Raw genomic sequence first — 243,286 nt, 5'->3', positions numbered from 1 at the left:
CAATTTTTTGAAAACAGTTAGTCCACAGTTGTTGCACATATTTAAGCTGAAAGTTTATGACTGCTTGTTTACAATTGCCATTTGCTTTAATTGACTGTGGTAGCTTGCTTGTTGGAAGACAGTTTTATAGTCAGAACAGTGGACCTGTAGATAGTGACTGGATGTTTAATGGATTGATTACACTTTAATTTTCTGAAATTCAGTTTAGTGTGGAGCATAGTGTTGAATCAACCAAGATAGGATATATTTCATAACAACCTTACAAGAAAAAATGGGATGCAATATTCAAAGGCTAGAAAATAGAGGACATAATGCACACAGGCCAAATGATCAATACCTAGATACAAATCAGTAACATAAAAACCCTCAGCCATATTTATGAGAACATCCTTGGACACAGGGGAGGTCCCATGGACTGCAGATGTGCAAATGTATCTCCAATTCACAAAGAGGGATCGAAGAGTGACATGAGTAATTACAGACCAGTTAGTTTAACTTCTGTTCCGGGTAAAATAATGGAGTCACTGGTTAAAGATGCATTGCAGGATCATCTAGACAAGAGTGCAGCAATAATTCAGACACAGCATGGGTTTGTTAAGGGAAAGTCTTGTCTGTTATTGTTATTTTTTGGTTTTTAGGAGCATTAGCAACTAAGGCCATATTGCTCCGGGATATGCGGTGGTCGTTCCCTGACCTTTCCGCACTCTGTATTTGGTGGTCATGGGCTCGAACCCCGGTCTAATCAAAAAACGTGCGCTATGCACTGCTGCTCCTGCTCACCCGGCTACGGAGACACCAGTCTTGTCTTGTCTGACAAATTTGACTGGATACTATGATGTGGTTACAAAGGAACTGGATGCAAAAAATAATTTTGATATCATATACTTGGATTTCAGGAAAGCTTTTGAACACTGTTGCACATAGAAGACTACTGTACAAATTGGAGAAGAATGGTATTAAGGGTAAGCTGCTACAATGGATAAAAGGGTGGTAATCAATGGATGCTGCTCTTCATGGATAATGTTTTTACTGGAGTTCCACAGGATTCGGTGTTGGGCCCACTGTAGTTTTGTATATTTATCAATAATATCGATGAAGGTATATCAGGCTTAGTTTGTCGAAGTTTGTAGATTATACAAACGTTGGCAAGGCTGTTAATGACAGTAATGGCAGTGTGCTACTGCAACAGGATCTAGAAAATTTGGGAAGATGGGCTGAGAAGTGGCAACTGAAGTTTAACATTGACAAATGCAAAGTACTGCATATGGGTAGAAGTAACCCCAGAGGAACATACCAATTGTGTGGTACTACACTTAGGGTGGTAGAAAATGAAAAAGACCTGGGAGTAACTGTGCAGTCAGATATGAAGTTTTCTGAGCAATGCAGAAAAGCTGTAAGAGCAGGTCATGGGGTTTTGGCAATGATATACAGGAATTTTGCTAGGAGGGAAAAGGAGGTGATTATCCCTTTGTATAAGGCAATGGTCAGGTCACACCTTGAGTACTGCGTACAGGTCTGGAGGCCTCATTTTAGGAAGGATGTAGATTTGCTTGAGCGTTTACAGAGAAGGGCAACAAGATTGGTGAGGGGAATGAAGGGATCCTCTTACCAAGGGAGGCTTAAGTTCTGTAAACTGCAGCGGCTGGAGACTAGGCACCTGTGAGGTGATCTGATTAAGGTGTATAAGGCCTTGAATAGGTTGAGCACGCTGAATTCTGATGGGATTCTTCCACTTGCTCAGATTACGAACCTCTTATTCTTCTTCCAGTCACATAGCTCCCTGAGGAGCTGTTTTGGCCACCAACAAATTCCACCAACTGCATCGATCATGTGCTATATACGAGTAATATCACATAGTGTCATGCCCAGAAGTTCATCGATCCCATCCTTCCACCTAGTTGCAGGTCTTCCTCTGCACCTCTTCCCCTCTGTTTTTCCTTCCATTATATTCTTCAAAGAAAGTTTTCCCTTCTTACTATATGAACAAAAAAATTGAGTTTTCTTTTGTCGATGCTATGAAGAAGAATTTTAGGCCTGCTCAAAACCACATGACCTGCTCTTACAGCTTTTCTGCATTGCCACTTATGGATCCTTCACATCCATAAGTGGCAACTGGAAAAATTAACAAATCAGTGATTCTCAGTTTCATCTTTAGGGGCAGATCATGATCTCTTCATAATTTTATCAGATCAGTGACTAATGTTTTAGCAATTGCCTGTTGTCTCTTTACATCATTTGAGAAGTCACTATTTTTATTTATTCTTGACCCTAAGTAATCAAATTCATCAACTTCTTCGATATCTTGCCCATTAACCTTCACTTTACTGGAATATAGATTATCACCAATCACCATAATTTTAGTTTTACACACATTCAGAAACAATCCTTTTTTTCTTACTTGTTTCACATACTCTCCTCAGAGTTTCTTTAAGATGATCCTTAGAATTACAAATTAGCACAGCACATCTGCATAACGAAGGTTATCTTCAGTCCTCCAATTTTGATGCCGGTCTCTAAATCTTCCAAAGCTTCATGCATATCTTCGGCATAAAGATTAAAAAGGTGAGGTGGCAAAATACAGCCCTGCCTGACACCATTACCTATTGTGAAAAAGTCCATGTTTCCCACGTTCGTTCTCACAGCTCCTGGTACAATAGCTTAATCAGTTGAATTGTGGATTGGTAAACCCATAACAGTCATCATTTCCCATAGTTTCTCATGCTGAACACAATCAAATGCTTTTGCATAATCTATAAAACACAAAACGACTGGAGCATTAAATTCTTTGCATTTTTCAATAATCAGTTGTAGGCTTAAGATCCGATCTCTGGAGTGGAGTGGAGCAATTTCTGTTCTTTGCCTTTATTTTTTTGCAAAATCATAGTTTTGGTCTTCTGTTTTTCTACTTGGTGGAATCTCTCTAGAAGTCCTATAGGGATTAGTGATGCCACTGCTTGTTTGTTGTTTTTAGTCCCTGGACAGCTGTTTGTTGTACCTTGACTTTTTTTTTTTTTTCTTTTCTTTTTCCCACTATTTACTGTTAGTATTGGTATTAGTAGCGGCAAATAATGCAAGAAAGCAAGCTTACAGAGCATAAGCAAAAAAAAAAAAAAACCCTACCCACCTCACCTGTGACATTCCCTAAAAGAATCTGTCTAGTTCTTGCTTGAATTTATTCAAACTTCCTACTTCCACAACAGATGGAAGTTTGTTCCAACAATCAATCACCTTTTGGCTGAAGGAAACTTCCGCTCATCTATCCTGCAACCATCCTTCCCCTCAATTTGAATTTATCCATCATGCCTAGTCTCAGCAAGACAAAGAATGCCATTAAACACCCCAATCAGATCTCCTTACGGGTGTCTAGTTACAGACACTGTCATTTGCATAACTGAAGTCTTTGGAAATAGCACCCTTTTCCCTTCACCAATCTTGTTGCCCTTCTCTGCACCCAATCCAGCAGTTCTACGTCCTTCCTAAAATGAGGCCTCCAGACCTGTATACAGTATTCAAGATCCAGCCTAACCTTGGCCTTATACAAAGATACAAAGGGATAATCACTTTATCCTTGCTAGCAAAGTTCCTTCCTATCACTGACAAAACCCCATGAGCTGTCCTGGCAGTTTGGCTGCACTGTTCAGAGAAATTCATATCTGACTACACAATTATCCTCAGATCTTTTTCATTTTCCACTACACTGAGTATAGTATTACACAGTTGATATGTTAATCTAGGATTACTCCTATCCATATGCAGTACCTTGAATTTGTAAATGTTAAACTTCAACTGCCATTTCTCAGCTCATCAGCTTAATTTTTCTAGACCTTGTTGCAGTAGCTTACCTTGATTACTGTTGTTAACCACCCTGCCAACCTCTGTGTGATCTGCACACTTAGATATTAAGCTTGATATACCCTCATCAATATCATACCAAGCATATGATATCAAAAATTAATAAATATTGAAAACAACAAAACTAAACCCTGGGGGACTTCATCAATAATATTAGTCCATGAAGGGTAGTGCATATTGATAAGCAATGTGTCTCCTTCCACTCAATCATCCCTTTATCCATAGCAGTAACTTGCCCTTAATGCCACATTGTTCCAGTTTTTACAGCAGTTTATGTGCAACAGTACGAAAAGCTTTCCTGAAATCCAAGTATATATCAAAAATATTTTTTGCATCCAATTCTTTGTTACTACATCACAGTATCCAATCAGATTGGTCAGACAAGACTGCCTCTTAACAAATCCACACTATGACTCCAGTATAATTGCAGTATATTTAGAGCATTACAAGAAAAAATGGGATGCAATATTCAAAGGCTAGGATATAAAGGGCAAATGCATAGAGGCAAAATGATCAATACCTAGATACAATCACCAACATAAAAAAAAATTAAATAAAATGATATAAAAAATGATTTTTTTTTTTTTGGAATAGTCCTACCTTGAAACAGATAGATACAAAAAGCCTGGCATGCACATGTCCTTGAAATTAGTTACTTGACTGTGTAATTAAAATTACTGCACTGATTTGTTATTTAAGTAATTATGATAACTTGAGGCAATAGGATTACTACTTATAAGAAACTACAGTACTGTTATTGTTGTGAGTGGAGCAACAAAACCACAGCCTTGGTCTTCTGTTTTTTTTTTTTTTTTACTTGGTGTAATCTCTCCAGAGGCCCTATAGGGAATTAGTGATTCCATTGCTTGTGTTTGTTGTTTTTAGCATCTGGAGAGCTGCTTGCTGTACCTGGAATTTTTTTTAAAATTCAATGTACAACAAAATAAAATTCAAGGTATGATTTTTTTTTTTTTAAATTCATCAATATTAATAATCATTATAAAATATCATTAATAAATATTGAGAACACAATGGGCCCAGCATTGAACCCTGGGAGATTCCACAAATAATATTAGTCTACAAAGAGCAGCAAACACTGATAACTACTCTATCTTCTGTCTTTTTTTACCTATTTCCTCTGTCCGTTTCAGCATTAGATATATGCAACTTTTTTTTATGATAAAAACAGACTTCATTTTTTTTTATTATTAAATTGATTATAAAATGAAATGGTCAGATCTAACTCCTCTTGGTACAGTGAGTTCAGAATAATGAATTAATTCAGTGAGGCAGAATTTGTAAATATTGCTAGTAATCTCTGTTACCTTCAGGAGTGTAGATTAAAAATAAAATAAAAATATATATCATCATGGAGAACAGAAACTCCAATAAAGATCAATGATGTTCTATACAGTCCAGAAACAGAAATGAAAAATGCAGAGAATATGTAATGCATGCCAAGAATGCTGATGAACAAAAGCACTTCATAAAAAAATGTTTCAAATTAAATGATTTTGAGTTTTATTATTAAGAGTATTACATTACAGTACATTTTTATGAGATTATTACAAGTTATTATAAACTTAATTAAAAATTTATTTAATGTTAATGCCCTTCTGAGCCCATGTTGTTTTTTATTCCTCTTTGTGTACAATTTTTTTTTTAAAAAAATACTGAGATAACCTGTATATGCTTTTTATTACATAATCAGTTACTAAATATTTTAGGCCTAAATAACACACCAATGAGAAAACTTCAATATTCCAGCTAAAATACATATAAAAAGAACTATATTAAGGCCATTGTCATACAACTGTTTTGTAATCTCCCTTGTTATACAGGGTCTTCAAAAGGGGGTGGGAATGCAGAGGGTTAAGTTTAAAATAATTAAGATTTGGATTTATTAGGGAATGAATACCAGGAAATGGATTTATTATAGTATCCATACCGATACTCTTCTGTTTAATAGAGGCTAATTTGAAAAGTGAGATTTTTCAAAGTGAATTATATTTGAATTTTAGAGGAATGCAATTTCATCAGTTTTATAATTCATTATTCTCTCTTCCCTACCCCCATTTAAAAATAAGTTACACTATTGCATTTTGCATACAAATCTAACACCATTAAATTCTTTTGTATGTGTGTTCTTTCAATATATTAACAACAAATTACACTTGTACATAAACATCTCCTTGTAACAGTTTACAGAGCGATACTAGTATCTGTCAACTGTTTAGAAATAATAGCAGGCACTTATATATTTATGATAGCTTCGAAAATTTAAGTAGGAGGCCATACTGTTTCAACAAGATTCAAGATGATGTGGGCTTACATGCTGAAATTCGGCTCAAAAATCAGATAAAACTGAGTCAACACACACACACGCAGAGAGAGAGAGAGAGAGAGAGAGAGAGAGAGAGAATATTACTGCAAAGAAGAAAAAAAAAAAAAAAAAAAAAAAAAAAAAGAGTAATGCCAAATTTTTATTTATTTTTTTTTCATTTTCAATCTTTTTTTTTTCTTCAATTTTTTACCCCTTTTATGAAATTTGGATTTTATATTTTAACAGTAATCTTGTTCTAATGCTTGGCTATAAAATCAGAATAGGAAAAAATTAATACAGTGGATTCCGGTTATTTGGGCCACCAGTTAATCGGGGCAGCCAGTTTATTTGGGCCAAATCTTAAAGAACAAAACTCAATCGAGAAAATAGCCAGGGTTTACCTCGCTTAATTGGGACAACATGCTGTTTAATCAGGGCAGGAGACTGCAGCACTGGAGATTATCCTAGGATTATCTCAGACTGTACCTCGTGGTTTGGTCGGATTTCTGGAGGTTGGAGATAATCGTAGGGTCACCTGTTTATTGGGCTTTTTTTGTTAGTGCAATCTTTCATAAACGGATAGTAAACTCGATCTTATTGAATTTGTGATAATACAGACAGCAGGAATACAATACAATACTGTGGGTTATTATGGTGAAATGTGTTTACACTTCCATGAAATCTTCAATCATATAAAAAAAATTAATTTTCAGAATCTTGCTCTTCATTCCTATTTTGAAAGCTTTGTAACTTGTTACTCTGTTCTCACTTATGCATATCGTGTTACTTGCAATTTGTGTGTGCTGTGTTCTTTGTTATTGATTGCTTATCTTTTTACTGTTTTAAATTTTAACCCCCCACCCATAAATGTCAGTGAACAGAAATGTCAACTAGTTCTTATGTACATATTACAGTACGTATTAATTATTCCGTTTTTCACCTATTTAATTTTTTAACTGGTAAGGTAATAAAGGGTAAATTTGTGCTTAATATATCTTTACTTTTATAGCCTGTGGATAATAACTCCTATTTTCGCTAATTAAAATTCAATTCACAAACATGATCACAATGACCGGCGCTTACTACACATCATATAATGAATGGTACTTTACTATGGTGAGTCCATCGTAACGTGATATGATTGTGCAGCAAACCAATTGTAAAGCGGGGGTCCACTGTATTTTTAACTATTTACGCGACACTTCGCATAACTGGGGCAGCTACTTAATCGGGCCAAAATGCACTAGTTCCAATGTGTCCCAAATAACTGGAATCAACTGTATTTAAAAACATTTATGTACAGGGTTTTTCAATTTTTACAAATTTCTAAATTCCTAAGAACACACCACTCTAGGTAGTGTGCATACTATCCAGAAATCTACTTTCAGATATTAAGATATCCAGAAATCCATTTGAACAAGTGGGTTTCTGGATATATTAATCTGAAAATCATGTTCTAAAATAGGCATATCAAACTGGTGGCTCATTAGGCAGCCTTCAATGTTTGCTGTATGGCCAGCTAAGTGTTGACAACTTTCACAGATTACAGCATTAAACCTATATAAAAATAATGATACAAGAGATACACATATAAAATTCAAATAAAATTCATAAAATAAGTGATCTCACGAACAACATAAAGGTTCATAAACATTACATTGATGGCCATGGGATACAAAAGTTTGCACTAGGGGAAACAGAATAAAATAGTGGTAAAACTAAGCACCTCTTAGTCTGACATCTTTGCTCTAAAAATATTCTACTATTAATTTTTTTTTCAATTACATAGTATTACCAATCAAAAATCCGTGAATTATTCTTCAATTGTTTACATTAGGGAATAATTAAAATAGAATTTTAATGCTAAATAAGAATTGTCTTACTTATTTTCTGAAGCCGTAATCCCGGGAACAGAACCTTCAGTTTGTGGAATGGTAGCAGCAATCCTTAATGGAATTTGCTAATACATATAAAAATAAATTCAAATCATTATTTCTCAAAATTGAAGTGATCAATAATTCTAAATCTCAAACCACAAACATTTTACCATTCCCATTTTGTTCACCTTATTTCCAGCAGTACACAGAGTGGGTATAATTAAACTGTGTCACTTCAGCTGGCTGTAGGTAGAAAACCATTAACAGTAGAAAGCTGAAGTATCAATTCCCAAAACTTCCACAAGGGGACAGTTGATATTATATGCAACTGGCTGAGTACTGTTGGATGAGCTGTTAGGTATGAAGATTGAGATGTTTAATATGGTGACCACAGTATTGAATGGTCAACTGTTGCCCAGACCACATAACAGGGAATGTCAGTAACATGCCTTCAGATGCTTTCTTCGAATTAGCTCAGTAAGCTCTTGATATACACTATCCTTGAGATATCTCCATAATCAAAAATCACAAACAATGAGATCCAGAGAATAAGGTGGCCAATTCCTGAAGTGACAGGAAATAATGTGGCTATTATCAAATGAGTTACAAAGCAGCTGACACTGGCTTCCAAAGCTTGGAAGTCATCTCATACTCGGCAATTATGAGTAACCACACTACCACTTAACTGGAAATAAGCTTTCAACAAAACGTTCCTGGCCACATCATCAATCTCCTTTCTTGTCAGAAATCACTGAGCAAAGTCTAGGGTTACCTCCACCACCCCAAATTAAATCAAGGGACAAAATGGCTTAAATATAAAAATATAGAAAATAAACACATACTATTTTGTACTCCAAGGAGAGAATTAAATAATTAAGCAAATGAAATCATAATTAACTTAACATTAATTAGTAATTTTAACTAAATTATAATATTAATTAGATTAGAAAATAAGACAAAATCATTAAATTATATGGAGCTAGAAAGATTATCCTGTCATCTTGCGTGTACACCAATGCTAGGAGTTTAGTAAATAAATTTGATGAATTTGAGGTATTGCTAAAAACATCAAAGGCAGATATTGTTGGGATATCAGAGACGTGGTGTCACACAGATATAAGGGATGCAGAACTGCAATTTGGGGAGTACGTCTACAGAAAGGATAGACAGGATAGGAAGGGGGGAGGGGTTATGCTATTAGTTAAGAAACACATAAAAACCAAGGAAGTGAAGCCAGTCGACATCGCTGGACAGTGCAGTGTTGAGTCAGTTTGGTGTGACATAAGCATTGGGAGATCAAAATTGAGAGTAGGAGTGTGCTATAGGCCTAATGACTCTGATGAGTATAATAAGAAACTGTACAGGGAAATAGAGTGGGCCAGTAAATCAGAGAGTCTTATAATGGGAGATTTTAATTTCCCACATATTGACTGGAATTTGGGGGCTGGTCACTCAGACACTAGCAGGGCTTTTGTGGATTTATTGGATGATTGTTTTCTACATCAGCATGTTCGGGAGGCAACTAGAGCAAGTAATACTCTTGATTTGATTATCAGCAGTGATTCTTCATGCATTAAGAATCTGCAGATAAATGAACCACTAGGTGGCAGTGATCACAGTGTGCTGAAGTGGGATTTACTCAAAGAGGTAACTACCATTAGGGGTAAAGGGAAGGGTTATTGCTTCCGTAAAGGCGACTACGATGGACTGAGACAGTATTTAAATTCTATACAGTGGGACCAACTGATGATGTTACCAACAGCAAATTCAAAATGGGAAGCATTCAAAGAACTTATCTTGGAAGCTACTAGGCTTTACATACCAACTAAGAAATATTGTTCAAGGTTTAGGCCAAAATGGATGTCAGATGAACTAATGAGGCATATGACAGAGAAGAAAAATGCATGGGATACTTACAAATTAACACATGACACAGAAGCCTATGATAGATACAAGTTGATATGCAACCAAGTTACAAAGGAGGTTAGGCAGGCAAAGGCAGATTACGAGAAATCCTTGGCAAGGCAAAGAAAAACAGCAAAGAGTTCTTTACTTATGTAAACTCTAGAAGGAAGGGGATGAATCAGATTGGTCCACTTGATATTGATGGGTCAACTGTTGATGATCCTGCTCAGGTAGCTAACAAACTAAATGAATATTTTGCATCGATTTTCACACATGAGGAGTTATTCAGCGAGGGGAATGCCAGAGGTGTATTCAACTCTAGCAGTAAGCTACAGAATCTTGAAATAACTGGGAGTAAAGTGGAGGAGAAAGAGAAACTGTTGAAGATAAACACAAGAAAGGCACCCAGGGTGGATGGGATCTATCCAGTTATATTAAAGGAGGCAGCAAAGGAAGTAAGCAAACCCTTAGCCATAATTATGAGAGCTTTCTTGGACTCAGGGGAGGTACCCATAGACTGGAAATGTGCAAATGTGACCCCAATTCACAAAGGAGGATCAAAGGCGGACACAAGTAATTATAGACCTGTGAGCTTAACTTCTGTTCCAGGAAATTTAATGGAGGCACTGGTTAAAGAAGCACTGCAGGATCATTTACACAAGACTTCAGTTATAGCTCGGACACAGCATGTTTTGTTAAGGGGAAGTCTTGCCTGACCAATTTGATTGGATACTATGATGCAGTCACAAAAGAACTGGATGCAGGAAATAGCTTTGATATTATATACTTGGATCTTAGAAAGGCTTTTGATACTGTTGCACATGGAAGACTGCTACACAAATTGGAGCAGTGTGACATTGGAGGCAAATTGCTGCTATGGATAAAGGGGTGGTTGAGGGGGAGAAGACAGAGAGTGGTAATCAATGGACACTGCTCATCGTGGACTAATGTTTTTAGTGGAGTCCCTCAGGGCTCAGTGTTGGATCCATTATTGTTTTCTGTATTTATAAATGATATTGATGATGGTATATCAAGCTTAATGTCCAAGTTTGCAGACAATACAAAGGTTGGCAGGGTTGTCAAGGACACTACTGACACTATGCTGCTGCAACAGGATCTGGAAAGGTTGAGCAGATGGGCTGAGAGGTGGCAAATGAAGTTTAACATTGACAAATGCAAAGTACTACACATGGGAAACAGCAACCCCAGAGCAACGTATCAACTATGTGGTACTACACTGACAGTGGTAGAGAATGAAAGGGACTTGGGGGTGGTTGTGCAGGCAGATATGAAGTTCTCTGAGCAGTGCAGATGGGCTACAAGAGTAGCTCATGGAGTATTGTCAATGATATACAGGAATTTTTCCAGCAGGGATAAGGAGGTGATTATTCCCTTGTATAAGGCAATGGTCAGGCCACACCTAGAGTACTGTATACAGGTCTGGAGGCCTCATTTCAAGGATGTAGAGCTGCTGGAACGAGTACAGAGAGGGGCAACAAGAGTAGTGAATGGAACAAAGGGGTGCTCTTACGAAGAAAGGCTTAAGTTTTGCAAATTACAGTGTCTGGAGACTAGGCACCAGCGAGGTGATCTGATAGAGGTGTATAAAGCCTTGAATGGTTTGAGCATGCTCAATGCTGATGGGATTCTTCCTCTAGCTCAGAAAAATCACCTGAGAGGGCATAAATTCAAATTGAGGAAAGACAGATGTAGGATAGACGTGCGGAAATTTGCCTTTAGCCAGCGGGTGGTTGGTTGGTGGAACAGACTTCCATCCCTTGTAGTGGAGGTTGATAGCCTAAATAAGTTTAAGGCTCAGCTGGACAGGTATTTTGAACGAACAGAGGGGTGAAGTGGAAGTGGTTTTTTTTTTTTTTTTGGCTGATGCTGCATAAGCTTGCTTTCTTGCATCAAATGCCTCTACTAATGCTAATGCTAATCTTTTTTTTTTTTTTTTTGTGGCCAGCAGAATTCAAACTATTTAGTTAATGCTCATATCTTAATGCTGACAATAGAATCAACTTTGTCTTTACAAGTTTCACTAGTATTACACTTGCCAACTTATAAAATACTACTCATAATGTTGCAATAAATATAGCAATACTTGAGAAACTCTTTGTGAAGGCAAAGTTCATTCTGTGGTGAGCATTAATATCACTGCATTAACTAGACTACAGGGTGTCCATAAACTATTGACCACATTACAAATGATTAAGTGAAAACTAGAGCTGATATATATGAATAATGTTTGTCATTTGAAAGAGCCACTCAAAGAGTTTTTTCTAGCATCATCTAGATGCTGCTAGTATAGTAATGTGACAGTATAACAGAAAGTGATGTGTGTATTGAGCAAAAATTCTAATTTACAAAGTTAAAAATTGCAATTCATATGTCCACAGATTGAATCATTATCTAAAAGTACGTAGGTTTTATACAAACACTACAGACTTTCAGATAATCAAATAGTTAATGCTATTTGGCCTTACTGAAATAAGGAGTTAGGAAGAATATCCTTTCCTCTTTTTTTATTTTATTTAATTTTTTTATTTTTTCACAAACTGAATTTAAATTAATTAGTCAAAGCTTCTTAATGCTGATAGCGGGAAAAATTTTGCTTTCACAATGAGTTGTCTTAGAATTGCACCACTTTGAAATGGATTTGTTTCAAAATAGAGAAATTGGCAGATTAAACTTTTGGTGATGTTCTTCCAAAGCAATTTATTGTGAAAGCAAACATTATTGTAATAACTATGCAGTCTAAATTCTCTAGTTGTAAAGACACATAAGAAGAGGAGAAAGCAGTCCTGACAAGTAAATACATGTGCTGTGTTATGGTAGCTAAGAATAAGAACAGGTGCATGTATACTTGTGTGTACACCAATGCTAGGAATATGGTAAATAAATTTGATGAATTTAAGGTGTTGGTAAAAACATCAAAGGCAGATGTTGTTGGAATATCAGAGACATGGTATCACACAGATATAAGGAATGCAGAATTGGAATTTGGGGAGTACAATGTGTACAGAAAGGATAGGAAGGGAGGAGGGGCTATTAGTTAGGAAACACAAAATCTAATGAAGTGCAGCCAGTTGATATGGGTGGACAGTGCAATGCTGAGTCAGTTTGATGTGACATAAACACTGGCAAAGCAAAATTGAGAGTAGGAGTGTGTTATAGGCCTAATGACTCAGATGAGTATAATGGACAACTGTACAGAGAAATAGTGGGGCAGTAAATCAGATTGTTTTATAGTGGGGAATTTTAATTTCCCAGATATTGATTGGAACTTTTGCGTTTGACACACACACTAACAGGGCTTTTGTGGATTTATTGAATGATTGTTTTCTACAGCAGCTTGTTCAGGAAGCAACTAGAGGGAGTAATACTCTTGATCTCATTACCAGCAGTGATTATTCATGCATTAAGAATTTGCAGATAAAGGAACCACTAGGTGTCAATGATCATAGTGTACTGATGTGTGATTTACTTAAAGATGTAATTACCATCAGGAGTAAAGGAAAGGGTTTTTGCTTTTGTTAAGGTGACTACAGTGGTCTGAGACAGTTTTCAAATTCTATACAGTGGAACCAACTGATAATGTTACCAACAGCAAATTCAAAATGGGAAGCATTCAAAGAATTAATCTTGGAAGCTACTATACTTTTCATACCAACTAAGAAATATTGTTCAAAGTTTAGGCCTAAATGGATGCCAGATGAATTATCAGATGAGGCTGTTGTTGTTGTTTAAGGGTTTTAAGACATAAGAGTATCAAAGGCCAAGATGTGTTTTTACAGGTGTTTTTTTTTTTTTTTATGTAAATCAATTTTTTTCAGATTTGTTTGTCAAATTGGATCTGCCGAATAAAATTAAACAGTTCATCTAGATTTGCAGAGTTGTCTAATATCTGTTGAAGGGTAAGTGGATTCTGATTATTGCATAAACTCTGGAAGCAAAGGAATCTGGAATTTCTGAAGGGTGGCCAAAGCAAAAGGATGTGTTTTACTGTAAACTGAACTTGGCATTAAAAACAGAGGGCGATTTTTATTAGCTAGTAAATGATAATTAGTATTAGTAATGGCCGCATGGTGCAAGAAAGCCCATGTCTTATGCTAAACCATTAAAAAAAAAAAAAAAAAAAAAACAACCGAATAAAACAATGATAAAAAAAAAACTAATCCCACTAATAATTAATAAAAGAAAAGGAAATTAAACCTATCATCCTATGCATTTCCCTCACCCCAAAGGTACTATCCAGATGACCTTTGAATTTCCCAAAACTGTCAGCCTTTACAACCCATGTAGGCAACTTATTCCAGTAATTTATAACTCGCTGGCTAAAATAAAACTTCCTGCTGTCCAATCTAAACATCTCCCCCTGTAACTTGAATTTATGTCCCCTAGTTTTAGCATCATTTATAATCTTGAAAATTTCGTCCTCATTCATTTTACTGATACCTCTCAGAGCCTTAAACATCTCAGTCAAATCTCCTCTAAAGTGTCTAGTTTCCAAACATATTCGAAGTCTTTCTTCATAAAGACGCCCTTTTGCCGATCTCACCAGGTGTCTTTGCATCCTTTCAAGAAGCTCAATGTCTTTCGTTAGGTGCGGTCTCCATACTTGAACACAGTATTCCAAGTGTGGTCTAACAAAAGCCTTATATAATGGGCTTATCATGTCCCTATCTCTACTTGCAAAAGTTCGATAGGACACCATGGGCCTTCCTTGCAACCTGTTTACAATGCTCAGAAGTGCCTCCGTAGCCAGGTGGGCAGGAGCAGCAGTGCACAGCACACGCTTCTTGATCAGACCGGGGTTCGAGCCCATGACCGCCAAATACGGAGGATGTGGAAAGGTCAGGGAATGACCACCGCATATCCCTGGAGCAATATGGCCTTAGTTGCTAATGATCCTAAAAACCAAATAACAAACAACAACAATTCACAACAGCTCAGAGAATTTCATGTCTGACCATATCATAACACCCAAGTCCCTTTCCTCCAGTACTGGGTTTAGTTGAACTCCACCAAGTGAATAAGTTATTTTGGGATTACTGTTTCCCAGGTGTAATACGTTACACTTTGTTGGATTAAAGCATAGCTGCCATTTTTCTGACCATTCCTGAAGCTTATCTAGGTCTCTCTGAAGAAGCTCAGCTTGACAGTGATCATTAACTACTCTACCAATTTTAACATCATCTGCAAATTTAGACATCAAGCCCTCTATCCCTTCATCGATGTCGTTTATGAAAATTAAAAATAACAGTGATCCTAATACTGATCCTTGGGGAACCCCACTTCTTACATCAACCCAATCTGAGGAATAGCCATTTATCACAACCCTCTGCCTTCTGCCCTGAAGCCATCTAAGGATTTTCCCAGTGATTCCACCCTGTTCCAGCTTATAAAGCAACTGCTCATGTGGGACTGAGTCAAAAGCTTTGCTGAAATCTAAATAAACAATGTTGAAATTATTCCCTAAATCCAGCTCATGAGTGACCCTTTCAAAATAGTGAACCAGATTTGTTAAACATGATTTTCCCTTTACAAAACCATGCTGAGTATCCTTGAGAATTTCAATTTTATCCAAATGATCCTGAATTCCACCCTTGATCATTGCCTCCATGATTTTCCCTACCACTGAAGTCAGACTTACAGATCGATAATTTCCCACTTCACTCTTAAAACCACCCTTATGTATGGGAGATACATTGGCACTTTTCCAATCCAATGGAATCTCCCCAGAGTCTAGTGATGCTCGCATAATAAGCCTCAATGGTTCAATGCACTCACTTGCAGCCTCCCTTAAGATTATAGGGTATATTCCATCAACTCCAGGAGCCTTACTGACCTGTAGGCTCGAAAGTTTTTTCATTAAGTAATCTTGTGAAATTTCAATATCATTAATTACATATTTTTCAACTTCGCTCCCACAATTTCCCAATTCCACAAAAGGTTTTTTTTCTGTAAATATTGATGCAAAATAACTGTTGAGTTCATCTGAACGGGCAGCTTGTGTATTTAATACTATCTCCTTTCCCTTATGCAAAGGTCCGATCTGGTTTGTCCTGCTCTTCTTAGCATTTTTAAGATGGTAATGTGTAAGATGAGTGTGGCCAATTCTGCCTGGCAAGCATTACTTTTCTGTGACTTTTCCTGATGCTTAAATCCCATGGTTTGTGGATTTGGTTTTATTTCCGGCAGTTTATTGTTCATTTGATTTCTCCATATCTGGGTCCATTCATCTTCACATTCTCTAATCTTAATAATTTAATAATAATTGGTCTAAAATCAGAGTATGGAACTATCTTTGTATTGTTTGGCAGTTCAGAAGCTGACTTTACTGAATTATCTGCTTTTTCATTGCCTTTTATTCCAGAGTTTCACGGGATCAAGCAGAGTTATTTTGGAGTGTTTTTTTTGACAGAGGTTGATTAGAGAGTCAATTTTTAGTAGGAAAGGATGACGAGAATGCTGTTTACCCTGTATGGGTGATATAGCACTGAACGGGTCAGAATATACTAGGACAGAAAGTGATGACTGTTGACATTTCACTTAATGCAAGTTGGATGGTATAATTCTGCAGAAAGTATGCTGTACTCAAGTGGAAGAGATTTTGAAACCAAAGGGAATATATAGCCGCTGCACCTACATGAGAGTGCGACATGGGATATGGTGTTTTTTGACCATTGAGTGAAGTATAGATCAATGTCCATATTGTGTCTCTCCCATGGAGGTAAAGACATATTTGAACTTTCCTCAATTTTGTTGAGATCAATTTCCCATTTCTGTATTATTTCTTGAAGGCGTAACACAGCAGGCCTGGGTTCATTAGGCTTGAATTCGTAGAGTCTTTGCCAAAGAGGTTGGTTTAGGTATACCCAACAAGGATGCGACGGAGAGCTTCTGTAGGCACCTAGTGCGGATCGAAGTGCACTGTGTTGGATGGTGTTCAGGGATCATAAGATGCTGTTTTTAGCTGAAGCATATACTATAGCTCCATAACCTAATCATGACTGGATTAGAGACCAATATAAATTCAGGAATGACTGCCTGTCAGCATCCCAAGATGTTGAAGATACTGCACAAAGGATGTTTAACTTCTGGAGGCACATAGTTCATAGATAGGTTACATGTTTATGAAAATTTTATCTGGTATCAAAAATCAAACCCAACAGTCTTATGAAGTCTGGCATTGGTATTTCTCTGCCTTTCAGTTTTAATACAGGTTCTGAATGAAGCGATTGCAATTTACAGAAGTGTATTACTGCTGTTTTCCCTTCAGTTAATTAATAGCCGTTGCATTTTGTCCAAGTTTCAATTTTATTTATTGCTAACTGTAGTTGTCTTTCAATGGTAGCCATGCTCGAGGATTGACAGGAGATAGCAAGATCGTCTGCATACATATGTTTTCACCGTAGCGGGGATGTCTCGAGTGATGCCACTGATACATAATGCAAAAAGTGTAGCACTTAAGATCGATCTTCGAGGTACTCTTTCTTCTTGTGTGTGAATTGTGGACATCTTTGGCATCTTTATCGCCACTTTTCCTTCGTTTCCCTAAAAGTCCTTTAATTTTTCTTTTCCCACTCATTCTGGAATCGTACTTGAAAAGTCCTGAGATGGAGAAAATTCTGTATGAATTGAGGCAGGTTACTTCTCAGTCCAAGATTGTTCAAGTCTTGCAGGATTCCATCTCAGGTTGTATCGAATGCTTTGGTAATATCGAAAGTTATCATTACCATCTGTTGTTTTTTAACAAAAGCATTTCGAGTGTGAGCTTCAAATTTGATGTTTATTATTATTATTAGCCATACAGTGCAAGGAAGCCTAAGCCTTTTGCTACGCCAACCAAAAAAAAAAAAAATTTTCCAAGTTACTTTAAAAAAAAACTTTAAAAAAAGTTTTCCGAGTGAGAGAGAGAGAGAGAAAAGTTATAGTTATTAATAGATTAATTATTAATAGATGCTGTAAGGATCAAATGGCTATCAAAACGGATTGTATTAGAAAATGTGGACATCAGTTGTATAACTGTTATGGCAGAAGCCAAATTGGCGTCACGTTATAGCATCTTGATCTTCAATAATCCAGGTAAGTCTCCTGTGAACCATCTTTTCTAGTATTTTTCCTAAACAGCTGCTCAAAGATATAGGATGATAACTGTTAGGGGAGGTAGTATCTTTCCCAGGTTTTGCATATTGACTGATGCCATGTATAAGGGTAAACATTCTCTTCAAATATTCTGTTGTAAAATTTTAATAGGGCAAATTTTGAGTTGAAATTGAGATGGCGAAGCATTATGTAGTAAGTGCCATCTGGTCCAGCAGAACTATATCAAGAATTCTGGAGAGCTTCGTTAAATTCAATAATAGTGAATGGAAGGTTATAGGGAAAAGATTGGTTAGTAGTGAAGTTTAATTTTATATTTTTCCATAGACGTTTTTGTGCATCTAAATGAGTCTTCATAAGACTCAGAGGATGAAATAGCAGCGAATGTTTCAGCTAGCCCCTCTGCAATATCAGTCGGCAAAGATATATCCCTTCCTTTCGAAGACAGGATTGAGGCAGAAGTTTGTTGATACTTTCCACAGAGGATTCGGATCTTTCTCCAGATTATTCTGGGGTCAGTGTTTCTGCAAATGGTAGAAGTGAATCAAATCCACACATGCTGTTTTGGTTTGCTACGAATTCAGTGTGCTTCAGCTTTGAGTCATTTAGAGTTTATAAGGTTCTCCACTGTAGCATTTCAGTGAAAGATATGCCAAGCTTTGTTTTGTTTTCTTTTGGCAAGGAAGCAATCCCTTGTCCGCCATCCATTATACCTTCGTTTCGTAATATTTGATTTCGGTATTGCGCTGGCAGCAGCTCCAAGTAGTTCTTCTACTATATGCCTAGTGGCATTATTAAAAGATGCAGTAAGGATCAAGTGGCTATCAAAATGGATTGTATTAGAAAATTTTTCCCAGTTTGCTCAGTGAAAATTCCACAAAATTTGTTGGTTGGAGGCATAGTTTGTATCCATCTGTATTTCGCAAATTATAGGAAAATGATCATTGTTGTGAAGGCCAATTAATACCGACCAATCAAAGCTAAGATAAATGGATGGAGAACATATGAACAGGTCCAGAGCAGAGCTTGATCCTGTAGGTAGGTGGATATAAGTATGTACACCAGTATTCAGTAATGTTAAGTATAAGGGTAAACATGTCAAGTATGGTTTCAATCACCCTCTACGATCTATGTTCGGGGAATCCCACAAAGGATGATGTGCATTTAGATCACCAAGTAAGCATATAGGGTGGGGCAGTAATTGTCATTGATTTAGTAAATTGTCAAGTTCTGCAGTGGAACATGGAAAGTTTGGTGGAATATAAATGGAGACAAGAGTGAGAGAAATGCCAACAACAACAATACAAATGGCTACCACTTCTCGATTGGTGCATAACTGGATAGGTTTGGATGGTACATTATTACGAACTAAAATTGCTACTCCTCCTCCTCTTGCTGGAGATTCAGAACATCTGTCACGTCTGTATGGTGTACACCATGAGAAGTGTGGAGTACAATTTGATGATAAATATATTTCCTGTAGACAAATGCTTGCAGGATGATGCCAGTGTATTAAATATTTTAATTCGTTGAGACTGCTTCTTAGACCTCTACAATTCTATTGAATTATTTTCTGCATTACTTGGGTTTAGATAAGGAAGACTGGTCTGATCGTTTTGTTTTCCTTCAATCCTGTTTATATTTTTCTTGCTTTGAAAAAACTGGACGAGTAATATCCATCTCATCATCAGCATGTAACAGGAGAACTGCATCTTCATTATGTGACTTCTCATCAATTTTCATTATTCGAACAGTTGGTTTATTCTGTGTAAGGTGCACCTCTTTCTCCTTTGTTAACGTTCCTGACTTGGCAGCATCTTGCTGTGGCTTGGATGGTTTTGTATTAGTAGAATTTGATATGCTGTTGGTCTTTGTTGCTGTCAGCATCTCCCCATCCATCAGGATGGATCTGGCCCATTGAGCAAGAGATAATTTAGGGGGGAAATGTAATGTAAGTCTGTGTTGAAAACCCTTTAGTGTTTTTGACTGCATTGGAATATGTTTTGGGAGGCATCACGTTTAATACCTGTTTACGTGCTTCTTGGTAAGATACATTTTTCTCTACCTTGTACTTCAGTATTTTTTTTCCTATTTTCCATGATTCGCAAGTTCTAGAATATGCAGGGTGAGCACCCTGGCAGTTGGGACAAATGGCCTTACCTTGACATGCTGTTTGAGAATGACCATACTTCTGGCACTTAAAGCATCTAAGTGGATTAGCATTTTTTTTAGCATTAGTAGAGGCATTTGATTCAAGAAAGCAAGCTTATGCAGCATCAGCCAAAAAAAAAAAAAAAAAAAAAATAAATAAATAAAAAATAACCACTTCCACTTCACCCCTCTGTTCGTTCAAAATACCTGTCCAGCTGAGCCTTAAACTTATTTAGGCTATCAACTTCCACGACAAGGGATGGAAGTCTATTCTACCAACCAACCACCCGCTGGCTAAAGGCAAATTTCCTCACGTCTATCCTACATCTGTCTTTTCTCAATTTGAATTTATGCCCTCTCAGGTGATTATTCTGAGCAAGAGGACGAATCCCATCAGCATTGAGCATGCACAAACCATTCAAGGTTTGTGCATGCACCTCTATTAGATCACCTCGCCGGTGCCTAGTCTCCAGACACTGTAATTTGCAAAACTTAAGCCTTTCTTCGTAAGAGCACTCCTTTGTTCCATTCACTAATCTTGTTGCCCTTCTCTGTACTCGTTCCAGCATCTCTACATCCTTCTTGAAATGAGGCCTCCAGACCTGTATACAGTACTCTAGATGTGGTCTGACCATTGCCTTAAACAAGGGAATAATCACCTCCTTATCCCTGCTAGAAAAATTCCTATATATCATCGACAACACCATGAGCTACTCTTGCAGCCCGTCTGCACTGCTCAGAAAACTACATATCTGCCTGCACAACCACCCCCAGGTCCCTTTCATTCTCTACCACTGTCAGTGTAGTACCACAGAGTTGATACGTTGCTCTGCGGTTGCTGTTTCCCATATGTAGTACTTTACATTTGTCAATGTTAAACTTCATTTGCCACCTTTCAGCCCATCTGCTCAACCTTTCCAGATCCTGTTGCAGTAGCATAGTGTCAGTAGTGTCCTTGACAACCCTGCCAACTTTCATATCGTCTGCAAACTTGGACATTAAGCTTGATATACCATCATTAATATCATTTATAAATACAGAAAATAATAATGGACCCAATACTGAACCGTGAGGGACTCCACTAATAACATTAGTCCACGATGAGCAGTGTCCATTGATTACCACTCTCTGTCTTCTCCCCCTCAATCACCCCTTTATCCATAGCAGCAATTTGCCTCCAATGTCACACTGCTCCAATTTGTGCAGCAGTCTTCCATGTGCAACAGTATCAAGAGCCTTTCTAAGATCCAAGTATATAATATCAAAGTTATTCCCTGCATCCAGTTCTTTTGTGACTGCATCATAGTATCCAATCAAATTGGTCAGGCAAGACTTCCCCTTAACAAAACCATGCTGTGTCTCAGCTATAACTGAAGTCTTGTCTAGATGATCCTGCAGTGCTTCTTTAACCAGTCCTACATTAATTTTCCAGGAACAGAAGTTAAACTAACAGGTCTATAATTACTTGTGTCGCCCTTTGATCCTCCTTTGTGAATTGGGGTCACATTTGCACATCTCCAGTCCATGGGTACTTCTCCTGAGTCCAAGGAAGCTCTCATAATTATGGCTAAGGGTTTGCTTACTTCCTTTGCTGCCTCCTTTAATATAACTGGATAGATCCCATCCACCCAAGGTACCTTTCTTGTATTTATCTTCACCAATTTCTCCTCCACTTTACTCTCAGTTATTACAAGATTCTCTAGCTTACTGCCAGAGTTGAATACACCTCTGGAATTCCCCTCGCTGAATAACTCCTCATGTGTGAAAGTCGATGCAAAATATTCATTTAGTTTGTTAGCTACCTGAGCAGGATCATCAACAATTGACCCATCGATATCAAGTGGACCAATCTGATTCATCCCCTTTCCTTCTAGAGTTTACATAAATAAAGAACTCTTTGCTGTTTTTCTTTGCATCCCTTGCCAAAGATTTCTCGTAATCTGCCTTCGCCTGCCTAACCTCCTTTGTAACTTGGTTACAGATCAACTTGTATCTATCATAGGCTTCTGTGTCACGTGTTAATTTGTATGTATCCCATGCATTTTTCTTCTCTGCCATATGTCTCATTAGTTCATCTGACATCCACTTAGGCCTAAACCTTGAACAATATTTCTTAGTTGGTATGTAAAGCCTAGTAGCTTCCAAGATAAGTTCTTTGAATGCTTCCCATTTTGCATTTGCTGTTGGTAACATCATCAGTTGGTCCCACTGTATAGAATTTAAATACTGTCTCAGTCCATCGTAGTCGCCTTTACGAAAGCAATAACCCTTCCCTTTACCCCTAATGGTAGTTACCTCTTTGAGTAAATCCCACTTCAGCACACTGTGATCACTGCCACCTAGTGGTTCATTTATCTGCAGATTCTTAATGCATGAAGAATCACTACTCATAATCAAATCAAGAGTATTACTCGCTCTAGTTGCCTCCCGAACATGCTGATGTAGAAAACAATCATCCAATAAATCCACAAAAGCCTTGCTAGTGTGTGAGTGACCAGCCCCCAAATTCCAGTCAATATCTGGGAAATTAAAATCCCCCATTATAAGACTCTCTGATTTACTGGCCCACTCTATTTCCCTGTACAGTTTCTTATTATACTCACCAGAGTCATTAGGCCTATCACACACTCCTACTCTCAATTTTGATCTCCCAATGTTTATGTCACCCCAAACTGACTCGACACTGCACTGTCCAGAAATGTCGACTGGCTTCACTTCCTTGGATTTTATGTATTTCTTAACTAATAGCATAACCCCTCCTCCCATCCCACCCTGTCTATCCTTTCTGTAGACATTGTACTCCCCAAATTCCAGTTCTGCATTCCTTATATCTGTGTGACACCACGTCTCTGAAATCCCCACAATATCTGCCTTTGATGTTTTGAGCAATACCTCAAATTCATCAAATTTATTTACTGAACTCCTAGCATTGGTGTACATGCAAGTATACATGCACCTGTTCTTTTTTCTTAGCTACCCTAACACAACCTATGTGTTTATTTGTACCCCAATGATTCCCAGCAGTCTCTGAAATATCCTGCATCTTATTTTCCAGGCTGCAGCTCATTCCAATAGAAGCAGTGCAAGAATCACTTTCACCTCTTCCAGTGTCTACTGCTAATCTATTAGTCCTTGTATCCCCCCCAAAGCTAGCAGTTTTCCAACCCACCTAACACTGCCTCGATAGCATCAGCAAACATTCTTGCACCCTTTCTATTTAAGTGTATCCCACACCTGTAGTAGCAGTCTCTCCTGTTAACAAGTACAGACCAGGCTGAAAAAAATTCTACCCCTTGAGCCTTGCACAATCCTTCCAGGGCCGAATTGATCGACAGGGCTCTCATCTTATACTCCCTCCTATCGTGTCTGGGCAGAATTGCAGACACTTTCAAATTCAACCCTAATTCACGGCTTTTTTTCAACAGTGACCTGTACTTATTAAGTAATTCCGCCGGTCTCCTACTCTTAATATCGTTAGTGCCAACGTGTACAACTATATCACCTTTTGTGCCCTTAAAAGATGATCCGCTCTACAACGTCATCAACCTTTGCCCCCGGCAGACATACCCTGGTCCTATTCCACCTATCCTTTTTACAAAACATGTTTCCCATTTCCCTGACAATAGAGTCACCAACAACTACTAGTTCCTTTGGGACCAGCGCATTCTGCCTTGGGGGCTGCTGCTGTTTTGCGTGAAGACCAAGTGCAAGCTCTGGCATTGGTGTGGGCAGCTGACAGCTTGATGGGCCCCTCACTTTTAATCCTTCGAGGGCATCCACCCTGTTCTTCAAGCTCTCACATAGACCCATAACAATGCTGAGTTGTCGCCTGATTTCCTTACACTCCTTGCATCGCGCACACCCAAAGACATACCCCATGGCAGTATCATGACTGCTCCACAAACATCAAGCAAGTAGTGCATTTTAATAGGCTGTGATTCAGAGGGAACTGCTCCCCTCAGTTCTCCCCTGAGCCACATCACTCCCATTAGCTTGAGCCTTTTGCTTTGCTACTCTGGTCAGAGTCATGATTTTGATTTAATTTCAAAAAAATTTCAATTTCAGTACAAAATTAAAACCCTAAACTTATATCTCAACACAGTTATAACGCTATATTTATGTTTCAGTATCGATTGTTATCTACGAAATCCCTTTATATAACTTTCGTATCAAGTTAAGTATTAATTATTTATGTTACGTAACCCAAGTTGTTATATGTATAGTTAAAAGTACAATTTAATTGATAATGAAGTTCAACAAGATTAATTATTTGATTAATTGACAATATTATGTACTATACTATACTATATTAAGCTTATGCTATCTATTTCGATATATTTTGTATTGCGTAACAATGGCGGCTATTTACGAATGGTAAACACGTGGATTTGATACTCTTTTGGTATACTAAGTAATACCTACAAAATCTCTATCTAAGTTACTTTAGTCTGAGTATCGTAAATAAGAATATAAAACTACTCTAGAAAATAAGTTAATATGCCAATTTAAGTTAATAAAACAGAAAATAAATCAGAAAAAACTTCTCTGTTCCAGGAGTACCAAAAATGTACGTCCGCACAGGCTAACCTCGTTCTTGTTCTGGATTTGGAATATATGGTCGGGTTTTACAGGAAAGATAGCCAGCTTTAATTGATGCCAGGAGATTCGGAGTATTGAAGGTAAGGATAATGTTTCTCCTAGGTGTAAGGACACCATCCTGTTTGGTCATTTATCTTTTGGCACTGATGACGCATTGTGCCTTAAGTAAGTTCTTCAGCAATTTCTTCCTCGGGAACATTAAGGATATTCCATTCTGAAATGACCCCCTTTGAGGTGTTTAATGTTCTATGTGGGGTTAGACAGAAATGGGAAGGCCTCCAAAGTTCAATTGCTTCAGGAGTTGCCTGGAATGAGTGGGATTAGATGTTCCTATAAGGAGATCTCCTGAGTGAAGTTGTTTGACTATTTTTGGAGTGCCTGCTACAGCCTCTGCTTTTCTGCACGAAAAATGGAGATAAGCTGCTAAGAGGATTTGTAAACAAGAAATGTAAAATTAGGAAAGCAGGCAGATCAGGTGAAGAATCATCTTTTTTGATTCTTTTTGTTTGAGATGACTCAAATTCATGTGAGCATGTAGGCTCTACAGTCGGTGATATTAAGGGATCCATGTTTACTCCTTTTTGCCCTGAGTATTGATGAATTTATATTCAGGAACAGTATGACATTAAGGGCAAATTGCTGCAAGGGAAAAAGGAATGGGAGAAGACAGAGTGGTAATCAATGAACACTGCTCTTCATGGACTAATGTTATTAGTGGAGTCCTCAGGGTACTGTGTTAGGCCCATTGTTATTTTCTGTATTTATTAATGATACTGATGAAGGTATATCAGGCTTAATGTCCAACTTTGCAGATGATATTCAAAGTTGGCAGGGTTGTTAATGACAATAATCATAGTACGCTACTGCAACAGGATCTAGAAAAGTTGAGCAGATGGGCTGAGAGGTGGCAACTGAAGTTTAACATTCAAAAATGTAAAGTACTGCATACGGGTAGCAGTAACCCGAGAGTAATGTATCAACTAGGTGGTACTACACTCAGGGTTGTGGAGAATGAAAAGGACCTGCGGGTAATTGTGCAGTCAGATATGAAGTTTTCTGAGCAGTGCAAAAAGGCTGGAAGAGTAGCTGATGGTATCTTGTTAATGATATACAGGAATTTGATAGCAGGGATGAGGGGATGATTGTCCCTCTTGTACAAGGCAATGGTCAGGCTACACCTTGAATACTGTATACAGGTCTGGAGGCTTCATTTTAGGAAGGATGTAGAGTGTTGGAATGAGTACAGAGAAGGCAAAAGGGTGATGGAACAGAGGGGTGCTCTTACGAAGAAAGGCCTCTGCAAATTGCAGTGTCTGGAGACTAGGCATATGCAAGGTAATCTGATTGAGGTGTATAAGGCCTTGAATGGTTTGATGGAAGACTGGAAGAATTCCATCAATTCTGATGGGATTCTTCTTCTTACCCAGATTAATCGCATGAGAGGACATAAATTCAAATTGAGCAAAGACAGTTGTAGAATAGATGTGCGGAAATTGGCCTTTAGCTAGCGGGTTGTTGATTTCTGGAACAAACTTTTTTTTGTCATTGTAGAAGTGGACAGCTTAAATAAATTCAAGGCAGAACTAGACAAACATTTGGAGCAAACGGATGGGTGAAATGGGAAGATTTTTTATCCCCAGCTGATGCTGTTGTATAAGCTTGCTTTCTTGCATCATATGCAAGAAAGCTAATGCTAACTCCGTGTAATTTTAATAACTACTTTATACTTTAACTTGATATATATAATTATTAGTTAAATAAATACCAAATTTATTTATTTCACCATAATTATTTAATTCTGTTGATAGATACAGAATGAGATATTCTGTATTTCTATATCTCTATGTTGAAGCCATTTGTGCCTGGAATTGAAAGTGAAAAAGTACTTTATCAGCAAGTTATTACTTTTTTGCGATGCCATTATTTTTTCAAATTAAAAATATTAGACTTGTATAACCTAATTATGCACTCTTACCCTGAACTTAACCTGAGAAATATAAGCTGTTTAAATCCTGTTGGGTGCAAAAATATGAGATGTCCTCCTGATTCTGATTTCAATAAAGCCAAATAACATTGTTAAAATGAGGTAGCTAATGTTATTTTATTTTATAATTAGTAAATTACACTTAAAAACTTGTAGCTTTATTTAAAAGTAAAACTTCTATCTCTCTATACATTAAAAAAGTTTTCCTCCTAGTGATATTTGTTCGAGCCATTGGGAGAAGAGCGTGGGGCAATTACCTCACTACAAAGCTCAGGTAAACAATTACACTGTTGTCTTCCACTGAAAGAAAATTGCCTCCATTACGCTCACCAACCTCATGCATGTGCTTCACTGCATACATATATGTGCTTCAATGCATACATGATCTGGCATCATTTGATGTTCCATTTTAATGTCAGCTGATAAAGGGACCCGATATAGTTTGTAAACAGTTTAGTATTTTGTAACTATTTTAAATATTTGTATAGTTTGTAAATAGTTTAGTATTTTGTAACTATTTTAAATATTTGTGTAGTTACAAAATAGTTTAATATTTTGTAACTATTTTAAATATTTGTATAGTTTGTAAATATTTTAGTCCTGCTATTTTGGATGCAACAATATTCCTCACGCATTATGGAATTCGAAGCAAAAGGCCTTTTTCTAAGTGACCTATATAAACGAATGTTTATATAGGTCACTTAGGTCAATTACATAGTGATATTTATTCAATTACACAGTGATATTTATTCCACCTTGAGAATGCCAGTGGTGGAAGAAGAGGGATGAGGGTCATATAGTAGAAGTGGACAGAGCAATTACATCACTACAAATGCATGGGTAAATAATTACATAGGTCATTTCCTGATTAGATATTGATCAGTGTGTTTCAACAGGTGTGTCTTATGTAGAAAAGATTTGACTTACTGTCATACCTCTACATTTTACGCAGAAAAGCGTGCACCGGGGCTAGCGAGCAAAGTCCCATAGTAATTCATTAAGATATTTTTAAAATAATGCATAAATTCAGTTTTTTTTTTTCACTCCATTCAGAGTCTATGGCCAAAGTCACATTTACCATATCCAACTTACAGTACTAATATTCACACTAATGCAGCTGTAATAATAGTAAAATGAACAAGTCATCATTGACCATTTCAGGAGAGCTTGTTACATAATGAGCGCTCTTGAAATACTGACCTGGAAAGAGTAACATCAGGTGTGTAACAATATGTACCTCTTGCGAGTCACGTTTGCAGCTACACACATTTTAGAAATTGGAGATATTCCAAGGACAAAATTTCTGGGGATCTCTGGCAATTAGCAAAGTCATTATATTGATGTGGTTCAGCTCATGTTAGCTGTTGCCCCACATGTATATTTCACAGGTACCAATGAACAATGGATCAAAGGATTTTAAGGGTGGCTGACCACGGAACATTAAGCTGTGTTTATTAGCCTAGCTAATGGATGAATGTTGATTTCAAGCTGTGCCACTGGTATAGTATTGCAATCTCTTCAGCAGATGCAATAACTGGGGAGGTGGTGACACATTTTCTGCCATGCACTACAGATGAGTTACCACCACCACCACCACCTGTTTCTTTAATTTTTTTTTTCATTTTTGCACAGCCTGTGTTGGGAAAGTGTTCCTCTTCTTAATCCTTTTAGGCATGGATATTCTATAAGCACAATGGCACTTCTGTTGGTTCTGGTAAAATAGCAAGGTCAAACAAAGCATGATAAATTGCAAAGCAACAACATAAAGTAAACAAGTTAGTTAATGTACCCAGTGCATTACATTTCAGGTAGTTGTAGAATAGATGTGCGAAAATTTGCCTTTAGCCAGCAGGTAGCTGATAGCTGGAACAAACTTTTAGAGGGAATGGATATGTGAAATTGTATTTTTTTTTTTGGTTGATGCTACATAAGTTCATATGCTTGCTTTCTTGCATCCCATGCCTCTACTACTACATGTCAACACACTGTACTGTGCTGGCCTGTGTCCCAATTGTCACACTGATAGTCTATGTATGGTACAATAACACTGATCTGGGTTTCAACTGTTAAGTTTCTTTAACAATGCAGCATTTTCCACTGTAAACAATGACTGGTGTATGCGTTTTGAACTATTGCAAACTTTTGGCAATTGCTTCTATTCAGCTGGACTATTTAAAGGCAGATGCTGGCTAAACAGGAAAAACTGATGTAAACATGGGGGATGCTGGTGTGAAAAAAAATGCAGATGCCACCAGTGGGAGGAAAGTTGCAACACATCTGATAGTGACCAATCCAAGAATTAATTATCAAATTTTCAAATGGTTTCCCATATTCAATAATTTTCTGGGAACAGCCACAAAAATGGATTGCCAAATCTGGAACTAGAAAATTGGTACAACCCATATTCAATATGATAACCAATATTTGAAGGAAAAAATGTTACACTAAAACAAATTCAAAGCATGCAAATTTAATAACTCCCAAATAACTGAAGAATGTGCAATTTAATTAAAGAATAAGTATATGGCTAGGTGTGCGTGTTTATATATTAATGAAAATTCAGTTTATATAATAAACAAAAATGCATACAAGAAAGAAAAAATAATTTATGGACAATAATCAAGGAACTTAATTTAAGCAAAGACTTATATACATTCATATAATTTTATATATTAAAATAGCTTTATATATACAAACCTTTGACAGAGGGTCCTTACGAAACAACTGGAGATGAATACTTTCACTGCACATAGACTGCAAGAGATGAATACCTAAAAGAAGTGTTGGTATTATTATTCTTGATATTATCATTGCTAAAAGAAACTGGAGAATCCCAATAAGAAAAACGACAAAGAAGGAAATATGATGAAACTTCTCTTAATAAAATTATTTTTTAGAACGTTTATACAATTTCTATAAATAAATACAAGGTGTTTCTGAAAAGTTTTAAAACTGATTTTTTTTTTTTAAATGATACTATTAGCGCCATACATTGGTCACTGTTGAAACTATTCACTCTAAAATATGAACTGTCTCTGTGCCAAGTTTCATCAGTGTGCACAAAGGCATTCTACTGAAAAGTTGGGTTTAAGGTGGTGCAGTAAATTCACATCGTCACAGATTTTTTAAAACAAAGATTGGCAAAAAAATTTTGTTTTAAAACAGCGAGTGTAGCTTAAGGACATGAAGCATTATCACAATCCAACATTGTTTGCTGGTAGGGGCAGTTCTGTGAAGGGCAGGAAGGTGTTCAGGATGATGTGCAGAGTGGCCTCCAGCCCCATTCTCGCACAAACTCACCCATCATAAAAGTTCTGCAGCTGTGAATGGAACGTTGATGCCTATCCCTCTGAATGAAAGCAGACCAGCTTCACATCGGCAAGGATACCATGTGTTCAATTGTTAAAGTTTTTTAAAAAAGGAAAGTGCATTTGCACTTCATTACGTGTGCACTGATGGCAGAAAAGAAGGAGGAACTAGATGTTGAGAGGGTAGACAATGATCCAGACTTTTTAAAAAATCATAATTGGTGATGAATCCTGGTGTTTTCCATACGAACCTGAAACAAAAAACAATCAGCTGCATGGGTTGGAGAAAATTTACCGAGGCTGAAGAAACTCCAGATCCAAAAGCCTCAAACCACAAAGATGTTGATTTTTTTTTGATTGGCAAGGAATTGTACACAGAGAATTTGTATCAGAAGGACAGATAGTCAAATCTGAATTTTACAGTGATGGGCAGAATGTTGAAAATAATTTGGCATATTAGGCCAGATGAGGCCAATCAGGTTCTTGCTTCACGACAATGCACTTTCACAGAATGCAATCATCATCAAGCAGTTTCTCACATAGAAGGGCATTATTGAGCTTCACCACTCCTCATATTCGTTGAATTTGGCATCTTGATTATTTTCTGTTCCCCACTTTGGGGAACAGAAAACAGACAGTATTTCAGAAACCCAAACCAGCATGATGGAGTTAAATAGGATTAGTTCCACAGAGCCATCCAGAAGCTGTACAGCCGTGCAAAGAAGTGTATCGAGTTACAAGGGATGTACTTTGAAGATTAAATGTTTTTTTTTTTTTTTTTTTTGTTCAGATTCATTTTTTATTAAAACAGCCCTAAAACTTTTCAGACACACCTTGTAAAGAATAGAATTATACAGAAATGAAGAATATACACTAACCTTCTGATTTATGAATGCATGATAAACTTTCAATCTTATTTACAAGAATTTGGCTTCTCAAATTTGATTTATAGACTTTTGCCTAACTTTTGAAAGTAAAATGAATTTATTTCATATCGGTACTACTGGTATTATGGTATATTGGTATTATTTCATATAGGTACCATACAAATAGTACCCAAACAATACAATACAATACAATAGTTTTGTTTGTTTTTTTTTTATCTAGTATTTGGGTTATAATAACTATACAGCTATCTGGTGAGATGATGCCACATATTACAAATATATAGCATTTATATAAACATTATAACAGAAAGTAAGTTTTCATTATTTAATAAGCCCAAAATTTTTTTTTGACCATACAAAAAAATACACTTAATATGGTGTCCTTTAGCTTCAAGTCTTTTTGGCATATTTTTGCAAATTTCTGAATGTAGCAAATGATAGATCTTCAAATTCTGCTATCACTGTTTCTAGGTTCTCCACAGTATGAGTTTTCCTTGGATACACATGGTTTTTAAACATACCACAGAAAAAAAATTTGTAAGAAGTTATATGGGGAAGACTCTCGACATAGCCATAGCATTTTATCAACTAGATTGGTAATTTTCAATTTATGTTGCTATTTGGTTTTTAGGAGCATTAGCAACTAAGGCCATATTGCTCCGGTGCGGTGGTCATTCCCTGACCTTTCCGCATGCTCCGTGTTTGGTGGTGACGGGCTCGAACCCCGGTCTAATCAAGAAGCGTGTGCTACGTATTGCTGCTCCTTCCCACCTGGCTACGGAGGCGCTCAATTTTCAATTTATAAATTTCCTTACTTCAAGGAAATGCTTCAGAGTACCATTTTATATGAAAAGCGTACCCTTTACATAGAAGAATGTATATAAGAACTGCATATAAATTTTTACACACAAAGTATATAAATAATCTTGCAACATGTGCTTATGGACAACCATAATTTGAAATTATGATGGTCAGAGAGAGTGTAACATGGCAGTGGGTGGGTTTCATGTGCTAATGGTGGACAATGTATCAAAATAAATGTGCGTAACTTGAAACAAGCATTATAAAAATGCATGTTATAACAGGATGTGCTGAACTAGGGTTCTCAGTGGCCTAATAAACACAAAGGTGTTGGTAATCATGTCTTCTGATCGTGAAAACCTGCCTCACTGAGGCATATCTAGAGAAACTATTCTAAAAATTCAACCTTCTGACATGGAGAAGGACTGAATTCCATGATGTTATTGGGTTTTTTAGAAGCATCGGTGACTAAGGCCATGTTGCTCCGTGTATATTGTCTTTAAATTGCACATGTTCTGAGGTCGATTTTCTGTTTGCTGGACAAAAAACCATGTTGCCCTCGCCTGACTGACTAACTAAGCCACATTGTAAAAAAGACCCATAAAATTCCTCCGGTCATTTGAACTTGGGTCTTTTCCACCCAGTGTGGGGGAGGACTGCCATACTGCCAATTATGCTACCCATGAGAGCATTCCAGACGCAATTTTTTGAAATGTATACCTCATGTCCTGAATCTTTGTAAAATTCTGAAATCAAGAACAATTTTAGCTCATTTGAAAGCCGCCTCAGATTTTTGTGGAGTTTGATCCAGTTTGCTTAACACATAACATTATCTTCTTTTTGAGATAATGTGGGCTTCTGCTTGTAGGGAGATCAGCAACACTATGTCTCCTTAAAACACTTAATCATTTCATACAAGTAGTTATGTTTTTTCAGTGATGGAGAATCAGAATGCTCAGGCCATTCTCTTTGGAAGACTGTCAGACTAGAATATTTGTGATAAAGTTCTATTATAAGCATTCTAATCTTGGGTTATAATTTCTATATTGGTTTGTTGTGATGAAACCATCATGATGTATTTCTTGTTTGAATGTGTGTGTGTGTGTGTGTGTGTGTGTGTGTGTGTGTGAGAGAGAGAGAGAGAGAGAGAGAGAGAGAGAGAGAGAGAGAGAGATATGAACACCTTTCATTTTTAAGCAAAGAAAAGCTTGAAGCCGTCAATAAATCGTTACAGGTGACCCCCGCTTAACGCTGATAATTCGTTCTGGAAAAACAGAGTGCTAAGTGAATCCGCACTACGCGAGCGCTGCATTCCCATAAGGTAACATATGTATTTGTGAGTTGCGGTCGGTGCCATAGGATATTTCCTAATCAATAATAAACGGTAGCGAAAAGATGCACAAATGTTGGTCAAAATATTTAATATTCAAATATTTGTACATATAAAATATTCTGCATTACATACGTATATAATTATGTGGTAACTACTTATGTATAGAATTAAACTTAAAATTCCAATTAAAATCATGAATTTAATTGATTTAATTTAATTGATGAATTTAATCATGAAAAATGTGTCCATGTTGGGTTGTACTTCCTGGTGAACTGAAAGGAGTTTTAATTTTAAATCCCCCACAGCGTTACGACCCAATAATAAAGTCAACCAATCCTTCGCCGCTTTGAAGCCTGGCATGTTTTTTTTTTTTTTCAATATGAAATTTCTTTCAATATGAAACTTCTTTTAGGCATTCGTTTCCAAAAAAAGTCCTGCTTCATCTATGTTAAAAACTTGTTGAGAAGTATAACACATAATACCCCTTTTCAATAATTTTGACAAGTTAATTTTTTAAAGTTTCGGCTCCTTGATCTGCACTTGCAGCTTCTCCCTGGATTTTAAATCTATCCAACCAGCCCTTACTAGTTTTAAATGGATCCACATTTTTTTTTTCTTACATTTGTAGTCTTTGTACTGCGTCCAGACGTTGTTGCTTTTTCATTCTTATCCGCCATTATTAACTCTTCAAAAATAACTGCGTTGGTTGCATTAATTATGATACAATGTTCGAGTAAACTGTTCTTACGCATGATGTCTAATACTGTACTGAGTGACAACTAGACTTCGGATAAATACATATAACGCAAATATTACAAGCAATATACTTGATCATTTCTTAAAATGTTGATCTCAGAACTACGTAACAAGTCACTGTACTGCAATTAAATTAGCATGTGAGAAAATTTCACTGAGCGTGGGAAAATTTCGCAAGTAGGCGTGGGAAACACTTTAATGCTGTTTTGCTATTCATTTTCAAGCCATCGACTCCATCAGATGAAACGATTTCTTTAAATATGCCAAAAATGCAATCTGTACAAGGGCGTTATAGTCAGATACGGGTTATAATATAAAAACAGCAGTATAGCAAATCAGCGTAAAGCGAACCACGTTATAACAAGGGCCTGCTATATTGCTATTGCCCAAAAAACAATCACTCAGCAAAATTACTTACGCCACAAACAGTTCTCATTTAAGTACACAAACTGCTGTCAGAAACTTAGGTTTTTATTCCTGCTGCATTCATACAATGCATGAACTTAAAGAACCTGATGAAGAAAAAGACTGCATTACAATTTTTCACCTTTTACTGACTCAAATGGAAATCTCAATTTAGACCATGTTTTCTATAGTGATGTAGTTCAGTCCAAGTTGAGTGGTTAAATAGTCAAAACAGAAGTATATGGAGTAATAAAAATCACAATTTTCATGCAATGCCTTAAATGCTCAAAAAAAAAAAAAAAAAAAAAAAAAAAATCAGAGTGTGTTGTGCTATTTCACATCACTCAGTGATTGACCTCTCTTGAAGAGCATGGAAACATACCAGAATTTCACTCATCAGTTTATTGGTTTACTGTGCTACTTGACAATGACAATTATTATTGATGGTTTTAGCAAGGAAGAATGACTGATCACATATTCAACAAAACAACTCCAATGAAACAGCGGCAATGATGAGACTTTTTTGGAGATTGTCATATTTCTAAAAATTTGTGTCCCCACAAGATACCAAGATTAAATGTTGCTGAATAATTATTTGTAGGGCTTGTCAAAAGTAAAGTGTATAAAAGTAATTATAACTCATTGGAGGATCTGTAAGCCAATACACAGAATGAAACTGTGAAATAATCATAATAAAAGGTGTCACCAAGTATGATGAATGGAGTCTAAGCATATATTCAAGAAGGCAGACATTTTCAACATTTAATAAAAATTTTTTTATAATTTCTTTTCATAATAGTTATTATAATTATTTGATTACATAAGCTGATAGTTAAAGAATAAATTTTAATTACTTCTTTTGAATGCATGAATTTTGAATCACCATATACTTCTTGTTTAAAGAAATGCTACTTATTGTAGGTAGCAGAAGACAATTTGTGGGAATAGCCTTGCAATTTTTTTTCAGATGTTTTGGAAAAGATTTCTCTTTCATTCAAATTTTGCATTAGTTGTAGTTTCATTAGTATTAATATTAGCAGTGGCAAATGATGCAAGAAAGCAAGATTACTTCTTGTAATCAAGAAAGCAAGATCATCAGCAAAAAAAAAAAAACTTCCCATATCATCCATCCATCCCTTCTAATAGTTTGTCTAGTTCTTCCTTGAATTTATTCAAACTACCCACTTCTACAATACCATATGGAAGTTTGTTCCAACACCCACTAGCTGAAGACAAATTTTCACACATCTGTCCTACAACCATCCTTCCTCAATTTGAATTCATATCCCATCATGTGCATAGTGTGAGCAAGAAGGATTCCAGTGGATTCTTTAAACATCTCAAACAGATCTCCGTGCAGGTGCCGATGTCCAGATGCTGCAATTTGCACAAGTGAAGCCTTTCCTGGTAAAAACAACCATTTGTTTGCCTCACTAATCTTGTTACTTTTTCTGTGCATCCACATCCTTCTGCAAATGAGGCTTCCAGACCAGTATGCAGTACTCAAGATGTGACCTAACAATTGCTTTATACAACAGGATAATTACCTCCTTATCCCTACTCTGTAAAAATTCCTGTATATCACTGAAAAACCCCGTGGGCTGCCCTGCTAGCCTGTCTGCACCTCTCAGAGAACTTCATATCTGACTGCACAATTACCCCAGATCTTTTTCATTTTCTACCCCTGAGTGTAGTACTACACAGCTGGTATGTTAATCTGCAATTACAACTATGCATATGTAGTACCACATTTGTCAATATTAAACTTCAATTGCAACTTCTCAGCTCACCTATATAATTTATCTAGATCTTATTACAGCAACATAACTTGATTACTGTCATTAACTACCCTGTTAACCTTCTGCAAACCCAGACATTTGGCTCGATATGCCTTCATCAATATCATTAATAAATATTGAAAACAACAGGCACAGCAATGAATCTAGGGGACTCACTAATAACATTTGTCCAAGAGCAGTGCCCACTGATAACTACTCAGTCTTATCCCACTCAATTATCCCTTCATCCATTGCAGTAACTTGTCCTTAATGCCATACTGCTCCAATGGGTACAGCAGTCTTTTATATGCAGTGTCAAAAGCTTTTCTGAAATCTAATTATATGGTGTCAAAATTATTTTTTGCATCAAGTTCCTCTGTCACTGTGTCATAATATCCAATCACACTGGTCAGACAAAACTGCCCCTTATCCATAACAAATCTATACTGGGACTGCAGCATAAAGTCATTCCCATCTAGATGGCTCCATATTACTACACTGTACTACAGACAGTCCACGAGTAATTAATAGCTCAAATACAGTCAGACCTCTGTGTAACTAACTTCCATATATAGTGAATTTTATTGATTTCCCCTTGGTTATAACATTGAAAATAGTTTCGGTAAAACAAAGAAAATTTCCATATAACAAAACGATTTCCAGAGACCTGGGTATGTATTGTTCACACCTCTGAGAGTAGTTGTGACAAGATACAGAACTAATATGTTGATTATCAATCCTCTGTATGGTTTTCAATGTTTGTAAACAAATTACTATTTTTAACTCAGTTTTTTATACTGAATTCAGAAATGTTATATTTTTCTATCATGTACCGTTTTTTCACAAATCACTTAAGTTGATGTCATGAGTTGTAATACTGAATATATTAAATTAGACATAAATGCTGAAAATTTGTGAACTAAATCTTCACATGTTGGCAATACAAATTGTTCTTGACAAATTTTTAGGAGCTGATAATGATGTCATAGTAGCTGAATATCCAGGTGACTCCAACATTTTGGGGAATATTCAAAGAACTAGTGACAATATTGACAGTGACAATACAGTCAGTTGAATGATAATGAGGGCAATGAAGGCAATAAGCCTTGAGTACTGCGTACAGGTCTGGAGGCCTCATTTTAGGAAGGATGTACATTTACTTGAGTGTGTACAGAGAAGGGCAACAAGATTGGTGAGGGGAATGAAGGGATCCTCTTACCAAGAGAGGCTTAAGTTCTGCAAATTGCAGTGGCTGGAGACTAGGCACCTGCGTGGTGATCTGATCGAGGTGTATAAGGCCTTGAATGGGTTGAGCACGCTGAATTCTGATGGGATCCTTCCACTTGTTCAGATTACGAACCTAAGGGGACATAAATTCAAATTAAGAAAAGACAGATGTAGAATAGATGTGCGGAAATTTGCCTTTAGCCAGCAGGTGGTTAATTACTGGAACAAACTTCCATCTGTCGTTGTGGAAGTTGACAGGTTGAATAAATTTAAGGAGGAACTCAACAGGCATTTGGAGGCAATGGTGTGATTTTTTTTTTTTTTTTGGCTGATGCTGCATAAGCTCATACACTTGCTTTCTTGCATCACATGCCACTACTACTACTACTGCCTTCCAAACATGAAATGTTGGCAGCATTTGAAACTTTACATCGAAGACTTCAGTGCAAAAAAATGTGCCAGAAAATATATCTGAGTGTTCAAACAGGTGCGAACATTTTTATGAATGTTGTACAGTAAAATCCAGTGTACAACAAAAAATAACCAAATATTTTACGAAATAATTCTTAAAAGTGTATTAATATATTGCGCACATCATGTAAGTAGTAATTTCTTAATATGTATGTACAGGTAACCCCTATATAACATGGTATTTCTACAACATGGTTTCTCTCTAACAAGACTGATAAATTGTGGCAATCCTCGCACAACACAGTACTTAAATAACACGGTTAGAGCATTTTGGTAAACCTTGCATAACAGGGTATTTTTGAGCTTTTGTGCTGGGAAAACCTATTATGTTGGATATAATTTTTCAACATTTTCACTCTTTTTGAATCCCCGCAGTTGACTCTCTAGTCAAAAAAAAAAATCTGAGAAATCCCTGTATTTTATTTTGTTGGGAAATCCCCACGTTACATTTTGTGCTATGAACTCGTGTTTGTTGAACTCATGGAAAAAATCTATATTTCAATGTTTTATTACTATTGGTTAGCATTCCAGGCCATTCAAAAGATTTAAGTCATCCAAACGTTGAAGTAGTAGTAGTAGTAGTGGCATGTGATGCAAGAAAGCAAATGTATGAGCTTATGCAGGATCAGCCAAAAAAAAAAAAAATCACACCATTGCCTCCAAATGCCTGTCCAGTTCCTCCTTAAATTTATTCAACCTATCAACTTCCACGACAGATGGAAGTTTGTTCCAGCAATTAACCACCCGCTGGCTAAAGGAAAATTTCCGCACATCTATTCTACATCTGTCCTTTCTTAATTTGAATTTATGCCCCCTTAGGTTTGTAATCTGAACAAGTGGAAGGATCCCATCAGAATTCAGCATGCTCAACCCATTCAAGGCCTTATATACCTCAATCAGATCACCACGCAGGTGCCTACTCTCCAGCCACTGCAATTTGCAGAAATTAAGCCTCTCTTGGTAAGAGGATCCCTTCATTCCCCTCACCAATCTTGTTGCCCTTCTCTGTACACGCTCAAGTAAATCTACATCCTTCCTAAAATGAGGCCTCCAGACCTGTACGCAGTACTCAAGCCGTGGCCTGACCATTGCCTTATACAGAGGGATAATCACCTCCTTTTCCCTGCTAGCAAAATTCCTATATATCATTGACAAAACCCCATGACCTGCCCTGGCAGCCTGTCTGCATTGCTCAGAAAACTTCATATCTGCCTGCACAATTACTCCCAGGTCTTTTTCATTTTCTACCACCTTAAGTGTAGTACCACACAGTTGGAACGTTTCTCTGGGGTTACTTCTACCCATATGTAGTACTTTGCATTTGTCAAGGTTAAACTTCAGTTGCCACTTCTTAGCCCATCTGCCCAAATTATCTAGATCCTGTTGCAGTAGCACATTGCCATTACTGTCATTACCCTGCCAACCTTTGTATCATCTGCAAACTTCGACATTAAGCCTGATATACCTTCATCAATATCATTGATAAATATACAAAACAACAGTGGACCTAACATCGAACCCTGTGGGACTCCACTAATAACATTAGTTCAAGAAGAGCAGCACCCATTGATTACCACCCTCTGTCTTCTAGCACTTAACCATCCTTTTATCCATTGTAGCAACTTACCCTTAATACCATTCTGCTCCAATTTGTACAATAGTCTTCCATGCACAACAGTGTCAAAAGCTTTCCTGAAATCCAAATATATGATATCAAAATCATTTTTCGCATCCAGTTCCTTTGTAACCACATCATAATATCCTATCAAATTTGTCAGACAAGACTTTCCCTTAACAAACCCATGCTGTGTCTGAATTATTGCTGCAGTCTTGTCTAGATGATCCTGCAATGAATCTTTAACCAGTGACTCCATTATTTTACCCGGAACAGAAGTTAAACTAACTGGTCTGTATTTACTCGTGTCACCCTTCGATCCCCCTTTGTGAATTGGGGATACATTTGCACATCTCCAGTCTGTGGAACCTCCCCTTAGTCCAAGGATGCTCTCATAATTATGGCTAAGGGTTTGCTTAGTTGCTTTGCCGCCTCCTTTAATGTAACTGGATAGATCCCATCCACCCCAGATGCTTTTCTTACGTCTAACTTCAACAATTTCTCTTCCACTTTGCTCTCAGTTATTACAAAATCATTAAGTATCTTGCTACAATTTGATAACCTTCTGCCATTTTCAAACCTTAATAATTCCTCATGTGTGAATGTAGATGCAAAATACTCATTCAGTTTGTTTGCTATCTGAGCAGGATCATCAACAGTCGAACCATCGATGTCAAGTGGACCAATCAGATTTATCCCCTTCCTTTTAGAGTTTATATAAGTAAAGAAATCCTTGCTGTTTTTCTTAGCATCTTTTGCCAAGGATTTCTCGTAATCTGCCTTTGCCTGCCAAACCTCCTTTGTGACCTGATTACAGATTAACTTATATCTGCCATAGGCTTCTGAGTCGCTTGTAATTTATATGCATCCCATGCATTTTTCTTTTCTGTTACGAGTCTCATTAGTTCATTTGACAACCATTTAGGCCTAAACCTTGAACAATATTTCTTAATAGGTATGAACCTTTTAGTAGCTTCCATGATTAATTCCTTGAATGCTTCTCACTTAGAATTTACTGTTGGTAACATCGTCAGTTGATCCCACTGTACAGAATTTAAAAACTGTCGGAGACCACTGTACTCGCCTTTACGGAAACAAAAACCCTTTCCTTTACCCCTGATGGTAATTAAATCTTTAAGTAAATCCCACGTCAGTACACTGTGATCACTGCCACCTAGTGGTTCTTTTATCTGCAAATTCCTAATACATGAATGATCACTACTGATAACCAGATCAAGAGTATTACTTTCTCTGGTTGCCTCTCGAACATGCTGCTGCAGAAAACAATCATCCAATAAATCCACAAAAGTCTGACTAGTGTGTGAGTGCCCAACCCACAAGTTCCAGTCAATATCTGGGAAATTAAAATCCCCCATTATAAGACATTCTGATTTACTAGCCCACTCTATTTCTCTGTACAATTGTTCATTGTACTCATTCAAGTCATTAGGCCTATAACACGCTCCTACTCTTATTTTTGCTTTCGCAGTGCTTATGTCACACCAAACTGACTCAACAGTGCACTGTTTATCTATATCAACTGGATGCACTTCTTTTGATTTTATGTTTTTCTTTATTAACAGCATAACACCTCCTCCCTTCCTATCCTGTCTATCCTTTCTGTACACATTGTACTCCCCAAATTCCAGTTCTGCATTCCTTATATCTGTGTGAACACCACGTCTCTGCTATCCCAACAATATCCGCCTTTGATGTCTTGACCAACACTTCAAATTCATCAAATTTATTCACTATACTTGTAGCATTGGTATACATGCACCTATTCTTATTCTTAATTATTCTTACACATCCCATATACCCACCTGTTTCACGATGACTGCCATCCATCCCTGAAACCCCCAACACCCCTCGCTCCAGGTCGCTACTTATTCTAATAGAAGTTGTGCAAGAATCACCTTCACCTCTGCCTACGGCTACTGTTAACCTATTAGTCCTTGTACCCCCCCCCAAGCTATCAGTTTTCCGAACCACCTAACACTGCCTCGACAGCATCAGCAAATATTCTTGCACCCTTTCTATTTAAGTGTATCCCATCCCTGTAGAAGCAGTCTCTCCTGTTAACAAGTACAGTCCAGGCTGAAAAAAATTCTATCCCTTGAGCCTTGCACAATCTTTCCAGGGCCGAATTGATCGACAAGGCTCTCATCATATACTCCCTCCTATCGTGTCTGGGCAGAATTGCAGACACCTTCAACTTCAACCCTAATTCACGGCTTTTTTTCATCAGTGACCTGTACTTGTTAAGTAATTCTGCCGGTCTCCTACTCTTAATATCATTAGTGCCAACGTGTACAACTATATCACCTTTTGTGCCCCTAAAAGATGATATCTGCTCTACAACGTCATCAACCTTTGCCCCTGGCAGACATACCCTGGTCCTGTTCCACCTATCCTTTTCACAAAGCATGTTCCCCCGTTTCCCTGACAATAGAGTCACCAACAACTACTAGTTCCTTTGGGACCAGCGCAATCTGCCTTGGGGGTTGCCGCTGTGTTGCGTGATGACCAAGTGCAAGCTCTGGCGTTGATGTGGGCAGCTGAGAGCCTGATGGGCCCCTCAATTTAGATCTTTCGAGGGCATCCACCCTGTCCTTCAAACTCTCACATAGGCCCATAACAACGCTGAGTTGTCGCCTGATTTTCTTACACTCCTTACACCGCGCGCACACAAAGACATCCCCCATGGCAATATCATGTTCCGTTCCAGATAGTTCGGCAAACATTTCACAAGCTGCACATTTTTTTAGGCTGTGAATCGTTGGAGAATCACCCCCCTCAGTTCTCCCCCGAGTCACAGCACTCCTGCCACTTTGTGCCCGTTCTTTGCTGCTCTAGTTTGGGGCATGATATTTTAAATTAATAAGATCAATAAATTAAATTAAATTAAATGTTAATACTACGCTATCTAATAGAAACAGTGATGCGTATTACTGTTTCTATAATTATACGTTAGAGCTACCTAGCTACCTCAATTAAAAATTTAAATTCCCCATCACTATATACAAAAAACAATGCCTGCAAGATTCGAACGGACTAACGGTTTTATAAAGTATTACATATATCTACAAAAACTGTTTATATAAATAAAAATAAAAATAACCAGCGTAATTAGAACTATAAGACTACGTATTAAGTACAATATAAAATAACAATTATGTAAATAAAAAGCAAACACTTATCGTTTTTTTCAGAGCCTGTAAATTGCAGCTGTATTTTCTAAAGAGAGTCAGCGCCCCTCAAAGTTATGTTCCTACCACCACAGTTGTACTAGGTTAATACGAATTCTTTCATTCAGTCATTATATCAAGGCATTATATCCACCTTTAAAGTTCATTACATCAGAAAATCGTTACAATAGATATTGGAAAAAATGATTTCGAATCTATTGAAGTAATGGAGGCATGGAAACATTTCTCAATTGTGAACTGTATCAGAAGCATAGCTCTATCAGGGCTCAGGAAAATATGGTCGAACCAGCAGAAAACGGAATCTGTGTGATAGTAGAACTTGCTAAGTCAGTAGGAGGGGAGGATTTTGATGATATGACTACTGAGGCCCTCTTGTGCAGCACAGTTGATAAAATCACCCTCCATTCCACACTGGGTGGAAAAGACCACCTGAGTTCGAATCCCGTCGATAACAGGAGGAATTTTTTATGGGTATTTTTCACAATGTGGCTGAGTTAATAAGGTGAAGGTAGTATGGTTTTTTCCTCCTAGAAACTCGGGTTTCTCATCCAGCAAAACATAAAATCAACCTCAGGACACAAGCAATTTATAGACAATATACACGAGTTAACATGGCCTCAGTTGCCGATGCTCCTAATAAAAATAAAAATAAAAAGATATGATTAATGAAGACGTTCAAGAATTACTGGTAGAAAAAGAGGCTGGCAAACAGATTTGATGGGAATGGCATCGGAGGTAAAACCAAATCAATAGAGAGGATGATAACGCAGATGAAAATTCTAAACTTCCAAATTTTACACTAAAATGCATATGGAACGGCATAAAGTTAGCCGAACAATTAGAATCTTATTTTTTGAATGCAGATTCTTGAATGAAAGGAGCCCAAAGTTCAAAAGTGAACTTAAAAAATGCTTAGTTTGCTTTCGCCTGATAAAAAGATTTATCAGGCAAAAGCAAACAAACCCAGATTACTGATCTTTTAAAGAGAGCAGAAGATACACGAAATCTAGAATGGTGTATTTTTGTTAATTTTGTTAACAAAATAGTGTATTTTTGTTAGCTTTTGGAACGTAACCCCCCTCCTCTTTTGTACTTTTTCTTAGTCTTGTATAACACAGTTTTGCATATGATATTTTATAAGAACCTAACTACCATATTATACGAGGGTTATCTGTATTAATAAATTGTTTTAAAATGTTAGAAAATTTATTTGTTCCCACTTATTTCTGATTTATTTCCCATCTTTTACTATATTTCTGAATGTTGAATTATAGTATTTTTCATTATTGAAAAGGTCATATTTCTTTATAATGAAATTTCTGTTTAACAAATTTTTTCAAGTGAACAACCAATTTCGTTATATAGAGGGCCAACTGTTTTTGTTTTTACACCTTCTGGTAAGTTAAATCATCATTCAGTTATCATATACAGCACTGACGAGGTGCCTAGCCTCCCACTGATGAGGTGACAGTAAGTTGGTGTTTGTTTGGAAGATTTTTAGCACAACAGGTACTGCTGACATGTTGCCCCTTAAATTTAGTATTAGAAGTGATGTAGTATATTTTTAAGTACAATCATCTCTTGATTTGTGCAGTCAGGTATTTTAATACCAATATTTTGGATTGTGCAAAGAGTTTCGCTACCTGCGCAATTTTTGTTTACAAAGCTTTAAAAATAGGAATGAAGAGCAGATTTCGAAAATTTGTTTTTTACTTACATGATTGAAGATTTCGTTGAAGGAGAAACACATTTCACCATAATAACGTAAAATCCCACAGAATTTCAGATATCGGTATTATTGCAAATGCAATAAGATCAAGTTTACTACCCATTTATAATTAGACTGCACTAACATAAAAGTCGAATAAACCGGAAAGTGCAAATTATTTTTATTGTTTTATGGTCATGACCTCCAGAAATGTGCTTTAGAAAAATATCACAAAAGGCATTCAAAACTGATTCTTATAACCAAACATAGCAATAAACGGTGGCGTGTTTGTCTGGTTATTTTTGAAACAACTTCCTCAGTTGGAAGCCCCCTTCATCAGTTATCCTATGTTAGCTGTTCAAAAGATTAAATTTAGATGAAAAATTTTAAATTGTTAAGGAGTTAGAAAATGGCAAAAAGGTTGTGACATTAGCCAAGAAATACAGCATTCGACGAATTAAGGAAAATTCTGAGAAAATTAAAAGTTATCTGTTCCACATCATTGACTGAAAAAAGCACTACAAAAGTAAGAAATTCTATAATAGAGAAAACTGAAAAGTTACTTTCTTTCTGGATAGAAAATCTTAATCAAAAGAGAATGTCTCTTAGTTCAGATATTATTCATGCCAAAGCTCTGCAAATTTTTAATTGCTTACAAGAAGAAGCCAGTCCACCCAATGCAGATGTCTTTCAGACCAATAAGGGTTAGTTTCCAAATTTTAAAACACGTCAAAGTCTTCACAATCTAAAATCAACAAGTGAAGCATCCAGTGCAGATACAGAAGCTGCTTTTCTTTGTATCTGAAAACTTTAAAGGATGTTATTGCGACTGAGGGCTATCTAGCAATTCAAGTGTTTAATGCTGATGAGATTGGCTTATTTTTGAAGAGCATGCCAAGCTGAACATTCATTTTAAAAGAAGAGAAAACTGTCCCAGGTTTTGAAGCTGCAAAAGATAGGTTAACACTTTGGTTATGTGGCAAACAGAGGGTGACTTTATAAGTGTAAACCAATTCTAATTTATACATCAGAAAATCCTCGGGCTTTTAAAGGAATGTCAAAAAGCTCCTTATCAGTTCATTGGAAATCGAGCAAAAAAGCCTGGTGACAGCTAAAATCTTTTAGGATTGGTTTTTAAATTGCTTTTGCATCAAAGCAAAAAGATATTTCTTGAAGAATATAGCATTCAAAATCTTGCTCATTCTTGACAATGTGTCCAGTCATCCTGCACATTTGTCTGATCTGCACCCAAATGTGAAAGTTACCTTTCTTCCAGAGAATACAAGTTCGTTAATTCAGCCGATGGACCAAGATGTTATAGCTTCCTTTAAGCTTTATTACCTAAGATCTTTTTTACAATTGGTAGAAGCTACTGATGGAATTATAACATTCTTGATGCTGTAAAAAATACTGAATTCGCATGGGGTGAAGTTAAGAACTCAACAATGAATGCAGTGTGGAAAAGGCGGTGGCCACAAAGCTGCACTAAAGAAGCCACGGTTGACATGATGGAAGTAGTTGAGATTGTGATAATTGGCAAAATGATTAGCGGAGAGGGATTTGAAGAACTGGAACCAGCAAATATCACAGAAGTCCTTGAATCTCATAGAGAACAATTATCAGCAGACGATATTTTTTCACAATGTGGAGAAGATAACAAAAATGATAAAAACAAAGAAGATGCACACAAAAATTTGATCACAAAGAGACTAGCTGTGTTTTTAAGACTTGCAAATCAGCTTAGTCAAGAAGCTCTGGATATGGATCCTAACTGGAGTGGAGTTTAAATTTTCACAGAATTTTATCATTAGCTCTAGTTCCTTATGAAGAAATTTATAGAGAAAAACAACATGCTTCTAAGCAAACAATTTTAACTAATTTTTTTCAAAAAATGCAGGATACTGTTGCAAGTTTATCACAGGAAAACAGCGACGAAGAAGCAATGAATTCAGATTAATTGGTCAATCTGAGGAAAGTAAAGAGATTTTCCATGTTTGAATTGGCTCCTCTGATATGTCAAGGTTAGAGGGTCGTGCAGCTGTGTGGAAACTGGAAGGTTGTTCATTATGCCATTCAGTATAAAGGACAGTCTGCTGGTAGGTTGTATACAAGAAACAGTTCTGTTCTAACTGTGTGACTGTAAGCCACGAGTTACAAGTATGATACTTGGGATGATTGTCAAATGCATTGTGTATCCGATATGCATTCTTGTGAGAATAATTTTCTCAGATCTACTTACTAATTTAAATCTTGGTAGCAGGAAAGTTCATGGTGGTTTCACCATAGCATTCTCTCAAGTTCTGTTATCAAGATATAGTATAGTCAAATATGCATTACAGGATCATCTTAAGGGAACATCTTGTTTGACCAATCTGATAAATTACTATGATGGAGTTGAACAGGATTTGGATATAGGAAACAGTTCTAACAATATACAGTCGAACTTCCCTATAACAAATTCGATAAATCCAGCAAAAAAATTCGTTATAGAGAAATTTTTTTATACAGAGAATCTTTTTTTATTAGAAATTGTTATCTAATTAGAAAATGAAAACAAATCTACATTTATTTTTAATGCATTTTATTTCAAAAACACTTATTTAAATTACATTTCCACAATTTTCGACGGTAAGCAACACAAATTAAAAAAAAAAAAAAAATCTGTAATTTTCGTTTGCACAGTACAATTAAAAAATTATCCGATTTTAAAAGAAAACCTCACATTTGTTCAGAGCATTAAAAACATTATCAGGAACATTTTCACAAAACTGTAGACCCATACGAACTGTTTTAAAAGCGTTAATCATTTTTCTTTGCGAGTTGGCTTTTCTACGGGTTGTTCTGATGCGTCTTCAGCATCATCGTTAATTTCTTCGTGATCATGGTCGCATCTAACACTGTTCAGCAGTATTTCATCTTCATTTGGATGTTCTGCTGTAGTCAGATCTTAATTTACATAAACACATAACTATCCAGTGTTATTTATTTCATTTTTGATGTTTCTGGACGATTCTAATAATGTCCAAAAGTTTTTCAGTTGTGAAAGGGGCAGTTCATCTTGTTCGTCCAGTTGTTGTTCAACTTCTGTATTCAATGCAATTCCCGCTTTCGAAAAAAAATTTTGAATAGTGTATTCGGTGACATTGTTTGTCCAAACTTTTGCCAGTTCACAGATGCAATCTCTAAGGTTAATTGTAACCTCCAAGTTTCTATTGACAATTGATTGATGCATTGACAATCTTCATTATTATTCTCTTTCGATAATGAAATTTAAAATTTTTAATAATGTCTTGGTCCATTGGCTGGAGTTTTGACATTACGTTTAGTGGTAAAAACAACAACTTTGCACTTTTAAGTTTGGCAGAAATACTGGCAGGATGTGCCGGACAGTTGTCAGTTACCGACACGATTTTCCTTTTTTCTTTAGTTATACGCTTGTCTAGTTTTAATATCCATTCTTCAAAAATATCACTTGTCATCCATGCTTTTTTATTAAAGGTGTAGTCAACTTCCAAAGATTTTGTGCCTCTAAAACATCTTGGGTTTTTTGATATTCCGATGACTAAAAGTCTTAATTTTTCACTTCCTGTCATATTTGCTCCAACTAGCACAGTGATTCTTTCTTTGCTTTGTTTTCCACCAAAACATTTATCATCCTTAAAAGCAAGTGTTCTATTCGGTAAACATTTAAAGAATAAACCCATTTCGTCACCATTAAAAACATCCTTATGCTCATATTCTTCCAAAATCTTCTTTAAGGTATTGTTCCTCCAACTGTTGCAATCTTCTTCACTTACATTAACACTTTCTCCACAAATAACCTTTTCCACAATTCTGTGGCGCTTCTTAAATTTATCTAGCCACCCAGTGCTCGCATTAAATTCTGTATGTCCAAGGGACTGTGCAAATTTCAGAGCTTGTTGCTTAATTATTAAGCCCGATATTGGTATATTCTTTTCATGTATTTGCACCCATTTTAGAACAGCTTTATCAACATCTTCGTATATACACAACTTAATTCGCTTTTTGTCTGCTCCTCCTTCAATTGCATTTAAAATTGATTCTCGATTTTTTAAAATTATAGATAAACTGCTTGCAGGTATGCCATATTTCTTTGCAACATCTTTTTCCTTAAAATCCTGGTCAATATCATAACAATTTTTGCTTTATCATTAATACTTAAATACTTTCTCTTCGACATTGTTTCCGCAATCGTAAAAATTACTCTACTGCAGCTCTTGTTGATACATACACCTCAAACTTCGCTGCGCTGGCCATATAGTGAATTGTTAGTACTGCCTACTCAATGATGTTCGCTTGCCAATTCAACAGTATCACATGACCTTTCCTATCAATCACTTTGAAGAAATATACGACTTTGTGAATTTCTTTCATTCATATGTACACGAAATAAAATTTATGATTAATGTATGCTGTATGTTACTTTTTAGGAAAAAAAAAAAATACAAGAGCATACAGCCTATGTGATTGATGACGATTGAAATAAAAAAAAAAAAATAAAAAAAAATTCACGAAAACCATCTAATGGGGGTTCAGTTAGATGAGAACGGACATATCATATAATGATTGACAGGAAGGTCACGTGGTACAGTTGAGATGAGAAGCGAATGTCACTCAGTAGGCGTTACTAAAAACCGACTATGGTAGCATTCTATGTATTACAGCCGCAGCATGCTAAAGGTTTACTGCAGCAAATTTTGTTTTCCCCTGAGCCAACATCAATTTACAAATCTACCCTATTTATTGTAAAGTTTACAACCACTTTTAAGAAAACTCATTTGGTTTAATAATTGTAACAAAAATGAAACAAAGACCCTTCTACAGGTGTCAATGGCCACACGTGTTCTCTAAAAGGATGATTATTTAATTCCAGGTGCTAATGCACAATTTCGGAAGGAAGGAGGCAGTATATTTGAGCGACTGTTTACCAGTAAATGCTTGAAAATCTTCAAAAATGCTTTTACTAATTTTTTTAAAAATTCGTTATAGAGAGACTAACACTTCGCTACATGGGGTTAATTTTACGTGTAATTTCGTTTCAAGGTGCAATGTTTTGCAAAAAAATTCGTAATATAGAGAAATTCGTTAAATAGAAGTTCGTAATAGAAGTTCCACTGTATATACTTGGACCTTAGTAAGGTATCTGACATGATTTCATACGAGAAGCTACTGTACAAGCTGGCCTAATGAGATTGCAGGCAAGGTACTATGTGAGGTGAAGGGTGGCGAAGGACAAATTGGCAGAGGCTTGTTATAAATGATCATTTTTCAGAGTGGACCACAGTTACAAGCAGAGTCTCTCAAGGTTCAGTGATATGGCCACTTTTGTTTCTGATTTTGAATGATATAGTGAGGGAATAAGGAGTACAATGTTGAAATTTGCAGATGATGTATAGGCAGAAGGGCAGTTAATCATGCAAATATTGCTGAATTATTGTTAACAACTCATAAGCACGTAGGTTACTAAGCCTGAAAGAACAAATTAAAAAAGATCAGGTCGCTTACTCACATTTTAGAATATAAGGTAAAATAATATATATATATATATATATATATATATATATTTTTTTTTTTTTTTTTTTTTTTTAATTCAAAGGGACTGAAACTTAAATTCATTGTACTGTAAACTATTACTCTTATTTCAGGGGATGTGATTCTACTGGTGAAATAAAAAAATATTGCAGTGTATATTTATGTCAAGAATATGGTAAAACATAACAGTTGGTAGGTGTCGGTTTCATAACTAAATAATGAGTATCTCATCAAAAATGAAGACACAAAGGGTTGCAAATGGAACTTTAGAGAATAACTTTCTATTTGTGAAAAAATTAACAAATGGCAGCAAGGAACATGCATTATTAGATAAATTAGGTAATGAACCAACAGACAGGAAAGAATAACATTTCCATTTGCCATCTCAAATCAAAATGGCAGACAGGAATCACACTCCATCAGACCAGCTGATCTTGTATGGTTTACATACTTATTGTGCTAGTTTGAAGGATCATTCTAGGATAAACCTATTGGGTTTTAACCTAGAATGGTTCTTGAATAAATAAAATGCAGATTTCCCAACATCTTAAATTTCCTTTAAAGTTGCCAGCTGGTCTTCAAAAATTGGACAAGCTGGATTTATGCCATGTCTATGATACTAACAACGATGTAACCCCTACATAACTTTTATCAGAGGTAAAAAAGCAGAACAAGTACAGTAAACCCCCGCTATTCACAGGGGTTACGTTCCTGAGAAATGCCGCGAATACCGAAAACGTGAATACTGAGTTATTGCTCCCATAGTAATAAAGGGGTTCCATTCCAAAGTATGAAATATATAAGAAAAACTAGTCTAAAATTTTGTCTATGTATCTTCATAATATGACTATGTACATAGAAAATACATAGTGAAATGCAAGCATATGACATCGAAATGAAAATAAGAAACAATTTAATATTAGATGTAATATTTATTAGAAATTTCAAACAAATCTTTCAAACCAGCACCTTTGCTAGCTAAAAAAAACTTATCCTGCCAGTGCTATCACCAGTTTCGCTCAAGTGTTGATAAAGGAGTTTTGCCTTTTCACGAATGATGAGTGAACTTAACGGAATTTTATTTTGATTGTTTGTTTGGTTTGGATTTGCATTAGCAACTAAGACTATAATGCGCCAAGAACAGGTAATATATAAAAATTTACTTAACGAAATTTATTTTGAGTTCGGTCTTCTATCCACAGATTTAAAGCCTTTTCCATTTTTTCTAATTTAACATCACGAGTTACAGAACAAATTTTTGAAGCAATTAGCACGTTTTCATGGACACAACGGTGGATTTTTTCTTCCAATTTTTTGATTGATTGTACCGCTGACTCATTGATTTTATAATATTTTGCCACTGAGGAGACACTTTCACCATTAGAAATTTTGTCTAATAACTCAATTTTATTTGCTAATTTCATCACCTTCTTTGATCTTTTAATATTTCCCTTGTTATTCGTAGCCATATTTTTGTATGGGTTAGAAAGAACTTGTCCACAATAAAGTCACTTTCTTCCGTTAACACACTAGAAAAAGTCTGTTTTACACTGCAAAACGGTAGATTTATCACTTTTGTAAGCATATCAATTTATAAATTGATAAATTTATTCAATTTATAAGCATATAAATTAAAAGCAAATGACGAAACCTTCCATGACAAGCGCATAACACATACTGAACAAGGATTAGCGAGAAACATCCAAGCTCACAATTTTGTCACCCCCTCTCCCTCCACCCACTGAGCGCTGTTTTGACCGGGAAAGATGATTTTAGCCACGCCCATGTTTTTTTATGGCGGAAAATGTTCACGGTGCTTTAAAATTCACATTTTTTTAGGTTTCATTTTATATTAAATCAGTGACCGCAAATAGCAGGGGTTTACTGTACTTTGTTTGCTTTTGGTCAGAAGATAAATTTTTAGTCTCAACTGGTGATTTGAATTCCTATTAAAAATAAACTATTTTTTTTATCATATACGTTGTGATACAAAGTAATGATTGAATTTCATGCATACATATACATGAAATTCAGTCATGCATATGTATGGGTTGTGGTGCTGGGGAGGGATAATCACAGCAGGGATTATGCTGATGTTTCCATTTACAACAAAACCCTAGGGTGGGCATCATCTGGTGAGCATGGGCTTTGCATACCCAGGGTCCTGAGCGGATATCATCATTCTTCTCTTTCTTGGTGATTCCCTTCTACTTCTGACTCCTCTCTTCTCTCTCGCTCAGGGTAATTCAGAAATTTTTTTTTGGCTGGTGCAGCATAAGCCTCAGGCTTCCTTGCACCATATAGCTAATAATAATAATAAATCAGTTGGTCATTCCTGTGCTAAAAAGCGGGGTAAAAATTAGGGTATCATTTAGTGCCAGCATTGAAATGGTCTCACCACCATTTAGGGCAATAATTAATATCAAATTCTGTGTGAATTTAGATGTAACCCAGACACTTGACACATTAAAAGAAGCTTACAGGAATGAAGTCATGTCAAAAGCAGAGCAGGAACTTTTGTCTGACATTAAAATTAAAGATAAGGAAAATGTCTACGATGATGACCGAAGCAAGTGTCAAATCACCGAGAGACAAGTAAACATGCTGAAAATAATGATCAATTTTGTTTGTTCAGATAGACAATAAACTGCAAAAATAAGACTGATGAATAAAAATTAGATGAAGAAATGGCTCACTTTGAACAACATGAATACAGGAAAGGTTTCTGCAAAGACTCTATCACGCAATTTAAGTAACGAGCAGAAACAGAGAAGATACATTTATTTTGATTTTCAAAGAGAAGCTAAACAAACTACAGCAGAACCCCGATAAGAAAGTTTTCTTCCAGCATAAGAAGTTTTCCCCTTTACTAGGTTTAGTTTCTTAATTCCCAATTTCAGCTCTGTATATTGTATTGTATTATTTTCCTGCATAATAAGTTTCCTGGGTAAAAAGCTTTCCTGCATAAAAAGTTCGTGATAAAGAATACACAGTGTATTATTATAATGAGGTTTTCCCACTTAATACATTTTTTAAATACAGAAATTCTTTATTTTTATATTTAAAAAAATTAAACAATATAAACATTTTAGCTTGTTAGTTAGTTATTTTGGTTTTTAGGAGCATTAGCAACTAAGGCCATATTGCTCCGGGAATATGCGGTGGTCATTCGCTGACCTTTTCGCATCCTCCGTATTTGGTGGTGACGGGCTCGAACCCCGGTCTAATCAAGAAGCGTGTGCTACGCACTGCTGCTCCTTCCCACCTGGCTACGGAGGCGCCCATTTTAGCAATTGAACAAGTTAGTGCATAGCATCATTTTAGTTTGCAGTAAACCAATGAAGTAGGTGAAATGGCATTGTGTTTTACATCTCATATCGTGAATGCCTTCATAAGTTGCCCTGATATTGCATTACTTCCAATAAGCAATGCTTCACCAGTGGAAAGACCAATGTTACTTATTCTTGGCCAATGGATTCTCGGCAAATGAAAATACCACCACCTAGGTGGTGGTATTAGCAGAACATTCCCAGGCGAAGTGTTGCCTATTTGAGAATCCATTGTCAAAGTTATATTGAATTACCATATTTGAGGCAGTTCGATATCAGGGCAACTCGCTGTGAAGTCATTCACAAAATGAGACATAACAAAAATGATGCCATTTCACCTACTTCAGTGATTTACTATGAACTAAAATGATACTACCCACTAACTTGATCGATTAGTTAATTTTGCACAGTCAGATGCTTTCAGCACAAACCTTTTTAGTATAAACATTCTGATATAATGGAAGTGACATATTGCAATTGTTTTCATCAATATACATAATTGGATATGTCAACCACATTAAGCATTAAGTTCTGATGGTTATGAACAGTTCCGAATTACTTAGTGGATTGTTGCTGTGTCTTATTGTAATTGTGACCTTTTAAGGTATGTTGAAACTCCAAAGGAGCTCATTCTTTCAACTGGTAATAAGTTTAATGAACAGAATGTTAAGCAATTAGAAATCCTTGTTTAAAAATGTTTCCCATAAAGTATTTATAAATTTATAAATTCTGAAATAGTACTTAAAAATGATTTTTAACTCATGTATGTGTATCTGATAGGGTATTTTTCCTTCTAAGAAGTTTTCCCTCGTAAGAGGCTCTAAACCTCCACTTCCTTGGAAAGCTTCTTATCTGGGTTCTACTGTATGTGTTTTTGAGCAAGATAATAATAGCCAGTGATGAAATATAAACTAACATTCCCAGTAAAGTCCAGAAACAAAGTTTGCAGGGGAAAACTAACTTCACAAAGATCCAAACAAGTGCTCATGTCAAAGTCACAAGTGAGGACAACATTGCTCATTTCATCGCCAGTACCTTTCATTCACACAGAATTAATTTCATAAGATCAAAGGAGTCTATTAAGATTAAGTAGAAATTCTTAAGCTCTTGAGGGATTTAACTAGTTTTAAATATTCATTCCCTATTTTCTCTCTTTTTCTTGGTGATGCAGTAAACATACCACTAATTTTCTTCTCTTTCATCTCAATTTCATATTTCAGGGTAGCCAAACTGACTTGTAAGCTGAGCACAGCTCTTTGACTGTTGTTTTTTGCTGATACTTCATGATTAACAGGGAGAGGGAGAAAAATTAAATAGCTGATGAATGCCTAATCGATTTTTTTTTTACACTCAGCTGACATTCTTTCAAGAAATTTTCACTGTTTTTATCTTTTGCACATCCAAAAACAAAAAATAGTTTACCCTGTATAATTAAAAAATATATATTAATAGTTCCATTAGCTTTAAAAGCACACAACACCTTCATATCTACTTATAATCAGCTCTAACAGGAGAGTTGACAACTGCTCACAACTCTTTCTTATACAGTTTAACAGTATTTGGTAACAAAATATTTTGCCTTTAATTGTTAATTGCCAAGCATTTTTTTTAACATGGTTAACATTAAACTATTAATTGTGATTCTGAAAAGGCTGAATTTGAAAAGTATATTTTTCATTAATAGATAAATTTCAATTAATAAAAATTAAGATATATAAATGAGCCTCATATATGGTTCTCAAGTCTTCGAATATTATGGCCTCTGAAGACCATCTTGCATAGCTCTCAGATTTACTAATCTTGGCCATGCTTGCTCAATTGCTGAAGGAATATAATGCAGGAATATTATATATCCAATATTTTATTCTTTTCCTGTGCCTTTAATAGCACTGCTACTCTTAATTTCCCTTCAGCAATTCCACTAACTTATAATATAATTTAATATTAAAGCATTCATAATTCCATTACTCAAGGAAATAAAACTAATACATACCATCTGTTCGGTCAGAATTATGCTGCTGCTCCCAAACATCCAACAATAAATTATAATAGCGACAATATTCAAAGTATTTCAGATAAGAGGAAGACGTAGAGGAAGGAAATACACGTATAAATGAACCACAGCGGGACAATTCATCTTCGCTCTCTGTTAAAATTCGAACGTCATCAGGAGTTAAATTCTTTAAAATATTATCCTGTAATAAAATTATGAACAGTTAAAATTGTAGCAATTCAAATAAACTGGAGAAACATGGATTTACGAACAGTAAACAAAAACAATTTTTCTTTTATGCTACTGTGGAGTCTTTTAGTATACACCAGGGGAAAGTCCCAACATTTAAAAAGATTTATTAACACACTGATAAAATAAATACATTGAGCCCTTGAAGCTTGATTGTTGAAAATAGTTAGTGAAAATTGTGTTGCAAATAGAGAGCCACAATGCAGTCAATACCAGATTTGATATATATTCATAAACAGCAGGCCCCTGTTATAACGCGGTTCGCTTTATGCTGATTTGCTATAACACTGTTCTAATATTATAACCCAGATCTGACTATAACATTGTCACAGATCACTATAACGCTCTTTTTCAGATTGCATTGACATAGTTAATGAAATCGTTTCATTTGATGGAGTTGATAGCTTGAAAATGAATAGCAAAACAGCATTAAAACGTTTCCCACACCGACTTGAGAAATTTTTCCACGCTCAGTGAAATCTTCTCACACTGTAATTTAATTGCAGTACAGTGACTTGTTACGTAGTTCCGAGATCATCAACATTTTAAAAAATTATCAAGTATATTGCTTGTAATATTTGCGTTATATGCATTTATCCGAAGTCTAGTCATCACTCAGTACAGTATTAGACAGTGCGTAACGGACAGTTTACTTGAACATTGTATCATAATTAATGCAACCAATGCAGTTACATTTTCGAAGAGTTAATAATGGCCAATAAGAATGATAAAGCAACGTCTGGGAGCAGTACAAAGACTATAAATGTAAGAAAAATACTGAATTTGAAAATTAAATTAGACGTTTTGAAGCGAATCGATTCCAGTCAATGACAAGCGGATGTGTGCCATAATTTATGGCTTGCAAGTTTAACTGTAAGAGCAGTTAAACAATTAAAGAATTAATTAAACAATTAAAGAATAAAAAATTAAAGAATTAATTTTAGCAGCGGGAAAGATAGCTGTTCCACTGCAAGCAGCTAGGGCTAGGCCGGCTATTAGGAGTGAAATGGAAAGACTTTAATTTTATTGAAGATAATATCCAATGCAGAATTCAGTTAAGTTAAATATTATTAAAAAAAAAAAAAAAAAAAAAAAGAGAGAGAGAGAGAGAGAGATTAGCCAATATGATGATTTGAAGAAAACTCACCTAAAAAAAAAAAAAAGTGGAACCATTTAAAACTAATAAGGGCTGGTTGAATAGATTTAAAATCCAGGGAGAAGCTGCAAGTGCAGAAGGAGCCAAAACTTTCAAAAAAGAACTTGTTAAAATTATTGAAGAGAGGTATTATATGTTATACTTCTCAACAAGTTTTTAACATAGATGAAGCAGCAGAACTTTTGTGACAACGAATGCCTAAAAGAAGTTTCATATTGAAAGAATAAAAAAACATGCCAGGTTTCAAAGTGGCGAAGGATCGGTAAACTTTATTGCTGGGTGGTAACGCTGCAGGGGATTTAAAATTAATACCCCTTTTAGTTTATTTGGAAGAGGGCCAAAGTTCAACCCAAAATCGACACATTTTTCATGATTAAATTCATCAATTAAATTAAATCAATTTAATTCATGATTTTAATTGGAATTTTAAGTTTAATTTTGATACGTAAGTATTTACCACATAATTATATACACATGTAATGCAGAATATTTTATATGTACAAATATTTGAATATTAAATATTTTGACCGACATCTGCACAACTTTTCACTACCATTTATTATTGATTAGGAAATATCCTATGGCACTGACCACAACTCACAAATACATATGTTACCTTATGGGAATGCGGTGCTCGCTTAGCGCAGTTTCACTTAATGCTCTGTTTTTCCAGAACGAATTATCAGCGTTAAGTGGGGGTCACCTGTACTAAGTAAGAAGATATTACCAATGAACCTAAAGGCAAGAAAAGCCATAACAACCATCAATCCATATCAAGTATAAATACATTAAGTGCCCACTTTGCTAGGTACACCAACCTAAAAGCAAGTGGATTCCTCCTCCTCCTCCTTCGTTCAGTCCATGACAGATCCAAAACAACCTGGATCTGTCATGGTGTGGACTCAATGAGGTGTCAAAAGTGTGCCTATAAACAATATTGACTCAAATTGGATGGTTGCAGATTTCTATTCTAAACAGTTCATTCCATTTCATCTCACAGCTCGGTTGGATGAAATCTAGTGATGGGGAGGTCACCACAGAAGACCAAAATTCACTGATGATTTGGAACCAGTTCTGTATAATTCTGCTCTTGGGACATGGGGCATTACCTTGTTGGGAATAAACCCACTCACAGATAGAATGAAATGCATCACTGAAACAATGCACCTGAAAACAATTTTCAGATAACGAATTAGGATTAGTCAGAATAAGCAACTTTTTTTCTTCGTTAATTAATTCTCAAATGTGCAATATTGGTGTTCCCGAGCTCACTGTAATCATACCTTCTTGTATCTTAATGACAGGAGTAGAATCTTTTTCAGTTGCTAGCTGTGACACTCCATCGTGACAAAATACAGAACTACTATTTTGATTATCAACACTCTGCATGGTTATCGATGTTTGTACACTAATAGCTGTTTTTAATTTCAGTTTCTTACACTGATTTCAGAAATGTCATCCATATTATTGTTATTGTTATTCCGATTTTCGGCTGCTGAAAACAATAAGTAGTTTTGTTATTTTTACCGTATTCTTCGTTAATTAACATACTACATTGTGTTCTACTAAGGTATTAAATAGGCTTAGTAGCGTTCGTTAGCTTATTTTTTTAAATTCAACTCATGATTTAATATGATATGATATAATCTAGTTTAAATTCAACTATGACTCACCACTCGTACCGGTGTTGGCACAAACGTTGCTGAAGTTGTAGCCATTGTACAGATTGATATGAACTGAAAGCGTAAGGTATAACGTAAAACTAGATAGCATAATACGCAGCACTATATTAGGAATCTGTTAGCTTAATATAGTATATAGTATTATCAATTAATCAAAAAAATTTATTAATCTTATTAAATTTCATTGTTAATTAAACTGTATTTAAACAGAAATCATGACCCAGACTGGAGCTGCGAAGCAAAGATCACAGATTAGCAGAAGTGCCGTGGCTTGGGGGAGAAATGAAGAGGGCAATTCTCCAACGCTTCATAGTCTCAAAAAATGTGCAAAATGTGAAATGTTTGCGGGCCATTTCGGGAACAGGACATAATCTAGTCAAAGAGGATGTCTTTGTGTGTGCTAGGTGCCTAGAGTGCCAAGAAATTAAGGCCAGTTCAGAGTTCTGATGGGCAGAGAGTTTGAGGTGTAGGGTAGATGCCTTTGAAGAAATTAATATGAGGAGCTCAACAAGCTCTCAGTTGCCCAACTCAACGCCAGATCTCACTCCTGTGCAACAGGCAACACAGATGCAATCTCCAAGGCAGAATGCGCTGGACTCACAGGAACAATTTATTGTCGGTGACTCTATTGTCAGGGAGATGGGGAATATATTATGCAAAAAGGATAGGTTGAACAGAACCAGGGTATGTCTGCCAGGGAAAAAGTTGATGATGATGTTATAGAGCAGATATCATCTTTTAAGCGCACAAAGGTGATATTGTTGTATACGTTGGCTAATGACCTTAAGAGTAAGAGATCAGCAGATTTAATGTTGAAAAAAAGGTCGCTAAGCAGGGTTGAATTTGAAAGTGTCTCAATTCTTCCCAGACACAATAGGAGGAAGTATATGATGAGAGCATTGTCGCTCAATTTGGCCCTGGAGAGATTGTGCAAGGCTCATGGGGAAGAATTTTTTTTCAGCGTGGTCTGTGCTTGTTAACCGAAGAGATTGCTTCTACAGGGGTGGGGGATACTTAAATATAAAGGGTGCAAGAATATTTTCTGATGCTATCGAGGCAGTGTTAGGTGGGTCAGAAAACTGCTAATTGGGGGGGACCAATGCTAGAAGTACAGTCAGTCCTCGTATAACACGTGTTTACATTACACGAATTCGATCATACACGATTTATAAATAGGGGAACGATATCTTATATAACACGATTCGCCTTTGTGTTTACAAGAAATGGCAGTCGAATGCAGAATCAACCCAACCGAACGCAACACGATAGGAATGAAGAGAAGATTCTGAAAATGTATTTACGTTTTATATCAGTGAAGGGGAAACATATTTCACCATAATAATGTAAAAACCAACACAATTCCAGCTATTGGTATGATTGCAAATGAAATTAGATCGAGTTTACTACCAGTTTATAACAGATTCCACTAACAGAAACGCAATTGGAAATTGTTTTATGGTAGTAACCCCCAGAAATGTGCTTTAGTAAAATGTGAGGTGTTAATAGTGTATCTCGGCCTTTCCGGTGTTGTTTATTCAGTTTATGTGTATCAAGCGTGCCTCCTCGTTTTGTAATTGTGCTTTATTCCCTAAAAATTAGTAAAATACTTAAAAGGTGTGAAAAGGAAGCGTCCTGGCGAAGACACTGCAGATTCAGAGAGAGAGAAAAAAAAAAAAAAAGGAATATCGATAAAGAGAGGCGGACTGGATCAAAAATTCTTACCCGGGAAAATTTATAGTGGCCTCATACTACGGTTTATGGCCAAAATCACACCGGCCTCCAGCCCACCGGGATTTCCCGGGTAAGGCTTATGGCCAGTCCGCCTCTGCCAATAGAGAAAAAATATGAAATTGTGAAACGCTTTGAGCGAAATGAAAGGCCATGTGATATTGCACGTGCTACAGACCTAAATGAGGCAACGCCGAGAATTAGAAAGAATGCAGAGAAAATAAAAACAACTTTCATAGCAGGAACAACTCAAACTGTAATTAAAATCCATTAAATTAAGACACAAAGAATTGGAAGAGATGGAACGCCTGTCATCTGTTTGGATAGAAAATTAAACAAAAAACAAGTTTGCTTACGATAGAAGTAAAAGCATTAGCAATATTTTATTACGTAATAGTCGTAATAAAATGCGTAAATATTTTATTACGATTATTTATTGTGTTTGGTAATGTTTTGGTTACAAATTTATTTATTTTTTATTTAAATGTATGTTCAATCTTGGGTGGTCGGCACCTAACCCCATTTTTCCCATAGGCCCTGTTGTTTATATTGCACGAGAGTTTCTAGGAACGCAACTATCGTGCTATACGAGGACTGACTGTATAGTTAATAAATTTAATGAGTTTGAAGTGCTGGTTAAGACATCAAAGGCAGATATTGTTGGGATATCAGAGATATGGTGTCACACAGATATAAGCAGTGAAGAATTGGAATTTGGGGAGAACAATGTGTATAGAAAGGACAGGAAGGGAGGAGGTGTTATGCTGTTAGTTAAGAAACACAAAATCTAAGGAAGTGCGTCCAATTGACATTGTTGGATAATGCAATGTTATGTACAATGAGCAATTGTGCAAAGACAGAGTGGGCCAGAAAAACAGAATGCCTTATAATGAAGGATTTTAATTTTCCAGATATTTACTGGAACTTGTGGGTTGGTCACTCACACATTAGCAAGACTTTTGTGGAATTATTGGATGACTGTTTTCTATAGCATGTTCAAGAGACAACCAGAGGGAGTAATACTATTCATCTGATTATCAGCAGTGATTATTCATGCATTAAAAATTTACAGATAAAGGTGACACCTTTATCTGTAAATTTTTTACAGTAATTTTTACTGTCACCACTAGGTGACAGTAATCACCATGTACTGATGCAGGATTTATTTAAAGATGTAACTACCATCAAGGGTAAAGGGAAGGGCTTTTTATTTCATAAAGGTGACTACAGTGGTCTCAGACAGTTTTTAAATTCTATACAGTGGGATCAACTGATGATGTTACCAACGGTGAATTCTAAATGGGAAGCCTTCAGAGGCTACTAGACTTTTCATACCAACTAAGAAATACTGTTCAAGGTTTAGGCCTAAATGGATGTCCGATGAATTAATGAGGCTCATGGCGGAGAAGAAAAATGCATGGGATGTATATAAATTTTCAGGAGCCACAGAAGCCTATGGCATATATAAGCTGTCTGTAATCAAGTCACAAAGTAGTTTACGCAGGTGAAGGCAGATTACAAGAAATGTTTTGGCAAAGGATGCAAAGAAGATCATTGTTATTGTTGTTATTTTGGTTTTTAGGAGCATTAGCAACTAAGGTCATATTGCTCCGGGGATATGCGGTGGTCATTCCCTGACCGCAAAGAAGAACAGAAGGAAAGGGATGAATCAGATTGGTCCACTTAACATAGATGGTTTAACTATTGATGGTCATGCTCAGGTAGTTAAATGAGAATTTTGCTACCTGAGCATGAGCATTTTGCACTTACATTCACACGCACGGAGTTATTCAAGGAGAGGAATGCCAGAAACTTATCAAGGGATTTTGTAATAACTGAGAGCAAAGTGGAGGAGAAATTGTTGAAGTTAAATATACGGAAGGCACCTGTGGTGGATGGGATCTATCCAAAGGAAACAAACAAGCCTTTAGCCATAATTATGAGAGCTTCCTTAGACTCAGGGGTGGTCCCCATTAAGGCTTACAATACCGGTCAAAATCTTAATATTGGTATTTTTAATTTAAGAAACTGGGATACAGGTATTCCAAAAACAAACATTTTACTCAATAAATTTTGATGACAATTAGGTGCAATAAAGTAAGGAAAAAACCATACTGTAATTACTTGAATTCATGTTTTAAATAAACTTTTATTGCAATAATAAATATTCTGAAAAAAATCATTAAAATGCAGTTATTCTAAAAACAAAAAAATGCATATTGTTACTGCAAAGTTTAGTTATGTTTAAGCATCCACACTATCTCTCCGAATAACGTGAGCGCTTAAGAAACATAAGCAATAGAATGATTTTTTAAAATGGATCTAATTTTAGTACACACAATATTTGATTAGTGGCAGAAAATGCCCTTTCGGATTCTATTCTGGTACTATTGTACTGAGATAATCGTAGACGATCTCAGTCCATATTTTCTAGGGTTTAAACTTTTTTAGCAAAATAGTTAAAAGTATTTCATTACTTTCCGACTCAAGTTCATCTTTTAAAATCTCATTGGAGTCAGGCAATTTCTTATTTTGGAAAGAATTTGCAGAACACTGATGTTCTTTTTCATGTTGGTCTTTCATGATTGAATTATGTTTATCATTTTCTGAAGGAGAAAGACATTTTATTAGGCGAAGCATAATTTTCACTATAGTATCTTTACTGAGTCTAGGAGAGAGCAAAGAGTGGAGGATAAGGAATAAAGAAGAGAGCAAAGAGTGCAGTTAAGGAATTCTTCACATATATAAATTCAAAGAACAGAAGGACAAATCAGATTGGACCCTTATATAATGGACGTGGGATAGTATTATATAGCACAGCTGAAGTTGCAGATGAACTCAACAGTTACTTTGCATCAATATTTACATAAAAAAAACCCTTGTGTCAATGAGATATTATGGAAGTGAAGTTGAAAAAAATGTAATTAATGATGTTGAAATTTTAAACGTTATTTAATGAGAACTTTTGCACCTACGGGCGAGTAAGGCTGCTGTGGTTGATGGCTTCCATCCTGCAATGGGTTGATAAAGGCTACAGTTTACCTTTTACCTTACCCTATAATCTTAGAGGAGGTAGCAAGTGAGTGCATTGAACCATTAAGGCCAGTTATGAGAGCATCACTGGACTCAGGAGAGATTCCGCTGGATTGGTGTAAATTAGAACATAAAGGTGGTTCACGGAATGTAACAGGAAATTACCGACCGGCCAGTCTAACTTCAGTAGTAGTTGTTATTTGGTTTTTAGGAGCATTAGCAAATAAGGCTATATTGCTCCGGGAACATGCAGTAGTCATTCCCTGACCTTTCCGCATCCTCCGTATTTGGTGGTGACGGGCTCGAACCCCGGTCTAATCAAGAAGAGCGTGCTATGCACTGCTGCTCCTTCCCACCTGGCAACTTCAGTAGTAGAGAAAATCATGGAGGCAATGATGAAGGTTGGAATTCAGAATCATTTAGATGGAAATGGAATTCTGTAGGATACACAGCATGGTTTTGTAAAGGGAAAATCATGTTTAACAAATCTGGTTAGCCATTTTGACAGGTCACTCATGCGCTGGATTTAGGGAATAATTTCGGCATTGTTTATTTGGATTTCAGCAAAGCATTTGACTCAGTCCCACATGAGTGGTTACTTTATAAATTGGAGCAGGCTAGAATCATAGGGAAAATCCTTAGATGGATAGCACGATGGCATGAGAGCACCAGCCAAAGGGTTGTGATAAATGGTTATTCCTCACATTCGGTTAATGTAAGAAGTGGGATTCCCCAAAGGATCAGTATTGGGACCACTGTTGTTTTTGATTATCTTAAATGACATCTACGAAGGGATGGAATGAGGTCTAAACTTGCAGATGATGTAAAGATCAGTAGAGTAGTTAATGATTGCCACCAAGCAGAGCTTTTTCAGAGTGACCTAGATAGACTTCCAGGATGGTCAGAAAAGTGACAGCTATACTTTAATTCAGCAAAATGCAAGATCTTACACCTGGGGAACAGCAAGCCCAAAATAACTTATACACTTGGTGGAGTTGAACTAAAGTCAGTAGTAGAGGAACAAGACTTAGGAGTTACGATACGGTCAGACATGAAGTTGTTCGAAAATTGTACACAGGTTGCAATGTTGCATGGTGTCCTACTGATGATTTATCAATGACAAATGATTTTATAACTTTTATGTGATTAAATTATAAACAATTATTTTTTTAAAATTAGTACCGAAAAAAGGGTATTTTTTTTTTTTTATCAATACCTGAAAAAAAAAAAAAAAAAAAAAAGACCAGGATCCCGGTATTGTATGCCCTAGTCTCCATGGACTGGAGGTGTGCAAATATATCCCCAATTCACAAAGAGGGTTCAAAAGGTGATACAAGTAACTATAGACCTGTTAGATTAACTTGTGTTCCTGGGAAAATAATGGAGTCACTGGTTAAAGAAGCATGGCAGGATCATCTAGAAAAGACTGCAGTAGTAGTTAAGACACAGCATGGGTTTGTCAAAGGGAGGTCTTGTCTGACAAATTAGATTGGATACTATGATGTGGTCACAAAGGAACTGAATGCAAAAAATAATGTTGATATCATATACTTGGATTCCAGGAATGCTTTTGATACTGTTGCACATGGAAGACTGCGGTGCAAATTGGAGCGGTATGGCATTAAGGGTAAGTTGCTACAATGCTTAAAGGGATGGTTGAGTGGGAGATAAATGGACTCTGTTCATTGTGGAATAATATTATAAGTGGAGTTCCTGAGGTTTCGGAATTTCCCAACAATGGGCCCATTGTTGTTTTGTGTATTCATCAATGATATTGATGAGGTATATCAGGCTAATGTCCAAATTTGCAGATGATACAAAGGTTGGCAGGGTTGTTAATGACAGTAAAGACAGTATGCTACTGCAACTGGATCTAGTTGGGTAGATAGGCAGAGAAGTGGCAACTGAAGTTTAACATTGACAAATGCTAAGTTAAGTTAAGTTAATTGTTTTTTGTAGGAGCATTAGCAACTAATGCCATATTTCTCCTGGTATATGCAGTGGTCATTCTCTGACCTTTCCGCATCCTCTGTATTTGGTGGTCATGGGTTCGAACCCAGGTGTAATCAAGAAGCGTGTGCTACACACTGCTGTGTGTACCCACCTGGCTACGGAGGCGCCACTGACAAATGCAAAGTACTGCATATGGATAGCAGTAACCCTAGAGAAACGTACAAACTGTGTGGTACTACACTCAGGGAAATAGAGAGTGAAAAAGATCTGGGGTTAATTGTGCAGTGAGATAGGAAGTTTGCTGAGCAGTGCAATGGGCTGCCAGAGCAGGTCATGGAGTCTTGTCAATGGTCAGGCCACACCTTGAATACTGTGTACAAGTCTGGAGCCCTCATTTTAGGAAGGATGTAGAGTTGCTAGAATGAGTACAAAGAAGGGCAACAAGATTGCAAAAGGGTGCTCTTATGAAGATAGGCTTAAGAATGGATGGGTGAAATGGGAAGGCTTGTTTTTTTTTGCTGATGCTGTATAAGCTTCCTTTCTTGCATCATATGCCACTACTGATGCTAATGTTCTGTAAATTGCAGAGCCTGGAGACATGTGAGGTGATCTGAATGAGGTGTACAAGGCCTTGAACGGGTTGAGCAGGCTCAATGCTGATGGGATACTTCCACTTGCTCAGACTAAGAAACTGAGGGGGCATAGATTCAAACTGAGAAAAGACAGTAATAGAATAGATGTGCAGAAATTTGCCTTTAGCCAACGGGTAGTTGATTGCTGCAACAGACCTCCATCTCTTGTTATGGAAGTTGATAGCGTAAATAAATTTAAGGCTGAGCTGGACAAGCATTTGGAGTGAATAGATGAATGAAATGGGAGGGGTGTTTTTGCTGATGCTGCATAAGCTTGCTTTCTTATATCGTATACCTCTGTTAATGCTATTTTTCTATCATGTACCATTTTTTCAAAAATTGCTTAAGTTGATGTCCTGAGTTGTAATATTGAATGTATTAAGTTAGACCTAAATGCTATAAATTTGTGAACTAAATCTCCGTAGTTCGCAACACTGACTTCAGTTATTTGTTTCTTGACCTTGATCACCATGTGACATTTGGCACTGCTCACCATGCCACATTAAAAGTCACTTTTGTCTTGTCCATTTTTTCACTATATTGCACATTTGCAGGACCACCCCTATATATCACCTCATTCAGCAGTGTTTATCAGTTTGACCACAGCATCGCCACTGGGTCAATGTTATTTGGTGATTGGATCGATCTCAACACACTGGAGACACTCATACTGGCACATTTCGCACTGATCACCATCCCACATTAAGTCTTTTTTGTCATTTGTCTGTCATCCATTTTTTCACTAAGCTGCACACTTACAGGATCCCTATGTAAGTTTGACATGATAATCTCAAACTTGTGTTGAAAAGTGAGTAAAATGTCTTCACGCAAGTGTTTGAACAATATGAACTTAATTTGTTATATCTGTGAAAGTTATGTAGTCCTCAATCAAAGACAAGATATTACAGATTTGTAAAAAATGTGTACTGTGCTTATTTTGGAGTGAAACTGTGACCAAGATAAACAATGGGCTCCACATAAAATTTGACAAGATTTTGAGGGAACTATGAATAAAAGAGAAAAACAGGAGTGGATTAGCTTCAGGTATGTCATTGACAACTTCGTAGGGAACAACAAGGCTCCAGACTACAAGAATATATGTGAAAATATGTTGGCAAACTTCAAGAAGCTGGGCTGCAACATGAGTGTCAGGGTACTTTTTTTACGCTCTCATATCAACTACTTCCCAGAAAATCTAGGGAGTGTTAGTGAAGAAGAGGGCGAAATGTTTCACCAGGATATTAAAAACATGGAGATGAATTTTTTTTTTTTGATTTGGTAGTTGTTGGCGCATCGGCTTCTGTGGCCATATTGCACCTCCCAAGGTTTTTGCAGTACTTTGATCCAAGCCCGAGGCGGGTATCGAACCCGCGACCTTTGGGTTGCCGGGCAGGTACTTTACCCACTCGGCTAGCCCGGTCGGCTGGAGATGAAGTATCAGGGAAGGTGGAATGTAGTAGTAGTAGTAGTAGTGGCACATGATGCAAGAAAGCAAGTGTAGGAGCTTATGCAGCATCAGCCAAAAAAAAAAAAAAAAAAAAAATCACACCATTCCCTCCAAATGCCTGTCCAGTTCCTCCTTAAATTTATTTAACCTATCAACTTTCACAACGACAGATGGAAGTTTGTTCCAGCAATTAACCACCTGCTGGCTAAAGGCAAATTTCCGCACATCTATTCTACATCTGTCCTTTCTTAATTTGAATTTATGCCCCCTTAGGTTTGTAATCTGAACAAGTGGAAGGATCCCATCAGAATTCAGCATGCTCAACCCATTCAAGGCCTTATATACCTCAATCAGATCACCACGCAGGTGCCTAGTCTCCAGCCACTGCAATTTGCAGAACTTAAGCCTCTCTTGGTAAGAGAATCCCTTCATTCCCCTCACCAATCGTGTTGCTCTTCTCTGTACACGCTCAAGCAAATCTACATCCTTCCTAAAATGAGGCCTCCAGACCTGTACGCAGTACTCAAGGCGTGGCCTGACCATTGCCTTATACAGAGGGACAATCACCTCCTTTTCCCTGCTAGCAAAATTCCTATATATCATTGACAAAACCCCATGACCCGCCCTAGCAGACTGTCTGCACTGCTCAGAAAACTTCATATCTGACTGCACAATTACTCCCAGGTCTTTTTCATTTTCTACCACCTTAAGTGTAGTACCACACAGTTGGAACGTTTCTCTGGGGTTACTTCTACCCATATGCAGTACTTTGCATTTGTCAAGGTTGAACTTCAGTTGCCACTTCTTAGCCCATCTGCCCAAATTATCTAGATCCTGTTGCAGTAGCACACTGCCATTATTGTCATTAACAACCCTGCCAACCTTTGTGTCATCTGCAAACTTCGACATTAAGCCTGATATACCTTCATCAATATCATTGATAAATACACAAAACAACAGTGGACCCAACACCGAACCCTGTGGGACTCCACTAATAACATTAGTCCACGAAGAGCAGCACCCATTGATTACCACCCTCTGTCTTCTCCCACTTAACCATCCTTTTATCCATTGTAGCAACTTACCCTTAATACCATTCTGCTCCAATTTGTACAGTAGTCTTTCATGCGTAACAGTGTCAAAAGCTTTCCTGAAATCCAAGTATATGATATCAAAATTATTTTTTGCATCCAGTTCCTTTGTGACCACATCATAATAACCAATCAAATTTGTCAGACAAGACTTTCCCTTAACAAACCCATGCTGTGTTTGAATTATTGCTGCAGTCTTGTCTAGATGATCCTGCAATGCATCTTTAACCAGCGACTCCATTATTTTACCCGGAACAGAAGTTAAACTAACTGGTCTGTAATTACTCGTGTCACCCTTCGATCCACCTTTGTGAATTGGGGACACAATTGCACATCTCCAGTCCGTGGGAACCTCCCCTGAGTCCAAGGATGCTCTCATAATTATGGCTAAGGGTTTGCTTAGTTGCTTTGCCGCCTCCTTTAAAATAACTGGATAGATCCCATCCACCCCAGGTGCCTTTCTTGTGTTTAACTTCAACAATTTCTCCTCCACTTTGCTCTCAGTTATTACAAAATCATTAAGCACCCTGCTACAATTTGATAACCTTCTTCCATTTTCAAACCTTAATAACTCCTCATGTGTGAATGTAGATGCAAAATACTCATTCAGTTTGTTTGCTATCTGAGCAGGATCATCAACAGTCGAACCATCGATGTCAAGTGGACCAATCATATTCATCCCCTTCCTTTTAGAGTTTATATAAGTAAAGAAATCCTTGCTGTTTTTCTTAGCATCTTTTGCCAAAGAATTCTCGTAATCCGCCTTCGCCTGCCGAACCTCCTTTGTGACCTGATTACAGACTAGCTTATATCTGCCACAGGCTTCTGCGTCGCCTGATAATTTATATGCATCCCATGCATTTTTCTTCTCTGTCACGAGTCTCATTAGTTCATTTGATAACCACTTAGGCCTAAACCTTGAACAATATTTCTTAATAGGTATGAAACTTTTAGTAGCATCCACGATTAATTCCTTGAATGCTTCCCACTTAGAATTTACTGTTTGTAACATCGTCAGTTGATCCCACTGTACAGAACTTAAAAACTGTCTGAGACCACTGTACTCCCCTTTACGGAAGCAAAAACCCTTTCCTTTACACCTGACGGTAGTTACCTCTTTGAGTAAATCCCACTTCAGCACACTGTGATCACTGCCACCTAGTGGTTCCTTTATCTGCAAATTCTTAATACACGAATGATCACTGCTGATAACCAGATCAAGAGTGTTACTTTCTCTGGTTGCCTCTCGAACATGCTGCTGCAGAAAACAATCATCCAATAAATCCACAAAAGTCTGACTAGTGTGTGAGTGACCAACCCATAAGTTTCAGTCAATATCTGGGAAGTTAAAATCCCCCATTATAAGACATTCTGATTTACTGGCCCACTCTATTTCTCTGTACAATTGTTCATTGTACTCATTCAAGTCATTAGGCCTATAACACACTCCTACTCTTATTTTTCCTTTCGCAGTGCTTATCTCACACCAAACTGACTCAACAGAGCACTGTTCATCTATGTTAACTGGGTGCACTTCCTTTGATTTTATGTTTTTCTTAATTAACAGCATGACACCCCCTCCCTTTCTGTCCTGTCTATCCTTTCTGTACACATTGTACTCCCCAAATTCCAGTTCTGCTTTCCTTATATCTTTGTGACACCACGTCTCTGCTATCCCAACAATATCCGCTTTTGATGTCTTGACCAACACGATGGCTGATTATTGCTGATGCGAGAGAGTGAGAGAGACTCTCTTCAGCATGAGAGGTGGGCGCTTAAAGGACTTTTTACCAAACTGCCCTTTTTAATATTGTTTTTAATGTATTTAAATAGAAAAGTCTGATAAAAGTAGCTTTTGTTATAATTTCAGTGTTGGAAATTCTGCCAAAATTAATAAAATGTGTGAAAAATCAAATTTAACAAATGGAAGTCCTTTTTGAAATCAGCATTAGAAAATGATTCAGAAATACCCTTTTCTGAAAAAAACATCAATGAATTTTTTGTAAAAAATGCACAGCAGTGTTACCCCTGTTGTACCAGGTTGCTATCTGGCTGATTGTAAGCCTTTCTATTAGCCTGTTGGCCTGTCAGCAAGCTGTTTCCGACCACACGATTGCTATTGGGTCGAAGTTATTTGGTGACTGAATCAATCTCAACACATTGAAAAAAGTGTACTTGTACATGGAAACCCCAGTAGGGTTGTCACAGTTTCTACTCATACTGGCACATTTGGCACTGATCATCATGCCACATTAAAAGTCACTTTTGTCTTGTTCATTTTTTTCACTGAGCTCCACATTTACAGGATCCCTATGTATCTACTCACCTATTTTATATTGCATTGTACAGACAGATTACTAAAGGAGTGCACGTTTTCATAAAAAGGGTATGTGCACCTAACACAGCAGCTACTCAGTGTATGTATAACTTTCTAAAATTGAGTGCATTATGTTAGTTACCAAAATAAATTCATAAAAAGGGTATGTGCACCTAACACAGCAGCTACTCAGTGTATGTATAACTTTCTAAAATTGAGTGCATTATGTTAGTTACCAAAATAAATTCTTCAATGTATAAAAAAATTTCATTTGAAAGATAATCACAATGTTGCAAATAATTCTCTAGAACACATTATTTAATCCACAAAAGACCCACCATAAAAATTAGAAACAAAGGATTCCTAGTTTCAGACACAACTGGCACACATTAAATCTCCAAGATCCTTCAACACAAAAAAAAAAAAAAAGATTAATAGTAATGATGGAATATCCAGTTAACTCATATAATAGTAAGCCATTATTGGTGTGTAGAATAACCACATTACTTTTTACTAAGGAATATGAAATTCTCCCAGAAGAGATCATAAGAAAAAATTAAACAAATATTTTGCATAAGAGAGACAGCTTTTAATGGCTGTAAAGTTTATAAACACTTAGCTTTTTAAAGCATTTCATTTTCACTTAAATATACATATCATAACATAACTAATACAGTAACAATATATGTGATTAATAGTACAATCCACAACAGTGGGGACCAGAGTTGTTAGCAGACAAACGATATATACAGAATTTTTTGAAAACTGCTAAAGAATACGTGACAATATAAATGCATAAAGTATCACAATTAAGTTGGAAAAAAGACAAGGCATAAAAAGCCTACCTCCATTTTTTCCAATACATATTCTCATTAAACAGAATTACAGATGCTCCCTATATAATGCTATTTTTCTAGATCAATTCTGTGAAAACAAAGTGCCAAATGGATTTCTGCTTGACACTCTTAGCAGATTCACTAAGTGGGAGAACTTTTTACATAAGAAAATGTGCTATGATAAGGGCATCTGGCTAATTTCAAGGCACAATCTGTCTAATAATACTATCAAATGTAAAGAACACTTAAACCTTTAATCTACTAGTAGTTGTGTAATATTTTGTTTCATTAGTAGATGGAGACAGGTGGCTACCTGATGCTTAAGTTCAAAGGCCTATAAAGCCTCTGAACTTTTGGAGCATCTGGTAGCCTCTATAACCTTTGGCATAAAACCTATTATGTCTTCAGTAATGTTATTAACCTTGCATGTTAATATTTAATCGGATAAATAAAAGGAAAAAACAGCTAATACTAATCAAAAAAGAAAACATTTCATACAATAATTAACAGTACATTGCTCACCCATTGGATGAAGTAGATGCCTCATCCAATGGGTGAGCAATGTACTGTTTACTGTATCCAAAACTGAAACTAGAACATGAAGCAGAAGGCAAAAATAGTAAATAGTCACACAGGATCTGACAGGTCCTTTTCACATGTCATTTCATGTAAACAATTTTTCACTTCCATATGAGTTCAAATAAAAGTTTGTGTGCATATTTAAGAAGATATTGAAAGTTTCAGCCATCAGCAATCAACTAACAATTAACATGCTATAGTTATTTTGTAGAGGGACCACTGCTAGGTGACAAACATCAGATATGACAAGGGACCAAGTAGTAAACCCTGTGGAACCCCACTCATGACTTGTCTACACAGATCAATAGAATTTATAACTATGCTTTGCCTCCTATTTACTTAACCAACCTTTTATCTATGTAATACCTTCCTAATAACAGACCATGGTTCTAGGTTATGGAAAGTGACATAAGCCTCACTCAAGTCTATACTATGTCAAAATTATTCTTTGAATCCAGATGTTTTTTGACAACTTCATAATGGCTTATCAAGTTAGTTATATGTAATTTTTCTTTAACAAACCCACGTTCTGTTTCATGTATAATTCCATTTCCCTTCATAATGATTCTGCAGTGCATCCCTTTAATCACAGATTCCATAATTTCCCCTGCCACAGAGGTTTAATTTACAGGTCTCTAATTACCCATAGGAATTTTGTAAATTAGAGAGACATTTGCAGATCAACCTGCTGTAACTTTATCTAAGTTCAGAGATGCATGCATTATAAATATATAAGGATTTGGCCATCTGTCCTGTTACATCATTTAATATCACTAGATAAATCACATCAGATCCTTATGCTTTTTTTCACATTCAAGGGACAATTTGATGTGTTTTTAATCTATTGGTGAAAGTTAACTCTGTACAAGGTCTGTAAATTGGGGCAGCAAGCATGTTCTGTTCTGCCACGTAGATGTTAAAAAAATCTACACATGACAGGTCATACATCCAAGAGACTGATATCTAACCTGAAAATGGTCATACAACAGTCTCCTTGATAATGCTGTTGCATTTTGGGAAATAATGAAATGCATGATGCTGCTGTTTTGGGGAATAATGGAAGGCATGTATCCAAAATTAATTTTTTTTTAATAGACTCAACCAAACAACTTGTTTATATAAGGTGAGTTTGGTTATGCAATGAACTTGAAAGCTGTCATCATTTTTTGAGGGGAATCTTGCATTTATTTTAAAAAGTATAGTTTCCACACTTAAGGGACCTTCAAGTATGGGGAAATTCACTTTAATTTTATCCCTCTCTGAAGCATCTGAATCATAAATTGTTTCTTCAGACTCCAAAATTTCTAGTTATTGTTCATCATGATTGCTAATGACTGCTAAATATGGTAATGATTATATTCACCATGAAAATAATTACTTGTAAACTGTTGTTTTATTTGGTTACAAAAAACAAATTTGTTTTTTGTAAAAAAATCGTATTATGCATACTTTGACATAAAACTAGGCGATCAGGATAAATCGTGGGCACCGCATAAAGTATGCCATACATGTGTGGAACATCTTAGAAAATGGAGTCAAGGAAAAAAGGTGTGCTTGCCATTTGATATTCCTATGGTGTGGTGCAAGCCAGTAAGCCATGCCGAATGTTACAATTCAAGAAATAAAAAGGACATCAAATATCCAGATCTACTGTCAGCCATAAGACTGGTTCCACATGGACCTGATCTGCATGTAAAACCTCCACCAGAAACTAAAGAGGTTAGTGAAGAGGAATGTTATCAACCAGAAAATATTTTAATGCCACAGCAATTCACACGTCGAACTGAATGATTTAGTAAGGGACTTAAGTCTTCCAATGTATGCTGCTGAAATTCTGGGATCCAGACTTCAAGCGAAGAACTTAGTTGCTCCAGGTACATCATTTTCCTAGTACAGAAATCATGAAAGGGAGTTTATACACAACTTTTCACAAGGTCCTCTCGTATGTTGCAGCGATATCGCTGGTTTAATAAGTGCCTTAGGAGCTCCATCATATGTTCCTAGTGAATGGTCAAAAAATATTGTGCACGAAAATTTAGTGAAGCTAGATAAAATAATACTTTTACCTCCACTGCCTATCAAGTTAGGCATAATGAAGCAATTTGTTAAATCATTGAATAAGGATGGCAACTGCTTTAAGTACCTTTGCAGTAAATTTCCCGGTTTATCTGAAGCAAAACTTATAGAGGATATCTTCATTGGTCCCCAAATTAGAAAATTGGTTTTAGACGGTCAGTTTGAAACTACTATGACTGACGTTGAAAGGGAAGGCTGGATCGCTTTTAAAAGTAATGGAAAACTTTCTAGGAAATCATAAATCACAGGATTATGAGAAAATTGTTCAAAATATGCTCGAAAAAATTTGCAATTTAGGTTGCAATATGAGCATCAAAATTCAATTTTTGCATGCCCATCTTGATTTTCCCCCCAAAAATCTTGCACAGATGAGCGAAGAACAAGGGGAGAGATTCCATCAGGACATAAAGGATATGGAGCAGAGGTACCAGGGAAGGTGGAATACAAGCATGATGGCCGACTACTGCTGGTATTTAAAGAGAGAGAAACCTGGCACTGTACATAAAAGAAAAATGATTAAACGTTCTTTTCAAACAAAGAGACGAAGGTTTGATTAATGAAAGTTTCAGAATTTTGATTAATACTTGTTAGTATATATGTATTTTTTGATATACGAAAATGTAATCCTATCAAATTAGTGATTACTAAATACAGCAATACCTCGTTTAACATGGCTTCAAACAGCACGGTTTCACTATAACATGGTTTTCAATTAAGTTTAAGTCGGAAAATTTAAGTCACCCTCTATATATATATATATAGAGGGTGACTTAACTGAGGGCCATTAATATATGGAAGCCACCCAGTAGATGGACCTAAAAATTTTACAATGAACACTATGTGCACTAACTGCTACACTATGTCACAAGGTAAATTACTGAACAAGAAAAAAGTTATTGACCATCAATTGACTTTTGGCATTAAAAGCAACAAGACGTATTTAAGGGTTAAGCTGAAAGAGGTGAGGTTCACGATCACATTGTTCTTATTTTACAAATGGCATTTAAAGAAATGGGAATGTTTTGCAGAAATATATGAAAATTAAAGAAAGATTACAAAGAATTAATATCACAGGACATTAATGTATGGCACGAACTCTGAAAAACTACTTGGAATGATATCACAGAATGTGATATAATCAATTAAGAAATTCACTTACCTCAGTGTTTGGATTTTGCATATGAGTGATGTGCTTAGCTTTTTCATTGGGTGAAAGAAACCAACGATGTAGAGCCCTGTTCATGCATAGATTTTGAATTTCCTCAGGAGAAAAACTATAAATTAAAAAAAAAACACGGCATATTTGTAGATGGCATATAAAGCTACATACACTGGTGTGCAAAACTTAAGGACCAACACTATTTCTAAAGATTACAACCACAAAATCAAATGAAACAGCCTGTGGCAATTTGCATAACTGTGGCCGTTCAGTAGAAAGCTGGTGCACATGCAAAAATTTGAATCGTGATGAGAGGGCTCACATAAACAGATAAAAGCAGCAGTTCGGCAGTTATGTGCAAATTACCAAATGGTGGGCACGATTATTACAGAAATTTTACTGGTTTCATAGTGCTACAGACAACGAAATGGCCAGACAACATCTGGATCACTTTACCCTGGGTTGAATAATTGGGAAGCTTGAGGAAGGTTGAAGTGCGAGGAGTGTGGCTGCAGAGTTTGGTATTGCCCATGGCATCGTCATGCCATGAGCAATAGGACCAGTGGTGGTCATCCACGAAAAACAATGCCCAATGATGACCGCTATATATGCCTACAGGCCAAGAGAGAGACACTGACACCAGACAGCGGGATCCATTACAAACCAGCTGCACAGGAGCACAGGACCAGGATATTGCAGTTTACTGTGGCCAGGCAACTCCGCAAAGGTGGACTGTTTGCCCGACAGCTAGTATGCTGTGTCCCTTTAACACCTGCCCATCGGAGACACTGTTTACAGTGGTGCATCAAACACAAGGACTGGACAGCAGTGCAATGGGGTAAGGTATTCTTTATTGATGAGAATAGATTCAGTCTTGGCAGTGATTCTGGACATCAGCTAATCTGGCGAGAGTTTGGCAAACTGTATCACCCCGCAAACATCACTGAAAGGGATCGATATGGCCATCGAAGTGTTCTCGTCCGATGGAAGTCTGTTCCAGCAATCAACCAGCACCCGTACATCTATTCTACAACTGTCTTTCCTCAATTTGAATCTATTCCCCCTCAGGTTCTTAATCTGAGCAAGCAGAAGTGTCCCGTCAGCATTGAGCCTGCTCAAACCATTCAAAGCCTAATACACCTTGATCAGATCACCTCGCAGGTGCCTGGTCTCCAGATGCTGCGACTTGCAGAACTTAAGCCTTTCTTCTTAAGTGAACCCCTTTGTTCCCCTCATCGATCTTGTTGCCATTCTATGTACTCGTTCTAGCAACTCTACATCCATCCTAAAATTAGGCCTCCAGACCTGTATACAGTACTCAAGGTGAAGCATGACCATTGCCTTATACAAAGGAATAATCACCTGCTTGTCACTGCTAGCAAAATTCCTGTATATCATTGACAAAACTCCATGACCTGCTCTGGCAGCCTGTCTGCACTGCTCAGAGAACTTCATATCTGACTGCACAATTACCCCCAGGCCTTTTTCATTCTCCACCTCCCTGAATGTAGTATCACACAGTTGGTACATTTCTCTTGGGTTACTGCTATTCACATGGAGTACTTTGCACCTGTCAATGTTAAACTTCAGTTGCCACCTCTCAGCCCATCTGCCTAACCTTTATAGATCCTGTTGCAGTAGCATACTGTCTTTACTGTCATTAACAACCCTGCCAACTTTTGTATTGTCTGCAAACTTGGACATTAAGCCTGATATACCTTCATCAATATCATTGATAAATACACAAAACAACAATGGGCCCAGCACCGAACCCTGGGGAACTCCGCTAATAACACTAGTCCATTTATTTCCATGAACTGCAGTTTCACACTCAAACATCCCTATATCCATCGCCTGCACTGCTATTCACATGGAGTACTTTGCACCTGTCAATGTTAAACTTCAGTTGCCACCTCTCAGCCCATCTGCCTAACCTTTATAGATCCTGTTGCAGTAGCATACTGTCTTTACTGTCATTAACAACCCTGCCAACTTTTGTATTGTCTGCAAACTTGGACATTAAGCCTGATATACCTTCATCAATATCATTGATAAATACACAAAACAACAATGGGCCCAGCACCGAACCCTGGGGAACTCCGCTAATAACACTAGTCCATTTATTTCCATGAACTGCAGTTTCACACTCAAACATCCCTATATCCATCGCCGTAACTTGTCCTTAATGCCATACCACTCCAATTTGTACAGCAGTCTTCCATGAGCAACAGTATCAAATGCTTTCCTAAAATCCAAGTATATCATGTCAAAATTATTTTTTGCATCCAGTTCTTTGTGACCACATCGTAGTATCCAATCAAATTTGTCAGACAAGTCTTCCCTTTTACAAACCCATGCTGTGTCTGAACTATTACTGCAGTCTTGTCTCGGTGATCCTGTATCACCTCCTTAACCAGTGACTCCAATATTTTACCTGGAACAGAAGTTAAACTAACAGGCCTATAATTATTTGTGTGAGCCTTTAAACCCCCCCTTGTGAATTGGGGATACATTTGCATATCTCCAGTCCATGGGGACCTACCATGAATCTAAGGATGCTCTCATAATTATGGCTAAGGGTTTGCTTACTTCCCTTGCTGCCTCCTCCATTATAACTGGATAGATTCCATCTGCCCCAGGTGCCTTTTTTTATGTTTAACTTCAACAATTTCTCCTCCACTTTGCTCTCAGTTATTACAAAATCACTTATCTCCCTGTTAGAATTTGATTAACTTCTGGCATTCCCCTCCTTGATTAACTCCTCATATGTGAATGTAGATGCAAAATACTCATTGTTTATCAGCTACTTGAACAAGATCATCAATAGTTGAAACACCTATGTTAAGTGTGCCAATCTGATTCATCCCCTTCCTTCTAGAGTTTACATAAGTAAAGAACTCTTTGCTGTTTTTCTTTGCATCCTTCACCAAAGATTTCTCGTAATCTGCCTTCGCCTGCCTAACCTCCTTTGTGACTTGATTATAGACTAGCTTATATCTGCCACAGGCTTCTGTGTTGCCTGATAATTTATATGCATCCCATGCATTTTTTTTTTCTGCCACGAGTCTCATTAATTCATCTGACATCCATTTAGGCCTGAACCCTGAACAGTATTTCTTAGGTGGTATGAAAAGCCTAGTAGCCTCCAAGAATAAGTCCCTGAAGGCTTCCCATTTAGAATTCACCGTTGGTAACATCATCAGTTGATCCCGCTGTACAGAATTTAAAACCTGTCTGAGACCAATGTATTCACCTTTACAAAAACCCTTCCCTTTACCCTTGATGGTAGTTACATCTTTAAGTAAATCACACATCAGTACACTGTGATTGGTTTTTTGGGTTTTTTTTTTTTTTTTTTTTAGGAGCATTAGCAACTAAGGCCATTTTGCTCCGGGAATATGCGGTGGTCATTCCCTGACCTTTCCGCATTTGGTGGTGATGGGCTCGAACCCTGGTCTAATCAAGAAGCGTGTGCTACGCACTGCTGCTCCTTCCCACCTGGCTACGGAGGCGCCATATACACTGTGATCACTGTCACCTGATGGTTCCTTTATCTGCAAATTCTTAATGCATGAATAATCACTGCTGATAATCAGATCAAGCTATTACTCCCTCTGGTTGCCTCTCGATCAGGTTGCTGTAGAAAACAATTCTCCAATAAATCCACAAAAGTCTTGCTAGCCTGCGAGTGACCAATCCACAAGTTCCAGTCAATATCTGGAAGGTTAAAATCCCCCATTACAAGACATTCAGATTTACTGGCCCATTCTATTCTCTGCATAACTGTTCATTGCACTCAGAGTTATTAGGCCTATAACATACTGCTACTCTCATTTTCCCTTTTCCAGTGTTTATGTCACACCAAAGAGACTCAACATTGCACTGTCCACCCATGTCAACTGGATGCACCTCCTTAGATTTTTTGTTTTTTAACTAACTGCACAACCCTTCCTACCTTCCTTGTCTGTTCTTTCTGTACACATTGTACTCCCCAAATTCTAATTCTGCAAACTTGGACATGCTAGGCTGTTCAAGATAAAAGCGTTGCATATCACAAATGGCTTACATCCAAATCTTCAAATTCATTTTCTGCCTACATCAAAAGAGCTCAGAACAATTATAAAGCAGTTATTAATTAGACTAAACTAGATTTTGAACAGGTTAAGAGTAGAAAACTTACTTCTCCAATCAGTAGTCGAGCATTCTGATGCCAGAGCTAAAGCTATGGTATCAGAATGCCATAGCTATTGGCCACAACTTTCACCCATCTGTACTGCCACCTCTGTTAAAACCTGGTCGTTCTGTTTCAGCTAAACATAAAACTGCCTTGCTTGTATCCTACTGTGCTCCTAACTCCTGTATTGATAATCTTGATAAACCACCTCCTACCATTTCCAGTACACTCCACTCAATGCCCCGTGTGGTCTTCTGTCAAAAGGATGTCAGAAGAATTTTGAACCATTTTAATGCCAAGAAAGCTCCAGGTCCTGAAGGTATTTCTCCACTTGTTCTTGATACTTGTGCTCTTGAGTGCAAGTATCGAGAACCTATTCTGCGTCACCCTTTTACACTTTCTTATTCCAAAGGTGTTTTTCCTTCTGCTTGGAAATGTGCTCATATCCAGCCAGTTCCTAAAAAAGGTGACAAATCTCTCCCATCCAATTATTGTCCCATCGTACTTACTTTTACTCTTTCTAAACTAATAGAGAAATCCATTAATTGCTGACTCCTAAACTGTCTAGATACCTTCCATCTGATCAATGATCCATTATGGACTCCATCACTGTTGATCCACTGGTGATATACTGGCTTATGTTGCCTATCTATGAACAAATTCAATGGAAAAGTTTGATGAAACTGAAGCAGTTGCTCTTGACATTTTAAATGCTTTTAATCCTGTTTGGGCATAAAGGTCTTCTATATAAGCTTCCATCTTATGGACTGCCGACTGTTTTCTGTAATTGGGTGTACCGTTTTTTTTCTGACTACTCACTGCAGTTGATATTAGACAGTTCTCAATCTTCCAACTTGTCGACTAAAGCTGGTGGAAATGAAAGAACTGAACCCCAGGGTTCAGTTCTTTCTCCTCTTTTAATGTTGTTTAATTGTACAGCTCATAACACAAGCCGTATGACTATTAGATGGTGAAAATGGAACTCAGCAATCTTTGTTATTATGATTATGGTGAGAAAATGATTTCACATATCTCACTGTGAATTCCTTAAATCCTTCAATGCTAAAGTATTTGTTCTCTCAAGAAAATTCATTATTGTTCTCTCCCTATCTCTCTCAAACCGAGCATGTACATACAGTGTCATGAAGATGCTCAGCATCTGTGTTCAGAAATCCTTTATTTTGTATTGCTAGCAATCATTGTATTTTGGTTTTAACAATATAAACAAAACGAATTACAAGTGCACACGCAAGCGAGTTACAGTTGCGTGAATTCTCTAAAATTCTGCAAGCAATTGTTGGGAAACAAACCGAAATATAAAATGTAAAGATGGCACATACTGTATACAGTACAATAGAAAATTTTCATTATAGCTCCATTCAATTTCATTATATTTGCTGTAGTTGCAGGATCCAATTCCATCTTCAAATCATTGTAGACATACAGTCAGGCCTCGTATAACACGTTCCCCTATTTATAAATCGTGTATTCGATCATACACGATTTATAAATAGGGGAACGATATCGTATATAACACAAACCGAATTCGCTTGTGCACGATTCGCCTTTGTGTTTACAAGAAATGGCAGTCGAATGCGGAATCAACCCAAATGAATGCAACACGATAGGAATGAAGAGAAGATACTGAAAATGTATTTATTTTTTATATCAGTGAAGGGGAAACACATTTCACCATAATAACATAAAAACCCACAAAATTCCAGCTATCGGTATTATCGCAAATGCAATTATCAAGTTTACTACCAGTTTATAACAGTACACACACTAGCAGAAATACAACTGGAAATTGTTTTTATTGTTTTATGGTAGTAAGCTCCAGAAATGTGCTTTAGTAAAATGTGAGCTAGTGAGATGTCAATAGTGTGTCTCTGTCTTTACGGTGTTGTTTATTCAGTTGCTACATGCGTGCAGCTTTGTTTATGTGTATCAAGCGTGCCTCCTCATTTTGTAATTGTGCTTTATTCCCTAAAAATGAGTAAAATACTTAAAAGGTGTGAAAAGAAAGCGTCCTGGTGAAGATACTACAGATTCAGAGAGAAAAAGAAAAGCAATATCGACAAACAGAGAAAATTTGTAGTGGCCTCATACTAGCGTTTATGGCCAAAATCACACTGGCCTCCGGCCCACCGGGGTTTCCCCGGTAAAGCTTATGGCTAGTCTGCCTTTGTCGATAGAGAAATAAATATGAAATTGTGAAACACTTTGAGCGAAATGAAAGACCATGTGATACTGTACGTGCTACAGGCCTAAATGAGGTAATGCCGAGAATTAGAAAGAATGCAGAGAAAATAAAAACAACTTTCATAATAAGAACAACTCAAAGTGTAATAAAATCCATTAGATCAAGACACAAAGAATTGGAAGAGATGGAACGGCTGTCATCTTTTTGGATAGAAAATCAAACAAAAAAACAAGTCTGCTTAAGATAGAAGCAAAAGCATCAGCAATATTTTATTATATAATAGTCGTAATAAAATACGTATTTTATTACGATTATTGTGTTTGGTAATGTTTTGGTTACAAATGTGTGTTCAAATCTTGGGTGGTCAGCACCTAACCCTATTTTTCCCATAGGGTCTGTTGTTTGTATTGCATGATTTTGCATTGCATTAGGGTTTTGGGAACTCAACTATCGTGCTATACGAAGGACTAACTGTATTTCAAATAATCCACACTTTTTTAAAAAGTATATAAAACCCAACATCATTAGTCAAGGAACAGTAGCAACTTCAAAATACACCACATTTCAATTTAATCCAATATCAAATTAAAGAGAATATACTGTATTATGTCTTTATAAGTATCTATTTTATCATGTTGTGTAGGTTACATACCTCAAATAATTCAATGGAAAAACCCTTACCGACTCTGACTAAGATTACCTACTTAAGGCCTTGATTGAACAGATCTTTAAGAGTTCCTCTAGTCCCAATAAGTTTTGGATTCAGATGCTCTAAATGAGCAACAATGGAAAACCCACCATACTATTATCTTTTACATCCTTTGAAATTGTAAGAATACTCGATTGACTCATTTATGATTTTAAAAAAATGCCTTTTTAATTTTTTTGAGAAATGATTCAGCCATCTCTAATAATTTAAACATTTTCAACACTCACAGGTGTCCTTTTTCACCATCTTTCTTTCTCTTGCTTGACTGTTGTTAATAGTTCTGTGCTCCCAAAATTTCATATAGGTGAGTTACTGTCAGATGCACTGACACTTGATTTGGATCCTGTATTGCTATTCCCATGCATACTGGACTTCTCTCACACTTTCTTATTGCCAAAATCACTTTAAAAATTTTCCTTTTGCTCAAATGTTATCAGTAGTACTATTAGTACAAGGATTATATAGCATGCATCACAACAAAATATCTAGTTTTTTGTTTTATTATTATCTTTAAGTATTTACATAATCACTACTTAAATCCACATAAGCTTTCCAACTTTACAAAACTAGGCAGTAGATTTTTCCAATAATATGCAAATCTTTAACTAAGAGTAAATTTTTTTCTAGCTAGTCTACAATTAACTTTCATTAATTTGAATCTACCACTACTTGTTTGTATCACCTATAAAGAGAAAATATAATTCTAGCTTTAAATCTGCTAAACCACCTTAACCTTTTAATACTTTAACCATCTCAACTATTGCAAGTGCCCAGTTTCTAGACTCACAGAACTGGTGTCTTTGTAGGATAGAGAACTAGTCTAGTTTCCCTTCCTTTGCACCCTTTTAAGCAATCTACATCTGTTTTGAAATGAAGTTAATATATATAATATATTAACTTCATATATATTTAAAGACTTGTATAATATATTCAAATGTAATTAGATCACAAATTTAACAGTGGAATAATCATTCTTTATTTCTGTTAGCAAAATTCCTGGATTTTGCTGACAGAACTCTTAAATATCTTAGTAGCTTTAATTCACTACTGAGAGAACTTCATGTTTATTTGAACTATTATCCATAGATCCTTTTTCACATCAACTATGTTGAGCATATTATACCCAAGTCATATTTTAAATATGGATTACTATTGTCCAGATGAGAGATCTTGTATTTACTAATATTAAAGCTTAATTGCCACTTTTTGGAACCTTACCACAGAAATTTCTGAAATAAGCAACATAATGATATATAAAAAAATACATAAAGTAAAGTAAAACACACCATATTAAAAATATAAAATTAGAAATAAATGTGATAAAATGAACAGGGCAGATAAAAACAAGTAATTAAAATTTGTAGTGCTAAATTAAGAAATAAAAACATAAAATGCAGCTTTTGGAGTAATATGCTCTTTTATCAACTTGAAAATACACAGCAGCTTAAATAGCAAGGTGGACACAAGGTGACCTTGTTATTAAGCTGCACATGTTTGATACGTTTGATGTGCAACTAGTATAGGTTGTGTAGCATGAGCAGAGTAGGAAAGGAAAGTAAATGGTAGAAGAAGCATGGGCAGGTAGAGAAAAAAAAAAGAAAAAAAAAAGGAGGGAAGCTATTGATAAAAAAGAAGGAAAAACAAAATTAGAGAAAAAGAGAAAGGAAAGAGAAATCATTCACTGCACTCCAGAAAGCATGATGAATACGCAACAGCATAATTATATGGAATTCACATAATAGGGTGTAGATGATTCTCTCTATTGCAATTAATATTAAAACTCTCCACCAAATTATGGAGGGCTTCTAACTATTAATGGTGGTAAAAGTTATAGGAACTACCCAAAATCTCAATGGTATATTGTGCAACGAGATCAGTGTGCTACCCATACCAGTACTACTTTGCCAGGAAGAACAGGCAAAATTAGCCTTGCTAATTTCATGCGTTGGGCACCTACTATCACATCCCTCTTTCAAAGTCTGGTTAACTCATGATGCTTATACAAACTGATATCGAATTATCATCTATGTGAATGCAGAGTATCTATATACCTGCCAAGTGGTGGGTTCGTTCACTAGTAAGAGAGGTGACAGTGTCCCCTTGCCCAGGAATCAGGTATCCCATGAATTCTGTCCTTTCAGTGTATTAGTAGAATTACATTAAAAATTCAAGCTTTTACTTGTTTTGTTGGAGGTTTTATGAAAAATTGATATAACAATCTTTTTTCTCATTTATAGAGCTTCGACTGCATTTACTTTGTCTTGGCATATAATCTAATGGCATCTTAGGGATGAAGTAATTACCAAACCAACAATTTTGAATTAGACAAACTACACAAATTTATACATGGGAATAAACATGGGACACCTTAAAAAAAACTCTTACCCAAGCCTTAAAAGGAGTGATGTATGTATAGTAGCTTGACCGACTTTGCTGGGAATTTGGAAGCCAACGATATTGAGCATATCTTTCACAAGTTGACCCTATAAAACAGAAATGATCATACCAGAGGTCAAATCAAGTGTATATGTAAATAGCATTAAAAAGTAAAACTATTCAAATTTTTGCCTAATCCTTGTTATAATTATTTCTCTTCTTAAACTAATTAAATAGAAATTACCAAGAAGTCAGAATTGATAAATAAACTGCACAGCAATCATTATATTTGTCAAAAACTATCATTACCAAATTGCACATGGAGGAAGAGGTTTATTAACTGTCTTGTCACATGATTAATTGTAATGTAAATACAATTTAATATAAATGAACATAGAACTACTAATGTAAATAGAATGCATAGAAATAGAATAAACTACACAATAATCACTACACTGTTCAAAAACTATCATTACCAAACTGAACATGGAGGAAGATGTTTAAAAACATCTTGTAATGTGAGCACCTGCTATTGCAATGTATTCAAATAAATATAGTATAAAGTTTCTCTATAAATCAGTCTCTGCTTACATTTTTTTCCCTTCTTAATGGTGATCACAAACATAAAAGATACTATAACCTATAATATGCTAATTAAAAATATACCTGTTGTCTTAAATGGTTGTTCTGTAGGCTATAATTTAAGAAATGTTGTTTGTTGGATTTATTGGTGCAAGGGCTACTTAGGCCATAATGCACATATTAGAGTCTTATTTGGCTCAGTATTTAAGAAATACACACCAAGGAAAGCAGTTCCAAAGAACAGAAGTAAATGGGATAAACGAGAAAGAAGAAAATTTAGTTTAGCAAGTTTGGAGTTAAATCAGGAATTGATGTTGACTAGTTGAGGAAAATGTTTGGACTGATTTAAATGAAGGGAGGTGGAATTACAGATGCTAATTCAAAAACAGTGACCACAGAAATATATGCAGATTGGGCAAGCAGCAACAGCAGAAAATTCACATCCATGTAAAAGGAAATGGAGCGAGTTTGTAAGTGAGGTTTCATTAATTAACCTGAATGCCCACTTTTAGATGGTCTAAAAATTTGAGCACTTTTGGGAGCATCACCCCAGATATGGAAACAATATTCCATGGTAAGGAAGAATTGTGATTTGCAGTCAAGAGCTGTTAAGTGCAGAGGTCAGATTATCCCTAGTAAAGATGCATCCCCCTTTGGTCTGTCTCTTAGCTTATTATCATTCCGTTTTACTTTGAACATCTGTTCAAACATAACCTCTCCCATTCTTTCTACATGCCCATAGCACTTTATCTGTTTCACTTACCTTTGAACAGATGTTAGTTACCACAAGAGTTTTTCTTATTTTCTCATTTGTTATATGGCCTTGTCATTCTTTCCACCTGTTAGTGGCATTTATTTTTTTTTAAACTCTCATTTCTAAATATTATAATTATTGATTAATTTCTTTATTTTTACCAAGAGTTTGACTTAAATTTCACCCAGCTAATTAAACTTTCTCCCAAACCAGTTCCTAAAGCTATTTGTTGCAACATATCTTACTTCTGGAATAAATTTGTTTCTAATAATTTTAGATTGCAGTTCCCTAAATTCATCCTCTTGATTTCTATGATGTCTGAAATTCAGCAACATCCCAGCCGATAAGTGTCTTGAGTTATATTACTATATAATATAGGTGTAGATTACATATTACAATTGTATTACACTTATTATTACTTTGATAATTCACTCTCACTAATTCATTTATCACTTTTCTCTTCACACTTAATGTAATGGCCTTTCTACTATGTTTCTCATGACATCCATCACTTGGGCACTGGCATTTGGATTATCATTATTCATTTTCAAAGATGAAATACAAACACTGAACAAAAAATTTGTTACCTGTGTAATTTTTAAATTGATAATGTGTAACCCTTCCTTTACTAAAGATAACTTCATTAATTCTCATTGGTAGGGATTCATTTGCTCCCCTTAAATAACTTATTTCAACATTAGGCCATTCTGAAAATAAATGAACCTACAATTCATTTAAGTTTTGTGGATTGGGTGTTGTTATTGTGTTTTCACTTTCCATTCAAGATAGTTCCATATGTTCTTTAGAGGATTTAAATCTGATGCCTTGGCTGGCCAAGTTTAAATGCCCTTCCATTCCTTAATGTCCCTCATCCAGTTTAAAACAGCAGAAACTATGTGAACTGTCATCTTTGGATTACAGGAGTATCAAAATCATGAATATCCTTCAAATGTTCAGCAAAAGGCAGAACCTGATCATCCAGAATATTCGTGTATCCAGCCTGATATTTCAAATAGAAGACCTAGTTCATATAGTAAAAACATCTCCAAATCAACACTGACCCACCATCAGCTTGTATGGCGGGTCAGTGATGATTTATGTGGGTCAGTCATCAGCTTGTATGACACCTTGCAGTCCAGATGAAATGACTCATTACGTTTCCCGTGAACTCAGTGGCATCTTTAGAATATAGGCAAAAATTTGGATTCATCAGACCAGATCAGTTTTCTAGTCATCAACTGTCCAGTTTTTATGCCTTTCGGCCCATATTAGCTAAGATATTTTATGCACAGCATTGGTCTTTTCTGGGGAACACTACTCCAGATATTCACATTATGAAATTCTCTTTGCAGTGTTCTCTCAGAAATCGTGTGATGAGGCCCTTGACTAACTATTTGCAGCAATTCTCACTATCTTTTGAAATCATTTTGTATTTACTATATGTGACATTTGTCACCAATCATGATCACTTGGCACAGACTTGACAATTCTGCCACTGATTTCTGAGTGATTTTCAACTTGCATCATTCCTTAAAAACTCTTATTACTGTCCTTTCTGAAACATCAGCAAATTCAGCTACTTCTTTAAAATGATGATAAACTTTTCAAATATTAACACCATTCCTTTTTGCTACTGTCTATTTTACCTCCTACCTTTTGTGGTGGAAACTCTTGTTTCCTTAATCACTTCTTCTATACCTTTTAAATGCTATCACTCCTTTTTGCCACTCACTAAGATCTTTTCTGCTCTAACCTCTCATGGTAGTAACCCTTGCTTCCTTAGTCACAGATGGTATGCCTGTAAATATAGAAAAACGGGTTAACTTTATACTCTAATTTCAGTGACGTAAGCTAACAGGTGTAGACGATAGGAGTTCAATCTGTTATATTCCTTAAATACCATAAGTGGCTAATTTTTGTCTGATGTCCGTAAATAAAAATGCTTAAATATCATTAAAAATATACTACACACAGAGTGGTTTAGCACTACAGTATGACGTGTTTCTTTGTATGTGAAAGCAGAATTGAGTTGGCAACATATGCAGAGGAGACTGCTGTAAGTGTATTTTTTAAAACTCTTGAAAAAAAATTTTTTTTTTTAATTAATGACAACTTGATTTTTTAATGATTTTAATGTATGTAAATATTACTGTTGATTTTCTTTACACATTCATGGTATATTTGTACTGTTTTAAAAAATATAATAATAAAAGAAAAAGTTGAAAGTTGGTGGGTGGGAAGTGAAAACTTCCTGTGATAACTTACTCCAATTATTTAAAAAAAAAAATTAAAAATTCCAATATTAACTTAATCACTTTCTGCATGAAAAGAATGTATGTGGTATAGAACCTAAAATGTCAAGTTTATATATGAATTAAGCAGTAATTTAATAAAATACTGGAAGCTTAGCATTACTCCAATCCAGTACTTAAATTTTTTTTAATACTACAATAAAAAAAATTTTAAAAAAAATTGCTGTCATTTTATAAAAATACCATGGATTTCATTTTCTTACCTTCACATTCATGTCAAGAAGTGAGGTGGAGTGCAGACTGAAATTTAAAATATTAAAATTAATTGGGAAAAATACTCATTAATTAAAAATCTATTTAATCAAATAAAATTGTATTAAACAAAAATCTGTAAATAAACAACTAGTAAAGACTGCAGCCTTCTCCACTTCTACAATTAACTCTTTCTCTTCAAACTGATCTTATATTCTTTCATTCTAATCACAAAAGCAGAAAGTGCACTAAAAATAACTAATAACACACTGTTTCTCCATAAATAAATTACATATATTCCAGACAATAAGATGCACCCAGATTTTAGAAAGAGAATTTTATAAAAAAAAAAAAAAAAAATTTTTTTTTTTGTATTTTAATTCACAAGTAATGGTATATTTTCGCAATAGTGTATAAATACCTCTTCTGCCTTATACTCTTTTTAATAGAACTAAAAATTTATAAAGAATTAAAATACCATACTGCATGAAACACAGAAACATGAGCTACTAAAGAATGTTTTTCCATCTCCACCAGTGATTCAATGATTTAGAGAAAAAATTACCGACTCTGAAAGCTGACAGATAAGATCAGTGTTTATTGTTGCACAATAGATCTCAGAAGGAAGGAGCAGAATGGGGAGGGGAGGAACAATGTCATATACTGAAGGTAAGGCAGAGCTAATGGCAAATCCTAATAATCCATTCCAGAAAAATGTTTCTAGAATGAAGGGGATTCTATTTTTTTAAAGCTGTTTAAACTAAGGAAACACATGAACCATGAAATAAATACAGCAAATTAATGTTGTTGATAGGGTTATAGATAAGGCAAGGAAAAGTGCTAATCTGCTCGTATGAACCAAGATCAAAACAAAAATGAATAACATAAATATAAAAATAAGATTAAGAATAGAAAAGAGAAAAATGGAATTGACGCAACACGGGGCTCCTTCCCCGAAGACTGTACTCCATACTCAAAGGAATAAGCACTACTAAAATAATAACATAAAAATACCCTAAAAAGAAATTAATAGCTCCCAAGCACTGTTTTCAATGTGTACCACTCGGATTCTTCACTACATATTAATTTATTCTATTGTTCAGTTTATAATAGTAATTTAATTGGATTACTAACATTCAATTTTTGTTTATTATGATATCTTAATTTTGAGTTGCACATTTGCATGTTGTTTTGGATTTACCGATTGTAGCATTCAACATCTAAATTTGCATTTTGTTTGTTATATTTCCTTATTTATTTCAAAAAGAGAGTGATGGCCATTGCATATTTTATGTTTAGTTTGTTCATTATTTCTCTTAATGCCCAGGGTGTTTCAGAACATCTACTGATATTTGGATTGAATAATGATCGGTGAATGAAATATGACCCCTTTTCAGAGTTCACAAGTGCTGGTGCCCCTTGAAAAAGATAGTTAATTCACAAGTCCTTGCTGGCTCTTTGCTTCTTGTTGTGGCACTTTTGTGTTATTATTTTAGTAATAATCATTCTTTGGGATGTGGTGTCTCTCTTTGGGTCTGTGTGTTCACTCTTCCAAAGGTTAATGTTGCTTTGCTCCTCTTAAGTTTTCTATTCTCAATCTTATTTTTGTTTATTTTATTTATTCATTTTTGTTTTGATATGGGGATGATTAAGTTCAGAGGAGTAGAATAGCACCTCGCCTCATTTATAACTCTATTAATAGCATTAATTAATTTGCTATATTTATTTTGTTCAGTGTTTCCTATGTTTAATTTAATAACAATATAACCATCTTTTCAGTTCCCATAATAAATTGTTCTCTTTATTTCGATTTTTTTACCCCATGGAAATAAAGGACAAGTTCTGGTGAGATGTATAACACCTCACCTGGACATACTAAGCAATAACCAAGGACTGCCAATCTTTTTTCCTGCAGTGTGCCATATACCATATTGAAAGTACATTGTTCATAAGCTACCAGAATTGATAATTCCTCCCTTCCACTAATGATCTTCATCAAATATTTTTGGCCAACTAAATAAAGGAATTACTGTATATGCTAATGTTTGTTTGTTATTTGGTTTTTAGGAGCATTGGCAACTAAGGCCATATTGCTTCGGGGATATGCGGTGGTCATTCCCTGACCTTTCTGCATCCTCCGTATTTGGTGGTCATGGGTTCGAACCCCGGTCTAATCAAAAAGCGCGTGCTACGCACTGTTAAGAAATGTAGGTTAAGAAATAAATTTTGCTCTCACAGAACCGACATCATGAGGAGCTGACTAACATCTTATGTGTTAAATCAATGCTAAAAAGAAATAAAATAGCTTCCCACTATGTTGAAATCCGGATTATAATTTCTGGCAATAAAAGTAGAATTCAAACTGTATACTCATTTCTGATTTTATTATTTTTTTGCATTGTTTTATTTATTTATTATAATAAATAAATAAAAATAATGATAATTATCAATATTTTTCCACATTGTGCCACTAACAGAAACTGCACATGGCACGTGCCACAGGATTAACTGTTTGGATGATAAGACAGGAATTAAATTTTTTTTTTTTTTGCTAGGCATTATTTCCCAAGAAAAAAAGAAAGTGAATCTTATGGTTCGGTAGATACAATAATATTCTTAACATCTGATGAATTCTGAAATCTAAAATTCTGAAGCTTCAGTGGTTACCTGATGTAGTGTTTGATTATGTTTGATATGCTAAGAAAATGCTGTATGTGCAATCCCTCTCATGCATAGCATCATATGGGAATTCACACTGACCTTTTTAGCAGTGAGTTTGTCACATATGGGTGGGTGCCTTGCAGTGAGATTTAAAATATTAATAAGTTCTTATTCTGATTTTATTGCTCAACAATTATTGTCAAAAATTTAATCAAAATTTAAAAAGCAATTCATGGAAAGTTTGTAAATAAAACTCATTACTTTTTTTTATGCAGCAATAACATATTTCTGTGTTACTGTTTTTTTTTTTTTTTTTGTTATCAAATTCTGGATTTCAATGCCACAAAAATTCTTCAATTTCTGTTTCTGTAAGCCTAAATCAGAGTAATGAGATCGACAGATGTGTTCCTCTCTGATTTTGAAAGTTATTTTTTGTGATACCATCTATTATAGACTGTCAATAATTAGATGCCAGCATATACTAGAAAAAATTTCAAGACATTTTGCACACATTGAAGGTCACTTGAAACACATTGTTGAAGTGACTTTCAACACATAGATCAATGTACAGAGATTTGAGTTTTTCATTTGTGGGCTGTGTGCATACATTGAAAGGATTAATGTCTAATTATGTTGGACCAAGACTGTTGTACGTAGCACATGGTTTGCTGTGGCATAATTTTTAAAAATATAATTTTGAAACTGCATCTAGCAAATGCAATTTGAAACTGCAAATGCATCTAGCACTAGATATCATCAATATTCAATATTTTTATTTTAGTAAAAGATTTTCTGATTGCAGACTAGTTTATGCATATTTGTCACAGTTTTTATAGCAATTTCAACTCGGTTTTATTTTACTTGTAATGTCTATGTTTTCAGTCAACTGTGGTATAATTTACGCAATTTGAAAAAAAAAAAAAAAAAAAAAATTAGAAATATTTAAAAATTGTTTTGGCATTATCAGATGCTAGAAGCCAGCAGAGAGATGGTTATGAATAACGAAATATATAACACAAAATCATAAAAGACTTACATTATTATCTATGGAGAAGTTTAGCACACAATGATGTCATCGATGATTTGATGTAAATTGAATTTTCAGTGGCAATAATAATTCATGGTAAATTTCTCCACAGTATGTAGAATTTTTTCCTTCCAGTTTTAATTCCAGCACTCTATGTACTTTATATATAGGCAGGCCATTTCCTTAAAAATTTATATTAGTGTTGACAAAATTTACGTTGACATAAAGAGACATACCATTTTTGTTGAACTTTTCAAGCTTCATTGTATTATGGAATCTGTAATTCAACTGGGTATAGATCATTAGAACATTATCTTTCAGATAAGATTCTATGCTGATTCTACATATGTGCACATAAGCCTAATAACATAATGTACTATATCATTGTATTTGGCTAATCATTTTTTCAGAGTACAGAGTATGCATGTTATAAGGATATACTTTTCTAATTTTTTCATCTATGCATTGAGTATAACATTCAACTATACTAAATAAGCACAGTACCATACATTCTAAACTAACAGTGATATCAATGTGGATATTTATCTAGGATAACCGCATCTCACTTCCATGAACTAGAATTCCAAGAATCTAAAATATTTATTTTTTACAAGCAAAAAATTATTTTAAAAATTTCGGAGAAACCAGACAAGTTCATATTTATGGTAGTAAATAAAAGTAATTATGGAAGTGAAAAATATTTTAAATTTTATTTAATACACAAAATACTATTCTGATGTTTGATGCATAATAATTTTTATCTATTAAATACTGGTGTAGATACATCATAGATTGCTCTTAAATGAAAACTACAGTAGTAGTGTAAAGGTATCATTTCAACTGTATCTCATATTGGGATCATCCTTCACAATGAATTGCCTCGTTGCATTTTGATTTATTATAGTATTATCACATACATCTCCTGGCATCTCTCATATTGTGGGATTAACTTCACAACTGGGTTGTCATAACTGCAATACCAGGGTACCTGCCCACCCACCAATGGAAGGGCAACAAAGCCTTGAAACTGTGTCATCTGGGTGGTGGTGCCCACCGAAAATAAGTAAATGAAGGATGATCATAATGAGATACAGTTAAAATGATGCCTTTAAACTACTACTGTAGTTTTCATTTAAGAGCTATCTATGGTGTAACTACACTAATATTTAATAGATAATTTTAAGCTCTTATAATATTATGCCTCATTGCATTTGGATTTATTATAATAATTTTTATAAATAAAAGAATAAAGAATACTCAAATTTTACAAAACTAATCAACATATCAATATAACTGTAAACATTAAATACAGAAGAAAAAAAATTAACTACCTGGGTGAAATATTAACTTCCAGCAACCATGGCTTGAGATTACTGTCTAACATTATATCAAATCCAAACAGTTCATAACAATTGTAACGGCTGTGTGTATAACTCTTTACAAGTCTACTCATTGGGCCTTCACAACTACAAATATAATTTGAAAACAAATTAATTATCATAACTAAATTTCCATCCCCCTCCCCCAAGTATGCACACTAAAAACTGGGGTGTAAAAATAATTGAATTATATGACCACTTTGGGTGCAAATTTTCTTTTTCTTTCCTTTTCTTTATAACTATTATAGTTAGAAAATTTGATATTTCATATTTAGAATGATTGCAGAATCAGTGACTAAATGATAAAAATGATATTATTCTTGCTCAGCTGTAACCACAAGTTACTAAATCTTTTAGTGGTAAAGATCCCATACAATCATTTATGTAATGAAAGAGGATACTGAGTTGCTGTTTTTATTTTTTTAGATCGTCTAGTAGATAAGCAAAAACAGTTTGTGTGTGTGGTGCCTTTATTTCACCAACCAGTTTTTTTTATATAAAAAAAAAAAAAGGCAGGAAATAATCTAAAATGGGAAATTATAAAAATTTATTCTTAATTCTGACATTATATTACATAGCATGATCAAAAACATTACTGGAAACAACAGCCTTATTATCGAACAAAATATTTCCCAACCAAATGCACAGAAAAAAAATTGGGGCACAAGCTTCTGAAAAAAAAAAAAAAAAAAGGAAACCAACACCATGTTAACTTTTCATAACAGCAGTATTTTATGACATACATGATGCAGTCAAGAATTTTTTTTAAGGCTAAACTTTCACAATTTAAAAATAATTAATGATAGTGATCAAAAGTGAATATCAACTAAAGGATATGATTCTAATAGTTATTTAAATTTATAAGTTTTATATATTTTTTTATTTTTTGGTGAATAAAATACAACAGGGTGCCAACTATGTAGTTAATACTGACAGTGTTTATGAATATGACATTTTGATTTTACACTTTATACAGTATTATTGACCAGCATACCAAATGTCAACCAGAAACCTCTATTAGAGGCATGTATAAGTGCCTAAAATTTTGGTATGAAAATCAGCCCATGCAAACACTTTAAAAAAAAAAAATAAATAATAATGATGATAAATAAAAGTAGTAAAAAATTAATAATTTGATATTTTAAATTTAAGACCATAGAATAATTAAAAAAAAAAAATTCATAAATGGTGATTAAATTTGGAAGGTTATTTAAACTCCATGTGACTCTCCATATAACCTTCCTCCTCAAACCCCAAATGATTTTTTTTTCCTGGTTAATTATTCTATGGCCTTCTTAAATTTAAAATATCAAATTATTAATTTTTTTATTATTTTAATTTATTATTATGTTTCCAATATTCCAATTAATCAAGTTTCTGGTTGAAATTTATTACTCTAGTCAACCGTACCGCAAAAAGTGTTAAAAATCAAGCTCCACTTAATAATTTTATTCAAAACATTTTGAAGTTAAAACAAATTACACCAGACAACAAATTTGAAGCTTTTAATTTTTTCCTCCTGATATATTTTTCAGGAGGAAATATATTTTTAATATTTTATCTCCTGATTTCCTCCTGATACACCTCATGGATTTTGATGAGACCAATCCAAATTTGAAGTGCAGATATTATCTAGCCCCTACAGATGTAGAGAGGAAATGTAAGTTATGCTTTGTGGAATTTTTAATGAAATTTTATAAGCATAGTCAGTCCTCGTATAGCACGATAGTTGTGTTCCTAAAAACCCTCGTGCAATGCAAAATCGTACAATATAAACAACAGGCTCTAAGGGAAAAATAGGGTTAGGTGCCAACCACCCAAGATTGAACACACATTTGTAACCAAAACATTGCCAAACACAAATAATCGTAATAAAATATGTAAGTATTTTATTATGACTATTACGTAATAAAATATTGCTAATGCTTTTGCTTCTATCGTAAGCAAACTTGTTTTTTGTTTGGTTTTCTATCCAAACAGATGACAGCCGTTCCATCTCTTCCAATTCTTTGTGTCTTAATCTAATGGATTTTAATTACACTGAGTTGTTCCTGCTATGAAAGTTGTTTTTATTTTCTCTGCATCCTTCGTAATTCTCAGCCTTTTTTATCACCTCATTAAGTCTGTAACACCTCATTTAGGTCTGTAGCACGTGCAATATCACATGGTCTTTCATTTCGCTCAAAGTGTTTCCCAATTTCATATTTTTTCTCTATCGACAGAGGCGGACTGGCCATAAACCATAGTATGAGGCCACAAATTTTCCCGGGTAAGAATTTTTGACCCAGACCGTCTCTGTTTATCGATATTGCTTTTCTTTTTCTCTCTGAATCTGCAATGTCTTCACCAGGATGCTTCCTTTTCACACCTTTTAAGTATTTTACTCATTTTTAGGGAATAAAGCACAATTACAAAACGAGGAGGCACACCTGGTACACAGACAAAACTGTGCGCGTGTAGCAACTGAATAAATAACACCGTAAAGGCAGAGATTAACACTTCACATTTTACTAAAGCACATTTTTAGGGATTACTACCATAAAACAATAAAAACAATTTCCAGTTGCGTTTCTGCTAGTGGAATCTGTTATAAACTGGTATTAAACTCGATCTAACTGCATTTGCGATTATACCGATAGCTGGAATTGTGTTGATTTTTACATTATTATGGTGAAATGTGTTTCCCCTTCACTGATATAAAAAACAAATACATTTTCGGAATCTTCTCTTCATTCCTACCGTGTTGCATTCAGTTGCGGTGATTCTGCGTTTGACTGCCATTTCTTGTAAACACAAAGGCGAATCGTGCATAAGCGAATTCGGTTCGTGTTATATAAGATATCGTTCCCCTATTTATAAATTGTGTATGATCGAATTCATGCAGTGTAAACTCGTGTTATACGAGGACTGACTGTATTACAATAATACAGAGTAAATATATAGTGATTTTTTTTTTTTTTATTCATTTGAATTTTCTTTTATAATGATCAGAGCCTCTAATTAATATCCAGCACACTGGCCTTCTATCTTCTTTGGTAATATTTTTCCATGGCAGGAATATCTTAATGAAAATATGCATCATATTCATCACTAAAATTCATCAATACTGTCAGGTTATCTGGAGAAAAAGTAATTGAAGAAAAAGTATATGGAAAAAAAGTATAATCAAAACTAAAGGAGTTCCTATAGTTTGGTTTCTACACATGCAATAAATGGATTTATTTCAGGATCATCACTACATACGACACAATGAATAACATCTTATTAATGGTATACATCCACACCATAAAAAATATGAAGAAAGCTTTTTTATTTTATTTTATTTATTTTTTTTTTTTTTGTGTCCTTTACAAAATGCAGCTATAACTGTAACTTTTTGCAGTAAATTCTGTTCCTTCATCCTAGATCCCAAAAGCTCTGCCTAAGACTTAAATTATGTACAAGGTTGTTTATTTCACTTTGAATAATAAGATGAAGCTTGTTTGGGCCTGGGCTGTTTCTACTGGGTCACCTCTGTTTTCCTCTCCTAATGACCAAGTTCCTAGAGAACAGAAACAGGCAGTTCATCATGATGTGGTTTCATGAAAACACAGGCCAAGACAGGTTATCAGGCTCCAACACTGACTGAGACAATTGGTCTAATCACTGATGGGGTATTCAGGTACTCTTTTTTTTTCCCCCTTCTATCCTTTAATTATGAGTTAAGCAAAAATGGCAGTCATTGAGAGTTGATTGGTTGGCTCCTTCTCCACAATGGGAACAGCAAATAGCAAAGATACTTTACATTTATTTTTTTAACCAGCCTTTGAAAACCAAAGCACAATTAGTGCAGAATGTTGTGAGGAGTCCACTTTTTGTTCTGACAACCTCATTTTCAGCTAAAATAACGTTTGTATGCTTTATGAACAGGCATTATATAGACTGTGAGATTTAATTGTGTAATCGCTGCGCACATAACAAAAGCCATTTGGTAAATTAATCACTGACATGGCATTTTAAAAGCATAATCAATGCAACTAATACCAAAGAATAAAAAAAAGTTTACTAATATGTAGCAATGCTAATGAATGCATTTAACTCTTACTGATTGATATGTCTATGGGATTTTTTTTTTATATCTGTCTAGCACGCAGAAAACAGGTGGGAGTTGGGTGGGTGAAAGCAATCCTGCCACTGTAGCAAGATCTACAAGATTCCAGAACTTATCAATCAAAAAATCCAATAATATGAAGAGGTAGACCAAAATCTAAATATGTGAAAAATAAAATACAAAATAGCTTGAAAACTGAGGGTGCTAGTTAAAAACAGTCTGCTCATTCAAAATCAATATAAAAAAATTACACTAAACCCAACATACTTGTATTGAAAAAATTTTTTTTCATTCTTGTTTAGTGTTATCTTCAAGTAGTATGGCCTTCAACAGAATGAATGATATTGGTCTAAAGTTTTGTAAGCCATGTAATGTCATTGCACTGCTTACTGTGTTAACTAACATTACATAACCTAGAACAAGGAGCAAATACCATTGTAGAGTAAGAGCAAAAGGTTTTATTTTTATATAGTTAAAGTGAAATTAAATAGAGGAACTGATAATAATAAATTGGAGTTGGGAGTTGTGAAATCAGGCTGTCAAGTTCTGAATGTGGAAGTGGTATAGATGGTGAAATATAGATGGAAACAATGATAACTGAAACACCAACTGCAATGCGAGCTGCCACAACTTCTAGAGTGGTTCTCAACTGGATCGACCTGGATGGAATATTAGAGTTAACAAGAATAGTTACTCTGCCACGGGCATGAGAGTTTGAACTCCTATCTCGTCTGTATATCATATAATTTGAGAATTTCGGTGAAACTTTGGGGTGACAAAAATGTTTCCTGTGGGCATACACCTATGGGATTGAATTGAGCTAGTAAATCCCTTAAGTCATCAGAATGACTGCTCAGTCCTCTGCAGTTCTACTGTATGATTTTATACATTATTTAGATTTAGCTGAGGATGATTCGTCTGACTGTTTTTTGTACAGGGGACATTTTTTCTGGTCTTTCTTTGAGAATGTGGTGTGTACGATATCCATGGTATCATCTGCATGGAGTTCTAGAATGGGCTCCTCGTTACCTACCAGCTCATCTACATCCATACTATAGGTGGGCGATTCCATTTTTTTTTTTAAAGACAGTGAGATTTTAATTGTTCTTCTTCAACTGGGACTGATGGGGTATGAGTAGGGATGCTGATTGGAGTACGAGTATCTTTTTAAAGGATTATCTTTTTTAGAGGTTGAAAGTGTAGATTTAAGCCAATTCGCTAGGGAGGTGTTAGGCAGAACTGATACATCTGTTTGAGCAGCAGTAGAAACAAAGTTTCAAGTGCGAGCTGCATAAGAACAACTACTAGGCATGGTCAATATAACTTGTCTACGTGCCTCAGGAAATGTCACTTTATTTTCTATTTTGTATTTTTGTATTTTCTTTCCTGTTATCCATAGCTCAAGTTTTTGAAAAGGCTGGATGGCTTCCTTTGCAGTTTGGATAAACAGTGGTTTTGACTAAGCAATCTGCTTGTGTGTGATTTTTGGAGCCACAGATGGACATATGGCTTCACCTCTACATTCCTGCTGCGAATGACCATATTTCTGACATTTAAAGCAGTGAATGTAATTCGGAATGTATGGTCAAATCCGACAGTTTAGATAGCTAGCTTCAATTGAGGATGGTAAATCTGGAGTGCTGAATGTCAGTATGATGGATCTAGTTAGATTGAGATTTCCATCTTTTTTCGCCATAATCCTTTTCACATCTATTACCTTTTGACTGCTGAGTTCCTGTAGTAGTAGTTCTTCAGACACTGTAAGTAGATCCCACTCGCTGATGACACCTTTTGATGAATTTAAGGTTTTGTGGGGAGTAATTGTTACTGTCAACCCAGCAAATGTTTTGGTCTTTAACAGCCACTCAGAGAGTTTTGCAGAAGCTGCTTCAATCAGGTCTCCAGATTGCAGTCTTTTCACCATTTTTGGTGACCCAGCAATAGATTCTAGATGTTTTTGAATTAAGAAAGGTGATAACTTGCCGACAAGTTGAGTGGATAGCGAATGTATTACCAAGAAATTTGGTATATCTTCATGACACTGTACTTCCCTTGGAAACCTTTTTGGTTGGTTAGAGTCATGGTCTATGTCAGGATGTTTGGAGCTGGAAGGCTCTAAAGATGGATGACAGCTTGTATCCATGTCGGCTCCTTTTGGCCCTGGGGGTTTATCTTTACCAGTCAGGTTACCGGCCCTGCCACGGGGAGGCAAGAGCAGTGCCGCTTGGTGGCCAAGCGTAAAGGTTAGCACAGTTAATAATAGTAGTAAATTAAAGAAAAAGGTACTTTCCTTCTTCTGGGCTCACTTCTTAGTCCTTTTACGAAAGTAGAGCTACTTAACAGAAAAGTTGATTAAGTAAAAGAGAAAACAATGAAAAACTCAGTTGCAGTAAAGAAAACTGCTCTTTAAACTCACGGAAACGCTTGGCACCCGGGGCCCAACCGTGTGGTACTACACTGACAGTGGTAGAGAGTGAAAAGGACCTGGGGGTAATTGTGCAGTGCAGATGGTCTGCAAGAGTAGCTCATGGTGTCTTGTCAATGATATACAGTAATTTTTCTAACAGGGATAAGGAGGTGATTATCCCATTGTATAAGGTCTTGTCAATGATATACAGGAATTTTTCTAGCAGGGATAAGGAGGAGATTATCCCCTTATATAAGGCAATGGTCAGGTCACACCTTCAGTACTGTTTACAGGTGTGGAGGCCTCATTTTAAGAAGGATGTAGAGCTGTTGGAACGAGTACAGAGAAGGGCAACACAATTATTGTTGTTCTTATGAAGTAAGGCTTAAGTTCTGCAAATTACAGTGTCTGGAGACTAGGCACCTGCGAGGTGATCTGATTGAGATGTATAAAGCCTTGAATGGTTTGAGCATGCTCAATGCTGATGGGATTCTTCCTCTTGCTCAGAATAATCTCCCGAGAGGGCATAAATTCAAATGAGAAAAGACAGTTGTAGGTTAGATGTGCGGAAGTTTGCCATTAGCCAGCGGGTGGTTGATTGCTGGAACAAATTTCCATCTCTCATTGTAGAAGTTGATAGCTTAAAAGATTCAAGGCAGAACTAGACAAACATTTGGAGCGAGTGGATGGGTGAAACGAGAAGGGTGTGTGTGTGTGTGTGTGTGTGTGTGTGTGTGTGTGTGTGTGTGTGTGCGCGCGCGCGTTTTTGACTGATTCTATATAAGCTTGCTTTCTTGCATCATGTGCCCTGGCTAATGCTAACATCATGATGTGGTTTCATGAAAACACAGACCAACACAGGTTATCAAGCTGGAATGACTGAAAGATGTCTAGATTGATGATAACGTATCATCAATGATAACGTAACATCAATGATTAAGTAACATCAATGACTGATGATAACGTATCATCAGAGTTGTGTTTAGATTGATGATAACGTATTCAAGATATAAGTTGCTAATTCAGAAGAAGGTTAAGAGTTTGCATGATGATCTCAAAACACTATTCCTGAAAGGCAGGGAAGTGATTCTAAATCTTTTAGAATCGCAGTATGGTCAAATTTAGGTGTAGTAATGTATAATATTCCTGTTTAAAGCTGCTAGCACTGATGACCAAGCAGCATCAAGTTTGAAATGCCCTAATGTTAATACTAACATCATGATGTTAGCATTAGGGCATTTCAAAAAAATAAATAAATAAATAAAATACTAGGTGTTAAAGTATTTGAGGATCAACCACTTTATTCCTTATTAGTAATGCTGCAGAAGTGGTGTCCAATGCAACTCACAGGCCAAGGCTGGTCTTTGAAGGGTTTTGCCAGAGCACTAGGATCATGAAACATATTTTGTCTTCTTCCAAGCTTCTCTTCTGTATGCACAGCAGTAATCATCACCTTCAGCCTAGAAAACAAACTAGAATCTGTCTACTGCAGAAATTTGATCTAAAAGCAGAAAAAGCTTCTTTGTGCAATCAACATGTCAATTCCCTTGTTCATGCTTTTCAGCTCATAACTATTAAAGTAAATGTTAATTACGTTAATTAAATTACATTAAACTATTAATGGTAAGATATCACCCTCATTCATAAAAAAAGTTGGATACATTGCTGCAGAGAGTTTTAAATTAAGACGAACTACCAGTTTCAATGCTGAAAACTCCCATAATTCAAAAATGATATTTTGTAGAGCAGTCTGTCTGTCATTTGGAGAGCAAATGAGTCAGTGTCATCTGTACAACCCATTTCATTGACTGTGGAAAGATAAAGTAGTATAACTAAATGTGGCCACGGTTTTTAAGAAGCAAAAACAACTTTTCTGTGTTGGTCTAGAATCAGTGTAGTTGAGAAGTGACTAGTTGATTGTTGCTGAAAACTTTAATGGCTGATTAAAGTTTCAGGTTATTTTTATAGATGAAAGGAAGCTTCTCTGTATGGAAAGTGTCCATTTTGTATATTGACAATGGAGATGAAATGTAGCACACATTATAAGTAAGGCAGATGACGGGAGAGAAGGTTATTTGAATTTCTCTGAAGGAACCTTGCTGTGAGCCTGCATGATCTTGTTGTTTAGTCAGTCATTTCTTTCCCTTCTTCACATGATTAGTCAACCAAGAAGTTAGCTTACCAAACAGTCCAGCTGTATCACATATTCACATGCAAGCTCCACTTCCAACGTGAAGAAGTTTTTGACTAGTTCTTAAAAACAAAGTTTCGATTTATCACAGAAAAAAATTACCTCTTTTAAAAATCAACCAATAATGATAACCATAAAATATTTAAGGGCAAAGGCCTCATGCTACAAGGTAGAATGACTAACGTGTAGGTTAGTGCAAAAGCATCATTTTAACATAGCCATCTACCAAATCAGTTAAATTAATTAATTAAATTGGCATCGCTTTGGTTATATCTCATATTGTGAATACCTTCAGGACGAGTTGCCACGGTATTGTACTACCTCGAATAAGTAACACTTTATCAGTGGAGAAGACTACTATTACTTATTCTCAGCGGATACCACCACACAGACAGCACCGTTTCAAAGCTTGTTGGCTTCTCCTCGGTGGGTGGGCAGGTACCCAGTGTTGTAACAGTATGATGTTATTTGTTATTTTATTATTTAGGAGCATTAGCAACTAAGGCCATATTGTTCCGGGAATATGCGGTGGTCACTCCCTGACCTTTCCGCATCCTCCGTATTTGGTGGTGACAGGCTTGAACCCCGGTCTAATCAAGAAGCCTGTGCTACGCACTGCTGCTCCTTCCCACCTGGCTACGGAGGCGCCGTGTAACAGTATGACAACCCAGTTATGAAGTATATCACTGCACATCATCAGGCATCTCTCATTTGTGAAGTTACACTATTGCAACACCAGGGTACCTGCCCACCCACCGAGGAGAAGCCAACAGCTTTGAAACGGTGCCATTTACATGGTGGTGTCCACTGAGAATAAGTAACAGTAGTCTTCTCCACTGATAAAGTGTTACTTATTTGAGGCAGTACAATACCGTGGCAACTCGTCATGAAGGTATTCACAATATGAGATATAACCAAAACAATGCCAATTTAATTAATTAATTAATTTAACTACTTTGGTAGATGGCTAGGTTAAAATGCTTTTGCACTAACCTACATGCCAATAATGATGATTGTTTCTTCCAGTGATCTTGTAAGACTGAACTCCAGCAAATAATATTCACATATCCTGGATTCATTTCATTGTAACTCTTTGCTTACTGAAAATGAAAGGATGCAACTGACCCTCATGAGTCACCAGTAGTAGTTATACTCTGTCTACTATGTTGACAAAACAATACATGCAATATTATGCTCTTTGCAAACTGTTCAATTCTTCCATAAAATTTTACTTGTCACCATTTTTGGTATCTGCCTAATTTTTTCCCTTAATATCTGTGTTGTGTAGTGTTATTCTTTCATGTAATCATGTTGCTTTTCAATAGTGTAACTTCACATTGGACAGACAACTTGTGCAGTCGAGACCCGCTAAATTAGCAGGTCTCGACTATACAAGTTGTCTGTCCAATGTGTCTAATAAAGTTTCGAGACTTTAGGATTTCCATGATTTTTTTTTCATTATGCCAGTGTAACTTCACAGAAGAGAAGAGTGGTATTTAGCTTGAAAAGTGCCAATTTACCCTTGAAAGTATATGCTTAAATGTTTATAATTTTAAGAGTAATCAGAACATTTGGCTTGGGTGATGAAACCATCTTCATGATAATGTCTTCATTTTATCCATGTTACCATCTTATTGTATAAGCTATTATTTCCAATTTATGTCTTACAGAATTACACAGGAACATTTGTACATTTAGTATTTTAATGGCCAAACTGATGTAACATGGCTAAATTAAATTTTTATAATACTTTAGTAAAGCATCATATATCTCGATGTCCGACTGCTCTTAAAAATATGAAAAATTCAACTACTGACCCTCTGGGCACTTTACTACATATTACTAGATTAATATAGATTAATATAATTAGCAGTACTGTATGCTTCAAAATTTGATATCTTTAAAAAATATTAATAACAATGAATAAAAATTTCTACCTTACCTTATTACTGTTTTGATAACAATATCAACAATAGATGTCCAAACAGAAATAGTGTCGACTCCTTCACTATTTAAGTATCCCCAAAGCGCTTTTAAAGTCCTGAAACATAACTTAATATGATAAACTTGTAGGAACAACTGTCATATCCTATAAAAGTGATATGATATTTAAATCTAGACTGACTGAAGACTAATTTGAGAAAATTAGTCTTCACTAATTTGTTTCTATAAATGGCAGCAACTCTTAATGCAATTAAATTGTTATTTAATGGCAATGGTTAATGAAAATAAGGTGGGAGGAAAAAGATAATATTCAGCAGTAAATTAAATTCAAAATAAAATATTCTGTGTGAGAGATATAGAAGGTACATGGGACGTGTTATTAAATATAGCTGATGATCACCCCAATACATTATCTCAGCTACAGCAGGATTTGTAGCCTATTTTTTTTTTTTTAGCGATGACTTATAGCAACTGCTTTCAGTTTCAGTAAAACAAATAATTAGCAAGTAATATAAATTTTTATTGTATAAGAAACTCATCTACATTACTGTAATTTTTCTCATTGGAGTTAGACATAAAACGTGAAAGACAGATTAAAAACTAAAACATTCCCATTAGAGAAAGGTGTGCACTTTTGCCTTGGTTTGTCGATAATAAGAACAGATAAGGTAGTGTAAAATAAAAAAGGGGGGAACGGTCAAGACACTTTTTTTGAAGTGAAGAGAACATCGTTACATAAGGTAAAAAAAAAAAAAATGCATGTAAAAGATTGAATAATTTTGTCGAGCTATTTTTTTTATTGCTGCAGTTATCATTTTACATAATTTATAATCAATAGAATTTAATTAATATTAAAGTGCATTTATTTTTGGCTGAAGTGTAAGATGTGTTAGTGTCTGTAAATTTTAATGGTTATGGTTTGGCTTGGTTTCTGATTTACTGATGTAAATTTGTGATGAAGCTTTTATTGCTTTGATCACACGTGTATTTATTTATTATTATTATTTTTTTTTAACTTTTTTTTTTTTAAACGAAAACCCCAAGCGCGAGAGGGATAAGAACCTACAGTACTACCTTGCATGGGTTGGAAGTTGAGAAGATGAAAGGAGATTTGTTGATATCAGACTTGAACTTCTGCAGATTGTAATATTCAGGAAATACGTATGAAGGAAGGTTGTTCCAGAAAACATAAGTAGAATGAATAAATGAGGAAGAAGAAAAGTTGGTTGTGAATTTTAAGCTGGACAGTAAAAGGATGTTGACTGGTTGTGGCACATGTTCAGACTGGTTTGGAAGAGAGAGTGGGAAGCCATTTCAGAAGAACAGTCCCCATGGAAGTATCTATAGAAAACACATGCAGCAGAAACAGAACATCTATGAGACAGAGTGAAGAGACTGTTAGAGATGATTAATTAAACTAACTGACCTCTTTTGAATGGAATCTAAAAGTCTGAGAGAGAGGTTTGGGGCACTGCCCCAAATGTGAGAACAATATTCCATGGTAGAGCAGATTTGCAATTTGTACAGAAAGTAATGCCAGGAGCAAAAGAGAAAACCCAGTTTTTTAGATGCAGAAGAAGCAATATTTGTAATGTGCTTATGTCAAGAGAAATTAGAAGTCAGGGTAGTCTCTGATAGAGATATACGATCTTGCCTAGAGATCGGAGTGTCAATGAAGATAAGAATAGGAGCAGAAGAATCCTTTTTGTGAGATATAACAAAGGACTGAGTTTTACAAGGATTGAAATCAACTAAGTTATCTTTGTCCCACTGAAGAATTACCTGGATATCGGCATTTAAGGAATTGGTAGTGTATATTCGAGAAGTTGAAGTTGTTTGGGCTGGGCAGGGAAAGTTTGTGGAATGCTATGTGCTATCATCAACAAAACTATGGATAATGTTTCTGGTCAATGGAAGAAGGTTATTAATATACAAGAGAAAAAGAGTGGGAGAAAGAACTGAACCTTGGGGAACACCAGCATTAGTGGAGAAGTTAGAAGACAGAGGGCCATCTACCATCGCCACAGTGAGCAGTCAGAGAGAGAAACTGGACACCCAATTACAAAAAACAGTTGGCAAACCATAAGATGGAAGCTTATTTAGAAGATCTTTATGCCAAACACAATCAATGTCAAGAGAAACTTCTTGAGTTGCATCAAACTTTTTGATTGAATTTGCCATAGATGGGTAACATAAGCTAGAATATCACCAGTGGATCGACACTGATGGAATCCATACTGGCAATCGAGATCTGCTTGTCTAGTTGGTGAGAACTAGACAAGCAGATTAAAAGCCATACTAAAATTGAGGGGACAGTAGATCTGCCAATATTTCAATTTACTGTTTTTTCATTATCCCTCTGAAAACAGGATTAACAGTTCCCCTTCCTGTATAACTCTCTCCCACAGTAACCATAATAGATCCTGCAACTGGCACATAGCTAGTTGACAAGAATCACAGGTAAACTCTACATCATGTTATTCAAGAAAATCAGTCTTCCAGGATGGCAGAAATGGAACAGCCCATGTTACTTGTACTGCACGTGGTTATCAATAAATCCAGAACAAGTGTTCGTCAATTAAAATTTAGCTATAAATTGAAGAGCATTCAGAAACTGATAACGTTGTAAAGCAGGAGTAAATGAAATTTATTAGTACTGCGATCAAACTGAAGCATGATCAAAAGAAATATCTCAAAAGATGTTCGAAATGAGTGCCACGAGACAGGTTTCAACACAGTGTGAGAAGGACTACCATACACATGTGAGTAACACTGTGTTGTTTTTAATAGCAGTGGCAGTATTGTGGATACAATTCAATGTCACCTTGGTAACCTGTATGGCATAAACAATTTTTATAGGTCAGGAGAATGTAGTGACCAATCCAGTGATTCCAGTTATGATCATTTAAGAATGTTCTTACTTGTCGCCCAAAATGTGGAGGCACTCCATCATGCTGAAACCACATATTGTCACGTACACTTAAAGGAACATCTTCCAGAAGTGTTGGCAATGTTCTCAGCAAAAACTGCAAGTAATGATCAGCATTTAGATGGGCAGAGAACTTGTGATGAATAAAGTTATCTGCTGCAATGCCAGTACACATATTGATGCTAAACCCCACATGGAAATGGGTTTGCCAAATGGTGTGAGGATTTTCCATTGACTATATTTGGAGAGTGTGCATGACGAATATCCCATCTTGTGTAAACATTGTCTCGTTGGTCTCAAGTCTGCTGTTATTTATATGATTAAGTATCCATAAACAAAATTGCTCGTGCTTGCAATGCTTGAACTCTGCATATGGTATGCATACTGGTAGTGTACTACAGACCAAATGAGTGTGATGAATGGAATGATAATTTATGCAAACAAATAGCATGGGCAAACAGATATGAATACATTATTATGAAAGACTTTACAGAGATGAACTGAGATTTGTAGGTGGGCTACACACAACAGTAATATTCATTTCTATATTGACTGGGCAACTGCTTCTTATGTCAAGATGTTGGGGATGCTGCGTGGAGAAAAATATTTTTGACTTCTTTTAACTAAGGATTCAACTGATATTGAGAATTATGAGCATTAAGAAGTCATTAATGGGTAGTAAACAAACGTGGGATAAATATAAATAATGAGGAGACATGATAAAAAAAAAAAAAAAAAAGACTGAGAAAGCTTTTGCAGAGTCTTTATAAGGAAGGGCCTGAACTATATTGGTCTATATTGACTGGGCAACCATTATAGCTTTGGCAAAGTCACTGATGATCCTAAATAGCTGATGAGTTATTTCTTTTTTTGCATCAATATTCTATGTGAATGTTCTTTTTAATTTGACAGCATTATTGCTCCAGATAACAGGTACTACGTAAATAGTTGTGTGATCGTTGAAAAAGGATTGGAAGAGGAAGTTTAATTGAAATATTCTTAGGAGGACGACTAAAATAAGCCCATTGTTTAAAAGTTCTAGATGTAGGTTTGAAAGCTGATATAAAGATAAATTTATTACATTTCATTATACATTTTTTTCAGTGCTTTGACTATGTAACACTACCTCAAACATGTGAAGGGGTGTGACAGTGGTGCATGTGTATTCTGAATATGTCTCAATACTAAACACTATTTAACATGTGTGCTTGGAATTTAAGAACGCTGCCTGAGCATAAATTAGCATATTTAAATTTGTTCTAATGGATGTACAAACTTGATAGCTCAATGAGAAGTGAAAATTTTCAAGTTTAAATTGTGGGTAAACATTACTGTTTAATGTGTGCCACTGGAAGTCTTTTCACACTTGTATTGTTATCACAATATTAGCGCTGGGATCCCACTGTCTTTGCGTATGATAACAGAGTAAGCGAGGCTTTAACTAACTTGAAGATTTCATTTTGGCACATCTCTTATTAGTGGTCTTAAATTTGGTTATTTTTAATTTTATATTCAAAATAGGCATTTAGGAAAGTTCCTGGATTTTACAGAACTGGAATCATTCAATTCAACCAACTGAAAGGAAAGGTGGTTTTCTTTCTTTCTTTTTTTTTTTTTTTTAAATAGGAAGCAAGTGTGTGTGTGTGTGTGTGTGTGTGTGTGTGTGTGTGTGTGTGTGTGTGTGTGTGTGTGTGTGTGTGTGTGTGTGTGTGTGTGTGTGTGTGCACACTTTGTAACAATAAAAAAAAAACCCGATATATTTCTTATCATTAGATAGTACTATTGTGCTATCAAAGTGCATATTGTGCTAATGGTAAAAGGTACTTCAGAATATTTGATAACCTTTTGAGAAGTATTGAAGCCTTATATGGTATGTATGTGTATTTGAGTTTAAGGTAATTTGATTAAAAAAAAAAAGTTATGTTCTGTTTATGTATGAATTTCCAGTATACGATGAAATTTCTGAAAATTCTCTTTCAGTCCAGATGTTGATGAATAAAGTGATAGATAAACAGATAAAGATATTATTGCATAAAAAAAAATTTAAATAAAAGTTAATGAATGAGGCAATCAAGTAAAAATTAGAATAAATTAATATTTAAAAGCATTTATGTAGTTTTCATTTTTAGAAAATTTTTAAAATTCCATGAAGAAATTCTTTCTACAGAACCCACAGAAAAATCACCCCTCAAGTCCACACATGTTCGCAAAACACACACACCTGAAAGGGTTAATTCATTGATAAGGGGTATTTTTATTCTACAACATTTCATATAAACATTAATTTAGTTTAAATAAATATATTGATAATTACCACTTGTGTCCTTGGCAAATAGTTTCATCTTCATTGGCAGTGTAAGAGGCACTTTTGCGGTTGATGCTGTAATTTGTAAGATGCATAAATCTATCACTGAGAGTTCGATTAGTTGAAGAATATCTGTTTCAAAAAGTAAAATAAAATAAATATTCATATACAGCATATTAAAAAAAATTCAGTTTTTAGAACAAGCTCAAAAGCTGTAAGGCATAAGAATTATAAACTGAGAAATTTTACAGCATTAATACTGAACTATACAAGTCATTCCAACTATTTCTGATTTTAAGTGGTATGCTTTTACTTTATTGCAATGACATGTGACTCAGTGACTTTTCGATACAGAATGTAGTGGTTTGGATTTAATGATTTTCAATACACCACAACACTGTGCTGGTTGTAGTGCTGTCTATTCTGTTAAAATAAAGAAATAAATATTCATCAATATATAACATGGTCAAATATCAGCTCATAACAATTTGGAGGTGGTTTAATGCTTTTAGCTTAAGTGTAATGTCTGCTCAAAATATACCAGAACTACACATTGTTTGTGCATCATCAAATGTTATGATGAACTAGGAATGCAGTGCAGCAAAGTGCATTAAGCTTGACAAAGTGACATTTTTCAGCTATTCTACAAGCTGTACAACCTCTGAAGAATAAATGACATCAATCAGTTCAAACTTTTTGTAGACAGTTCATAGGAATTTGAATGAACATCCAGATGCGTTAAATGCTTTGTTTCTACCTATGAAGCACATTTCCGTCTTAGCAGTTCATAATAAATTGATCTTCCAATGGCATGCAAAATAGAATCCTTTGAAACTACATGAGAAATCACTGCATGGTGTAATGTGTCAGTGTTTTCAATAATTGTTTAACACTTTTTTAAATGAAAATGAATACACTATTACCATCAAATGAAATCAATCAATATGTAAGAATCTTACAAAATATTTTTGGTGAGGAATTGCACCAGCTCGAGAAGAAGAATGATCTATAGTTCTAACAAGACATTGGCAATACACACAGCAAACAAGGAATAAATATCCTGAAAGCATACAAAATGCTTGATTTATACACAGTACTGGAATTAAGACAGGCAAAGTGATGCAACAAAGCAAAGTTAAAAAAACAAAGATAATGATTTCACTTAAGTATCTGTCCAATTCCTTAAATTACATACTCTCTACAGTTCTAAAAATTTAGGTGGCAAGCTGTACAAACAATTAAAAATCCTTTGGCTAAAAGAAAATTTTCTAATATCCAGTCAATTAATAACCTTCATTAATTTAAATACATGTCCTCTAGTTCGTGTCAACTGTGAAGGACCAAAAGATATCCCCATTTTTTAATTAACTGATTATGTTGTAGACAACTATGATTGGGAGAGTAATGATCAGTGTCAAGCAGTGTTCCTTCAGGATGACTTGAACAGGTTTCAAAAATGTTACAAAAAGTGGCAGTTAAGTTTTAACACAGTAGAATGCAAGGTCTTATATTTGGGGAACAGCAAGCCCAAAATAACTGATACACTTAGTGGGGATAAATTAAAAACAGTAGAGGAAGAAAGGATCTGGGATTTGACATAGGCAGATGTGGAGTGCTTTGAATAGTGTAAACAGGTGGCCAGAAAAGCGCATGGTGTCCTGTTGATGACTTATCGAAAAATATCCTATAAAGATAGGGAGGTCATAATCCCACTTAAGGCAATTGTAAGACTGTGTCCAAGAAGTAGTAGTAGTAGCATGTGATGCAAGAAAGCAAGTGTATGAGAGCTTATGCACCATCAGACAAAAAAAAAAAAATCAAAAAAAATCACACCATTCCCTCCAAATGCCTGTCCAGTTCCTCCTTAATTTATTCAACCTGTCAACTTCCACAATGACAGATGGAAGTTTGTTCCAGCAATTAACCACCCACTGGCTAAAGGCAAATTTCCGCACATCTATTCTACATCTGTCCTTTCTTAATTTGAATTTATGCCCCCTTAGGTTCGTAATCTGAACAAGTGGAAGGATCCCATCAGAATTCAGTGTGCTCAACCCCATTCAAGGCCTTATACACCTCATTCAGATCACTGTGCAGGTGCCTAGTCTCCAGCCACTGCAATTTGCAGAACTTAAGCCTCTCTTGGTAAGAGGATCCCTTCATTCCCCCCTCACCAATCTTGTTGCCCTTCTCTGTACACGTTCAAGCAAATCTACATCCTTCCTAAAATGAGGCCTCCAAACCTGTATGCAGTACTCAAGGCATGGCCTGACCATTGCCTTATACAGAGGGACAATCACCTCCTTTTCCCTGCTAGCAAAATTCCTATATATCATTGATAAAACCCCATGACCTGCCCTGGCAGCCTGTCTGCACTGCTCAGAAAACTTCATATCTGACTGCACAATTACTCCCAGGTCTTTTTCATTTTTTACCACCTTAAGTGTAGTACCACATAGTTGGTATGTTTCTCTGGGGTTACTTCTACCCATATGCAGTACTTTGCATTTGTCAAGGTTAAACTTCAGTTGCCACTTCTTAGCCCACTGCTCAAATTATCTAGATCCCGTTGCAGTAGTACATTGCCATTACTGTCATTAACAACCCTGCCAACCTTCGTATCATCTGCAAACTTCGACATTAAGCCTGATATACCTTCATCAATATCATTGATAAAAATACAAAACAACAGTGGACTCAACACCAAACCCTGTGGGACTCCACTAGTAACATTAGTCCACGAAGAGCAGCACCCACTGATTACCACCCTCTGTCTTCTCCCACTTAACCATCCTTTTATCCAGTGTAGCACTGTAAAGTGCTACAATGGATAAAAGTAAAGTATGGTGACTTTACCTGAAAAAAAGACACTGAGCTTTTGAAAAGATCCAAAGATGGGCATTTCACATGTTGAAATTGGCAAAAAAGTAAAGGCAAAAGAGTAAGAGGAAAGGCTTCAATTATGTGGGCTATGAGGCTTGGCAACCAGGCACCTTAGACGGGACTTTAGCCCTGAAAAGAAGTTAGTAAAATGAAGATGGCAGAATTTTCACTGTTTTAAAGAATTTCTGAACTAGAGGGAAAATTCAAATTACAGAGAAGGGATTTAGACTAGATTGTTTGAAAATTTCTTTTACCTAGAAGCTGCTGATTACTGGTACAAGTTGCCTCCGCCAGTAGTTGAGGCTGACAGAGAAAGGAAGTGCATAGTTTGTAATTTCTTATATTTTGTAAGGCTCAGGCGCATTTAGGGCTAAAGCCTCAAGCTGCGAACAAATTTAGACTATGTATATAAAGTGCTTAGCATCATAATACACAGCCATTTCTGAATAAACAGAAAATTTTTAAGGTGGCATCGTTTTAGGTTATATCTCATATTGTGAATACCTTCACAACGAGTTGCCATGATATTGCACTACTTCGAATAAGTAATGCTTCACCTAAGGAGAAGACTAATGTTACTTATTCTCAGATAGGTACCACCACCCAGACAGCACCGTTTCAGGGCTATTTGGCCCTTCTTCAGTGAGTGGGTAGGTACCCAAGTGATGCAATGATGGCAAAAACAGTTATGAAGTATAACTCCACAATATGAGAGATGCCTGATGGTGTATGATGTATTTAGACTAAGGCGCATTTAGGGCTAAAGCCTCAAGCTGCGAACAAATTTAGACTATGTATATAAAGTGCTTAGCATCATAACTGTTTTTGCCATCATTGCATCACTTGGGTACCTACCCACTCACTGAAGAAGGGCCAAATAGCCCTGAAACGGTGCTGTCTGGGTGGTGGTACCTATCTGAGAATAAGTAACATTAGTCTTCTCCTTAGGTGAAGCGTTACTTATTCGAAGTAGTGCAATATCATGGCAACTCGTTGTGAAGGTATTCACAATATGAGACATAACCTAAAACGATGCCACCTTAAAAATTTTCTGTTTATTCAGAACTGGCTGTGTATTATGATGCTAAGCACTTTATATACATAGTTATATTTTGTATTAATAATTACTACATCCCCCCCCCCCTCAGTGCAGCAAAAACCTGTGGTTTCCTTGCACTCTATGGCTAATACTAACTGAAGTTCTTCAAAGTCTTAAATATCTCTATCATCCCCAACTTAAAGATGTCCAGTTTCTAGGCTTTTTAATGCACAAAACCACAAAATCTCTCTCTAAGGAATGGTTCATTATAACAAGAGTTAACTTTGTCTCTCTAAGATTTCCCTTTTTCTAGCAGATTCACATTCTCTTGAACTGAGGTCTAAAAATCTCTATACACTCAAAGTACTGATAGTTTTTTTCTTTATACACTCAAGGTATTGATATTTTATTGATATCTTTATAGACTCAAGGTATTTATACACACTTTATACACTCACGGCTCACCAATGCTTTACATAAGAAAATGACATTATGCGACTGCAACAGGATCTAGAAAAGTTGGCAGATGGACTGAGAAGTGGCAACTGAAGTTTAACACTGAAAAATGTAAAGTACTGCATATGGGTAGCAGACCCCTAGAGAAATGTATCAACTGTGTAGTACTACACTCAGGGTAGTGGAGAATGAAAAAGACCTGGGGGTTATTGTGCAGTTAGATATGAAGATTTCTGAGAAATGCAGACAGGCAGCCAGAGCAAGTCTTGTGGTCTTGTCAATGATATACAAGAATTTTGCTATCCCCTGATTATCCCCTTGTATAAGGCAATGGTCAGGCCACTCCTCGAGTGCTGCGCACAGATCTGGAGGCGTCATTTTAGCAAGGATATAGAGTTGCTAGAACGAGTACAGAGAAGGGAAACAAGATTGGTGAGAGGAACAAAAGGGTGCGCTTACGAAGAAAGGCTCAAGTTCTGCAAATTGCAGCATCTGGAGACTAGGCACCTGCAAGGTGATCTGATTGAGGTGTATAAGGCCTTGAATGGATTGGGCAGGCTCAATCCATTTAAGCTGATGGGATTATTCCTCTTGCTCAGATTACAAACCTGAGATGGCATAAATTCAAATTGAGGAAAGACAGTTGTCGAAGAGATTTCCAGAAATTTGCCTTTAGCCAGTGGGTAGTTGACTGTTGGAGCAAATTTCCATTTGTAGTCGTGGAAGTAAATGGCTTAAATAAATTCAATGAAGAAGTTGACAAACGTTTGGAGAAAATGGATGGCTGTATAAGCTTGCTTGCTTTCTTGCATCATATGCCTCTGCTAATGCTAATAATTACCTCTGTTTCTACTAGCAATCTTCTTATATACACAAAATAAAACAACATACACTGTCTCCTGAATATGCTTGTCTACATTGGTAAGAAAAATTCATTTCAAACAGCACAATTATTTCTATATCTTTTCCATTATAAACTAATGCTAAGTTTGTTCCTTCCCAAGTAATAAAACAATTTAGGATTACTATTACTCAGAATAGAACCTTACATTTACAGAAGGTATGAGCAAATTAAATTGGTAAAAAACTCTTCTCTGCATTATTTTGCTAATATTAACACTAAATAAACTGTACATGGCATAGCAAACTCATTGTTCCCTATTTCTGAGTGACTAAGCTTCTGTTAGTCCAATTATGCAAGTGTTAGCTGACCTGAGTTTTAAAAACTCTCATTTTTTTAGAAAAAAATCGATAACTGCATTTCATATATTTATGTCCTGTTCACTATTCTATTGAGCACCTTAAAGTGTTTTAAGTTTGTTGCCCTAGCTTGTGCTTCACATTCATTTGAAATATCATTATCCTCCATACACCCTTCCAATGTCAGAACACTCATTTGCATACGTGGCTTCGCACAAGAATCTTTCAGATGGTTGCAAGTGTGTTAACTTACAACCATTTGAAATTGTTTTCTTGGTGATCCATACCACCAAGAAAAAGCATATCTGCCCTTCACTAGTAGTTCCCTTGAACTCTTGAATTATATCAGGAAATATCCTTGAAAACGTTTATCCCCAAAAGGCTTGTAGAATCCCTTAGTCAGTTAGTTCACAATACTTTCAGAACACAGTTCTACCAACCATGCCTAAAAAAGAGAACTGCAAATAGTTTTCAGGCAATGAATAAACTATAATAACAACATTGACACTTCCTAGAAGCAACCATGGTGAAATGAAGATCTACCATCATCAAAGTTCAAGAACATCACGACTAGTACGATCCCCCAAGCCCGCTATGATTCTGTCTAGCTTGATTTGATTCCCCCCCCCCGTGTCTAGCAGCTAGTTAGTTATTTAGTTAGTTATTTGGTTTTTAGGAGCATTAGCAACTAAGGCCATATTGCTCCGGGATATGCGGTGGTCATTCCCTGACCTTTCCACATCCTCTGTATTTGGTGGTGATGGGCTCGAACCCCGGTCTAATCAAGAAGCATGTGCTATGCACTGCTGCTCCTTCCCACCTGGCTACGGAGGCGCCCCGTGTCTAGCAGCATTCAACTCACTGTCCACTATGCTCAATAACAGCAAATATTGAAAGAGGGCACTGACTCTCTTTAAAAATTACAGCTGTGCAAAAGCAATAAGTGTTTGCTGTTTTATATACCTAATTGTTATTTTATATTGTACTTTATAAGAAGCCTTATAGTTCTAGTTACACTGGTTATTTTTATTTTTAATTTAGATAAGTTTTTGTTGATTACTATTTAATATACGTAAAACTGTTGTTACGTTCGAATCTTGCAGCCATTGTTTTTGTAGAGTGGTAGGGAATTCAAATTTTTAAATGTGGTAACTAGGTAGCTCTAACGTAAAAATATGTAGCGTAATATGCATCAATGCATTTAGGATTCTATTAGATATAGTATTGACAATTAATTAATTAAATTTATTTATCTTATTAATTTAAAACATCATGCCCCAGACTAGAGCAGCAAAGCAACGGGCACAAAGTGGCAGGAGTGCTGTGATTCAGGGGAGAACTGAGGGGGAGGGGGCATTCTCCAATGCATCACAGCCTAAAAAAATGTGTAACGTGAAATGTTTGCTGAACTCTCTGGAACAGACCACGATCTAGCCAAGGGGGATGTCTTTGCATGTGCCAGGTGCAGAGTATGTATAGAAATTAGGCGTCAACTCAGCTTTCTAATGGGCATCTATGAGAGCTTGAGGTGTAGGGTAGATGCCCTCGAAGAAATTAATATGAGGGGTCCGTCAAGCCCTCACAGCTGCCCAACTCAAATCAGAGCTCACTCCTGGATATCAGGCAACAGAGTGGCAATCTCCATGGCAGAATGCGCTGGTCCCAAAGGAACTAGTTAATGTTGGTGACTCTATTGTCAGGGAGATGGGGAATATATTGTGTAAAAAGGATAGATCTGCCAGGTGCAAAAGCTAATGATGTTGTGAAGCATATATCATCTTTTAAGGGCACAAAGGGTGATATTGTTGTATACGTTGGCACCAATGATATTAAGAGTAGGAGATCTGCAGAATTACTTAATAAGAACAGGTCAATGTTGCAAAAAAGTCGTGCATTAGGGTTAAATTTGAAAGTGTCTGCAATTCTGCCCAGACATGATGAGAGCCTTGTCAATCAATTCGGCTCTGGAGGGAATGTGCAAGGCTCAAGGGGTAGAATTTTTTTCAGTGTGGTCTGTGCTTGTTGACAGGAGAAACTGCATTTACAGGAATGGGATACACTTAAATAGAAAGGGCGCAAGAATATCTGCTGATGCTATCGAGGCAGTGTTAAGTGGGTTAGAAAACTGCTAGCTTGGGTGGATTCAGACTAAAAATAATTGCAGGAAGAGGTGAAGGTGATTCTTGCACTACTTCTATTAGAATAAGCAGCGGTCTGGAGTGGGGGGAGGGTTGGAGGTTTCAGGGACTGAGGGCAGTCATCTTGAAACAGGTGGGTATATGGGATGTGTTAGGGTAACTAAGAATAAGAATAGGCGCATGTACAGTTGCATGTATACCAATGCTAGAAGTATAGTAAATAAATTTTATGAATTTGAGGTGTTGGTGAAGACGTCAAAGGCAGATATTGTTGGAATATCAGAGATGTGGTGTCACACAGACATAAGCAGTGCAAAATTGGAATTTGGGAAGAACAATATGTACAGAAAGGATAGACAGGATAATAAGGGAGGAGGAGTTATGCTGTTAATTAAGAAAAACATAAAATCAAAAGAAGTGCATCCAGCTGATATAGATGGACAGTTCACTGTCAAGTCACTTTGGTGTGACATAAGCACTGCGAAAGCAAAAATAAGAGTAGGAGTGTGTTATAGGCCTAATGACTCGAATGAGTACAATGAACAATTGTACAGAGAAATAGAGTAGACTAGCAAATCAGAATGTCTTATAATGGGGGATTTTAACTTCCCAGATATTGACTGGAACTTCTGGGTTGGTCACTTGCACACTAATAAGACTTTTGTGGATTTATTGGATGATTGTTTTCTGCAGCAGCATGTTTGAGAGGCAACCAGAGAGAGTACACTGTGTTCACTGCTGATAACCAGATCAATACGCTTGATCTGGTTATCAGCAGTGAACACAGTGTACTGATGTGGAATTTACTTAAATTTATGATTACCATCAGGGGTAAAGGAAAGAGTTTTTGCTTCCGTAAAGGTGACTACAGTGGTCTTAGACAGTTTTTAAATTCTGTACAGTGGAATCAACTGATGATGTTACCAACAGCAAATTCTAAGTGGGAAGCATTCAAGGAATTAATTTTGGAAGCTACTAAAAGTTTCATACCTATAAAGAAATATTGTTCAAGGTTTAGGCCTAAATGGTTGTCAAATGAACTAATGCGACTCGTGTCAGAGAAGAAAAATGTATGGGATGCATATAAATTATCAGCCGGCACAGAAGCCTATAATAAAGTCACAAAGGAGGTTACGCAGGCAAAGCCAGATTACGAGAAATCTTTGGCAAAGGATGCTAAGAAAAACAGCAAGGATTTCTTTGCTTATATAAACTCTAAAAGGAAGGGGATGAATATGATTGGTCCACTTGATATCGATGGTTCGACTGTTGATGATCCTGCTCAGATAGCAAACAAACTCAATGAGTATTTTGCATCTACTTTCACACATGAGGAGTTACTAAGGATTGAAAACGCCAGAAGGTTATCAAATTGTAGCAGGGTGCTTAATGATTTTGTAATAACTGAGAGCAAAGTGGAGGAGAAATTGTTGAAGTTAAACATAAGAAAGGCTTTTGGGGTGGATGGGATCTATCCAGTTATATTAAAGGAGGCGGCAAAGGAAGTACGCAAACCCTTAGCCATAATTATGAGAGCATCCTTGGACTCGGGGGAGGTCTCCAAGGACTGGAGATGTGCAAATGTACCCCTAATTCACAAATGGGGGATCGAAAGGTGACACAAGTAATTACAGACCAGTTAGTTTAACTTCTGTTCCGGGTAAAATAATGGAGTCACTGGTTAAAGATGCATTGCAGGATCATCTAGACAAGACTGCAGCAATAATTCAGACACAGCATGGGTTTGTTAAAGGAAAGTCTTGTCTGATAAATTTGTTTGGATATTATGATGTGGTTACAAAGGAACTGGATGCAAAAAATTATTTTGATATTAGTATTAGTATTAGTAACGGCCGCATGGTGCAAGAAAGCCTATGGCTTATGCTGCACCAGCCAAAAAAAAAAAAAAAAAAAAAAAAAAAAAATTAAAAAAAATAAATCCGAACAAAACAATGATAAAAACAAAAAAATAAAAATAAATAACTAAATAATAATAATTAATAAAATAAAAAATAAATAAAAAGGAAATTAAACCTATCATCCTATGTGCTTCCCTTACCCGAAAGTACTATCCAGATGACCTTTGAATTTCCCCAAACTGTCGGCCTCTACCACCCATGAAGGCAACTTATTCCAGTAATTTATAACTCGCTGGCTAAAATAGAACTTCCTGCAATCCAATCTAAACATTTCCCCCCGTAACTTGAATTTATGTCCCCTAGTTCTAGCATCATTTATAATCTTGAAAATTTTGTCCTCATTCATTTTACTGATGCCTCTCAGAGCCTTAAACACCTCAATCAAATCTCCTCTAAGGTGTCTAGTTTCCAAACTCTGCAACCCACATATTCGAAGTCTTTCTTCATAAGGACGCCCTTTTGCCGATCTCACCAGGCGAGTTACCCTTCTTTGCACCCTTTCAAGAAGCTCGATGTCTTTCTTCAGGTGCGGTCTCCATACTTGAACACAGTATTCCAAGTGTGGTCTAACATAAGCCTTATATAATGGGATTATCACGTCCCTTTCTCTACTTGCAAAAGTTCGATAGATCATTGATAGGACACCATGGGCCTTCCTTGCAACCTGTTTACAATGCTCAGAGAATTTCATGTCTGACCGTATCGTAACACCCAAGTCCCAAATATCATATACATGGATTTCAGGAAAGCTTTTGACACTGTTGCGCATGGAAGACTACAGTACAAATTGGAGCAGAATGGTATTAAGGGTAAGTTGCTACAATGGATAAAAGGTTTGATTTGATTTGATCTGGATTTTATTGGTGCATTAGCATCTAAGGCTATAATGCACCAAGACCAGGTAATATATAAAAATTTATTCTCTCAGTGACCTAAGTAGTTAGGCCACCATGTCCAGATATATAATAAAAAGTATATCAATAAAAGAAATAACAATAACGTAAAAATTTTAAATATGAGTAAAAACCTTTATTGATTTAAAAAAGCTAAAAACAGCAGACACATTGTCATTGTCGCATAAAATCTGACTGAGTGTATACGGCTCAGTCAGATGGTTAAAAGCAGTAAAATGGATATTGCTAAAATCTGAACAGTCAACTAAAATGTGTCTTATTGTTAAAATTATGCCACAGGACTCACACATTGGAGGGTCATCAGCCCTCAGCAAAAACGAATGAGTCAAATGACTATGTCCTATGCGGGTCTGGGCAAGAACAACTTCCTCCTTACGATTCCTGCGCAGACTATACTTGCACAGTTTAATTACAGGCTTTATATGATATAATTTATTCGCAGTCTGTCTATTCCACGAATCCTGCCGTTGGGAGTGTATTTTCTCGTGTATTATTTGCCTGTAGTCTGTATAGGGGACTAACAGGCAGCGATTATTACTGGGAATTGCTGATTTGGCTGCGGTGTCAGCCAAATCATTTCCACTAATCCCAACGTGGCTAGGAATCTAGCAGAAGAGGATATCATATTCACGTTCACGGAGGAAGTGAATCTTCTGCTGAATGCTAGACAGAACTGGATGAGAATTATATCTCACAGTTATTAAAGCCTGTAAAACGCTTAGAGAATCAGAGTATAAAATGAACCGTTGGTATTGGCATTTACTAATGTGATCAAGGCTAACTCAATAGCGTGCAGCTCTGCAGTAAATATGCTACATTCAGAAGGAATCTGCTCCGATGTAGTGCTGTCTGTAAAGACAGCGGCAGATCCCACATATGATTCCGACTTCGAACCGTCTGTGTAAACTGGCGCGAAGTCGGAGTGTTCAGCTCGGTGTGCTGAATAAAGCCGCAGGTAGACAGATGACGGAGTGTCCGACTTTCCCCAATTTCTAAGGGAGAAGTCACATGTTGGAACATGAGCATGCCAGGGTGGAAGGGGTTGCTTTGGTGTTTGGGCAACCTTGTATACCTTAATATTAAGTTCTTTGAGTAGCTCTTGGAGACGAATACCAAAAGGACGATTGGCAGTCTTACGGGTGTTGTACAAATTTTCCCATCGTGGCTCAAAAACGAATGGTCACGTAGGATGATCTGGCAGGGATTTCAGTTTTAAGGCGTACTTTAGAGACAACTGCTTACGTCGAAGTGATAACGGTGGTTCGTTTGCTTCAACGTATAAGCTCTGGACAGGAGATGTTCGAAATGCTCCAATAGCGATACGGAGAGCCTGATGATGGACAGGATCCAGCCATCAAAGTACACTGTCTCTGGCTGAATTGTATACCAGGGACCCGTAATCTAGTCTGGATCGTACAAGTGCACGATAGATGCGTAGTAGGGTGCATCGATCCGCACCCCAAGATGTTGAGGAAAGAGAGCGCAGAATATTCAGCCCTCTTGTGCACTTTGTGCGCAGTTGACGGATGTGATCCAGAAAGGTCAGCTTCTTATCGAATACGAGTCCCAAGAATTTTGTGTCCGCTGCTACTGGAATTGCATTTTGTCCGAGCTTTAATTCAGGTTCAGGATGAAGATTACGCTTACGACAAAAGTGTACGCAAACGGTCTTCTCCGGCGAGAACCTGAAGCCATTAGCAAGAGCCCAGGAGTTGAGGCGATCAATAGCTTTCTGCAGTTGTCTTTCAATAACCCTCATGTTGCATGACTGACAAAATATGCTAAAGTCATCAACATAGAGGGCACTATTTACAGTTGGAGGAAGCTGTTCTGTGATGGAATTTACTTTGATGGCAAAAAGCGTGACACTTAATACTGATCCTTGTGGTATTCCCTCCTCTTGGCTGAAGGAACGAGAGAGTGAGGATCCCACACGAACTTGGAAAGACTGATTGGCTAAAAAGTTTTTAATAAAAATGGGGAGTTGTCCCCTAAGGCCAAGGCTATGCAGATCTTTTAAGATGCCAAATCTCCAAGTTGTGTCATACGCTTTCTCCATGTCAAAGAACACCGACACCAAGTGTTCGCATTTTAGGAAAGCATCCCGGATAGATGTTTCCAGTCTAATAAGATGGTCCAAAGTGGACCGGTTCCTTCGGAAGCCGCACTGGATATTGGAGAGAAGGTCATTTGATTCTAAGTACCATATTAAACGAGAATTAACCATTCTCTCCAGGATTTTGCACAGACAGCTAGTCAGAGCAATAGGACGATAATTGGGTGACTTTTGGATCCTTTCCTGGCTTAGCAAGGGCAAGAACGATTGCCTTGCGCCAGGAATCCGGAAACTGCCCTTCAATAAAGATTCTGTTATATAGAAAGAGCAGATAATCCATAGATTTTGTATGAGCAGATAATCTTACATGAGATTATCTGCTCATACAAAAGACATCCCAAGGACCAGATATCAGAAGCAAAGTCATAACCATGTTCGTGAAGACATTCAGGTGATATATTATAAGGAGTTCCAACAAGGAAATGAGCTGCGAATGTTTTAGAGCTGAAAAATCTTCCTAGACCTAAATCACCAAGCTTTGCATCACCTTTAGCTGTTACAAACACATTAGCTGGCTTTATATCTCTGTGCATAATTCGTTTTGAGTGCATATGTTCGAGACCACTGCAAACCTGTACAAAATATTTCCAAATTGTCCTTTCAGGTATAAGTCGCTGTTGTCTCTTGAAATGCTTAATCATGCGTGACAGATCACCAGCATCAGCCAACTCTAGAACAATGTTTAATTCATTGTCTTCAATGAATGATGCCAAGTATTTGATCACATTAGGATGATCAAGTTGCTGTAAAAGGGCAATTTCTTTCATACAATCAAGCCTTGATTTACGGACAAACGTTTAGAGGGAATGGTTGTGTGAATTTTTTTTTTTTTTTTTTTTTTTTTTTTGGCTGATGCTGCATAAGATCATACACTTGCTTTCTTGCATCACATGCGACTACTACTACTACTACTGCTGCTACCCTAAAAGGAAGAAAAGCCTGTACACCCCCCCCCCTTCTCTCTCTATCTATCTCTCTCTCTCTCACTCACCTGATATAAATGGATGACAAACTCTATGCCGGAACCAATAATTAACTCCAACAGCTAATCTGGATCACCAAAAAGTACAGCATTGATATCAGGATGCAATCTGGACTAAACAAATGCAAGACATTGATTGCATCAAGGACATCCAGTTGGCTGAAACTACCAGGTGAAGACCAATGAAGAGATTGAAGCCATAACAGAGGAAGAGACCTACAAATATTTAGGGATAATGCTGGCATATCCATAATGCTAGGGATAATGCTGGCAATTAGAACACAAGATCAAGGCCTACCTGACTGAGAAATGCCATCCATGATTTAGAAGCCTGCTAAAATCAAAGTTGATGGCCAGAACATGTTCACAACCATAAACACTTAACTAATCCCAGTATTAATGTACTCCTTCGGGATAACAAACTGGACCAACACCAAGAGTAGGAGATTATGAGATCGACCAGGATAATGATGATCAAGAGCTGCCAATACCACCCGAAAAGAAGGCGGGAAAGGACTGACTGACTTCACTGAACATGACAAGAATGCAATTAAAAACCTGCTGTATTACTTCCAGGAAAACACAGCACCAATCTACCAAGCAATAAGAAAGATAGGCAGATGGCACACAACACTCAATCTTAACAAGGAGAATACACTCACACAGACAGAAGAAACAAAGAGGCACTCTGTGGCAGACACTACAACGACCTCCATCAAGACTATATAAATAAGATGGCTTCCAATGCATGGCTCACGAATGGAAGCTCTTCCCAGAGAATGAAGGATTCACGCTCACAATTCAAGACATTCCAGGTGGTCAACACCTACAGGAAATACATCACCAAGGGGCCCCAAAGTGACAGATGACACACGTGTCAATGATGCCATCTGACCCTAGAAACAATCCAGTACATCAATGCGAGATTTAGCGGATCAACCAGATGGAGTACTCGCAGAGACAACCAGGTCACCAGGATAATACACCAGAAGCTAGTACAAATATACAAGCTGATCAAAGAAAGTATACCACATTACAAGTATGAACCTCAGGCCATACTAGAGCCCTCTACTCACAAACTATACTGGAACTGTGCCATAATAACCAACAAGATGATTCTGCACAACAGACTAGACAAAACCCTTATCGACAAGAAGGAAAAGACTACCCTACCTGATCAACATAGTGGTGCCCAACACCTGCAACCTCAAGAAATCCTATGAGGAAAAGATCAGGAAGTACACAGACTGAAGCCAGGAAGTCAATGTAATGTAGCATATGGAACAAGTAATGACCATCCCAATCACAGTATCAACCACCGGCATAGTGCCAAAGAGCTTTCATAAGAACCTAGCAACGATAGGCCTCCCAGAGCACACTTACATGAAACTCCCGAAAGCCACAATCCTAAATACCTGTAGAATTGTTTGTTTGTTTCAGGATTTATTGGGTGCATCGGCAACTATGGCCATAGTGTGCCATACCTGTAGGATAGTATTAGGGTTCCTTAACCAACAGTAATAACAATAATAATAATAGTAACCAGACCATACTGGACAACCACCCACCCCATGTATTCTTTTTGGAATTTTTTCCACTCTATATATTGGCGCCTCCGTAGCCAGGTGGGAAGGAGCAGCAGTGCATAACACACGCTTCTTGATTAGACCGGGGTTCGAGCCCGTCACCACCAAATACGGAGGATGTGGAAAGGTCAGGGAATGACCACCGCATATTCCCGGAGCAATATGGCCTTAGTTGCTAATGCTCCTAAAAACCAAATAACAAACAAACAACAACAAACAACCACTCTATATGACAGGTATCAGTACCTGTCACAAAGTGGAAAAAATCCCATAAAAGATTTTTTTTTTAATAACAGCAACAAAATGAATAATTCCAATTTGGGTTCTAAGGGCTCTTTTTAAAGGCCTTAGAAAGTGAAAATCCTATTTGCTTTTTTTTTTCCTTTTTTTTTTTTTAAATCAAATTTTTGCTCCAAGCAGATTTGAAATGTAGCTTGAACTGTTGATATGTCATTTGACACAGCAGAAGCAGTTTAAATTGATTCAGGTTGATGGGGGTGAAGAGAAATCAATTAAATCATAAAGGGAAAAAAAATCTCAATTTTAAATTCTTTTTATTAAAGAATAAAATTTTCAAGAATGATTATACATTAAAATTAATTACTTACTTTACAGATGCAAAGCGAACAAGACCATCATCAAAAATATAAATTCGTAACGGATCAAAACTCGTAACTAACACATATACACGAAGATCGAATTTTGTTCCATTGATTAAATAAGGGTTTGAAATATATCTGTAAAAAGATCACATTTCTAATTAATTATTTGAAAAAATTCTTCATTCTCACATGACAGCTACTTATTATCTACTTCTCATCTACTTACTATCTTAAATCAAAATTATAACAAAGTAAAGATATTATACTACAAATATTAACAAGGACAGTAATTCAGTTTTCTTTTTAAGTAAAAAGCTGTAAATACAGATGTAAATATGGTGGTTTCATAGCAGATAATAATGAAAATCAGAATGACTCAGTAATTAAGCAATAATAATTTTCTTACATTTTAACATGTCCCTTTTAGAGCACACAGCACTCAAATTCAACAGCGTAAAATACATAAATTACCAAAGTTGAAGTTATAATTACATCAGCAAATATCCTTGTTGATATAATTTGGACTTTCATTGAGATAATCAATTCTCTCCACCTTCAACAAATAACAGTACAGCTGAAACTGAAAAGACAGTGCACAGACAACATCGATCACATTGCTTAACTTTGCTATTATTCAGAAATTAGTAGAAAAGTTAAACAAATATTTTCATATTCTTCAAGCAGATGACATGAGTTGATACAATCTCCCAATAACATCATCACCGCTGGGTATAACAAAGCTGTTATACCCAGTGGGTGTAGAGAAAACTATGTAATAACTGCATATTCTGAAGATACATTATGGTTTTGAAGCTTTTAAATTCATTATTAATAGTGTTTTACAGTATTGTATGTTGAATCCAAAAACAATATCTATTTTTGTTCACCATGATTTTTGCAAAAATACCCAAATTTTATATATGAATCGAATTTACTTTTATTATCATCTTATAAAGGAATGGTGACATCATTGAACAGAGGAGTAACCACTATCTGTAGTAGTCATGCAAAACTAGTTTAATCAATACTCCAGCATCATGATTGCAAGGCTAATACCAAGTCGGCTGCACAGGCTACTGTTATAAAATTTTTGTTGAACGAAAATGCAAAATTGGGATTTTTTATTATTTTTTTTTACGAAGCTCAGTATGGCAATGAATCAGAGTGATAATGCATAAGCAGTGCAAGGCCTTGCCAAGGAAATGCAGCGAATGAATTCCACGCTTGGTGAACAAGAATGCCTGTGAATTCTGAGGGCATTAAAAAAATTATTCAAAATGAACAGAATATACTATGGGTATTGCTTATGCTGTGAACATCAATATAAGCAGTGTGGAGAAAATTATCCATGAGAATTTAAAAATCTGTGCATGTTGGGTACCTAAATTTCTTTTGCTAGAACAAAAACTACTGAACAACTACAAAGCCTCTTCAAAAAACAACACTTGGAAGCTAGCAAAAATACAAAAAATGTTTAGATAAAGCAAGTTTAGATAAAAAAAAATTCTCAAAAAGTAACAATATTTGTATTATTGATGTGCAATGTCAAGAAAATATTATTAAAAAATTCTCAATCATATTTGAATTACCCTTGCAACCTTTAACAGTTTTATGATTTTTTTCATTGCTGTGATTTATTTTATTTTATTTTGGGCTTTCAACAGTATGGCATACGAGTTGAGGTACCATACATACATAAATGTGGAATCAATAAATATAATCACGCTTATGTACCAGGTGGTTATAAAACAAGTTTCCCTATTCAGGAGACACTAGTGTCAAAACGGTTAGAGTTAGTGGGTATGTCATTTAAGATATGGGGAAGGCGATTTGTAGAAGAAAAAAAAATTAGTTAAAATTTCCGCCACCAGGGAAAAACTGCGCTGCACATATGTAAAAGTTGTCATTTACTTCAAGACATGCTGCTTATGCAAATGACATCCTGTTAGATAAAAGCAGAAAGGCCAACGCCACCGTCAATAACCATTATGGCTCTTACAAAAAAGGAACGGGCTCTTTTAGTAAAATCGTTCTACCAAAATAATAGTAACACTAATGCAGAATAATAGTAACACTAATGCAGCACTACATGAACATCGGAAACTTAAAGGTTTACGAAAAGGACCTTTGACATCAGTGGGGCTTCAAAAATTAATAAAAAAATTTGAAGCGACCGGGGAGTTAGGTGTAATTACAAGCAGGGGGCGACCAAGTATTGGAACAGAGGTGGAGGATGAAGTGGGGGTTGCAATGGCCTCCAGATCAGAATGCGAAACACTACCAGTCAGTAGTGGCTGAGGTGTGTGAAGAGACTTGAACCTTCCTTGGCCTACTGTACACAAAGTGCTTCAAATAATTTTATGCTGGTTCCTGTATATGTAGTAGTAGTAGTAGTAGTGGCATGTGATGCAAGAAAGCAAATGTATGAGCTTATGCAGCATCAGCCAAAAAAAAAAAAAAAAAATCACACCATTCCCTCCAAATGCCTGTCCAGTTCCTCCTTAAATTTATCCAACCTATCAACTTCCACAACGACAGATGGAAGTTTGTTCCAGCAATTAACCACTCGCTGGCTAAAGGCAAATTTCCGCACATCTATTCTACATCTGTCCTTTCTTAATTTGAATTTATGCCCCCTTGGGTTCGTAATCTGAACAAGTGGAAGGATCCCATCAGAATTCAGCGTGCTGAACCCATTCAAGGCCTGAATATGATTCATGTAGTGCAAGAACTAAAGTCTTGTGATCAGCAACAACAAATAGACTTTGCTCTATGATTCCTGGCTTGTATGGAACTTGATGATACATGGGCTCAAATGATCTTGTGGTCTGATGAGGCATGTTTCACTCTTCATGGGGCTGTAAATGCACAAAACTGCCAAATTTGGAGAACTTCTTGTCCATCTGCTGTGCATGAAAGACCACTACATATCGTTACAGTATGGTGTGCATTCATAGCAGATTTTATAATCGGACCATTTTTCTCTGAAGAGTCTACACCTCATGGCCCCGTAAGGTGTAGGGTAACTAGTGCACGGTACTGCGCTCTTCTAAGAGATCTCGTTATTCCCACTCTACAAGAAAGGCAATGCTTGGAAACCATAGTGTTCATGCAAGATGGTGCCCCTCCCCATGTTAATCAACAAGTGAAGGAACTGCTCCGTTCAACATTTGGAAATGATCGCATCATTTCTGTAGACTTTCTGCAGTTCTGGTCAGCCAATCACCAGATCTCAATCCTTGTGATTTCTGACTATGGGGTTACCTGGTTTACCGTGGCAGCATACAGATGCTTGTTGATTTGAAAGCAAGCATTAAACAGCATGTAGCCATCATCCCCAATGAGATGCTATGCAACTGTAGCCCAGAGTCCTCCATTTTCAGAATGTCATCTCAAGTAGAGGAAAGCACAGAACAAAATCTGTAGATTTCTAAGTTCTGATATTAAATTCTAATCCTCCTAAGTTAAGTATTCCATCTGATGTTTACAATGCCAATTTATCCCCTGGTGGCAGATATTTGAACTAACTTTTTTCCCTTCTACAAATCACTTCCCCATAACCTAAATGACATACCCACCGATTTTTACAGCGCTATCTCTAACTGTTTTGACACTAGGGTCTCCTGAATAGGTGGTAAAAATTTTATAACCAACTGGTACACAGAATCCACATTCACAGAAACAAAGGCAGAACATTACAGATTCGGTCAGGCAGGTGTACTATGCTGACTTTGAAATGAAAGCTACACACAATACTTAACTTTTAGAAATTAAAAAGCAGACGACTTTAAAGAGATCTGGTTTTAGCTGGAATGCTCTGGAAGTGCAATCACAAATCTTTTTTCCATATTAATGACAACTAATTGATGTGTCATATGCTACAGTGAGTAAATTATCCCCACCCCCAAGTTCTGTTCAGTTCAATTGTGTTTATTTAAAATCTTTGTTTCATGACCTGGTTTTAATATGACTATACTGCACCATGCAAAGTTACACAAAGCTACTATCATAGCATTGTCACAACACTCAAATTCAAAACAGCCGAATATTTCAAAAACAAATTCTCTTAAAAAATGAAACATCAACATATTTAGAGTAACCAAGCTTTCTTTTAAGGAAAAGAAGTACAATACATACAGAACTTAAAATATCACTATATCAGTATACAGTGAGTGATCACTGAATTATGACCACCCCTATAAAAACTGAATGCGACCCATTGACCACATGAGGAACGAGAGTGGGCAATTAGTTGACCTATGTAGCCCAGATAAGATGTCAATGGTTCAGTAGGTAGTAAAATTGAGTGTGATGAGCAAAATGAAGGTTTTATCGGACTTTGATAAAGGACAGATTGTGGGTGCTCAACGAGCTGGTGCCTTGATTTCCCAAACGGCTGTACTGGTACAGTGTTCGAGAGCTGCCGTAGTTAAAGTGTACCAGGACTGGCATCAAAATGGTCAAACAATGACCCGCCGGCAAAACTGCAAAGGTCAGCGAAAGGTTGATGTTAGAGGTGAGAGCCGGGTCTGATGACTCATACAGGCAAACAGGCGCAGCACTGTTTAAGAGCTGACTACCCAATACAACATGGGCCAACACAGAACAATGTTTGGCACAACCATGCGTCGCACACATGGGCTATACAAGCAGACGACCACTATGGCATCCTCTCCTAATCAAGGTTCATTGGCATAAAAGACTTGCCTGGTGCAAAGAGCATGCAAGTTGGACATTAAAAGACTGGATGAAGGTGTGCTGGGCTGATGAGTCACGTTATTTACTCCATACCGTGGATGGTCGTGTACGGATTTGGCATCAACAACATGAGGTTCTCGATCCATCATGCATGGTATTAAAAGTGCAGGCTGGTGGAGGCAGTTGTATGGTGTAGGACATGTTTCACTGGTGGGAACTTGGACCCCTGGTGCATGTGGAACAACATATCAGTGGTCTCCACTATCGTCAACTGCTTGCTTACTGCGTACACCCCGCTATGTTACACCGTTCCCCAAATGCCGATGGTGTCTTCCAAGATGATAATGCGCCGAGCCACGGGCACTTGTTGTGCAGGAATGGTTTGAGGAACACAGTACTGACTTTTAGCATATCAATTGGCCTCCGAACTCCCCTGATATCAATCCTATAGAGCACTTGTGGGACACTATGGAAAGGCATATCAGGCATCTGGATACACGAATCACCTCCATACCTGCATTGCTAGCCGCATTACACACAGCTTGGTTGGCCATACCTCCTGAACACTTCTAACATCTTGTTGAATCAATACCACATCAGATAGCTGCTGTACTGAGGGCAAAAGGAAGACCTACGAAGTATTAGGTAGGTGGTCACAATTCAGTGATCACTCAGTGTATATGGGATATATTAATGTCACAGCAGTATGAACTAACAATCTGCTTTTTTCTGATTTCAACCTAAAGGAGAATTATACCCAAAATACACCCATATATAGAGCCCTCAAATCTTTAAAATAATACTTGCATTTGTCATCTGACATTACTATTGTATCTGTAGTAACCATAAGAACTTTTTACATTAAATCTCAACTGTTATAATAGGCCCAAGTATCTGCTGCAACCAAACAAAAGTATTGATAATGAATAGATGGCAAGGCATTGCGGTGAAGAACACTTTAAATGAAAATTAATACAGAATATTGTTGTCAATTTGATACTGGATTATTCAAAATGCAGCATACTTCAAAATCAGATCTCAACCCCTGTGATTTCTGACTGTGGTTACCTGAAAGACAGAGTTTACCATGGCAGCATACAGACACTTGTCGATTTGAAAGCAAGCATTAAACAGCATGTAACGAACATCCCCAATGAGGTGCTACGCGAAACTGTGTTGCACGCAGTCCTCCATTTTCAGAATGCAATCTCAAGTGAAGGAAAGCACATAGAACAATATCTGTAGATTTCTAAGTTCTGATATTAAAATCTGATCCTAAGTTAAGTATTCCACTCATGTTTACAGTGCCAATTTCTACTGTTCAACAACCCAAAAATATAAGATTTTCATCAAGGTTTTATATGCATAGAAATATTCAAAATACATCTACAATGAAATTCAGTCTAAACTGGATCCCACAACTTGTGAATAGCTTACCTAATTTGAAAAGACTGCTGAAACCAACTAAAGGCAAGCATCATTATAACAAACTCGAGTGGAGTTATAATGAAAAATTTGCTAGTGTACTGCATATAGTATTGTTATACAGTATATGCCACCTCTAAATTTTATATTTTTATTCCTCCCCAAAATTGGGAGCAGAATCATGGAGAATTTATGAAACTTACATTATGGGTGCATATGCAATCCATTTTGTTTACACACCATTTAAAAAAAAAAATAACACACATGCATGCAGGCTGAAAAGTTTCTAGCCTCTCACAAAAGAAATGCTATAAAACTGATTTATTTTTCAACGTAGTCCACCCCCTCCCCAAGTGTGTTGACTTAAGGGGAGAAATGTACATTGTGTTGTTTGCCAACAACACAATGTACATTTCCCAACACAGGTGCTGTGCATCTTGAAGCTAACATACATATGGCTCAATTTGGGAGTGACACCCAATGTGCTTTAGAGAAAAAAATACTTTCGCATTGAAGGATTAAAAAAAAAAAAAACGCCACAGAGCACAACAGAAATCATTATGTGGTATACATATTGTCACATAACAGTCATGGATAGGTTCATAAAAGCTATAAATTATCAATACTTATCCCAAATTCAAAGTTGTTTTTACCTATGAATGGCAAATAACACATTAAAACTCAAAGGGTTCCTAAATAAAAATTTATTGAAATAAAACATATAAAATCAACATTATTTTGTTGTTGATAGTAATTTTTCAGTCAGAGGAAGCAGTGGGGGAAGTTTGACCTTCTTGTATTGGGCAGGTTTAGAACAAATACAAAGTCAGTTGCCTAGATTGCTTTATTCTTTTTCCTCATATAAAAATAAATCTGTAAATGCTGTTTACCAGATCAAGTGGTTTGCTGAAGGGGAACTCTGGCAGGCTCATGTGTGCCTCCTTGTTAAATTTTTAGGAAATATCTGAACCCCTTCTTAATAAAATTAGTACAATAAAATTTAACAGGGATAACCTTTAGTTGAAAGTGTTTGTGAAAGAGTGCCTTGTTAACAAACTGAAAGCATATCCCTGATCAGATTATACATTTTCTTTTAAGCAGGCAGCTTCTTTGGATATCCGGATCCATGTCAAAAACCATTTTCACTAAAATTTTAAAACTTTCATCTTTATTTCAATATTTAACACTTTCCAACTTTTTGAAATGCCATCATCTTTTTTTGCACTCAATGTTTGCATAATGGATAGTAAGAATATATACACAAGTCATGTATCTTGGGTTCTCTAATCATATACATAAGTCAGAGTTTACTGAGTCTCTTTTTGATATCCTGGTCTGAAATAATAGTGTCAAAATTAAGGAAAATGAATTTTTTTAAAAAGAGCAATACAAAGCAGTATATTTTCAATTTTTACATAAATTATACAGAGAAATATTTTCTTAAATAAATATTGGCTTTCTAAAACTCATATTCTTTAGCTATTAACAAATGAATAAGAAGATAACCTCCATAATTATATGTAGAATACTTCAATATTGACATTCCGTTATCCAGTTGCACCGGTTCTAACTAATGTCAAGGTGGTGTCAGTCCGTCCCATACGAAACAAGAGGGTCATGATTGAAACTGCATCTGAGCTGGACGTTAAGAAAATTGAAGAATGCACTGAAGTGCAGAAGTTCGGAATGGAGGTAGAAAGGCCCCTTCGCCGACTTCCCAGATTGGTTATTTTTGACGTTAGTTCGGATGTAGATCGTGAGTCCTTTAATAACGAACTATGGGAAAGGAATTTGGTAGATGGATTTGACAATAAGGATCAGGTGCTCTCTGAAATAAAAATACTAGCAAAGAATAAAGCAAGGAATTCCTCAGGATATAACGTAGTGGTGGAGGTCTCACCACGTATACGAAGATACTTGTTGAAATGTTCTAGAGTATTTTTAAATTGGAGTTCGCACCGTGTCCGGGAATTGTGGACTCCAACACAATGTTACAAATGTATGGCGTATGGCCATGTGGCCCGGCACTGTGACGCAGGCGAGTTCTGCAGTCACTGTGCTGGGAGTGGACATACATTCAAGTCTTGTACGCAGAGAGCAGAAGCTCCAAAGTGTGTAAATTGTTGGAGGAGGAGGATGCCTTCTGAGCATGAAGCTAATAACCGAATATGTCCAGAATACTTAAAAGCGGTTGATACCCTAAAGAGACGTACAGAATAGGATTAGCGGTGTCATGCGGGGGGGCTTCTCCTCTCCCAGTAATTGGAAAAGACTTCTCCCAGCAGTGACTGGGGTCGTCAGTCACAGTGGCGTCAGTGTTGGGGTCTGCAGGAACCGGACAGGTGTGTGTTTGCAATGATTGTGAGTAAATTAGTAAGATCAATTGTATTGAATGAAATTTGTTTTATTATTTAGTCTGAGAGGTGTCAGACAATGTTTTTGCTAGATAGGGCAACCTACCTCCTCGCGGTGGGGACGGAAACTCGTGAGGGGGGCGGAGATGCCGTCTCCCCCGCGAGGCTAAAGGTTGTGCTCTCTTAATTGTTGCCATAAGTCAAGTTAGACTTTGTAATTGTTGTTTTTGTTAAGGTTGATCGACCTAAGAATTGTAACAAATAAACAGTTATGAAATATTGGTAGATGGGCTTCGGCCCAGGTGACCAGTTAGGAATAGCTTGAAATATGAATTCCGTTATCCAAATGAATTTAGTAAAATCAATTAAATGCATCCTTACATCCAAATGAAAATTTATGATCAAACATATGCGGTATCAATAGTGTTAGAGCTCCAAACCTGACCCCAAATTACATCAAATCACCAACCAATACTTATGAGTGAAAGGAGACATTAGCATCATAAATAAAAACGAATACAAATATGTAATTATAATACTATTCTGAAATGGACAATTTTTTTTCAACAACTGTCATGATCAGAGGGTCTCTGTGAGCTGTAATTTTACTAAATTCATTTGGATAACAGAGTGTTGATATTGAAGCTTTCTATGTATAATTATTGAGGTAATCTTCTTATTCATTTGTTAATTGATTTAACATAAAACATATTGAGCCTTGTTGCTCTTATACTTATTAATTCTTTAGCTATAAAAATAAGTAGCCACTGATAACCTTTCTAAACAAGTCTAAAACTACTATAAAACAAACATGTACTTTCAATGTAACTCAACATAAAATATGTCAGTTTAAAATAATTCACATTCTTAGCAGTTCCTTTAATGTGCAAAATTCATGCAAAAGTGGTCCCTACTGTGTTTTTTTTCTTTCTCTTTAAATATTTTTAAAGTTTTCTTCTTAGCTTGGCTGCAAAAATAAATATGTCAAATCCTCTTAGCTTGTCATTAACTTAAATACTTGTAGCAATAATGAAAAATCTGTTTTATTGAAGAACATAACCACTTGCTTATCTATTTCTATTTTTTTGCTTGTATAGATTAAAACCCTCTTCAGAATCAGAACTGAGATTTATTTATTAAGTAAATAAATTTTATTAGCAAGTTCACACTAATGGTAAATTTCTTCATTAAATTGAATATTTCTTCAGCATTCTTTCATAAAAGTGCTTGCAAACATTTTCTCTAATTAACACTCATTAAACTTTAAACATATTCCAAAAATTACATCACTCAAGAAGAATAGTGACAAAAATAGTAGCATAAAATGCTTACTAATCTGCTGAGCACAAGAGCTGTTTTCCATTTCAAAAAATAAAACTCCTACTTATGAATCCAACTAACAATTTTCTTAAATGAATGGCATGCTAAGCAATGACTATTGGTCAAAAAGTGAAACAACCAGACATCAGTTGGAGAGTACAGAGTGAAGTGGTAAAGCAAGTTTCTGAATTTAAGATATGCATTAGTGGATATTTCATTCACAAATGTAACTGGACTGGATAAACAAATATTACACAAGACAGCTACAAGTATCTAAATATTAATAAATAGGGTCGTTTCTCTCAATGTTCCATATATTAATAACAGTTTAAAAAGTCTCAAATGATGATAATGAGCATAGAGAATCTTCTACAACTGCAGCTAAAAGTCCATTTTTGATCTCGTCAGATAAAGGGGTCTACAACTGTAAACAATCTCACAGAACACAAAAATGACTTCAGAACTAAGTTTTCTTGACCAATTAAATGACAATCAATTAAAATGACAATTAAAAAAAAAAAAAAAAAAAACTGATGTAGAACTACTTCAGAATTCTGTAAGATTTAGAAGCTGAGAGTAGTTGGGCAATAAGGGTTAACACATGTAAGCAAATGTATTTTAGACTGAAAGATAAAATCTTTCCCCCTCTAATATCAAATCAAGATCATCATTATGCATTTAAAATTTTCCCTAAATGATACTATAAATACCATTAAATCAATTAGCTTTCTAATGAACATATGTGAACATATTTGATTCCCATAAATAAATAAAAATTAGCAGACCTACATACCTTTGAACAATTAGAGGATGTTTTTTAGGGATCTGAGCCCATTTATGAACTACATGAACTCCTGTCCCACGGGCCGATGCTGGCTGAAGAAAAAGGAATTTATTATAAATGCTACTTCTTTTGTTTGTAAATTTCATCTGTAATATAAGCTTAAATTATTACAATAATAAATATAGTAATAAATTCAAATGCAATAATTTTCATAACTAAAATTCTTAAGGTGGGGGGGGGGAAGGTATATACACACATACATGTACAAAATCAAAATCAAAATACAGTAATTGACCAATGGTAAAATAAAATCAGGAGCAAATGTGATTCCTAATTTATTAAACACCTATTTATAGCATTACATTTAGAAATAGCTTCAAGTTTAATATAAAAACTAATATTAAACTTAAGGCATAGAAATTAAAATTCTCAAATGAACACACCTGGTCTGTCAAATTAAAAACAAAAATACTTTTTTACATGAGCGTTTTTGCCAAGTAATACATACCAGTACTTTAAATTCATCAAATTTGTTTTCTATACACCTAGAATTAATGTATATGCAAGCATATATTAATTCTAGGTGTCTCTTCTGCTATTCATAACATTAACAGAGCCTATGTATCTACTTTGCTTATACCAGGAGGGCCCTCAGCAAGCCCTGTAATCACTGACACCTTGCTTTCCAGGTTGCTGCTAATCTATTAGTCTGTATATCTGGACTGCTGACAAGGAAAATTCCTGATCAATTGAAAATTCAATACAACAGCAACTAGCAAACAAACTTATGATGTAAGCAACACATCTAAAACATATGTTTGCCAATAACTCTTCTTCATAATACCATCACAATTAGTCCCTGCCCATGGCTGTCCGAATAAACCCATTATTAGAACATTCTAAACCAATGATGTATTTTTAGAGTTAACAAATTATCAATTAGATTATCATTTTTTTAATGTTTTTTTTTTTTTTAAATACTTCCAGAGTTACGAAAATAATACAAAAGAATCTCATTAATACAAAGTTCAAGGGAACTAAATTTTCAAGTTTTGAAATAAGTTCTTAATAACAAGGCCTACCAAAAATGTCAAAACTCATGATTTAACTTATTAACTTAACCATTTGCTAACAATAATAAGAATAATATTTTGTTTAGATTTTTCTTTAATTATAAGAGAACCCATGAGAAAAATAGCTGAAAAAATACATAATTAGAAGCAAACTAGTAAAAGCAAAGTCTTTATTCAATTAACTCTTTAATCAATTAACTAACTTAAAAAAAAAGAATCCAACTTCATTTGCACAGTTTGTCTTTCATGCATTCTTAAGTACAGCACAAATTTTAACTTTCACTTTCTTTACTGGTAACGAAAACTTAATCTTGCTTGGTAATCAGCAACTCTTTTGGTGTTAGCTTTGCTGTAGTAGCAACATCATTATTATCATCATCCATAAGAAACTCCCCAAATTCTCCAACAAAATCCATATGTTCTTTCAAAGTCTCCCCCCCCCCTTCCACATCACATTCACTTGCTGGACCACATCCTTTAATGATATTTGCCACCAAAGCCACTGATGAATATTGTTCCAAGAAATAACATCACAAATAGCATCTAAGAATTCAACTTTGGCTGTAGCCCCATTCTACACTGAGGACCAAGTACTTTATTATGTAGTCTTTATATACTCTTTTCAGGTTATATATAATATTTGATATGCTGTTGTGCAAAACTAGTGGTATCAGAAAATAAAGATAGAGTGAAAGACTGGAGGGCATCTTCAACTTTATTGTCTCAACACTGTAAAATGATATACAATCATTAAAACATTTTTTTTTTTCCCTTAAAGCCATTCTACTATTCACCTTCAACAACCAAGAAACTCCTATTAGTCTCTTAATTGCATGGAAGTGGCTAACTACTTCATAGTTGCCAGTTTCTAACTTTCAAAAATCTAGAGATCAGCATTTGTAAAAGGAGAAAACAAGAAGTCTTTGGGCCAAAACAGATGAAAAACCTTCTTCAAATAGAAGTGCTTAAAAAAAAAAAAAAAAAAAAAAAGGATAATTTGTTATATTTCAAGCTTCAGTGTGCATAGTCAGTTCTCCAACCGAGAACCACTGGTACATCAATTCTTTCATAACAGAATCTGGTAAATATCTATTTCTTTATCTTTAATAACACAAAAAAAGTCAAATTTGAAAATGATGCTCTACCAATTCATGAAATTTGTGCTACTTCAGCATTTAATAAGAACTCATTTTGTAGTGTGTACTTGTGCACCATGCAGTCATATGCAACCATAACATAATTTCATGCTGAGCAAAAGAACAGAATCTTCCACCTCTTGTTTTAGTCTACAAGCTTGAAGAAATGCCAACCAGAATAATCCTTCTGGATGATTCTAGTCTGCTATGGTAATCAATTTGAAACTGAAACATCTTTTAGTTTCAAATTGATTACCATAGCAGACTGAAAGATCTGAAAACTATTGATAAAATAAATGAATCGTAACATAATTCAATACACCTAGGAGTAATGACCAGCATGTGGATGTTAGATATGTTGGATTGAAAAGCTAAGTTCTGATTTTACACATTAGCATAATATTTAAATGAAATAAGCAAATTGTTTAATTCAATCCACCAGAGAGAAACATGAACAAACTTCCTGCATTGAAGATATTATGCCGAGAATTATCAGCTTGCTTGGCTTTTTTAGGATTGCTTTTACCAGAATTATGCAATTCAGAAGTTTTTTCTTCAGTTCATCAATTTCTTCTTTCAAAAACTTTTGGATCGTGAACTTGAATTAAATATGAGTCACTGCTACTTACTAGAGATTGCTTGTAGTGCTTTCAAATTTGCTAACTCAGAAAACTGCTCATATTACCATTTCTAATCTCTTCTTTATGCAGACTATCAAAGGTTGCCACCGTTCTACCAGTCTAGTTACACATTTAACCAAAGACAGTCAATGTATACACTCATGCTTCAAAATCATTCTTTACTTCAGTGGCATGCATTATTTGAAAATGTTTAACTTTATCTTTCCTTTTAACACCTCTTTCTAGACAGTAGTAAAATTCCAACAAAAATACCTACTTTCACAGAAAGGAATTCAAATTTTTAGCACACAAATTAATACAATGAAGAGGGCAGCCTATTAACACAAAGTGCTCAACTTCTCTTTTAATACCCTTGCTACTTCACTTTTTATGCCTACCATAACAACAGTTTTTTTTTTTTTTTTTTTTTTTTTTAAAACAGTCATCACAATGGGATATATGGGGTAAGGGTGAAACATTTGTGACCTGAATATGAAAGGGTAGTGGTACAGCATTAAAATTTGCATATTTAATGTATACTGGTATGCAAAATTTAAGGGCCAGTCAGGTTTTCACCTGTAGCTTCTCACAGGATTGGCCTGGATATGGGAAAAGCATACCAAAGGAACCTTGTGAGGTACAGAAATGATGAAGGAAACAACACCGACACAACAACGAAAACAAAACGGTACAGAGAAACTTTATTCAAAAATGACAACCTAGTATTGGCTGCCATGATACAGATGCATCACTGCCAAAGATGGAACAAAGGGAAGAGGTGGTCCTCAGTAGGAGATATGGCCACCCCTAATGTTGATGCAGGTTTTGCATCGCCTGTCCACACTTAGAACAATGTTGTTGATAAGTTCTTGAGGGAACATCATCCATTCCTCTGTCAGCACCATCTTCAGTTGGTGAACATTTTCTGGTGGGTGTGGACGTGCCGCTAGGCATCTCCCCAGAGCATCCCATATGTGTTCAGTGGGATTTCGGTCAGGGGAAACGGGCAGGTCAATCCATACGAACAATCCTCACTTTCCAAAAGCATATCACAGCTGCAGTGCGATGGGGTGTGCTGTTATCATCCCTAAACACAAACTCTAGGCCAATGGCACCTCGAAACAGACACACATGAGGAAGGATTACCTCAATACACTAGCGTGCACCGGTTACAGTACCGCCTTCCAGTATCTGGAGTTATGTACATCCATCCAAAACGCCTCCCCAGACGAGAACACCTTGACCGCCATATCGATCCCTTTCAGTGATGTTTGCAGGGTGATACTGTGATATTCTCGCCAGATTAGCTGACATCCAGAATCACTGCTGAGGCTGAATCTACTCTCATCAGTAAAGATTTTATGGTTGTAACCTTTAGAAATAGTGTTGGTCCTGGTGTGCAAAACTTAAGAGTTCCTTAAGTTTTGCACACCAGTGTATAACACTTCAAATAGTAACCAGCCAAGTTTCATGCAGTTTCAATAACGTTTTTTCAAAATTAGAGATCCTGAAGTCAACAAAGTTGTGTGAATGAGGAAAGATGGACAAAATTCAATCACTATGTAATCATCCAACATTTGGGAAAAAAGGAACTAACAGCAAAGGCAATTCGTGACAATATGGTTACAACAATGGAGGAGGATGATGTCCCTTCCCATTCCATGGTTAAAAAGTGGGCAGCAGAATTTAAATGAGGGAGGGATAACCTAGAAGATGACCCATGCTGTGGAAGACCTGCAAATTCCCATCACTCCAGAAGCTGACAAGTGTACATGATCTGGTGATCAGTGATCGATGAGCAAACAGTTCGGTACATTGCCAGCATCTTGGGAGTCTCATGTGAATAATGTGCACATTATACAATAACAGAGGTTTTCACTATAAAAAGGTGTCAGCATAATGGGTCCAGAAATTCTTGACAGCAGATAAAAAATGCACAAGCATTTTCAAGTCAAGTGAACATTTGAATTGCTTTTAAGCAGATCCAGCAAATTTCCTTGAAAGATTTGTGACAATGGATGAAAAGTGGGTCAACTGCTTTCAGCAAAAGACAAAGGACACTCCAAACAGTAGAAACACAGCTCTTATCTCACTCCAAAGAAAGCAAGTCAATTTCTTCTGGTGGCAAGGTGATGGCATCAGTTTTTTGGAATGCTGATGGAGTGTTGCTAGTAAATTACTTTCAGAAAGGCTACACCGGCATATTATGCAGACCTTGTGAGTCGTTTGCTTAAAAAGATCAATGACAGATGCCAAGTAAAACTCAGCAAAGGAGTCTTGTTCCACCAGAACAACATGCCTGCTCACAAGTCTGTCACTGCCATGGCTGCACTGAATGAGTGGCTTTCAAATCTTGGCCCATCGCCCATATTCACCAGATCTACCACAATTGGACTTATACCTATTTCCTAATTTGAAAAAATACATGGATGGCAACCATTTCCCCATTGACAGCGACTTCATCACTGGAGTGGATGCATGATGCATTCCTGGAGGTCCAAGAGAAAACTTTCTTCACAGCTGGAAGCATGCATCAGTGGCAAAAGTGTATTGACTCCAAAGGGGACTATGTTGAAAAGACCATGTTACCAGGAAAACATGGTATGCAATCATCCTAGATATGAGACTCATTAAAATAAACGCATACTCAGGCCACAAACATGTCAAACACTTCTTGTAGCATGGGATCGTAACAATCAAAAATTTATTTGCACAGAAATTGGTTTCCTGCTTTTCTTTTCTTTTACACTGACTTTTAGAGACATGGCTATTGAAATTTAGAAAATTGCAAAAATTTACAAAAATTGGAGAGATGTTTGCATAATGAATTTTAATGAATTTGAACACAAAAAAAAATTACAAAAATCACAAAAATATTTGCATTGAAAAGGCAGAATACACAAAGAGAGAGAGAGAGAGATATGAACTCCAAGCACTGATATAAGTGGCGCACTATAGCCCCAGTAGCTCGTGCGCCATTAAACCCCCATCACAACAACAACTGATATAAGTGATTGCATGACTTCAGAGTGCTGTAAATGGCTAAAAATGCATAGATTTTAGGGTGCTTATCATGGACAAAAACGACAACACATGGCTTATGCACACTTTTTTTTGGCAAAAAAATAATGCCTGAATTTATTGTACCTACATCATTAATTGAAACTTTCACTGTTAATCAAAAGCATGAGTTCCTAAACGAGTCATGTTAATTGAGAGATCACTGTATTTTAACAAATTTTTAATGAAAGTGCCATACAATATGCCTGATAGTCCACTTTGGCTCATTTTAATTTTTTTTTATGGCACCACAAATAAGCTGCACACTGGTTTTCAAAATGGTGAGTTCGAGAAAGAAGTGAAACTTATTCGAGAGAACAAGATTATTACTGTGTTGGCCAAGCTTTTTGCATCTCCAGAAAATGCTAAGTTTTTATATATATTTAGTTGTTTTATTGACTTAATTGTTATACTAAATTATTTTCTATAGGCAGCTTTATAGTCCTGGTCAAGCTCCTTGGTTTATTTGAATTTAGATAGCAATTTTGAAAGTTAATACTTAGTGTCCGTAGATCTTACCGTTCGTAACTTGAACCCATTACTTAGTATCGGTAAGGGTATCAAATCCACGTGTTACAAGTTGCAGCTCCCTGAACGAGAAGAAGTTTTTTAGCCATATTTAGCTGCTTTATTGACAATTACTATATTAAATTATTTTCTATAAGTAGCTTATAGACCCAGTCAGGCTCCTTAGTTTATCCTGAATTGAGAGAGCGAGATTTGAGAGTTAATTAATACTTAAGTGTCCGTAGAGTTACCGTTCGTAACTTTCCGCCATTGTTTTTTTTTTTTTTTTTTTTTTGATTTGGTAGTTTTTGGCGCATCGGCTTCTGTGGCCATATTGCACCTCCCAAGGTTTTTGCAGTACTTTGATCCAAGCCCGAGGCGGGAATCGAACCCGCGACCTTTGGGTTGCCGGGCAGGTACTTTACCCACTCGGCTAGCCCGGCCGGCCCTCCATTGTTATACGATACGTTATATCCCGAACTAGATAGCATAAGCTTAGTATAGTATATAATATAAAATAATATTGTCAATTAATCAGTAAAATCTATTAATCTTGTTAAACTTCATTGTCAATTAGATTGTACTTTTTAACTATATACATATAAAAACCTAGATTACAAATGTAACATAAATAATTAATACATAACTTGATAAGGAAGTTATATAAATGGAACTTGTAGATAATACTCGATACTGAAAAATATATAGCATTATAACTGTGTTGGGATACAAGTTTAGGGTTTTAATTTTGTACTGAAATTGAAATTTTATTGAAATTAAATCGAAATCATGACTCAAACCAGAGCAGCAAAGCAAAAGGCTCAAGCTAATGGGAGTGCTGTGGCTTGGGGAGAACTGAGGGGGGCAGTTGCCCTCTTAACCACAGCTTTTTAAAATGCACTGCTTGCTTGATGTTTGTGGAGCAATCGGGTATGGGACACGATATTGCATTGGGGGATGTCTTTGTGTGTGTGTGCGATGTAAGGAAATCAGGCAACAACTCAGCGTTGTTATGGGACTATAAGAGAGCTTGAAGGACAGGGGTGGATGCCCTAGAAGAATTTAAATTGAGGGGCCCCATCAAGCTCTCAGCTGTCCACATCAACGCCAGAGCTTGCACTTGGTCATCACGCAACACAGCGGCAAGGCAGAATGCGCTGGTCCCATAGGAACTAGTAATTGTTAGTGACTTCATTGTCAGGGAAATGGGGAACATGCTTTGTAAAAAAGGATAGGTGGAACAGGACCAGAGCTTGTCTGCCAGGGGCAAAGGTTGATGACGTAGAGCAGATATCATCTTTTAAGGGCACAAAAGGTGATACAGTTGAACACGTTGGCACAAATGATATTAAGAGTAGGAGACCAGCGGAATCACTTAACAAGTACAGGTCACTGTTGAGAAAAAGCTCTGAATTAGGGTTGAATTTGAAAGTGTCTGCAATTCTGCCCAGACACAATAGGAGGGAGTATATGATGAGAGCCTTGTCAATCAATTCGGCCCTGGAAAGACTGTGCAAGGCTCAAGGGGTAGAATTTTTTTCAGCCTGGTCTGTACTTGTTAACAGGAGAGACTGCTTCTATAGGGATGGGATACACTTAAATAGAAAGGGTGCAAGAATATTTGCTGATGCTATCGAGGCATCATCAGTGGGTCGGAAAACTGCTAGCTTGGGGGGATACAAGGACTAACAGATTAACAGTAGCCACTAGCAGTGGTGAAAGTGATTCTTGCATTGCTTCTATTGGAATGAGCAGCAGCCTGGTAAACAAGATGCAGGATATTTCAGAGACTACTGGGAGTCATTGTGGTACAAGTAAACACATGGGTTGTGTTAGAGTAGCTAAGAATAGGAACAGGTGCATGTATACTTGCATGTACACCAATGCTAGGAGTTTGGTAAATAAATTTGATGAATTTGAGGTATTGCTCAAAACATCAAAGGCAGATATTGTTGGGATATCAGAGATGTGGTGTCACAGATATAAGGAATGCAGAACTGGAATTTGGGGAGTACAATGTCTACAGAAAGGATAGACAGGACAGGAAGGGAGGAGGGGTTATGCTATTAGTTAAGAATCACATAAAATCCAAGGAAGTGAAGCCAGTCAACATCGATGGACAGTGCAGTGTCGAGTCAGTTTGGTGTGACATAAGCATTGGGAGATCAAAATTGAGAATAGGAGTGTGCTATAGACCTAATGACTCTGATGAGTATACTAACAAACTGTACAGGGAAATAGAGTGGGCCAGTAAATCAGAGAGTCTTATAATGGGGGATTTTAATTTCACAGATATTGACTGGAATTTGTGGTTGGTCACTCACACACTAGCAAGGCTTTTGTGGATTTATTTATTGGATGATTGTTTTCTACATCAGCATGTTCGGGAGGAATACTCTTGATCTGATTATCAGTAGTGATTCTTCATGCATTAAGAATCTGCAACTAAAGGAACCACTAGGTGGCAGTGATCACAGTGTGCTGAAGTGGAATTTACTCAAAGAAGTAACTACCATCAGGGGTAAAGGAAAGGATTTTTGCTTTCGTAAAGGTGACTATGATGGTCTGAGACTGTATTTAAATTCTATACAGTGGGATCAACTGATGACATTACCAACAGCAAATTCAAAATGGGAAGCATTCAAAGAACTTATCTTGGAAGCTACTAGGCTTTACATACCAACTAAGAAATATTGTTCAAGGTTTAGGCCTAAATGGATGTCAGATGAACTAATGAGACATATGGCAGAGAAGAAAAATGCATGGGATACATATAAATTAATGGGTGACATGGAAGCCTATGATAGATATAAGCTGGTCTTTAACCAAGCCACAAAGGAGATTAGGCAGGCAAAGGCAGATTATGAGAAATCCTTGGCAAAGGATGCAAAAAAAAAAAAAAAACAGAAAACGTTCTTTACCTATGTAAACTCAAGAAGGAAAGGGATGAATCAGATTGGTCCACTGGATATCGATGGTGCAACAGTTGAGGATCCTGCTCAGGTGGCTAACAAACTAAACGAGTATTTTGTATCTACATTCACACATGAGGAGTTATTCAGGAAAGGGAATGCCAGAGGTGAAGTAAACTCTGGCAGTGAGCTAGATGATTTTGTAATAACTCAGAGGAAAGTGAAGTAGAAATTGTTGAGGATAAACACAAAAAAGGCACCCGGGGGTGGATGGGATCTATCCAGTTATATTAAAGGAGTCAGCAAAGGAAGTAAGCAAACCATTAGCCATAATTATGATAGCTTCTTTGGAATCAGGGGAGGTACTCATAGACTGGAGATGTGCAAATGTGACCCCAATTCACAAAGGAGGATCAAAGGATGACACAAGTAATTATAGACCTGTTAGTTTGACTTCTGTTCCAGGAAAATTAATGGAGGCACTGGTTAAAGAAGCACTGCAGGATCATCTAGACAAGACATCAGTTATAGCTCGGACACAGCATGGTTTTGTTAAGGGAAAGTCTTGCCTGGCCAATTTGATTGGATACTATGATGCAGTCACAAAAGAACTGGATGCAGGGAATAACTTTGATATTATATACTTGGATCTTAGAAAGGCTTTTGATACTGTTTCGCATGGAAGACTGCTGCACAAATTGGAGCAGTGTGGCATTAGAGGCAAATTGCTGCTATGGATAAAGGGATGGTTGAGTGGGAGAAGACAGAGTGGTAATCAATGGACACTGCTCATCATGGACTAATGTTATTAGCGGAGTTCCTCAGGGTTCGGTGTTGGGTCCATTGTTGTTTTCTGTATTTATAAATGATACTGATGATGGTATATCAAGCTTAATGTCCAAATGTGCAGATGATACAGAGGTTGGCAGGATTTTTAAGGACACTACTGACACTATGCTGCTGCAACAGGATCTGGAAAGGTTGATGGTGTTTAACATTGAAGTTTAACATTGACAAATATAAAGTACTACATATGGGGAAACAGCAACCCCAGAGCAACTTATCAACTCTGTGGTACTACACTGACAGTGGTAGAGAATGAAAAGACCTGGTGGTAATTGTGCAGGAAGATATGAAGTTCTCTGGGCAGTGCAGACGGGCGGCAAAAGTAGCTCATGGTGTCTTGTCAATGATATACAGGAATTTTTCTAGCAGGGATAAGGTGATTATTCCCTTTATTAAGGCAATGGTCAGACCGCACCTTGAGTACTGTATACAGGTCTGTGTCCTCATTTCAAGAAGGATATAGAGTTGCTGCAACGAGTACAGAGAAAGGCAACCTTTGGGATCCTTCCTCTTGCTCAGAATAATCACCTGAGAGGGCATAAATTTAAATTGAGGAAAGACAGATGTAGGATGATATGCAGAAATTTGCCTTTAGCCAGCAGGTAGTTGGTTGGTGGAACAGATTTTCATCCCTTGTTGTGGAAGTTGATAGTCTAAATAAATTTAAGGCTCATCTGGACAGGTATCTCGAACAAACGGAGGGGTGAAATGGGACTGAGGGTTTTTTTTTTTTTTTTTGGCTGATGCTGAATAAGCTTGCTTTCTTGCATCGTATGCCTATACTATTGCTAATATATTTGTGGGCCAATGTGGTATATAGGTAGCCTGTATATGTGTGTATACACACAAACAATACTTATATACATTTAATTTTTGATTTGAAATAATGTGCAATCATATCACTGAAACAATGGCACAATGCCTGTATTTTTTTAATAAGACATATTTTGATGCATGCATTGACAACACTAACATGGTTTATTTAACTATAACACTAAGACAATATATTGGTGCCTAATATATTGTCCTAATACAAAACTAAATACACTGGTGTGCAAAATTTAAGGACCAGTCAGGTTTTCACCTATAGCTTCTCATAGGTGTGGTCTAGATATGTGAAAAGCATACCAAAGGAACCTTGTGAGGTACAGAAATGATGAAGGAAACAACATCGACACAACAAAGGAAACAAAATAGTACAGAGGGACTTTATTCAAAAATGTCAACATAGTATTGGCTGCCATGATACAGAGGCATCACTGCCAAAGATGGAACAAAGGGAAGAGGTGGTCCTCAGTAGGAGATATGGCCACCTCTAATGTTGATGCAGGCTTTGCATCACCTGTCCAAGAACAATGTTGCTGATAAGTTCTTGCAGTAATATAGTCCATTCCTCCGTCAGTACCATCTTCAGCTGGTGAACATTTCCTGGTGGGTGTGGAAGTGGCGCTACATCTCCCCATAACGTCCCATATGTCTTCGGTGGGATTTAGATCAGGGGAAATGGGCAGGTCAATCCATACGAACAATGTCCTCACTTTCCAAAGCATATCAATAGCTGCAGTGCAATGGGGTGTGGTATTATCATCCATAAACACGAACTCAGGGCCAATGGCACCTCAGAACAGACATACATGGGGAAGGATTACTTCAGTACAATAGCGTGCACCGGTTACAGTACCGCCTTCCAGTATCTGGAGGTGTGTACGTCTATCTAAGATAATGCCTCCCCAGACGAGAACACCTCAACCACCATATCGATCCCTTTCAGTGATGTTTACGGGGTGATACCGTGTGCCAACCTCTCGCCAGATTAGCTGATGTCCAGAATCGCTGCTGAGACAATCTACTCTCATCAGTAAAGAGTACCTTAAGTAAAGATTTTGTGGTTGTAACCTTTAGATATAGCGTTGGTCCTTAAGTTTTGCCCACCAATGTATTAGTACCTAATATATTGTCCTAAAAGAATCATGTTAATTGAGAATTAACATGACACAATACAAAACTAAATATCAGTACCTACACATCGCTGTTAGGTACTGAGATAACTGTCTTATATCTCAGTACCTAAACAGTACTGTATATTTCAAAATCAAATCAATTAATTTTATCGGATGATAATTCTGAACAGTACCACATAAACAATCAACTTACTGGTTTTACAATCCACAATTTCCTAGGTCCACAGTGTTCCCAAACTTGCCTTAACAATCTAATATCCTGTGGTAAAACAAATGTTTCAGGCTGAAATGAAAATACATCATCCCCGTGTCGAATTTGAAATTTAATATAATTCTGCCAAAGTTTATCCTTGCGTCCAAGATGAAAACTTCCAGGAAAATGATTTATCTAAATAATAAACAATTATTATCATCACCATGAAATTAGTAATATAATACAACTTTCAGCTTCTATTATATATATATTTAGGCATTTATTTATTCTCTTCCCTAATTGTTTACTAATTTGACAACAAATGACCTTATCCAATTTTACTTCATTAACTTACCTGCAGGTGCACAGACAAAAGATTACTATAATATTTAAAAATATTTATGCACAAAGAAACTTAATATCAGAACCTGGCAAAATCTTTTGATGTGCAATGATAATGCACATATTTAAGATCAGAAGTCATAATGATGTTTATAGTTTCTAGCATTAGTTTCACCTTTCAGAGAAGCATAATTTTTTTAACTTTTTATTTTTGTAATGTTAGCTGTATCTACTCTAATTTTTTTTAGAAAAATTAGAGTAAATACAGTATTTTTATAAGCAGCCTACTACAAAATAGTAGCCCTTCCCTTATGACACTGTAGCATCTTAATATCCCTGCCACCTATGGAAGCATCACTGGAGGACTTCAATTGTAAACCACTTGGGCTCTGCTATCTGATTCTATTGGATCACTGGATTACCATCAGAGCTTCCTTTAAGCTTCATTTTGAGTGTTTGGGGAAGAGAAAAAAAATCAGATGAGAACAAGAGGAGGGGAATGTGGAGAGTAGGATACTACAAGAATGTTTTTTTTTTACCAAAAATTTTTCAATAGAGAGTGCAACATTTGCAGAAGCATTATCATGGTGGAGATTGGAGAAACTATCTACCGTTTTCAAACAGTTAGTGGCATTTTTTCCTAATAGAATCTGTACTTCTTTATATGTCTATTTACCATATGACCGTATTCTGAACAAATTCATAATGAACAACACCTTTAAACATTGGAGGTAAAAAAAGCAAAACTATTTTCACAGTTGACTGAAACTTTTGAGTTTAAAACTTAAACTTGACTTAAAACTGGCCATGTCTAAGAGAAAAGTAGTACTTTTCGCTTAGACAGGGCCAGTTTTGTGACTCCCACTGGGATAAATAAAATTTTGTTTTGGGATAATAGCCAAAGCCCCATATTTTATCACCAATAACAATGCAATTAAAAGGCAAATTTTAATGACATGATGCACACTAAGACTTTCAGTCAAAATCTCTTGGTACAATCTAAAGGAGATTCTCAGTTCACCAATAATTTTTCATATGGTTAACTGCTGATCTGAAAGAATCATTTCATACACTTCAGCAACCATTTCATCACTCCTTGAAGTTGAAGGTTGATCTGAATTTTGGTTATCTTTGAGAGTTCCTCAGCCATTTTGAAACATTTTATCCACTGATAAATGACAGCCTTATTAAACAAGCATCAATAAATCAATTCTTAATATCTAGAGGATATTAAGAACTGCATTTGGTGACTTCTGCTCTGTTTTTCCCCTTTCTTCATTTGAAACATGTTCTTCAAATTTTGTATCTGTTCACTTGAAACATGTCTTGGGCTCCTGTCTCAACTGCATGTACAATTGAGACAGAAGCCCAAGATACATCTGTATTTCAACATGTACTGCTTGTTACTGGTTTGGTGGAGCAAGAAGTAGTTAGAAGCAATAATGAGGCAAATGCTTACTCATTATCTTGGGTCTTTACCCCACCTACTCTTTTGTAAATAAAATCTTTGCAATCAGACTTAATAAGTAATATAAACTGCAAAATTTATTCTTTGGCTTTTGTGCATTATATTCAAAACCATATTTTTCATGATTTTTATTATTATTATTTCTTGTATTTCACATTCAATAAGCTTACCTGTATTTAATTTAGCTCTATTAACTGCAACCCATGAAAAACTGAGTTGTATTATTTTGTTAATCTGAATCTGTTTATCTTAAGCATGATCCAAGGGATACTGCATGGAGGCTATACATTTTGTTTTCATCCCAAGTATGCACAATACTTTGCTTTGTTTTCTAAAGACTGGCACTTTCCTGATATGTGGCGATTAAAATTTTTTCCAATAGAAAACGGATGACAAAATTCTCAGTTTATATTTAAATGATATTGAAATGAGAGCTTCCTTGGACTCAGGGGAGGTACCCATAGACTGGAAATGTGCAAATGTGACCCCAATTCACAAAGGAGGATCAAAGGCTGACACAAGTAATTATAGACCTGTGAGCTTAACTTCTGTTCCAGGAAAATTAATGGAGGCACTGGTTAAAGAAGCACTGCAGGATCATTTAGACAAGACTTCAGTTATGGCTCAGACACAGCATGGTTTTGTTAAGGGGAAGTCTTGCCTGACCAACTTGATTGGATACTATGATGCAGTCACAAAAGAACTGGATGCAGGGAATAACTTTGATATTATATACTTGGATCTTAGAAAGGCTTTTGATACTGTTGCACATGGAAGACTGCTACACAAATTGGAGCAGTGTGACATTGGAGGCAAATTGCTGCTATGGATAAAGGGGTGGTTGAGGGGGAGAAGACAGAGAGTGGTAATCAATGGACACTGCTCATCGTGGACTGATGTTATTAGTGGAGTCCCTCAGGGCTCAGTGTTGGGTCCATTATTGTTTTCTGTATTTATAAATGATATTGATGATGGTATATCGGGCTTAATGTCCAAGTTTGCAGACGATACAAAGGTTGGCAGGGTTGTCAAGGACACTACTGACACTATGCTGCTGCAACAGGATCTGGAAAGGTTGAGCAGATGGGCTGAGAGGTGGCAAATGAAGTTTAACATTGACAAATGTAAAGTACTACACATGGGAAACAGCAACCCCAGAGCAACGTATCAACTCTGTAGTACTACACTGACAGTGGTAGAGAATGAAAGGGACTTGGGGGTGGTTGTGCAGGCAGATATGAAGTTCTCTGAGCAGTGCAGACGGGCTGCAAGAGTAGCTCATGGAGTATTGTCAATGATATACAGGAATTTTTCCAGCAGGGATAAGGAGGTGATTATTCCATTGTATAAGGCGATGGTCAGGCCACACCTATAGTACTGTATACAGATCTGGAGTCCTCATTTCAAGAAGGATGTAGAGCTGCTGGAATGAGTACAGAGAAGGGCAACAAGATTAGTGAATGGAACAAAGGGGTGCTCTTACGAAGAAAGGCTTAAGTTTTGCAAATTACAGTGTCTGGAGACTAGGCACCAGCGAGGTGATCTGATAGAGGTGTATAAAGCCTTGAATGGTTTAAGCATGCTCAATGCTGATGGGATTCTTCCTCTAGCTCAGAAAAATCACCTGAGAGGGCATAAATTCAAATTGAGGAAAGACGGATGTAGGATAGACGTGTGGAAATTTGCCTTTAGCCAGCGGGTGGTTGGTGGAACAGACTTCCATCCCTTGTGGTGGAGGTTGATAGCCTAAATAAGTTTAAGGCTCAGCTGGACAGGTATTTTGAACGAACAGAGGGGTGAAGTGGAAGTGGGTTTTTTTTTTTTTTTTTTTTGGCTGATGCTGCATAAGCTTGCTTTCTTGCATCAAATGCCTCTACTAATGCTAATGCTAATGATTCAATCTGCTTTCTTAGTTCTGAATGAAATTTTTCATAATTTCTTATAAAAAAATAAAGCTTTAAAAATTCAGTTACCACTGCATTATATTCTTAATTAAAAAAAAAAAATTCCCTGCAGTAAAACACAAATATAGTAATTTGTAGCTGTCTGAGATAATTTTTTACATAGCATTAGTAATGGAATTTTTAGTGGTGATTCTGCAAAATGTGTAAATTCACCATAACCATTATACAATATTGAAATAGTATAAATATCTATATCATTTATCTTATAAATTCAACCAGTTGAACATGTTAATTCTGAAAAACAAATAACAGTGTGAAAATAATATTTAAAACGACTTTATACACACAACATGACTCACCTGACCGATCTTACATGTATTTTACATGTGTGCGTGTGAGAGAAATAATTGAAAGTACACATACTATACGATATATTACACAAATACTATAACTCTGTCAATAGAAAAAACATCCATCCATTCAGAGGGTTATATTATGTGTAGTACACCATACAGCACGTGAACTTGCAGTTATCTCTCATACACACACAAGCATGTAAAATACATCAGAACACTGCTTAGAGAATCATCCAAAAGTGTTCATATCTGCCGGGCAAGCAAATGATGTATTTTAGAAGGAATAGCAGTATTATTAAAATTTATAATAGGTTTCACATTCACATATATTTTTCATCATCAAAGAATTCTTCTATTCAGGGTAATCTCACAGGATTCATAAGAAAGTGTTCCGCAGTACAAGAATTAATGAAGCCTGCTTGAAAATGTTTATCATTATATTGTGACAATACATGAAAATGGGATCCATGTCAATTTGTTGCATGATGATTTGTTGTATGACTATTCAAGTGCATGACAATTTGGGATATTCGGTGGGTGACACACACTGAACTGTAAGCAACAATTCTGTGCATGACAGTTCAGTGTATGCAACAATTCTGTGCATGTCAGTTCAGTGTAGATGACAATTTGCCGAATGACATTTCACTGTAAGTGACAATTTGGTGAATGACAATTCATGACTACGCCAATTCAGTGTATCACACAAAGATCAGAAATTAACAAAATCAATGAAGTAAAAGGTTTAGGAAACACTAGAAATTTTGGTGACTCAGAAAGGAGGAATGCAGAAATTTAGAAAAAAGAAAATAATATATTTTTTATGTATCTACAGGTAACACTCGTATAACATGGTAGTTAGGTTCCTATAAAATGTAGTGTTGTGTGAAACCGATATGGGACTAAGAAAAAGTACAAAAAGGGGGTTACATTTCAAAAGATAACAAAAATACACCATTCTAGATTTCGTGTATCTTCTGCACTCTTTAAAAAATCAGTAATCTGGTTTTGTTTGCTTTTGCTTGATAAATCTTTGTGAATTTCATCATATGGAGCTAAGCAATTTTTAAGCTCCATTTTGATCTCTGGGCTCCTTTCATTCAAGGATCTGCATTCAAAAACATAAGATTCTAATTGCTCGGCTAACTTTATGCCTTCCTGTATGCTTTTTAGTGTAAAATTTGGAAGTTTAGAATTTTCACCTGCACTATCATCCTCTTGAACTGATTTGGTTTTACCTCCGATGCCATTTCCACCAAATCTGCTTCGCCAGCCTCTTTTTCTACCAGTAATTCTTGACTGTCTTCAGTAATCTTATCTTTTTTATTTTTTTAAGAGCATTGGCAACTAAGGCCATGTTACTCTATGTATATTGAACCATCCTCAGACTAATAGCATTAGTCTGAGGATGTGTGTTGTGTCATGAGGTCCTATAAATTAGGTGTCCTGAGGTTGATTTTCTGCTTTGATGGACAAAAAACCAGTTTCTGGGAGAAAACACCATGCTACCCTCATCTGAGCCCAACTAACTCAGCCATGCTGTGAAAAGGACCCATAAAAATTTCTCCCATCATCGATGGGATTCGAAATCAGGTCTTTTCCACCCGGTGTAGGGAGGAGGACGATTCTACCAACTGTGCTACCCACGAGGGCTTCAGTAGTCATATCATCAAAACCTTCCCCCTCGTACCGAGGTAGCAAGTTCTAACGCACTGATTCCGTTTTCTGCTGGTTCAACCATATTTCCTGAATGAACTGACTGTGGCCATACATTTTTCCACACACACATTTAACGTTGACAGTTTTACTTCTTTGAGTGATAAAGCTATGATTATGATTCAGTCCACAATTGAGAAACGTTTCCATGCCTCCAGAATTTTTTTCAGCCTGGTCTGTACTTCTTAACAGGAGAGACTGCTTCTACAGGGATGGTATATACTTAAATAGAAAGGGTGCAAGAATATTTGCTGATGCTATTGAAGCAGTGTTAGGTGGGTCAGAAAACTGCTAGCTTGGAGGGATACAAGGACTAATAGATTAACAGTAGCCACTGGCAAATGTGAAAGTGATTCTTGCACTGTTCTATTGGAATGAGCAGCAGCAGCCTGGAAAACAAGATGCAGGATATTTCAGAGACTGCTGGGAGTCGCTGCAGTACAATTCAAGTCTGTCCCACCAACAAATTACCCGCTGGCTAAAGGCAAATTTCCCCACATCTATCCTACATCTGTCTTTCCTCAATCTGAATTTATGCCCACTCAGGTGATTATTCTCAGCAAGAGGGAGAATCCCATCAGCATTGAGCATGCTCAAACCATTCAAGGCTTTATACACCTCTATCAGATCACCTCGTCGGTGCCTAGTCTCCAGACACTGTAATTTGCAAAACTTAAGCCTTCCTTCGTAAGAGCAACCCTTTGTTCCATTTACTAATCTTGTTGCCCTTCTCTGTACTTGTTCCACAGCTCTACATCCTTCTTGCAATGAGGCCTCCAGACCTGTATATAGTACTCAAGGTGTGACCTGACCATTGCCTTATAAAAGGGAATAATCACCCCCTTATCCCTGCTAGAAAAATTCCTGTATATCATTGACAAGACACCATGAGCTACTCTTGCAGCCTGTCTGCACTGCTCAGAGAACTTCATATCTGCCTGCACAATTACCCCCATGTCCTTTTCATTCTCTACCACTGTCAGAGTAGTACCACAGAGTTGATACATTGCTCTGGGGTTGCTGTTTCCCATATGTAGTACTTTACATTTGTCAATGTTAAACTTCATTTGCCACCTCTCAGCCCATCTGCTCAACCTTTCCAGATCCTGTTGCAGCAGGATCTGGAAAGACTTTATACAGCATCCTTAACAACCCTGCCAACCTTTGTATAGTCTGCAAACTTGGACATTAAGCTTGATATACCATCATCAATATCATTTATAAATACAGAAAACAACAATGGACCCAACACTGAACCCTGAGGAATTCCACTAATAACATTAGTCCACGATGAGCAGTGTCCATTGATTACCACTCTGTCTTCTCCCCCTCAACCATCTCTTTATCCATAGCAGCAATTAGCCTCCAATGCCACACTGCTCCAATTTGTGCTGCAGTCTTCCATGTGCAACAGTATCAAAAGCCTTTCTAAGATCCAAATATATAATATCAAAGTTATCAAACTGCATCCAGTTCTTTTCTGACTGCATCATAGTATCCAATCAAATTGGTCAGGCAAGGCTTTCCCTTAAGAAAACCATGCTGTGTCCGAGCTATAACTGAAGTCTTGTCTAGATGATTCCGCAGTGCTTCTTTAATCAGTGCCTCCATTAATTTTCATGGAACAGAAGTTAAACTCACAGGTCTATAATTACTTGTGTTGCCCTTTGATCCTCCTTTGTGAATTGGGGTCACATTTGCACATCCCCAGTCCATGGGTACCTCCCCTGAGTCCAAAGAAGCTCTCATAATTTTGACTAAGGGTTTGCTTACTTCCTTTGCTGCCTCCTTTAATATAACTGGATAGATCCCATCCGCCCTGGGTGCCTTTTTTATGTTTATCCTCAACAATTTCTCATTCACTTTCCTCTCAGTTATTACAAAATCATCTAGCTCACTGCCAGAGTTTACTTCTCCTTCCTGATTAACTCCTCATGTGTGAATGTAAATACAAAATACTCGTTTAGTTTGTTAGCCACCTGAGCAGGATCCTCAACTGTTGAACCATCAATATCCAGTGGATCAATCTGATTCATCCCTTTCCTTCTTGAGTTTACATAGGTAAAGAACTCTTTTCTGTTTTCCTTTGCCTCCTTTGTCAAGGATTTCTCATAATCTGCCTTTGCCTGCCTAATCTCCTTTGTGACTTGGTTACAGACTAGCTTATATCTATCATAGGCTTCCATGTTACCATTAGTTTATATGTATCCCATGCATTTTTCTTCTCTGCCATATGTCTCATTAGTTCATCTGACATCCATTTTGGCCTAAACAATATTTCTTAGTTGGTATGTAAAGCCTAGTAGCTTCCAAGATAAGTTCTTTGAGTGCTTCCCATTTTGAATTTGCTGTTGGTAACATAATCAGTTGGTCCCACTGTATAGAATTTAAATACTGTCTCAGTCCATCGTAGTCGCCTTTACGGAAGCAATAACCCTTCCCTTTACCCCTAATGGTAGTTACCTCTTTGAGTAAATCCCACTTCAGCACACTGTGATCACTGCCACCTAGTGGTTCCTTTAGTTGCAGATTCTTAATGCATGAAGAATCACTACTGATAATCAGATCAAGAGTATTACTCCCTTTAGTTGCCTCCCGAACATGCTGATGTAGAAAACAATCATCCAATAAATCCATGAAAGCCTTCCTAGTGTGTGAGTGACCAAACCACAAATTCCAGTAAATATCTGAGAAATTAAAATCCCCCATTATGAGACTCTCTGATTTACTGGCCTACTCTATTTCCCTGTATAGTTTCTAATTATACTCATCAGAGTCATTAGGCCTATAGCACAGTCCGATTTTCAATTTTGATCTCCCAATGCTTATGTCACACCAAACTGACTCGACAGTGCACTGTCCAGCGATGTCGACTGGCTTCACTTCCTTGGATTTTATGTGTTTCTTAACTAATAGCATAACCCCCACCCTCCCTTCCTGTTCTGTCTATCATTTCTGTACACACTGTACTCCTCGAATTCCAGTTCTGCCTTCCTTATATCTGCGTGACACGACGTCTCTGATATCCCATTAATATCTGTCTTTGATGTTTTGAGCAATACCTCAAATTCATCAAATGTATTTACCAAACTCCTAGCATTGGTGTACACACAAGTATACATTCACCTGTTCCTATTCTTAGCTACCCTAACACAACCATTTAGTTTGTTAGCTACCTGAGTAGGATCATCAACAGTTGAACCATCGATATCAAGTGGACCAATCTGATTCATCCCCTTCCTTTTAGAGTTTACATGAGTAAAGAACTCTTTGCTGTTTTTCTTTGCATCCTTTGCCAAAGATTTCTCGTAATCTGCCATCCCTTGTTGTGGAAGTTGATAGCCTAAATAAATTTAAGGCTCAGCTGGACAGGTATTTCGAACAAACGGAGGGGTGAAATAGGAGCGTTTTTTTTTTTTTTTTTTTTTGATTTTTTTTTTTTAGCTATGCTGCATAAGCTTGCTTTCTTGCATCATATGCCTCTGCTAATGCTAATGCTAAAAATGCTTCAATAGATTCGGAATCAATTTTTTCCAAAATCCATTGTATTGATTTTCTGACATAACGAGTTTTAAAGATTGATATAAAGCCTTGATCTAATGCTTAATGATAGAAGTTGTATTAACCTAGTACAACTGTGGTGGTAGAAACATAACTTCAACGTTTGGATGACATAACTATTTTGATGGCCTGGCGTGCTGTCCAATAATAATAAAACTTTGAAATCTAGATTTTTCTACAAGTTGAATAGCACAAAACATAACACAGGGATTTCTCAACAAAATAAAATACAAAGGTTTTTCAATAATTTTTTTTGACTAGCAAGTCAACAGTAGGGACTCAAAAAGAGTGGAAATGTTGAAAAATTACATCGAACATAATAGCAAGGTTTTTCCAGCACAAAATCTCAAAAATACCTTGTTACGCGAGGTTTGCCGAAATTCTCTAACCACGTTAGAGCGAAATCGTGTTATATAAGTACCGTGTTGTGCGAGGATTGCCACAATTTATCAGTCGTGTTAGAGCAAAACCGTTTTGTAGAAGTACCGTGTTATACAGGGGTTGCCTGTATTTTGTATTAAAGAATTCACACCAATTCTTCTCGTAGGTTTTCTTTTTTTTTTTTTTTTTGTAGTTGTTGGCGCATATGGCGCATAGGCTTCTGTGGCCATAATGCACCTCCCAAGGTTTTTGCAGTACTTTGATCCAAGCCCGAGGCGGGAATCGAACCCGCGACCTTTGGGTTGCCAGGCAGGCACTTTACCCACCCGGCTAGCCCGGTCGGCTATTCTTCTCATAGGTATGTTGGAAATTAGTACATACACATTTCAGCATTACTCCATCCATATTGTAACACCTTTAATCCAGAAAAGATTATTTATTAATGTTTTTTTTTAACATACCTACTCAGTGGAATGCTATGCTTTTCCAGGAGCATGAATTGGGAACCAAGTGAAAGGAACAAAAATGAAGTTTATTACTATAAAAGTTCGTTAAAGCCATATGGTATTTTAGTAACATGGGCTGGATGAGGGTTGTGAATCCCAGAAGAAATTAATTTACACAGAAACAACAGGAAAGGAAAGTTAATGAGTATTGGGAAGTTGCAAGAAATTTATTGGTTAATGCATTAAAAAAAAAAAAGATTAGTCTTCTATTTTTAATTTTTTTTTTGTTGTGGGAGTTTAATGGCACATAAGCTACTATGGCTATAATGCGCCTGGAGCCTGTGCTATTCTAGCTCCTGTTCTGTGCTCCACCAGCCTCAAGTTGGGAATTCAGAAGAAATTATTAATAGAAAAACAACAAAAAAGCAAAAGTTATTGAAGTTCACTGTTTCTTTTTGGCTGTTGTAGCATATAATATTCAAGCAGCATGATTTAGACAAGTTTGGAAGACAAATAAAATGATTGACACAGAAAAAGAGAAAACTGAATTAAGCTTGATAATCTCCACCAACCATTCCCATTTTGTTAAGGCTGTTGAAGCCAATGTTGTTTCAACAGGAATGACTGATTTGGGGTTGGGAAACCATAAAAAATTATGAGAAAAGAAAAGAAATGAAGATGACCACTGCAAAAGTTACTGAAGTCATATGCCAGTTTAGTAACATGGATTGGTTAAGGGTTGGGAAGCCAGAAGAAACATTGCACAGAAACCAGAAGAGAGAAAAATAAATGAAGTGATGAAAATTTCTGAAAAGGAAAACAGAACGTGATGCTCCCATATAATAGACAAATAATAAAATAATAAGTGGACACCAATTAGTTGTTCTATGGTCTGGGTGAAAACACCTCAATTGGTCAAAGCATTTGTCCATGTAGGGGACTTGGACCCTAATTCCATCCCCTACACAATCTCCAGGGAAGCTTATCCACCTACCCTAAACTCATCATCAGTACTAGCCTATTACTAACTTCTTTCAATAAAACTACAGTGCAGGTCACAAACCGAATTTCAGATGATGAGGATTACCCAACCAGCATCAATTAATGATCTCTACGTTTGGTCTCTGTATGGCACTTCAATAGGATCTCCTAAAAATAATAGTAAAACAATAATAATCCTAAAAAAATTGGATGTGCATTAAAAAACAAAGGTGGATTGTACTCTCCATCAAAAATATAACATGTCAAGAATGGTATTGTGATCACTAAATTCAAAAGCGTTTGAATTTTGAGCAATTAATTTACAGCACAGCATGTTAAAAGTTTGCATTTTCTATTTTGCTTTGCCAAACACCAAATAGTTGTACTCACTGAATTGTTCTTCACCAAACTGTCACACATACCAAACTATTGCATACACCAAACTGTTGCATACAATGAACTGTCACATACACCAGACTGTCATAAAACAAATTGGCAACAAATTACGTTTGTTTGTTGTTTGTTTGGTTTGTTTTTAGGAGCATTAGCAACAAAGCCTGTATTGCTCCGGGATATGCTGTGGTCATTCCTTGACCTTTCCGTATCCTCCGTATTTGGTGGTGAACAAATTACGTGACCCCATGCAAATGACCAAAGAGGGTATAGTCATAAGCAGGATACAAAGGCATGGGAGTCAGCGCAACACATACTATTATTTGATGCAAAAGAAGACAGCCTTTCTAACCAATCTGAAGTCTCAGATTATTGGAAATCTTTTTAAGATGCCCAGATCACATGTATGAGCAGCACATATCCAACTGAACATGTCTGAATGATCTCACATTTGGGATTCATGACTGAGGCTGGATGATCCAACAATCCCACAGCAATTTGGATAAAATTATAGGAAAGCTGATCCATGTTGAATAAGATTATAGAAATATGTTTACTGTTGGCACCAGAAGATGACAAAATGCAACCACTGCTGTCATCCAGGTACTGGGACATGCACACAAACATCAGAACAAAGACTAGACAATTTGCAGGCAGAAAATAACAGATGTCTCCCTGAAAAGGATTACAAATTATGTTAATTCATCTTTGTAAAATCCAATATCAATAAGCATTAGTAGCAGACAACTGGCAAAGACAGGGCTGCATTCACATTGTACACTATGATAGCTCCACAACACACTGAATACAGAGAACTTATTGGTTCAGAAACCAAGCCAGTTTAAGGTTCCATTTGGGAAGTAGTATCAGAAGGATCAATTTAGTTACATCCTGGTGAAAGAAATGTTTTTGTCTCTAAGAAACATAATGGGTGCTACCCTTATATGGTACCCATTATCATAGACAATATAAAATTATCTTCAACTGAAAGATGTTTCAGAACTAAATATTAGACATCACCTTTAGGTACTGAGAATGTCCCACTCGTTTTTGCTCAAGATAATCTCACAGGACAGCATTACGTTGAAACCTTGGCTAGATCTATCATTTTGCCATTTCTCCAATGATTACATAACCTCTCATTCTAAGACTGCTCAAGCCCATACCACTAATGTTAGTTTCTCTACAATGTTGACATGGTTCCCCAGCATACAGGTTTCTGGGTATGTCTTCTTCTGAGCATGTCTGTGATGTGATGGTACAGCAACTTAGACAAACATCAACCAACCCAGTGGTTTTATGGGAATAGTTAACCCAAGGCATGGAGAGACAATCCTCAAGAGGATATAAGGCATCTTTTTTAACTCAGAGCCTAGGAACATATCTTGCTCTATTACCAGAGGAGCTAATACTTTGTAGTGATGTATGCTGAATGGTTTCCACATTAAATATAGATCTTGTGTTCTGATGTTTTGATAATTTTTTGCCTTTAGCTTTCCCTATTTATATAAAAAACCTTAGATCTTTGTCATATAAAGATCTAATAAAGGTAAAATTTTTGAGTGGGACAATTTTTCTAACAGAGGGTAGATCTAATAGCAATACAAAGGAAGGAATTTTTTCCTAATTTTTTCATGAATTTTTACTCATGTTATAGTTTAAAAACTTGCTGCTTTACTCATCTAGTAAATAATAATAAAAATAAATAAATAGTAACTGCCACATAAATATATTTATGATGTTTATAAACTGGTGTATAAACATCATAAATAAACTTTATGATGTCAATAAACTGGTGTAATATGGCCAAAGTTGTTGACAAAGGCCATATTACACAAGTTTATTATGTCTTTACAAGAGTGTGTGTTCATGGACTGAAAACCTCAAATAACTCATTTGGGGGGGAGGCATACTCTGCTATCTGAGGTGGGCTAATTACTATCCTGATTGAAGAGTCCTTTAGAATTCCTCCAGTCTTTGAAAAGAATCTAACCTAGACAGCACCCACAAATTGATTGAAAAGTGGTGAAACCATTTTAATATCATAGCAGACTTATTTTATGCTCATTTATGTTTACTTTTGTAGTTATGAAACAAAAGGCTAATAGTAGTTATTCAGATTGTAAATAGATTAAATGCAAGATAAAAAAAATATATATAATAAAAAATATATAAATTTCAGCTAGTTAATTATGTATTTTGGCTGCAAAAGAAATAACCAGTCCTTGTATTAAAAAAATGAAGTTTTTCATTAACATTAAATTCTGGAGAAAAAATAAAGTTCACTGACATATTAACTAACCAGAGAACAGGTTGCTACTATAAAATATTTAAAGAGAACAAGGTTCAGCAAAAAAGAATGAAAATGCCAACAGAACTTCTACCTTAGAGTTCACTGAGATGAAGCATGCTGTTCACAAAATATTTTTCACCTATGTTTAGAGGCAGTTCTAATTAGTACGTCTTTGTTCGTAGCATTAGAAAGGCCAAATAATACAAGGAAGTAAACTTTTTCTGTATCAGCTAATAATAATATAACAATAATCATCCAACAAAACAGAATATTCATACTATTCCCAATTCCACAAAGCAATCATCAAATTCTATTTTAAACTTTTTTTGTCAGACTCACTGCCTCCAATCACATTGAAGGAAATTTATTTCAATTTTTGACAAACTGCTGCTCACGGGTGAACTTCATGAGATCAATCTTCTGACATTCCCTAACATTTTATGCTCTTGTCCCTAGTCCACGTCTCACCCACAAGTGAAAATGGACCTTCCTCATTCATTCTACTCAATCCCTTCAGTGCCATATACACCTCAATTATATCTCCCCTTAGATGTCTAATTGTCAAACTTTACAGTCAACACCTAAGCAGTTCTTCATGTGTGCACTGCTTTGCACTAGTGGCCAATCTGATCACTCTTCTCTGAGTCCACTCCAGAAGTTGTCTTCTTTTAGGTGCAGTCTCCAGAGCCAACCACAATATTTAAAATGCGGTCTAACCATTGCCTTATAAAGAAGGATAATGACATCCTTCTCCCTACTAGCAAAGGCCCTATAAATCATAGACAGAACACCATGTGCTTTCCTAGCTGCCTTCTTACAATGCAGGGAAAATTTCACATCACATTGAATCATAATGCCCAAAACTTTTTCATCTTGAACCACTTTTAGCTCTTCTTCCCCTAGCTTATATCTGACTTCAGGATTTCTGTTCCCCAAATTCTGGGAAAATATTTCTGTTTGACTGCTTATATTTAAGCTTTAAAATACAAAAATCTTAAAACAAAAATCAGGAGGTGGTTCCACTGAATTTTTAATCAGTACAGTATTTTCTAATAAATGACTAACTGTAAGGTCATTCATAATTTACATGTATAATTTATCAATGATCACCAGTATGGATTCCATCAGTGTCGATCCACTGGTGATATACTGGATTATGTTACCCATCTATAGACAAATTGAATGGGACAGTTTGCTGAAACTCAGCACTTATTCTTGACATTTCAAACGCTTTTGATCATTTTTGGCATAAAGGTCATCTACATAAGCTTCCATCTTATGGTTTGCCAACTGTTTTTTGTTATTGGGTATCCCATTTTCTCTCTGACTGCTCACTGTGGGTGATGGATGGCACTCTCCCTTTCAATTTCTCCACTAATGCTAGTGTTTCCCAAGGTTCACTTTTTCTCCCACTCTTTTTCCTCTTGTATATTAATGACCTTCTTCCACTGACTAAAAATCCTAACTGTAGCTTTACTAGAGTGTGGTACCGATCGCAGAGTTGAACAGACACATCTGCAAGAAGCTCCACTTGATGTAAACAGCGGATAGTAACCGATGGCGGCAGAGAGGATTTCTTCGATTTTCCGACTTCAAAAACCATAAAACTTGGATTCTACATGCTGTGTACAGATGAAAACAACTAGTATTATTCAGGCAAGCTTGTTAGTTATAGTTGTTTTTAGCTATTGTTGGCTTTTTGAATGCGTTTACGCACAGTACGATTGTTACAGCGCTAGCGATCCTACTATTGTCGATTTCGATACTGCAACGCCTCAAAATTCCAAATATTGGGATAAATTTGTCAATCAAATTAGCTGGATACATGTTATTTGTGAGGGGAAATGTAAATTTCACTTAGATTAAACATATTCTTGCGTATAAGAATACCTTTCTTTGTGTGTGACTGTTTTCCCGCCAAAACTGGAAAATGTTGCATCTTGGGTTTTAATAGGCCCACGGCGATAAAATATACCTTAAATTACTCCCCTGGATATAAGAAACGATAATAACAGCAGAATGACTGGCAAAGACCAAAACTCATGGGAAAAAACTGAAAAATCAAAAAATATCGATCGCGATCCTAACTTGAAGGACCTGCCTGATTGTGGGATACAGGCACTAAACAATGAAGAAATCACAAACGAAGACTTAGAATCATGCCACTAATAGGCTAGAAAAGGCAAAAACCACGTAGAAAATACAGATCAAAAGGAGAATGGTAATTTAGACCCACAGGTAACAAAAACAGAGGAGAGGAAATTTCAGCTTATAAATCAAATAAAGGATCCCATAAGATAAATTAAAGAAATGAAACTGTTCCTAGAAGAGTTTCTTTATAAACAGACAAATAGGATTACATCTGCAACAAGATTGCAGATAGTGAACTGCTGGTCTGTTTTGGAACAGTGTGGTTGAACTTAATACAGAAAACAAAGTATTGAAAGCAAAAGTAGAAACAGTGAATGAAGACAAGAATAATTATAAAGAAATAAATACTTTGACTTACGCCCAAGTAACAAGAGCCACAAAAGCAGATTCACAACAAACTAAACAAACCAACAATAAGACTAGGGAAATACCAAAGGCAAAAGAAACAAACATAAACATTATAAAAGCTAAGCCTGACTCTACATACAAATCCAGTGAGGCAGTCAGAGATACTGTCATGACAAAATTAAAACCTCATTTGAAAGAAATAAAGGTGAATAACATGAGAAAAAATAAAAGATAATGGAGTTTTAATTGAAGTAACAAATAAGGAGGATGTTAAAAAGATTGAAACCAACCCAGAGGTAGTAAAACTGGGACTGCAAACAGAAAAGCCAAGGGGCAGAAACCCCAACATTATTATATTTGACATCCCTGAGACAACTCTGGAAAGAGATCTTATGTTGGATTTCTACAACAAAAACTTAATCAATATAATGGAACTGGATGAGTTTGCCAAAGAATTTCTTCTAAAAAGAGGGACAAAAAACAAAAGAAATGGGCAATTCAACGTCATTATGGAAGTGTCACCCAGAATTTGGAAAAACCTAAAAGGACAGCAAAGAGTCTACGCTGGCTGGACCAGCCATAAATTCAGGGAATTCTTTCCTGTACTGCAGTGCTTTAACTGTCATAAATATGGCCATACTGCCAGAGATTGCAGACAGAATTCTCCTGTCTGTGGCCACCGTGCAGTCACTGGCCACGATTACAAGAACTGCCAAAATAAAAATCAGCTGCCAAAATGTGCTACCTGTAAAGCAGCACGGCTGACTGACTATGCACATAGAATCAGGGATGATAAATGCCCCTGTTATAAAAAAACGGTAAAATTTACACAATCTAGGACCAACTATGGGCCAGACTGAAAACATAAATGTAACTAGGGCCCTAAATCTTGTCCAATTGAATGCTCAAAGAGCAAGAGCCATTGTAGACCAGATCAAACTCAAACTGGAAGAAAATAATATAGATATCTTGGTACTCCAAGAGCCCTACACACACATATGGGTAGGGTTCAAGGATACCCCAAGAGGCTATAAAATAATAGAATACACCTCAGGTGTCCCTTCTACAGCAATAGTAGTTAAAAATACTGACCTTACAGTCACAAAGGTGGGTCACCTCTGCTCCCCAGTGGGAGTGTGTGCCCATATCACCAGTGCTGTAGGACAGTTTTACATTATTTCACTATATTCCAGACCAGGAGAAGATATAAACGCAACTATTGAATACCTACAAGTAGTCACAAACTTGCTACCTACTGCAAATATCATAGTGTGTGCTGATGTCAACTGCCGGTCAGCCTTATGGCATAGTCGTATGGAAGACAGAGCAGGCACACACACAATGGCCAGATACTTTCAGGCTATATAGCCACCTCACCCTTTCAAGTGCTAAACCAACCAAATAACCTCTCAACTTTTAACAGTACCATGTGGGAGAGTGACATTGATGTTACTCTTGCCACCAATTCAATAGCTTATAAAATCACAGACTGGTGAGTCCAGCCTGGACCACATCAGATCACAGAGCCATTTCCTTCAAACTAAACAGGCAATTACAAACAACCCAACACTCCCTGTTGGATATCAAAAGGTATAATCTTAAAAGGGCAAACTGGCAGATTTTTTGTAGAACATACAGCAGCTGAGCTGCAAAAACAGGAAAATGAGTGGTCTAGATCAGGCAACTATAGCCCGGATGAGCAAACACTGACTATTACAAACATTTTAACAAAAATGGCAACCCTGTCTATCCCACGGAAAAAACTGAGGAGGCAGACAGTTTCCTGGCGGTGCCCCGAACTGAATATACTCAGAAGTAGGTAACACCAGGCAAGGAGACATTTTCAAAGAGCCAGAACATCTTGGCCACAAAATGAGGTGGACACACAGAGATTCTTATAGAATCTCTCAGGAATCAGTATACAGCCCTCATAAGGGTCAAGAAAAGGGAATGCTGGAGGCACTTGGTGGGCACTACTGGAAACAATAACCCCTGGGGAGTTGTCTACAGAATAGTGACCAACAAGCTGCCAAGAGGAGATGTCTTAGAAACTACTGTCAAACCAGATGGAACCCCAAACCTGTGTTGGGTGGATTCTGTAAATAACATCCTAGACAGTATCATTCAGACTGAAACTGGGAATCATTCTCCCACCCAGCTAAACATTATAAAAGAAAACACTGAATATGACAATGCCAATACCGAACTCTGTTCACCATACAAGACTTAGAAATAGCACTATCTAAAACCAAAAACAATAAATGCCCAGGTTTTGACCTCTTAGAGGTTGAGATTATCAAAAAATTAGCAGAAATAGCACCAGATAAATTAATAGCACTATATAATAACTGTATGACAGAAGGTATATTCCAAAAAATATGGAAACAAGCTGTATTAAGATTAATTCTCAAAAACCCTGAAAAACTCCCTACTGATCCCAAATCATATAGACCAATAGCCCTACTCCCTGTACCAGGGAAAATATATGAAAGACTAATATATAACAGACTAGCTCGATATTACACAGATGTAGGTTTGCATTCCAACAATCAGTACGGTTTTAAGCAGGGCAATTCCATTCCATGGAGGATGTCATGCACCACCTACTGACAACAGTTAAAAACACAGAGAAGAAATATATGCTGGCAATCTCCATTGACTTTGCTGGGGCATTTGACTCACTCTGGTGGCCTAGTGTCCTTAGGAGACTTTGCCAGACAAATGCCCCACAAAACCTCTATAAGGTAATAAACAGCTACCTTACAGACAGAAGTGTCTCATATATGCAAAAGGTTCCAGGAATTGACATGCCTTGTGAATAAAGGCTGCCCACAGGGTTCAATCCTTGGCCCTTTCTTTTGGAACATTGTTCTGGACGAATTTCTGGCCTTGGATCTGGGCCCCGTGGAAAGTCTGGCCTTTGCAGATGACATGATTTTCCTTGTAAAAGGTAACTCACAAGTGGTTGTAGAGCAAAGAGCAAATTCCACCCTCTTGCAGCTGCAGGAGTGGGCACAAATGCACATGCTCAAAATATCACCTGAAAAAACCAAACAAATACTTCTAAAAGGCAATCTGGACATAAGCAGACATCTACAAATCAAAATTAACACAACCACTATAAAAATGGTAACAGAACTAAAATATCTTGGAGTGGTCTTTGATTCAAAACTAACTTTTTACCACCATTTGATCTACTTGGCGAAGAAAGTGAGAAATTATGCAGGTATGATTGCCAGGATCAGTCGAGCAGACTGGGGCTCAAAAGAAAGACCCTGGCAGTCATATACCGTGCAACGTTCCTACCTGTTATCACCTATGGAGCCGGTGCGTGGTTCATCCACTTGGCCATAGTAAGAAATAGGAATAAATTAGAATCAAAACAAAGGACAATACTACTCACTATTACCAGAGCATGTCGCACAGTAAGCACACCTGCACTACAGTTGCTGGCCGGAACTCTTCCACTTTATCTGGAAGTAGCCAAAAGAGGCTTATATTATAGATTTAAAAAGGGCATACCCACAGAATTTCTGGGGATAGCCCTTGACACAACCAACACCTTCAATGATGAAAGAAAAAGAATAGCCACAAAGCTCCATGAGCTATGGCAAACAAAGTGGGAGCAGGAAATCAGGTCTGGTTACCAAACGGTTTCTGTCACGGGTATCAATGGTTAGCCCAGAGCCACCTAAGTAGTATGCCCCTGGACTTTTTACAACATTTATATTGACATGTCAAGGCTCCCTAAAGGCGAAACTAACCTCCTTAGGCCTGACCGATGACCCAAACTGCACCTGTGGCGAAAGTGAAGACTGGGCACACATTCTATATGAATGTATAATAAATGACATCCCCAGAACAGAGCTAATAGCACAGATTGGTCCCCTTCCCAGGGGAGAAGAACATCTGTTCATCACAGAAGAGCAAAATTATAAAGCTTTTACATCTTTCACACAGAAAGTATTCGAAATGCGCAGAGCAATACAAAGAATGGCAATTCAGCCCCCCAGCAATTAGACAATAAGCAATAGTAAAATTGCCCAAGTTTCCCACCATGCCCAGATGATGACTTAAAAACTGTTAGGACAGCAGTATTCTGCACCCTGACAGAAACCTGGGGCCCACACCAAATAAGTAACCATGCAGGGGAGGGAGATGTACAGGCAGCCAGGGAAGCAGATTAACTGAAAAATATCAGTAAGCTAGTAGCAAGGGGATGCAATGTATAATGAAAATGAAAGATAGAATGAATAGGCTGGGCACTGAGTGAACTAGGAATTATGGTAAAAGGGAATAAATGGCAGTTTTGGTGAGAGAAAGAGTGACCTAGCATGAGGGAAAGAGAGAGTGAATTGGAATGAGTGGAAGAGCAAATGTAATTGGCCAAAAGAATACAAAGTTAAAAATAACTTACATTACTTTACATATACTGTACTAACAAACATTTACTAACCACAAGCACTATCACTGCATTCTCCCCTAGCCTGCAGGGGAAAAAAAAAAAAAAAAAATATATATATATATATAAAAAAATGCAAGTAGAGTGAGAATGCAGATTATGAATGAAATAAATGTCTCTCTCTCCCACCCCCTTGCCTGGTGGGTTCCCCACTGCCAGCTAACATATCCAACCCCTGGAGCAGGATGGGCAGCTTGACCTTCATACCAGATTTGACACTGCTTGGACATGACTGCGGCTTTGCTGCCAACACGACATTGGCGATCTGAACTGGGTACTCAAACCTGGTTCCCTTTAAAACTCCATCCCCTGGCAGTGGGAGGGGAGATGGATCTCTGTCTCTTCCCCTCCATGCCTACTCCCCATACTTCGCCTGGTGGGGCTCGTCTCCACTGACCTCTTTGGGGATGCCTACTCTATCATCCCTATTCTTCTATCTGTTTTCCCCCCAGTCTTCAGTCCCCCCTCACTAAATCGACCAACTTACTTACTGCATACTTTTTTTTTTTTTTTTTGCCAACACCTTCAATGATGTGTTGCCACTGAAATCCCAGTAAACTAGGTGGCAGGACCTGCCAGAGCAATTTGTTGTGATACTGGATACACCCGGCTAGCCTCCACGTGGCAGGGTATGGGCAACATCAGGCCCCACTAGGGACCTGGCGACCAATAAGCCGGTCAAACAACGGGCCCAACATATCACACTGCACAGACACTGCCCACACACTTTCAAGTCTCTGGCTTGACAGTGTACTGTCCTCGATACAGCGAAACACACGCAGAGTTGGGAGAAATCCCAGGTGCCGTTTGACACAAACATACCTTATACCTTATGTAGCTTTACTAACGATAGCACATTGAATTCCATCTTCCAGTTTAAGAAACATCAGGCCATACCCTGCCACGTGGCAGGGTATGGGCAACATCAGGCCCCATTAGGGACCTGGCGACCAATAAGCCGGTCAAACAATGGGCCCAACATGTCACACTGCACAGACACTGCCCACACACTTTCAAGTCTCTGGCTTGACAGTGTACTGTCCTCGATACAGCGAAACACACGCAGAGTTGGGAGAAATCCCAGGTGCCATTTGACACAAACATACCTTATACCTTATGTAGCTTTACTAACGATAGCACATTGAATTCCATCTTCCAGTTTAAGAAACCTTGCCCTGCAAAAACAGCTTCAACATCTTGAATATCCACTACTAATGCCATAAATGCTGATCTCCAAGTAATTCTCCAGCGGAGTAAAGGTAACTCAGTAAACTTCGATCCTTCTAAAAACTCAGTCCTGTCAAAAAGGATTGCATCTTGCAAAAAGGATTCTTCTGCTTCTATGCTTCGACAACACTCAGATTTCTAGACAAGATCACACATCTCTATTAGGGATGTGTGACTGACTTCTAATCTCATGGCATAAGCATGTCACAAATATTGCTTTCTCTGCATCTGAAAAATTGGGTTTTCTCTTTCACTCTTGGCATTGCTTTTCTTCAAAAGAGCTGCTCACTCTGTACAAATCTCAAATCCACCCTACCATGGAATACTGTTCCCACATCTTAGGTGGTGTCCCATAACCTCTCTCAGGATTATACATTCCATTCAAAAGAATGGCAGTTAGGTTAACTGACTGACCAATCCTTTACAAAGTTTCTCCAATCCCTGTCACATAGATGTTCTGTTTCTTCTGTGCTTTTTCTACAGCTACTTCCATGGGCACTGTTCTTCTGAATTGGCTTCTGTAATTAATTCTCTCTCTCTCTCTCTCTCTCTCTCTCTCTCTCTCTCTCTCTCTCTCTCTCTCTCTCTCTCTCTCTCTCTCCAAACACGTGCCACAACCAGTCAGCATCCTTTTACAGTCCAACTTCAAACCCACAGAATAAACTTTTCTTCTCCCTCATTTATTCCTTCAACTTCTGTTTTTTGGAACAACCTCCCTTCACGCGTATTTCCTGAAAATTACAATCTATAGAAATTTAAGTCTAATGTCAATAAGTATCTTCTTTCATCTTCTCAACCCATGCACAGTACTAAGTACTATAGTTTTTAATACCTCTTGTGTTTGAGATTTTCATTAAAAAAAATAAATAAATAATTATTTCAATTTTTGATTTTTCATGGTGAAAACAAATGGTAAAACACAGACTACCTACCTTTTGAAAATTTTTTAGAGTTTTGAAAGATATGCACTTCAGGTGTTTACCCCATGTTCCAACCCACTCACTGCCTTCTGCTGGGAAAATGAAGAGTAATATTAGGTACCAAATTAAAAATTAATTCTAATAATATAATATATTATACAAGCAATTTCTATACACAGTTGCATATCAGATAAACTACAGAAAATTAAGCACACAAGTCTTCACATTCTGTGGTTTATCTTATGAGGTAACTGTTTTCTGATGTGGCACAAAAATATTCATTCTGATATTTACTGTGTCACTGAAAAAAAAACAGCGAGAAACACTACATGGCTATCTGTATGTACATCATTCATGCTGAACAAAAGTGGGGAGAAAAAAAAAAAAAAAAAACAGCATAAAATTACTTAATCAACAATTTTACATATTTGATAAAAGTAGTAGTGCCTTTATTCAGTACAATCTAGCTAATCCATGAAGAATTCTGTGCTAGTGGATAAGCACTACTTGTGCTCCCATCACATAGTGAAAGAAAACAGCCAGCAACCAACAATGTAGCATTTTTTCTCAATGTACAATGAATGAATTGTTTGAGTGCCAGTAGTGTCAGGAAATGAATGAAACATTTCAAGAAGAGGATGTCATCACACAGCACAAAAGTGCACAAGAACAAATTGCATGTTAGACAACATACAAAGTTCAGCTAGGAAGTTCTTCCTTATCCCCTCCTCCCACACCCAGAATTTTTTTTTTTTTTAGACTAACCTTTTGATCTAACTACTAAAGAAAAAAGCAGCAAGCACTATGAAAATGATGATGCAGTCAAAGAAGCAATGTACACACAGTTACAATGAGCTGAAACAGACTTCTACTATAACAGTATTTTCAAACTTCTCCAGCACTGGCAGAAATAAGCGGTTTTGTGATTTTGTAGTGTCTAGATATTTCTGAAGCTGTCTGTCTGTTTCTATTTTTGTACCTTCTTATGTGAAATACTTGTGTTCATTATTTCAGAACAACCTTTGTGCAATAATAAAGATGGTGGTGGATAAAATATATATCTGTACATATTTCATCTTGAAAAGGCAACCTAGACTAAACCTGAAACAAGGATATTAATGTTATTCCATACTACATACCTCTTAGATTTATGTTTTTAAAAATCAGATTGTGCACATTACTGTTTATTAAAAAAGGTAACTTATTACTACATCCATGGTCACCACCCTTGTTTTGTACCAGCAGCCATACTAGATTTCTTTGTTGGCCTCCCACATCAATGCCCAAACTCATTTTGTTAAAATTTTTTCCCCTCATTTAAGGACAATTATACACTATATACAGTGTGTAGACTGGGTGGTCATTTTATTAGGTACACCAACCTGATAGCAAGTAGGACACCCCTCCCCCCCACCTTTTAGTCTTAAAAACAGCTTAGATTCTTTATGGCTGTTGTTGTTGTTGTTATTTGGTTTTTAGGAGCATTAGCAACTAAGGCCATATTGCTCCGGGAATATGCGGTGGTCATTCCCTGACCTTTCCGCATCCTCCGTATTTGGTGGTGACGGTTCTTTATGGCACAAACTCAATTAGGTGTTAAAAGTGCACCACAGGGATGCTTGTCTACGTTGAGCTCATTCTACCTCACCCATATGTACTCAACTGACTGAGATCTGGTGAGTGGAAAAGTCACAATAGACCGAATTCACTCTTTTGTTCTTTGAATCAGTTCTCTACAACTCTGGCCTTGTAGCGTCCATATTATCCTGGAAAGAATGTATCTAGTTGGAAACAATTTCCAGGTAACCTGATGCATCCACCTACACAGTTCACCTATCCATACCTTGCAGTGTTGACATGCAGCAGGACAAGTCCATGGATTCTTGCTGTTTTTATCATATCTAGTTTCCCCATCATTGCGAAACAACAAACTGGGATTAGTCAGACCAAACAGCATTTTCTAATCCATCACTATCCAGTATTAGTGTTTGTAAGCCCACTGTACTTGTACCTTCTTGTTTCTTGATGACAGAAGTGGAATTCTGATTTATCATTGGCTGTGATAGTAACCACAGTGGTAACCTTAGAGGCATTCTGAAATGTGTCTATGGTTACCACTGTTGTACTGGGTTGTTATCTGACTGTAGTCTTTCTGTTACCCTGTACAAATCTTGTCAGTCTTTGTTGCCCTCTTAATCAACAAACTGTTTCAGATGACAGGATCACCATTAGCTAGATGCTATTTGGTCAGTGGACCAATCTTGATACACCAAAAACACGGTTATGAAAAAATTGCAGCAGGGTTGCAGTTTTCTGAGATATTCATAACAGCAAATCTGACAGTCAGTAACATGTCTTGCTTAAAGTCGCTTAAATCTTTTGACTTGCACTCTCACACTGCACTACAAACAAACATGTACATGAACAGCATCTTTACATATTTTCCCACCTGCTTTATACTGAATGGTGCAAACACATAACAATGTTACTGAAGGAGCAGCCCATTTCGTGAAAAGGGTAGTTATATCCAATAAATTGGAAACTTGTATGTCTTCAGTGAATTTATATCTTACAAGGCTAATAGGAAAATATATTAACAATGCTTTAGCTAAATCTATTACAAAACAATGTTTCTTTTGGAATTTTTGTTTCACAATAGTTTTGTGATCAATGTTTTGTGCAAGTTTTTTCTACATATTAAACGAAGTACAGAGGAAAATATTTTCCTTCATAGATTTTCATACCTGGTTAACGTAAGTAGTAAATTTTTGAAAAAAAAATTTAATGAAATCTGTTACACAAACCTATTTTCCCACTAAATTCTATTAGATAATTTCAGATGCAACCTAAATACTTGAACTGAAATTACTTCATCACCACCTATGTAAAGTTTATAGAATCTACTGTTGATAAGGCTATATCATATGTTTTGCAGATTTTTTCTTTGCCGCTTCTTCGGTGGCTGCAAAATTAAAAATAAGATAGTTTACCAATTAATTATCTTAAATACAGTTACTTAAGTTTAGTCTAAAAAAATCTTGTCAAATACCTTCAATTAACCTTATATCTTAAACAGAACTAAAAACAGAACACAGTCGCAAAAAACATCTAAAAACAAAACTAAAAAATTATTTCTTACTATAACTTTATAACTATTAAAAAATAGTTACTGCAACCATCATTGACTAGAATACTGTGAATCCAGGTATCAAATACCTTCGATTAACTTTATACATTAAATTATAAATCTCCATGTTCCAGGATTAAACTCTAGATCAGAGGCCAGCAATCTACTTTAAAAATAAACAAGATCTTGAGGTCTGCCTCCTCTATTTTTTTAAAATCTATCATATTGGTAAATTGATAAATTTTACCAAATAATTATAACATTTAATATTAATATATAAATAAATTCTATAATACTTTGATATTAATTTTTGGCTGAATACTTTGTTTTTCTGTAGGTATCTTTTTATTTCTATGCACCATGACTAACAAAAATATGCTTTATGATTGACCATTGTCAGGCACTTGCTCTAGACTGTCTCAAGGCTATTATTCTTTAGGACATTAGCATTAGTTGAGGCATATGATGCAAGAAAGCAAGGTTATGCAGCATCAGCAGAAAAAAAAAAAAAACCTTCCCATTTCACCCATCCATTCACTCCAAATGCCTGTCTAGCTCAGCCTTAAATTTATTTAAGTTATCAACTTCCACGACAACAGATGGAAGTCTGTACCAGCAATCAACTACCCACTGGTTAAAGGCAAATTTCCACACATCTATTCTGCAACTGTCTTTCCTCAATTTGAATCTATGCCCCCTCAGGTTTGGAATCTGAGCAAGAGAAAGAATCCCATCAGCACTGAGCTTGCTCAACCTGTTCAAAGCCTTATACAGCTCAATCAGATCACCTCGCAGGTGCCTAGTTTATAGGCACTGCAATTTGCAGAACTAAAGCCTTTCTTGGTAAGAACACCCCTTTGTTCCCCACACCAATCTTGTAGCCCTTCTTTGTACTCATTCTAGCAACTCTACATCATTCCTAAAATAGGGCCTCCAGACCTGTACATGGTACTCAAGGTGTGGCCTGGCTATTGCCTTGTACAACGAGATAATCACCTCCTTGTCTCTGCTAGCAAAATTCCTATATATCACTGGCAAGACTCCACGACCTGCTCTGGCAGCCAGTCTGCACTGCTCAGTGAACTTCATATCTGACTGCACAATTACCCCCAGGTCTTTTTCATTCTCTACTTCCCTGAGTGTAGTACCACACAGTTGCTATGTTTCTCTTGGGTTACTAATACCCATATGCAGTACTTTGCATTTGTCAATGTTAAATTTCAGTTGCCACTTCTCAAACCATTTGCCCAACTTATCTAGATCCTGTTGTTGTAGCATACTGTCTTTACTGTTGTTAACAATCCTGCCAACCTTTATATCAACTGCAAACTTGGACATTAAGCCTGATATACCATATCAATATCATTGATGAATACACAAAACAACAATGGGCCCAACAGCGAACCCTGGGGAACTCCATTAATAACATTAGTCCAAGAAGAGCAGTGTCCATTGATTATGACTCTTGTCTCAATCAACCATCCCTTTATCCATTGTAGCAACTTGCCCTTAATGCCAAAATTCTCTGTTGGTGGATCTTGGCCATCACTGTCCTTGTCTTTCTCATGATATCCTCCAGCTCGGTGTTAGTTCAATCTGTGATCCTGAAAGAGTATGTTAGCACTGGGACTGCATAGGTGTTTGTGGCTTTAACTGTGTTCCCTCTATTCAGCTCTGCTTTGAGCAGGCTTCTTAGTCTCTGATGGTATTTTTCAGTCCGGTAGGTCTTAATCTCTTTGTGCTCTTATTATCATTATTATTATTATTTTAATCTTTAATCACTCGTTAAGGAAAAAGAATGAAGCATAACTTAATAATGATATTCTACACAACAATTCCATTGACCCCATTTATATTAATGAACATTGTTCATTGGTTATAAAAAATGACTGCAGAATATAAGACAGCTGGGAAAACAGATACAAGTTTAAATTTATTAGGTAAGAGCAGGAAGAATTTAAATTAGAATGATAGACATAGTATAATTAGGTTCTGGATCTATAATCAGGCAGATTTGAATGATATGAGATGGGAGTAAGGTGGCTATTTCAGGGGGAAGTGTAACTATGAACTGATTTCTGAATGTATTAACTTGTAGTAGTAGTAATGGAAAATGATGCAAGAAAGCAAGCTTATAGCATCAGCAAAAAAATATAATAAAACCCTACACAGTTCACCTATCCATACCTTGCAAGAATTTTTCTAGTTCCACCTTGACTTTATTCAACCCATCCACTTTCACAACAACAGATGGAAGCCTGTTCCAACAATCAACCACCTGCTGGCTGAAGACAAACTTCTGCACATCTATCTGGCAACCATCTTCCTCAATTTACACCCCCTGATATTCTACATTAGTCTACATGTGTTCTACCTGATATTCTACATGTGTGTAGTCTCAGCAAGTGGAAGAATAGCATTAACATTTGGCTTAATCAATCCATTCAAGGGTTTAAACAACTCAATTAGATCTCCCTGCAGATAGCTTGAGACACTGCAATTTGCAGAACTGAAGCCCCTTCAGGTAAGAGGTTTTTATTCCCTTCACCAGTCTGGTTACCCTTCTCTGCACCTGAAATTGACCATGTACAGAGAAGGGCAACAAGGTTGGTGAGGGGAATGAAGGGATCCTCTTACCAAGAGAGGCTTAAGTTCTGCAAATTGCAGTGGCTGTAGACTAGGCACCTGAGAGGTGATCTGATTGAGGTGTATAAGGCCTTGAATGGGTTAAGCAAATTGAATTCTGATGGGATTCTTCCACTTGTTCAGATTATGAACCTAAGGGGACATAAATTCAAATTGAGGAAAGACAGATGTAGAAAAGATGTGAGGAAATTTGCCTTTAGCCAGCAGATGGTTAATTGCTGGAACAAACTTCCATCTGTCATTGTGAAAGTTGATGGGTTAAATAAATTTAAGGAGGAACTGGACAAACATTTAGAGAATTGTTTTGTAATTTTTTTTTTTTGGGCTGATGCTGCATAAGCTCATACACTTGCTTTCTTGCATCACATGCCACTACTACTACTACCTGTTCCAGCAGATCTACATCCTTCTTAAAGTAAGACCTCCAGACCCCCATACAGCACTCAAGATATGACCCAACCATGGCCCCATACAAAGGGATCACCTCCCTACTCCTGCCAGCAAAGTTTCTGTATATTACTGACAAAATCCCACAAGCTGTCCTGGCAACACATCCGCATTGCTCAGAGAACTTCATGTCTAACTCATGACTTATTCAGGTTGACTGAGCATTGTCTTTGTACTACTTTTTCTGCTAAGTTTCTTTTTTTTTTAATTGGTTAGTACAGTTTTTGACTCTTATCTATCTGTATTCCCTTTTTTTTTTTTTTTTTTTTGTTGTTGTTGTTGTTTTATTTGTTAATATTCTATTTCTCCAATTGTAAACTTCTTTAAGTAATCTATTATTGATCCTACCTTAGGTTTAGGGGGACTTACAACTGTGTTTGTTATTATGTCATTATTCATGGAAACGTGTGTTCTTTTGTTGTTGTTGTTGTTTTATTTGTTAATATTCTATTTCTCCAATTGTAAACTTCTTTAAGTAATCTATTATTGATCCTACCTTAGGTTTAGGGGGACTTACAACTGTGTTTGTTATTATGTCATTATTCATGGAAACGTGTGTTCTTTGACTCTCACTCTCTCTCTCTCTCTGTGCGTGCGTGTTTACTCTGTCCAAAGTATTGGACAGAGTAAACACACAGAAAAACATCACATGGTAACAGCTTTTGAACAAAGTGGATGATTGCTACTTATCCCAGCGAGAGAGAGAGAGAGAGAGTATAAGGAGCTCTAACAGAACTGACTCAAAGGGTTGTGGTGCCCTTAGCCAGTTTTTCTTTGGTGATGGTATCCATGTCCTAATCATATAAGTTTTTCAGTTCAAAAATAAATTATATATTTTTGATAATTTTATTATTTATTTTATTCATTTTATTAAAATCTTAAAATAAAAACTATAGTTTACCAATTTAATAAGCAGAATTAATTATTACATGCTTGTTAAATTTTCAGCTACAAAGATTTACTTTTCAGGCTTAACAGCTACAAATCTTTGGACTACTTTCATCAAGGTCTAAATTTGGCAACAGCACATTCAATTAATAAGGCTGCAAATTCATTCAATCTGCCTAGCATCATCACGGAACAGAGGTAATTTAATTAACTTCATCTCCGAAAATGCTCCCTTCAGCAATGGACACTGATACTGGCAACGTTACAAGAATTCCACAAAATGATTTGCCAACAATATCATCAAATTGTCCAAGCACATGAATTGAGAGATTTTTGGTGAGAGCATTACCATTGAAAGGGTATTGCATATATTTTAATTCTTCTGTAAATCAATGGTGGAAATGACTGATGGAAATGATCAGAAATTACTTTCTGATCACTATCTGTACACAGAATTTCTAAATCTATATTGGAAATGATTGTTATGCTTTATGATCAACTCAAACCTCTCTCTCAATGACTGGATTGCACTGCCTCTGAAAATGTAGAAACATTTCTAAAATCGCAAAATTCTTTCTCTGTTGTTCCAATTTTGTGTCAATGAACAGATGATTTTCATCTATTTTGAGGTAGTTTAGCATTAGCATTAGTAGAGGCATTTGATGCAAGAAAGCAAGCTTATGCAGCATCAGCCAAAAAAAAAAAAAAAAAAAACCCACTTCCACTTCACCCCCTCTGTTCGTTCAAAATACCTGTCCAGCTGAGCCTTAAACTTATTTAGGCTATCAACCTCCACTACAAGAGATGGAAGTCTGTTCCACCAACCAACCACCCGCTGGCTAAAGGCAAATTTCCGCACGTCTATCCTACATCTGTCTTTCCGCAATTTGAATTTATGCCCTCTCAGGTGATTATTCTGAGCAAGAGGATGAATCCCATCAGCATTGAGCATGCTCAAACCATTCGAGGCTTTATACACCTCTGTCAGATCTCCTCGCCGGTGCCCAGTCTCCAGACACTGTAATTTGCAAAACTTAAGCCTTTCTTTGTAAGGGCAACCCTTTGTTCCATTCACTAATCTTGTTGCCCTTCTCTGTACTCGTCCCAGCAGCTCTACATCCTTCTTGATATGAGGCCTCCAGACCTGTATACAGTACTCTAGGTGTGGCCTGACCATTGCCTTATACAAGGGAATAATCACTTCCTTATCCCTGCTGGAAAAATTCCTGTATATCATTGACAATACTCCATGAGCTACTCTTGTAGCCCGTCTGCACTACTCAGAGAACTTCATATCTGCCTGCACAACCACCCCCAAGTCCCTTTCATTCTCTACCACTGTCAGTGTAGTACCACAGAGTTGATACGTTGCTCTGCGGTTGCTGTTTCCCATGTGTAGCACTTTACATTTGTCAATGTTAAACTTCATTTGCCACCTCTCAGCCCATCTGCTCAACCTTTCCAGATCCTGTTGCAGTAGCATAGTGTCAGTAGTGTCCTTGACAACCCAGCCAACCTTTGTATCGTCTGCAAACTTGGACATTAAGCTTGATATACCATCATCAATATCATTTATAAATACAGAAAACAATAATGGACCCAACACTGAGCCCTGAGGGACTCCACTAATAACATTAGTCCACGATGAGCAGTGTCCATTGATTACCACTATCTGTCTTCTCCCCCTCAACCACCCCTTTATCCATAGCAGCAATTTGCTTCCAATGTCACACTGCTCCAATTTGTGTAGCAGTCTTCCATGTGCAACAGTATCAAAAGCCTTTCTAAGATCCAAGTATATAATATCAAAGCTATTCCCTGCATCCAGTTCTTTTGTGACTGCATCATAGTATCCAATCAAATTGGTCAGGCAAGACTTCCCCTTAACAAAACCATGCTGTGTCCGAGCTATAACTGAAGTCTTGTCTAACTGATCCTGCAGTGCTTCTTTAACCAGTGACTCCATTAATTTTCCTGGAACAGAAGTTAAGCTCACAGGTCTATAATTACTTGTGTCAGCCATTGATCCTCCTTTGTGAATTGGGGTCACATTTGCACATCAGTCTATGGGTACCTCCCCTGAGTCCAAGGAATCTCTCATAATTATGGCTAAGGGTTTGCTTACTTCCTTTGCTGCCTCCTTTAATATAACTGGATAGATCCCATCCACCCCGGGTGCCTTTCTTGTGTTTATCTTCAACAGTTTCTCCTCCACTTTACTCCCAGTTATTTCAAGATTCTGTAGCTTACGGCTAGAGTTGAATACACCTCTGGCATTCCCCTCGCTGAATAACTCCTCATGTGTGAATGTCGATGCAAAATATTCATTTAGTTTGTTAGCTACCTGAGCAGGATCATCAACAGTTGACCCATCAATATCAAGTGGACCAATCTGATTCATCCCCTTCCTTCTAGAGTTTACATAAGTAAAGAACTCTTTACTGTTTTTCTTTGCATCCCTTGCCAAGGATTTCTCGTAATCTGCCTTCGCCTGCCTAACCTCCTTTGTAACTTGGTTGCATATCAACTTGTATCTATCATAGGCTTCTGTGTCATGTGTTAATTTGTAAGTATCCCATGCATTTTTCTTCCCTGCCATATGCCTCATTAGTTCATCTGACATCCATTTTGGCCTAAACCTTGAACAATATTTCTTAGTTGGTATGTAAAGCCTAGTAGCTTCCAAGATAAGTTCTTTGAATGCTTCCCATTTTGAATTTGCTGTTGGTAACATCATCAGTTGGTCCCACTGTATAGAATTTAAATACTGTCTCAGTCCATCGTAGTCGCCTTTACGGAAGCAATAACCCTTCCCTTTACCCCTAATGGTAGTTACCTCTTTGAGTAAATCCCACTTCAGCACACTGTGATCACTGCCACCTAGTGGTTCATTTATCTGCAGATTCTTAATGCATGAAGAATCACTGCTGATAATCAAATCAAGAATATTACTCCCTCTAGTTGCCTCCCGAACATGCTGATGTAGAAAACAATCATCCAATAAATCCACAAAAGCCTTGCTAGTGTGTGAGTGACCAACCCACAAATTCCAGTCAATATCTGGGAAATTAAAATCCCCCATTATAAGACTCTCTGATTTACTGGCCCACTCTATTTCCCTGTACAGTTTCTTATTATAATCATCAGAGTCATTAGGCCTATAGCACACTCCTACTCTCAATTTTGATCTCCCAATGCTTATGTCACACCAAACTGACTCAACACTGCACTGTACAGCGATGTCGACTGGCTTCACTTCTTTGGTTTTTATGTGTTTCTTAACTAATAGCATAACCCCTCCCCCCTTCCTATTCTGTCTATCCTTTCTGTAGACGTTGTACTCCCCAAATTGCAGTTCTGCATCCCTTATATCTGTGTGACACCACGTCTCTGATATCCCAACAATATCTGCCTTTGATGTTTTGAGCAATACCTCAAATTCATCAAATTTATTTACTAAACTCCTAGCATTGGTATACACGCAAGTATACCTGCACCTGTTTCTATTCTTAGCTACCCTAACACAACCCATGTGTTTACTTGTACCGCAATGGCTCCCAGCAGTCTCTGAAATACCATGCATCTTGTTTTTCAGGCTTCTGCTCATTCTAATAGAAGCAGTGCAAGAATCTCTTTCACCTCTGCCAGTGGCTACTGTCAATCTATTGGTCTTTGTCTCCCCCCAAGCTAGCAGTTTTCCGACCCACCTAACACTGCCTCGATAGCATCAGCAAATATTCTTGCACCCTTTCTATTTAAGTGTATCCCATCCCTGTAGAAGCAATCTCTCCTGTTAACAAGTACAGTCCAGGCTGAAAAAAATTCTACCCCTTGAGCCTTGCACAATCTTTCCAGGGCCGAATTGCGAATTGATCGACAAGGCTCTCATCATATACTCCCTCCTATCGTGTCTGGGCAGAATTGCAGATACTTTCAAATTCAACCCTAATTCTCGGCTTTTGTTCAACAGTGACCTGTATTTGTTAAGTAATTCTGCCGGTTTCCTACTCTTAATATTATTAGTGCCAACGTGTACAACTATATCACCTTTTGTGCCCTTAAAAGATGATATTTGTGCCCTTAAAAGATGACTCTACAACGTCATCAACCTTTGCCCCTGGCAGACATACCCTGGTCCTGTTCCACCTATCATATAGTTGAATGATTCTGAATGAGGGGGTGGGGTGGGGGAATAATGTGTGACATAATATTCAAATTGACTTTGTAGAGGTCTTCACTTCATGCTTATTTGGCTCAAATTATTGAATCAAACAGTAAGGCGGCAAATAAATTTGCTTTAATAGTTTTTTTGCCAAAAATGTGGATTTAACTCTCTATATTAAATTCATTTTTTAAACTATTCACTTGTTTATTTTTGACTGAATTTTTTTTTTCTTGTTGCTCTTTCAATTTTTGAAGCCCCTAAACATTGGCTTGTTGTTGTTGTTATTGGAGTGAAGTTTAATGGCGCAAGGGCCTAAACTTTAGCATCCTGCGCCAATGCCACATTGGCTTGCCCCTTAAACTGGCCCTGGGCTATATTATGCTAGACCTAGTTCTAAATAAGGCCTAATTATATCAAACATTTTACAGTGGGGGAAACCAATAGTAAGCAGTGATCACAATACCATAAAATGGGTTGTATCTAAAGAAACCTATGTGGTCAAAGGTAAAAGCAAGGGCTTCAATTTTAAGATGAGGAACTATAATGGAATGAGATATTTCTTGGGCTCTATTAATCAGAGAGACTACTATTGAATGCTGCTGGGATACAAATATGCTATGGGAAATATTCAAGAGATCTATCTTCAAAACCACAACTGTATTTGTAACAGTGGTCAAATTCCATAAATATATATATAAAAAAAGAGAGAACTAAGAACAGGAATAGAGTTCTATTGTGAACACAAAAAAGAAGTGAGTAAATCAAATATATTCCTTAGCTCAGTGATGTGCAAACTGTGGGGTGTGACTCCTCTGGGGAGTCGCAGGATAAATTAAAGGGGTTGCAGCAATTTTTAAATAAAATTAGTTTTTGTGTACATAAAAGCTAAAAAACCTGTTATTTTTTCAATGCTGTAGATGTAGAATAGATACTGACAGTCTATTTTTTTTTTTTTTAGGAAGGTTATGCATGTGATGCAGGTGGCATTCTTACTTATTGTCCGTATGGAGAACATGCCTTAATTTGCCCACTGGCTATGGACACAGAGAAAGCAGCAGCAGCAGCTGACTAGTGTGACTTCTCAGTATGTGTTAATAATTCTCGGTACTATTCAACTGCTGAATAGTAATCCCTTTAGCTCTTAATTTCTGCACGAAGTCTGAAATTTTTTTTTTTTTTTTTTTTTTTTTTGATTTGGTAGTTGTTGGTGCATCGGCTTCTGTGGCCATATTGCACCTCCCAAGGTTTTTGCAGTACTTTGATCCAAGCCCGAGGCGGGAATCGAACCCGAGACCTTTGGGTTGCTGAGCAGGTACTTTACCCACTCGGCTAGCCCGGTCGGCTCTGAAATTTGTCTATATATATATTGCCTTAAGGCCAGAGGTGTGAATATGTGGTGGCAGTAAATATATGTTATATAGCAAGTCTGTTGATATGCCTTTTATTCTGCCTTGTAATTCGGTGACTTCACGTAAACTTGGATGTGTTTTTCATTCTTCTGCTACTTTTATTTTATTATCGCTGTTTTTAAGAAGGAAAAAAAAAAAAAAAAAAAATATATATATATATATATATATATATATATATACAGGGTGTCTCAAAAATACACGGCATAACTTCAGAAATGAGTTCCTCATATGTAGACAATAAAAATATTTTATATCAACATAGTTCCGGAAACGCTTGATTTAAACCCACTAGAAGAAATCTAGTGGGTTTAAATCAGTTGAGCATGGAGGCCAGACAGCTGGTCCACCTCTACCTATCCACCGACCAGGAAACCTTCGATTCAGGTTGTTGTTGTTTGGTTTTTAGGAGCATTAGCAACTAAGGCCATATTGCTCCGAGAATATGCGGTGGTCATTCCTTGACCTTTCCGCATTGTCCGTATTTGGTGGTGATGAGCTCAAACCCCGGTCTAATCAAGAAGCGTGTGCTACGCACTGCTGCTCCTTCCCACCTGGCTACAGAGGTGCCTTTCGATTCAGGTAATTGCACCAATATACTCTCCAAATAGTTGAATGTTGAACAGCCAGTTGCATTGCTATTCTGCATGTGCTGGTTCCAGGAGTGGCATGATCAACATCCAAAATCTCCTCTAATTCAGGAGTCTTAGATCTTGGTCGTCCTCTGTCGGCAGCAAGACGTGTAAAGGTCCCATGTTCACAGAGATGGTGATAGATATCTTCAAACATTTTCCTGTCTGGACAACTTTGTTCTGGGAACCTTTCGTGGTACAAACGACAAGCCTCCAAAGCATTGCCATCCGCCAAACCATACATAAAGAGCATATCCGCTTGCTTCTGATTTGAGTACATGGTCGGAATGGAAAACCACCAGATTCTGTCAGTACCTTGTGATGAAGGAAATGACCTGCGGGAGATAAGACATTCCGGTTAATAACTCAGGAACCAAGCATTTCCGGAACTATGTTGATATAAAATATTTTTATTGTCTACATATGAGGAACTCATTCCTGAAGTTATGCCGTGTATTTTTGAGACACCCTGTATGTGTGTGTGTATATGTATATATATATATATATATATATATATACCATGGACAATTGAGTAAACAGAACAAAACAATTGAGGAGTGACAACAATAATGTTGCTACAGATACTTCAGAAGCTAAAAGGGTAAGAAATATGTCATGTGAAAATTTGGACACTAACGTTATTTCAAATGTAGTGCAACCACCAATTTCTGGTAGAAAGCCATTGTATTCCAAATCAAAAGGAATGGAAAAAAAGAATAGAAAATATCAAAAGGAATTTATGAAGTATGGCTTCACTTAGTGTTGTTGATAATGAGTAACATCCTGTGTGCATAATATGCAATTAAAAACTGGCTAATGAAAGCATGAAACCTATTAAATTAAAGACATGTACATACTAAACATCCAGAGCTAATGAAAAAAAAAATCCTTTTTCAAAAGGCACACCAATGCTATATCACGTCTGAGAAATGAATAAACATACATCACTAAAGCACTAATGTTAGTTAACAGCACTAAAGTTAGTGTCCAAACAGTGTCTTAAAGCTTTAAGGGCATCATTGGAAATTTCATATTTAATAAGAAAAAATTTGAAATCGCACACTATTGCTGAATCTCTTGTTTTCCCTACTGAAATAAAAATAATTTCAATTATGCATAGAGAAAAGTACAGCAATGATTTAAATACCACTCCTCTATCCAGTAACACAGTCTAGCTGAGTACAGGCACACCCCGACTTATGTAAGGGTTGCATTTTGTGGAACTCTATGTAAGTCGGAATTTCCCTAAAGGCTTACGCAGAACTTGCAACTATGTGCACTGAATTTGATATGAAGAAAAAAGAAATGTTCGACGAACATGTAAATAGAATTATGTATTCAATTTTTTTTTTTATCTCATGTGTAGGTAAAATTACAAGTGTGCAATTACAAAAATTTCAAAATTATAAAATTACAAAAAAAGGGAGGAGACAGGCATAATGCTAGCAAGTTTTACCTTTCGAGCATCATTACCAGAATCAACATCTCCAGCTGATAAGTACGCCACTGTAGAGGTTGAGGGCTGTGGAAATTTAGAAAGGGTTTTTTCCAATACATCACAAAATTTCTCTGCTGCTGCAGAATCAGCACTGGTGACTTCACTACATACTTTAAAGTTGTGGAAACCAGCACGATGCTTGAACCTATTAAGCCACCCATTGCTTGCCACGAACTTGACTTTGGGTTTGCTGTACTTATCCTTAATATCTTCATAAATACTTGTTGCTTTTGCTTGAATGGCCATTAGACTCAGGGGCACTCGCTTCTGAATCTGATTTTCCATCCATATTATTAACAGCTTTTCCATATTTAATATAGCACCTGAACACTGTTTTCTTGACCCTTTAACATGTTTTTTATAGGTTCACTGTCCTTTAAAATAGCATTCACTGTTGAAGCAGCAAGACCTAATTCCCATGCAATAGATGACAAACTTTGTCCTGCTTCGTACTTCTTAATCATTTTCATTTCTAAATCAATTTTGTTTTGTTTCCTAGCACTGTCATCACTTGCACTTTCTGCTGGTCGCTTTCCCTTCATCATTGTAATAAGTAAATAATAATGAAGAGAAGATTCTGAAAATTTATTTATGTTTTTTATATGATTGAAGATTTCAGTTTGTTTGTTTGTTTGTTTGTTTAGATTTTATTGGCGCATTAGCATCTAAGGCTATAATGCGCCAAGACCAGGTAATATATAAAAATTTATCCTTTCAGTGACCTAAGTAATTAGGTCACCATATCCAGATATATAATAAAAGCTTATCAATAAAAGAAATAACAATAACGTATAAATTTTAAATACGTGTAAAAACCTTTATTGATTTAAAAAAGCTAAAAACAGCAGACACATTGTCATTGTCAGATAAAATCTGACTGAGTGTATACGGCTCAGTCAGATGGTTAAAAGCGGTAAAACGGATATTGCTAAAATCTGGACAGTCAATTAAAAGGTGTCTGATAGTTAAAACTGTGCCACAGGACTCACACATAGGAGGGTCATCAGCCCTCAGCAAAAACGAATGAGTCAAATGACTGTGTCCTATGCGGATCCGGGCAAGAACAACTTCCTCCTTACGACTCCTGCGCAGACTAGACTGCCACGGTTCAATTACAGGCTTTATACGATATAATTTATTCGCAGTCTGTCTATTCCACGAATCCTGCCATTGGGAGTGTATTTTCTCGTGTATTATTTGCCTGTAGTCTGTATAGGGGACTGACAGGCAGCGGATATTACTGGGAATTGCTGATTTGGCTGCGGTGTCAGCCAAATCATTTCCCTTAATCCCAATGTGGCTAGGAATCCAGTAGAAGCGGATATCATATTCACGTTCACGGAGGAAGTGAATCTTCTGCTGAATGCTAGACAGAACTGGATGAGAATTAAATCTCACTGTTATTAAAGCCTGTAACACACTAAGAGAATCAGAATATAAAATGAACCGTTGGTATTGGCATTTACTAATGTGATCCAAGGCTAACTCTATAGCGTGCAGCTCTGCAGTAAATATACTGCATTCGGAGGGAATCTGCTCCGATGTAGTGGTGTCTTTAAAGACAGCAGCAGATCCCACATATGATTCCGACTTCGAACCGTCTGTGTAAACTGGCACGAAGTCAGAATGTTCAGCTCGGTGTGCTGAATGAAGCTGCAGGTAGACCGATGATGGAGTGTCCGACTTTCCCCAGTTTTTAAGGGACAAGTCACATACTGGAATACGAGCATGCCAGGATGGAAGGGGTTGCTTCGGTGTTTGGGCAACCTTGTCTACCTTGATATCAAGTTCTATAAGTAGCTCTTGGAGGCGAATACCAAAAGGACGATTAGCAGTCTTACGGGTATTGTACAAATTTTCCCATCGTGACTCAAAAACGGATAGCCACGTAGGATGGTCTGGCAGGGATTTCAGTTTAAAAGCGTAGTTTAGAGACAACTGCTTACGTCGAAGCGATAACGGTGGTTCGTTTGCTTCAACGTATAAACTCTGGACAGGAGATGTTCTATATGCTCCGGTAGCGATACGAAGAGCCTGATGATGGACAGGATCCAGCCATCGAAGGGCACTGTCTCTGGCTGAAGAGTATACCTGGGACCCATAATCAAGTTTGGATCGCACAAGTGCACGGTAGAGCCGAAGAAGCGTGCATCGGTCCGCTCCCCAAGATGTAGAGGAGAGCGAGCGGAGAATATTGAGCCCGCGTGTGCACTTCGTGCGAAGTTGACGGATGTGGTGCAGAAAGGCCAACTTTTTATCAAATACGAGTCCCAAGAATTTTGTGTCCGCTGCTACTGGAATAGCATTTTGTCCGAGCATTAATTCAGGTTCAGGATGAAGATTACGCTTACGACAAAAATGTACGCAAACGGTCTTCTCCGGCGAGAACCTGAAGCCATTTGCAAGTGCCCAGGAGTTGAGGCGCTCAATGGCTTCCTGCAGTTGTCTTTCAATAACCCTCATGTTGCATGACTGACAAAAAATGCTAAAGTCATCAACATAGAGGGCACTGTTTACAGTTGGAGGAAGTTGTTCTGTGATGGAGTTTATTTTGATGGCGAAAAGCGTGACACTTAATACTGATCCTTGTGGTACTCCCTCCTCTTGGCTGAAGGAGCGAGAGAGTGAGGATCCCACACAAACTTGGAAAGATCGATTGGCTAAAAAGTTTTGAATAAACACGGGGAGATGCCCTCTAAGGCCTAGGCTGTGCAAATCTTTTAATATGCCAAATCTCCAAGTTGTGTCATACGCTTTCTCCATGTCAAAGAACACCGACACCAAGTGTTCGCGTTTTAGGAAAGCATCCCGGATGGATGTTTCCAATCTAATAAGATGGTCCAAAGTGGACCGGTTCCTTCGGAAGCCGCACTGGAGGTTGGAGAGAAGGTCATTTGATTCTAAATACCAGATTAAACGAAAATTAACCATTCTCTCCAGTATTTTGCACAGACAGCTGGTCAGAGCAATAGGACGATAATTGGTGGTGATTTTTGGATCCTTTCCTGGCTTGGGAAAGGCAAGAACGATTGCCTTTCGCCAGGGGTCCGGAAACTGCCCTTCAATAAAGATTCTGTTATACAGAAGGAGCAGACAATCCATAGAATTTGGTGAAAGATGTTTAATCATTTCATAATGAATGCCATCTGGTCCAACAGCACTTGCTTTGGAAAGAGTGAGGGCTCTTTTCAGTTCCTCTATAGTCAATGCCCCGTTGTAGGGATAGAGGCCCTTGGACTTGAAATTAAGTGCCTCTTTTTCCATTTTATGTTTTAGGACCAGGAACTCTGGGGAATACGAAGATGTTGCGGAGATGTTAAAGAATGTTTCCCCAAGAGCATTGGCTATTGCAGTTGTATCTGCAATAGCGCATCCATTATAATCTAGGATTGAAGAAGGGTGTGATGTATATTTTCCCTTCATTTTCCGGATTTTATCCCAGACTACCTTAGAATTGGTAGCCTGGTTAATAGATGATGTGAAACGGATCCATGATTCCTTTTGACTCTGCCGGCGAATGTAGCGTGCTTTGGCTCGTGCACGTTTGAAGGCTATAAGGTTGTTCGTGGTAGGATATCGGCGAAATATCCCCCACGCTTTGTTTTGAGCCTTTTTTGCTGCTGTGCATTGTGAATTCCACCAAGGTTTGGGAAATGGTGGAAACCGGGCTGATGTTTTTGGGACAGCATTAGCAGCTGCTTGGACGATGATTTCTGTGATGTACTTTACTGCATCATTGATCGGCTCTTGACTGACTGTGCTAAGATCGAAATTTGCCTGATGTTGGAAGGCAGTCCAGTCAGCCTGATCAATCTTCCACCGTGGTAACCTAAAAGGAAGACATGGTCTCCCACTGTGTAACAAGGTTATCACAGGGAAGTGATCGCTTCCGTATGGATTCTCCTCCACTTCCCAAGTGAGTGAAGGGAGTAGAGAAGGGGAGCAGATAGATAGATCAATGGCAGAAAAGGTACGGGTAGGCGTGTGGAAGAAGGTGTTTGTTCCAGTATTTAGAAGGGAAAGGTCATTGTCATTGAGCACACGCTCAATGACTCATCCCCTTCCGTTGATGTTAGCACTACCCCACAGGGTGTTATGTCCATTAAAATCCCCAAGAAGTAAGAAAGGGGGAGGCAACTGCGTTACAAGATCATCAAGGTCTTCCTGGGAGATGTCAGTCCCAGGTGGCAAATAAATAGAGCAGACCGTTAATAAAAATCCCACTGTAAGGTGAATTGCAACAGCCTCTATGCTGGTTGTAATTAGCAAGGGCTGAACTGGGGTCTGATTACTCACAAGGATAGCCACTCCTCCATGAGCAGGACCATCCGCAATTCTATCCTTACGAAAGATTGTGATGTTATACATGGTGGGGTCATCATTTGCTTTTAGATAAGTCTCCTGCAAGCAAAAGCAAACTGGCTCGTGCTTTTGCAGGAGGGCCTTGATGTCATCAGTATTTCGCCGGAATCCACGACAATTCCATTGTAGGAATTTAGCCATTATTTTGGCTTGGTGGGTCCATCAGGCGGCTTCCGAAGTGCTGAGGGCTTACTTTTATCAGTCTTGGCTTTATCTTTTTTGGGGAAGAATGGACGCTGTCCCGTGTCCATTTCTTCCTCCGCAAAGAGTTCCAAGACTGATTCATCCGGTACCTCCTTGTGCTGGATATCCATTGTTTCTGTTTTATCTGTTAGCTCTTTACCACTTGGTTTTGGTAGTGGTGGAGCACTCGGAGGTACGGATATAGGAGAGGCAGCTGACTGCGTTTTTTTGGTGGGCTTTTGTGTACTCAATAAATAGCGTGCAATCGGAGTGAATGACTCTTTTGGTGGTACAGTCATCTCTGTTTGTGTACCGATAGTGCACTTCGCAGAAACCTTCTGGGCATATGAAGGTTTCCCGCTATTTATTGGTTGCATGCGTCTTCTGGCCTCTGGGTAGGAGATATTCAGCTCTGTTTTTAGTTTTTGGATCTCTTTTTCATCCTTCCACCGCTGGCATGCTCTGGAGTAGGCAGGGTGCTCTCCTTGGCAATTTATACAGATCGGTTTGGAAGCTGAACATTCCTTGCTCTCGTGGTCTTTAACACCACATCGAGCACAGGCAGGGTTACCACGACAAGCCGTTTGTGAATGGCCGTATTTTTGGCATTTAAAACACCTCAGTGGGTTTGGGATGTAAAGCCTCACTGGGCAGTTTAAATAGCCTGCCTTGATGGAACTTGGAGGCCGTGGGGTGTTAAATGTTATGATGAGAACTCTGGTAGGGACGAGATTCCCATCCTTCCGCATTGATATTCTCTTGACAGCCGTCACTCCTTGGTCTTTTAGTTCAGAGCAGATCTCTTCCTCAGAGACATGAAGAAGATCCCACTCTGAAATGACTCCTCGTGAAGAGTTCAAAGTTCTGTGGGGTGTTACAATGATCGGTATTCCCCCTATGGATGTCGCGTTCAGGATTCTTTCTGCTTGCTTTGTATTTGAAGCTTCAATTAACAGATCGCCAGAACGCAGCCGTTTTACAGATTTTGGTGATCCTGCCAGCCCTTCTAATCCTTTCTGGATAAAGAAGGGTGACATCTTCCCAATTGACTGCTCTCCGGTAGAATGGAGAATGAGGAAAAGCGGTGTTATAGATGGTGTTTTATCCTCAGTTCTGGCTCTTTTTGCAGAATTGCTCTCACTCTCATCTGATCGATTAGGTAGGGGCCTTGTTGGGGCCCCAGAAGAAGGATTTAAATTACTCATGAGAGTAAAGGAAAAATGTCTGATGCCTAAGTACCTCACCCACCACGGAGCCCTACGAGGGGGCGCCCACTCGTGAACTAGCAGGTACTGCGTACACGAATGGAACGCCGAGTTCGCTTAGAACACCATACCCACGTTACCAATAAGTCTTTATCCCGTCCCAGGACCATAGGGAGGGAGACTTATTGGAACGCAGTTGACCCTAGCAGTATAATACCACCCGCCGATTGATCCCAGTCGAGCCGGTCCGGGACCACCCGTCTCGTCGAAGCAGGGGCCAAAGTGGTGTATTAAGGCTGGGCCCCTCAACCACCAGGATCCCCCTTTCCGCTTCCACGGGTCGCGGCGCACGGCTGCACACGCCGGATTCCAACGATGTAACCCTGGAACCAAGGTATGGGCGTTAGATCCCAGCGATGCTAATCTGGAAGCCCAGCAGCATCACTGGGAGGTCCCCTCACCACGTACAGGTGCCCACGTCGAGGGGGAAGATTTCAGTGAAGGGGAACACATTTCACCATAATAACGTAAAAACTCAAACAATTCCAATTATCGGGATTATCGTAAATGCAATAAGATCGAGTTCACAACCTATTTATAATAGATTGCACTAACAAAAAAGCCCAATAAACTGGAAAGTGCAAGTTGTTTTTATGGTTTTATAAAGGTCGTGACCTCCAGAAATGTTCTTTAGAAAAATATCAACAAAGGCATTCAAAATTGATTCTTATAATGGAACATATGATATCGATGAAAGGGTAGCACCCCATTATAAAAATGACTTTTTAGAGAGACAGAAATAGCTTAGTCATACAGTATAGCAAATATTTCAACTTCCGAGGTCTTGGAACAAATTGCCAAAAAAAAAAAAAAAAACACGTGTTACTGGGTTCACATTGCGATATTTTCATAATACCTTCATTTATACCTGCGGGATGCAAAATATGTTTCCATGAATTTTTTAAGTTTGTGCCGGCTGGCAAAAACTTACGTAAAGTCAAATTTACAGAAATCAAGTATTACAAAAGCCAGGGAGTACTGTATTACAGCTATTGGGGTCAACATATAATCCAGTTTATTAAATCGATTGAGATAAAGCCCAATTTCTGAAACACAGTTAGATAAATCCACAGATATTTCAAACCTTGCTGAACTTATTGTATATGTCAGATACTGCTACGAGGGAGATATTTTGGATGATTTTCTATTTCACAAAGCTTTGGAAGGAAGAACGACGGGCGAGAAGATTTTTGGTTATAAATTTTGGTTATAAATATAACGTGGAACAACTGCTTTTGTGATTTATACTGATGGTGCGCTGCATTAACAGGATAAAATAAAGGTTTAAAAGGCAAAGTAAAGGAAATTTCTCCAAATGTAGTTTTGAATCATTGCATTATACATAGGAAATGCATTAGTAGCAAAGGAAATGTAAACTGATTTGAACAAAATTTTGAAAGATGCAGTAGTGTGATCAACTTTATTAAAAAGAAGCTTAAATAGCAGACTTTTCGTCATGCTTTTTAATGAAATGGGATGAAATGCTTCTTTTATACATGAAAATGAGGTGGTTGTTCAGTGGAAAAGCATTGTGACGTCTTTATGACCTCAAACATGAAGTTTTGTTTTTATTGGATAAAAATCAGAACTTTGCTCAATTGTTTACCAATAAAAAATGGCTTGGAAAACTTAGTTCCCTTGTTGATATATTTGGGAAATTTAATGATTTAAATTCAAGTCTTCAATAGAAGACTTGAATTTAAATAAAACAGAAGCTGTCAAAAAGAAAATCAATCTTAGGAAAAATGAATTTGAGCATAATAATACTGAAATGTTTCCGTGCTTTTCTGATTTTGTTAAAACAATAATATTGACATTTTACAATTTAGGGATATCACTGCCACACACCTAACAATGCTAATTAAGAATTTTACCAAACGATTTAATGTATCTCCAGAAAAAAAGATGTATTGGATTCGTGATCCATTTGCTTTTGATATTTCTTCAGCACCAAAATTACCATTCAGCAAAAGGAATATCTTATTGATCTGTTGTTTGACGAAGCATAACGTGCTCATTTCAAGACTGCTTGTGGAAAATTTTGGCTTTCTCTTCGAGACGAGTATCCAGAAATTTTGAAAATGGCGACACAAAGATTGCTACCTTTCAGGTATACATATTTTATTGAGGTTGGTTTCTCAAAATTAACAGCTATAAAAACAAAACAGCATTCCAGACTTGATCCAGAAGATGACAAGAGGTTAGCAATTTCAAATATTGCATCAAATATGGACCAAATATTATCGGGTACATAGGCTTATCCTTCTGATTAATTGTATTGTTTTCTAATTGTTAATTTTTTTATTGTTTTGTAATCTTAACTGAAGAATAAGAATTTGATGTTGTTTTTGCTCTATTCAATTAAAATATTAAACAATTATTTTAATGGGTAAATTAAAAACGAAACAATTTATTTTTTTATTTCTTTCTCAGTACTCAGATAAAATTTTCTATTACATTCTTTATAAAATGCCATTTCGATTCTCTAAAAATCTGGCCATCCCACCTCGGGGTTTACATTGAGGGGTAGTGTCAATTTTATATTTAATAAAGGGGGTTGCGAGTGAAATAAGTTTGCATGCCACAGCCTTAGCTGATTGCAGTGGAAATTCGAGAGTAAGCTAAGCAGAGGTAAAGGAGTAGAACAGACATTTTTAAATATTTACAACAGAAAGCAAACTCAAATCTCTAGGGAATTATAAGGACTCAGATTGCTGTAAAACAAGTGATATAATTATCTCAGAGATGTCATTAGAAAAACTATTGAGGTTAAAGGAAGGCAAAACACCAGAGCAGCAAAGCAAAAGGCTCAAGCTTAATGGGAATGCTGTGGGTCAGAGGAAATCTGAAGGGGGCAGTTGCCCTCTGAATCACAGCCTTTCAAAATATATTGCTTGTTTGATGTTTGTGGAGCATTCAGGTACAGGACATGATATTGCAAAGATGAATGTCTGTGTGTGGGCGATGAAAGGAGTGTGAGGAAATCAGGCAACAACTGAGCATTGTTATGGGCCTATATGAGAGCTTGAAGGACAGGGTGGATGCCCTCAAAGGATCTAATTTGAGGGAGCCATCAAGCTCTCAACTGGCCACATCAACACCACAGCTTCTACACTTGATCATCATGCAGCACAGTGGCAACCCCCAAGGCAGAATGCGCTCATCCCAAAGAAACTAATAGTTGTCGGAGACTATTGTCTGGGAAATGGGGAACATGGTATGTAAAAAGGATAGGTGGAACAGGACCAGGGTATCTCTGCCAGAGGCAAAGGTTCATGACATTGTAGACCAGATATCATCTTTTAAGGGCAACAAAAGGTGATATTGTTGTACACATTGCCACTAATGACATTAAGAGTAGGAGACCAGTGGAATTACTTAACAAGTATAGGTCACTGTTGAAAAAAAGCAGTGAATTAGGGTTGAATTTGAAAGTGTCTGCAATTCTTCCCAGACACGGTAGGAGGTAATATACGATAAGAGCCTTGTCGATCAATTTAGCCCTGGAAAGATTGTGCAAGACTTAAGGGATAGAATTTTTTTCAGCCTGGTCTGTACTTGTTAACAGGAGAGACTGCTTCTACAGGGATGGGATACACTTAAATAGAAAGGGTGCAAGAATATTTGCTGATGCTATCAAGGCAGTGTTAGGTGGGTCGGAAAACTGCTAGCTTGGTGGGGGCAAACAAGGACTAATAGATTAACAGTAGCCACTGGCAGAGGCAAACGTGATTCTTGCACTGCTTCTATTGGAATGAACAGCAGCCTGGAAAACAAGATGCAGGATATTTCAGAAACTGCTGGGAGTCATTGTGGTACAAGTAAACACATGGGTTGTGTTAGGGTATCTAAGAACAGGAACAGGTGCAAGTACACCAATGCTAGCAGTTTGGTAAATAAATTTGATGAATTTGAGGTATTGCTGAAAACATCAAAGGCAGATATTGTTGGGATATCAGAGAGATGTGGTGTCACACAGATATAAAAAATGCAGAACTGGAATTTGGAGAGTACAATGTGTACAGAAAGGATAGACAGGATAGGAAGGGAGGATGGGTTATGCTATTAGTTAGGAAACACAAAATCCAAGGAAGTGAAGCCAGTCTACAACGCTGGCAGTGCACTGTCGAGTCAGTTTGGTGTGACATAAGCACTGGGAGATAACAATTGAGAGTAGGAGTGTGTTATAGGCCTAATGACTCTGACGAGTATAATAAGAAACTGTACAGGGAAATAGAGTGGGCCAGTAAATCACAGTCTTATAATGGGGGATTTTAATTTCCCGGATATTGACTGGAATTTGTGGGTTGGTCACTCACACACTAGCAATGCTTTTGTGAATTTATTGGATGATTGTTTTCTACATCAGCATGTTCGGGAGGCAACTAGAGCAAGTAATACTCTTGATCTGATTATTAGTAGTGATTCTTCATGCATTAAGAATCTGCAGATAAAGGAATCACTAGGTGGCAGTGATCTCAGTGTGCTGAAGTGGTATTTACTCAAAGAGGTAACTACCATCAAGGATAAAGGGAAGAGTTTTTGCTTTAAAGGTGACTACGGTGGTCTGAGACGGTATTTAAATTCTATACAGTGGGACCAACTGATGAAGTTACCAACAGCAAATTGAAAATGGAAAGCATTCAAAGAATTAATCTTGGAAGCTAATAGGCTTTACATACCAAGTAAGAAATATTAATCAAGGTTTAGGCGTAAATGAATATTTAGCCCAGAGCAACGTATCAACTCTGTGGTACTACAGTGCCAGTAGTAGAGAATGAAAAGGATCTGGGGGTATTTTGTGCAGGCAGATATGAAGTTCTCCGAGCAGTGCAGACGGGCTGGAAGAGTAGCTCATGGTGTCTTGTCAATGATATACAGGAATTTTTCTAGCAGGGAACTAATGAGACGTGTGGCAGAGAAGAAAAATGCATGGGATACATATAAATTAAAGGGTGACATGGAAGCCTATGATAGGTATAAGCTGGTCTGTAACCAATTCACAAAGGAGATTAGGCAGGCAAAGGCAGATTATGAGAAATCCTTGTCAAAGGATGCAATGAAAAACAGCAAAGAGTTCTTTACCTATGTAAACTCTAGAAGGAAAGGGATGAATCAGATTGGTCCACTGGATATTGATTGTTCAACTGTTGATGATCCTGCTCAGGTGGCTAACAAACTAAATGAGTATTTTGCATCTACATTCATACATTAGGAGTTATTCAGGGAGGGAAATGCCAGAGGTGAATTAAACTCTGGCAGTAAGCTAGATGATTTTGTAAAAACTGAGAGAAATTGGAGAAATTGTTGAAGAAAAAAATAAAAAAGGCACCTGGGGTGGATGGGATCTATCCAGTTATATTATAGGAGGCAGCAAAGGAAGTAAGCAAACCCTTAGCCATAATTATGATAGCTTCCTGACTCAGGGGAGGTATCCGTGGACTGGAGATGTGCAAATGTGACCCCAATTCACAGAGGATCAAAGGGCAACACAAGTAATTATAGACCTGTTAGTTTAACTTCTGTTCCATGAAAATTAATGAAGGCACTGGTTAAAGAAGCACTGCAAGATCAAGTTTTTTTTTTTATTTTTGGTAGTTGTTGGCGCATCGGCTTCTGTGGCCATAATGCACCTCCCAAGGTTTTTGCAGTACTTTCATCCAAGCCCGAGGCAGGATTCGAACCCGCGACCTTTGGGTTGCTAGGCAGGCACTTTACCCACCCGGCTAGCCCGGTCGGCACTGCAAGATCATCTAGAAAAGACTTCAGTTATAGCTCTGACACAGCATGGTTTTGTTAAGGGGAGATCTTGTCTGACTATTTTGATTGGATACTATGTTGTGGTCACAAAGGAACTAGATGCAGGGAATAACTTTGATATTATATATTTGGATCTTAGAAAGGCTTTTGATACTGTTGCACATGGAAGACTGCTGCACAAATTGGAGCAATGTGGTATTGGAGGGAAATTGCTGCTATGGATAAAGGGGTGGTAATCAATGGACACTGCTCATCGTGGACTAATGTTATTAGTGGAGTCCCACAGGGTTCAGTGTTGGGTCCATCGTTGTTTTCTGTATTCATAAATAGTATTGATGATGGTATATCATGCTTAATGTCCAAGTCTGCAGACGATATGAAGGTTGGCAGGGTTGTTAATGACACTAATGACAGTACGCTGCTGCAACAGGATCTAGAAAAGTTGAGCAGATGGGCTGAGCGGTGGTAAATGAAGTTTAACATTGACAAATGTAAAGTACTACATATGGGAAAGAGCAACCCCAGAGCAACGTATCAACTCTGTGGTACTACACTGCCAGTAGTAGAGAATGAAAAGGACCTGGGGGTAATTGTGCAGGCAGATATGAAGTTCTCTGAGCAGTGCAGACGGGCGGCAAGAGTAGCTCATGGTGTCTTGTCAATGATATACAGGAATTTTTCTAGCAGGGATAAGGAGGTGATTATTCCCTTGTATAAGGCAATGGTCAGGCCACACTTTGAGTACTGTATACAGGTCTGGAGGCCTCATTTCAAGAAGGATGTAGAGCTGCTGGAACGAGTACAGAGAAGGGCAACAAGATTAGTGAATGGAACAAACGGTTGCTCTTACAAAGAAAGGCTTAAGTTTTGCAAATTACAGTGTCTGGAGACTGGGCACCAGCGAGGAGATCTGACAGAGGTGTATAAAGCCTCGAATGGTTTGAGCATGCTCAATGCTAATGGGATTCTTCCTCTTGCTCAGAATAATCAGGGCATAAATTCAAATTAAGAATTTATTTGAATTTATGCATCTGTATTTCCTTAATCTGTATGAATTATTTATTTGAATTTAATTTGAATTTATGCCCTGAGAGGGCATAAATTCAAATTAAGGAAAGACAGATGTAGGATAGATGTGTGGAAATTTGCCTTTAGCCAGCGGGCAGTTGGTAGCTGGAACATACTTCCATCCCTTGTTGTGGAAGTTGATAGCCTAAATAAATTTAAGGCTCAGGTGGGCAGTTATTTCGAACGAACGGAGGGGTGAAGTGGAAGGTTTTTTTTTTTTTTTTTGGCTGATGCTGCATAAGCTTGCTTTCTTGCATCATATGCCTGTACTAATGCTGATGCTAAGTAGCCTCCTTGACAGTGTGAATGCTGATTCTAATGCATTAGGATGCATTCCTGATAAGATTCTTTTGGAGTTGTTAATAGATCCTGTGTGATCTGAATAATTTCCTCAACCATTAAGGTACTATGGACCCAGGTGTCAAATGCCTTCAATTAACTTTATTAAATTATAAATCTCTCAGTTCCTGGCCTAGACTAGTTCACAGAACAGCAACCTTTTCCCCATGATTATTTTAAATGGGGGACTTTAAGCTTGGAGGGGCATCATGGGGGGCAAAATCCAGTGAGTATGGCAGATGGCGATGGAGTGTTTCGCTAAAAATTCTTGAATGGAAAGAACTGAGTGTTGAATATGCAAGTGCCAATTCAAAAAACCCCAGTTATCTAGCCATTTTCTTTAAACAGAATTGCGCAATTTCCGTAGAACTGTTGTTAGTATTCCTGGTTTGCTGTTTAATATGCAGAACAAATTCCTAATAAACAATGCCGTGTGAATCAAAAAATATGTTAAACATGACCCATTGTTTTGCTTTTTTGGGCCTTCAAGAAATGTCGTCTCCCACTGAGAGGGTGAGTGGCCAGCGCAAGGATCATCTTCAATGGCCAAGTGGTCCTCTTTAAATTTTGGAAACCAAAATTTAAAATGTAAAGTCTTTGAACGACACAGTATTTTCTCCCAAAATTGTTTTTAACATTTCACGGGTTTCCGATTTACTTTTCCTGAATTCGAAACAAAATTTGATGCAAATTCACTTCTAAGTAAAATCTCCCATTTTAAAATGCAATGAAATACATAAAACTTCAATGTGCATTAATTTAGACTGAATGTAGACACCTTGCTAAGGCACCAAAATCTGAAGATACAAATTCAGTCTCTTAAACTTTCAGATCACACTTCATATAATCAGTTATAATTAAAAGAGCTGCATGTGAATGTATCACACTGTTGGTAACATTAGTGACAGTATCATTAGATCCAGGAAGATCCCATTGGATTGATGAAGTGCTAATATCTAATCCAAGAAGGTGCCACTAGAGATGAGATGGGTAACAAGAGGCTAGTGACTTTTACCTTTCCTAGGGAAGATCATGGAATCTATGGAAATCTCAGAAAGAATGGTACCTTGAATAGCATTTCATAGGCATTTGATGCAAGAAAGCAAGCTTATGCAGCATCAGCCAAAAAAAATAAATAAAAAAATAATAAAATAAAAAAAAAAAGTAGATCCCAGCATTGTTTAACAGGAGGTCACACCTGACCCATTTGATAAATTACTATGGTGTGCTCATTAAATAGTTGACGAATGTAACAATTTTGTCATTACATATTGGACTTTGGTAAAGCTTTTATTACATCCCTCATGGAAAACTGCTATGTAAATATTCATAAATGATACTGAGAATGGCATCTGAGAGAACACTTGCGCAAAGAAAATGAATATACTTCGGGTCATCTCCAGTACATCTTGGGGTGCAGATCATTATACCCTGCTCCACTTATATAAGTCCCTAATTAGACCTTGGCAAGACTATGAAGCACCTGTTTATGACTCAGCTAGGGAGAGCACCTTAGCCCATCTTGCACCCTCCAACATTCTTCTCTTAGGGTAGCCCTAGGTGCATACAGAACATCATCAGTTCAAAGTCTTTATGTTGAGGCTCATGAACCTCCACTTAGCATCAGAAGAAAGATGTTGCTGATGAACTGCTCAGCTAAAATTAAAAGCCTGCCTACTCATCCTGTTTGGCCACTCCTGCATGATCCTCAGTGGAAAACCCAGAACAATTTGGCCTACTGGTATCAGACTGCAGAATCTAACAGAAAGCTGGAACATCCAGTTTGATAATATCTTCAGAGAATCAAAAAATCCAGATCCCCCCCATGGACTACCTTCACACTTTCTTCTGATGAATACTTTGAGCAAAGGGGTAAAGGCTCCATAGCAAAGATTAACATCCAACAACATTTTGCTCATACACAAAAGTACCCCCAATTCACCAAGATCTATACTGATGGTTCAAAGTCTGACAATCAAGTGAGTGGTAGCTGCTCTTTCCAAATTCAACTGTCTCATTTTCACTTCCAGCTGAATGCAGGTTTTACCACTGAGCTTCATGCCATTAAGCTTGCTCTGAAAAATATCTCACTCCTGGCAATAAATAAAAGCATAATACATACTGATTCACAAAGTACTATTTTAGCTTTGAAAGGCACTTCCTCACCTAACAATCCTTTATTAAAACTCATAAGCTGATGCAGCTTCATGAGCATCAGCAAACTTATCATTTCTTGGATCCCTGGCCACAGTGATATTCCAGGAAATAAATGTGCAGATGATGCTGCAAAGCATCCTTCCAACATAGCCTCAACAAATGATCTAGTCCCATATCCTGATTATAGACACAATATAAGGAGAACACGCATGGAACAATGGACACTTACGTGGAAAATGCAAACAAATAACAAGCTATTTCGAATAAAACCAGAACCACAATTACAGACCTCTAGCCTTCATAAAAATAGAAAAAAAGAAGTAACCTTAGCCAGAATCCGAATAGGTCGCACACACCTCACACATCTGTATCTGCTAACAGGGAATGATTCTCCTCAGTGTGTGCAATGCTCACCACTTACAGTAAAACATATACTCCTTGAATGTAGCTTGTTTAACAACATCCGACGAATGGCCTTTAGTTTCATTTCAGATCTACAACGTCTGTCGCTCAATAGCATCAAAGGTTGTACAGCGTTTCTAACTGCTGTACAACCAGTTTTTATATATAAATTCAATTGATTTGGGAGGTGCAATATGGCCTAAGTTGCCCTTGTGCCAGAAAACATCTGAGAGAAGCTGTTCAAGTTTGCTGATGACATGAAGGTATAAAAGATGGTTAATAATTTGAGCCAGACCATGTTTCTTTAAAAAGATTTGTTTAGCTGCATATATGATCTGAAAAAAATAAACCAAAGTTTAATGCTTCTAAATATAAGGTTATGCATTGGAGAAACAGAAATCCTGCAGTTATGTATAGATAGAAGGGAGGGTAGGGAAGAGAAGCTGAAAGTAGTTCAATATCAAAAAAGATTTGATCATTGTGATTCAATCTGACAGGAAATTTTTCATGCAGTATAAACAAGCAGCTAGGAAGGCAAATGGTCCTGTCCGTGATTTATAGGACCTTTGCTCGTAGGGAGAAGGATGTCATTATCCTACTATACAATATAAAGGTAAGACCACATATGGAATATTGCATTCAGTTATGGAGATTACACCTAAAAAAGACATAAAACTTCTGTCTTTTTTAGGTGTAATCTCCTAAAAAAGACAAAAGTTTATTAGATACTATTTACATTAGATATTAGACAGAACGTTAGATACTATTATTCACATCCATTTTTAAATTTTTTGAAATTTATTGAGTTGCCCCTTCTTGAGAAAGTTTTCAAGGAGGGCAACTCGATTTGCACTCAGTAATAATTGCGAATTGATGTACATAGAAAAAACTGCAAAGTTCAACACTAGAAATCTAAGAGGAGATCTCACTGAGATGTATAAGGTGCTGAAGGGCTTGAGTAAATGAATAAGGAAAGTCTGTTCGCCCTTGTAAGTAAGAACCAGGAGTTACAAACATAAAATCAAGGAATAACAGAAGAGTCAATCTTATAAAGTTCACCTATGGGCAGTGGGGTTGTTGAACACTGGAATAAGTTGCCTGCACCATGGCAGAGGCAGTGAATCTGGCTAAATTCAAGGTTTAATTGTACATTAATCTTATGGGAAAGGAAATAGTATGAATATTCTGTTTTATGTTATATTTTGTTAAGTGATACATCCATTTCCTTGCATATTTGGTCTTATTAATAATGAATACTATTACAATCCTCCTCCTTGACTGTGGAGTACGTAAATATGAGTTTTATAACACAAATTATAAACCCTAGATTTGAAAAAATGGAAGGGAAGATTAAGATTTCAGTGTCTTGATTCGTGGAAAGATGGTGATTAAACTGTGCATTCTGGTAATTTTTGCTGTTTGTTCGCTTGTTGAGAGTGCATAAGGAATATAAATGAACTGGGTGTTGCTCCTATATTCTTTGGGGGGGGGGGGATTTCATTTCAAACCAACAAATACAGGGAAAGTTCTATACTACACCTCCAGTTACTCCCTAGGAACTAAAATAGATAATTTAAATTACTTCATTTTGAGAGCTCACTGTTGACCAAGACACTGAAAAATCCACTTAATCTACTCCATTCCTCCATTTTGCCAAATCTAGGCATGTGTCGCCAATTTAACCTCGGCCAATTAAAAAGAAACCCAACAGAAAAAAAACACTATTAAAACAAAGCACAGTCAATAACTGAGCAAATCCCAAAGAATAGCCCTGACAGAATCTGGAGCCCCCCATCCCCAACTGTGAAACCTAGAGATCTACTGAATCCTTCTTAATTCTACTTAATTATATCCAATCAAAAAACATCAACATCTGGATCCAGAGTGGCTTAATTAAGCATACATAACGATACATAAGAAATATTTTATTAATTTGGTCTTTTAGCAGTTTTTTGTGATTGAAAGATTACAATCTAGCAGCAAAATTACAAGTAGTTTACACTAGCATTAGTTCTGTTTAACCCACAGCAGCCATACTGCAGTTTGTTACAAACACAGTTGCATGGCACGTGACAGGGGACCAACTTTGTTTTTTATTTCTGAAAATTTGTATTTTTTAAAAAACAACTTTCAGTACAATAATATTTCTTCTTTTCTTAATGGATTGTAGTACTTACAGTAAGTAATTTGGTAATTTTTAATAAAAATTTATTTAAAAAATGCTGTGTATTTTTACACATTTATATTAAAAAATAAATAAATAAATAAATATATATATATACAGCAGGCCCCCATTATAATGCAGTTCAATTTACGCTGGTTCGCTATAACGCTGTTCATATATTATAACCCATATCTGACTATAACGCTGTCACAGATCACTATAACGCTCTTTTACAGATTGCATTTTTGGCATATTTAACGAAATCGTTTCATTTGATGGAGTCCATAGCTTGAAAATGAATATCAAAACAGCATTAGAACGTTTCCCACGCCGACTTGAGAAATTTTCCCACACTAAAGTGAAATTTTCTCGCACACTAAATTAACTGCAGTACAGTGACTTGTTACGTAGTTGGGAGATCAACATTTTAAAAAAATGATCAAGTATACTGTTTGTAATATTTGCGCTATATGCATTTTTTCGAAGTCTAGTCATCACTCAGTACAGTATTAGACATTGTGCGTAACGGACAGTTTACTTGAACATTGTATCGTAATTAATGCAACCAACGCAGTTACATTTTCGAAGAGTTAATAATGGCCGATAAGAATGGAAAAGCAACAACGTCTGGGCGCAGTACGAAGACTATAAATGTAAGAAGACGATTGAATTTGAAAATTAATTTAGACATTTTGAAGCGAATCGATTCCGGTCAAAGACAAGCGGATGTGTGCCATAATTTCGGACTTCAAGTTTAACTGTAAGAACAATTATAAAAAAAAATAAAGAATTAATTTTAGCAGCGGGAAAGATAGCTGTTCCACTGCAAGCAACTAGGGCTAGGCCGGCTATTAGGATTGAATGGAAAGACTTTAACTAATTTTATTGAAGATAATATCCAATGCAGAATTCAGTTAAGTTAAATATTATAAAAAAAAAAGAGAGAGAAGAGAGATTAGCCAATATAATGATCTGAAGAAAACTCACCTAAAAAAAAAATGTGGAACCATTTGAAACTAGTAAGAGTTGGTTGAATAGATTTAAAATCCAGGGAGAAGCCGCAAGTGCAGATCAAGGAGCCGAAACTTTCAAAAAAGAACTTGTTAAAATTATTGAAGAGGGATATTATGTATTATACTTCTCAACAAGTTTTTAACATAGATGAAGCAGGACTTATGTGGAAACGAATGCCTAAAAGAAGTTTCATATTGAAAGAAGAAAACAACATGCCAGGTTTCAAAGCGGCGAAGGATTGGTTGACTTTATTGTTAGGTTGTAACGCTGCGGGGAATTTAAAATTAATACCCCTTTCAGTTTATTTGGAAGAGGGCCAAAGTTCAATCCAAAATCGACACATTTTTCATGATTAAATTTATCAATTAAATTCATGATTTGAATTGGAATTTTAAGTTTAATTTTGATACGTAAGTAGTTACCACATGATTATATACGTATGTAATGCAGAATATTTTATATGTACAAATATTTGAATATTAAATATTTTGACCGACATTTGTGCATCTTTTCACTACCGTTTATTATTGATTAGGAAATATCCTATAGCACCGACCGCAACTTACAAATACGTATGTTACCTTTTGGGAATGCGGCGCTCGCTTAGCACGGATTCACTTAGCGCTCTGTTTTTCCGGAACCAATTATCAGCGTTAAGCGGGGGGTCACCTGTATATACAGTAAACCACCGCAATTTGCGGGGGTTACGTTCCTGAGAAATGCCGCAAATACCGAAAACGCAAATACTGAGTTATGGCTCCCATAGTAATAATGGGGTTTCATTCCAAAGTATGAAATATATAAGAAAAACTAGTCTATCTAAAATTTTGTCTATCTATGTATTATATGTACCTTCATAATATGACTATGTACATAGACAGTACATAGTGAAATGCAAGCATAAGGCATCGAAATGAAAATAAGAAACAATTTAATATTAAATGTAAATATTTATTAGAAATTTCAAACAAATCTTTTAAACCAGCACCTCTGCTATCTAAAAAACTTATCCCGTCAGTGATATCACCAGTTTTGCTAAAGTGTTGATAAAGGAGTTTTGCCTTTTCACGAATGATGAGTGAACTTAACTGAATTTTATTTTGAGTTCGGTCTTCTATCCACAGATGTAAAGCCTTTTCTATTTTTTCTAATTTAACATCACGAGTTACAGAGCAAATTTTTGAAGCAATTAGCGCGTTTTCGCGGACACTACGGCGGATTTTTTCTTCCAATTTCTTGATTGATCGTACCGTTGACTCATTGATTTTATAATGTTTTGCCACTGAGGAGACATTTTCACCATTAGAAATTTTATCTAATAACTCAAATTTATTCGCTAATGTCATCACCTTTGATCTTTTCACATTTCAATTGATAAATTTATTCAATTTATAAGCATATAAATTAAAAGCAAACGACGAAACCTTCCATGACAAGCGCATAACATATACTGAACAAGGATTAGCGAGAAACATCCATGCTCGCGATTTTGTCACCCCTCTCTCCCCACCCACTGAGCACTGTTTTGACCGGGAAAGATAATTTTAGCCACGCCTATGTTTTTTTTATGGCGGAAAATGTTCACGCCGCTTTAAAATTCACAATTTTTTAGGTTTCATTTTATATTAGATCAGCGACTGCGAATATGCGAAACGGCGAATACAGATACCACGAATAGCGGGGGTTTACTGTATATATATTTATTTATTCAATCTGCTGAAAGCAAAAAAAAACAAAGTTACAGACATAAAAGATAAACATGAAGCTAATAGTCAGTTCCACTTTTCCATTCGGAGAACTGTTAATCATAATTTTAAATATGTGCATATGCCCATATTTCTAGTTGTTAAGCATACAAAGACTACTAAAAAGCGGAGCAATATGGCCTTAGTTGCTAATGCTCCTAAAAACCAAACAAACAACAACTAAAAAAAATTAAAAATACATGTATATATTAGATACTATTATTCACTTCCATTTTTAAATTTTTTCGAAATTTATTTCAAATCTGCCACCCTTCACAGCATGTGAAATTTTAATACATACATATATTTCCCATATGACTGAATATCATATTTCAATTCACTAATCATTACTTTAAATGAGTCAATACCTTCGCATGTTAATTCCATTAAGATACAAGTACAATTAAAAAATACCTATTACTTGCTAACATTTGCCTGAATAAAAAGCATCATGTTCTAGGACCCACCCATACCAACCCCTTGATTATGTGCACAATAGGACTTTGAAGCCAGGATATCCAGGTCTTCTGACCACCAAGAGTGTGCATCTGATCAAGGAATCGATATAGGTCCCAGAATGTCATGCCCTCTATAGAGGTAAATATCGTGGAGTAAGTCTTTATTAATTGTAGTTATATCTTAATCATGTTTCATTTTCCCGATCTTTATTTACACGAAAGTAATAAATCTTTCACCAACAGCTTAGGTAAGACTACAGATGTTTACTCAATAGTTGGGGAGAAAAGGAAAATAATCATTAATTAAATGGTAATGCTGGATGGTTATTTTAGGTTAAGGAATAAAGTTAACTGAAGGTTACTGACAAGGTTGTTTACATCAAAATTTAAAATTTTTAATAATAATTTAATTAAATAAACATTTAAAATTATTAATAGTAATTCAGTAATGAGCATTTTGCTATATAATAATTAATAGGTAAACCATCTTACTTTTAATTTTGGAGGACTGAAGAAGCAGAGAAAATAAGCTGCAAAATTTATTTGTAGACTATTAACAATAAATAGCATCACCGCTGGAGAAAGACATGGTGACCTACTCCAGCATTTTTCACAGGAAAAACTTTATGAAAGAGCTCAAGAAAAAAATCGATAATGCTAGGAAAGGTCAGTGGAACAAGGAGAAGAGGCCAGCAAAGAACACGCTGGCTCGACACTGGCACAAGCATGAAGGACTTAAAAGATGCTACTGAAGACTGGATAGCATGGAGGCAGCTCACACACAGTTTCCAAAAGTTGGCTGCGATTGAACAGATGAAAACGACAACAATAAATATATTCTAAAAACTGTACACAGGTGGAGTGATTTCACTTCAATTATTTAGATTAGGTCCATTATAATCTGCTGTTCAAACATATTAATTTAAGCTGCATCTGAAAAATTTAAACTTCCAGGGCATAAAATTACACTGAAGAATTAAATAAATTCATATTTAATATACAAATAATTTTATGAAGAAATATTAACACATGGTGTAATTAGTGGAAATCCTTGTGGTCTTGTTTTATTGAATAGTTTACCGCTCATCAAATGCATGCATTTAGGAGATCAATCCCAAGCTTAAGATATACTGAGTTAGGAGGTGGTATGGAATTAAGCTGGCTGTTTCCATGCATTCCAAGGGGGCCAAGGAATTTTTTTAAAAAGTGATGGATCACTTTATCAGATTGAGGGAAATGTGGAAATCTGAGGTTAAAAGACCTGAGATTTTCACATTGATAGAAATGAGAAGGTAGTTGGACTCAAAACAATTTTCAAGTAACATCTGAGAACTGACAGTGCACAAGACCTTATCTAAGTGATTTTAACTCTATGTTGTTTGGTGATTAATAAGTCTAAAGCTAAGGACAGTTTTTCTTCGAGGGTGGAAAAAAAGGAAAAGGCAGGTTAAAGTCCCCACACAGGACACACTGCTAAGGTATGGAACTTGTTTATCAGCTAAACGACAGAATAATTAACCATACCCTCCAAAGGGTTGGGGAATATACTACCACCACATCTTTGACGTTTGAGGACACTAGAAGTGTTTTGCAAAGGAGCAGAATGAACAAGGGAGAAGGCAGAGTTCTGAAATAGCACAGCAACTCCAGAACTGCTCTTGCTCTCTCTAGAGGAGCAAACGAATGAGATTCTGCTGGCATAATAACAGGGGAGTCAATGCCTGTCGAGTTTCAACAGTCTGAGAGAAGCTATCCCATGCTTCTTGGGCTGATTTAAGGACAGGCTCTTTATGAGGGCATATGCCTGTCCAGTTCCTCCTTAAATTTATTTAACCTATCAACTTCCACAATGACAGATGGAAGTTTGTTCCAGCAATTAACCACCTGCTGGCTAAAGGCAAATTTCCGCACATCTATTCTACATCTCTCTTTTCTTACAGTCATTTGCCCTCATATGAGGGCAGAGATGATCCCCCCCAGTGTTAGGCTTCCCAGTGGCCATTCTGTTGCATACTTGAGGTATTCAATTGGGTAGATCCTTGGGATGATATCAATTTGTTGCTTCATGTTGTGTGAAGCAGGTACTGCCCACTGGCTTGTGTGTATCCAGTAAAGATTTCCCTGATCGAGTCAACTGCACAATGGTAGGCTATATTCTATGGCAATAGGTAGAATTGTTTGATTTTTCTTTATTAAAAGGGCTTAAAGAAAGGCTGAAAAATGGTCCCTATCTGCCAGATTGGATGGGGCAGGGGGATTTGTTTTAAATGGCTGTAGGGCAATCTATTTTGAAATACTAAATAACAGTGATACTTTACTTTGTGAGTAATTTTTGAATGCTTCTGACTAGCAAGAACTAGTTTTTCAGAAATGGTGGTTGTATATATAGTGTTATTTGTAATTCAGCTGTGGGGTTCCCCCCCCCCAACTCTGCAGGCAATGTGATGAATACAAAATTCTGCAAAGGCCAGATTTATGTAGGTTAGTAAGTGTTTGTGTAATATTAGTGTGGGGTTGTATTCTTCATCCAGCCTCTTAGCCTAGGGGCCTGTATTTTCACAAAAAACCTCTAGTTTACTGTCCAACGTCACGAGGAGGTCGGCTGGGCAGTAGGGAGTGTAAAGCACTGGAGGGGCAAACCCTATGGTAGCCAAGGCTACAGACGGGAGGGAGAGCCAAGTTAAAAAAAAAAAAAGGTGAAAATTGAAGATAGCAGTGGGAAGACAGGAAGTGGGAGAGGATTAAAGTGATAAAGAAAACGAGGGTAGTATAATAGGTGCCTGGCTGGTTGAAGGGGGGACAGTATAGGGCCCAAGGATTGGATGCCCATCCTGGCATGGGGGTGGGAGTTGACAGGTGGTGGAGGAGGAGTTACCCACCAGGCAAAAAAGGGGACACTCAAGTTGGGGGAGGGGATGGAGAAGTGAGGAAACAACCCACACCACCATCACCCCCCCAACCTGAGGGGGGTTATGGTGACGGAGAAGTGAGGAAACAACCAACCCAGGTGGAAGAAGAGAAAGTTCACAGGGATAGGGTTCCCTATGTTGGAGTGCCTGTTTGCTGCTCATTCTCAATGGTCAGGAATATGTCCTGGCGACCAGTGTCTGAGTTCCACACCACGGAAGCTAAATAGCTATGGTGTGGTGTGGTGTCTGCTTGGGTAGGCAGAGGGCCATACTAGTCCATCTGCCCACCACTCAGTCCAGGGGGAGGGTAAGGGGTGATAGACAAAATTTTCCCATTCAACAGTCATTCGTTCCCTGCTCTCATTCTGGTTTCCCCACTTCTGATTTTGTTTTTTTTTACATTTTCTGTTAAGTTATGTATTTTCTTTTTCTCACATTTATCCTCCTTTCTCACACCAGGTGGGAATGCAATGGTGTGTGGTCAGGGCTGGATTTAAACTTGTGGCCCTAATCTATAATGTGAAGCCCTTCTCTCTCTTACTGTTCACTTGTAACAATATTAAATAAGGGTTTTTTTAAGATGGAGCAAGGTCCTAAGCTGTAGCTTGTTCAGCTTACATGTAAATCTGAGCCTGTGTGATGTATTGTGAGGGGAATAGAACAAGAATTAAGGTAAGTAAGTACTAAAATTGGAAACGCATGAATTTTATTCTTTCACACTCACAGGCGTACGCTCATTCATTCTTTTGGCATTCATCTCATTTGTTCGGCTCTTTTTTACTGGTATGCACTCCTCTGACACTCCAACTTACTAGTATTAGCAGTTGCAGTGCAGCCCTGGCTGCATATCATGAAGACCACAGAGGAGTACAGTGTAGTAGTAGTAGTGGCATGTGATGCAAGAAAGCAAATGTATGAGCTTATGCAGCATCAACCAAAAAAAAAAAAAAACCACACCATTCCATCAAATGCCTGTCCCGTTCCTCCTTAAATTTATTTAACCTATCAACTTCCACAATGACAGATGGAAGTTTGTTCCAGCAATTAACCACCCGCTGGCTAAAGGCAAATTTCAGAACATCTATTCTACATCTGTCTTTTCTTAATTTGAATTTATGCCTCCTTAGGTTCGTAATTTGAACAAGAGGAAGGATGCCATCAGAATACGGCGTGCTCAATCCATTCAAAGCCTTATACACCTCAATCATATCACCGCGCAGGTGCCTAGTCTCCAGCCACTGCAATTTGCAGTACTTAAGCCTCTCTTGGTAAGAGGATCCCTTCATTCTCCTCACCAATCTTGTTGCCCTTCCCTGTACACACTCAAATCTACATCCTTCCTAAAATGAGGCCTCCAGACTAGTACGCAGTACTCAAGTCGTGGCCTGACCACTACCTTATACAGAGGGACAATCGCCTCCTTTTCCCTGCTAGCAAAATTCCTATATATCATTGACAAAACCCCATGACCTGCCCTGGCAGCCAGTCTGCATTGCTCAGAAAACTTCATATCTGACTGCACAATTACTTCCAGGTCTTTTTCATTTTCTACTACCTTAAGTGTAGTACCACATAGTTGGCACTTTTCTCTGGGGTTACTTATACCCATATGCAGTAGTTTGCATTTGTCAAGGTGAAACTTCAGTTACCACTTCTTAGCCCATCTGCCCAAATTATCTAGATCCTGTTACAGTAGCACACTGCCATTGCTGTCATTAACAAACCTACAAACCTTTGTATCACTGCAAACTTCAACACTAACCCTGATATACCTTCATCAATATCATTGATAAATATGCAAACAACAGAGGACCCAACACCGAACTTTGTGGAACTCCACTAATAACATTAGTCCACGAAGAGCAGCACCCATTAATTACCACTGTCTTCTCCCACTCAACCATTCTTTTATCCATTGTAGCAACTTACCTTTAATACCATTCTGCCCAATTTGTACAATAGTCTTCCATGCACAACAGTGTCAAAAGCTTTTCTGAAATCCAAATCATCATCAGCAGCAACCATTTTCAATCCACTGCAGGATGAAGGCCTCTCCAGCAACTTTCCAGTTCCTTCTGTTTTGAGTACTGGCCATCCATTTACTACCCAAAAACTCATGAATTTCATCTATCCATCTCCGCCTTTGTCTTCCAGGTTTTCTTCTAGCTCCTCTTGGGTACCATTCTGTTATTTTCTTAGTCCATCTGTCATCATGTCTTCGAGCTATGTGTCCTGCCCAAGACCATTTTAGTTCTTTGGTTTTGATAAGAATGTCCTTTACTTTAGTTTGCTGCCTAATCCATGTGTTTCTCTTCTTATCTAACAGTCTTCCCAATATAATTTGTTCCATTCTTCTCTGTGTAGTTCTTAGCTTCTCTTCCATTCTTTTGGTGAGTGCCCAAGTTTCACTTCCATAAGTCATGGTGGGGAGTATACATTGGTTCATTATTTTATGTTTCAGACAAACTGGGATATTGCTCTTCAGCATGTGACTATATTTCCTGAATGCTATCCATCCAAAATTTATTCTTCTCTTGACTTCCAGCCATTTATCATTATTACAGCTAATAACTTGTCCCAGATAAGTATATGACTCCACCTTTTCAATTACTGCTACTTCAATCATTATTTCCCTTTCTGTTGCATACTTGTTCATCATTACTTTTGTTTTAGCCATATTCCTCTTTAGTCCAAAATCCTTACTAACTGTGCATAACTGATTAAGATTTTCCTCTAATTCTTTGGGATCGTGGCTTATGACCACAATGTCATCTGCAAATCGTAAATGGTTTAGGTACTCTCCGTTCATGTTGACTCCTTTCTGCGACCAGTCTAATCTTCTGAAAGCTTCCTCAAGGGCAGCAGTAAACAGCTTCGGAGATATTGTGTCTCCTTGTCAAACTCCTTTCTCGATTTTAAATTTCCTACTGTCTTTGTCTAGTCTAATAAAGGAGGTAGCGTTCTGATATATTTTCTTCAAAATCATAATATATGGAGTATCTATGCCTTGTCCTTCTAGTGCCCTAAACATTGCCTTATGCTGAATGGAGTCAAATGCCTTTTAATATTCCACAAATGCCAGGCATAATGGTGTTTTATATTCATTTGCTTTCTCCATTAGCTGTGATATTACGTAAAAGTGATCCATAGTTGAGAATCCTGTCCTAAAGCCAGCTTGCTCTTTCGGTTGATTCTCATCAAGTATTCTTTCTAATCTGTTAATAATGACCCTTGTGAACAACTTGTAGATGTGGGATAACAAGCTAATTGGTCTATAATTTCCAATTTCTGATTTATCTCCTTTCTTATGCAGCAAAACGATGATTGCATTATTCCACTGCTTAAGCGTCACACCTTTTCTAATGCACTTTGTGAAGAGCCTTGCCAGTTTTTGTGTTATGTCTCTTCCACCCAATTTTAACAACTCTACAGTAAAGTTACTGTACTTCATCTTCCCCCGGGGCTTTCTGATTCTTCATTTTCTTCAATGCATGTTCTACCTCATCAGGAAGAATATCAGGTATGTCGTATGTGATGCTACTTTGCAATCCATCTTCCCCACTGCTGACATCATTCCCTCGCTCCTTGTATAATTCTCTATAGTAGTCTTCAACTATTTGAATTATGCCTTCTCTGCTGTTTATAAGTACACCATCGCTATTCTTCAGTTTCAGTATCATTTGTCTTTCTGTATTACTGCTCATGGCTGCTGATTTAAATCCTTTGTTTTCCCTTAATGCTTGTTCTACTTTTCTTGTGTTAAATCTTCTTATGTCCTCTCTGAGTCTCTTTTTAATGGCTTTGCATAACTCAGTATACTCAATTTTCTCCCTGTCAGTGTTTTTCTTGCTCTCCATTTGTCGTCTTCGGTTCATCATGACAAGTGTTTCTTGACTAATTTTTTCTTCTTTGGATTTCTTTTTCCCTATAGGTTTCTTGGGCTTTATCACTTTCAGAAAGTTGTAATATTCCTCGTCGATATCATGGTCCTGAGCAGTCTGCAGAAGCTCAAACTTGTTCTTAAGTTCCAGTACATACTGCTTTTTCTCCTCCTCTGTTATCTCAAAGACCTTTGTATTATTTACTCGAGTCAGTTTTTTCCTTTCCTTTCCTACATCTATATCAAGTGTACATCTTACCATTCTGTGATCACTTCCAACATTTACCTTATTCAGGATGGTAACATCATTCACAATATATCTTCTGTTAGTGAGGATGAAGTCGATTTCATTAGTTGTTAATCCATTTGGACTCTTCCATGTCCACTTTCTGTTCAGCCTTTTCTTGAAAAATGTGTTCATTACTGACAGTCCTTGAGATTCTGCAAATTCCACAAGTCTTTCACCTCTTTTATTTCTTTCACCAATCCCAAAATTTCCTATAGTTCCTCTTTCTGCGCTGTTTTGCCTTTTTCCAATCTTAGCATTAAAGTCCCCCATAATAATAGTGTAGTGGGTTTTCTGCTCATCTAGAAGACTCTCAAATTCGGTGTACATTTCTTCAACCACTTCATCATCATCGTGGCTTGATGTTGGTGCATAAATCATTATAATCTTTAGCTTGTACCTCTTAGAAATCTTTAGTATTAGTCTTGACACCCTTGGTGATGTACTTTTGATTTTGAATTCCAAAATGTTGTTTTTAAAATCTTTATGGACCAGAAACCCAACTCCACCTTCACTCCTTTCACTGTTTCCATTGGTGTACAGCAGATTTCCACTTGATAAACTTATAAGTGATTCATTTCTTCTTCTTGTTTCAGTGGCGCATTATAGCCTTAGTAGCTAATGCGCCAATAAAATCAAAACAAACAAACAAACTTGTTTCAGACAAACCGATGATATTCCAATTCACATTTTCTAATTCCTTTTCCGGCTCTATCCTGTCTTCACGATGAGTGATCTTACGTTATAACAGGCCAAGTTCAGTTTCCGTGCATGGCAGCCTGGTCGTACCCAGAGATTCTTAGCACCCTCTGCTTCCACTCTGATCCTCTCGCTGCCGTAAGAGGGAGAGTGAAAGCTGCTGGGGACTGAGGGCCATTTGCTGTGTCGTGCTGTCATATGCTGGAGGGTTTGGTCTTTTTCTCTTCACGCTGACCAGGCGTCTTGAAGAGAACCACTCTACACGTTCGTTGCCACATAAGTGACAAACAGGGCTTACCATCGAGAAGGTGTGCATGAGTGGATTTTAGGGAGGCAGGCCAACCGGACTTCTCCTAAATCTTCTGTAAAAGAGAGATATTGGATCCATCAGTGTTTTAGGCTGAGTGTCTGATAACACACAGGATACCTGTTATCAAAATTTTTTTTGCATCCAGTTCCTTTGTAACCACATCATAATATCCTATAAAATTTGTCAGACAAGACTTTCCCTTAAGAAACCCATGCTATGTCTGAATTATTGCTGCAGTCTTGTCTAGATGATCCTGCAATGCATCTTTAACCAGTGACTCCATTATTTTACCCGGAACAGAAGTTAAACTAACTGGTCTGTAATTACTCGTGTCACCCTTCGAGCCCCCTTTGTGAACTGGGGATACATTTGCACATCTCCAGTCTGTGGGAACCTCCCCTGAGTCCAAGGATGCTCTCATAATTATGGCTAAGGGTTTGCTTACTTCCTTTGCCGCCTCCTTTAATATAACTGGATAGATCCCATCCACCCCAGGTGCATTTCTTACGTTTAACTTCAACAATTTCTCCTCCACTTTGCTCTTAGTTATTACAAAATCATTAAGCACCCTGCTACAATTTGATAACCTTCTGCCATTTTCAAACCGTAACAACTCCTCATGTATGAATGTAGATGCAAAATACTCATTCAGTTTGTTTGCTATCTGAGCAGGATCATCAACAGTCGAACCATCGATATCAAGTGGACCAATCAGATTCATCCCTTTCCTTTTAGAGTTTATATAAGTAAAGAAATCCTTGCTGTTTTTCTTAGCATCTTTTGCCAAAGATTTCTTGTAATCTGCCTTCGCCTGCCTAACCTCCTTTGTGACCTGATTACAGACTAGTTTATATCTGCCATAGGCTTCTGAGTCGCTTGATAATTTATATGCATCCCATGCATTTTTTTTCTCTGTCACTAGTCTCATTAGTTCATTTGATAACCATTTAGGCCTAAACCTTGAACAATATTTCTTAATAGGTATGAAACTTTTAGTAGCATCCACGATTAATTCCTTGAATGCTTCCCATTTAGAATTTACTGTTGGTAACATTGTCAGTTGATCCCACTATACAGAATTTAAAAACTGCTGAGACCACTGTAGTCACCTTTACGGAAGCAAAAACCCTTTCCTTTACCCCCGATGGTAATTATATCTTTAAGTGAATCCTACATCAGTACACTGTGATCACTGCCACCTAATGGTTTCTTTATCTGCAGATTCTTAATACACGAATGACTACTGCTGATAACAAGATCAAGAGTATTACCCTCTCTGGTTGCCTCTCAAACATGCTGCTGCAGAAAACAATCATCCAATAAATCCACAAAAGTCTTACTGGTGTGTGAGTGACTAATCAAGTTCCAGTCAATATCTGGGAAGTTAAAATCCCCCATTATAAGACATTCTGATTTACTAGCCTATTCCATTTCTCTGTACAATTGTTCATTGTACTCATTCGAGTCATTAGGCCTATAACACACTCCTACTCTTATTTTTGCTTTCGCAGTGCTTATGTCACACCAAACTGACTCAACAGTTTACCTATATCCACTGGATGCACTTCTTTTGATTTTATGTTTTTCGTAATTAACAGCATAATACCTCCTCCCTTCCTATCCATCCTTTCTGTACACATTGATTGTACTCCCCAAATTCCAGTTCTGTATTCCTTATATCTCTGTGACACCATGTCTCTGCTATCCCATCAATATCCGCCTTTGATGTCTTGACCAACACTTCAAATTCTTCAAATTTATTTACTATACTTCTAGCATTGGTATACATTCACGTAGTCTTATTCTTAGTTACCCTAACACATCCCATATACCAACCTGCTTCAAGATGACTGCCATCAGTCCCTGAAACCCCCGGCACCCCTCGCTCCAGGTCGCTACCGGGATCGGTTTAACCGGGACGTTTCAAGACTCCAAAAAAAAAAAAAAAAAAAACTAGAAATCATAAAATTCAAGTAATAACTAGAATAGGTATAAACAGATGTTTTGCAAGTCGTAAATAAGCGACAAGCAGGGCGTTATAAAGTCGTAATTAGGAGATTATTATTATTATTATTAGCCACACGGTGCAAGGAAGCCCGAGGCTTATGCAGTACCAGCCAAAAAATTATCTTGCAACCCCAACTGTCTTCACACCCAATGCTCAAAAAAAGAGAAAAAAAAAAAATTTTGTTTGTTTTAGTGCGTCGCTTTGATTGTTCTGTTTCGTCACACAGCAAAAGAGAAATTGTTTCGTTAATTATTGTCAGGGATAACGAATAATTTTTTTTCGTTTAAAATCACGAAAATGGTGGGTAAATGTAAATGAGTTGCGCTTTGAATTAAACTAAAACTTGAAATTATTCAAAAATTTGAAAATGGTGCATACGAGACACTAAAAAATAAAAGGAAGCTATTAGATTTAAAATCAACATCGTAAAAAATAAAAGGCAGCATCGCATTGGACATGCGAGTGAGTAGTGCCTGGTAAGTTTTTTATCTATCGCCATATTTTTTACGTAGGTTACTGAACACGTTTGGATATATTGTACTGTAGTAAGTCCACGACTTACGTAACTTCGAACCTACGTTAATTTTTTTTCACTCTATGTTTTTTCATTTTTAGGATTGTAAAATTGAAAACAGAATAATAATAATAAGCAATCAATAAAGATGATCATGGCATGTACAAATTGCACAAGCAGGATTTGGAGTCAAGCTTAAAAATAGGAATGAAGAAAAGATTTTTAAAATTTATTTAGATTTTTTTTTTTTTATATGGCTGAAGATTTCAGTGAAGGGGACACACATTTCACCATAATAACGTAAAATCCTACAGAATTCCAGCTATCGGTATTATCGCAAATGCAATACGATCATTTACTATGGTCCTTGAGGTTGTCTCAGACATTCTCTCAGATATGCCAGACAAGCTGTTCTTGCTATGAGTCTGGGAGTCTAAAACGCTGATGGAACTGATATTCAGGTGACACTCAAGTCAAGTGGACCCAATTTCGGCAAAGTCCGGACGGTCTATGACAGCCAAATCCTCTGCTTGCACCTTCACGATGGTGGGACTGTTAGTAATCCTGGGTATAACCATGCACAAGTACATGGTGGGTGACTACCCAGGTGTGAACCAACGTAAGCAGGGGTCAAGGTGTGGCACCCACACCACATGGAGGAACGCCGCTCCTCTATGTTACCAGGCAGTACTAGGTGGTAGATGACTCTCATTAACCGGTGAAATACCACCACTTTGCTTAATGGAGGCTTGAAGTGGTGGAACCCATGTTTAGTCTCTAGAGCTAAGTTCCGGCCAACACTTCCCTATCTCTTCCATCATGCAGTATGATTGATGATTTTTGAGGTTATGATGAATGTCGTGGCGAGATCCAATATTCCTTACATTTCGAGGGTACAGCTCTAAAACGGTGTTCGCAGGTCGGCCGCTAGATAGTACACCGGACCAAACCTATTGGTAACTCTCTAGGAGGCTTCCGGATCAGCTAGTGTATAATCTTACTACCTCTACTCTGCCAGATATGACTGGAGGGAGTCCGAGTAGTGTGTATGCAGGGAGCATTGTCGAGGCCACGTTATGTCAAGGATCTGGGTATATTCTTACCACATGTACGCCATATCCAAAAATTTCATTACTTCATACAGCATGTCCCACCCACTGTTTCTTACTATTGAATACACCATGAATTGTCAAAATAATAGAGCAAGCTTATCTGCGAAAAGATCTAAACCTCCCAAGGACTTCCTAATTAATTTCACAAATATACGTGGTCTCAATTCCAATCTCAACGATGTCCATTTCCACTTGCAGTCTTCCAAACCCCATGTACTTTTTCTGACTGAATCTCAGTTATCAGTTGATTCAACTACTGCTCATCTCAGATGTCCAAATTATTTGCTGTATGATTCCTTTCGCCTCAAAGGTGGTACTTGTGCATATGTCCGTTCTGATATTCCCTGTCAGAGACTTAGCAATTTGGAATCTCCTCTTTTCGATCCTCTCTTGCGTAAAATCTCTCTACCTCATTGTGTCAAATTCATCTGTTGTCTCTACCGTCTCCCAACTCCATTAATCACTTGGAGCTCTTTGACTTCCTATCTTTGCAACTTGACTTGGTCCAGTCCAACTTTCCTAACAGTGAGGTAATTTTCCTTGGTGATTTTAACATTCACAACTCCAGCTGGCTTCCGTTTTCTAGTCACACCGACCCAGCAGGTCGAGATGCCGAGGCTTTTGCAATTACTAATGACCTAGCACAGATTGTTCATTTATCTACAAGAATACCGGACAATCCTAATCATACAGCGAATACGCTTGATCTTTTTCTCACAAACAACCCTTCTAAGTACAAGGTTGAAGTGAGAGGTCCTTTAGGCACTTCAGATCACAACTTGGTGATTGTCTCTTCTCCAATGGAACCTTTATCTCATGGCTATTCCCAACCTCATATTGTTTGGCATTACAAGAATGCAAAATGGGATGACTTGTGAGACTTCTTTTCTTCTTTTGCTTGGTCTGATTACTGTTTCAAAACTTCTAATGTCAACGTTTGCTCAGATCGCGTCAGTGAAATTATTCTTGCAGGAATGGAATCCTTTATCCCACACTCCACTTTAAAATCTCGTCCTTTATCTAAACCTTGGTTTTCCAATAAATGTGCTAAGGCTGTCCAAGAGAAGAATGTTGCATATCGTAATTGGCTTGTTTCTAATTCTTCAGTTTCATTTTCTGCCTACACCAAAGCTCGCAACAATTGTAAAGCAGTTATTAATCAGTCCAAACTAGAGTTTGAACAGGCTAAGAGTAGAAAACTTGCTTCTATCCCTAATGGTAGCCGAGCATTCTAGTCTCTCGCCAAAGCTATTGGCCGCAACTTTTGCCCAGCTCTGCTCCCACCTCTGTCCAAACCAGATGGTTCTGTTGTCACTTCAGCCAAGGATAAAGCTGACCTGCTAGCATCCCATTTTTCTTCCAGCTCATGTATTAATGATCTTGGTAAAACACCTCCCACCATTCCTAACACGCTCCATTCAATGCGTCCTGTGGTCTTCCAAAGGATTTTGATGAATCTTGATGCTAAGAAAGCTCCAGGTCCTGATGGTATTTCTCCACTTGTTCTCAAAACCTGTGCTCCTGAACTTACTCCTATTCTTTGCCGCCTTTTTTCACTTTCTTATTCCAAAGGTGTTTTTCCTTCTGCTTGGAAATTTGCTCATATCCAGCCAGTTCCTAAAAAGGGTGACAAATCCCTCCCATCCAATTATCGTCCCATTGCAATTACTTCTACTCTTTCTAAAGTAATGGAGAAATCAATTAACCACCAACTCTTAAACTACCTAGAAACCTTCCAACTGATCAACGATCGCCAGTATGGATTCCGTCAGTGTCAATCCACTGGTGATATTCTGGCTTATGTTACCCATTTATGGACTAATTCAATGGAAAGGTTCGGTGAAACACAAGTAGTTGCTCTTGACATCTCAAAGGCTTTTGATCGTGTTTGGCATAAAGGTCTTCTAAACAAGCTTCCATCGGTTTGCCAACTGTTTTTAGTAATTGGTTAACCAGTTTTCTCTCTGATCGCTCACTGAGGGTGATGGTAGATGGCTCTCTGTCTTCTAACCTCTCCACTTATGCCGGTGTCCCCCAAGGTTCAGTTCTTTCCCCCACTCTTTTCCTCTTGTATATCAATGATCTTCTTCCATTGACTGGAAATCCTATCCATAGTTTTGCCGATGATAGCACATTGCATTCAACTTTCCATTTTGAGAAACGTTGTCCAGCTCAATCAGCTTCAAGTTCTCGAAAATCTGCTGCCAATTCCTTAAATGCCGATCTTCAGGTAATTCTCCAGTGGGGCAAAGACAACTTAGTTGATTTCAACCCTTCTAAAACTCAATCTTGTCTTATATCTCGCAAAAAGGATTCTTCTGCTCCTATGCTTATCTTTAGTGACACTCCGATTTCTAGGCAAAATGATATATCTCTTTTGGGGATTACCCTGACTTCTAATCTCTCTTGGCACAAGCACATTACAAATATTGCTTCCTCTGCATCTAAAAAACTTGGTTTTCTCTTTCGCTCTCGGCGTTACTTTTTTTCCAAACAGCTGCTCACTCTGTATAAATCGCAAATCCGCCCTGCCATGGAATATTGTTCCCACATCTGGGGTGGTGCCCCCAAAACCTCTTTCAGGCTTCTTGATTCCATTCAGAAGAGGGCAGTTAGGTTAATTAATGATTCATCTCTAACTGAGTCTCTCCACTCGCTTTCTCATAGATGCACTGTTTCTGCTGCATGCCTCTTCTACAGATACTTCCATGGGCACTGTTCTTCTGAATTGGCTTCTATAATTCCTGCTCTCTGTTTCAAAACAGTCCAAACACGTGCTGCCACCAGCCAACATCCATTTACTGTCCAACTTCAAACCCACAGAACCAACTTTTCATCTTCCTCATTTATTCATTCAACTGCCGTTTTCTGGAACAACCTTCCTTCATACGTATTTCCTGAAAATTACAATCTACAGAAGTTCAAGTCCAATATCAACAAATATCTTCTTTCGTCTTCTCAATCTTCAACCCAAGCACGGTACTAAGTACTATAGCATTAGCATTAGTAGAGGCATTTGATGCAAGAAAGCAAGCTTATGCAGCATCAGCCAAAAAAAAAAAAAAACCACTTCCACTTCACCCCTCTGTTCGTTCAAAATACCTGTCCAGCTGAGCCTTAAACTTATTTAGGCTATCAACCTCCACCACAAGGGATGGAAGTCTGTTCCACCAACCAACCACCCGCTGGCTAAAGGCAAATTTCCGCACGTCTATCCTACATCTGTCTTTCCGCAATTTGAATTTATGCCCTCTCAGGTGATTTTTCTGAGCTAGAGGAAGAATCCCATCAGCATTGAGCATGCTTAAACCAGTCAAGGCTTTATACACCTCTATCAGATCACCTCGCTGGTGCCTAGTCTCCAGACACTGTAATTTGCAAAACCTAAGCCTTTCTTCGTAAGAGCACCCCTTTGTTCCATTCACTAATCTTGTTGCCCTTCTCTGTACTCGTTCCAGCAGCTCTACATCCTTCTTGAAATGAGGCCTCCAGACCTGTATACAGTACTCTAGGTGTGGCCTGACCATTGCCTTATACAATGGAATAATCACCTCCTTATCCCTGCTGGAAAAATTCCTGTATATCATTGACAATACTCCATGAGCTACTCTTGCAGCCCATCTGCACTGCTCAGAGGTTCTAATACCTCTCGTGTTTAGGGTTCTCATAAAAAAAAACAAAAAAAAAAACTACCCATTTATAATGAATTGCAGTAACAGAAAAGCCCGGAATGTGCAAATTGTTTTTAGTTTTACGGTAGTGACGTCCAGAAAGGTGTTTAAGTAAAATATGAGCTCGCATGGGGTGATAATAATGAGCTTTTGCCTTAACCCTGTGAAATTCTTTACATAATTTTGTTTTGACCGTTATCATGGTGCTGACTAAGAGAATAAGTGAGAGCGGTACTAGTAAATTTATCAAAAAAAAAAAAAAAAAAAGGAAAGCGATAGATTCGGATTAGAAAATTAAAATAAGGATGTTTGAAGATGGTCAAAATGAACAAGTATCACACAGAATTTTGATTTGTCAGTGTCAACAGTGAACACAATCACTGTTGACAATAAAGGAAGAATACAAGAAGCCGTGAAGGGATCGGCACCAATGAAATTATGTGAAATTCTTTACATAATTTTGTTTTGACCGTTATCATGGTGCTGACTAAGAGAATAAGTGAGAGCGGTACTAGTAAATTTATCAAAAAAAAAAAAAAAAAAAGGAAAGCGATAGATTCGGATTAGAAAATTAAAATAAGGATGTTTGAAGATGGTCAAAATGAACAAGTATCACACAGAATTTTGATTTGTCAGTGTCAACAGTGAACACAATCACTGTTGACAATAAAGGAAGAATACAAGAAGCCGTGAAGGGATCGGCACCAATGAAGTCAACTGATAACCAAGGCTAAGAAATACATATCAGTTTTTACTGTACAATTTCTTCCTTTTAATGTTTTCTTTTCTTATGTGCCATTCCAGCAACTTCACTGCTGTCCCCAGATAAAGTTTTTTATTGAATTAATTAAAAATATATAACTATTTTCATCATTCTTCTGAGGATATTATGTGGTTTTTGTAATTTTGGCGTATCACGAATATAGGAGCAATATTTTATTAGTCATTCCCTAGTTATATAAAACTCGACTTACGTAAGAAGTCCTGGAACGCATGTGGGGGACTTACTGTGTTTTTGGATTAACCGGCAAATCGATTATCCACGATTTTTATTTTACCATCTATCCCAGAAAATCGAGAGTCTACTGCATATTATTTTATTTATTTTATTTTTTTTAAAGTGTGTATTCATGCAGCCGATTACATTCATTCCTTCACTCACTCCTGTTTACCACAACACTCGTTCACTCTCTCTTGCTTCCTTACAGGATTACTCTCTTTTGCCAAAATTAACATTCATTACCTTTTACCACAACTCCTTTTTCACTCAATTGCCCAGCACATTTACTGTCTCTCATACTCTCACTCATTTAATTCATTCATACTTCTTTTATTCTACATTGCATCCCCTTGCTACTAGCTTACTAATATTTTTCAGCTAAGTTTCTTCACTGGTTGCCTGTACATCTCCCTCCACTACATGATTATATAGTGGATATGAGAGCCCCAGGTCCCTACACAGGGCAGGGTGTTGCTGGGTAGAAACCCCCAGTCAATCCTGTTTTGTCAAGTCTAGTATCTGTCAGGGAGCTGGAAACGGCTGCCCTGTCAGGTTAAATATCATCATCTGGACGTGGTGAGAGACATCGGCATTTTTTGACTATTGATTACGGTTTGGCTATGCGGGGGAGGGGGCTGAATTACCCTTCTTTGGATATTCCTTTGCATTTCAAATATTTTTTGTGTGAAATTCGTGAACACTTTGTAATTATCTTCTATTATAAACAAGTGTTCTTGTCCCCTGAGGAGGGAGCCAATGTCTGCTATTAATTGGTTTCTTGGTATGTCAAATTATACATTCATAGAGAATGCATGCCCAGTCTTCACTCTCACCACAGGTACAGTTTGTGTCATCAGTCAGCCCTAAGCAGATTAATTTCTCCTTTACCTATCCATGACCTGTCAGTATAAAGGTAAAGAATCCAGGGGCATACCACTTTGGTGGCTTTGTGCTAATCATTGCCGCCTGTGGCAGAAACCTTTTGGTAACTAGACCTCTGGTTTCCTGCTCCCAATCTGTTTGCCACAGCTCATGGAGCTTTGTGGCTATTCTTTTCCTTTCAGCCTTGATGTTATTGGCAGTATCAAGGGCTATCACCATAAATTCTGTGACCTTTTTCGAGTCTATAAGCCACTTTTGTCTACTTCCAAGTAAAGTGGGACAGTACCAGCCAGCACCTGCAGTGCAGGCATGAATACAGTACAGCATGCTCTGGTAATAGTGAGAAGTATTGTTCTCTGAATTGTCTCTAATTTGTTTCTGTTTCTAACTATTAGTGAGAAGTATTGTTCTCTGAATTGTCTCTAATTTGTTTCTGTTTCTAACTATGGCCATGTGGGTAAACCACACACCGGCTCCATAGGTGATGACAGGCAAGAACACTGGTCAATATATGATTCTTCTTTTGAGCCCCCAGTCAGACCAAACTGATCCTAGCAATCATGCCTCCATAGCTACTCATTTTTTTTGCGAAGTATGCCAAATGGGGAAAAAAGTTAATTTTGAGTCAAAAAGAACTAGGTATTTAGTTCTGATACCATTTTTACAATTTTACAATTTTCAAATTTTTACAATTTTCCTCACTCCTGCAGTTGCATAAGGGCAGCATTTGATCTTTGCTGCTCTACAACCACTCTTGTGTTTCCTTTTACAAGGAGGATCAAATCGTCCGCAAAGGCTAGGCTTTCCATTGGGCCTAGATTCAAAGTCCAAAATTCATCTAGAGCAACTGTCCAGAAAAAAAGGGCCCAGGATAGAGCCCGGTGGGTAACCTTTGTTCACAGTGCATATCAATTCCTGGAATCTCGTGCGAACTGAGACACTTCTGTCTTTAAGGCAGCTGCTTATTACCTTAGAGATTTTGTGGGACATTTGTCTGGCAGAGTCTCCTAAGGACACTATACCACTAGAGTGAATCAAATGCGCAACAACGTCTATAGAAACTGCCAACATGTACTTTTCCTCTGTATTTTTTACTGTTGTTAGTAGGTGGTGCATGGCAGCCTCTGTACAGTTGCCTTGCTTAAAATCATATTGATTATTCGAGTGAAAGCCTGCTTCTGTATAATACACAGATATCCTACTGTAAATTAGTCTTTCATACATTTTCCCTAGTACCGGGAGTAGAGCTATTGGTCTGTGTGATTTTGGATCAGTGGGAGGTTTCTCTGGGTTCTTCAAGATTAATCTTAGTACTGCCCTTTTCCAGATTTTAGTGAATGTTCCCTTTATCATGCAGTGGTTGTATAAGGCTATTAGTTTATCTGGTGCTATATCAGCTAATTTTTGATGATTTCAACCTCTAGGAGGTCAAAACCCAGGGCTTTTGTTATTTTTGGTTTTGGTCAGAGCTATTTCTAATTCTTCTGTTGTAAAAAGAGGTTCTATGTTGGCATTTTCCCATCCAGTATTTTCTTTTATAATATCAATCTGAGTAGGGGAATAATCCCCAGCCTCAGTCTGGATAATAGTGTCTAAGATGATGTTCACAGACTCTGCCCAACACAGGGTTGGGGTTCCATCTAGTTTAAATGTAGTTTCTATTACATCTCCTCTTGGCAACTTGTTGGCAAGAGGAGATGTTGTTGTAGACAACTCTCCAAGGGTCAGCATTTCCAGAAGTTCCCACTAAGTGCCACCAGGATTATTTTTTCTTTTTCTAATGAGGGAAGTATATTGGTTCCGAGTTCTGCAAGAATCTCTAAGTGCATCAACCTCATTTTGTGGCCAAGATGTTCTGGCTCTCTGAAAATGTCTTCTTGCCTGGTACACCCTTCTCCTGAGTATAGGTAAGTTCAGGGTACTGCCAGGGAACTACCTGCTTCCTCTCAGTTTTTTCTTTTGAATAGACAAGTTTGATGTTTTGATTATGACATTTGTCATAATCAGTGCATGGTCATCCAGGCTATAATTGTTTGATCTAGACCACTCAATTTCCTGCTTTTGCAGCTCAGCTGTTTAGTTCTGTGAAGATATTCCAATTTGCTTTCTTTATGTTATATCTTTTGAGATCCGACAGGGATCGTTTGGCTGCTTATAACTGTTCATTTAGTTTGAAGGTAATTGCTCTATGATTTGATGTGGTCCAGGCTGGCTTGACACACCAGTCTGTAATTTTATAAGCTATTGAATTTGTGACATCAATGTCTCTCTCCCACATGGCGCTGCTAAAAGTTGGCAGTCTATTTGGATGATTTAATACTTGAAATGTGGAGGTAACCACGTATTCAGTAAGTATCTGGCATTGTGTGTGCCATTGTATTTTTTACAACTATTGCAGTAAAAGGGACACCTGTGTGCATTGTGCATTCTATGTTCCTTGAACTCTACCCATATATATGTAGGGTTCTTAGAGTACCAAGATATCTATCTATATCATTTTCTTCTAACTTGAGTTTGATCTGATTAACAACTGTATGTGCTCTCTGAACATTCAATTGGAGGTGGTTGTACGTAGTGAGAGCCTTGTGAAGAACAGAATATCTATCTCTCTCTCTCTCTCTCTCTCTCTCTCTCTCTCTCTCTCTCTCTCTCTCTCTCATTGCATATCATTGTATTCTACCACCAGCTTTTATACCACACTGCCTCCATTATAAGTGTCAGATTATATCCTCAAGATTTAATTTGGTTTGTTTTATTTGTTATTAATTGAAATTTATTTTATTGGGTTCATTTGTTATTAATTGAAATTTATTTTATTGGGTTCATTTGTTATATTTTATAATTTTATGGGATGCCAATACAGTTTGCAAAGAAAGTATATTATGACTGAATAATGTATCACCTAATTCATATTACTGACTAGATTAATAATCTCCTGAGACAAGAGACCAAGAGGCATAATAAAAATGTGATGATCATATAGAACTATATACATCAACTTATTTCAAAAGCATAATCTCAAAATCGGTACAATAAGAAAAATTCTAATGGAATTTGGTATATAAACTGAACAAATAACTAAATTAAGCTTAAAACATTATGAAAAAGGCAGCCATTGGCACATCTGTGAACGTGTGCATGCACAATTGTCCACATTTACACACAAACTGAAATGGATGAGTTTTATATTATTATTATATTATGTGCATATTATTTTTAATAGAAACAGTTGAGTATGCAACATTTGCAGATGTTATTTAATTCTCACTTTTAGTCAAACGAAATCCAGATCGCACCACAGTTTGTCTAATTAGTACAGGAGTAATACTGGACAGTTTCCATCTTAAGAGTCGTCGAACTTCAACTGGAAATGGTTGTACTGGAAAAAAAAAGAATAAAATTCAGTAGAATTTTTCTAAATGATAAATACAAATATGAGATGCTACCCAAACATTTTTTGATTCCCCTTTCCATAGCAAACATAAATTATGGCATTCTATTTTTGTACAGTGAGAGTGTATGCCTTTGTGAGAGTTTGGTGTTAATCCCCCACTCATCTAGCTTATTCCAGCACAAAACTTCAAGGCAGTGCTGAATATCCTTCATGATTTCTGTGTTTGTTTTATTAGGACAAAAGATATGAAACAAGGGGTTTCATCAAGTTCTCTTAGGAGAAGAAATCTAGAAAGACCAGCTTCCAAAACACAAATCCTTGCAATGCACACAATGCAAACTTTCAACTGTTTAGTAAAATTCAATATGGGGGTGCCTCTGTTAAAGATGCAGAATGGTCAGATGTTCATCCATGGCAAAAAATGAAAATGTTGCATGAGTTTGCAAGTTAATTCATCAAAACATGCATCTCATCATTCAGGACTTGGCTGAACAAGTACATCTCTCTCCTAATTTTATCTTTACTACGTCCAATAACTGCTACTTTATCACTTTGACAAGCACAACCAGATGCAAACTGCCACTGCATTGACATACGAAGCTGTTCAGTTTTTTATACTGTGAAAGATATATATATATATACACAGTAAACTCCCGCTATTCGAGGTATCTGTATTCACGGTTTCGCGGTCGCTGATTTAATATAAAATGAAACCTAAAAAAATGAGAATTTTAAAGTGCCATGAACATTTTCTGCCATAAAAAAACATGGGCGTGGCTAAAATTATCTTTCCCGGTCAAAACAGCGCTCAGTGGGTGAGGGAGAGGGGTGACAAAATCCCGGCGTGGATGTTTCGTCGTTTGCTTTTAATTTATATGCTTATAAATTGAAGAAATTTATCAATTTATAAATAGATATGCTTACAAAAGTGTTAAATCTACCGTTTTGCAGTGAAAAACAGACTTTCGAGTGTGTTAACGGAAGAAAATGATTTTATTGTGGACAAGTTCTTTCTAACCCGTACAAAAATATGGCTACGAATAACAAGGGAAATGTGAAAATATCAAAGAAGGTGATGACATTAGAGAATAAAATTGAGTTATTAGACAAAATTTCTAATGGTGAAAGTGTCTCCTCAGTGGCAAAAGATTATAAAATCAATGAGTCAACGGTACGATCAATCAAAAAATCAGAAGAAAAAATCCGCCGTAGTGTCCATGAAAACGCGTTAATTGCTTCAAAAATTTGCTCTGTAACTCGTGATGTTAAATTAGAAAAAACGGAAAAAGCTTTAAATATGTGGATAGAAGACCAAACTCAAAATAAAATTCCTTTAAGTTCACTCATCATTCGTGAAAAGGCAAAACTCCTTTATCAACACTTTGGCGAAACTGATGATAGCACTGGCGGGATAAGTTTTTTAGCTATAGCAAAGGCGCTGGATTGAAATTTCTAATAAATATTACATTTAATATTAAATTGTTTCTTATTTTCATTTCGATGCCAAGGATGGAGCTTACCCCACGAGCGACTGGACTGAAATCGACTCAATATTGAAGAAAAGAGACTTAACGCAGCACAGCTGCCAAACACCATTTGGCGACTTGAAGAGGGCACCCTAGCCTCCTTCATCTTTAATACCCATATCCCCGGTGGGGGGGGGGGGGAGACGGTCTTACTGTCTCATCCCCTCCTCGCCATTCTCACTTTCCCTTCTGGTGGGGCATGGGCATGCCCCACTGTGACTTGGGGTTGCCTCCTCTCTCGACTCCATACTTCTGTCTTTTCCCCCCCCCCCAGACTTCAGTCTCACCACCCACTCTACCTGCACATACGCAAGCGAATGCCCTATACATCGGAATTGATTTAATCATCTCCAAATTACATTTTTCGCCCATACACTCGGCGTTTCAAAAATTTAGCGTTATTCCCCATAGAATTTACCAAAAAAAAAATATATATATACAGGCATACCTCGGCTAACGTTACCTCTGATAACGAAGCCTCGATATAACGAAGTCGGCAATTTCAAGCCCCATTTAACATAAAAAAATATTCCAATTTAAGACCAACGCCCGACAATCATTCGATTGGTGACTGACGGCGACTCGTTACGTATTCCCGAGTGCTCCCGAGCTGCGGGCATGTCTGTTATAACAGTTTTTCGCGTCAATCGCATAATTTAGTTGTTGTTTACATGATTGACGTTGTTTCAGTGTGGCGCATTGCAATAATCGACGTAGGTTCTTTGTAGCATTACATAACGTAGATTTTGTAAATTTTAATAGAAATATTTTTGTTTTAGTTAATTAAAATGTCAGAATCAAAGAAAAGTAAAGCAATTTCTTTGGAAACTAAACTAAATATCGTACGACGTGTTGAAAGCGGCGAAAGAAAATCCGATGTGGCACATTCTTTAGGATTAGCGCAATCAACTTTAACAACCATACTAAGTCAATCAGAAAAAATAAAACAGTCTGCTCAGAATTGTACAGATGTTACAGCGGCAAAATTAACTCGCTTAAGGAATCCAATTTTAGAAAAAATGGAGAAAATGTTAAGTTTGTGGATAGATGATATGTCACAACGTCATATGCCTTTAAGTCAAATTGTGATTCAAGAAAAAGCATTATTTTTGTTTAATCACCTGAAATCTAAACAAACTGAAGAAATTACGGAAACCTTTAGGGCTTCTCGTGGTTGGTTCGAGAAATTTAAAAAAACGGGCCAGTGTAAAATTAACAGGAGAAGCTGCAAATAAGTTTCCAGAAAAACTAAAGGAAATAATTGAACGTGAAAATTTTCCACCAAATTTGGTGTTCAATGTTGACGAAAGCGGTTTGTTCTGGAAACGGCTACCAACAAAAAGCTTCATTTCTATTGAAGAAAAATCAGCTGCTGGGTTCAAAGCAGCCAAAGACCGTTTAACGTTACTCTTTGGATCAAATGCCTCTGGCGATTATAAATTAAAATTGTTATTAGTTTACCATTCAGAAAATCCAAGGGCGTTAAAAGGTAACATAAAAATGAATTTACCTGTAATATGGAAAGCAAATAGAAAAGCGTGGGTTACCAAGGAGTTATTTACTGATTGGTTTGTTAACCACTTTTGTCCTGGAGTAAAACGGTATTGTCAAAAAAAACAACTTTGAAGAAAAAGCTCTTTTGTTGTTAGACAATGCTCCGGGACATCCTACTGATCTTAACACGTTGGACACATGCATTCCTGTCAAAGTTGTGTTTCTTCCAGCAAACACAACTTTCCTGATTCAACCATTGGATCAGGGAGTAATAGCATCATTTAAAGCTTATTATCTGCGTCGAATTTTAAGCAATTTACCTGAACTAGAGGATAAAGAGGAAATGACAGTTAAAACTTTTTGGAAAAACTACACCATTAAAAATGCAATTGAAAACATTGATAGTTCTTGGAAAGAAGTCACTAAGAAATGCTTAAATGGAGTTTGGCGCAAAATATGGCCAGAAGTTGTACTAGAAGAAGAAAATAACATCCAAGAAATTAGAAATGAAGTTATCCAGATGGCTCAATCAATAGGTTTCGAAAATGTCGATGAAGAGGATGTTAGAAATTTATTGAATGCAGAAGATGATGGTTTTTCAGTGGAAGATTTAGAAAACCTTGTTAGCAACGAAGACAAAGATAATGAAGGCGAAGTTAAAGAAGTTCCTGCTGAAAAAGTGTTAACAACCAAAGATTTAAAAAGGTGCTTAAATGACATTGAAAACGTTTTAAATTTTTTTTAGTGAAAATTATCCTGATTTAGGAAGAAGTTTTATTGTTAAGCGATCAGTGTTAAATGCAATAACTCCGTATAGGCAATTGTTAAATGAAAGAGAAAAAAAGCATAAGCAATCAACTTTAGACTCATATTTTAAAATGTGATTTCACTTTGTACGTAAGTTGACTGTTTATTTAATAAAATTTTTCTTTGTTCGAAAAAAAAGCTTTTCATTTTCTTTACGTAGGAACGTATCCCTATTCTGGCCATAGTATTTTTACCTCTGAAAACGAAGTTTCGCTTAACGAAGTAATTTCGTGGAACGCATCCTATTCGTTAATCGAGGTATGCCTGTATATATATATTTTAGTTTATTTTTTAACTTTCTTTTCCTCTTTTTTTTTTTTTTTTTTTTTTTTTTTTAAGGTCCTAGCCGCTGAAATCTCAGGAAATTAAGCGGCAGGACCTGCCAGAGTAAATCTTAGTCTACTGGTGTTTCCTGGTCTGGCTCCACGGGGCGAAAGTGGGGCAACGTTGGGCCTCAGTAGGGGTCCAGCGGCTAAACAACCAGATGAACAACGGTACATGACATTACACATATACAATATCCATACACTTTTAAATCTCTGGCATTTCCCAGCGAACTGGTTCACTCACAATGAAAGCAACGTGGAGATGGGGGAAACCCCTGGTGCCGTTTGACCCTAAACACACTTTACATACTGTGTATACATAGTCATATTATGAAGATACATATAATACATACATAGACAAAATTTTAGACTAGTTTTTCTTATATATTTCATACTTTGGAATGGAACCCCGTTATTACTATGGGCGCCATAACTCAGTACTCACGTTTTCGGTATTCGCGGCATTTCTCAGGAACGTAACCCCCGCGAATAGCAGGGGTTTACTGTATACATATAATTGTAAATTCAATGGTATTATTTGCATAAGTAATATTTTAATTTTTTTGTTCGAAAATACTTGCCTATCTTGTGGCAGGCTACAAAGACAGAGCTAGTAAGTTTATATTTTGTATTTATTTAAATGTATGTTGTTACAATAGCAGTCAATGTCTGGCTGTTTAGCTAATGGGAGGCAAAGTTAGAAAGGTACTTAGGATAGTAATAGACACTCCTGTCCTCGTATTGCACTAATAGCTCAGAGTGTTGAAGAATTTTAGGGGTAGGAAAGTGAAAAGAATATGATTGTAGAATATAAAGCTGGTGCTCGGGTAATCCGGAGCGCAAGTTCCCGTCCATATTAGTAACGGCCCTGGACTGGGTAGGTTACTGCAATTTGGAAGTGGATGTATTTGTATCTCTGTACATCAACCGAAATGCTATGTTAATGTCTACTCTTATACTAAATCAACTTATTTAAAATTCTTAAATTAAATCAACCAATAAACATTAAGAATCAAATTAAAAGGTAACTGGCAGATATATGTGAAACGGCAGCTCTTCAGGATGCCACACAGTCACTATTTCAGCAAATTGTGTTGAAATAGTGATATTGTGTTGAAATATGGACTATTTCAGCACAATCCGCTGAAATAGTGAAACGGTGTGGCATCCTGAAGAGATACTGTTTCACATGTATCTGCCAGTTACCTTCTGATTTTTTTATTTTAATTTGATCCTTAATGTTTATTGATTAATTTAATTTACAAGTTAAAAACTTTAGTTTTAATTTAAGATTAAGAGTAGACATTAACATAGCATTTCTATTGATATACAGAGATACAAAGACATCCACTTCCAAATTGCAGTAACCTACCCAGTCTAGGGCCATTACTAATAACAGACAGGAACTTGCATCACCGGATTACCTGAGCACCAGCTTTATATTCTTCAATCATATTCTTTTCACTTTCCTACCCCTAAAATTCTTCCACACTCTGAGCTATGAGTGCAATACAGGGGCAAGAGTGTCTATTACTATCCTAAGTACCTTCCTAAATTTGCCTCCCATTAGCTAAATAGCCAGACATTGACTGCTACTGTAACAACATGCATGTAAATAAATACAATATATATATATATATATATATATATATATATATATATATATATTATTCTTTAGTAATATGATAATTTATGTTGTATTTTACTTTTAATATACTTTTATAGTGGTTTTCCTTAAATTATTTCTAGATTTTTCTAGAAATAATTTCTAGAAAGAAATAATTTTTCTAGAAAGATAAAATAATAATTATATATATATATATATATATATACAGGGTGTCTCAAAAATATTGGTACAAACGTTTAGGGGAGGTAGGTAATATCTAAAGGAATGTGAATCGCATAGGAACCCACAACCAGAAACGTCACAGGAAAGTAGTAGCAGAGACACAAGACAGTAATTAGTGGCAAACATTTATTTGACATAATATTAACAATGGAGTACGAGATGGATGCATTTCACCGTGAGACGCGATGCATGCATGACACCGATGCAGCATGGATTAGCGGACACGGTCGAACACACCTGTATTTTCTTTGACAGTAGCAGCAGCAGCGCAGACAAGTCTCGCCACAAGATCCATTTCCGTCTCCACAGGCAATTCATACACAATAGATCTGAGGACCCCACAGAAAGAAATCAAGGCTCGATAAATCAGGTGAGTGTAGGGGCCAAGCAACAGGTTCACCACGGCCAATCCATCGACGCCCAAAATAGCTGTTCAAATGGTCATGAACACACCTATAATGGGCAGGCGCCCCGTCACGTTGAAACCAAATGTTGCGTCTCACATTTGCTGGAACGTCGTCAAGTAACTCTGGTAGAACTTGTTCAAGAAAGATCCGATATTTAGCGGAGTTCATGCGGGATGGTAACAGGTATGGGCCAACTAAGCAGTCACTGACCATACCTGCCCACACATTTATTATGAAGTGATGTTGTGCCGTATGGGGGCGCACACCATGTGGGTTGTCTTGAGCCCACACATGAGCATTGTGCTGACTGAATAAGCCTTCCCGAGTGAAATAAGCCGTCCATGAATAAAACAGGCAGGAAAATTCAAGTCTTGAACACTTTCTTGGAGAAACCACTGCACAAAAGCCACACATGCAGGATGATCTTGGGGGAGCAGTAACTGAACCTTTGTAGATGAAAGGGGTGTAAGGAATCGTTGTGCCAGACACGCTGTACACTGCAACGAGACACTCCTAAGGCAGAGGCAACGGCACGTGTGCTGGTAGTAGGATTAAACTGGACAGCATTCAACACACTTTCTTCCATGGCGGGAGTACACGTCGAACATGGTCTGCCTGCACTACTCCTGTTACCTCTAAATGACCCATAATCGCACAAATTTCGATGCACACACGCAAACAAACGGTGGTCCGGTACATGTCTGTCTGGGAAGCGTTCTCTATAAATTCGTTGAGTGGCTCGTCCATTGCCCTCTGCTAATCCATACACTAGGTGCATGTCTGCCAGCTCACAGTTCGTATATCGATGCATGCTCTTCGTGCGGCAACTACTGCTTGAATGAGAAAACCAGAAATTTTCCCTCTCACGAACTGAAGAACAGCGCCGTGTACTAACTTACGGTGACGTTTCCGACTATGGGTTCCTATGCAATTCACATTCCTTTAAATGTTACCTACCTCTCCTAAATGCTTGTACCAATATTTTTGAGACACCCTGTATACACACGCACACAAATGTGAAGCTGGAAGTGTAAGTTACACAAAAGCTGGAGGAAAAGATAACAGAAATATGCTAAATTTAAGATTAAAAAGTTTGTAGAGGTATGGCAGTCTTTCCATTAATCTGTCATATTTTTTATATTATTATTATTATTACCCCAGGAAACTGTGGGCCACTCCGGGACAGCAGTGCCAGGAGGGTGTGAAATTTACATACTAAGGTGAGATGAAACCAAATGAAACCACATGTACAATGTACAAGAGTACGTGTGTGCTCGACATATTTACAGAGGTGAACTTACAAGAGCTCGAAATAAAAACAAAGTTTGTAATAAAAAGCAAGATAAATGCGGCAGGCAAAAAAAGTCCAGGTGTAGGTGAATGTCATCATAGATTCAATAGCTGGTAACAGTTCTTAAGTATTTCCTTTCTGTAGAACTTGTCCTCACAGAACTTATCAGGGTGGATGCCTAATTTATTGTAGATCTGAAGGCAATTGGCCAGGAACATGTCCTTAAGGCAATAAATGTTAGTAAGGTTAAGCTGCAGAGGGAGGCAAGAGTTGGGGTGTTCTCTTGTTCTCTTTGTCCCGGAGATCAATGAAGATATAAGCGGAGCATCAATTCAACCTGTGATAAGCCAAGCTAGCATGAGTGCATTTCTTTTCGTGATAAGAAGTCTCCCAGGGAATGGTGCCTAGATTTGCTTGGAGGATGGATCTGGAGATAGTAAAAGGGTGGCCCACCATCCTGTTCATCCACCTTTTTTTAGGTGGGAGGCAGGAGCAGTTGACCAAATTTCAGAAGCGTAGAGAGAGGAGTAATGCACCTCAGGATGTGCCGAACAAGTAGCACTGGCTGATACACACCAATGAGCTCTTGACACACTGCTGCGTACGTCTTCTGTCTCATCCTGGCAAAGTGAGGCTGGAAGGTGAGTCCAACATCCAGGTGAGTCCTAGGTCTGTATGGGAAGTTACCCTTTCACAGCTAATGAAGGTTCGAACATCATTTTTGACTCTTTTTTTGGTTATCGGCAGTTGAGCAGATTTGGAAGGGTTCAGATGCAGCACAATTGTGGCTAGATAGTTTTCCAGTTTCATTATTTGTGTAGAAGCATGTTAGTTAATATCAAAAATCTGATGAGGATGATTTGAACTAATGTAGAACTTCAGATCATCGGCATAAGAAACAAAGTTAGTTAGAGGATAAGGTTCCAAAGCAGCTGCGAAGAGGATAGGTGAAAGCACACTCCCCTGCAGGATACCTCTTGTGACATTGAAAGTTACCTGGATGTTACTGACGGTAACAGACAGATGTCTAGGCAGTAGAATTGACTTCAAGATTTGTAGCAAGGTATGTAGCCGAGTGGGAGTGCAGTAGTACACGCTCTTTGAGTAGACCGGGGTTGAAGCCCCTGACTGCTGAATACGGTCAATCTGCCAACCCGCACTGGACCAGCGTGGCAGATTATGGTCCATTTCCCTCATGCAAAGGGGAGGAGGCTTCCATCCTGCAGTGAGTTGATAATGGCTGCACTTTACTTTTACTTTACTTATCTGCCAGACTGAAGTAGTGCTTAAGTATGGTAAACAGAACTGGAAGCAGCTCTGAAGGTAAACAGAGCTGGAAGGTATATTCCAGCTTGGAAGATGATGTCGATCTGAGATTTGCTGTTGAAGGTTTGTTGGATTCTGAAGAGAGTATCTAGAAGGGTGGTGGTTGTTGATCTCTTGTGCAAAACAGTATGAAGGTACTCAGGCCTGTGACCAAAGCAGTGATGGGCAATTGCTGGCTGAATCGCTTTTTCAAAGATTTTAAGTAAAGAGCAACTGATGGAGAGTGGTCGCAGATCTTTTGGAGATTTGGGTTTCCTAATCTTTGGAATGGGCTTGACATGATAGGATCTCCAAATTGATGGGATGATTCCAGATTGTAGGATTCGTTTGAAAATGTGAAGTATAAGGTCAACTAGTACGTGCTGCATATTTTTACAATGAATAGTGGAAAACTGTCTAGTCCTACAGTAGCTTTATTGGGTAATTTGTTAATGACATCAATCAGGATCTCTCTAGATATTTCTGTCATTCATCCACACCCTAGGTAACCAGTCCTCCAGTGAGAGTGAGAGAGAGAGAGAGAGAGAGAGAGAGAGGAATCTGGATCAGGACAATCTACCTGCAGGAAGATGCACTGTGTCCATTCCTGTACGAGCTTTTGATCAATGACATGATGATTTGTATGATGTGAAAGAATCCTTCTGTTTCCTGATGAAGGCCAGCTTGGTTTCCTTATTAAAACACCGATTTGATCTGCTACAAATTCTGACTTTCTTGGCTGCACCATGGAGTGCAGTTAACTTCAACTGTGCGGACGAGACCGTGATGGCATCCTCTATGGACTCAGAATATAGGCATCCCCAGTCAAATCCGTTCAGGCACTGTAGAACGATGTCCAGCTTCAGATAATTAGTAGAGAAGGCAAACCTAGGCAATTCAGCAGCATACTATATATAATAAGTGACATAAAACACACACACACAATCCAGAAATTTTTGGGTAGCACCTTTTAGACACGGCACACTCTAAACTAGGAGTACAAAAGTCAGAGGTGATCATGGGAAACATGGGCCCACAAACCCTTCCCCCTCCTCTAAGAGGCTTATTTTTATTTATTTTTTTTTTTTGAATATGCAAATAACAGAATTACTCATGGTAATAATGTGCAGGAAATGTACAGAAGAATATACAGTACAGTAAACCCCCGCTATTCGCGGGGGTTACATTCCTGAGAAATGTCGTGAATACCGAAAACACGAATACTGAGTTATGGCTCCCATAGTAATAAAGGGGTTCCGTTCCAAAGTATGAAATATATAAGAAAAACTAGTCTAAAATTTTGTCTATGATGTATTATATGTACCTTCACAGTACACAGTGAAATGCAAGCATATGGCATCGAAATGAAAATAAGAAACAATTTAATATTAAATGTAATATTTATTAGAAATTTCAAACCTGCACCTTTGCTAGCAAAAAAACTTATCCTGCCAGTGCTATCACCAGTTTCGCTAAAGTGTTGATAAAGGAGTTTTGCCTTTTCACGAATGATGAGTGAACTTAACGGAATTTTATTTTGAGTTCGGTCTTCTATCCACCGATTTAAAGCCTTTTCCATTTTTTCTAATTTAACATCGAGTTACAGAGCAAATTTTTGAAGCAATTAGCGTGTTTTCACGGACACTACAGCGAATTTTTTCTTCAGATTTTTTGATTGATCGTACCGTTGACTCATTGATTTTATGTTTTGCCACTGAGGAGAGACTTTCACCATTAGAAATTTTGTCTAATAACTCAATTTTATTCACTAATGTCATCACCTTCTTTGATCTTTTCACATTTCTCTTGTTATTCGTAGCCATATTTTTGTACTGGTTAGAAAAAACTTGTCCACAATAAAGTCACTTTCTTCCGTTAACACACTTGAAAAAGTCTGTTTTACACTGCAAAACGGTAGATTTATAATTTGATAAATTTATTCGATTTATAAGCATATAAATTAAAAGTAAACGACGAAACCTTCCATGGCAAGCGCATAACACGTACTGATCAAGGATTAGCGAGAAACATTCACGCTCGCGATTTTGTCACCCCTCTCCCCCACCCACTGAGCGCTGTTTTGACCGGGAAAGATAATTTTAGCCACGCCCATGTTTTTTTATGGTGGAAAATGTTCACAGCGCTTTAAAATTCACATTTTTTTAGGTTTCATTTTATATTAAATCAGCGACCGCGAATACAGATACCGCGAATAGAAGGGGTTTACTGTATATGAGAGCTAAAAAACTATCTGGATTGTGCTCATGTTCAAGGCTGAGACAACAGAATGCACTGTTGAAAAGCATAATGTCTAGACACATTTTATCCCCACCTCTATGCAGTATGCTGTTCATTTGCTTACAACGGTCTGTCACTGTTAGTTGATAACAAAAATGCTTTCAGCTGTCATATTTCAAAATACCAAAGTGCATTGAACAACACAAATTTGTTAAATTTCACTGTAAAATCAGGAAAATAGCACATGGAAACTCTGCAATGGGCCATACAAAAGTTTTCAGCCAGCACATTGTAACAGACTCCCTAAAGGATAGGGCAGTGGTGTCCAACCTATGGCCCATGCAGAAAGCAAACTAAAACAGCATTTTAGATGGTCGTGCCACTGGGTGTACAAGAATGCAAGCGTCGAGCTCGGCTGTATGAAAGTGTACATGTAGTCCAGTGCAGTCATATGTACACTAAATACAGTTATGTACATATCAATCTATTCATATTGTGAAATTCTACTATTTTGTTATAACTTGTTTATTGTACTGAATTATTATTAATTTGTACTGAAGTAAAAAATTATCCTTAAACATGTTCCGAAACAGGAAATTCGATTTGGGGTGTCATATTTTGGACTGAAGACTATTTCTTCATTGATACGACAAAAAAGCAGTGTGTTTGGAGACTGTATCAGTTTTTAAAGAATATAATTTAAAACGACAATATGATTTCAAGAATAACTTTTATGATCAATATAAAGGAGTGTTGTGAAAAGAAAATTTGTCAAAGTTACAAAACAAATTAAGAAAACGAAATACACTGAAAACGTATCAGTCAAGAAATGTATCTTCTGTAAGTGCTAGTTATCAAGTTGCACATTTGATCACTTTTGAAAGTAAGCTATTCAGTGATGGTGCATTTGTTAAACGTTGTTTTTTAAAAGTTGTGGAAGAACATTGTCCAGAGAAACAAACAATGATATAAGACATTAGTGTCTGAACAAACAATTATGCAAAGAGTAGAAGATGTTGGAAGGAATCTGTTCAGACACGAACCCTGTGGAGCACCTTTGGGATGCTGTGGAAAGGTCCGTTCGAGCTTTGGATCCTCCATCCAGGAATGCAACAGACTTATGGACAGCAGTGCAGCAAGCATGGATGGAAATACCTGTGGAACACTTTCGTGAACTACTGGACTCAATGCCTCACTGTGCGACTACCCTTATCCGGGCAAAAGGTAGGCCTACCCATTACTAGGTAGGTGTCCCATGATTTCTGTACACTCAGTGAATCTGGATAAGGGAGCTGATGAAAACCATCTAAAGCATTGCAGAGAGCATTTTATTTTCAAAAAAATTTTTAATATAAAAAAAATTGATTTTTTACAGTTGTATTCATAACAGTTTTGAAAATAAAGGTGACAAGACATAGTATATCTTGTCACTTTTAGTACAATACTGTATTTTCACAAATACAGTATTGCATTATTTTAACAAAACTTATACCACACTCATGTGACAGCACACAAACCTCAATTAGATGATGCAGGAATCTTAATCAAATTAAAGAATGATTATAAACTTATGAAAGCAATTGCCATGATACAGTATAAACTAGAACACCTAAAACAGATTTTTCTACTTTCTGAGGTTTCAATAAGTTTTCTCCTAATCAACCAGAGATGATCTCTCGAATAACTGAGATCAATCTGAATATGTAAATCCCCACTCCACACGTGCATTATTTAATACTGCAATTGACATGGCTTACCAAAGAGACTAGAATTCTTCTTGCCATTATGTTTTCAATATATACTTAATTCAGTTTTGTGTTTTATGGGAAACATTAGCAATTTTCAGTTTGACACAATAAATGAAGTACACTTCATTGAAGTAGTTTTAATGGTTTTTAACTTTGTAGTCTTTCAATTTAATATACATCACATGGAAATTTAAATACAAACAGAATAAAGATCTTCAAAGAAGTTCCTAAATAATTGCACTGAATATAAACACCATAATTTGAATAAAAGTAACAAAGTTGCGTACCAATTGCTTGGTTATATACTTTTCAAGAGAAGGCTGAAAAAAATTCACATTGCCAATTTTTTTTGTTGAGGTTAGGAAACAAAAGAGGGATACTGAAATAACAGGAGGCTACACCTTGTGGATTTAAAGGTCGGAAATTTGATTAATCCAGAGATATGAATAACCAAAAAAAAAAAAAATGACTGAATAATAAAATTTATATAAAAACCGTCATTGAAAGAATGACTTGAGCATAAGAAAAATGTATGCAAAGACCTATTGGCTGCACATTATAAGCAAAGAATCAAAATAGTGACAACTTGGCATTTTTTCTGATTGTGGGAAAATGGATAAAATAATGCATTTTGGGGGAAATAATCAATGATGACTTGTGGTCTATCTAGTATGATTTGGAAACAAAACAATGTCTGCAATGGAAAACTCCAATATAGATGCTAAAGGTGCATGAAAGTGTGCATGTCAAAATCACAAGTGACGACAGCGTTGATCTGTTTCTTTGCATTTATTAATGACACCAATGTTCAATCAGTATCAACATTTTAAGATCGAAAAGTCAATTAGTCATATTAAGTTAAAATTCTGAAGCACTGTGATTCTGAAGAACTCAGATTTTGTCTTTCAGTGGAACAGACGTTAAAAAAAACCAAAATTAACCAGCTTCATACCCCCACCATATTTTATGGATTTGGTTCCAAGTAATTTCTGGAGGTTTTAAAAAAATCAAATCCATCCTCAAAGGAAAAAGATTTTTCATCATTGAAGAAATTCAAAAGAATGTGACACTGGCTCTAAAGTCAGTTCCAAAGTAGTTCTATAAATGAAATACTTATAGCAATGGCAGCTTACTTATAGCATTTGAATGAGTACAAATGCCCCCTATGGGTCTCATTCAAAGAGGATGACAATTATTTCTGTGAACCAATTTCCATTATGTTTATAAAAAAACAGTCTCACTATATCTGCATTTCCATAACATGATTCTGACTATACCTGTCATTTTCAGCTATGTATGCTCCCTGTTGGTAAAAGGGGGGGGGGGGGAGAAACTATACTAATAGTGGCAAGCTTATTGGCACAGCCATGTTTCCTTTACCTGAAGATTACATGGCAATTATTCTGTTACTCAGGTGAAAAAAAAAGAGTTATTATACTCTGAATTTTCAATTTTAACATTAAAAGTGAATTATATTAAACAAGGAATTAATTCTAAAAATAAAAAATACATATGATATAAAAGATATGTAATCAGCTAAAAAACAAGTCATGCTTCAACTAACTTCTTTCTTGCCTTGTACCAAAGTTTATTGTTGGTGGAACATTAGGAAATAAACTTTGCCGCAATGGTGATATGGCATCCTCATCATGCTTCCTGATAGATAAATTTTGTGTATCTCCTATATGGTCAGCCCCTCCAGATGACGAAGAATAATCATCACTCAGGCACAAAGAATTCAAATCTTCATGGATGGCTGCAGTAAATGATACTTGGACGGATGTATCAGAAGCATTTCCATATATTTCACTAATTTTTACAGGAACAACATCTAAGGGGGAAAAAAAAAAAACGCAGATTATCCAAGGTATACAACATATGCACACACACTTTGTGAAAAACTGATCAGACACTAGAATATTATTTGTTACTGTTTGCTTTTGCATGAAAGCAAAATTTCCCTGAAGTCTACATATGCTGTGATATTTTTTAATGAATGAAGAAAAACATCTGTCTGTAATAGAAATGGGATAACAGCTGGGATAAATGGGATACACATATACATTTACAGCAGTAAACTACAGTATGGTAAAAATTCAGTCTAACAGAAGGAAGGGGTAGTCTGAATTAGTGAAGTCCTAGTATAGACTACAGTGATATGTAAATATTTTCAAGTAGCAGTTCATAAAAACAAGCAAATTTATTTACAATTCAGCAACACAGGTTAATTCAGATGGCTTTAATAATAATACTATTTTTTAAACAATAATACAAATAATAATATATTTAAAAACAAAAAACTTTAATGTGTTAATAACCATAAACTCGATCAGATGTAGCTGGTCCCTCCACTTATAGTGGACTGAAGGAATCAAATATTTTCTGTTGTATTCTGTTGAGTAAAGGTTCTATTGTATTGCCATTTTGTAACATCATTTCCATTGGAAGTAAAATAACTTACTTTGTGGAATTTAACTTTTTAATTCTTTAATTTCTTATTCTTCACCTACAGATTTTTCCCCTAAACTATTGTTGCTATTTCTTCTTCTAACACCAAATGATATCCAGCCTCCACACTCCACATCTTCTTTCTCTTTGAAATCTTCCCAATTAATATCCTTTTTAACAATTGTTGTGTAACACAATGACATTTTCATTTTTGATTGGTCTAAATTAATAAGAACATAATAGCTTTTTTCCATGCACTTTCCTATTGTATTCTACTTCATTTCAAGCTGTAGCCCAGTTGCGAATTTGACATTATCTTTTCTCCTCTTCTGTCCTACTTACTGACAATTTTTCCCCTAAACTATTGTTGCTATTTTTTCTTCTAACACCAAATGATATCCAGCCTCCACATTCCACATCTTCTTACCATGTGAAAT

General features: G+C 37.0%; 1 protein-coding gene across 1 annotated transcript; it reads right to left on the bottom strand.

Annotated features, from left to right (window-relative positions):
- Window positions 1–54,933: 54,933 nt before the first annotated feature.
- Window positions 54,934–243,052, bottom strand: LOC150090683 (tubulin monoglutamylase TTLL4-like). Its single transcript, XM_090368609.1, has 15 exons — window positions 242,908–243,052; window positions 241,966–242,232; window positions 227,285–227,395; window positions 171,032–171,108; window positions 148,071–148,265; window positions 135,772–135,854; window positions 125,188–125,316; window positions 109,356–109,478; window positions 104,111–104,209; window positions 93,433–93,567; window positions 88,425–88,461; window positions 84,583–84,680; window positions 75,112–75,226; window positions 55,174–55,375; window positions 54,934–55,001 (listed from the first exon to the last, which is right to left on the bottom strand). Exons 1-15 carry the CDS (start codon window positions 243,050–243,052, stop codon window positions 54,934–54,936), a joined length of 1,884 nt encoding a protein of 627 aa, XP_090224735.1.
- Between the last annotated feature and the right edge of the window lie 234 nt (window positions 243,053–243,286).

This window comes from Mastigoproctus giganteus, chromosome 1, assembly GCF_048544385.1.
Source record: "Mastigoproctus giganteus isolate SK-2022 chromosome 1, ASM4854438v1, whole genome shotgun sequence".
NCBI lineage: Eukaryota > Metazoa > Arthropoda > Arachnida > Uropygi > Thelyphonidae > Mastigoproctus > Mastigoproctus giganteus.
The sequence above is the reverse complement of the archived record's forward strand: the minus strand, read 5'-3'. Positions and strand labels throughout refer to the sequence as shown.

What these genes read in the sequence shown, in the direction of transcription:
- LOC150090683 (XM_090368609.1), bottom strand. Translation starts at nt 243,052, where the DNA reads ATGTCATTGTGTTACACAACAATTGTTAAAAAGGATATTAATTGGGAA. An exon ending in TGGATTTCGTTTGACTAAAA is followed by an intron (nt 171,109 to 227,284) that starts GTGAGAATTAAA and finishes TTTTCCCAGCAG; the next exon opens with AAGGCAGTGAGTGGGTTGGA. An exon ending in TGCAAAATCCAAACACTGAG is followed by an intron (nt 55,376 to 75,111) that starts GTAAGTGAATTT and finishes ATTTTATTACAG; the next exon opens with GATAATATTTTAAAGAATTT.